We start from the raw sequence: 287,725 nt of genomic DNA, 5'->3' as shown, positions 1-287,725 counted from the left end.
ATTAATTGTTCTCACTCTCAGGTAATTTCTCCTTAGTTCTAGGTTGCTTCTCTCCTTGATTAGTTACCATCCATAATTGGGGATAGCCAGGAGCTCATTCCAAATGCAATGAAGCATCTATATTTATAAAAAGGACGTTCTTGTAAGGGTAGGAAGCAGAAGGAGTAACTTGTGTGCCTCAGACTTTCTGCTGTAAAGGCTGAGACGGGTCAAGAGAAGTTGACTTTGGCTCCAGAGACAGATCTCTTGTGGACACCAGGATAAGAAGGCAAAAGTATGTGAAATTATGGAAAGTCTGTTTATTTATTTTATGAAATTTATATTGCTGCCTACTTGCACACGGCAACTCAAGGCAGCTTACACGGATATAGATGAAAATATTTGTAGTTCAGGGATGAACTTTGGAATTCTTGATGCTCTCCAAACTTGGCTGTTAACTTGCAGACGTTTCCTTATCCAACTAGGTAACATCATCAGTAGTGGAAGAGAGTGGGGTTTGCAGAGGAGGAGAAAAAGGAGGGGTGTGGGTCTTTGGTGGTCTCTGAGCTTGGTTGTTTCCTTGCAGATGTTTCATTACCCAACTAGGTAACATCATCAGTGCTAGAAGGAGTGGGGTTTTCAGAGGAGGAGGACTGTGGTTCCTTTGTGCTTTCTGAGCTTGGTTGTTTTATTGCAGATGTTTCACAACCCAACTAGGTAACATCACCAAGATGGCCCACAAATGCTTGGAATAGGCCAGTGGTGGTATGCTGCCGGTTCGCACCGCTTCTAGCGATCCGGTAGCGCCGGACAGCAGTTCGCCCCGCCCATCCGCTCCTGTCCTTTCCTGTCTTATATTTCCTTTGTTTGCAGCTTAGCTGATTCGCACCGCACCTCAGCTGTTTTACTCACCAGCGCTGATGGTAAGGTGAGTTTTCATGCTTAAAATTGCCCGTTTTAAAATGCTCTGCGCACACGCGAAGTGCACACCCCACAGAACCGGTAGTAAAATATTTTGAATTCCATCCCTGGAATAGGCAGTGGGTTTCACTGGGATTCCACTGGGTTCCTTCTCGCAAAGGCTTTGCTGACATTTCTAGCAAAACATTGTTCCTTGTTGCACAACTGCTAAATGGAATTGCTACCAGGACATGGGATCGAATCTACCATTGGGGTCTACGATCCTCTGTTTTGGTCAAATTTCACACCAGCTCCATTTTATCGCCAGGATTGCTCTGATGACTTCCAGAATCTACTGTGCACAGATGATGGTGATCCCCATAATATAGACGGAGAACACATTTGCTAATGTGATTGATTGATTGATTAAATTTACATGTTGGCCATCTCACTCTGCAAAGTAACTCTTAAGGACTTTTTAAAATCCAGGAGCAGTCACTGAGGTGGAACATCATTGGATTCCGATAGCTTTGTAGATTACATTAACAGAGTTGGAAGGGACCTTGTAGGTCATCTAGTCCAACCCCCCCTCCCCCATCCAAGCAGCAGACCCTACAGCATTTCTGACAAATGGCAGTCCAATCTCTTCTTGAAAGCTTCCAGTGATGAAGCTGCCACAACTTCTGAAGGCAACTTCTGTTCTGTTGGTTAATTGCTCTCACCATCAGAAAAATTCTTTATTTCCAGGTTAAATCTCTCCTCGTTCAATTTCCATCCATTATTCTTTGTCTGGCTTTCGGGTATTTTGGAAAATAGCTTGACCCTTTCCTCCTCTCTGTGGCAGCCCCTCAAATATTGGAAGACTGCTATCATGTCTTCTCTGGTTCTTCTCTTCACCAGACTAGCCAAGCCCAGTTCCTGCAACCGTTCTTCGTATGTTTTAGCCTCCAGTCCCCTAATCGTCCTGGTTGCTTTTCTTTGCACTTTTTAGAGTCTCAACATCTTTTTTATAGTGTGGTGACCAAAACTGGATGCAGTATTCTAGGTATGGTCTTACTAACTAAGGCTTTATAGAGTGGTATTAGTACCTCACTTGATCTTGACTGAATCCCTCTCTTAATGCAATTTAGGATTGCTAGAAATATTCAAAAGATGGTTGCCAGCTTTCAGAAACCTGAAGACTTCTGTTAAAGATTAAAGTCTTCTGGCATTATGGAAATTCAGCTCTTAACAAAGCAGACTTTTGTTTAAATATTTTTTTATTCCCCCTTTATTTTTATTTTTATTTTATAAATAACCCAAGGTGAATGGGGTCAGAGAGCCAATTATGCTTTGGCAGAGTAAGTTGTGGCTTGCTTTGCTGCTACTGTTAACTTTTGCAAACAATATCTTTCCGGTTCTCAAACATGATCACAATCAATCTGTCAAACTCCAGTTCAGATGGATTAAGGAACAAAACATTTTTGACAGATGATTCATCTCGGGCCATTATTTATTTATTTGATGTTTATCCTGCCTTTATTAGTTTAAAAGTAATTTAAGGCAGGGAACATACATAACATCCCTTCTTCTTTCCTCTTCTTCACCACAATAGCAACACTGGGAGATGGACTGGTACAGAGTTACCCAGCTAACTTTTGTGCCTAAGGCGGGACTAGAACTTGCAGTCTCCTGGTGATTGGCCCAAAGACACCCAACTGGCTTTCATGCCTAAGGCGGGACTACAACTCACAGTCTCCTGGTGATTGGCCCAAAGACACCCAACTGGCTTTCATGCCTAAGGCGGGACTACAACTCACAGTCTCCTGGTGATTGGCCCAAAGACACCCAACTGGCTTTCATGCCTAAGGCGGGACTACAACTCACAGTCTCCTGGTGATTGGCCCAAAGACACCCAGCCAGCTTTCATGCCTAAGGCGGGACTACAACTCACAGTCTCCTGGTGATTGGCCCAAAGTCACCCAACTGGCTTTCATGCCTATGGTGGAATTAGAACACAGAATCTCCTGGTGATTGGCCCAAAGTTACCAGGCTGCTTTCATGCATAAGGTGGGACTAGAACTCACAGACTCCTGATGATTGGTCCAAAGTCACCCAGGCGGACTAGAACTCAAAGTCTTCTCCTTTCTAGACCAGAGCCTTAACTGCTTCACCAAACTGGCTCTCAAAATGTCCACAATCAACCAAGATCAGACTACACCAAGAACCCAAGGTCCAATAAGGCAGTGGTCCCCAACCTTTTTTATGCTACGGCCCGGTACCGGCATCAGCTGGGCGCCGCGGCCCGGTACCGGCATCAGCTGGGCGCCGCCATCTTGTTTTGATGAAAAAGTGCTTCCGGTGAGCTTTCTACCCGGAAAAGCTCACCGGAAGCACTTTTTCATCAAAACAAGATGGCGGCGCCCAGCAAACCAGCAGCCCGGTAGGATTTGTTCCACGGACTGGTACCGGTCCGCGGACCGGTGGTTAGGGACCCCTGCAATAAGGGACGACTGCAAAATAGCAGGCAATGTTTTCACGGGGAAAAAATAAAATAAAATGCTAAACAGAAGGCAGAAGGGATAATAATTCAAACCTCACTTTCTCACCTTCTGTTCTGGGAACAGTAATGGACACAGTACATTTAATTGATTTTCTATTAAGCATCGGAACCTGCAAAGTGGCATGTTTTTAGTAGCTCAATTGCAACCACTCTTGACCAAATGCTGCTGAAATTATCCTTGATGATTTCTCGGTACGCGCACCAATACGCAAATGGCTAAAAAAAAATTGCAAAAAAATAAATAAATCGCAAATCAGGTCTGACAAAACAATGGCAAAGCAAAGGAAATAATAGCTTGTGACAAGCTGACAGGGGCGCCATATGGCTGCACCATAACCGATCACAGGTTCAGACAAACAGATTTGAGTGAAAGCCATTGGGCTTCCTTGATGCTCTTCCAACATTCTTCAGCGGTGGGAAATTCATCCCGCCTTTCCGTGGTCCATGGAGCCTCATCCTTATCGTGGGACGAGTGAGCATAACTCGATCAAACCTTGGAGCAGATGGCATCTATGCATCCCAATGAATGCCACCAGGTCCCTTCCCTGACAAAAACTGAGAGCCAAGCCCACAGAAACAGCAGGCAGCTCCTTCCGGACACGGTAGACAGAATGCAAACTGCGCTTTTTGGCATGGCGGAACAGATGGGATCGGCAAACATTTGCAAACTGTTTGTAAGGTTTCCAAAGGATCGGTCTTCCATTGAGAAGAACTTGGGAGCCAAAGCAGGCGGAGATCACTGGCTTTAAGAATTCCATTTAGGGAGAGCACTAAACCTCACGGAAGAAAACTGACTCGTCAAACAATTTTACTTCTTTTTTTTAATTCATGTATTAAATTATATATGCCACCCAGAGGTGGGCTTCAAAAATTTTTAGCAAAGGGTTCTCTGCCCGGTTGCTGGGTGGGTGTGGCCATGCTGGGTGTGGCCTAGTCAGCCTCCTGCACCACGGTTTTTGCCCTCCCCGGGCTCTGGAGATTTTCCAGATTTTCCTTGAGCCTCCAGGAGGGCGAAGACAGCCTCCCCGGACTCCTGAGGCTCTCTGGAAATGGAACCGGCCCATTTTTTGGCAATGTATGGCTGTGAAAGTTGGACCGTAAGGAAGGCTGAGCGCCAAAGAATGGAGGCCTTCGAACTCTGGTGCTGGAGGAGAAGACTCCTGCGAGTCCCTTGGACTGCAAGGCCATCCAACCGGTCAGTCCTAGAGGAGATCCACTCTGACTGCTCTTCAGAAGGCCAGATCCTGAAGAGGAAACTCAAAGAGTTTGGCCACCTCATGAGAAGGAAGGAAGGACTCCTGGAGAAGAGCCTCATGCTGGGAACGATGGAGGGCAAAAGAAGAAGAAGGGGACGGCAGAGAATGAGGTGGCTGGATGGAGTCCCTGAAGCAGTGAACTTAAATGGATTCTGGAGGATGGTAGAGGACAGGAAGGCCTGGAGGAACGTTGTCCATGGGGTCGTGATGGGTCAGACACGACTTCGTAACTAACAACAACAAACAGTTGTTGTTCTTATATATATAATCTTTTTTTTTTAAAGAATATAGTGTGTATTATAAGAATGTACCAAGCAGAATTCGATTGTAAGTCATATATTATGTATTATATTGAAGGTCATAACCTTAAGGTATATATTGAAGTTTAAATAAGAGCTGAATGGATGTAATTAAAAGATATAAAGGTGTCATACTCCGATTAGTAACTACAGGAGAAAATTTTGTTTAATGAGAAAAGATAATATGAAATTGAAACAGAACAGACAAAAGTATAAATATAATGATTTGAATTGAGATGAGATAATCAAAATAAAATTGAGAAAATTAAAAGAGGGGAAAAACTATATAGAAAATGTAGAATAGTATAAGATATGGAATAGAACACAAAAAGGAGCATGAAATTGAGTTTTGTGTCTGTATAAAGAAGTTCAACCCCGGGACCATGCTATTTTCAAAAAAGATGTTTTACTTGTATTTTGTAGGTGTGAAAACCCAAATAAAACTTTATTTTAAAAAAACAAAAACAAATAGTTGTTCTCTTCTGCTGATACGCTCATCCTAAACAGAAGTATCAAGGATGATGCAGGAGTGGTGGTTTCTGAAATTGATTATGATGATGATCAGTGGTGGGATTCAAATTTTTTTACTACCAGTTCTGTGGGCGTGGCAGGGAAGAATACTGTAAAATCTTCCCAGTCAGAGGTGGTGGGATTTGCCGGTTCTCTGAACTACTCAAAATTTCCGCTACCGGTTCTCCAGAACGGGTCAGAATCTGCTGAATGACCACCTCTGATGATGATGTTATCCACTTTGTCGTGTCAAACTCTTGGCAATTCTCCTGGCCAGGTCTCGCCACATCTTTCACTACTTCTTTTGAGTTGTTCTATGCTCTGGCTGATGTCAGCTTTGGTGGTGTCCATGCCATTGTGTTCTCTGGCAGCCTGCTTCCTTTTTAAGGAAAAGGGATATAACTGCTTTCTCCTGTGAATTTCTCCGCATGACATGGCCAACGTAAGTGAGACGCTGTTTTGTGGTTTCACCTTGGAGTGACATATCTGGCATTGTGTGTTCCAGTAGTTGCTTTAGCGTCCTTTAGCATCCAAGAAATCCAAGGAGTCTACTTCAGCACCACAACTCAGACGAGTCGATTTTCTTCCTGTCTTGCTTTTCTAAGGTCCAACTTTCGCAACCATAGATGGCTACGGGGAACACGGTAGAACAGGGGTGTCAAACTCGATTTCATCGAGGGCCGCATCAAGGTTGTGTTTGACCTGGTGGGGGGGGATGGCCGTCTGCAATGGCCTTGGGCAGCTCTCTGTCTGCAAAAATGCTGGCCAGGGGGCCACATGTGGCCCTCTCGGGCCCCATTTTCACCCGGGATAGCCTCCTGCAGCCTTCTGCCAGTGAAAATGGAGCTGGCAGAGGACTGCAGAAGGCCGTCACAGCTGAAAATGGAGCCTGGGAGGGCCGTGCATGTCCACTGTGAGAGGGATCTTGGAGTCTTAGTGGACAACCAGCTAAATATGATCCAGCAGTGTGCAGCAGCAGCCAAAAAAGCCAACACAATCCTAAGTTGCATTAACAGAGGGATACAATCGAAATCAAGGGAGGTACTAATACCACTCTATAAAGCCTTCGTAAGACCACACCTAGAGTACTGCATCCAGTTTTGGTCACCACACTATAAAAAACATGTTAAGACTCTAGAAAGAGTGCAGAGAAGAGCAACCAGGATGATTAGGGGACTGGAGGCTAAAACATACAATGAACAGTTACAGGAACTGGGCTTGGCTAGTCTAGTAAAGAGAAGGACCAGGGGAGACATGATAGCGGTCTTCCAATATTTGAGGGCCTGCCACAGAGAGGAAGGGGTCAAGCTATTTTCTAAAGCCCCATGTAGGCCAGACAAAAATAATGGATGGAAACTGAACAAGGAGAGATTCAACCTGGAAATAAGGAGAAACTTTCTGACAGTGAGAACAATCAACCAATGGAACAGAAGTTGCATTTGGAAGTTGTGGGAGCATCATCACTGATTGGACTGCCATTTTTTCGGAAATGGTGTAGGATCTCCCGCTTGGGCGGGGGGTTGGACTACATGACCTACAAGGTCCCTTTCCAACTCTGATTATCTGTTATCTCTTATCTGTTACCCATTTTCGCTGGCAGAGGCACTGCGGGCCACTCCTTTGCTGTTTTCAGGGCAGCCCCACAGGCTGGATTTAAGCACCTTGAGTTTGACACCCCTACAATAGAGAGAACTAACCTACATTTGGTTGTTAGGCTGATGTCCTTGTTTCTCCATATTCGGCTCAGGTGCATCCTTGCTGTGCGACTCAGTGCAATTGGGCCTTTTATTTCTGAGGACTTTTTTCAAAAAATATTTACTCAGAGATTAACATATGATTGTTGCAATTCCGCCCTTCCCTGCAAAAGCTTATAACATGTGTACAAAACACGACTTTTTCCCCCGTTTGAGCCCATTTGAGGTACATGAAGAGGAAAGAAAGTGTCATGCCCCTGTTGGAGACTGACTCTGAGGGAGAGGAGGAACAGCCGACAGGGAGTGGGAGTGTGGCTCCGGAGGTTGTGGAGGAAACTAGAGAAGGGCGCAGGCCGGCTGGGCATTCAGAGGAAGACCCAGGCCCATCCCCTCTCCATCCTAGGGCACGCAGGGAGGAGTGGATAAGGGAGAAATGTGAATGGCATGCTCTATGGGGGAGGAAAGGGCCCTGATCTCCTTCATGGGCTGCAGCTATGAGAACTGGTTAAAAGGACGGACATGCGTATGGGCCAGTGTTAGAAACAAAGTGTGGAAATATCTCTAGTCTGTCGTTCCTCTCTGAATTTAGTGTCCTTCCCAGTGTGTGTTCCGATATCTGTGGACGTCTTCAAGCCCTTATCTTGCCTGGTTCCCTTAATTGCTTCAGTGTGGTCTGTGTTGTTTTTACTCTTTATAATTTATAGGCATTTTTAGTTTAAATGCCATGTCCATTTTTTTAACCAGTTCTCACAGCTGCAGCCCATGAAGGGGATCAAGGCCCTTTCCTCCCCCATAGACCATGCCATTCACGTCTCTCCCTTATCCTCTCCTCCCTTCGTGCCCTAGGATGGAGAGGGGATGGGCCTGGGTCTTCCCCTGACTGCCCAACCTCCTCCACAACCTCCGGAGCCACACTTCCACTCCCTGTCGGCTGTTCCTCCTCTCCCTCAGAGTCAGACTCCAACAGGGGCATGACAGAAAGTAAGCGATCCACGATTACTCGCATGAAATGCAAGGCTCTGAAAACTAGGAAAGACGATTCTGCTCATGTTAATTCATTTTTGAATTAACACCCGCTTGGCTTTGAGATTTCAACATCCCCAGTTTTGATTCTAGCGGGAAGGAAGCAGGTCCTCAGTTAGTCAATGCGTTTTCCTCCGACATATGTTCTTAATCGTATTATCACACCTGATTCTGTGCAACACATGCAACACAATGTGACCGTAGCAAGAGGACAACGTGCCTGAGATGACATCACCTCAAAAACAGTCTGCCAGAGCCATGTGCAAAAATCAATCCATGCAAGGTTTAGGAAATCAGCAATGCCTAGCAAAACTTCCAAAGGTTTTCTTTTTTTAAAAAAAAATGTATGAAAATGGGTGTGTGAATAAAAAGGGAATGCTGAATCTCTGAATTTTTTTAACTGCCTTGCCAGGTTAGAGTGACATTACTGAAATCTGATTAATGTTACGGTGGTTATCTTTTTTGAAAAAGAAGAAGGGAGGGAGGGAGGGAGACAAGGAAGAGAGGGAGGGAAGGGAGGGAGGGAAGGAGGGAGGGAGGAAGAGAGGGAGACAAGAAAAGAAAGAAAAAAGAAAGAAAGAAAAAGAAAGAAAGAAAAATAGATAGATAGATGATAGACAGATGATAGATAGATAGATGATAGATGATAGATAGATAGATAGATAGATAGATAGATAGATAGATAGATAGATGATAGATAGATAGATAGATAGATGATAGATAGATGATAGATAGATAGATAGATGATAGATAGATAGATAGATAGATAGATAGATAGATAGATAGATAGATAGATAGATAGATAGATAGATAGATAGATAGATAGATAGATAGATAGATAGATAGATAGATAGATAGATAGATAGATAGATAGATAGATAGATAGATAGATGATAGATGGATGGATGGATAGATAGATAGATAGATAGATAGATAGATAGATAGATAGATAGATAGATAGATAGATAATAGATAGATAGATGGATAGATAGATAGATAGATAGATAGATAGATAGATAGATAGATAGATGATAGATAGATAGATAGATAGATAGATAGATAGATAGATAGATAGATAGATAGATAGATAGATAGATAGATAGATAGATAGATAGATAGATAGATAGATAGATATAGAGTGGTGAGATATGTAGAATTATACCTGTGAAAATATAAAGCAATGGTAATGCAATTTTAACCTCTGTGTTAACCTATAGGTAGGTAGGCATTGATTTCAGGCCTAAAAAGAAACTCAAGAAAATAAACAGGACAACTAGTCCTTTTAAGGGGTCCCTAATCTTGTATCTGTGGAGTCCTCTTTTTACTTCTGCATAAATAAAGAGGTACCATCTACATTAGTCAGCTCCTACCAGTTGTCCTTGACTTAGAACAGTTTGTTTAGTGACTGTTCGAAGTGGTCACTGAAAATGGCCCTGAAAAAAAGTGACTTATGACCATTTTTCACACCTATGACCATTGTAGCATCCCCATGATCCCGTGATCAAAATACAGGTGCTTGACAACTGACTCACAGTTATGATATTTGTCATTTCCCAGGGTCATGTGATACGCTTTTGCAAAGTCAAAACTAGATCCACTTAACAACCGTGTTACCAATTTAACAACTGCAGCGATTCACTTAACAACTGCAGCAAGAAAGGTCATAAAATGGGGTAAAATACATCTAACACCTGTCTCGCTTAGCATCAAGAAGTTGGGGTTCAATTGTGGTCATAACTTGAGGACTATCTGTATTTTGGTAGAGGCACACCTGGCTAAGAAACTTGGCATTGTTTATGGCTAACAGCTGCGAAAGGAAGGGAGGGAGGGAGGGAGGAAGGAGGGAGGGAGGAAAGAAGGAGGGAAGGAGGGATGAAGGAAAGAAGAGGAGGGAGGAAGGAAAGATAGGAGAGGAGGAAGGAAGGAGGAAGGAAGGAAGGAAGGAAGGAAGGAAGGAAGGAAGGAAGGGAGGGAGGGAGGGAGAGAGGCAGGTTGGAAAGAAGAAAGGGAGGGAGGGAGAGAGGAAGGAAGGGAGGAAGAAAAGAAAGAAGGAGGGAGGGAAGAGAGAAAGAAGGAAGGAGGGAGGGAGGTTGGAAAGAAGAAAGGAAGGAAGGGGGAAGGTGAGGGAGGGAAGAAGAAAGGAAGGAAGGAGAGAGGGAGGAAAGAAGGAAGGAAGGCATGAAGGAGGGAGGGAGAAAGGGAGGAAGGAAGGAGGGGGGAAGGAGGGAAGGGGAAGGGGGAAAGAAGGAAGGAAGGAAGGACAGAGGGAGGAAAGAAGGAAGGGAGGAGGGAGAAAGGGAGGAAAGAAGGAAGGAGGGAAGGGGGAGGGAGGAAAGAAGGAAGGAAGGGGAGAGGGAGAAAGGAAGGAAGAAAGGAGGGAAAGCGGGAGGAAGGAAAGAAAGAAGGAAGGCAGGAGGGAGGGAAGGAAGGAAGGAAAGAAGGAGGGAGGGAGGGAAGGAGAAAGGATTTCAGGGCTAAAAAGAAACTGGGTGATGAGCAGACACATTCTTAAAATCTCAACGGGAAAAGATTTCTCAAAAAGCATCAAAAAGAGGAATCCTCCTTCTGATACCGTTTTCATTGCCAAAATCTGAATGTCCTCAAAGATTGGGATGAAAGCTACATTCTGGCCTCTCAGAGGAGCCCTGTATACTTTTTCTTCAAAGCTAAAACCGAACATCACTCACACAAACAGCCACACAAAGGAGAGGAAAAGGTTGTGTGTCGCTAAAGGCCAAACAATACGGCAGCTGACATTTTCATTTTGCTCTTCCTCCGGGGACGTTCTTTGAAATTCTCTGGCTTTTGAAATTATTTTTTCCCCCGACCTAAACAAGGACAGGTAAAGGGAAGGTCATGTATAGGTGGTCCTCAAGTTACGACCATAATGGAGCCCCAAAAGTATGCTGCTAAGTGAGAAAAGTGTCGCCCCATTTTACCACTTTTCTTGCTGCATTGTTAAGTGAATCACTGCAGTTGTTAAATTAGTAACACGGTCGTTAAGTGAACCTATTCTCACTCCCATTGTCAGAAGGTCGCAAAAGCTGATCAAGTGACCACAGGATGCTGCATCAGTCATAAATGTGAATCAGCTGTCAGGCACCTGAATTTTCATCGCATGGGTATGTGCAACCGGCATAAGTGTGAAAAAAGGTCATAAGTCACTTTTTTTTCAGGGTCATTGCAATTTTTAACAGTCACTAAATGAACTGCTGTAAGTTGAGGACTATCTGTTTCACTTCTATTTTTCATGCTTATTAGCCTGGTTGTCAGGGTTCCGGCAGTTGCTCCAATTAAATCATGAGCCTCGAGCCACACTCCCAAAACTAAAGAGATTTATTTGAAGGTAACATTCTACATCCGGCACTAATCTGGGCGTAGCCAACTCTGTGATACGTAATTCACTGTCACCCTTGATCCTGCTTTCCCACCCACCCCTCTGGGTGTATCATCCAACCAAAAAACATCCATAGCCGAGAGTCATCAATCATGCTCTCCAATTAGACTTTTGCGTGGCAGAAGCTTCAGTCATCTAATCAGTCTTTGAAGAAAATATGAATGGAATGTACTTTCAATTCCACACTGTTGCCTGCTGTTTGAAATTCCCCCTCCCCTTCTTTCTGTTGTCAACTATAAAACCTGTATACAAAATGTTTTATGAGTTGACACTGGTATGATTTCCTTTCCTTTTTTTTTCCTATTTGACCTGTCTCAAGATCATGTAAATTAAGAAGTGAGACCATAAAGTGACTCTGTGATAAAAGGATCTTTAGCATGTTTTCCAACAGCGGCAAATTTTACACCCGTGATCAAAACATCCCAACGTGTCAGACTCCAAAACCCAAGAAAGACATGTAATGATTCTTCTGTGCAGATGTCTTCCTTGTTCCTCACCTAGAGGCAGAATCTTGCCAACCTAAAGCAGACTGCTACTGACACAACGCATGTACTCTGGAAACTCTTAGGGAGGGGCTGTCTTCACCCTCTTTCACCTACACAAAACTGTCTGAACTGAGTGGCCTCTTACCCCTATGGAATGCTCCCCCTCCCTCCTGGGAATCCAGACTACATTCCACCACACAGCATTTATTGAGAATCCTTTGTTATTGTTGTTCAGTCGGTAAGTTGTGTCTGACTTTTTGCGCCCCTATGGATCATAGCACACCAGCCCCGTTCTCCTCTACCTCACAGAGTTTGCCCAAATTCATATTCGTTGTGTCCATGACACCGTCTAACCATCTCATCCTCTGCCATTCCCTTCTTCTTTTGCCTTCCATCTTATCCCAACATCAGGGTCTTTTCCAACGCATCCTCTCTTCTCACTTTGTAGCCAGAGTAGTTGAGCTTCCTTCCAAAGTACAATCTGAAACAAGGGCCACCAGATCTGGACACCAACAATTCAGAAGACCAGTAAAGAGTAGCAAAGAGTTCTGAAAAAGCTAGGTGACCAATACGGTGGTGGTATTCAGCAGGTTCTGACCAGTTCTGGAGAACCGGTAGCAGAAATTTTGAGTAGTTTGGAGAACCAGCAACTACCAGCTCTGACTGGCCCTGCCCCCATAGAGTCTCTGCCTCCCAAGTCCCAGCTGAGTGGCTGGGTCTTCTTTGGTTGCCCTGCACAGGAGAACAGAGCTGGAAAGCAGGTCAGTGGGATGGGGAAGCAATGGGGATTTTGCAGTAACCTTCCCCCAGGAGCGGGGAGGGAATGGAGATTTTACAATATCATTCCCCTGCCATGCCCACCAAGTTACACCATGCCCACAGAACCAGTAGTAAAAAAAAATTTGAATCCTACCACTGGACCAATAGATGGTCTCTCCTTCTATCTTGGGGTTTCCTGAATTGTTGACACGCAGATTTTGTAGCTGTAACAAAAACCCATTTGTCTCATGAGGTCCTCTTTTTTTCTCACTATTTTTGTGTGTATGATTTTGGCCAGATTTCTCTTGCCCTTCTCTCCTCAATCATTGGGCCTTTGCTTGCTTGTAAAACAACTTCCTAAGTTTTGTAACATCCCTATTCTACAAAAATTGGGGGGAAAGTATAGCTTTAATCCTCTCTCTTTTCTGATTTTTCCCTTTACATAAATGGAGTACCTCCCCTCTAGGAGAATCTTACCGTAAAATTCTCCAGATCCATTTCTATATTTTAAATCCTTTAAGCCCTCAATCCTGTTTTCATGCTTAAGCATTAAGACTAAACTTCTCTGAAATGGTCAACTGTTTGATTGGCAATGGAATTCTGGTTGAGTAAGCTTGTTCTTCCCTGACATTGAACGTTCATGATTCAATAAACTGTACCTTCGAGGTTCAAAAAAATCTTTTGACATTCCTGTTGCATTGTGGGAAAAGAGACTCGAGACCCAGTTGACTTTTTCCTCTTTTTATTTTCTTCTAGGATCTGAGCGCAGAGAAACCGCGGCAGCGTTTTTTATAGCCGGCTGCTCGCGGCTCATGGCCAATGACAGCTCTTCAAATCTCCTGCCATCACGGACCAACCCATCATAAGTAAGTATGCAAATATATAACATCCCTCTCCATGTGGTCCAGTCTAACCAATCCGGGCCCTGCCTATACTACATAGTCATGTAGGTAGGCGGGGCTCTTATGGTTCCGACTGGACCTGCACAACTCAGTCGTGAGTTTGCCTCCGACCTGTTCAGACGGGGTTGCTGTTTCTCCCGTCCTTTTCCGTGGAGCCTCCTAGAAGGTAGAGTCAGCCATGTTGCTCCCGCCAGGCCTTTCCTGGCTGGTTGGGTCGGCTCGGCCGCTCCTGCCAGGAGAGGCTTCCTGATGGTTCTTCGAAGCCTGCTCCAGTGTCTCCAAGTTGTTTTCTTCTTCTATGGTTTCAGGTACGTGTTTGCGATTTCCGATCGGGGCTAATGTTAGTATTGGCTGTTGTATTGTTGTTAGGGTTTGTTTTGTCAATTTACTTTTACTTGTGAAGGGTCTCCCCCTCCCCTTTTGTTTGTGTTTGAGGGGTCTCCACCCTCTCTGGTTTGGTTATTTTTGCTTAATGTTTGCAGCAATTCTTTTATTTGCGGAGGTTCTCCCCCCTCTCTGGTTGGGTTGTTTTTGTTAGAGGTTGGCGGAGGGTCTCCCCCTTCTTCTTCCTGATTGTTAATGTTTCTCAGTGTGGTCCTCAATCTGATTTGGTCTATGTGTCTCCTCCAGCTCCTCCTGTCCTCTCTGTCTACCCTGTATGACTGGGGCCCTGTTATTTGGGTTATTTTTGCCAGTATCGACAATGGTTCCCCCGTGAGGTTCTTTGCATATACTAGGTCCCCTGTTTTGAATGTGCGGCACTTACTGAAGGAGTCTGCTGGCTTTTCTGGGCTATATGTGGGGTGTAGTCTGTCTAGGTTTGATCTTAGTTTCCTTCCCATTAATAATTCTGCTGGGCTTTTATTTGTTGTGGTGTTGGGTGTAATGTGTTGTATACTTAGTAGTTTGTCTATTTTTGTCTTGTATATCTCCAGGTCCCAATTTGTGTAGTGCTTCCTTTGTGTAACAGAGCATGCGTTCCGCCCGTCCGTTCGTAGCCAGATGTCCCGGTGCTGTTAGTGCATGCCTTATCCCTTGTTCTGCCAGGAACCCATCGAATGTTATTGCCATGAATTGTGGTCTGTTGTTGGATACAACTAAATCCAGCAATCCATGTGTTGTAAAAAGTTTCCTTAGTTGTCTAATAACAGCTTCTGTTGTGGTTGAGTGCATGATGCTTACCTCCAGCCAATTTGAGTAAGCATCTACGACTATTAAGAATGTGTGTCCTTTAGTTGGTCCTGCAAAATCAATGTGTATTCTAGACCATGGTCCCCTAGGTGTTTCCCATTCATGTATAGGTGCAGAAGGGGGTGTAGGTCTAGATTCTTGGCATCGTTTGCACATTGCTACCCATTCTCCTATGTCTTTATCCATCCCTGGCCACCATACATAACTCCTAGCCAGGGACTTCATTCTGACAATACCCGGGTGACCCTCATGCTATAATTCAAGTATTCATTTCCTTAATATGTTCGGTATGACCACCCTATGCCCCCATAGTATACATCCCTTTAAGATTGATAGTTCCGTTTGTCTATTCCAAAATGGTATAACAGTCTCATCCCTTGCAGTCTCTGGCCACCCTTTACCTACCCAATTTAAAATCCGCGCCAGGTTTTTGTCCCTCACAGTTTCCGTAGCAATGTCTGTCGCTGTTATGGGTAGGTTTGTCAACGTCTCGATTTGAAGGGTTGATGTGGTTGGTGCAGGATCATTGTCCAAGTCGGGTAGGGGGGAACAGCTCAGGGCGTCAGCGTGTGTTATGTTCTTTCCCGTTCGGTAGATCAAGTTGTAGTTATAGGCAGCTAGGAATTCGGACCACCTCGTCATTCGCGGTGACAGTATGTTAGGTTTAGCTTTGTTTCCTGCAAGAATTCCTAGAAGAGGTTTATGGTCTGTGACAAGTGAAAAAGGTCTGCCATCGATATACTCGTGGAAGCATTTTATTCCTGTTATTGCGGCCAATGCTTCTCTGTCTAGTTGGCTGTAATTCCGCTCCGGTTTAAATAGAGTTTTTGAATAGAATGTGATAGGTGCTTCTCTTCCATCGGGTAATACGTGGCTGAGTATGGCACAAATGCCGAATGGTGATGCATTGCATGTTAGTGTTATTGGAAGGGTCTCGCTGTATTGTATTAGCACACAGTCTGATGTAAGTAAGTTTTTTATTTCCTGGAATGCTGTTTCTTCTCGTCCCCCCCAGGTCCAGGTAGCTTTCTTATCAAGCAACCTGTGCAGTGGTTCTGCTATCGTTGCTTTCTGTGGCAAGAATACATTGTAAAAATTAATAAGTCCCAAGAAGGCTTGCAAGTCTGTTTTATTTTTGGGTCTGGGGGCTTCCTTTATTGCTCTGATTTTGTTTTCAGTGGGGTGGATCCCTTCTTTGTCTATAAGGTATCCCAGGAATTCAACTTTGTTGGTGGCTAATTGGCACTTCTCTTTTTTTACTTTAAGTCCCGCTTCTTTAAACTTTTTAAGACCTCCCTTAGGCGGTCTTTCAGTTGTTCTTTGTCCTTGGCTGATACTAATACATCATCAAAGTATGGTACCACCCCCTTTATTCCTTGCAATAGGCGTTCCATTAAACTCTGGAATACCCCTGGGGCCACACTAACTCCGAATTGCAGTCTGTTGCATTTGAATGCCCCCCTGTGTGTCACAATTGTTTGTGCTTCCGCTGTTTCTGGGTCAACTGGTAATTGTTGGTAGGCTTGCGCAAAGTCCAATTTCGTGAAGATTTTACCTCCCCCTAAAGAATGTAATAGGTGCTGTACCACCGGAACTGGGTATGCACTTTGCTGTAGCGTGTGGTTTAGGGTTTCTTTGTAGTCCCCGCAGATACGTACTGACCCATCTGGTTTAATAGGGGTAACAATTGGGGTTTCCCACCTTGCGTGGTCTATTGGTTCTAATACCCCCTGTGTGATAAGTTTATCTAATTGTTCATCAATTTTTGGTTTTAACGCGAAAGGGACTCGCCTCACCTTTAGTCTTATAGGAGCTATATTTGGATTTAAATTAAATTAGATAGGGGACCCCCGGTACTTGCCCAGTTCTCTGTTGAAGACGTCCTAGAATTCTTTCATCAGGTCCTCTTCCCAGTCTGTCTCAGTAATGCTGTTTATTCCAGTTACTTCGATTCCTAATGGTGCAAACCATTCGAGTCCCAATAGGCTGGGTCGATCCCGGTCGACTATTGTTAATGGGAGGACTTTAGTGTGTTTTTTGAATTTAACTTTGAAGTGTCCGGTACCTACTACAGGAATTCTGTTTCCCTGGTAGTCCTTTAGTGTGAGCTTTTGTATTTCGAGCTCTCCCTTGTTTATATCAGGTATCAGTCCTTTTAGGGTATTCCACGATACCATTGATAAATACGAGCCTGAGTCCACCTCCATCTCGCATGGCTGGCTTTCTATGGTGACTTGTACGTGTACCTTTTTTTGCATTGGTTGAGTTTGAGTGCCAAATGGTTATTGTTTGATGTGTTTCCTCTTTTCTGTTTTTCTCTTTCCATCGCTTGTTTCTGTTCTCTTGACTCAAACGGCTCCCTATTTGCTTTTCCCTCCCCCTGGGGGTGCAGTGTTCCATCTTTGTCTAGGGCCATAGTTATTTCTTGTTCATGCCCTAGCTATGTGTCCCCACGTTCACAATATCTGAAAATAGCATCAAAGAAACGGCATTCGAATGTGGATGGTTTCCTCCACACCCGGCACAATGGAATTCTGACCTTCTTTCATTTCGCTCCCATCTACCTTTTTCCGACCGGAGTTGATTTACCTCTTCTTCTTCCTCTTCGTCTTCTGATAGGGATTCGATGTCCTCGTGGTGTGATGTGGTGGTGGGTTTTTTTGTTTCCTCTGGTGTCTTATTGTGTGTTTGATTAGTGTCTTTTGGGGTTTCCTTTGGTAATTTATTCATTTGTCGCATGGTGGCTGTCGATTTCTGTGTAGCTTCCACTGCGGTGGCTTCTTCTATTGCCTCCTTCAGTGTTATCTTAGGTCTTGTTAGTAGTCGACCCTGTAGTGTACAGTCCTTTAATCCGAGGACCACACAGTCCCTCATGGCTTCATCCATGTTTAGAAATTCGCATGCTCCGCCAATGTCTCTTAGTGCTGCAACAAAATCTCCGGTGCTCTCGTCTTTCTTTTGATCGCGCTGATAAAATTCATGTCTTTTTATGAGGCATGAATCGATTGGTGCATAGTGGGCTCACAGTAATTTCTCTAGGTCCGTCCATGCCATCGTCTTTACATCGGTGGATGCCACTAATGCCTTTGCCATTTTGAATACTGCAGGACCTCAATGGGTGAGGAAAACGGCTTTCTTTCTATTTTCGGATACTCCTTGGAGGTCGCTCCCTTCTAGGAACATGAGGAATCTGTCAATGTAGGATTCCCAGTCCTCGGTTGTTGGGTTGAATGATGCGGGTGGAGAGTTGTTCCCGGCCATTTTGTCTCGCTCGGTCCTCGTTGCCACGTGCTCAACTGGGCTCCTTTGTCTCAGAATCCCACCTTCATTGCCAGTGTTGCGTTGTGGGAAAAGAGACTCGAGACCCAGTTGACTTTCTTCTCTTTTTATTTTCTTCTAGGATCTGAGCGTGGAGAAACCATGGCAGCCTTTTTTATAGCCGGCTGCTTGCGGCTCGTGGCCAATGACAGCTCTTCAAATCTCCTGCCGCCACAGACCAACCCATCATAGGTAAGTATGCAAATATATAACAATTCCTACCTCACCCAACCCAATTTTCTTTCTTTCTCCTGCCTTGCTTAGACATATGCCCAGATTACAATACCAAGTTCTCTTTATATATGCAGGGATGAGATTCAAAAATCCCAGCAACCAGTTCGCTGCCTGGTTGCTTGGTGGCTATGGCCATGGTGGGTGTGGTCATGGTGGGTGTGGTCATGGTGGGTGTGGTCATGGTGGGTATGGTCATGGTGGGTGTGGCCTACTGGAATTTCTTTCTTCCCTTTCTCCCTCCTTCTCTCCTTTCCTTCTCCCTCTTTTCCTTCCTTCCTCCTTTCCTCCCTTCCCTTCTTTCTCCTTCCCTCCTTTCCTCCTTCCCTCTTTCCTTTTCCCTCTTTTCCTTCCTTTCTTCCTTCTCCCTCTTTTTCCTTCATTTTTCCTTCTTTCTTTATTCCTTCTTTTACCTTCTTCTTGAATTTTTTCCTTCTTTTCCTCTTCCTTTCTTTTTTCCTTCTTCTTGAATTTCTTTTTTCTTCTTCCTTCTTTCCCTTTCCTCCTTCCTTTCTCTTCCTCCTTCCTTTCCTTTTCTTTTCCTCTTTTCCTTCCTTTCTTCCTTCTCCCTCTTTTTCCTTCATTTTTCCTTCTTTCTTTTATTCCTTCTTTTACCTTCTTCTTGAATTTCTTTTCTTCTTCCCTCCCTTTCCTCCTTCCCTCTTTCCTTTTCCTTCTTTTCCTTCCTTTCTTCCTTCTCCCTCTTTTTTCCTTCATTTTTCCTTCTTTCTTTTATTCCTTCTTTTACCTTCTTCTTGAATTTCTTTTCTTCTTCCCTCCCTTTCCTCCTTCCCTCTTTCCTTTTACCTCTTTTCCTTCCTTCCTTCCTCCCTCTGTTCTTTCCTCCTTCCGTTCCTCCCTCCCTTCCTTTGACATTTCAACACAATTGATACCAAGAGCTTGCTCCTCCAGTGCCTTTAGAGGCCCCTGCCTGCTCTTCGGCATTTGTAGATTTTGAGCTCTCTCTGAAAAGGTTATCTTCATAGCAACCACAGCTATTCTCCTGGAGTGATTTTAACTTTCTGCAGTGAACCTCTTAAAACAGTGGGGGGAAATGTATCCTGAATTCTCAGTGGCTCATTTGACATTTTGACTAGAAAGCAGTCAGACAGTAGTCCTTGACAAGGGTGATGAATAACCACCACTGGAAGAAAATACATTAATCTTTTGTTGGCATCTTTCTTACATTTAGGGAGAGCAAAACTGCTCATTGGCTTTTAATTTTGTACAACCAGCCCACATATCCTCAACACCACAGGCACCTCCATTCAGATACTGGTACCAGTTTACACTCCACTCTGGTCCTGTTGATGGTGCTTTGTTCTCCAGACTTGCTGTTTACAGAATAATAAAGTTGGAAAGGACCTTGGAGGTCATGTAGTCCAGGGTCGCCAACCTTTTGGACCGCAGGGACCACCAAACTCATAATTTTAAATCCCGCAGACCAGAGACCCTGGGAAAATCCCAAAAAAACTCTGCAGGAAAATTCCCCACCCCGTTTTCCTACCGATCGATCATTCTTTATTTGAGATCTCAGGATACCATATCCAGCTCCATTCTCAGGGAAAGAGGGAGAGAGAGAGAGAGGGCGGGAGGGGGGGAGAGAAAGAGAGAGAAAGAGAGAGAGAGAGAGACTTTTGGCTTAATGCAAGGAAAGCAGCAGAAGCAGCAGAAGTCTTCCTTTTTCTCTCCCAAACTCCACCAAAAATGAGTCTGTGTGAGACTTGTCGTGCTGGTGCAGCCTCTTGGAGCAGGATGCTTTGCAGCATCCCAAAGACTCATTTCTGGTGGAGTTTGGGGGAGAGAAAGAAAGACCTTTGCTGTTTTCCTTGAGTGCAGACAAAAGCAGAAGAAGAAAGAAGCGGAAAGAAGCAGCCCGGTGGCCAGACCAGGTGCGTGGGGCACGTGGGGCAAGTTCCCCCCTCTGCCCTTTCCCCCCTCCTCTCACTACCTTGTGTTGTTCACAATGCAAGTGACGCAAGCTGTGTTCCCGTGGGCCATGTGAGTGGTGCAGCCTTGTGTTCCCACACAGCCTGGATTAATTGCTTTGGGGGGTGTTTTGGGGGTGACATTTCTCTGCGGACCACCAAAATTTTCTCACGGACCACCAGTGGTCCCCAGCCCAGTGGTTGGCGACCCCTGTTCTAGTCCAACCCCTTGATCAAGCAGGAAACCCTAGACCATTCCAGACAAATGTCCAATCACTTCTTAGAAACCTTCAGGGATGGACCGCAACTTCTGCGGGCAAGCTGCTCCACTGATTAATTGTTCTGTCGGGAAATCTCTCCTTATTTCTAGGTAGGTTGTCTCCTTGATTAGTTTTCATCCATGGCTTCTTGTTCTGTTCAGGGGCTTTGGAAAATAGATGGAACCTCCCTCCTTTCTTTGTGGCAATCCCATAAATATTGGAACACCATTATCATATCACCTCTAGTCCTTCTAAACCAGAGGTCTCATTCTCGCGGCCCGCGGACCAATTGCGGCCCGCAGGATGATATCCTGTGCCCCCGCTGTGATATGAAAGTATAATATTAGTGTATAATATAAATATAAAGTATAATATAAAGTATAATATTATGCGGCCCAGCCTCACCCAGACTCTGCCTCCAGAGGACCCCAGGTAAATTGTGTTTGAGACCCCTGTTCTAGACATACCCAAATTCCTGTAACCAAACTTTGACTACCAAACGCATTGTCACCAGGCTAGGTGACATACTCAGCTCTGGATCTGTCCAATTTCTTGGCATTTGCTGTGCTGGGAATTAAGTCAGCTCATTATTAAATCATCTGCAGAACATCTGAATTCACACCACGCATATTGCTTTGCTTGAAGCGCTGCAACGACCCAGCTCTGTTCAGTTTGAAAGCAGTCCATTCTCCCACTGGCAGGAATTCTTCACCCTGGCTATTTGCATCCCCTCCCATCAAAGTTCAGTTGCCATCACGCTGTTCTCAGTTTTTCATCTTTAGTGGGTCAGGAAACACTCAAGTCTCACCTTAACAGTACTTTGGAGAAGAAGAAATGGTGAGGTTGACACAGAAATGCTCTCAGTACCAAATCATCCTTCAAGGATATTTTCAAGTTTCACTTTGGCTGTCACCTTTTAAATCCTATAATTGATTTATTTGTGGTTGCTCCTGTTCTCCTGTATTGGGTCAGTTGAGGTTGAGATTTCTTTGGGATATCATACGATATTTATAAATCACCCAGACCCTTCAAAGCGTGAGTGAAATAAAAATATCTGCATTTTGTTTTTCCCAAAAGAAATGACACCAAACACGTTAAAAATGACAGGAAGCCCTTAAATATTCTTGAAGTGACATTTTAAAAATGCACATGTGTTTACTTTTAAGGGAAGTGCCAGATTTCCTTGGCTCATTTGACTGACAATTGAAACACTTGTCAGAAACGTTTCTCACATCATGGTTGATGGGACATGTGTCCAGAAGAGGTTTTTGCTACATGAAAACACTGGAGTAGCTTGGAGTTACAGAACCCAATCAGATTTTTCCAGTCTACTAATTCTCCTTGTGGGAATCTGAACCTGTTTGCTTGATTTTTTTCATTGTTGTTGGTTTTTTAAAATCTTTTTCATACCCCTGGACCATTTTAGCACCAATGTAAATTGTGTGGTTTCTGTCATTCTGTGATAGTCTCAATTTTATATCCAGTGGCAAACATAACTGGGTCATGATAAACTTTCCACATAATATTGAACAGGCCGTGTCTTTTCCTTCTGGGTTTATTAGACAGACCTGGTATCAAATTTGAAACTTAAGATAACTTTTTTTGTGAAGACATTTGGTATCAAGAACTGTTTAATTCTAGATATGTTTGATATTTGGATATTTTTAAAAAAACAAAACATCTTTTTTTCCTTTTTGTTAGTATTAGATGTTTGTTAATCTGTTTTTCTTTCTGCTTTCTTTTTCTTTGTTTTGTATTTTATTTTTTCTGATAAAAGAATAAATAAATATGTTATTTTTTTAAAAAAAGAAAAGAAATCCAGGCCTTCCATTTTTCTGGTGATGTATTGATGTGGGCCACACGCTTGGTTTTTCAACCTGTCAAATGGTAAGGGCAAAGGTATGTCATCAACTTAGTGAAAATGAAAATGAAGTAAGAATAGCAAATTTAACAAATCAAACAATCAATATGATTGTTACCCATTCTTTTTCCACCCCTGTTAAATTTAGTGGCATTATTCAACACGTCTCTGAGGAGATATTGAAGGAAAGCATATGGTCCCAGAGATTGTGATAATCATGTATTCTTGGACAGACAATCAAAAAAGGAAAGATCTAAAAAGAAGACTCAATAGTTGCCTAATTTGTTTCGAGTGAGTGAAAATCTGGTCAATTTGTCTTATTTTTATTTTTTTCAGATAGATAATAGATGGTAGGTAGGTAGGTAGGTAGGTAGGTAGATAGATAGATAGATAGATAGATAGATAGATAGATAGATATAGTTATATATTGGGGAGTTGGGTATATATATATGTGTGTGTGTGTGTGTTTTCTTAAGTTTTTGTGGGTACTTACATGTATGGTATTCAGCTTTGTTTGGGTATTTTCCCACATCATTATAGTTGTGCTTTTAAAGTTGTAGCAACGTTTCGGCAGAATCTCATCTGCCATCATCAGGCTTCTGTATTGTGTTCATCTGTGAGTCAGTCTGATTTATATACCGTATATACTCAAGTATAAGTCGACCCGAATATAAGCCGAGGCACCTAATTTTACACAAAAAAACTGGGAAAACTTATTGACTCGAGTATAAGCCGAGGGTGGGAAATGCAGCAGCTACTGGTAAATTTCAAAAATAAAAATAATTAATTTGGGAAACGATCTCACTATCATGAAAGGTTTAATTGATTCACTAACCCAAAAGAAGAAGATGATGATGACAGCGGGAGGCAGGAGTCACTCTCTTCCCCTCCCTCGGAGGCCCCCTGAGTCAGGAGTCGCTACCGCCGGAGCGGCCCCAGTCCCGCCGCCTTGGGAAGGGAAAGGCAAAGCGCTTTTTGCCTTTCCCTTCCCGGCTGGGGCTGTTGGGAGTCGCTGCCGCCGGAGGCCGCGACTCCACACCATTTTTTTTTTCAGAGGGGAATCTGACTCGAGTATAAGCCGAGGGGGATTTTTTCAGCACAAAAAATGGGCTGAAAAACTAGGCTTATACTCGAGTATATACAGTATATAAAGTTAAAATACAAAACTCCAAACAAAAACTCCCCAAAAAGACAAAAAAGAAAACACAAGAAAAGAAAAACAAAACATTAAAACATTAAAAACATTTAAAAAATACATTTAAAAAATCAGCACTGATAAATTTTTCTTCACTAGCAGGTATCTTTAATTTTGTAAAATCATGCCATAATTTTGGTAAAAAGTTATATATCATATAGCAGATTGGGGAAAATATTATTAGGCTAGGTTCCAGACTACTAGAGGCACTAAGATTTTAGAAAGGACAGAAAAACACATTTGCTGATGATAGAAGGAAGAAAAACATGGAGAACCAAGATCAAAAGAACCGTCTATTTTTAGAATCTCAGTTGGGAAACATTTTAGAGCATATTCTAATTCATTCTGTTCAGCCTTCCAGATGATGATTTGACCACGCGGACTATCTCTGAAGCAGAAGAACTAGATTCTGTAAAAGCTTTGTACTATATATTATATACCATCTTGTTAACTCCCAATACTCTTTTTTTTGTGGGGGGGAGGCTGAAACAATGAAAAACAGTAGCAGGAATTGGGTATGTCTAGTTCAATGAAAAGAAGGACAAGGGGAGACATGCTAGCAGTGTTCCAATATCTCAGGCATTGCCCCAAAGAAGAGGGAGTCAAGCTATTCTCCAAAGCACTAGAAGGCTGGACAAGAAGCAACGGGTGGAAACTCATCAAGGAGAGAAGCAACCTAGAACTAAGGAGGAATTAATTGTTACAACAATTAACCAGTGGGACAACTTGCCTCCAGAAGTTGTGGGTGGTCAAATACTGGTGGTTTTGAAGAAGAGATTGGACATTCATTTGTCTGAAATGGTATAGGGTTTGCTGCCTGAGCAAAGGTTTGGACTAGAAGATCTCCAAGATCCCTTCCAACTGTTATTCTGTTACTATGTATTCAAAATGGACTGAGATAGATAGATAGATAGATAGATAGATAGATAGATAGATAGATAGATAGATAGATAGATAGATGATGTAGATGATGATAGATAGATAGGTAGATTAGATAGATAGATAGATAGATAGATAGATAGATATTAGATAGATAGATAGATAGATAGATAGATAGATAGATAGATAGATGATGATGGTAGGTAGGATAGATGATGATAGTAGATATAGATGATTGGTAGATAGGTAGATAGTAGTAGAGATAGATAAAGAGATAGATAGACAGATAGATGGTAGGTAGGTAAGTAGGTAGATATAGAGATGATAGGTAGACAGACAGACAGACAGACAGACATATGCATACACATACACATACATATACATATAATGTATGTATGTGTTTATGGTGTCATTTTTGTTTTGGTGTCATTTTTGTATAACATGGCACTTTTGGCGGCAGCTGCTATTATATTATTATTGTTATCTTTGAGATGGAGACATTGGTGGGTGGTATATACAGAAAAATAACAATTAAAGTTTCTTATTTGGGGAACTGGAAACAACCGAATTAGAGAGCATAAAGTTGGGGACAGATGACCTGGTGTCACTCTCTATGTAATGGGGGAGAAAACCACTGAAGCATGCCCGACAGATGGCTCTCCAGCTGTTGCTTAGATGTCTCCAAAGGGCCCCTCAAGACAAGATGTTCCACTTTCAAACAAGGGATAAACACATCTGTTCTGAAAGCAGCCCAGTTTCTCAGCTCCTGCAGCTCAACCTTAATGCAAGCGTTCCAAAAGTTTTTGTAGTCTTCTTCATTATTAGGGCCATATTGCATATTCCGGTTCTGCTTGCTGCAGAATGAGAAAGATGCTGAAGAACCAGAAAGATTGAAGAGAAGAAAAACCAAAACACGAAGGGCACAAGATAATGGATTTTGCAACGTGTTAACTGAGCATACTTCATATTTTAGTTTGATTTATTTTCTCTTTTAAAATGATGTTCAGGCTCATTACAGATCAGAATGTCGGAAACCTTTTTGTCCTGTTGTATGGAATGATTACATAGCTTTTATCATTTCTAAACTGAAAAGATAATTTACAGAAGGTCCACAGGCCAAATACGGCCCGGGAAATTGCTTAGATCTGGCCCGCAGGGCCGCCGTGGAAACAGCAACGGACTGACCCGCGGTGCCTCTTCCATCAAAAATGAAGCTCAGGGGGCCCACGAGGTCTGTTTTTGCTGGCATAGGCTTGCAGGAGGCTGTCATGGCTGAAAACGGGGCCCGGGGGGGCTACACGCCCCCCCAGCTCTGTTTTCAGTGGCAGAGTATTAGCGAAACAAATAAAACAAAAGGAGAAATGTTTCCCTTTCTGCATTTGAGCATGCAAGAAGAGGCAGGAAAGGAGAAAGGGAAAGAGGAAAGAGGAAAGACAAAGAAGCGAAGAGGGGAAGAGAGCAAGGAAGGAGAAAGAAGAAGGAAAGGGGGAAAAGAAGAAAAGGAAGGAAGGAAGGTGGCAACTCTAAAAAGACCATAGAAATATTTTATGAGTTGACTACATCCAGGCAGTGCCGGCAGGGGTGGGATTCAAATTTCTTAACAACCGGTTCTATGGGTGTGGCTTGGTGGTCATGTAACAGGATGGGTGTGGCTTGCTGATTGGGCATGGCTTGGTGGTCATGCGACTGGCTGGGTGTGACTTGTATTTATGTAAATATTGAACTTTTTTATAAAAAAAGAGCAACTTTTACCCAAAATTAGGCAAAGCAGGCAGGCAGATTGAGTTGCTCACAGAATCACAGATTCATTCAGAGTTCTATCTTTCTGCAATCAGCTACCTGAGTCTGTCACATAAAATTTGCTTGCAAGCAAACTCAAAATTTGAGTTTGCCTGCCTGCTTTGCCTGATTTTGGGTAAAAGTTGCTCTTTTTTTATAAAAAATTCAATATTTACATACATGGTGTGTTGTGAGTTAATTTTGTGAGTTTGCTTGCAAGCAAATTTTATGTGACAGACTCAGTAGCTGATTGCAGATAGATAGATCTCTAAATGAATCTGTGATTCTGTGAGCAACGCAATCTGCTTACTTACTTTGCCTGCTTTTGGGTAAATGTTGTTCTTTTTTTATAAAAAAAATCAATATTTACATAAATATTTATAATATTTACATACAAGTCATGCCCACCCAGTCACATGACCACCAAGCCACACCCACAAATTAGGCCACACCCACAGAACTGGTTGTTAAGACATTTGAATCCCACTCCTGGTCATAAATCGTGACAGTCATAACTCTAGTCATCATATGGCTCTGGCCAATTATATGATGTTTTTGGAGGGAGGTTGTTCAGCATATGCTGGAGTTGTTAAGTGAATCCATTATTTTGCTGTGGTGTTTGTTTTGCTAGAAACTAGAATTAAATGGCAAGTTTCCAGAAATTTTTTTGTTAATCACAGTCAACTCGATTCAATTCAGAATAGAGCTGGAAGGTGTCAGAGTATATTCATGAACTGGAACAGAGCGTGGTAACAAGGTCACCCAATGAACAGGCATAGCAACTAAGTCAGCCAATGAGAACTGTTTGGAAACTGAAACTAGAAGTAGCCTAGGCGTGGCTCTATATTAAGCTCTGCAACCCTGCAGCTATGTTGAGCTCTGAGTCTGTCTATTGAAAATGAAACTGCTTCTCTCCTCTTGCTTGCCTGCTGAACTAAAGTGAAACTGATGTCTGTTCTCTGTGCTATTGAAGTTACTTGCCACGTGTTTCTGCCTGAGTTTGCTCCATGTTGGAGAAATCTACAACTGATTTGTAAAATCTACTTATGTTTATAAAGATGTTAAATGAAAATGTCTTCCACCAAGCAGACAGCCACAACAGCAGTCTTGGGAGTGAGGAGGGTGTGGTGTCAAATTGCATTTTCTACTTCCATTCACATCCCTGCTTTCAGACTGCTGGTTTTATAGCCTCTGGGATTCCCATCCACCACCACCACCCCACTCCCCAGCAGAAATCTGCAAGTTGCACAGAGAACAAAAACTTGCTATGACCTCTTGTCCTGTTTCTTAAGTTCTTCATAAGAGCTTGTACAAAAAGGCCAGTATAAAAAAAAAACAGTCCACAGGAAACTTTGACAGTTGATACTGAGTTTGTCACGACATAAAAAAAAGATGTTGAGAGACTAAAAAGAGGGCAGAAAAGAGCAACAAAGATGATTAGGGGGTTGGAGGTTAAAACATATGAAGAACGGTTGCAGGAATTGGGTAGGTCTAGTTTGATGAAAAGAAGGACTAGGGGAGACATGATAGCAGTCTTCCAAGATCTAAGGGGCTGCCCCAAAGAAGAGGGAGTCAAGCTATTCTCCAAAGCACCAGAAGGCAGGACAAGAAGCAATGGGTGGAAACTAATCAAGGAGAGAAGCAACCTAGAACGAAGGAGGAATTTCCTGACAGTGAGAACAATTAACCAGTGGAACGACTTGCCACCAGAAGTTGTGGATGCTCGAACATTGGAGGCTTTTAAGAAGAGGCTGGGCAGCCATTTGTCTGAAATGGGATAGGGTCTTCCACTTGGGCAGGGGGTTGGACTAGATGACCCACAAGGTCCCTTCCAACTCTTTCGTTCTATTAATCCACACATGAAAGCTGATTATATAGCTTGGAAGGTCCCCAAGAAGGTCCCCAAGAAACAGTTTTGGGTCTCCAACATGGCCACAGTCTCATTTGTATTCTTCATTCTTCCGTGAAGTCAACAGGATTTTAAAAGGCCTCATTGTAAACTGATCAAGAAGAGATTCAACATGGAAATAAGGAGAAATTTTCTGATAGTGAGAACAATCAACCGATAAAACAGAAGTTGCTTTTGGAAATTGTGGGAACTTCATCCCTTGAGACTTTCAAGAAGAGACTGGACTGCCATTTGTCAGGAATGGCGTAGGGTCTCTGGCTTGGGCGGGGAGGTTGGACTAGATGACCCACAAGGTCCCTTCCCATTCTGTTAATTTAACCTAATCTGGATAGTATTCACTACCGGGTTCCTCTTAAAAAGCAGCATTCTACAATCAAGATGGCATGCACAAAAGTCCATTTGTGAAGCTGGAGAGATAATGAACGGCTAAGTTTCTCTAACTTCGTATTTTTGCCCCTTTAAAAACCATGGAGACGCCAGGACTATATTGTTTGTTCTTCTGGCTATGAGGTCAACAGAAGTTAACAGAATAACAGAGTTGGAAGGGACCTTGGAGGTCTTCCAGTCCAACCCACTCCTCAAGCAGGAAGGAAACCCTATACCCTTCTAGACCAATGGCGGTCTGCTTTCTTCTTAAAAGCTTCCAGCGTTGGAGTACCCACAACTTTTGAAGGCAAACTTTCAAGGTCAGTTGGGAGAGACAGACCATTTATAAGGGAAAGAATGTTGATAGGGGAAAAAACAGTGCATTTTTCAGACAAAAGGAAACTTCACACACACACACACCCACAAAAAACACCCCAAAAAAAGAAAGAATGGCTTTAAAAACTCTGTATTTAAGGGCATCCACTGAAAGAACCAGGCAGCCTTTAGCTACAGACATAGAGAGCTGAGTGAGTCATCTTCTTAGAATGGGGATTTGTTCTGCAAGTTTACGTAATTCACAAGAGAAACAGGAGTGCACAAAGCTTACAGTAAATCTCAGTTTAGTATTCTTCGACTTTCTCAAGCTCAGTCAAGGATCTAAGAATTTCAATGACCTCAATGACTAACCAACATGAGATTTATCTTCTGAGAAAACACTGCCTTCCCACCCAGACTTAGCAATAGCGAGAGTGGACCTCATTTAAAGCTGAAGAAACTTGGTCATCGATTATCTTGTTCCTATTTATTGATTTAAATGGAAGGGCTTGGAGGAGGTGGATACAATTAATCAATTAATTAACCCAACAATTGGCTCAAAGGCTGCTTGGGGAGGTGGCAAAATTAAGGCTAGGCATAAGCAGCATATAGCATAGGTGTATAGTTTGGAGAGTGAAAGTTCAGCAGCTTAAGATTTCTCCCAAGTTGGTTTCAGCTTGGTTTTTATGGACTTAGTTATAATATTTTGAGGCTGTTGTTTCTTCTAAAAAGCTGTTGACATGATGGCTGCAAAACCAAGAAACCACCAAAGTATCAATCTAGCATCAAGAAGTGTTCTAGGTGAGATAGGCGGCATACAAATCAGACAGATAGATAGATGAGAAATGAGAGAGACAGAGACAGACAGACAGACAGACAGACAGACAGACAGACAGACAGACAGAGAAGGATAGATAGAAGATAGATGAAATGGATGGATGGATGAATGGATGGATGGATGGATGGATGGATGAGATGGATGGATGGATGGATGATGGCTAGTATGTGATAGAAGATTGATACACAGAGAGAAGATAGAGAAATAGTGTAGTAGATAGATAGATAGATAGATAGATAGATAGATAGATAGATAGATAGATAGATAGATAGATAGATAGATAGATAGATAGATAGATAAACATGACAGACAGATAGTCAGTTAGAAAGATAGACAGATGATAGATAGATAGATAGATAGATACCCTGTTTCTCCAACAATACGGCCTCCCCCAATAGGAAGTCCCAGCATGTTTTATAGGCATGAAATGAAATTAAGCCCCTCCCCCCAAATTAAGGCCTATATTAAAACATGCGAAATCGGAAGGAATGGTGGGGGGGCTTGCCGTTAGGAAGTACTTTTGTTGCACACCCGGATATGGTGCTGCCTGCGTTGACCCTGATACAAAGTGCCCCACCAACGCCGAGGTCAACATCCAAGCCGTCGCCACCCACCCCAAGATGCAAGAGGGGGGGAATTAAGTCACCCCCCAAAAGACAGCCTAGCCATTTTTTCGGGGATCCAAAAAAAAAATAAGACCCGGCCTTGTTATATGAGAAACATGGTAGATTAGATAGATAGATAGATAGATAGATAGATAGATAGATAGATAGATAGATAGATAGATAGATAGATAGATAGATAGATAGATAGATAGATAGATAGATAGATAAAATGACAGACAGATAGATAGTCAGTTAGGAAGATAGATGATAGATAGATAGATAGATAGATAGATAGATAGATAGATAGATAGATAGATAGATAGATAGATAGTAGATAGATAGATAGATAGATAGATAGAGATAGAGAGTAGATAGATAGATAGATAGATAGATAGATAGATAGATAGATAGATAGATAGATAGATAGATGATAGATACATAAAATGACAGACAGATAGATAGTCAGTTAGGAAGATAGATGATAGATAGATAGATAGATAGATAGATGGATAGATAGTCAGTTAGAAAGATAGACAGATGATAGATAGTCAGAAAGATAGATGATAGATAGATAGATAGATGATAGATAGATAGATAGATAGATAGATAGATAGATAGATAGATAGATAGATAGATAGATGATAGACAGACAGATGAGATGCAGGGGGAGGGAGAGGGAGGGAGATAAGGATATAGATAGAAATAGAGGAAGGGAGGGAGGGAGAGGGGGTTAGAGAGGGGGGAGAGGATAGAGAGGGGGGAGAGAGAAAGAAAGAGAGAAAGAGGGGGAGAGAGAGAGGGAGAGGCAGAGAGGTAAGGCTAGAGTGGGGAGGGAGGGAGATGGAGAGATAGAGAAATGGGGAGATAGAGAGGGAGAGGGGGGAGAGAGAGGGGAGAGAGGTAGAGACAGAGACAGAGAGAGACAAACATAAAACTGGCAATAAAAACCTCCTTACCAAAAAATATAAATCCACAATAGAAAGCCAAATCAGATATAGACCCCATTTCGAAAAATGGAAAGAATTGGAGATTAGGGAGCCAATTTTATCTCCGGCAGACATTTACTCCCTGAGAGACCTTTTTTCCCCTGATTGCCTCACAAATCAATCTCTACAACTGCAAATTCAAAGAGGCAAATGCTTCAGAAGAAGGCAAAGTCCTTTGTGAAAATCTCTTCTCAGAAACCTCCTTCTAAAAAGTCCCTTTGAGGAAAATGTGCTGGGGAGAATGCCAGCTCCTCTTACTTAGCGGAAGCACAGGAATTTTCTAGGAATTAAAGGAAACGTGAATAGAAAAATGAAAGACGTATCTACTCACAAGGGGTTACCCCAACAAGTAATTGACATCTTGCAGAAGAAGGAAGGCCCCAGAGATCAACACCTCCGATATCTAAGGAAAGCTAAAGAGGTCTTTTGGAGACTATGTCAGTAGTAAAAAGAAGATGTCATGAAAAGATAATGTCTACTCCATCCACCTGCTGAGTCTGGATCCCCTATTTCATCCTAGACAAATCTCCTCTTGAAAACCTCTGGTGATGTAACTCTGTAGAGATTCTCCATCCTTTTGGGTCATGGTTTGTCCCAAAGGTGCTTTTTCAGGAAGCAACTGGACATTCTTGTCTTTTCTTTTGAAGACGTATCACTTCTCATCCAAGAAGCTTCTTCAGCTCTGACTGGAGGGAGAAGAATGGAAGGATTTATACTCCTGGAAGGAACCAAGGTGACCCTGAGGACACAGATAAACCTCCAAGCGGCCTCAACGACCCTCTAAAAGGATGCAAATGACCAGCAGTCTGCCAGAAGCATAAATCCTTCCATTCCCCTCCATCCAGTCAGAGCTGAAGAAAGCTGCTTGGATGAGAAGCAGAATGTCTTAAGAGAAAAAAACAGAAAAATCCAGTGGCCTCCTGAAAAAAAGCCCCTTTGGGATGCAGCAACCACAAGTTCAACTCCCAGAATTCCCAGGGCCTATTGGAGGAATTCTGGGAGTTGAAACTCACGTGTTTTTTAAGCTACCAAAGTTCATAAACACTACCCTAGAGTATGCCGCTTCTCCAGAAATATTGTTCTTTCTGTCGTTCATCCCGCAATTGGCTTCATTTCGGAAGAACCGATGTTTAAGTTGTTATTGCACAAGGACTTTTCAAAGTATTTAAATACTGGAGGTGCCTCCTCTTCTACTGGGGATGATTTTAGCACAATTCTGTCTTACCTGATTAAAAAAAGAGCTTAGGAACAAGTGTCACTGTGTGTTTTTTTTCCTCAGCATGCAATTATTCAAGAGCCGTCTTTGCAATTTAGGTTAGCAAATTAATGTTTGCGGCTCTCGGTGGATTTCAAAGCATTAGCTTGTACTCAGTAAATCAAAAAAAGGACTCATTATGGCCCTGTGGTGGGGTGGGTTTTTTTTCTTTTTTTATGGAGAAGATTAATGTCAGGCTTGAAGGACCAGGTCCACGTGTGAAGGTCCAATTAAACTGATTTATTGCTAAACAGCCTGTGAAAAGAATCTCCTCAACTAATGATCAACACCTGCTTGGAATTAGATAAAGATTAAATCTTTGGAACAACCAACACCTGGATGACTGAGAATCTCTACATATTTTTAGCGATCCAATTTGGGGTGAACACCCTTCGAATGGTATGGGAGTAGGAATGGATTTTCAGAGGGAAAACCAAAAAAAAATTACAGACTACAGGAACCAGGAGCACCACTCAGGTGACTCTGAGGACACAGTAAACCTCTAAGTGGCTTCGACCACCCTCTAAAAAGGATGCAAATGACCAGCTGTCTGCAAGGAGTATCAATCCTTCTATTTTCCACATCCTGTCAGAGCTGAAGAAACTTCTTGGATGAGAAGCGAAACATCTTCAAAAGAAAAAACAAAAACTCCAGTTGCCTCCTGAAAAAGCATCTTTGGGACAACTGACCTGGAGGACTGAGAATCTCTACAGGCTTTGAGCTATACAATTTGGGATGAACACCCTTCGAATGGTATGGGAGTAGGAATGGATTTCCAGAGGAAAAAATGCAGACTACAGGAACCAGGAGCACTACTCAGGTGACCCAGAGGACAAAGACAAACCTCCAAGTAGCCTCAACGACCCTCTAAAAGGATGCAAATGACCAGCTGTCTGTCAGGAATATAAATCCTTCCACCATCCCATCAGAGCTCTTGGATGAGAAGCGAAATGTCTTCAAAAGAAAAAAAAACCAAAAAGTCCAGTTGCCTCCTGAAAAAGCACCTTTGGGACAGTGGTGGGATTCAAAATTTTTTTTTACTACCGGTTCTGTGGGCGTGCCTTGGTGGGTGTGGCAGGGGAAGGATACTGGAAAATCTCCAGTCAGAGGTGGTATTTGCTGGTTCTCTGAACTACTCAAAATTCCCGCTACCGGTTCTTCAGAACCGGTCAGAACCTGCTGAATACCACTTCTGCTTTGGGACAACCACAACCTAGATGACTGAGAATCTCTACAGACCATAAAGGTCAATGGAATTCAAGGCAGGTTGGATTTGTCTGCTTGTGACTCTGTAGAGATTCTGGGCTGATTCCTCTTTTAACTCTGTCTCCAGATTCTACTACTCTTTCTCCTGTAGCAAATGGGTGAATACAGCTAACGTGTCCCGGCTAATCAAGGCTATGTGTCATGAAGCCTCAGCCATTCCTACTTACTGTTTTTCCCTGAAAATAAGACCCAACTGGAAAATAAGCCCTAGCATATTTTTGGGGGGGATGCTTGTAATATAAGCCCCCCCCCAAAACAAGCCCCAATTAAGATCATCAGCCAGATGGACACATTTAATACCATAGTTCCCCTCAAAATAAGACCCAACTGGAAAATAAGCCCTAATGCATCTTTTAGTGCAAAAATTAATGTAAGACCCGGTCTTATTTTTGGGGAAACGTGGGTAGCTCCTATGTCCCTCAGTAGAAATTTGACAAATAAACAAGCATCTTAATTAATTCTGGCTAAATAGGAATTTGAAACTTGCTAACTTTAAGATTAATCCTATATTAACCATTGGAGCACACAGACACACCTCAACCTACAACCATTTGTTTAGGTACCATTCAAAGTTACGACCATGGAAAAAAAGTGACTTGCAACCAGTCCTCGCAGTTATGACCATCACAGCATCCCCATGCTCACCCGATCAAAATTCAGGCGCTTGGCAACTGACATGTATTTACCAGTAGAATAGTTGCAGGATCCCAAAATCATGTGATCTCCATTTGCGACCTTTTGACAAGCAAAGTCAGTGGGGGAAGATGGATCTGCTTCAGGACTGCACAATTCATTTAACAACCATGGCAAAAACAAAACAAACAACAACTATAAAACCAAGCATGGCTCATTTATCCCCTGTCAGCCTTGGAAGCCATATTTTGCTTGGAAGCTTCACGGCTGCCACATTTAGGGCCTGGGAAATTGGGAAGGGGGATTTCTTAGAGAGTTAGAAGATTAGACTCAACAACACCCTTTCTCAGAGAGTCAAGGACATGTTGCCCTGCACCCGGAAGAAAGCGTATGGAAGAAGGTCTTCAGTTGGGATGATGTTTGATTGGGCCATGTGATGGATTTATGGGTGCAGGGGATGGATCTTTGATTTTTCTTTTGGGAAGGGAAAACCTGGAACTCTCAGATTCAGGTGTGCCAATATGGCAACTCTAATAAAATAGAACTTTGAGAAAATGCTTGCCGCGGAGTTTATTGGTTTGGAGTTTGTTAGTTGGAACGCTGACATCCACCTTGTTTAGCAATGGGAATTATGGCTGTAAGTGAAGGAGTACTCAGATTTGATTCAAAGTAGAATGGAGAATAAAGGATGATTTCTCCTCCTCCTCTCCACGAAACCAGCTTAGTCAAATAATGCTTCAAGATTTTACAAGGGGGGGACAAGCGCAAAACAAGCTTGCAAGGACCTAGTCAGGCTGTTCCACCAAACACCGGGTCAAGCATGCACACCTACAAACACAAAAACACTAGGCCTAATGAGGGGTCCTAATCACTAGTCTAATTCTATCCTGAGATACATTTCAGTTCCAAGTCAGCAGCTTTGTTTACAAGCCTGGGGAATTCATTTTATCAGAAAACTGATAAGTGTCAGGTTACTTACTATAATGTCACCCCATAAAACGGTTGCATAACCAGGCAGCCGTTGTGCAATATTTAAAAAACACAACACAGCCTCCTCCATCCCCGAAGGATCTTTCAAGGCGTATAAAGAATCAAATGTAAGTATAGCGCAAGGGACTTGACTTATGAAACACAAATCCACCACCTCCTTCTTCCTCTGTTCAAGCCCTTTTAGGGTTCTACATGTTACTGAGGTGTGGGAAGCCACCCCCTCCCACTCCTAGAAGAATGAAATATTTTGAGGAATATTTTTTTTTTAAAAAGGATAAACTATTTCCCCTAAAAGAGAAATTAAAAAATCTTAAGGGAGACAGATACTCATAACCTCAGCTCCTTCCCCTCCAGCAGATATTTTGTGCCCATTAAAATACTGGGCCAGCCTATTTACAAAACAAAAGACCTTCAGCTCCAGGATGATGGGATTAAGACATGACCCTTCGGGACATAGTAGGATTAACCCATTAAGACACAGAGCTCGCTACATCGCACAATCTCCTAAGGACATTGCATCACCCTCCAAACTTCAACCAAACTTAGCTCATAGAGCCAGCTAGGACCCCTACATAACCCCTACATGGCCCCATGGGAGCCTGACAACAGCCAATAGAATACATGTTCTTGCACAGGAACAGGAAGCTCAAGTATAAAGCCCAAGAGAAGATGTAAAAACCTCTCACTCTCAACTCCATGTTGTCAGCTGCCCAGAATCACACATGTTTGGTGGCTCTGCTTCACCAATAAATGGACCCTCTTCCCAATCAGCCACCAGCCTCCATTTTGTCCCTAGGGCCTTTCTCGCGGCTTGGAACGGAACCAGATGGATATTTCTTCCCACAGAGGCTTATTAGGAAAGTGTCAGCTTCAGATTGTGGTGATTTATTAAAGGGCTCTCCTTTTCAAGGGGGCTGCCCTTGAAAAGTACAGGTAGATCTCAACTTACGACCACAACTGAGACCAAAATGTATGTTGTTTTTTGAGAAATTTGTTAAGGGAGTTTTCCTCCATTTTATGATGTTTCTCACCTCGATTTTTAAGGGAATTGCTTAAATTAGTAGCACGGTTTGTTAAGTGAATCTGGTTTCTCCATTGACTTGGCTGGTCAGAAGGTCGCAAAAGGAGGAGGAAGGGAGAAGGGAGAAAGAAAGGGGAGGAAATGAGGGAGGGAAGAAGATGAAAGGAAAGGGAGGAAGAGGGAGGGAAAAGATGCAGTGGTGGGATTCAATTTTTTTTTACTACCAGTTCTGTGGGCGTGGCTGGGTGGGCGTGGCAGAGGAAGCATACTGCAAAATCCCCATTCCCTCCCCACCCCACTAACCTGCTTTCCGGCTCCGTTCTCCTGTGCAGGGCAACAAAAGAAGATCCAGCCAATCAGCTGGGACTCTGGAGGCAGAGAATAAATGGGGGCGGGGCCAGTCAGAGGTGGCATTTGCCGGTTCTCCAAATCACTCAAAATTTTCCGCTACCGGTTCTCCAGAACTGGTCAGAACCTGCTGAATGCCCACCTCTGGAAAGATGAAAGAAAAAGGGAGGGAGGGAAGGAGGGAGGGAGGAGGAAGAGAAGGGAAGAATGAAAGGAAGATGAAGGGAGGGAGGAGGAAGCGAGGAAGGAAGATTAGGGGAGGGAGGGAGAAGGGAGGGGAGGGAATGAGGGAGGGAGGGAGATGAGAGGAAGGGAAGGAAGATGGAGGGAGGCAGAAGGGAGTGTGGAGGGAGGGAGGGAGGGAGAGAGGGGAAGGATGAAAGGAAGGGAGGGAGGAAGATTAGGGGGAGGGAGGGAGAAGGGAGGGGAGGGAATGAGGGAGGGAGGGAGATGAGAGGAAGGCAGAAGGAAGATGGAGGGGAGGCAGAAGGGGAGGAAGTGGGGAGGGGAGGGAGGGAGGGGGAGGGAGAGAGGGAAGGAGGAAAGGAAGGGAGGGAGGAGGAAGATTAGCTATGCCTGCACAGTCCTACGACATCAGAGGAACATCAGCTGAGTTATTTCTCTGGTGGTTCCAGACTAGAGAAAGAAATTGTATTGACATTGAAATAAGTCCCTTAGTGTATTTAAGGTTGCGGCTCAAAATGAATGTATTTTCCCAAGACATTTTATGCCACCCACTGATCACCATTCTGTGACTTCCCCTGAAAAATTCTGAACATCCCATGACATCCTCAGAAGTTCAATCAATCATTACGACAGCCATCGTGCGGTTTTTTTCTCTCTCTCTTTCTTTTTTTACTAGCGATAGGATAAAAGGGCAGCCTCTTTGCATCACTCAAAGGGATATATTTTTTTTAAGACCGAATAGAAAAAAATCAGGTGGAAGAAAAGAGCCACAGGAGCCAGTAAACACACAGAAAAAGGTCAATTTCATCAAAAAAGGTTCACCAAATCCACTTGTATTTCGGACTGTAAAAAGAGGGGGGGAAACTTGTGGACCTTTTAAAAAACGGCACAAACAGGTCTAGCTTGGAATGGCTTCTCTGGGTCTACAATAACACTTGACCTTATACGATAAGCTTCTCTAAAATGAGTTCAGATACCCACAGCACTGCAGAGGCCCAAAAAGCTCTTTTAAAAAGGAATAGGAAGGGCTAGGAAAATGTGCAGTGCATCGGTTTGTTGGAAAAAAAATATCCATCTGGTTCAGAGGTGGTATTCACCCAGTTCTGACCAGTTCTAGAGAACCAATAGCGGAAATTTTGAGTAGTTCGGAGAACTGGCAAATACCACCTCTGACTGGCCGCGCTCCCATCTCTTCTCTACCTCCCGAGTCCCAGCTGATCGGCTGGGTCTTCTTTGGTTGCCCTGCACAGGAGAATGGAGCTGGAAAGCAGGTTATTGGGGTGAGGAGGGAATGGGGATTTTGCAGTAACCTTCCCCTGCCACGCCCGCCAAGCCACACCACCTCCACCAAGCCACACCCACAGAACTAGTAGTAAAAAATTTTGAATCCCACCACTGCTTCCCTTCCCTTCCTCCCTCTCTCCCTCCCTCCCTTCCTTCCTTCCTTCCTTCCTTCCTTCCTTCCTTCCTTCCTTCCTTCCTTCCTTCCTTCCTTCCTCCTTTCCCTCTCTTCCTCCTTTCCTTTCCTTTCCTTTCCTTCCCTTCTGTTCAGAGGTGGTATTCGGCAGGTTCTGACTAGTTCTGGAGAACCAGTAGTGGAAATTTTGAGTAGTTGGAGAACTGAGAAATGCCACTCCTGACTGGCCCCGCCCCCATCTATTCTCTGCCTCCCGAGTCCCAGCTGATAGGCTGGGTCTCCTTTTGTTGCCCTGCACAGGAGAACGGACCTGGAAAGCAGGTTAGTGGAAAAGAAATGGAGATTTACAGTATCCTTCTCCTGCCACCCCCACCAAGCTGTGCCCACAGAACCAGTAGTAAAAAAAATTTGAACCCACCACTGATCTAATTCAGTTCCAAGCCGGGACAAAGACACTGGAAACATGGAGGCTGATTGGAAAGATGGTTTAAATGATGAAGCAGAATCACCAAGCCCATGGTTCTTTGGTTCAGCTAAAGATATGGAGTTGAGAATGAGTGGCTTTTACACCTTCTCTTGGGCTTTGAACTTGAGCTTCCTGTTCCTGGGCAAAAACATGTATTTTATTGGTTGTTATCAGACTTCCATGGGGCCATGTACAAATCCTAGGACTTTGTCTGAGCTAAATTTGGTTAAAGTTTGGGCTGATGCAATGTCCTTAGGAGATGGTGCAATGTGCTGAATGTCAACTCTCAAAGCTTCCCTAACATGCTCCCTGTCACGTTTCCAAGTGATGAAATCCAATTAAAAAGAAAAGAGCAAAGTCCATCTTCCAAAACTATTTCTTTTATTTAGAAAAGCATCGAATTGCCAAAGTCTGTTGTAGTTCCGGATCTGACACAACCCAGAATTACACCACATAATATTGGAAATTAGGAACAGCCCCCCAAAAATCACATTCTCCAATAGAAGCAAATCAACGTTGCCTGGTGTCATCATTCTCCACCTCCAGGTCTCAGCAGGTTCAGCTTTCATTCCCACGGGAAGGAGAACCACTTAGCCTAAACAACTCTCTCTATCTCTACTCCTCCCACCTTAGGAATGTGGCAAGCCCGAATCCTTTCCCCCATAACCAGCAAAGAGAAAGAAAGAAAAGGAATATATAATAAGGCTAAATAAAATGGCTATGCACATGTCAATTTTGGGCTTGACACTTCAGAGTTGCCCATGGAAGGGAGATGGGGAACCGAGCCTTGCAATGGCATCAGGGAATTTGCACCTTAGTCAAAACAACGCACATCCTAGCCAGCCAAAAATCAAGGCCATCTCCATGGAAACTGGCAAGGGCTGGAGGGAGGGACTTCTACGACCCACAAATTGCTTCATTGGGGAATGTGACTGATGACACACCTCGGAGGGAGGGGGAAACAGGGTCAGAGGCAAGGTGTGAACTGAGTGAGGTCAGAGCTGGCTTCACTAGGTCCATGCCAACATGGTGCTCCTAATAAATAACTGGATTTTTCTTGAAAACTGACTTGAGGCTCCTGCTTTTATGAGGGCACGGGTCGGATTCCTGACAATGAGCTGTGCTGCTAGTGGGCTAATCCTATTATGTGCTGAAGGGTCAGGTCTTAATCCCATCAACCTGGAGCTGAAGGTCTTTTGTTTTGTAGGTATTGTTCTCAATGGGCACAAAATATCTGCTGGGGAGAGGGAATTGGGACTCTGAGTTTCTATCTCCCTTCAGATTTTTTATTTCTCTTTTAGGGGAAATATTTTATCCTGCCTTTTTTTTAAATATTCCTCAAAATATTTCATTGTTCTAGGAGTGGGGTGGGTGCTAACTTTCTACATGTTCAAAGCACACATCCCAGTTTAGTGTGGATGAGATTCTGTCGCTTCTATTAGCTTCCATTAATTTTTATGGAGCTCAGTGGGACCAATAAGATGTGGGAAGCGAGAGGCACCCAGGAAGATGGTTTGAATGGGTAGAGATGGTGTCACGGAAGGTGAACCTCGGAAGCAGTTGACATTAATCAACTAGTCTAGAGAAAAGAAGGACTAGGGGTGACATGATAGCAGTATTCCAGTATTTGAGGGGCTGCCACAAAGAAGCGGGGGGGGGGGTGTCAAATTATTCTCCAAAGCACCAGAGGGCAGGATAATGGATGGAAACTAATCAAGGAGAGAAGCAACCTGGAATTAAGGGAAAACTTCCTAACAGTGAGGAAAATTAACCAGTGGAACAGCTGGCCACCAGAAATCGTGGGTGCTCCATCACTGGAGGTTTTCAAGAAGAGACTGGACAGTCTACAATTTGAGATTGTATAGGTTCTCCTGCTTGAGCAGGGGGCTGGACTAGAAGACCTCCAAGGTCCCTTCCAATTCTATTCTATTCTATTCTACTCTACTCTACGCTACTCTACTCTACTCTACTCCACTCCACTCCACTCCACTCCACTCCACTCCATATTCTATTCTATTCCATTCCATTCCATATTCTATTCTATTCTATTCTATTCTATTCTATTCTATTCTATTCCATTCCATTCCATTCCACTCCACTCCATATTAGATTCGATTCCATTCCATTCCATATTGTACTCTACTCTGCTCTACTCTACTCTACTCTACTCTACTTACTCACTCTCTCTACTCTACTCCATTCTATTCCATTCCATTCCATTCTATTCTATTCTATTCTATTCTATTCTATTCTATTCTATTCTATTCTATTCTATTCTATTCCATTCCATTCCACTCCACCCATTCCATATTCTTCCATTCCATTCCATTTGTCTCTACTCTGCTCTACTCTCTATTCTATTCTATTCTGTTCTGTTCTATTCTATTCTATTCTATTCTATTCTATTCTTCTATTCTATTCTATTCTATTCTTATTCTATTCCTTTCTTATTCTATTTCTATTTCTATTCTATTCTATTCTATTCTATTCTATTCTATTCTATTCTATTCTATTCTATTCTATTCTATTCTACTCTACTCTACTCTACTCTACTCTACTCTACTCTATTTCTATTCTATTCTATTCTATTCTATTCTATTCTATTCTATTCTATTCTATTCTATTCTATTCTATTCTATTCTAATCTATTCTATTTCTATTCTAATCTAATCTATTCTATTTCTAATCTATTCTATTCTATTCCCTATTCTATTCTATTATTAGATGAGAACACAAAAACAAAGACAAGGGCTTCTTCCTTTACTTGAGAAGGGGTCAGATTAGATGATCTCCACAATTCCTTCCAACTGTAGACAAATGATAGTCTGATCTTTTCTTCAAAACCTCCAGGAATGGAGTCCCCATGATGTACAGAGACAGGCTGTTCTATTGCTGAATAATTCTACAATTGGGACATTCCTCCTTATTTCAAGATATCTCTGTAAAGCTCCCAGCCATCGGTTCTTATCTGATATGTACAAATAAATACTAGAGTCTATAATGAACCAGTCGGTCTATAAACCCTTTCTTAAAAAAATGCCTATGATAAAATGCGGGTATTTAGCAAATATTTATCCAATGTACCCAGCTCTCTAACCATTCAACCAACAATTCACTCTGGGTTCAGTCAAACTGGATAAATAATTAAATAAAATAGATAAATGAGGCCCAAAGTCTACAGAGATTCTCAGTCATCCAGATTCTCAGTCATCCACAATTGTCCCAAAGGTGCTTTTTTTTATTTTTCAAGAGGCAACTGGACTTTCTTGGTTTTCCTGTTGAAGACGTTTTGCTTCTCATCCAAGAAGCTTCTTCCGCTCTGACAGGATGGTGGGGAATGGAAAAAAATTATCTTCCTTGCAGACTGCTGGTCATTTGCATCCTTTTAGAGGGTCGTTGAGACCACTTGGAGGTTTGTCTGTTTCCTCAGAGTCACCTGAGTGGTGCAAATGGCTCCTGTACTCCGCAATTTTTTTCCCTCTGGAAATCTATTCCTACTCCAAGGGTGTTCATCCCAAATTGTCTGTAGAGGCTCTCAGTCATCCAGGTCATGATTATTATCCCAATAATATGCTTTTTTTTTTTTTTCAAGAGGCAACTGCAGTTTCTTGTTTTTTTTCTTTTGAAGACGTGTCACTTCTCATCCAAGAAGCTTCTTCAGCTCTGACTTGGATGGTGGGGAATGAAAGGATTGACATTCCTTGCAGACAGCTGGTCATTTGCATCCTTTTTAGAGAGTTGTTGAGGACACTTGGAGGTTTGTCTCTGTCCTGAGTCACCTGGGTAGTGCTCTTGGTTCCTTCCAGGAGTATAAACCCTTCCACTCCCCCACTATCCCGCTAGTTTTTCAGGATTTATACTCCTTGCAGACTGCTGGTCATTTGCATCCTTTTAGAGGGTCGTTGAGGCCACTTGGGGGTTTATCTGTGTCCTCGGGGTCACCTGAGTAGTGCATATGTATGTGGATAATCTAGAGCAGGGGTGTCCAACCTTGGCAACTTTAAGACTTGTGGACTTCAACTCCCAGAATTCCTCAGCCAGCTTTGCTGGCTGAGGAATTCTGGGAGTTGAAGTCCACAAGTCTTAAAGTTGCCAAGGTTGGACACCCCTGATCTAGAGCTTTGCCCCTAACTATTTAAAATACACCATTTTCAAGAATTAATAAATGGTCTATACTCGTGATGGCGAACCTATGGAAGTGGCACGTAAGAGGTCACGTGTGCACCGCTGCCCAACCGCTGATGGTCGGGGATCTGGCGCACATGAGCAGTGGGCGGGGTTGCGTGGGAGACGTGCAAGCATGTGCAGAGATATGTGGCATGCAGGGGGTGGGGGTTTGCAAGCATTGCCTTCTGGGTGCAATTTTTGGCACAACAGCCCCAAAAGGTTAGCCACCACTGGTCTATACCTCATCTTAAGCTCTCCTATTCTATACATTGCTGCGGATAATGGTACCGTTAATGCTTACAATGTAGAATTTTGTCTCTCCTAAAGAAACAGAACAACAGAGAAGAAAAAACTGATCTGTTCTTTCTTTTCCAGGGACGGCGAGGTGATTCTGCTGTAAACCACTGCCCTCTAATGGTGAGATGACCTATTTTTTCCTTCAAAAACGATTCAAAGTAAAACTTATTTAGTACAGTTCATCCTCAGATAACAGACAATCAGAGTTGGAAGGAACCTTATAGGTCATCTAGTCCAACCCTCTCCCCAAGCAGGAAACCCTACACCATTTCTGACAAATGGCAGTCCAATCTCTTCTTGAAAGACTCCAGTGATGAAGCTCCCACAATTTCCCAAGGCAACTTCTGTTCCATCGGTTGATTGTTCTCACTGTCAGAAAGTTTCTCCTTATTTCCAGGTTAAATCTCTCCTTGTTCAGTTTCCATCCATTATTCCTTGTCTGGCCTACAGGAGCTTTAGAAAATAGCTTGACCCCTTCCTCCTCTCTGTGGCAGCCCCTCAAATATTGGAAGGTGCTCTCCTGTCTCCCCTGGTCCTTCTCTTTACTAGACTAGCCAGGCCCAGTTCCTGCAACCATTCTTCATATGTTTTAGTCTCCAATACTCTAATCATCCTGGTTGCTCTTTTCTGTACTTTTTCTAGAGTCTCAACATCTTTTTTATAGTGTGGCAAAGGAGAGGGAATTTGGAGGAAGACCCAGGCTCGCCCCTTCTTCATCCTATGGCACGCAGGGAGGAACAAAGAAGGGAGCAACATGAGTTGTGTGGCTTACGGGGGAGGAAAGGGCCCTGATGCCCTTCATTAGCTGCAGCTGGGAACACAGTGTTTAAAAAGGGAGTTTACGCACAGCAACTTGTGGGAAGCAAATCATGAGTTATCTTTTATGGTCGAGGCTTATCTGGGTTCCTGGCGTCTTCCCAACTGTGTGTGTTTTGTTGGCCTTTCAAGTCTGCAATTCCTTATCCTGCCCTGTCCAGTTAATTGCTGCAGCATGGTTTGTGTGGATTTTTATTTACAGTTTGTCTGTACTTTGTTTTTGGACTGAATTTCCTCCACTTAAAGACTGTTCTTGGGAGAGTTTTTCCTCCAGCCGAAGGTAACCTGGACACTGGGGGCAAAGTTGGAGGTATTAAAGGGTCTTTTCTTATATATGTGACTGTGTTGTCTTTGTGCCACGCCACGGGTCATCACAGGCCTATTATTTAATTCACAGTATGATGAGGAAAAGGGCTGCGGTGGCTCAATGGCTAAGACGCTGAGCTTGTCGATCAGAAAGCTCGACAGTTTGGCGGTTTGAATCCTTAGCACCACATAAGGAGTGAGCTCCCATTACTTGTCCCAGATTCTGCCAACCTAGCGGTTCGAAAGCACGTAAAAATACAAGTAGAAAAATAGGGACCACTTTGGTGGGAAGGTAACGGCGCTTCATGCGCCTTCGGCATTTAGTCATGCCAGCCACATGACCAAGGAGACGTCTTCAGACAGTGCTGGCTCTTCGGCTTTGTAACAGAGATACGCACCGCCCCTTAGAGCCGGAAACGACTAGCACGTATGTGCGAGGGGAACCTTTACCTTTATGATGAGTTAGAAGTATTAAAAATCAATCATTTGGGATTTATCATTACTAGGGGTTATTATATCTGATCTGACCAAGGGAGACATGATTGCAGTCTTCCAATATTTGAGGGGCTGCCACACAGAGGAAGAGGTCATGCTATTTCCCACAGCACTCGAAGGCCGGACAAGAAATAATGGATGGAAACTGATCAAGAAGAAATTCAGCTTAGAAATAAGAAGATATTTTCTAACAGTGAGAACAATCAACCGATGGAAAAAGAAGTTGCCTTCGGAAGTTGAGGGAGCTTTATCACAAGAAGAGACTGGACTGCCATCTATCAAAAATGGTGTAGGATCTGCTTGGGGCGTGGGGTTGGACTAGATGACCTGCAAGGTCCCTTCCAGCTCTGTTATTCTGTATCTGATCTGCAAAAAGGAGGGAAGGAGAAGAGAATGTATTGCCTCTTTGCCGCCATCTAGCAGTCGGGACTTTTGAAGTCCGCTCGGCATACATTTCCCATCGTGCTTTGAGGCCAGAGGAGGTGGGGAAAAGAAAAGAACGTCGGTCCGATAAAAACTACATTTCCCAGAGAGCCACGGGTTCCAAATCGGAAGTCACTCTTTTAAAAAAAAAAAAAAGGAAACTTGCTTTGGGTGTCTTTTGGTGGAAATTCTGCTTTCCCAGCAAGGAGCCGGTGGGAAAGGTGTTGCAAATGAGCGCAAGGCTTGTGAGTCTGTTGCTGCGGGACGTCCACAGCTCTTCTACGCGGTTCAGAGGTGAGAGAACTTTTAGTCTCTTCGCTTGCAAATCTGATAAGCCGAGAACGCAAGTCTGTTTCGCCCGGGTTTGTTCCCAAGCGATGTTGCTGTTGGGCTGGATGATGTCTCAGAATTACATCTGAGCAATAGTCTGAAGTATTACATCTGAGATTAACCCAATCTGCCGAAACAAAATCAAATCAAACCTGTGTTAAAACTACTTTTAAAACTCAGTTTAGATAGATATTAGTTTGCATTTAGTTTGTGCTTCGTTGCACTCTCTATCTCTCTCTATCATACACATACACACACACACACACACACATATATGTATGTATGTATATATATTTACTATTTATTTATTTATATATATATATATATATATATATATATATATATATATATATATATATATATATATATATATATATATATATATATATATTCTTAAGTTTTCAGCGAGTACTTACATGTATGGCATTCAGCTTTGTTCAGGTATTTTCCGCATCATAGTAGTTCTATATCTCAATCTATATATTTATATCTATATGAATTTATACCTAACATACATACATACATGCATGCATACGTACATACATACATACATATAAAAATCTCCATATCTATCTATCTATATTTATCTATCTATATGATATAGGATCTCCTGCTTGAATAGGAGGCTGGACTAGAAGACATCTAAGGTCCCTTCCACCTCTATTCTGATTCTGATTATTCTGATCTGTCTATCATTATAACCATAACCATGTTGCTTGTATCTTTACAATTTATATTGTTTTTATTTGTTTCCTAGTATGATTTGATTGCTTATTAGAAACCTATGACTATCACTAAGTGTTGTATCTTATGGTTCTTGATGAATGTGTTTTTTTCCTTTTTCTTTTTATGTAGACTGAGAGCATGTGCACCAAAGACAAGTTCCTTGTATGTCCAATCACACTTGGCCAATAAAGAATTCTGTTCTATGCTATGCCATGCCTGATTCTATTCTATTCTATTCCTGATTCTATTCTATTCTACTTCTGATTCTATTTTATTCTATTCTATTCCTGATTCTATTCTATATTCGATTCTATTCCTGATTCTATTCCTGATTCTATTCTATATTCTGTTCTATTTCTGATTCTATTTTATTCTATTCTATTTTCTATCTATCTATCTTGTCTATCTACAGTATCTATATATTGAAATGCAACAAATATATATAAATGCTATATGTATGTATATGTGTGCATATATTGCAAGAAGGGACAAAGGTGTGTTGGTACAATTCACCTGCCAGGGTAATTCCTCAATTGGCTTCTTTCATTTTGGCTCAAAGAGTCATAGAAACTCCACTGTGGAGGCGCTGGCTGGGGAATTCTGGGAGTTGAAGTCCACACACCTTCTGAGGTTTGGAAAAACCCGACCTTAGAAGGTGATCAAATTTTATTTGACATAAGCAAGACAAACTCAATCGTACCACACTTCTCAGGTTTTTCTGCGTCGGCCTCAGCGCAGTCATACGATATGAGAAGAGTCGAAATCACTCCGCTGGAGCAACGGAAACTCACCTTCGACACCCATCGACTTGTGCGAGATCTAGAAGCCCATGGTGAGCAAACAACACCTCCTGTTCTGACCTTTTCCAACAAGTCAAACACAATCCAAAAGGAACAGAAACCTTGTAATGCTTTTACAAAATAATTAGCTGTGATAAGCACAAGCCTTGCCAAACTGTGCAAGCCTTGCCAAAAGATAACAGACAAGAAATAATTTGCAAAATAAGAATCTTCAAATACAAACTCAGGATACTGGAATGTCCACGAGGCTGGAGTTTCAAAACGTCTTTGCCTTCTGCAAAGAACGTCTGATTTACAGCTGGCTTTTATCTTCTTGAAGGAGGGGCCATTACCTTGCAGCCTTACTCCAGAGTCTGCCGTGCTGTTGTAACTGCTCTTTCCTACGAGCGGCCCTACCTGCACTTGGCACAGGCTCCTCGGGAACCTCCTCATCACTGCTGCCAGCCCCCACAATCTCTGAAGGCAGCAGTCCACTCCCTAATGGTCCTGGCCCCTCATCTGAGTCCTCGCTCTCTTCAGCCATTTGCACCTGCTGCTGCTGGCTTACCACAATACCTCCAGTGAAAAGTGTCTCTAAGAGAGCTTTTCCTCCATGCAATCACAATAGTTCTTAGACCAGGGGGGTCCCCAAACTTGGCAACTTTTAACACTTGTGGATTTCAACTCCCAGAACTTGGGGAGTTGAAGTCCACAAGTCTTAAAAGTTGCCAAGTTTGGAGATTTCTGTCTTAGACTTACGCAGGTAGTCCTCGACTTAATAACCACAATGGAGCACAAAGTTTCTGTTGTTAATGGAGACATCTGTTTTACGACCTTTCTTGCCACCGTTGTTGAGTGAATCATGGTGTCAACCCATAAAATATTTCTATGGTCTTTTTAGAGTTGCCAACAGAAAGGGAAGGGGGGAGCAGTGCGGCAGCTTGCAAACTGAAACTGCATTCCATAAATAATTTTTCAAAGATAGTAACTAGGTGACTGAAGTTTCTGCCGCCCAGAATTCTAACTGGAGAGTGTGATTGATGACTCTTGGCTATGGATGTGTCCCATTGGAGAATATGAATTATGACACACCCAGGGGGTGGGGGGAAAGCCAGGGTCAAGGGTGACAATGAATTAGGTGTCTCAGAGTCGGCTACACCCAGGCAGTGCTGGCATGTTTACTCCTAATAAATCCTTTTTTTTTTAAAAAAAAAAACAAGTTTTATTAATTTTTAAAACACACAAATTATCATTATTCATTACATGTTTAAATCTTTTTCCCTTGTAAATTTAACAAGTCAGATAAATTATGATTCTGTTTTAAACCATTTCCATATAATATACCAAAACCTCTTATTCAATTTCTCTTTACTTCTCTTTACTCTTATTCAATATCATTATTATTATTTCATCTGTTTCTTTCTGACTTAGTTACCATTATTCTCATTCTATATTTCTACAAGTTTTAACCAATTCTCCCCCAAAAAGACATATACACACAACACACAAAACATAAAAAAAATATCTTTTTGGAAAGTAACTTGGACCCAGGTGTCTCTCTCTTCATGGACTTCAATTATATTCATGCTCATCTTACATATCATTACTTATTTTATTTACCATTCTAAGCCTTCTATATTAACTTCTCCACATATTTCACATTTCTTAATTCTACCTTAATTAATCATCTTAGTTTAAATCATTATATTTGTATCTTTTGTCCATTTTTTATCATCCCTTTGTCTCATCTCTTATGAAAAAAAAGAAAATCATTTCTCCTGAAATCATTAATCAGAGTATGATGCCTTTCTATCTCCCCCCTAAGTTAATCAAATTAATCTTTAAAATAATATCTAATACCCAATCAGATTTTGCTTGGTACATTCTATCTAACTAATACATCCAACACAATTAAATGCATAATTAGAGAATAAATCCAAATATTAAAAAGAAATACTATAATAAAAATTTTATAATAACATCAATACCATAATTTTATTAAACTCTTTAATTAAAACAATATTCTAAACCTCTCCTATTATTAAGTTTTAAAACCAATCATTTTTAAACATTTTAACATTTTAATCTCTTATCAACTCTTAAACCATTGCAATACTACCATCTCATCTTATGTACCTTGCAAAATCTTTTTTTTTTTTTTTAAATTATACTTTATCCATTATCCATAAAAATTCCTTTTTTTCCATTTAATTTCAAAACGTTGTAGCTTTTCTACACCTTTTCCCTTTCTTTCTTTTCCCAACAAACCTTTCTACCCCCCTTCTTCTAGCCTCTGCCTTACCGGCTTCCCTTCTCTGTCGTATTTCTTTTCCCCTTTGTTTACAATCATCATATTGGTTTTGCACTTTATTTTTCCCTTTCTTAAATGTTTTTAGATCTTAAGTCCTTAAATCCTTTAGTTTTCTTCTTTTCTCTTCTTTTCTTTTCTTTCTCTCTTCCTTTTTCTGGATCAAATTCTGAGATTCATTAAAGATGGCTCCTTCCTTTCTTTCTTGTTCCTCTGCTGTCTTCATCTGTTGTAATTTTTGTTGATAATTAGTAAGCGCCATTTCTAAGAAAAGGAAAGCTTCTTCCACACCATTTCTTAGTTCCTCAACAGAAAGAGCCATTATAAATCTTTTCTTTTCTTTTCTCCTTCTTTCTTCTTACAACAACCAGAATATTCAAAAGAAAATAAAAAAATAAAACAGTCCCAAAGCTATCAATCAGTCCAAACCAAGGCAGAGTTCTCACTTTCTCCTTCTGGGGTGATATCAATCAAAGAGAAAGAAAGTCCAAATCTGTTTAAAGTCTTGTTACAATATATTCTAGTCTTCAAATCCTTAAGGCATCTGCTCCAACAAATCTTAGCATACAAATATTTTCTTTTAATCCTCTCTCTTCCCACTCATCGCTTAAAACCAATTTCCACCTAAAAAATAGGTTTCTTAATATCCAGTTATTTATTCCGTAGGAAAAGAGGAAAGCTATCCTTTCAGCACCTTCAAGCAGCCGCTTTTTCCTCTTCTGGCAGGTATTATTCAGAAAGTCATACTTTTCAGGAATTTTATTAAATATGTCTTAGAGTCCTAGGAGCCAAGAAAAACTTTCTCCTCTCAATCACTTTCTCCACTTCCTCCTGCGCATTCTTACCCGGCTGCCAGCTTCTTTGTGGCGGCCATTACGGTTCCGCCGCTGCACGTCCTGGGAAAAGGGGTTCTGCCGGCCAGGGAGGGTCTGCAGCACCCCCAAACCCTTCTCCGGATCCCCTACCTTCAGCTGCCCCTGCAGCAGCCTAGCTCCGTACCCGGCTGGGTCGGAGCCCCAAAAACGACTAGCGCGGCAGGGGATCGCGCAACTTCGCAAATCCCTGCCGCTCATGAAGCCGACAAACCGGAAGTCCCTAATAAATCCTTTTGAAGTTTTGGAAATTTGGCTCGAGACTCATGATTTGGATGGGGGTAACTGCCGGAATCCTGACAAACGGCCTTTGTTAAGTTAGTAGCCCCGTCGTTAAATGAATCTGGCTTCCCTCTTCACTTTGCTTTTCAGAAGGTTGCAAAAGGGGATCACCTGACCCCTCCCCCAGGGCACAGCACTGGTCATGAATATGAATCCAGTTGCCAAGCCTCTGAATTTTGATCACGGGGATCCTGCAAAAGGTCACTGAGTGATTGTGAGGATGTTACAACAGTCAAAAGTGTGAAAAACGATCATTCAGTGCCATTGTAACTTCAAACGGTCACTAAACGAAGTTTTGTAAGTCAAGGACTACCTGTGCAGCTTTCTTGCCAGTATCACGAACTTGGTGTCCCATCATTGTCTTCTAGAATGTTTCTCAACTTTCTTGTCTAACTCATCCTGGGATTCCTCGGTTGCTTCCCATCCAAATCCTAACCAGTCTTGACCCTGCTTAGCTTCCAAAGCCCTAATAAGGTCCCTGCAGTGTTGCCACCCCCACTTCCTTATAAACGTGAAGATGGCGTGGAGAACAAATAGCATGATGAAACCGTGTGGATTACTAGAAGGATAGGAGGAAAAAAATGAGTTCTGCTTTTCAACTTGTTAACACGAACTCTGAATTCACTAGATCAGGGGTGTCGGACTCAAGGATGTGGTTGGATCCAGCCTGCAGGCCCAAACTCAAGGACAAGGATCTTCAAACTTGGCAAGTTTAAGACTTGTGGACTTCAACTCCCAGAATTCCCGAGCTAACACGACGGGAGGAGGAATTCTGGGAGTTGAAGTCCGCAAGTTTTAAAGCTGTCAGAGTTGAAGATCCCTGTTCAAATATGTGGTCAGATCCAGCTTGTGGAGCCCAAACTCAAGGATGTGGTTGGATCCGGCCCACAGGGGCTAAACTCAAGGATGTGGTTGGATCCAGCCCGCGGGGTCCAAATTCAAGGATGTGGTTGGATCTGGCCTGCAGGGCCCTCCTGGAAAATGTAAGGGCCCGGCCCACGTCACTTCAGCTTGGTCTACCCAATGCGAAGAGGAAACATGCCAACAGTTTGGGGAGTGGCGTTAAGCTGGCCACACCCACTCAGTTGGCCACGCCCCCCCAGCCCCCAAGGTCAACCACAGCCCTGATGCGGCCCTCAGTGAAATTGAGTTTGACACCCCGGCACTAGATTAAGGTGTACTTTACATACTCAACAGGGTTTGCAAAAGAACAGGCTGAAACAGTCGTCTCGGCCTTGATGAGTTTGTCAGCGGTCAGCCTAGATACCGTCTACAAGGATATGGTGACGCAAGCCCAACAGGTAACCAAACCGGCGGTTATTCCTTGGTTGCATCCCTTTGCCAGAAAACAACACACATTTCAGGGGCCTTGCAACATTTTGTGGGTATATGCGTATGTTTTTATTTTACGTTTTTAGGAAATAACTTTGCAGCAGATCATGTTTCAACTGGATTCCATTCGCAAGGATATGGTAATTCTTGAGAAGAGCGAATTTGCCAATTTGAGAGCAGAAAACGAGGTATTATCCCCTCCCCTCTCAACCCCCCACCCCCCCTGAGATGTATTTGTTTAACTTGTGAAGGTTTTCTGCAAAAATTTTTTCGCATTTCATAGGTTAGGTGCAGTGTTTCCAATTCAATCCCAAACAGGAGCTTGTGGGGGGATGAAATGGGGTGGCTGGTTGCAGCCCTTTTAAAGCAGCTGCATCGTGGCTCAGATATATCATCGACAGTTATGGCTGTGAAAGTTAACATGCTTGTATATTTTGCTGTTGCAGCTCCTATATACCATCCACTGTTTCTCTGCTTTCTTCCTCTCTTCCTTAGAAAATGAAAATTGAATTGGATCAAGTTAAACAGCAACTAATGGTAAGTAGACCAGGAACAGCCAAGTGGTTCAGTTTGAGGATGGAGCATAAACCTGCTTTTAAAAAAAGAATTGCGGATGATCTTTTCTTTTTTTAATATTTTTTTTATTTTTAATATAATCATTTCATCCTCAGTTGAACAGTGTTTTGTCTGGGTACAAATATATTTGTTAAACAATAATCAAAATTACAACAGCCTTCATTAAATTAATATTGATTCTGCAGTCTTGAACATAATAATATTCCACATATTCTACAATAGTAACATAATGTTCAATATACTAGTCATAATATTTACTTACCTCTTTTAACATGTCTTCTTTATTTTGTTTCCCTATTTCTAACTTCCATTTTTATTATTTAACCATTGATAAAATAGATTCCACACCATACAGTATTCGGTTTGCTCTTTCTCCTTAATTGCAGTGTTAATCTATTCATTTCCACACATTCTGATATTTTCTTAATCACATTCTCATCTGTAGGTATCTCTTCACTCTTCCAATTTTGTGCAAATACAATTTTGCCAGCAATTAATATATGAATAACTAAATATGCATTTTCCTTACTGTATTTTTCGGGTAGAATCCCCAATAGAAATATTTCTGATTTTAAGTCAATATGTTGTTTTATCATTTTTTTCAAACCATGTATGTATTTTTGTCCAGTATTTTTTTTGTTGCTTTTGAACAAGACAACCACATATGATAATATGATCCAGGTATCTGGTGGCACTTCCAGGAATTATCCAATTTGTCTTTAAACATCCTTGCCAGCCTAGCTGGTGCAAAATGCCATCTATAAAACATTGCATACAAATTTTCTTTGTATGATGATCTTTCCAACGAGGTGTCCTTGATATTCTCTGAGCTTGCGGTTTTTTTCCTTCTTGCAGATGTTTCATTACCCATTACTCATCACTAGCTTTGAAAATATTAACCTAGTTTGGATAATGAAACATCTGCAAGGAAAACAAACCCGACCTGGGAGAGCACCAAGGACCTCTCATTTCAACCCTGAGCTACAAAATATTTTCCTTTATTGGGAATTTTTCAATTCAAGAAAACCTCGCCCTCTTAGGTTTGCTGTAGAATTGGAACCCCTACAGACCAATTCTGAGTATTTTCAGCCCCGGGTCTATAGGAGGTCCAATTCTGCAGCAAACCTAAGAGGGAAAGGTTTTCTTGAATTGAAAAGTTCCAAATAAAGGAGAATGTTTGCAATTTGGGGTTAAAATGAGGGGTCTTTGGTACTCGCTGAGCTTGGTGGGTGTTTTTTTCTGGCAGATATTCATTATCTGGCCCTTTGGCTGTCCGTGTTTGGTCTTGTGGATTGCTTTTACTTTGAAGAAAATGGCTGCTTCTTTTTTTTTTCAATTTATGTATGTCCATATGTGAATTCCTACTCACTTGTCAGCCCTATTGGTTTGCCCCTCTACAACAGTTCCAAGTATCTTATACTGACTCTTTGGGGAAATTCGGTAGAGATTCTCAGTCATCCAGGTCTTGGTTGTCCCAAAGGTGCTTTTTCAGGAGGCAACTGGATTTTCTTGATTTTTACTTTTATAGATGTTTCTTTTCTCATCCAAGAAGCTTCTTCAGCTCTGACTGGATGGTGGGGAATGGAAGGTTTTATACTCCTTGCAGACAGCTGGTCGTTTGCATTGTTTTTAGAGAGTCATTGAGGCCACTTGGAAGTTCATCTGTGTCCTCGGGATCCCCTGAGTGGTGCTCCTGGTTCCTGTAGTCTGCAATTTTTTTTTCTTTTCCCTCTGGAAATCCATTTCTACTCCCACACCATTCGAAGGGTGTTCATCCCAAATTGTATAGCTAAAAGTCTGTAGAGATTCTCAGTCTTAACAATGACCTGAATGGCTGAGAATCTGTACAGACTTTTAGCTATACAATTTGGGATGAACACCCTTCAAATGTGTGGGAGTAAGGAATGGATTTCCAGAGGAAAAAAAGTGCAGACTACAGGAACTATTCAGGTGACCCTGAGGACACAGATAAACCTCCAAGTGGCCTCAACGACCCTCTAAAAGGATGCAAATGACCAGCTTGCATGGAAAGAATGTAAACCCTTCCATTCCCCACCATCCAGTCAGAGTTGAAGAAGCTTCTTGAATGAGAAGCGAAACGTCTTCAAAAGAAAAAAAACAAGAAAATCCAGTTGCCTCCTGAAAAAAAAAAAAACACCTTTGGGAAAATTAATTGCCCACCACTGCATCAACTCTCTTTGCCTTTGGAAAACCTGGAGCAACACCCTACCCAGCCCTAATCGCATTCTTCCACATGTTGCAAATCATGCCTTAATAAAGATGCTAGTCCCTAGAATTGTGCGTGCGCAACAGTGGAAAAATGAAGGGATCCCTACAAATGAAAGTATAATTTAAAAAAATATGTTAGAATGTGCAGAAATGGATAAATTAACACTTAAAATGAAGGAGAAGGAAGAAACCGAATATTTTTTAACATCGGATTCATTTTTACCAGTGGCTAACTAACAGAAACAGAAGTTAGAAATTTAAAAGCATAAGAGGATGATTAATTGCATAAGGAAGTGGATAAGCAAATACTATTATTATGTGATCATTATTAATGTTATGAATATCATTGCTATTATCAGTATTATTTCTCAAAATTAACTGTACCCAGACAACGCACTGTTTATGTAGACGTTGATTTTTTTATGTTTAATAATAAAATAAAAATAATGAAAATAAAATAAAGATGCTAGTCCCAACTGTGCAGCAGCAGGAAAGCAGAAGCCGGTGTGTCACGCCAGCTGCTGAAATCGGGTGTCAAATAGCACGATCTCCAAAGTTTTGATTGGGGGGAAAAGAACATTCTGTTTTCTCCTTCCTAAAATTGAGAGTGGGATGTTTTTTCTTTGAAGAACGAAACTAACCAGATCAGAGCTGAAAACAAGCTGGACATCAACTTGGAGAGAAGCCGAGTGACCGATATGGTGAGTAGTTTTGCGTCGGTATTTTTTTTTTCTTATGTACAAGTAGTCCTTGACTTACAACCATAAGGGAACCCCAAATTTCTGTTGCTGAGCAAATAAATTGTTCAGTGAGCTTTGTCCCCATTTTGTTATCTTTTTTTGTTTTGCCACAGTCGTTAAGTGAACCTTTTAAGCAGTAAGTGAATCATGTCATTAATTATGTGGTCATAGAGGAGCCCTTGTAGCGCAGTGGTTAGAGTGCAGTATTGCATGCTACTTCTGCAGCCAGCTGCCTACAATTTGACAGTTCAAATCCCACCAGGCTCCAGGTTGACTCAGCCATCCATCCTTCCGAGGTGGATAAAATGAGGACCCAAATTGTTGGGGAGCAAGAGGCTGACTCTGTAAACCGCTTAGAGGGGGCTGTAAAGCACTATAAAGTGGTATATAAGTGCTATTGCTATTGCTATTAAGCGAATCTGGCTTACCCCCATGGACTGTGCCTGTCAGAAGCCAGCTGGGAAGGTTTTTCTGTGCCGTGGTAACTTCGAACAGTCATTAAATGAACAGTTCTAAGTTAAGGACGGCTTGTACTTTTTGAGCTGATTATAGATTCCTGGTTTGTTTGTTTTTAAATTTTTATTTTTGTTCTTTTTTTTTTAATTCTCCAGTTCACGGATCAAGAAAGAAAGCTGATGGAAGCCTCCACAGAATTTCATAAAAAAGTAAGCGTTTGAATCGTTTTTGTTCTAGATCCGTGATGGCGCACCTGTGGCACACAGGTGGCATGCAGTGCCATTTGTGCAGGCTCGCACGCCTCAGCCAAACTTACTTGAACTGCACATGTGCGTGCCTCCCGGCTGATTTTCGGCCCGTTTGAGGCCGTTTTTGCCCTCCCAGAGGCTCAAAGGAAGCCTTTGCAGCCTCGGGAGGCCGAAAAACGGGCCTTCTGGAAATACCGGAAGTGCCTGTTTTCAGCCTCCAGAGGGCCTCTGAAGCTCGGGGGAGGCAGTTTTCACCCTCCCAGAGGCTCAAGAGAAGCCCCTGCAGCCTCAAGAGGCTGAAAAACAGGCCTTCCGGAAATTCCGGAAATGCTGAAATGGGCCCATTTTCAGCCTCCAGAGGCTTTCTTCAAGCCTCCAGGAGGGCGAAAATGGCCTCCCCCAGGCTCCAGAGGTCTTCCGGAGGCTGAAAACGGGCATTTCCGGTATTTCCGGAAGGTCCATTTTTCGGCCTCCTGAGGCTGCAGAGGCTTCCCTTGAGCCTCTGGGAGGGTGAAAACTGTTTTCCCCGAGCTCCAGAGGCCCTCTGGAGGCTGAAAACGAGCACTTCCGGTATTTCCAGAAGGCCCGTTTTTCAGCCTCCTGAGGCTGCAGAGGCTTCCCTTGAGCCTCTGGGAGGGCGAAAACGGCCTCAAACAGACCGAAAATCAACTGGGAGGCGCACGCATGTGCAGTGCAGGTAAAGAGAAAGTGCGGGGGTGTTGCGTGCACATGCGCAGGGGGGCGGGACGCATTGCATTGTGGGTGCCGGCACATGCTTTCGGCACACCTGTTAGGGATATACACCCTAGCAGAACGTGCAACGGCAGTCTAGAAGACAGGCAGATATGTGTGAGATAAAAACATTGTAGTAGCTTACACTCAGTAAGACAGATACACTGTGCAAGTTAAATAGTTTTTATTCCAGCAAGAGTTATAGCATATTCAAAACAGTCCATATATCATACACTAAGTTCAGTCCATCCGGGGGTTATTCAGTTTGCAAAGTCCAGTGTCGAAAAAGAGGTCAGTAAACTTACAATCAATCAGTCCTGTGATATATCTCTTTTGCAGTCAGAGATATGAAGAAAATCAAACCTCCTTTCTTCTTTCAGCAAACAAGCAGTTTATCACCATCAATCCTTCATTGTCAGCATTCCAGTAAAAGCCAGGCAAACAGTGAGCTCTCTTGCTCCCTCTTATGGTGATTTTACAACCGCACCCAAAAACTTGGTTTACAGTTTAAAGTGATACATACACTTAAACTAACTAACATAGTTTATATATTATTTTACCCAAACTAAGTTAGGTAACCAATGTTATCCCTAACAACACCACAACAAAAAGGTTCGCTGTCACTGTTCTAGATTCTAGGTCAGTGTTTCTCAACCTGGGAAACTTGCAGGTGTGTGGACTTCAATTCCCAGAATTCCCCAGCCAGCCAGGCTTGGCAACTGACAGATAAGGGTCACCTAATCGCCATTCGCATCCTTTGCCAGCTGGCTTCCCCCAAGCGAAGACAATGAAAGAAGCCGGCCTGGATTCATTTAATGACCTCATGATTCCTTTAACAACTGCAGTGATTTTCTTAAAACTGCAGCAAAAAAAGGGTTGTAAAAATTAGGCGTGACTCACTTAACAACTGCCTCGCTTAAGCAATGGAAATTCTGTTCCCGGTTTTGGTCGTAAGTCAGAGGTTACCTGTACATTTGTAGTAGAAAGCAACGTGACAGAAGGAAATGCATAGATTTTAAATAACTCAGCAGAACAGAAAATAACCTTTTCCTGGGTATCCAAAGTTAGTTGATTCTTGGTTAGTTGATTCCTGAAAAGGAGTCGCCACAAAGAAGAGGTCCGCCTACTTTCCAATGCATCAGAAGGCAAGACAAGAAGCAACGGATGGAAGTTAATCAAGGAGAGAGAAGCAACTTAGAACTAAGAAAATTCCTGACAGTGAGAACAATTAATCAGTGGAGCAACTTATCTCCACCATCATCATCATTTAACAACTCTATAATCCCTTGCAGGGTGGAGTCTGGGCAACTGAATAGAGCGGAGTGTTTACTGGCCGGATGCCCTTCCTGTCACCAATGAGGAGTTTTGTTCAGCAGATATATATTCTCATTATGGCCCGAGAGAGAAATATCTGCCTCTACCTAGGATCGAACTCGCAGCCTCCTGATTGTGAGGCAAGAGCTCCACCTCTAGGGCCACTCAAACAACTTACCTCAATCACTGGAGATTTTTAAGAAGAGACTGGACAAGGATTTGTCCAGAATAGTCTATAGGGTTTCCTGCTGGAGCAGGGGGTTGGACTAGAAGACCTCCAAGGTCCCTTCCAACACTGTTACTAAGGAATGTTGATGCCACACTAAGCCACAGGGACAAAATGGCCTGCTCCTTTTGGGTGCCAAATGATGCTCTGTATGTCCTTCTAGGATTCCATCAACAACAGTTCCCTGACGGAAGTCAACAATAAAATAGATGGCGAGATTGCCGCTCTCAAAACACTCATGGAGTCGAATAAGCTGGAAACCATCCGGTACTTAGCAGGTAGGTTCCTGGCTCATTAAAAGCCAGCCTACAATGTGGGGATGCTTAGCGACTCAAACAAACGGACAGCGTTTTCTGTAGCTGCTGATTGATGAGAGACATGGTGGCGCAGTGGTTAGGAGGCGGTATTGCAGGCTAAATCTGCCGACTGTCAGCAGCTCGATCCTCATGGGGTTCAAGGTTGACTTAGCCTTCCATCCTTCCGAGGTCGGTAAAACGAGGACCCAGATTGTGGGGGGCAAGAGGCTGACTCTATAAACTGCTTAGAGGGGGCTGTAAAGCGTGGTGAAGTGGTATATAAGTCTAAGTGCTATTGGGAAGCAAGGAAGGGAAGGGAAGGGAAGGAAAGGGCTGTGGTGGCGCAGAGGTTACAATGCAGTATTGCAGGCTAACTCTGCCGACTGCTAGCAGTTCGACCATACACCCTCACCATCCTTCCAAGTTGGGTAAACTGAGGACCCAGATTGTTGGGGGGCAAGAGGCTGACTCTGTAAACCTCTTTGAGAGGGCTGTAAAGCACTGTAAAGCAGTATATAAGTCTTAAGTGCTGCTGCTATTGCTAGTTCAGTTATTTACTCTCATTTCATACTATTCCTCACTTGTTTTCTGTTTTCTTTTGCTTTAATAATTTAATAAAAGATGGCAAAGGGTCTGGAGGCTAAATCATATCATGAACGACTGAGGGAACCAGGCATGTCTAGTCCAGTGAAGAGAAGGACTCGGGGTGACATGTTACTTCAAATAGAATTAATTTTCCTTCTCCTTCCTGGAGATTTTCAGTCATCCGGGGCATAGTTGTCTGAAAGGTGCTTTTTCAAAAGGCAACTGGACCGTTTTTTTCCCTGAGCAAGAAGAAGACGTTTTGCTTCTTATCCAAGAAGCTTCATCCGTTCTGACAGAAGGGTAGAAGGGTGGAAGGACTCAGTTCTGAGCAGTCAAAACAGATGAAGCTTCTTAGACGAGAAGCAAAACTTCTTCTTCTTCCTGAAGGGAAACAACAGCCTGGTTGCCTTTTGAAAAAGCACCTTTGAGGTCTTCTCACACGTTTTCCTGGACTAAGCTCATGTGCTGCTAACAGGCTCTGTGTAACTTCTCCAAAGTCACTTGTGGGATCATCTGCAGTGTTCTCCTTGGCGGACCTTTTCACGGGCAGTTGGTTGAACATTTGTTGGACGTGGCTTAGTGGATACTTAGTGGATACTTCTGGTGCTTAGTGGATACTTGCCCTGCACGAGGGGTTTGGACTGGAAGACCCATAGGCAGAGGTGGGATTCAGCCGGTTTGGGCCGGTTCACCTGAACTGGGTGTTAAATTTACATCTGATTCGCCGAACCAGTAGCTGGCCCCACCCATCCCTCCTCTCCCCGGAGTCTCCACGCAGCCCGCTTTGGATGCAAGTAACTGCAGTGTCCACGTCGAGACTCTGGGAGGATGAAAAACAGCCCCCCTGGAAGTTCTGGGAGCTTCAGGTGCGCCTCTGGAGCCCAGGGGAGGCCCTTTTCACCCTCCCAGAGGCCCGAGGGAAGCCTCCGGACTCTGAGGAAGATGAAAAAATGGCTCTCCTGGAGATTCCGGTAGGCCAGAGGTCTCCAATCTTGGCAACTTTAAGACTTGTGGACTTCAACTCCCCAGACATGATATTCTTCCGATTAAAATCGGAATTCCGATTTTTTTGGAAAGCGCCCCCCCCTTTCCCCCCCCTTCTTCTCCTCCTTCCCCTCCCCTCGGAGGCCCCCTGAGTCAGGAGTTGCTACCACTGCCGCGGCTCCAGTCCCGCGTTGCCTCGGGAAGGGAAAGGCAAAAAGGAAGAGCCGCGGCGGCGCTTTGCAACAGCAGCAGCGGCACCGGAGGCTCAGGCGCAGCAGCTCCCGGTTTTGTCTTTCCCTTCCCAAGGCAACGCGGTACTGGAGTCGCGCGGAGCCGCGCCGGCGGTAGCAACTCCTGACAGCCTCAGCCGGACACCTGTGCAGCCTGGGCGGTGCGAGCGGAGTCCGCTGAGCAGCAGGAAAAGGGAGCTGGGCAGCCACGGACTATCCGTCTCTCCGTGCAACACGCCACCGCCCGGCCCTGGCGAGGGAAAGCAGCGGGCGCTCCCCGGGCGGCGGCCTCAGCCCCGCCCGCAGGGAAGCGGCTGCCCAGCCCCGATTTTTTTTTCAGAGGGGAATATCATGCCTGACTCCCAGAATTCTGGGAGTTGAAGTCCACAAGTCTTAAAGTTGCCGAGTTTGGGGTCCCCTGCGGTAGGCCACACCCATCATGGCCATGCCCACCCAGCAACCGGGCAGAGAACCGGTTGTTGGGGTTTTTGAATCCCATCGCTACCCATGGGGTCCTTTCCAATTTGTACATTGAAATGCAGGGTCCTCTCAACATCTCTAAGGTGACCACACAGCCTCTGTTTGAAGGCCTCTTGTGAAGCTCTTCAGATGGTATCGAAGGGTGAAGGCAATTGGCACAAAACTTTGGGGGATTTGGAGTAATTTTTATTTTTTATTTTTAAACATACATCAACATCATTTCATGGACAGTTTTGATTCATTTTGATTCAAAAGTAATATTAATACAAATGAAAATGACTACATTAATCAAACTTACGTGATCTAATGTTATGCGTATCTGCATCAGCACATAACCCTTCATTTTTCAATTATTCAATATTTGCTACATCCTTCTAGTAGTAATAGCATTATTTTTGAATGTACCTGATAGCATCCTTTTTCAAAATCTTAACCTCTAGCGTTCACTTTAGATGTATTATGTAAAAATATGTATAACAATATTCCCCCTATTTCTAATTTTTTAATCTATTCTGATTTTTTAGTACAGCCAATCTTGTTTTTTTTAATAAGAATCCTTCCTATCCATCATCCCTCATTCTCTTGGAAATTTCACTTCTTCTCTCTTTGACTTGCCTCCCATACTCCTCCCTTGGGTCCTTATCTACGTCTTTCATATTCAACCCAAGATGAAACTTTTGAACCAAAAAAGATTCACTATTTTTTTCTTCTTCTCATTTCAGCTTCTGTTTTCACTTGCCTTGCCATTGCTTTGGGATTTTATCGATTTTGGAAATAAGCCCACCGATGGGAAGAAGAAGAAAAGGAAGAAAAACACGCCTCATTGGACACCTCCAACATATCTGACATAATATCTTCGGGTTGATCCTTTTTCAGCATTCTTTCAACAGCCAGTGATCTGTCTTCCATCACTCTGGACAGAATAGCTCAATTTGTGCCCCATTGGAGACTTGTAGAGGGTGATCTACTGGAGCCCAAGAGATCTATGGAAAACTAGAAAAGGGAGGGAAAAGATTAATGATCCAAAAGCTGCAACCAGCTATCATGTCATGTACTACAGCTGGTTTTCTCTTCTCCAGCCTGATCCTCTTAGCCTTCCTCCTTTGCGTTTGAATCTTCTTGCCGTTGAGTTGGTACCATAGCTTTGAGAATTCAGATTGGCTGTGAATTTACACCGTTGCACTCCAAACATATCCGGAAGGTCTCAACAGCGGAACATTGGTTTCCGTGAGCATGGGTGTTCACGAGAGCTGCTGGCAGAGAAATTTCTTCCCATCAGGTGTTCCGCTGCCCTCATACATAACACCACTAGAGATTATGTCTCACTTGACATGAGAAAACCAACCAACGGAGAATGTTCAAAAACTGGTTTGCCCTTGATGTCTAAGGTGACTGAATGTATTGCAAAAAAAAAAAAAAAAAATTCCCCTGCAGAACACATAACACTACTTTTATTTCATTCTAGATTGGATTGCATAGCTTCCAAATGCATGGACTTCAACTCCCAGAATTCTCTTAACCTCCTTGACTTTTGCTGGGAATTCTGGGAACTGAGAAGCATGCCTCTGAAGAGACTATAACTTAGCCACCCGGGATCCCTTATATAGGGGAGATAGGTGACAGAAAAAAATTAAATATATAATAGTTTCAGAAAAGGCTGAAAGATCTGGGACCGGGTTTTTCAACCTTAGCAACTTTTAAGATGAGTGGACTTCAACTCTCAGAATTCTTCAGTCAGCCATGCTGGCTGGGGAATTCTGGGAGTTGAAGTCCACTCATCTTAAAAGTTGCTAAGGTTGAAAAACACTGATCTGTGATATCTTTCAGTTCTGTTCTCTGCCAGTTGTTGGCTGAAACTAACTCTGGGACCTTTTGAGGTGCTTTATCACTAAATCTTGGCCTTTTTCAGGTAAGCAAAATAAAAAATAAAAATAAAAAAAACAAGGTGCCTTTTAAAGTTTAGCTTAGCACTGTTTGTAAGGAATGCCAGAGCATTTATTTTCAGATTGCCGCAGTCTCTGAATTCTCTTTTGTGGTCATCCAGTGGAAGTTACTACTGGGTGCATTTGTTAATCTGCGATGCTCTTGCTTGATTACTCTTCTTCCCTTATCAAGGATTGGATTCACCTTAACCAATTGGCTGTTTGGGGGAAGTCAAAACACTTGCTAGTACATCCACATGACTCGCTTACAAACTAACATGACACTCTGGCTTGTTAGCCATATCTTATCGAATGAGCCTTGAGGCGCGGTGGTTAGAAGGCAGTATTTCAGGCGAACTCTGCCCGCTGCCAGCAGTTTGATCCTGACCGGTTTAAGGTTGACTCAGCCTTCCATCCTTCCGAGGTCGGTAAAATGAGGACCCAGATTGTTGGGTCAGCGATAGGCTGACTCTTTAAACTGCTTTCAGAGGGCTGTAAAAACACTATTAAATGATATATAAGTCTCAGTGCTCTCGCTATTAGGCAATACATGAAATCATAAATCTATGGTTTATAGACTGCCGTGGCTGGCAGTCTGATTTTCGGGACTTCTGTCTATTCAAGGACGGTGATGCTAAATTTCCACGCAGCCGTCGGCACACTCCAAAAACGACAAGCCAAGATTGAAAGGTAGCATGCAGGTAGTTAAAAAAAACCACCACCACCCCCAACTGCAGAAAAGCTCCGAAATTATGGCTCCATCGTAGGGGGAAGGGGGTGTCCAAAGAAAAACTGTCGTTTTATTTTTGACACCCCTGCTTTGTCCCAACGGTACCTAAGCCACATGGGAGGTTGGATGACTTAAACCCATGGGTGTTTACATAAGATGGGGTGACCAGATTACATACAATGGTGGCCCCCAACCTTTGAGGCATAGACTGGTTCTGTGGACCAGTGGGGGTGGGTTGGGGGGCAGTTGGTTTTATGTACTGCCTGCATCCCACACATGCACAGATGGGGCTTCAATTGTTTGCGTGGTCCAGTTTCTGGGGTGCCACAGACTGGTACCCATCCATGGACTGATAATTTGGGGGGGGGCTGACGTACAACTATTGACAAGGACTGGTTTTCAATACCATACAGAGGGCAACGTACCCATCACCAGTTAGTTAAGAAGTTGGTCTGTATCTGGATTCTCAGTATGGAGCCTTAATAGGGATACTACATTTTATACACCTTGTCTCTGATCTAATCGTGCTCTAGATTTTCGAGACGTTCCCCAATAAATTTAGCCAGAATATTGAGATACTGCATTGAAAAGACAGTTTTAGAAGCTCTGATGTGGGTTGAGAGGAAAAACAAGGATTTTTTTATTATTATTATTGTTATTAAAGATGTCCTTTAAAAATGCCACATTCATTTGCTGGAAACTTTAAACCTGTTTTTCCAGGGCTGTATTTTCTGCCATTTATCTTGCATTGTCCAAAAAAAGAGAGAAGAAGAAAACGCAGGGTGCTTAAAGCTGCCAAATGTTTTCCTTTGCGAAGGGAAGATTTAAACACGCATCGCCAGCTGGTTTATTCCCCAATTCCCTCAAATATCACTCATCAGACAGAATGTTGGGGTTTTGTTTTTTTTGTAATAGCAGTATTGTGTTTCGTAGTTCTATCGAACGGTCTCCCTCTTCCCTTGTGCTTTCCAGATGTTGGAGAAATAATTGAATCTTTTACTTTGACTTGTTGAAGGGAGGAGAGCAGCCCCAAAGCACCGGGAAGCTGAATTTGCTTCAGAAGTAATTCTTGTGGCTTTGAATTTTATAAACTGAAATACTTGGAAGTGAATGCCTCTGTTTTAATACTGGGTATCTACTGCCCCCTGGAGTTCACCTCTGGATTTTCTACTTGGCTGCAAATTTCCAGAGTTCCTTGATTGTTCAGTCCCTTCTTACACTGTGTAAATGTTCTCACCCGGCTACCAAACAACAAACCCTTTGTAGTTAAATAAATATTCCCTTTATTAGGAGTGCCAGCAGTCCTGGCAAAAAATCCCCCCCTCCTTCCTTCCCTCTCTCTCCCTCTCTCCCTCTCTCCCTCCTCCCTTCTCTCTCCCTCCCTCTCTCCCTCTCTCTCTCCCTCCCTCTCTCTCTCCTCTCCCTCTCCCTCCCTCTCTCCCTCTCCTCTCCCTCCCTCCCTCCCTCTCTCTCCCTCCCTCCCTCCCTCTCCTCTCCCCTCCTCTCTCCCTCCCTCCCTCTCTCTCCCTCCCTCCCTCCCTCTCTCTCTCTCTCTCCGCAGACCAAAAAGTCGCTCCAGCAGGGAGATGAATAATTGTCTGCCACACTTATTCATCTCCGCCCCCTGCCTTTTATCCCCAGAGATAGGGTGGGGCTTCGCTAGCAGCGGTGGCTCTTCCGTCCCAGGGACCGGCCCATAGATTTCCACAGCTCTCCTCTCCTCTGCCTTCTGCATAACCGTGTATCAGGCATCGGACTTAGCTGTTCCTCCTTTTCCTCATCAGCCACCTCCAGACTTGGGGGCTGTTGACTCTCCATTTGAGGGCTGACAGATGGCCCAGGCTCCACCTTTCTCTCTCTCTCTGCCAGCTCCATTCTCTCTTCCTCCTCAGAGTCTCAGGTTGCTTTGATGCTAACCCTAACTCCCACGCCTCCAACTCACGTCTGATTTGGCTGCTGGAGGGGCCAGTGACTGACAGGCCACAACGGTAAACCAAAACATCTCATTTCACCAAGATGGCCTTCAACAATTTCTTTGAATTCCTGTAAGCCCATTTCCCCCGCCCCTTTTAAAAGAAGTTTCACCATGCAGAAGAAAAACAAATCTTGTATTTTGGTCCATTTCTGCTGCAGTTCTTGGACTTGCTGATGTAAAATACAACAAATGCATCACTCATATTAAACCATTCCATTTATTAGTGTCTTCATCGTACAGTAGATATGTCATTGAGCCTTGGCTAAGGGGCGACATAAGCATCAGAGCTTTTCTTTTTTTAAAAAAAAAAAGTTAGCCTTTAATAACAAGCCAGTGTATCGTAATTAGCAGTGCATTTTAAAAACCCTTATCCGTAATGGCAACCCGGTTTTGGAGGCAGCCTTTCCAAATTTTGGGAACCTCAAAACGGGTTAAATCCATGATTCCCAAAATTGCTAGAATTACATTCTGAGGGCTGCAGTGTTTTCATGTTTAAAAGGTTGCACAAAACCGATGTTCGATTAGTCTGGATTAATCTGGATTTGGAAGGAGAAAGGTGATTTAGGCTTATGGGGCCCATAAAATGCCTGCTTAAATCAAAACGCGTGCAAACTTAGATGTAACTTGCATTCCGACAGGTGGATCCGTGCATATGGACAGGTTATATGTTACTTCAGATTCTGACAAGGCAATATATTTATGATGCCATAAACAGATGTGCTTTATCTAGTTAAGGAGGTGGCATTGTTAGTTAACCTTCTTTTGTGCTTAGGGTTGTCTGGGAAGGCGACTGAACTTGATTTCCCTTTGAGTAAAATGCTTACTTTTGTTTACTGCTTGTCTTTCTTAGAATCTTTTTACAATCACACCCCCAGGGCCGAAGAGGGGTCTTTTCTTCAATCTCTTCTCTTTCTTGGTGTCAAAACTCACTTTAGGCAAATCGGAGGCGGCTGTGTCTAAATCAGGCTCTTCTTTCAAGAAATCCAATGACTCCTGCAAGCGACATTAGAAATTAACACCACTCTCTGCTTCGGGTGATAAATGACATTGAAAGTTTACTTTACTTTACTCTTTACTTTTTACTTTACTTTACTTTACTTTATTGTCATTGCACCTCATACAATGAAATTAAATACTATCTTCCGTGTACATTATGACTATGAAAATAAAACACAAACACACATCTTTCATATTCTATACAACTGAATTGAAAACCCCTAATATTGTATTAATATTGCACTATACAGTAGAATCTAATAGTGTTACCGCGCTGGGATAGAATCTGGTTTTTCAGCCTATTTGTCCTTGTTTTTATTATCTCTACTGTCTGCCAGATGGTAATAGTTAAAAAAAAAAAGGGTGCCCAGGATGAGATGGATCTTTGATAATGTTTTGAACTTTCTTAAGGTAGCAGGAGCTATAAAGCTCTTCCAAAGAGGGGAGAGGGCAACCCATGATCTTCTGGGCAATGACGTTAACCCTCTGGAGTGCTTTCCTATCTGCCACTGTACAATTGGCAAACCATACAGAGGTGCAGTATGTTAAAATGCTCTCTATGCCAGGGGTCTCCAACCTTGGCCACTTTAAGACTTGTGGACTTCAACTCCCAGGATTCCCCAGCCAGCCATGAATTCTGGGAGTTGATGTCCACAAGTCTTAAAGTAGCCAAGATTGGAGACCTCTGCTCTATGCTGCAGTGGTAGAAGGTCACCAGCAGTTTTTCATTCAGTTGTTTCCTGAGAAGTCTCAGGTAATATAATCCCTGCTGGGCCCTTTTGACCAGGGCTGCAATGTGAACACCTCCAAGTCAGGTCCTCTTTTAGGGTAACACCCAGAAACTTAAAAACTTGTCAGCAGTGTGCAGCAGCAGCCAAAAAAGCTAATGCAATCCTAAATTGCATTAATAGAAGGATACAATCAAGATCAAGTGAAGTTATAATATCACTCTATAAATCCTTAGTAAGACCTAGAGTACTGCATCCAGTTTTGGTCACCACACTATAAAAAAGATGTTGAGGCTCTAAAAAAGTGTAGAGAAGAGCAATCAAGATGATTAGGGGATTGGAGACTAAAACATACAATGAACGGTTGCAGGAACTGGGCTTAGTTAGTCTAGTAAAGAGAAGGACCAGGGGAGACATGATAGAGGTCTTCCAATATTTGAGGAGCTGCCACAGAGAGGAGGAAGGGATCAAGCTATTTTCTAAAGCATCTGAAGGCTAGACAAGAATTAATAGCTGGAAACTGAACAAAGAGAGATTCAACCTGGAAACTTTCTGACAGTGAGAACAATCAACCCATGGAACAGAAGCTGCCTTCGGAAGTTGTGGGAGCTTCATCCCTGGAAGCTTTCAAGAAGAGATTGGACTGCAATTTGTCAGAAATGGTGTGGGGTCTCCTGCTTAGTTAGGGGGTTGGACTAGATAACCTACAAGGTCCCTTCCAACTCTGATTATCTGTATCTGTTATCTCTTGGATCATCTCAGAAAATTCAGATGTCAAGCATTCCTGTAGTTTGAACACAGAATCACAGGATTTTTTTTTTTAAAAAAAGTGACCCATATATCCAATTATCAACAATGCCAACAATCACAATTTATCTAAAAGAAAAATGATACTCGCCACAGAGAGCTTATGGGTTGAAGACATCTCGTTTTTCCTTGTAGCTTTTTAAGTTTTCCGATTTCTGCTCGGGCTTCGTCCAGTTGAGCTTCCAACTTCTCCCGTCGCATCTGCTCGTATTCCAGCTGCCCGTTGAGCTCAGAGACGGTCCTTTTGAGAGCCAGACCAAAAGACCAGCTTCAGAAGATGCTACGGAGCAACCAAAATTTTGGTTGCTAACCAGGACAGTTTGTTTTGTGACTTTGGCCATTTTGCAACCTTTCTCTTGACGTTAAGTGAACGGCTGCAGCTGTGCAGTTAGTAACATGGTTGTAAAGTGAATCTGGCTTCCCTACTGACTTTGCTGGTCAGAAGATCCCAAAAAGTGATCGCGTGATCCTTCCCATAGCGCAATACATCTTCAATTTGGAAATGGAAGAAAAGGGATCCCAGCTGGGCGCTAAGATTTGGCACTGATACAGAAGTTTGGAATAGTGGTTAAGGTGCTGGCTTAGAAACAAGGTGACTGTGAGTTCTAGTCCTGCCTCAGGCATGAAAGCCAGTTGAATGACCCTGGGCCAAGCGCCAGGTGAATGTGAGTTCTAGTCCTGCCTCAGGCATGAAAGCCAGTTGAATGACCCTGGGCCAAGCGCCAGGTGACTGTGAGTTCTAGTCCTGCCTCAGGCATGAAAGCCAGTTGAATGACCCTGGGCCAAGCGCCAGGTGACTGTGAGTTCTAGTCCTGCCTCAGGCATGAAAGCCAGTTGAATGACCCTGGGCCAAGCGCCAGGTGACTGTGAGTTCTAGTCCTGCCTCAGGCATGAAAGCCAGTTGAATGACCCTGGGCCAAGCGCCAGGTGAATGTGAGTTCTAGTCCTGCCTCAGGCATGAAAGCCAGTTGAATGACCCTGGGCCAAGCGCCAGGTGACTGTGAGTTCTAGTCCTGCCTCAGGCATGAAAGCCAGTTGAATGACCCTGGGCCAAGCGCCAGGTGACTGTGAGTTCTAGTCCTGCCTCAGGCATGAAAGCCAGTTGAATGACCCTGGGCCAAGCGCCAGGTGACTGTGAGTTCTAGTCCTGCCTCAGGCATGAAAGCCAGTTGAATGACCCTGGGCCAAGCGCCAGGTGAATGTGAGTTCTAGTCCTGCCTCAGGCATGAAAGCCAGTTGAATGACCCTGGGCCAAGCGCCAGGTGACTGTGAGTTCTAGTCCTGCCTCAGGCATGAAAGCCAGTTGAATGACCCTGGGCCAAGCGCCAGGTGACTGTGAGTTCTAGTCCTGCCTCAGGCATGAAAGCCAGTTGAATGACCCTGGGCCAAGCGCCAGGTGAATGTGAGTTCTAGTCCTGCCTCAGGCATGAAAGCCAGTTGAATGACCCTGGGCCAAGCGCCAGGTGACTATGAGTTCTAGTCCTGCCTCAGGCATGAAAGCCAGTTGAATGACCGTGGGCCAAGCGCCAGGTGACTGTGAGATCTAGCCCTGCCTTAGGCATGTAAGCTTTGAAGATGATGTTGTAAAGACTATGGTTAATGGGAAAAAAATAGTACGCTTTAAGCCCTGAAATCAGAGAAAGAAACTTGGATTGTGTCTACTCTAATTCATAAGAAGGGGAAACATAGTCCAGATTTCAAGACCAATGTTAGCCTCTTGAGGTAGGCCAAATAAAAACACTGACTCCACAGATTTGTCTAGAATTCTACTTTATTGATCCAGGCTATAGTAACAGAATCTTTCGTGTCTAACTCAGTTTATTGGGGTGTGGGATTGTTCTCTGTTGTAGTCAACCGGCAGAGGGCAGCAATGCAACAATTTCTAAGAAGTGAATTATTTCTATTAGGAAGGAAGAGTAATCACTCTGTTATGGATAACCACACACAAAAAAAAGTCTTGGCACATTTTAAAGCCTGGTGAATTTCTTACCTCACCAAGTATTTTTTAGTCTTCCGGTCATGGAGGATGGTTGCAACTATTTATTTATTTATTTATTTGATTTGCCAATTGTTTACAAGATAATAAGTATAAATGTATACATAGTTGTGAATACATGAAATGGTTACATATAAGAAAAATAAAAAGAATAGGAGAAACAATAGGACAGGGACGGTAGGCACGTTGGTGCGCTTATGCACGCCCCCTACAGACCTCTTAGGAAAGGGTGAGGTCAATAGTAGACAGTCTAAGGTTAAAGTTTTTGGGGTTTGGGGAGGAAACTACAGAGTCGGGTAGAGTATTCCAGACATTGACCACTCTATTGCTGAAGTCGTATTTCCTGCAATCAAGTTTGGTGCGGTTTACTTTGAGTTTGTATCTATTGTGTGCTCTTGTGTTGTTATGGTTGAAGCTGAAGTATTCATTGACAGGTAGGACATTGCAATGTATGATTTTGTATACCATGCTTAAGTCAGACCGAAGACGGCGTAATTCAAGGTTTTCTAGTTCTAGAATTTCAAGTCTACGAACTCTAATCCACCCATAAGGGGGATTTTGACATTCAAGGGAGTTGAGATGATGGAGCCGTGGCTGTATTAGATTTTTATCCAGCTTTTATTGCTTTATGCCTAACTCAAGGTAGAGAACACATACCTAATACTTTCTTCCTCGTGTTTTCCTCACAGCAGCCCTATGAGGTGGGATGGACTGCAAGAGAGTGACTAGACCAAAGTCACCCAGCTGGCTTTCATGCCTAGGGGAGGACTAGAACTCACTGTTTCCTGGTGATTGGCCCAAATTAGCCAGCTGGCTCTCATGCCTAAGGTGGAACTAGAACTCACCATCTCCTGGAGATTGACCCAAAGTCACCCAGCTGGCTTTCATGCCTAGGGCAGGACTAGAACTCACCATCTCCTAGTGATTGGCCCCGAATCAGCCAGCTGGCTCTCATGTCTAAGGTGGAACTAGAACTCACTGTCTCCTGGTGATTGGCCCCAAATCAGCCAGCTGGCTCTCATGTCTAAGGTGGAACTAGAACTCACTGTCTCCTGGTGATTGGCCCCGAATCAGCCAGCTGGCTCTCATGTCTAAGGTGGAACTAGAACTCACTGTCTCCTGGTGATTGGCCCCAATTAGCCAGCTGGCTCTCATGTCTAAGGTGGAACTAGAACTCACTGTCTCCTGGTGATTGGCCCGAATTAGCCAGCTGGCTCTCATGTCTAAGGTGGAACTAGAACTCACTGTCTCCTGGTGATTGGCCCCAAATTAGCCAGCTGGCTCTCATGTCTAAGGTGGAACTAGAACTCACTGTCTCCTGGTGATTGGCCCCAAATTAGCCAGCTGGCTCTCATGTCTAAGGTGGAACTAGAACTCACTGTCTCCTGGTGATTGGCCCGAATCAGCCAGCTGGCTCTCATGTCTAAGGTGGAACTAGAACTCACTGTCTCCTGGTGATTGGCCCGAATCAGCCAGCTGGCTCTCATGTCTAAGGTGGAACTAGAACTCACTGTCTCCTGGTGATTGGCCCCAAATTAGCCAGATGGCTCTCATGTCTAAGGTGGAACTAGAACTCACTGTCTCCTGGTGATTGGCCCCAAATTAGCCAGCTGGCTCTCATGTCTAAGGTGGAACTAGAACTCACTGTCTCCTGGTGATTGGCCCCAAATTAGCCAGCTGGTTCTCATGTCTAAGGTGGAACTAGAACTCACTGTCTCCTGGTGATTGGCCCCAAATTAGCCAGCTGGCTCTCATGTCTAAGGTGGAACTAGAACTCACTGTCTCCTGGTGATTGGCCCCAAATCAGCCAGCTGGCTCTCATGTCTAAGGTGGAACTAGAACTCACTGTCTCCTGGTGATTGGCCCCAAATCAGCCAGCTGGCTCTCATGTCTAAGGTGGAACTAGAACTCACTGTCTCCTGGTGATTGGCCCCGAATCAGCCAGCTGGCTCTCATGTCTAAGGTGGAACTAGAACTCACTGTCTCCTGGTGATTGGCCCGAATCAGCCAGCTGGCTCTCATGTCTAAGGTGGAACTAGAACTCACTGTCTCCTGGTGATTGGCCCCAAATTAGCCAGCTGGCTCTCATGTCTAAGGTGGAACTAGAACTCACTGTCTCCTGGTGATTGGCCCCGAATCAGCCAGCTGGTTCTCATGTCTAAGGTGGAACTAGAACTCACTGTCTCCTGGTGATTGGCCCGAATCAGCCAGCTGGCTCTCATGTCTAAGGTGGAACTAGAACTCACTGTCTCCTGGTGATTGGCCCGAATCAGCCAGCTGGTTCTCATGTCTAAGGTTGAACTAGAACTCACTGTCTCCTGGTGATTGGCCCCGAATCAGCCAGCTGGCTCTCATGTCTAAGGTTGAACTAGAACTCACTGTCTCCTGGTGATTGGCCCCGAATTAGCCAGCTGGCTCTCATGTCTAAGGTGGAACTAGAACTCACTGTCTCCTGGTGATTGGCCCCGAATCAGCCAGCTGGCTCTCATGTCTAAGGTGGAACTAGAACTCACTGTCTCCTGGTGATTGGCCCCAAATTAGCCAGCTGGCTCTCATGTCTAAGGTGGAACTAGAACTCACTGTCTCCTGGTGATTGGCCCCGAATCAGCCAGCTGGTTCTCATGTCTAAGGTGGAACTAGATCTCACTGTCTCCTGGTGATTGGCCCCGAATCAGCCAGCTGGCTCTCATGTCTAAGGTGGAACTAGAACTCACTGTCTCCTGGTGATTGGCCCCAAATTAGCCAGCTGGTTCTCATGTCTAAGGTGGAACTAGAACTCACTGTCTCCTGGTGATTGGCCCGAATTAGCCAGCTGGCTCTCATGTCTAAGGTGGAACTAGAACTCACTGTCTCCTGGTGATTGGCCCGAATCAGCCAGCTGGTTCTCATGTCTAAGGTGGAACTAGATCTCACTGTCTCCTGGTGATTGGCCCGAATCAGCCAGCTGGCTCTCATGTCTAAGGTGGAACTAGAACTCACTGTCTCCTGGTGATTGGCCCCAAATTAGCCAGCTGGTTCTCATGTCTAAGGTGGAACTAGAACTCACTGTCTCCTGGTGATTGGCCCCGAATTAGCCAGCTGGCTCTCATGTCTAAGGTGGAACTAGAACTCACTGTCTCCTGGTGATTGGCCCCAAATTAGCCAGCTGGCTCTCATGTCTAAGGTGGAACTAGAACTCACTGTCTCCTGGTGATTGGCCCCGAATTAGCCAGCTGGCTCTCATGTCTAAGGTGGAACTAGAACTCACTGTCTCCTGGTGATTGGCCCCAAATTAGCCAGCTGGTTCTCATGTCTAAGGTGGAACTAGAACTCACTGTCTCCTGGTGATTGGCCCCGAATTAGCCAGCTGGTTCTCATGTCTAAGGTGGAACTAGAACTCACTGTCTCCTGGTGATTGGCCCCGAATTAGCCAGCTGGCTCTCATGTCTAAGGTGGAACTAGAACTCACTGTCTCCTGGTGATTGGCCCCAAATTAGCCAGCTGGCTCTCATGTCTAAGGTGGAACTAGAACTCACTGTCTCCTGGTGATTGGCCCCAAATTAGCCAGCTGGCTCTCATGTCTAAGGTGGAACTAGAACTCACTGTCTCCTGGTGATTGGCCCCAAATTAGCCAGCTGGCTCTCATGTCTAAGGTGGAACTAGAACTCACTGTCTCCTGGTGATTGGCCCCAAATTAGCCAGCTGGCTCTCATGTCTAAGGTGGAACTAGAACTCACTGTCTCCTGGTGATTGGCCCCGAATCAGCCAGCTGGCTTTCATGTCTAAGGTGGAACTAGAACTCACTGTCTCCTAGTGATTGGCCCAATTAGCCAGCTGGCTTTCATGTCTAAGGTGGAACTAGAACTCACTGTCTCCTAGTGATTGGCCCCGAATTAGCCAGCTGGTTCTCATGTCTAAGGTTGAACTAGAACTCACTGTCTCCTGGTGATTGGCCCGAATCAGCCAGCTGGCTCTCATGTCTAAGGTGGAACTAGAACTCACTGTCTCCTGGTGATTGGCCCTGAATTAGCCAGCTGGCTTTCATGTCTAAGGTGGAACTAGAACTCACTGTCTCCTGGTGATTGGCCCTGAATTAGCCAGCTGGCTCTCATGCCTAAGGTGGAACTAGAACTCACTGTCTCCTGGTGATTGGCCCTGAATTAGCCAGCTGGCTTTCATGTCTAAGGTGGAACTAGAACTCACTGTCTCCTGGTGATTGGCCCCAAATTAGCCAGCTGGCTTTCATGTCTAAGGTGGAACTAGAACTCACTGTCTCCTGGTGATTGGCCCCGAATTAGCCAGCTGGCTTTCATGTCTAAGGTGGAACTAGAACTCACTGTCTCCTGGTGATTGGCCCCGAATCAGCCAGCTGGCTCTCATGTCTAAGGTGGAACTAGAACTCACTGTCTCCTAGTGATTGGCCCCGAATTAGCCAGCTGGCTTTCATGTCTAAGGTGGAACTAGAACTCACTGTCTCCTAGTGATTGGCCCCGAATTAGCCAGCTGGTTCTCATGTCTAAGGTGGAACTAGAACTCACTGTCTCCTGGTGATTGGCCCAAATTAGCCAGCTGGCTTTCATGTCTAAGGTGGAACTAGAACTCACTGTCTCCTAGTGATTGGCCCCGAATTAGCCAGCTGGCTTTCATGTCTAAGGTGGAACTAGAACTCACTGTCTCCTAGTGATTGGCCCCGAATTAGCCAGCTGGTTCTCATGTCTAAGGTTGAACTAGAACTCACTGTCTCCTGGTGATTGGCCCCGAATCAGCCAGCTGGCTCTCATGTCTAAGGTGGAACTAGAACTCACTGTCTCCTGGTGATTGGCCCTGAATTAGCCAGCTGGCTTTCATGTCTAAGGTGGAACTAGAACTCACTGTCTCCTGGTGATTGGCCCTGAATTAGCCAGCTGGCTCTCATGCCTAAGGTGGAACTAGAACTCACTGTCTCCTGGTGATTGGCCCTGAATTAGCCAGCTGGCTTTCATGTCTAAGGTGGAACTAGAACTCACCGTCTGCTGGTGATTGGCCTCAAATTAGCCACCTGGCTTTCATATCCAAAGTAGAACTAGAGTTTCTTGGTGACTGGCCCAAAGTCATATAGCCAGCTTCGATGCCTAGGGCAGGACTAGAACTCACCATTGCCTGGTGATTTGACCAACCAGCTTTCACTCACCATCTACCAGTTCCTAGACAGGCACCTTAACCACTGCACCAGATTGGTTCTCATGGATGCAAGCATTGTAGAATACAATGCTAATGAACTTCTCAGCCACTTGAAAAAAAAAAAACCTTTACCTTTCGAACCTTTTCTCTTCGAGTTTGGCCTGCCTTTCCCGAGGAGTGATGCCTCCAAGCTGCTTGAAGTTGCTGATGGCCATTTCTAGAAGACCTTGCAACTCTTCCACTTTCTGGTAGGCTCTTTCTGCAAGAGAGGTTTTTTTAAAAATAAATAAATAAATAAATCTAGAGCATTTTAATGTTTCAAACCAGAGCCAAAACAGAAGCAACAACGCCAACTATTTAAGCAAAAGTCTCAGAAAGCGAATAAGAATCACGGCATTCCGTGAAGCCTCACAATCGGGTGAGATTCTGCCGGTTTGGACCGGTTTAAGGGAACTGGTAGTTCTGGCGATCATTTCCTGCGCTTTATTTCCTTGTTTCTGAGCACAGCTGATTCACGCGGCAGAACGGTTTGTTGCACATCAGCTGTTTTACTCACTGGGGCTGCAGCAGAAGGTAAGTATTATAGCTAAAAAATGGTCTTTTTTAAAATGCTGGGCGCGTGTGCAAAACTGTTCTGACCAAGGGTTCCTGAGACAGTAACAATCACACGCTGTTGCCAAAAAACTTTTGTTTTATTTCAACAGCTGTGAATTATATGCATTCACAGCCCGTAATGAGTCCCAAAACAGTTTGTGAATAGTCCAGCAGAAGTCTGCCACAGTCTTTTGAGATAAGGCTGATAAGCACCCACCTTTATCTCCCTTGAAATGCTGCCAACAACTAAATTGCCAATTAGCTGTACAAGGCCAAACAGAGCACAAAGTCATCACAGAGCTTCAGATTTTAAGCCAACCAGAACAAACAAAGTTGCTTCCTGCAAAGGCTCATGTCCCTTTGCTCCTCCTTTATGTCTTATGGGAGGGGCCAATCATCTCCAAGCCTTACTCCCAAGTTGCCCCTTTTGTCTTAACTGTTTTTGCCTTCTGGCAGCTCTGCGCATGCACGCACTGGGAACAGGCTCCCTCTGTTCCTCTGCCTTGCTGATGTCAGATTCTGGAGGCTCCGGAATCAGCACATAACTCTCAGATGGCCCTGGCTCCATCTCTGTGTCGGACAGAGATCCCTCACCCAAGTCCTTCCCAGACTCCCGGACTGGCCCATGTTCCTCCCCGCTGTCCGACTTTGCTGCCAGCTCCACAGGCTGCTGCCAGAGGACAACAAAACTGCATGCGTGCGCGAAGCCCGCACTCACTGCACCGGTTGTTACACTGATTGAATTGCACCACTGCTCCCAATGGCTGATTCCGCTGAACTGTGGATTCCTTTAGGATACCATATAGGTGGACCTCGACCTATGACCACATTTGAGCCCAAAATTTATGTTGCTAAGCAAGACAGTTGTTCAGCGAGTTTTATGCCCATTTTACGACTTTTCTTGCCACGCCTGTTAAGGGAATCGCCGCAGCTGTTAAATTAGTCACACGGTTGTGAAGCAAATCCAACTTCCCCATGGACTTTGCTTGTCGAAAGGTCGCAAAAGGGGATCGCATGTCCCCGGGACACTGCAAACGTCATAAATAGGAGTCCATCTGAATTTTGATCACGTGACCACAGGGATGCTGTAATGGTCATAAGTGTGGAAAAGGGTCATGAGTCCCTTTTTTCAGTGCCGTAACTTTGAATGGTCACTAAATGAACTGTTGTAAGTTGAGGACTACCTTTCCTGAAATGATTTTTACCAAGAGTTAAGTTGACTTGAATCAATTTAACATATTAAGTCTTCGAGAGTTTATATTTTTCTTATTCTCTTTCTTTCGTTTGCTGTCATAATCCAGCAATCCTCAACTTACAACCAACAGGAAGCCTACCCATTATGTATTATTTTATACTAGAATTTTTGATTGGACATTTACTGAGTGTTTTTATTTGTTCTGGTCTATGGTCTATGACTGTAATAAACTAAATTGATTGAATAGTTCAAAGGCAACTGGACTTTCTTCTTATTTTTCTTTTCTTTTCTTTGAAGATGTTTCACTTCTCATCCAAGAAGCTTTTTCGGTTCTGATTGTCACAATTTTGGGGTTCATTGGTGGCTGTAAGTTGAGGACTACCTGAAGGCTGGAAGTTTATTACATTCTCTACCAGCGACTTTCCAACTCTCAGGTGAAAAATGTAAAAAAAAAATCTTTACTGAGAAGTCTTGGACTTAGTCTCAGGTGTAGCTCCATTCAAAATCCAAGAAAGAAAACCTTAGACTCCATTGTTATAGAGAAAAGGACTTTTACCGAATTTGAAGTGGTAGCATCAGAAGAAATACAAGATCTGAGGCAATACGTGTGAAAATTACATATAGAAAGTTATCCCATGTCCCCAACCCCAATAGTTCAAACTGGCCATCCAATCTGAGGTGTGTATAATGTCATGTGGGTGCGTCTTCAGGTGACGTTTCACACATCTGGTATGCCAAGATGGTTGACCTTGGCCTAGAGTAATGTCATGCCCCTGTCAGAGTCTGATTCTGAGGGGAAGGCCGAGCAGCTGACAGGAAGCGGGAGTGTGGCTCCGTTGGCTGTGGAAGAAACTGGGGAAGGGCAAAGTCCGGCTGAGCAGAGCAGGGGAGAGGTAGAGCAAGGGAGAGGGAGTTCAGAGAAAGACCCAGGTCCACCCCCTCTCCATCCTAGGGCACACAGGGAGGAACAAAGAAGGAAGCAACATGAGTTGCATGGCTTATGGGGGAGGAAAGGGCCCTGATTCCCTTCATTAGCTACAACTGGGAACGCATTGTTTAAAAAGGGAAACTATGCACAGCAAAGTTGTTGGAAGCAAATCGTGAGTTATCTGTTATTGTCGAGGCTTATCTGGGTTCCTGGCGTCTTCCCAACTGTGTGTGTTTTGTTGGCCTTTCAAGTCTGCAATTCCTTATCCTGCCCTGCCAAACTAATCACTTCAGTTTGGTTGTTTGGACTTTAAGTTACAGTTTGTGTTTACCCTGTTTCGGACTGAATTTCCTCCCCTTAAAAACTGTTTTGGGGAGAGTTTTTTCTCCAGCCGAAGGTAACTCGACATTGGGGGCAAAGTTGGCGGTATTAAAGGGACTTTTCTTACTTATGTGATTGTGTTGCCTTTGTGCCACACCCCTTTGGGTCATCACAAGAGATAAGAGGCTACATCTGCGCAGTAAGCAAGTAAGCATAATCAAGGAAGCATCCCAACTTTTGCAATTCACCAACTTCAACCTCCAGCACTCTTCCCCGCCACCCAAAGTTCTCCCCGTTTCTATGGCAGTGGGAAAGAGACAAGAAGAAGGGTTCTTGGAGGCTGACACTTACCCCGAGCATCGATTTTCTCTTGCTTGTTTTCCTTCAGATCTCCCTTGCTATCTGTGCTCCCTTCCACACCATGATGTTCAAAAAAGGTTGGGTCTTTTATGTCGATTTCCAGATCGGAGTCATTTCCCATCTTGTTTTTCAGATACGCCACCACAGCCAGCTGGGCAAACCTGGGAAATGAAAGAAACAACAAATTCTCATCCCAGTTCTAATTTCTGCTCTTATATTCAGAGGTAGCCCTGCTCTTAAGATGGTCTATTTAAATGCTTACAAGCATAGCAATCGGAATTGGATTTGGCTGGGTAAACTTTGGGAATCATCAGGATAACTTTATCTGGCCTGGAAGCTAAGTGGGATCAGACGCTGGATAACAGGGATGGAAACTGACCAAGGAGAGATTCAACCTGGAAATAAGGAGAAACTTTCTGACAGCGAGAGCCATCAACCCATGGAACAGAAGTTGCCTTCGGAAGTTGTGGGAGCTTCATCATTGGAGGCTTTCAAGAGGAAACTGGACTGCCATATGTCAGGAGGAGAGATGTAGGGTCTCCTGCTTGGGCGGGGGGTTGGACTAGATGACCTACAAGGTCCCTTCCAAATCTGTTCATCTGTTAATATTTGGATGGGGGAAACATGTAGATTTCACAGAGGTGTAGCAAGACTTAAGGAGTGAAAAAAATGCACCTTGGAAGAAGGCAATGGGAAACCAGGCCCCATCTATCTCCAAAGGGTGGGATTTCAAAACCTGGAGCACCTGTCCCAAAGGTGCTTTTTCAAGAGGCAACTGGACTTTCGTTGTTTTTCCTTGAAGATCTTTTGCTTCTCATCCGGGGTGTGTGTGTGTGTGTTTCCTTCAGGTCTTCGGTTGAGTCGGAACTGAAGAAGCTTCTTGGATGAGAAGCGAAACGTCTTCAAGGAAAAACAAAGAAAGTCCAGTTGCCTCTCTAAAAAGCACCTTTGGGACAACCATTGTTGCAATGACGAGGCAGTCGAGTTGTTTGATCATGAACAACTGAATCATGATGATCTTTATTGGAGTCTAGTCTTGCATTTGTACACATTTTTAGTTATCCTCCATCATTGGTTAACTTTGGTTACTGCTTAACTTTCGTTACTGTTTAGCACAGTAATTAATACAATCAATTATCTCTAGTTAAAGTCTAACACATGTTTACTTCCTCTCTAATCCTCCTTTAGATTAGTGACTTTGTTTACCTGAGTTGTATTTGCTTGGAAACATTCTTTATCTGAGGTTTGCCATCCGAGATTGGAACATTCCTGCAATTACAACTCTACAAACCATGACCTGGGTGACTTGAGAATCTCCATAAATTGTGAGACACACATCCCCCATTACATGACCTCGGAAACAACACTTTTGGCAGGAAAGCCAGTGGGGTGATTTTGGGCCAATCACCAGGAGACCGTGAGTTCTAGTCCTGACAGCCATGAAAGATGGCTGGGTGACTTTGAGCCAGTCCCTCTCTCTCAGCCCAATCCACATCACAGGGTTGTCGTGGGGAAAATAAAGGAGGAAGAATTATTGGATATGTTTGCTGCCTTGAGTTAGTTATAAAAATAATAAAGACTGGTTAAAAAATGAATAGAAGTTAGATAGACAGACAGATAGATAATAGAGATGATAAATAGATATAGATAAAGACATGATACTGTAGATATAATGATAGGATGTTAGAGACAGACAGATAATAGAAATGATAGATAAAGAGAGATGATACTGTAGATATAGATGATAGGATGGATAGGATGTTTAGATAGATAGATGGATGATAGATAGATAGATAGATAGATAGATAGATAGATAGATAGATAGATAGATAGATAGATAGATAGATAGATAGATAGATAGACAGATAGATAGATAGATAGATAGGATAGGTAGGTAGATAATAGAGATGATAAATATAGATAGATGAGGTGACTAGATAAAATGATAGGATGTTAAATAGACAGATGATAGATAGATAGATAGATAGATAGATAGATAGATAGATAGATAGATAGATAGATAGATAGATAGATAGATAGATAGATAGATAGATGATGATAGAGAGAGAGAGAGAGAGAGAAACAGAGAGATGATACTGTAGATATAGATAGGATGTTAAAGAGGCAGACAGACAGATAATAGAGATGATAGATATAGATAAGGAGAGATGATACTGTAGATATAGATGATAGGATGTTAGAGATAGATAGATGAAAGGTAGATTAGATAGATAGATAGATAGATAGATAGATAGATAGATAGATAGATAGATAGATAGATAGATAGATAATAGAGATGATACTGTGGATATAGATGATAGAATATTAAATAGAGATAGATGATAGAAAGAAAGAAAGAAAGCGGAGAAGGCGGAGCCACGTCGCGCGTTACAGCTGTAATTTCGGGGCTCGGTTACAGCTGATATCTCGCCCTGGTCGGTCCCAACGGACCTAAACCGTCCCGTAGAGACGGTGATAGTAAGGGGCGCGTTCTGTTGATCACAGGGACACCGCAAGTCCCTGGTGGATCCAGAAGAAGCCCCTTTACCATCGGCGGAGAGGCAGCCATTAAGCTGCTGAAGCAGGGACAGCTCCGAAAGGAAGAGAAGAAAGAAAGAGAAAGTGTATCGGCTGGTGAGATTTATTTATTTTTATTTGGGATAAGGACACCCTAGAAGAAGAAGGAATCTGTAAGATTTTTGACAGAATTTGATAAGATGGACTTAGTGGCGATTTTTTAGAAGATGTCAAAATGAGGCTTGGCTTTTTACTTTTTTTTTTCTAGCGAACTTCTATTGTGATTAGTAATTGTAACCAGACTGGTTTTGTTTTGTTTTTTTCTATAATTACCTTTCCTTTTTGACTGTTTATATTTTTAATAGAGGCTTCCTTTAGTAATTTTTTTTTTTTTAAATATACACATATATATATATACATATTTTCTTTTTCTATTGATTTTTTTGGGGGAGGAAGAAGGGGAGTGGAGTTGAGAAACTTTGTAACTCTGCAACACTGCCAACTAGAGGCTTGAAAATACTTTACTTGAAGTTGAGAGAACTGTGAGAAACTCTCTCCCAAGGACACTGAGTTGATAAGATAGAGAGAGGAACTCTGGAGAATGTTTTCACAGGTGTCTCTTTGGGATTTCTACAATCAACTGAATGTTTGAAGCTTGGCTTTGAAACTTGTGGAGAAGCCATAACAAGAGCCTTGGATGTTTAAATAAAATGCAGTGTGATTTTGCTTTACTTGTTGTTAGCTTTTATCCCTCCTCCTTAACCCTATAGTTTTTGTAATATTTGTACACTTTTGCTTATTACTATTATTATTATTTTTCATTTTTTTTTTTCTCTAAAGGGAAAGCCTCAGAATATTGTTTCTTTTTCCTTTTTTTTTTCTTTTTGGGGGGACTTTTGCTTTTTTTTTACCTTTGTATGTATATACTCTTTTTTGTGGCCATGTTTTTTTTTTTTTGAGATTTCGCAATTGGATTAAGGTGTGAAGAACCTGAAGAATTTTTCTTTTCTTTTCCTTTTATTATTATTGTTATTTTTTTAATATTATTGGGTTTTATTCTCCTTTTGACTATTGCAACTGAGGATTAAGGTCTAGAAGAACCTGAAGAAAGAAATTTTTCTTTTTTCCTTGAAACTTTTTTCCCTTTTTAATTTTTGGGCTTTTTGGTTTTTTTTTACTGATTTTTTCTTTTTACGTTTTTCCTTTCCCTAATTGGATTATAATTGTTACACTGCCAACTGGATTAAAAGAGTGGGAAGATTCCGAGTTATTTAAATGAGTAAGAAAGTTCTACCTTCTGGCGCATCAACTTCTGCTCCTGCCTCCCCATCAATTGGAGGACGACTTTCAACAATGGCGAAGCAAGATAAAGGACAAACAGATCTAACGACGGTTATGCAAGGAATTCAAGAACTTAAAATGAGTATTGAACAAAGGATGGGGAGTATTGAACAAAAAATTGAAAATATCCAACAGATGATGGCGAAGTATGATGAGAGACTGCAAAAAATGGAAGAGAAAGACAATCAAAGAGATGAGAAATTGCAAAAATTAGAAGAGAAAGACAATCAAAGAGATGAGAAAATTGGAAATATTGATGACAGAGTGACAACGCTTGAACAAAACAAGAATGAGATGGTGAAGTGGGAGATGGATAGATCAGAATATTACCTCAGATTTCAAAATATAGAGGAAGAAAAAGGACAAGATCTTGCTGCAGTAATGATAGAAATCTTGGCTGGAGCTTTGGAAATAACAGAGGAAAAAATGATGGATGGAATAGATGAGATATACCGAGTTTTTACAAGATATGCATCGAGAATAAGTTACCAAGAGAAGTTCATGTTAGATTTACTAAAAAATCTATCAGAACACAGATATTACAAGCGGCAAGAGAGAAGACATTGAAATATGGAGATAAAGAGATTGGGGTTTTAAAACAAGTACCCAGAAAAATTAGAGAGATGAGGAGAGAATATCGTTTCCTGACTAAAGTATTATTGGAAAAGGAGGTGAATTACAGATGGTTGATTCCAGAAGGATTAATGGTTACATGGAAAGAACAGAGATACAGAATTGGCTCAATTGATGAAGCAGAATCGTTTTATAAGGAATTTTTAAAAGAAGAGAAACAGAGATAGAAGAAGAGACTACCTTAACTGAATTTCAAGAGGACCAAATAGAGATGGGAAAAGAAGAAGGTGCAGTAGGTGGACAAGTGGAGACTAAAGAACAACGTGAAGTAAGATCAACGAGCCGTTAGACCTAAATATAAATCATAACTATGGAGGAAAAAAAATTGATTTCTTTGAATATAAATGGACTGAATTCAGCTACTAAAAGAAGGAAAACTTTTCATAAAATAGAGAAATTAAAATTTGATATAATTTGCTTACAAGAAGTACACATTAAAAAACAACATCAACAATTATTGGTGCGACCAAAAATAGGGAAAATTTTTACTTCTTTGGCCCAGTGTAAGAAAAGAGGAGTGGTATTGTATATTAAAGAAACCATTTCAGCAAAATTGATTTATACTGATGAAGATGGAAGAGTACTAATGGTTGAAATAGTGGATAACAATACAAAGATACTTTTGTTGCAATCTATGCTCCGAATGATAAACAAAAAGATTCTATAAAAGTTACATATGAAAATAATTGAATTGGACTACGCTAATATATTTATAATGGGAGATTTTAATGGAATTGTAGACAATGAATTGGATTACACAGCAAAAATAACACGACAAAATAGGAAGATCCTCCCTAAATCCTTTTTTGAAATGATAGAGGAATTAAATCTAAAAGATATATGGAGAGAAAGAAATACTAAAACTCAACAATATACTTTCTACTCGAACAGACATTCATCATGGTCCAGAATAGATATGATCTGGACGTCAACAGAATTATTATCTAATATTCAAGAAATAAATATTGAAACAAGTACATGGGCAGATCATAACCCAATGACAATTAAATGGAAAGGACAAAAAAGAAGATCTAGATGGACATTAAATAATACTATTTTAAAGGAAAAAGATTTTACACAGTGGATGGAAAAAGAACTGGCCTTCTTTTTTAATGAAAACAGAAAAGAAGATACTTCAATACAGAATGTTTGGGACACGATGAAGGCATATGCAAGAGGATTGATAATGGAATACACAAAGAAAAAAATATTAGAAAGAGGCAAATGATTAAAACTTTAGAAGATGATTATAAAAAATTGGAAAAAGAATTACAGAGAATGCCACAGAAAAAAGATATTAAATTTAAAATGGATATAATTAAACATAAAATGGATCAAACAGAGAAAGAAGAATTGGCGCAAAAAATTAGAAGTGCTAAACAGAACTATTTTGAGGATGCAAACAGGCCAGGTAGATGGTTAGCATACAAACTGAGAAAAGAGAAAGAATCAAGGAGAATACCACAGTTAATGGATGAACAGGGTCTAGTCTGTCATGGTAATAAGGAGAAAAAGAGAATTATTCGAGATTTTTATGCGCAATTATATAAGCAGGAGGATTTTGATGAGGGGAAAATTAAACAGTATTTACAAAATGCCAACCTACCCAAGATATCTGATGAAACTGGGAAAATGTTGGAAAATCCTATAACAATGATGGAATTAACTGAAGCACTTAATAGACAGAATAACGGAAAGCACCAGGACCAGATGGTTTCCGGCAGAATTTTATAAAACATTACAAGAATCATTGAGCATTTCAATGTTAGAAATTATGAATGAAGTTATGATAAATAAGAAAATACCTAAAACATGGTCAGAAGCTTATATTACGCTTATTCCAAAAGAAGGGACTGACCCATCACAAATTAAGAATTATAGACCTATTTCTTTATTGAATGCAGATTATAAAATCTTTGCTTCAATTTTGGCAGAAAGGCTTAAAAATACTTAAATAATTTTATTCATTCTGATCAGAATGGATTTTTACCAAAGAGACAAATTAAAGACAACATGAGAGTAATTTTGGACACTTTGGAATATTATGAGGCACACCCTGAAAAGCAAATGGCTTTGATATTTTTAGATGCTCAAAAGGCATTTGATAACGTGAATTGAGATTTATGTTATTATTATTGGAACAGATGGGTTTTGCTAGAAAATTTATTCAAGCAATAGAAGCTATATATTATAAGCAAACAGCAAAAGTGATGATAGATGGAGAATTTACAGACTCTATCAATATTAAAAAGGCACAAGACAAGGATGTCCACTATCCCCTTTGTTATTTGTATTGACTTTGGAAGTATTAAATAGAAATATTAGAGAGGATACAAATATAAAAGGAATGAAAGTTAAAAGGAGGAATTTAAATTGCAAGCCTTTGCGGACGATTTGGTCTTTATTCTGGAAGATCCTCTAGAGACAGCTTTAAAACTACTGGAAAAGATAGAGACGTATGGTGAGATGGCTGGCTTGAAAATAAATAAAGACAAAACAAAGATTCTGACAAAAAATATGTTATTAAGGCAAAGAGAAGAGTTGGCAGACTTATTGAAAATTCAAGTTACGAATAAAGTTAAATACTTGGGGATAATTTTGGCGTCAAGATGTACTACACTGAAAGAGAATAATTATATTAAACTTAAACAGCAGATAGCATCTGACTTGAAAAAATGGGAAAATCTACAATTATCTTTGATAGGTAGAATCTCAACAATTAAAATGAATATTTTACCCAGAATTTTATATTTGTTTCAAACAATACCAATTAGGCCTGGTAAAGACTATTTTGATGAATTAAATAAAATGGTGTTGAAGTATATATGGCAACGTAAGAAAGCGAGAATAAAACTAAAACTTTTACAGGATGCTAGAATTAGAGGAGGATTTGGCCTTCCTAATTGGGAGTTGTATTATCAAGCTGCAAATTTAATGTGGGTTAAAGAATGGATAACGTTAAGAAAGTCTAGATTACTGGCATTGGAAGGACATGATTTATTATTGGGTTGGCATGCTTTTTATGGTATAAGGGAACTAAATCGCAGGGTTATTTCAGAAGGCACTATATACGGGAATCGTTATGGTTGAATTGGGAGAAAATTAAGAAACAATGTTATTTGAAAATTCCAGTTTGGTTATCAACTATTGAAGCTTTTTCCTATCCCATAATTTATAAGAAGGAACAAACAGTTAGATATGGGGAAATACTGGATGAAAAGGGTGAACTTAAAAGCGATGCAAAAGCTAGAAGAACAAGATATAAAGATGAATTGGTTTTCATATGCAAATACACTCAAGGTATCTTAAAGATTCTAAAACAGAAGGATTTTATGATAAATTGACTGATTTAGATGGGATTTTGACAGGTGCTGATGAAAAAGTGATTAAAAAACTATATAGTTATTTGTTGGAAATTAAATTAGAGGAAGAACAAGTCAAAGAAACAATGATTGTTTGGGGGAAGAACTTTGGATATGGGATTGATTTAGAAAAATGGCAAAAATTGTGGTCTCAAAATTATAAAATGACAATGTCAGTAGCATATAAAGAAAATTTGTATAAGATGTTTTACAGGTGGCATTTTCCCCGACAAGAATAGCAAGAATGTTCAAGAATAAATCCGAAAAGTGTTGGAAATGTCATCAGATCCCTGGCTCATATTACCATATGTGGTGGACTTGTGAGGAGGCCAAGAAATACTGGACTAGAATTCGCATATGGTTGGAAGAAATGACAAAAAAACATATAGATTTGAAACCAGAGATTTTTCTATTGGGAATCTTACCTGATACATTTAATAAAAACTTAAAGTATTTGATTGTAAATGTGTTAACAGCGGCTAGGATTGTATTTGCTAGAAATTGGAAGAGTGAGAAAATACCATTAGAGGAAGAAATTATTAAGAAAATATTGGAATGTGCTGAAATGAGTAGATTGACATTTGAAATTAGAGAACAAGAAGATAAACAATTCTATGAAGTTTGGGATCTTTTTATCAATGGTTAGATAAAACAATATAATAATAGAATATATATATATTTTGGTTTTGATAATATTTTTAGAATATTATATTAAGATAGATTTGGTATGATTTTACGATTTGTTATAAATTAACTAAATTATAGTTATCTCGCTTAAGCATGAATTAGTTAAATTATAGTCAAATGATTGTTTAATAAGGATATTAGGATATATAATTGTTGATTGATAATATGAGTTATTATGTAACATAATTATTATGATGACTATGAAATAGATGCACAAAAAGGAGTGATAAACCAACCGATACACTGTCTGTAAATTTATGAAGAATGATGATGTTCTTATGTTATGTTTTATGTTTTATGTGCTTTTATTTGTTGTTAAAATCAATAAAACTTTTATATAAAAAAAAAAGAAAGAAAGAAAGAAAGAAAGAAAGAAAGAAAGAAAGAAAGAAAGAAAGAAAGATTAGATAGATAGATAGATAATAGAGAGAGAGAGAGATAAACAGAGAGATGATACTGTAGATATAGATAGGATGTTAAAGAGGCAGACAGACAGATAATAGAGATGATAGATATAGATAAGGAGAGATGATACTGTAGATATAGATGATAGGATGTTAGAGATAGATAGATGAAAGGTAGACGATAGGTAGATGATAGATAGATAGATAGATAGATAAGAGATAGACAGACAGACAGATGACCACCCAATGGATTGAATTCATGGAGACACTGTACGTTGCCGGGACAATCCAGCACATGCACACACACGGTTGAACCTATTAAGGGGTTCTTGCCAGACTTCCCCTTCATCACAAATGCATCTGGTTCATGCTGGCTTGGGAGAGGGTGGGGAGATGGAAGCAGCTGCCGCTGCCTGTTAAAAAGAAAAAAGAGACAGGCCACCGCCTGGCCCCAGGTAACCCAGGCTTAGCTGTTGCTCATTCCTCGTCCCCATGCTGACGACCCATTAAAGCGCTCTCTGCCGGCTGAACATGCCGGAAAACGGCCCATGTGAACTCATCTCTTGTGGACAGAAGAGCGCGCTCACCTCTTTGCAACATCCTTGGGTGTTTCCCCGGCATCGTTGGCAATATTGCAGTCGGCTTCCCGGTTAATCAGCCACTCTAAGACATGTAAATGACCTTGTCCTGCCGCTGGCGAGAGACAAAAGAAAACATCAATGCACGCTTCGTTTGCTTTTTGCCTCCTAAGGCTTCGTTCGTGCTCTTGTTTAATCAGGGGAATAATTTAGAACAGAACAGAATAGAATAGGGAAGAGAAGAGAAGAGAAGAGAAGAGAAGAGAAGAGAAGAGAAGAAAAGAGAAGATTGAATGGAATGGAATTGGAGAAGAGGAGAGGAGAGAAGAGAAGAGAAGAGAAGAGAAGAGAAGAGAAGAGAAGAGAAGAGAAGAGAAGAGAAGAGAAGAGAAGAGAAGAAGAGAAGAGAAGAGAGAATCAGGAAGAGAACAGAACAGAACAGAACAGAATAGAATAGAATAGGAACTGAGAATGGAATGGAATAGAATAGAATAGAAATAGAATAGAATCAGGTATAGAAGAGAATCAGGAATAGAATAGTATAGAATAGAATAGATAGTATAGAAGAGAAGAGAAGAGAAGAGAATCAGGAAAAGAAGAGAATCAGGAAGAGAACAGAACAGAATAGAAGAGGGAATAGAACAGAACAGAATAGAAGAGAATCAGGAAGAGAAGAGAATCAGGAAGAGAACAGAACAGAATAGAATAGAGAAGAGAAGAGAGAAGAAGAGAATCAGGAATAGAATAGAATAGGGAATAGAATAGAATAGAATAGAATAGAATAGGAACTAGGAATGGAATAGAAGAGAAGAGAAATAGAAGAGAAGAGAATCAGGAATAGAAGAGAATCAGGAATAGAATAGTATAGTATAGAATAGAATAGAATAGAATCAGGAAGAGAAGAGAATCAGGAAGAGAAGAGAATCAGAACAGAACAGAATAGAATAGAGAAGAGAAGAGAATCAGGAATAGAATAGAATAGGAACTAGGAATGGAATAGAAGAGAAGAGAAATAGAAGAGAAGAGAATCAGGAATAGAAGAGAATCAGGAATAGAATAGAATAGAATAGAATAGAATAGAATAGAATAGAATAGAATAGAATAGAATAGAATAGAATAGAATAGAACCAGGAACAGAAAAGAATCAGGAATAGAAGAGAAGAGAATCAGGAATAGAAGAGAATCAGGGAGAGAACAGAATAGAACAGAGAAGAGAAGAGAATCAGGAATAGAATAGGGAATAGAATAGAATAGGAACTAGGAATGGAATAGAAGAGAAGAGAAAGAGAAGAGAAGAGAATCAGGAATAGAATAGAATCAGGAATAGAATAGTATAGAATAGAATAGAATAGAATAGAATAGAATAGAATCAGGAACAGAAGAGAATCAGGAATAGAAGAGAAGAGAATCAGGAAGAGAACAGAACAGAACAGAAGAGAATCAGGAATGGAATAGAAATAGAATAGGAATAGAATAGAATTGGAAGGAACCTTGGAGGTCTTCTAGTCCAGCCCCCTGCTCAAGCAGGAGACCCTATACCATTTTAGACAATTGACTGTCTAGTCTCTTTTTAAAAACCTTCAGTGTTAGAGCACCCACAACTTCTGAAGGCAAACTGTTCCACTGATTAATTATCCTCACTCTTCAGAAGTTTCTCCTTAATTTCAGGTTGCTTCTCTCCTTGATTAGTTTCCATCCATTATTTCTTGTCCACCATCCGTTTGCTTTGACTGTTAGTAGTTGAGGTTCTTGTAGAGACTGTTAACAAGCATTAAACCTGCATAGTAACCCCCTTGGCTATGAGAACTACGCTATGGCTGGAAGTACCCAGAAGCGCTGTCAATAAATAAATATATAAACTTAAAACAAAAATCAAAAGGGAGCCTGAAGCCCTTTAGAAACCAAAGTTTAAAGCAGGGTGTCCAACCTTGGCAACTTTAAGACTTGTGGACTTCAACTCCCAGAATTCCTCAGCCAGCTTTGCTGGCTGAGGAATTCTGGGAGTTGAAGTCCACAAGTCTTAAAGTTGCCAAGGTTGGACACCCCTGGCTTAAAGCAATGTATCAAAGCAGCTCTACGTAGAAGGGATGCTCTCCTGACCTTTGTGGAGCAGCGTTGATCCTCGGTCATCCCGTTCGTTCACGCTGATGATTTTATTTTCTAGCAGCATTCTTAGGGTGTCCAGGTCCCCTCTGAAAGCAGCATCATGCCCTGGAAAGCTTAAGTCTTTGCAAAGAAGGAGAAAGAAGAAATCCACGAATCTGAATCATCTCTGGAGAGATACACAGGAGTTTGGCTAAAAAAAAATATTAGCACTTGGAAATCAAATGTTCTTTAATCTAAACTTTCCCAGCTTGACAGCCCTAATAGCTAGTCCTCTCAAGGTTGTCAGAATTTCCAACAAATATGTAAAGGTGGAAGAAGAAGAAGAAGAAGAAGAAGAAGAAGAAGAAGAAGAAGAAGAAGAAGAAGAAGAAGAAGAAGAAGAAGAAGAAGAAGAAGAAGAAGAAGAAGAAGAAGAAGAAGAAGAAGAAGAAGAAGAAGAAGAAGAAGAAGAAGAAGAAGAAGAAGAAGAAGACAACCAGGAGCAACTGGGATAAATAAAGGTAAAGATGTCCTCTGACCCAGTGGTCGCCAACTGGTGGGCTGGGGATCACTGGTGGTCCATGAGAAAATTTTGGTGGTCCACAGAGAAATGTCACCCCCAAAGCAATTAATCCAGGCTGCACAGGAACACAAGGTTGTGCTGCCCATATGGCCTGCAGGAACACAAGGCTTGCAATGCATCGCTTGCATTGCGAACAACACGAAGTAATAAGGGGAGGGAGGAAAGGGTGGAGGGGAGAACTTGCCCCACTTGCCCCATATGCCTGGCCTGGCCACCAGGCTGCTTTTTTCTTCTGCTGCTTTTGGCTGCACTCAAGGAAAGCAGCAAAAGTCTTTCTTTCTCTCCCCCAAACTCCACCAGAAATGAGTCTTTGGGACCCTGCAAGGCCTCCTGCTCCAAGAGGCTGCGCCGGCATGACAAGTCTCACAAAGACTCATTTCTGGCAGAGTTTGGGGAGAGAAAGAAAGACTTCTGCTGCTTCTGCTGCTTTCCTTGCATGAAGCCCAAAGTCTCTCCCCCGAGAACGGAGCTGGAGACGGTATCCTGCGATCCCAAATAAAGAATGATCGATCGATAGGAAAATGGGGTGGGGAATTTTCCTGCAGATTTTTTGGGGGATTTTCCCAGAGTCAATGGTCTGCAGGATTTAAAATTATGAGTTTGGTGGTCCCTGGGGTCCAAAAGGTTGGTGACCCCTGGTCTGAGCAGTTGTGTCCAACTCTAGGGTTGGTGCTTATCTCCATCTCTTAGCTGAGGGACCCAGCCTTGTCCGAAGACACTTCTGTTGTCATGTAGCCTGGCATGACTATATGCCGAGGTGCACAGAGAACACTGTTACTTCCCCACTGAAGTGGTACCTATTTATCTACTTGCATTTGCATGCTTTCAAACTGCTAGGCTGGCACGAGCTGGAGCAAGGAACTGGAGCTCACCCCATTGTGTGGAGCTCAGGTCTCAAACAGTTATAGTCATCATTGGTTTACCATTGGAAGATCTGAAAGACCAGGCCAGGGAGAGATCATCAAGGAGAAAAGCTATCTATAAGATTGCTAGGAGTTGATAAATGACTTGATGACATAGAACAGAACAGAATAGGAATTTAGACTAGACTAGACTAGACTAGAATATAGTAGAATTAGAATTGAATAAGAGTAGCGTAGAGTAGAATAGAATAAGAGTAGCATAGAATACAACAGAATTAGAATAGAATAAGAGTAGCGTAAATAGAATCAGAGTAGCATAGCGTAGCATAGCATAGCATAGCATAGCACAGAATAATAACTTTATTGAAACTTCGAATGTATACTGATCGGCATACATTAAAATGAAATTTTGTTGCATACAGCTGTCAAAGGGTCACCACCTCCAATATAAACTACATGAACATGACAAAAAATACAAAATTATGTATATACCCATATATATTATGTGACACAGAGGAACAACACAGTCTAGTTTGGATGTATACATGTACATCCTTGTATACATAATTATAATATAATTATCAACTGGCAGAAATAGTCTGGCAATTGAAATCTAACATACGCATGATGTGAATGGATGAATCCATCCAGCATTCAGTGGGAAATATGATAATCAGATATGATATTGGGGGTGGGGAAGCAGAGTCAGAACAAAAAAAGATAATCTGGTAGGCTAGAGAGAATGCTACAACCTTTATCTAGGTAATAGAAGAGAGTATTTATATTCAGATTAACAGAGTTGGAAGGGACCTTGTAGGTCATCTAGTCCAACCCCTCACCCAAGCAGGAGACTACACCATTTCTGTTAAATGGCAGTCCAATCTCTTCTTGAAAGCCTCCAGGGATGAAGCTCCCACAACTTCTGAAGGAAAGTTGTTCCATGGGTTGATTGTTCTCACCGTCAGAACGTTTCTCCTTATTTCTAGGTTGAGTGTCTCCTTGTTCAGTTTCCATCCATTATCCCTTGTCTGGCCTTTGTAACTCAGGGTTGAACTGCGGATGCAGTATTCCAGATGTGTCCTTACTAGGACTTACTTCTTTGCAGTCTTTTCTTTAATTAAAACAAAACCTGCATCCTGTGTGTTGCAGGTTCTAATAAAAGTGAGAAAACTGCATTTGAGAAGAACAAAAAAAAAACCCTACCCTCAAAATTTCCCTCCTTTCCACAATTTTGCTCATCATCCACCTACTTTCTTCCTCGTCCAATGATGAGTCATCCTCCTCCTCTAGACTGTCCATGTACATCAGGATGTTTTCCTTGTAGAACCTCGTGGCCAGATCCCGTGGGGTCTCACCGTGGTCATTCCGGGCTTTCAAGGAGTGGACCAATGTGGCCATTTTGCTCACCAAATATTTAAAGCAGTGCAGGTGGCCTTCCATGGCAGCCAGGTGAACTACGAGACAATAAGAAAGATGAGTCACACATTTGAGCTAATCTGACAGTGACAGAAGAACAGAGTTGGAAGGGACCTTGTAGGTCATCTAGTCCAACCCCTCTCCCAAGCGGGAGACCCTACACCAGGGGTGTCAAACACAAGGCCCGCGGCCAAATCTGGCCCGCCAGACCTCGTCTGATGGCCCGCGGTGCCGCCGCCAGCCTTGCAGCCTCCCCTTTTTTTCAATGAATTTACTCCGTGCCTGCACGGAGTAAATTCATTTTAAAAATGGCTCAAGTTAAAAAAAAAAATTTACTTACCTTCCGGGACCTGGCCCGACTTCTTCCTGCCCCGCACTGCTCCCTGGGTGTCGGACGTGACGTCATCACGTGACGTCCGCCCGACATCTCCAGGGATCAGAGGAGCGCGGACGCCGCGGAGAGGAGCAAGAAGAAAGAAGTAAAAGAAAGAAAGAAGTAAAAGGTAAGTAAAGTAAATGGAGGGGGCAGATGGCTGGGCACTATAAAAGGGGCAGATGGCTGGGCACTATAAAAGGGGGCAGATGGCTGGGCACTTTAAAAGGGGGCACATGGCTGGGCACTTTAAAAGGGGGCACATGGCTGGGCACTATAAAAGTTTAAAAAAGGTAATGCCTTGTGTTTTCCATATGTTTAATAAACAGTGTTTGGCAATATTTGTATGTTTAAAAAAATTAATGTTTGTTACCAAAAACATTTTTCAATACATTGTACAATAATTGTACATTTGAATATCTACTTGTCATTATTCTGACTATGTTTCTGCTTTCAGAGCTAGTTATTACTTACATTATTACAAAAAACAGTAATAATTGAATGCAGTGACATTAATTTATGATAATAAAGAGTGGACACATAGACCTACAGATACAACCCCTTTGATGGGGACCAAACTGCTGATGCGGCCCCCGATGAATTTGAGTTTGACACCCCTGCCCTACACCATTTCTGACAGATGGGACTCCAGTCTCTTCTTGAAAGCCTCCAGTGATGATGCTCCCACAACTTCTGAAGGCAAAACTGTTCCATGGGTTGATTGTTCTCACTGTCAGAAACTTGTCTCCTTATTTCCAGCTTGAATCTCTCCTTGATCAGTTTCCATCCATTATTCCTTGTCTGGCCTACAGGCTCTTTAGAAAATAGCTTGACCCCTTCCTCCTCTCTGTGGCAACCCCTCAAATATTGGAAGACCTCTATCATGTCTCCCCTGGTCCTTCTCTTCACTAGACTAGCCATGCCCAGTTCCTGAAACTGTTCATCATATATTTTAGCCTCCAATCCCCTAATCATCCTGGTTGCTCTTCTCTGCATTCTTTCTCAACATCTTTTTTATAGTGTGGTGACCAAAACTGGATGCAGGACTCTAGGTATGAACCTACAACCTAATCTGGACCAAACCTTCCCCAGGCTGACATATTTTAGATATGTTGTGTTAACAACGCAACCTGCTGGGAGTAATCCCGCTGCACAATAAGACAACACATTGTAGAAATCTCTACAGAGTATCAGAAGCTCTTGTGTGTGTTTGTGTTTGTGTTTGTGTTTGTGTGTGAGTGTCCGTCCATCTAAGGGAGATGGGCAGTTAAGATATATGAAGCATAAATAAATAGTCCGCTCTGTTGTGTTTCCTCAAAGCTGCCTATGGTTGTGAAAATTGCACCTTAAGAAAAGCCAGGCAGGAAGAAAACCGACTTGTCTGAGCTGGGGCCAAACAGAACGGACAAAGCTTCTTGGATGAGAAATGAAATGTCTTCAAGGCAAATCCAAGAACAGGGGTCTCTCTCAAACTCAAGGTCCGCAGCCAGATTCGGCCCATGGGTAGCTTAGATCTGGCCCACCGAGCCGCTCTGGAAACTACGAAGGACCGGCCTGAGGTGCCTCTGCCACCGGGCACCCCCGAGATCCACTTTCATGACTGAGGGTTGTAGGAGCCTGGCCGAAAACAGAGCTTGTAAGGGCTGCGTGCGCCCCTCTGAACTTCGCTTTTGCTGGCAGAGGGTTGTAGGAGGACATCACAGCCGAAAATGGAGCTTGGGAGCCCATTTTCACTGGCAGAGCACTTCGGATGCCACAGGCGTCGTCGTCCCCCTCAACACGAGTGATTTCAGGCTGGCCATGCCCACCCAATCATCCAGGCCCTCCCTGCCTCCCACCCTCAAGGTCAAACACAACCCTGATGTTGCCCCTCAATGAAATCAAGTTTGACACCCCTGCCCAAGGGACGTCCAGCTGCCTTTTGAAAAAGCACCTTTGAGACAACCACAATCTGAGTGACTGAGAATCTCCGTGGGCCTCAATGGGATTAGGACTTAACCTGGCAAGGGTGATAAACTCCACCATAAATGGGGAAAGCTCTTCCTTTCGGAATTTGGAACGGTGTCTTCTGAGCAGTGGTGGGATTCCAAAAATTCTACTACCAAGGTAAAATTTGTGGGTGTGGCTCGATGGGTATGGCTTGGTGGGTGTGGCAAGGGAAGGATATTGCAAAATCCCCATTCTCGCCCCACTCCTGGGGGAAGGTTACTGCAAAGTCCCCATTCCCTTCCCACCCCACTAACCTGCTTTCCAGCTCCATTCTCCTGCCCAGGGCAACCCAAGAAGACCCAGCTGGTCAGCTGGGACTCTGGAGGCAGAGAATAGATGGGGGAGGGGCCAGTCAGAGGTGGGATTTGCCGGTTCTCTGAACTACACAAAATTTCTGCTACCGGTTCTCCAGAACCGGTCAGAACCTGCTGAATACCACCTCTGGCATGACTGGGATGTTTCTCCTACCATACCTGGAAGGTTTCCATCTTTATCCGCATCGTCTAATGTAGCTCCCCATCGGACAAGAAGCTGGAGGCAGCCTAGCCGGCCGTAGAAGGCAGCATTGTGTATAGGTTTCCAGTCATTCTTATCAGAAGCGTTGACATCCTGGTTATTAAAAATGGAAGGAAGCCAAGACAATTTCAGAGGGAGTTGTGTGTGGGTAGGTGAAAAGAGTAAACACGGAAGCATTAAAAGATTTGTGTTCCTTGGATTACATGGTTTAGCTGTTTCTTCCTCCTTGGCATGAGGCACAAAGAACAAGGCCTATATACTAAGGGGTGCGTTGGCTCAAGAAGCTGAGCTTATCGATCAGAAAGGTCGGCAGTTCAGCGGTTTGCATCCCTAGCACTGCATAATGGAGTGAGCTCCCATTACTTGTCCCAGCTTCTGCCAACCTAGCATTTTGAAAGCATGTAAAAATGCAAGTAGAAAAATAGGGACCATTTTGGTGAGAAGGTAACAGTGTTCCGTGCACCTTTGGCATTTAGTCATGCTGGCCACATGACCACGGAGACATCTTTGGTCAGCGCTGGCTCTTTGGCTTTGTAACGGAGATGAACACCACCACCTAGAGTCGAAAATGATGAGCACATATGTGCGAGGGGAACCTTTACTGTTATACACTAAGTTGCAGTTCAGAAGATTTACTGCTCAAACCTATATACAAGAACCGAGTCAACTAAAGTTTAATGGATGTCAGGCATATGCCAGAGGCTTGATAGTAGACTATACAAAGAAAAGTAATACCATGAAAAAGACTAGCCTCTAAGGCATTAGAGGATGAGTATAAAGGACTTGAAAAAGAGCTACAGAAAATGCCACAGAAAAAAAGACATGAAGTTAAAAATGGATATAATCAAACATAAAATGGGTCTAATAGAAAAAGAAGAATTAGCACAGAAAATCAGAGGTGCTAAACAGAACTATTTTGAAGATGCAAATAAACCAGGTAGATGGTTAGCATATAAATTGAGAAAGGAGAAAGAATCAAGGAAAATATTGCAATTAATAGATGACCAAGGCCAAGTTTGCTATGGTAGTAAAGAGAAGAAGGAAATCATTCAAGACTATTATGGGAAACTATACACACAAGAGAATATTGATGAGGAAAGAGTTAAACAGTATTTACAGAATGCTAATTTACCCCAGATACCTAAAGAGATTGAAACAATGTTAGAAAGCAATATAAGGATGATGGAGTTAACTGAAGCACTCAAGAAGCAAAATAATGGAAAGGCACCAGGCCCAGATGGACTTCCGGCAGAATTTTACCAAACACTACAAGAATCGTTGAACCTTCCATTGCTAGAAGTGATGAATGAAGTTATGTTAAAGAAGAAGATACCTAAATCATGGTCAGAAGCTTATATTACACTTGTCCCAAAAGAGGAGGCCGATCCATTACAAATCAAGAACTATAGACCAATTTCCTTACTAAATGCAGATTATAAAATTTTTGCTTCAATATTGGCAGAAAGACTTAAAAAATACTTAAACAATTTTATCCCTCCTGATCAAAATGGATTTCTGCCAAAGAGACAAATTAAAGATAATATGAGAGTAATCTTGGACACTTGGGAATACTACAAGGCACACTCTGAAAAACAAATGGCTTTGATATTTCTAGATGCACAGAAGGCAATTGATAATGTGAATTGGCGATTTATGTTATTACAACTGGAACAGATGGGCTTTGCTAAAAAATTTATTCAAGCAATAGAAGTTATATATCATAAGCAAAGGTAATAATAGAGGGAGAACTGACAGACTCTATTGATATAAGAAAAGGAACAAGACAAGGGTGCCCACTATCACCTCTGTTGTTTGTGTTAACCTTGGAAGTGCTAAACAGAAATATTAGAGAAGAAAAGGATATAAAAGGGATGAAAATTAAACAGGAAGAATTTAAGTTGCAAGCATTCGCAGATGATCTGGTTTTCATTTTAGAAGACCCACTAGAAACAGCATCAAAATTGATAGAAAAGATAGAGGCATATGGAAAAGAGGCTGGTTTGAAAATAAACAAAGATAAGACAAAGATCTTGACAAAGAATATGCTATCAAGACAAAAGGAAGAACTGGCAGATCTATTGAAAATTCAGGTCACGAATAAGATTAAGTACTTGGGGATACATTTGACAGCAAGATGCAGTACACTAAAAGAGAATAATTATATCAAACTTAAGCAGCGGATAGCGTTAGATTTGGCGAAATGGGAAAATTTACAACTGTCATTAATAGGGAGAATATCAACGATCAAGATGAATATACTACCAGAATTTTATATTTGTTCCAAACAATTCCAGTTAGGCTTGGAAAAGATTACTTTGAAGATTTAAATAAAATCATGTTGAAATATATATGGCAAGGAAAGAAAGCGAGAATAAAGCTAAAGCTTTTGCAAGATGCTAGAATAAGAGGAGGATTTGGTTTGCCTAATTGGGAGTTGTATTACCAAGCTACAAATTTGATGTGGGTTAAGGAATGGATAACATTAAGAAACACTAGATTGTTGACATTAGAAGGACATGATCTGTTGTTGGGGTGACATGCTTTTCTATGGTATAAAGAAACTAAATCACAGGGGTATTTTAGAAGACATTATATACAGGAGTCTCTGTGGTTAAACTGGGAGAAGACTAAAAGACAATGTTATTTGAAAATTCCAGTCTGGCTATCAACTATTGAAGCATTTTCTTATCCTATAATATATAAAAAGGAACAAACAGTTAGATATGGTGAAATATTGAATGAAAAGGGTGAAATTAAATCTATACAAAAATTAGAGGAACAAGGTTTAAAGATGAATTGGTTTTCATATGCACAAATACCTTCAAGGTATGATAAAGACTCTAAAACAGGTTTCTATGATAAACTGATCTAGATAAGATTTTGACAGGTACTGATGAAAAGGTGATTAAAAAATTGTATGATATTTATTAGAAATTAAACTAGAAGAAGAACAAGTTAAAGAAACAATGATTGCTTGGGGGAAGAATTTTGGATATGTGATTGATCTAGAAAAACAGCAAAAATTGTGGTTTCAAAATTATAAAATGACAATGTCAACAGCATATAAAGAAAATGTGTATAAGATGTTTTACAGGTGGCATTTCCCCCCAACAAGAATAGCAAGAATGTTCAAGAACAAATCGGAAAAATGTTGGAAATGTCATCAGACACCTGGCTCATATTACCATATGTGGTGGACTTGTGCGGATGCTAAAAAATATTGGACTAAAATCCACACGTGGTTGGAAAAAATGACAAAAAAGCATATAGATTTGAAACCAGAGGTATTTTTATTGGGAATTTTACTTGAAATATATAGTAAAGAATTGAAATACCTGTTTGTAAATGTTTTAACAGCAGCTAGGATTGTATTTGCTTAAAATTGGAAAAATGAGAAAATACCATCACAGGAGGAAATCATTAAGAAAATATTGGAATGTGCTGAAATGAGTAGATTGACATTTGAAATCAGAGAACAAGATGATAAACAATTTTATAAAATCTGGGATCTATTCTATCAATGGTTAGAAAATAAAGCATGGTAATGAAATATGTAGATTCTTAGAAAATAATAAATATATAAAGTTATATTCTTTTCTTATTACATCTACAAAATGATTGTAGGATAGATTTGAGATGATAATCTGAACTGTCACAAAACAATTTAAGTAAAATATGATTATTCGTAAAACATGAATGAATAAAACTATAGTCAAATGATTAACAATGATATTAATGTATTTAATACTTGATTGAAAATATGAGAATATATACAATGTAACTGTAATTGAAGATTACAAAAGGGAAGCACAAAACAATTTGTAAACCAACTGGCACACTGTATGTATATATATGTGGAAGATGGCTTGATGTTTTTATGTTTTGTTTGTCTATGTTCATCTTAAAAACCAATAAAAAGTTTTTAAAAAGTTTAATGGATGTCAGATAAGGGTCAAAGAAATTCAAGAGGGGTTAGGCTTAGACCATTGGTGACAACGTAATGACTCTAGACTGATGACTCGCTTAACTCCATCCCTCAGTTCTGCCTGCTCTTCTATATCTAGCAATATTATCTTCCTCCTTTCTTGCTTAGCTTCTTGGTGACCCTTGGTAACTTTTCTGTGGATTCAAATGAGCATCGATTCAAATTTGAATTCCATAGTAAATAACGGCTTCAAATTCTGTTCAGTACTCAGAGGAAACGGTGTCGATAATGGATCTGGTACTCATGGGAAAACCACAAGTGAAAAATGTCTATGATGAAATTTAAATACTTTCTTGAGAGCTGTTAGCCGGTAAAACAATTAACCATGGAGTTTTAGTTTTTATGTTTAGTATGTATTTCATTTATCTCTCAAATGAGTGACTTTGCAGTTTGGGTAATGTTGTGTGAGAATGACCTTGGTAGATGGGGAGAGGAAGGGATACAGCCCAGGGAAAATTTAGATAAACAGAAGGGGAGCCCACAACTGGATAACGGGCAGAGAAAAAGAGAAACCTCCCCCCACCTAACTTATCAGGCAGTAAAAGAGACAGTGGGAGTTTTCTACCTTCAGGTTTTCAAGATTGTGTTAAAATAACCTTCCGATAAAGTAGGGACCTTGTCGTGTTTCTTGCCTGGTCTACTTTGGAAACTGACAACAGAACACAAATTATTCTTAGAAATATAACGTGGGAATGTGGGAAAGAAAAGGATGGAATTTGTCTCTAGCTTGACCTCCTTATATAAGAAGTACGGCTGTCCAGAGGGAGACAATCAAAAGTCAAGACCACAATCGTAAAATGTGCATTGAAGAGCCTTGGTGGTACAGTGGTTAGCGTGCAGTACTGCAGGCTACTTCTGCTGACTGCTGGCTGCCTGCAATTTGGTAGTTCGAATCTCACCAGGCTCCAGGTTGACTCAGCTTTGCATCCTTCCGATGTGGGAAAAAATGAGGACCCAGATTGTTGGCTAACTCTGTAAACCGCTTAGAGAGGGCTGTAAAAGCACTGTGAAGCGGTATATAAGTCTAAGTGCTATTGCTATATAAAGGGCAGGCTTCCATTGCATACTTGTGACCATTTTGACTTTTTTGACTGCCCCTGTAGATACCCCTGTTGAAGAACAGGCATGCAAATGTTATGGAAAGACTAGGAGCAAGGTGAATTATGCCGATTCCTATTAGGAATAACACTAATTTCTTACCACTCCGCTCCGGAGTATGGTTTGTAAAGTGAATGAATGTCCGTGGGTCGCTGCCAGATGTGCTGGAGTACATCCTAGGTCATCTGGGAGTCCTAGATTCACAGCATTGAGATGAAGGGCCTGTGTGATGATCCAGGGTGGGATACAAAAGCAACAAAGTCACAAAAATAGGCGAAGTCCCTTTAATTCCTTCAACTTGGCTTCAAAGGTCCAATTATCATTGACTGGAGGAAAAACTCCCCCACAAACAGCTGCGAAAAGGAAGAACTTCCATCCAAACTCAAAATACATATAAATTATAAATAGGAAAAAAACAACACAAACCACACTGAAGAAATGAATGAGACAAGGCAGGATAAGGGCTTGAAGACGTCCATAGATATTGGAATACACCCGCTGGGAAGGACGCCAGAACTCAGATAAGAACTGAAAGACTAGAATTATTTCACGCTTTGCTTCCAGCACTGGCCCATGCGCAGTTTGTCCTTTTAAACAGTCCGCACAGCTGCAGCCCATGTAGGGGATCAGGGCCCTTTCCTCCCCCGGAGACCACGCCATTCATATTTCTCCCTTATCTGCTCTTCCCTGCGTGCCCTAGGATGAAGAGGGGTGGGCTTGGGTCTTCCTCTGAATGCCCAGCCAGCCTGTGCCCTTCCCCGAACTGCTAGGTGGGCCGGAGCTGGAGCAAGGGACAGGAGTTCACCCTGTCATGTGATGCCTGGGTCTTGAACCCGGGCTGCGAGCTTTCCATCCTTATCCACTTTCAGTTGGCGAGTAGCCCCCATCTTATAATTGAGGTCATCTTGCCAAATAAATAAATGAATTCATTCTGGGAGTAATGAGAATATGATTTTCGTTGTATTTTTAATGGCGTTAAAGCTTGCAAAGAAGAACTGCCAACAAAACTACTGGATTTCATTTAATCCATTATCATATGGACAAGAGAACTAAATGAGTGGGGGAGGGGGGAAAACCCAAATCCTAACAATAAAGGAATTATTGAAACTTCAGTCTCCATCAATATAAATGATAAGAACCGATAAATTTCACTGAAGCAAAGTTTAAAATCTGGTACGGAATCATTCTTCTGAAACTTCAATATCCCCAGGCAAGATATGTTCTTCATATATGGACAATCTGAAAATTTTGAGATTTAACTTAACATCATCTTCAAATCTTTGACCATTAACTTCCTCCCCAAAACCTGGCTTATTACAATATGGCTTTCAAATCCAATATTTCTCAACCTTGGCAGCTTTAAGATGAGTGGATTTCAACTCCTAGAATTCCTTAAATAGGATGCTGGCATGTTAAAGTTACCAAGATGGAGAAACAAGTGAAAAAAAATTCCTAGATGACAACTAGGAAATGTACAATACCTGTCCTAGAAATCCACTTGGAACACTAATGTCCTTTCCAAATGAATCCAGGTTTTTAATTAAACCAGTTTAATCCTTAAACCGGGTTAAATGAAGACACTCACCTGCATGCAGGCATCCTGACCTCGAATGGCAGCCAAATGAGCTGCAGTCCAGCCTCTTACGGTCACCGCAGTCTGATCAGCTCCATGCCACAGAAGCCAGTGAAGACACTAGCAAATAAGAAATCACGCTTTAGGTTTCTATTGTGGGAAGGAAAATCCATCTGGTTCAGTTCCAGGCTGGGAGAAAGACACCGGAAACATGGAAAGATGGTTTATTGATGAAGCAGAACTACGTGGGTTTGTGATTGTGGACAGCTGACAAAATGGAGTTGAGGGGAGGGGGTTTTAATAATTTGAGCTTTGTATTTTAACTTCCTGTTCCTGGGCAAGAATATGTCCTTTAATATTCTATTACCTATTGTCAGATTCCTCTGGGATCATGTAGCAGTTATGTAGGGGTCATAAAGGTAAAGGTTCCCCTCGCGCATACGTGCTAATCGTTTCCGGCTCTAGTGGGCGGTGCTCATCTCCGTTACAAAGCTGAAGAAGAGCCAGAGCTGTCCGAAGATGTCTCTGTGATCATGTGGCCGGCATGAATCAATGCCGAAGGCGCACGGAACGCTGTTCCCTTCCCACCAAAGCGGTCCTTATTTTTTTATTTGCATTTTTTACACGCTTTCGAACTGCTAAGTTGGCAGAAGCTGGGACAAGTAACGGGAGCTCACTCTGTAACGCAGCACTAGGGATTCGAACCGCCGAAGTGTCTACCTTTCTGATCGACAAGCTCAGCATCTTAGCCACTGAGCCACTGCGCCCCTTAGGACACTTATATAGGCTCTGTAGGCAAAAGAGAAAATGCAAGTCCTAGGTGTTTGTATGAGCTAATCTTGTCAACCTTTGGTTCCGTCTTTCTGAATGGATTACCAAATCTGCATTTCTAAAAGCTGGCCTCCTCAGTTTCTGCTTGGGGACAGAGAGACTGGGGCTGCTTTGGGAATAAGCTGGCCCAATCTTCCTTAATGGGCACAAAATATCTACTGGGGGCTATTAGGAAAGACTGAGGCTGCTTTCTGTCTTTTTATTTTTAAATATGTTTCTCCATTAGGGAAATATAACATTCTGCCTTTTCAATATTTCCCAAAATATTTCATTCTTCTGGAGGGGTTGGGGGCTGACTTTCTACACCAGGAGTGTCAAACTCAAGGCCTGCAGGCCGGATCCAGTCCATGGATGTGCCAGCAAAGGACTGGCCCCCGGAGCTCCATTTTCACTGGCAGAGGGTTGCAGGAGGCCATCCCAGCCGAAAACGGAGCTCCGGAGTTTGTTTTCACGGGCAGAGAGCTCAGGTCACCAAGGTGCCCCCAGGGGTGGGCTTCGAAAATTTTTAGCCACAGGTTCTCTGCCTGGTTGCTGGGTGGGCAGGGCCATGGTGGGCGTGGCCTAGTTGGCCTCCTGCACCATGGTTGGGGGAGGGTGTTTTTGCCCTCCCCGGACTCCGGAGGCTTTCCCTGAGCTTCTGGGAGGGTGAAAACAGCCTCCCCAGACTCCAGAGGCTCTCTGAAAGCCAGAAACAGGCCCATTTCTGGCCTTCTCGAACTTCTGGGAGGCCCATTTTTTTTGCCTTCCCTGAGTCTCCACACACACCCTGCACTTACCTGGCATCCAAAATGGGCCATGTGGGGATTCCTGGGATGGGAAGGGGCAGAGTGGGCAGGGCCAGCCAGGAGTGAGATTTGGGGGTTCTTCAAATTTCACAGAATCTTAGCTAGAGGCTCTCCCGAACTCCTGCAAACCCCCAGCAACCCACCCCTGGGCGCCTCCCGAACCTGAATGATGTCAATCTGGCCACACCCATTCTGCCCCCCCACACACACACCGGAGGTCAAACACAACCCTGATGTGGCCCTCAATGAAATCGAGTTTGACACCCCTGTTCTTACACTATTACAACCACTATTTGCCATTTCACTGCTTGTGTTGTGGTTCGCCGGCAGCAATCGGGAGGAGGTTCCTGAGAAGCCTGTGCTGGGTGTGAGGAAGAGCAGGAGGATTCATGGAAGAGCAGCACAGGCGACTCGGGAGTAAGAATGCTAATTAATGGTCCCTCCCTCTAGGGCAGGGGTCCCCAACCACCGGTCCCCGGACCGGTAGCGGTCCGTGGAACAATTTCTACCGGGCCACCGGTTTGCTGGGCGCCGCCATCTTGTTTTGATGAAAAAGTGCTTCCGGTGAGCTTTTCCGGGTAGAAAGCGGCGTTTAGGTGCTGAAAGAATCCTCGTGCCTTAGTTTCATCGAGGGGGTGGTGGCTTCGAACAAAACTAAGGCGCGAGGATTCTTTCAGCACACATGGCAAGGCGAGCCGAGCGACCGTCCCGAAGCCGTCGCGAAGCCCATCGACACAGGTACAAAGGAGGAGTTGAAGGTGGCAGGGAGAAGCGGGGGACGGCTGGCTGGCCGGTTGCTCGGCTCACCTTGCCATGCTTGCTGATGCCGGTACCGGGCCGCGGATGATTTTGTGATGCCGGTACCGGGCCGCGGCACAAAAAAGGTTGGGGGCCACTGCTCTAGGGAATATAAGCTTGGTTGCAAACGGCTTTTGCCTTTGCAAAAGTCAAAAGTTCGAAGGAGTTCGTGTGAAGATTACAGACTCTGATTTATTGGACTAATTGGCTGCAAGCCATCTGTTATCTACAAAGAGGGTTATTTGTGGAATAAAGCATGAACGTTTCAGTTTTGGAATTTATCTGTGTTTGCTTTTGGAAACTTCAGCTGGGACAGAACAGTTTGGCAACATCAGTTGTTTTTAACACTACATCGACGGTCCCCCATCTCTGGGCCATGGACCACGGGCCACGTTACCAAGCCGTGGCCTATTCCCAACCGGGCCACGTGAGCATCGGGGCTGACACGCTCTTGTCCACTCATTCCCTCATCCATTCCTTTCTTTTCCATTTGAAAGAACAGAGCGCTATCTCGCATCGTGTCTTACCTCCAAACTCCCAGAATGGGCTGCCCAGTGCAGAGGGGTGAACTTATAAACCGGATCCACCTCATTGACGCTGACGCCAAAGGTCACTATTTCATCTAGCTGTTTGATGTTCCCTGTTTTGACGGCCTCGTGAATGGTTTTGCACTTTGGTTTTTTGGGCCGTTCTGCAGAAGAGCAAAGGGGCGCCAACTCAGAAAAACAGGATAACAGAGTGGGAAGGGACCCGGGAGGTCTTCTAGTCCAACCCCTTGCTCAAGCAGGAGACCCTATACTACTTCAGACAAATGGCTGTCCAAGCTCTTTTTCAAAACCTCCAGTGATGGAGTACCCACAACTTCTGGTGGCAAGCTGTTCCACTGGTTAATTGTTCTTACTGTTAGGGAGTTTCTCCTCAATTCCAGGTTGTTTCTTTCCTTGATTAGTTTCCTACCATTGTTTCTTGTCCTGCCTCTTCAGGTGCTTTGGAAAATAAGTTGACCCCTGCTCTTCTTTGTGGCAGCCCCTCGAATACTGGAATACTGATATCATGCCACCCCCCACCCACCCCAGACCTTCTTTACCCTAGTTTTATCATTGTTACTCATGATGGCCCAGTGTGCAGGTCAATGCGATGCTGGAGCTGACCTTATTCCAGAGGAGAGGAGAGGAGAGGGGGAGAGGGAGAAGGGAGGGGAGAAAAGAAGGAGAGGAGAGGGAGAAGGGAGGAGAAATGTTACTGTCACTTTTTCTGTGTACACACTGGCACACGTTACTAAGTCTCAAAAAAAAAAAAATTATGGGCTCAATTGTGGTCAAGGACTACCACTGTATAGTTCCTGCAGATCTGCAAAGTTGGGTACAGTTCCTTACCCAAAAATGTTTCAACTCAAAATAGGCCAGAGAAAGAAAGAAAGAAAGAAAGAAAGAAAGAAAGAAAGAAAGAAAGAAAGAGAGAGGAGGAGGGAGGGAGGGGGGAGGGAGGGAGGGAGGAAGGAAGGAAGGAAGGAAGGAAGGAAGGAAGGAAGGAAGGAAGGAAGGAAGGAAGGAAGAGGAGGGAGGGAGGGAGGGAGAGAAGGAAGGAAGGAAGGAAGGAAGGAAGGAAGGAAGGAAGGGAGAGAGGAAGGAGGGAGGGAAGGAGGAGGAGGAAGGAAGGAAGGAAGGAAGGAAGGAAGGAAGGAAGGAAGGAAGGGAGAGAGGAAGGGAGGGAGGGAGGGAGGAGGAGGGAGGGAGAGAGGAGGAAGGAAGGAAGGAAGGAAGGAAGGAAGGAAGGAGAGAGGAAGGGAGGGAGGGAGGAGAGAGGAAGGAAGGAAGGAAAGAAAGAAGGAAAGAAAGAAAGAAAGAAAGAAAGAAAGAAAGAAAGAAAGAAAGAAAGAAAGAAAGAAAGAAAGAAAGAAAGAAAGACAGGGAGAGAGGGAGGAAGGGAGGGAAGGGAGGGAGGGAGGGAAGGAGGAGGAGAGAGGAAGGAAGGAAGGAAGGAAAGGGAAAGGGAAAGGAAAGGAAAAGAAAGGAAAGACAGAAAGAAAGAAAGAAAGAAAGAAAGAAAGAAAGAAAGAAAGAAAGAAAGAAAGAAAGAAAGAAAGAAAGAAAGAAAGACAGGGAGAGAGGAGGGAGGGAGCGAGGAAGGAAGGAAGAAAGGAAAGGAAAGGAAGGAAAGGAAAGAAGGAAGGAAGGAAGGAAGGAAGGAAAGAAAGAAAGAAAGAAAGAAAGAAAGAAAGAAAGAAAGAAAGAAAGAAAGAAAGAAAGAAAGAAAGAAAGACAGGGAGAGAGGGAGGGAGGGAGAGAGGGAGGAAGGAAAGAAAGGGAAAGGAAAGAAGGAAGGAAGGAAGGAAGGAAGGAAAGAAAGAAAGAAAGAAAGAAAGAAAGAAAGAAAGAAAGAAAGAAAGAAAGAGAGAGAGGGAGGGAGGGAGGGAGGGAGGGAGGGAGGGAGGGAGAGGAGGAAGGAAGGAAGGAAGGAAGGAAGGAAGGAAGGAAGGAAGGGAGAGAGGAAGGGAAAGGAGGAGGGAGAGGGAAGGAAGGAAGGAAGGAAGGAAGGAAGGAAGGAAGGGAGAGAGGAAGGGAGGGAGGGAGGGAGAGGGAAGGAAGGAAGGAAGGAAGGAAGGAAGGAAGGAGAAGGAAGGGAGGGAGGAGGGAGGAGGAAGGAAGGAAGGAAGGAAGGAAGGAAGGAAGGAAGGAAGGGAAGGGAGAAGGAAGGAGGGAGGAGGGAAGAGGAAGGAAGGAAGGAAGGAAGGAAGGAAAGGGAAAGGAAAGGAAAGGAAAGGAAGGAAAGGAAAGGAAAGGAAAGAAAGAAAGATAGAAAGAAAGACATGGAGAGAAGGGAGGGAGGGAGGGAGGAGGAAAGGAAAGGAAAGGGAAAGGAAAGGAAGGAAGGAGGAAAGGAAGGAAGGAAGGGAGGAAGGAGGAGGAAGGAAGGAAGGAAGGAAAGAAAGAAAGAAAGAAAGAAAGAAAGAAAGAAAGAAAGAAAGAAAGAAAGAAAGAAAGAAAGAAAGACGGAGAGAGGAGGGAGGGGAGGGAGGGAGGGAGAGAGGGAGGGAGGGAGAGAAGGAAAGGAAGGAAAGAAGGAAAGAAGGAAAGAAAGAAAGAAAGAAAGAAGGAAGGAAGGAAGGAAGGAAGGAAGGAAGGAAAGAAAGAAAGAAAGAAAGAAAGAAAGAAAGAAAGAAAGAAAGAAAGAAAGAAAGAAAGAAAGAAAGAAAGAAAGACAGGGAGAGAGGGAGGGAAGGGAGGGAAGGGAGGGAAGGAGGGACGGAGAGAGGAAGGAAGGAAGGAAGGAAAGGGAAAGGGAAAAGAAAGGAAAAGGAAGGAAGGAAAGGAAAGAAAAAAGAAAGATAGAAAGAAAGAGAGGGAGAGGGGAGGGGGGAGGGGAGGGAGGGGAAAGGAAAGAAGGAAAGGAAAGGAAAGGAAAGGAAAGGAAGGAAGGAAGGAAGGAAGGAAGGAAAGAAAGAAAGAAAGAAAGAAAGAAAGAAAGAAAGAAAGAAAGAAAGAAAGAAAGAAGGAAAGGAAAAGAAAGAAGGGAAGGAAGGAGAGGAAGGAAAGAAAGGAAAGGAAAGAAGGAAAGAAAGAAAGAAGAAAGAAGAAAGAAAGAAAGAAAGAAAGAAAGAAAGAAAGAAAGAAAGAAAGAAAGAAAGATAGAAAGATAGAAAGAAAGAGAGGGAGGGGAGGGAGGGAGGGAGGAAGGAAAGGAAAGAAAGGAAAGGAGAAGGAAGGAAGGAAGGAAGGAAGGAAGGAAGGAAGGAAGGAAGGAAGGAAAGAAAGAAAGAAAGAAAGAAAGAAAGAAAGAAAGAAAGAAAGACAAGATAGAAAGAAAGAAAGGGAAAGAGAAGGAAAGAAAGAAAGAAGGGAAGAAAGGAAAGGAAAGAAAAAAAAGGAAGGAAAGGAAAGAAAGAAAGAAAGAAGACAGGGGAGAGGAGGAAGGAGGGAAGGAGGGAGGGAGGGAAGGAGGGAGGAGAAGGAAGGAAGGAAGGAAGGAAGGAAAGGAAAGGAAAGGAAAAGAAAGAAAGGAAAGAAGAAAGAAAGAAAGAAAGAAAGAAAGAAAGAAGAAAGAAAGAAAGAAAGAAAGAAAGAAAGACAGGGAGAGAGGGAGGGGAGGGAGCGAGGAAGGAAGGAAAGGAAAGGGAAAGGAAAGGAAGGAAAGGAAAGAAGGAAGGAAGGAAGGAAGGAAGGAAAGAAAGAAAGAAAGAAAGAAAGAAAGAAAGAAAGAAAGAAAGAAAGAAAGAGAGAGAGAGGAGGGAGGGAGAGAGGGAGGAAGGAAAAGAAAGGGAAAGGAAAGAAGGAAGGAAAGAAAGAAGGAAAGAAAGAAAGAAAGAAAGAAAGAAAGAAAGAAAGAAAGAAAGAAAGAAAGAAAGAAAGAAAGAAAGACAGGGAGAGAGGGAGGGGAGGGAGAGAGGGAGGGGAGAGTGGGAGGAAGGAAGGAAAGGAAAGGGAAAGGAAAGGGAAAGGAAAGGAAGGGAAGGAAGGAAAGAAAGAAGGGAAGGGTAGGGAGTAGAGAGAAAGAGGAGGCAAAGCAAATCTCACCCTGTTGGGAGGTGACAGCCGCAGGCATGGTCCAGGGTTCCCCCAAATAACACAGCTCTTCTCTTTTCCTCTCTGCTTGTTTCTTCTTAGTGCTCCTTTGGCTGCTAGGAGGTTGCTATGGAAACTCTGTACACTTCCTGCGATGCTCTGTCGGCCATGTTCTCTCCTGGCAGATGGACTGGAAAGCCTCCAGGCACGGAAGACCTGGAGATGTTGAATAAAGCAACTTGGAACTCGGTCTTGAGTCAAGCTACCAGCCACTCGGCTTTCTTTTCTTTCCCCTTTTTAAAACAATATCTCCTCCATTCCGGGAAACTTGATTTAAATCATAATAATAATGATTCTGCGTGCATCACTGCAGCTGTTTGCAAAACATACATTTAGTCAACACAAGGATTTAAGTTTAGTGTGTTGTGACAAGGGGATAACCATACAGGTAGCCCTCGACATACAACAGTTCATTTAGTGACCATTCAAAGTTACAGCGGCACTGGGGAAAAAAAGACTTGTGACCATGTTTCACACTTATGACCGTTGCAGCATTCCTATGGTCAGGTGATCAAAATTCAAAATTCAGGCGCTTAGCATCTGACTCCTATTTACGACGGTCGCAGTGTCCCCGGGAGTCACGAGTCCCCTTTTGCGACCTTTTGGCAAGCAAAGTCAATGGGGAAGCCAGATTCACTTAACAACTGTGTTACTAATTGAAGAACTGCCGTGATTCACTTAACGAACGTTGGCCAGAGAAGTCATAAAGTGGGGCAAAAACATAAATGTTGGGCTTGATGTTTGCGGTCGTATGTTGAGGACTGCTCTGTAATGGGAACTCGATTTACGGGCAAAATAAACTGAAGCTTTGTTCAGGCTATTCTTTAGAGTCAAGATCTGACTGAAAAGAGACTTTAGGTCTTTGTTAAGACGTCCAATTCTGAAAGTACCTGCAAGCAGTGGTGGGATTCAAATTTTTTTTACTAGCGGTTCTGTGGGCGTGGCTTGGTGGGTATGGCCTGGTTTGGTGGGTGTGGCTTAGTGGGCATGGCAGGGGAAGGATACTGCAAAATCCCCATTCCCTTCCCACCCCACTAACCTGCTTTCCAGCTCCGTTCTCCTGTGCAGGGCAACCAAAGAAGACCCAGCCGATCAGCTGGGACTTGGGAGGCAGAGAATAGGTGGGGGGCGGGGCCAGTCAGAGGTGTGATGTGCTGGTTCTGCGAACGACTCAAAATTTCCACTACCGGTTCTCCAGAACTGGTCAGAACCGACTGAATACCACCTCTGCCCACAAGGTTTGCAGTCTCAAAAATTGGGATTATAGCAATGTACTTTTCATGGGGCAGCCCTTGATGTAGATCTGATATCAACCCTGAAGTGGCCATTTTTCTTTTGTTAGTTTTTTTTTTCTAGGGAGGTTTCTCTTCTCACTGCTTCAGGGCTGACACAGCCTGGAGCGAAGGGGCCAGGGCAGTGGGGTGTAGAGATAACTGCAGTGTTGTAGCCTAAATAAAATTATTTCCTGTGGGAACCAAGGACGCTCGTGCAGGTGTCCAAAGGGTGGAAACTGAGGTCACCTAGCAACTGGGCTGTATGCGGATTGGACCATGTGACTTGGAGACTATGGGAGGGAAGTGACAAAGTTTGACTTTTAATTGGGGGAAAAACCAGTGACACCTCAGAGCCAGTTTTCCAGGAATATGCCAATTTGATATGTCCCAATAAAACATGTTCTTTGAGGAATTTGCCTGCTTCGGAGTTCTTATTGAATGGGATGTATTACTTGGAACCTTAACATCTGGTCTAATCTGATCTGGTCCCACAGGATTAGTGAGTGGGCCACCCTTGATGTCCATTAAAATGGACATCAAGGATGTCCATTAAAATGGACATTAAGGATGTCCATTGCTAATTGGAGGTCGCCTGCTGAACTGAATTCAAAGTGCTCACAGTGGGGAAAAAAAATCTTATGTACCGTGTTTTTCAGACTATAAGACACATCTAGGTTTAGAGGAGGAAAACAAGAAAAAAATAGTTTTTGGCCTCCGCTCGTCCCCTTTTTGCCCTCCCTGGCATCCAGAAACACGCTGCAGGCCAAAAATGGAGGCGAAAAACGGGCCATGCAGAGGGTTCGGGAAGCCAAAAACAGGCCTGTGTTCACTCTATAAGACACACAAACGTTTCCACCCACATTTTTTGTGGGGGAAAAGTTTGCCTTATAGTCCGAAAAATACGGTATTTTGTTTACCACGTTGACAGGTAGTCTTCAACTTACAATAGTTCAGTGACCGTTCGAAGTTACGACGGCACTGGAAAAGTGACTTTTTTTCACTTAACCACCGTTGCAGCATCCTCTGTGGTCACGTGATCAAAATTCGGCCTTGCACGTTGTTATTTGTGACAGTTGCCAGGGTCGCGCGATCGCTTCTTGTGACAAGCAGAGTCAACGGGGAAGCCAGATTCAATTAAGGACTGTGTTCCTAATGCAAGAACGGCAGGGTTGCGCTTAAAAACAGGGCAAGATGGATCTTAAAATGGGGCAAAATTTACCTCACAACCACCTCACTCGGCTACAGAAATGTTGGGTTTAATTTTGGTTAAGTCAAAAGCTACTGTACAAGCCATTTCCACAACAGCCCATTCTGCATATTTTACAGATTCCCCATCAACAATCTACCTTCCTTTGTGGCAGAACCCGTAGTACAGAATCGCCATTGGAAGTGAAGCAAGCCCCCCACCGCATCCCACTAGTCAGAAAGGGGTTACCAAGTCTATTAGTTTAGTTGCAGTTCAGAGCTCCCCGTCTAAGACAGTTCTTCGCTTAATGAGAAATTTTTAGTTCTTTTCCCCTAAAGTAGACTTACAACTTGGAAATGTTACTGCTTTACAACAGCGGGCCCCAAACATTTGCGTATCAGGGGCCAGTTCCGCGGAGGGTTTTCCGTGGACCAGAGGGGTCGTGGTTTCATGTGCTGCCTGCATCCCACTGATGAGACTTTGCATGTTTGCGTGGCCCGGTTACTAGCATGTCACGGGCCCGGTGCCAGTCCACAGATCACAGGTTGGGGACCCCTGCTTTAGAAAACCAGATATGCTTGGCCTAAAGAAGAAAAGGATTAGGGGCGACATGCTAGCTGTCAGGGTTCCGACGATTGCCCTAATTAAATCATGAGCCTCGAAACAAGCTTCGAAAGAATTTCAAAAGATTTATTAGGAGCAACATGTCCAGCACTAACCCATATGAAACCAACTCTGAGACATGTAATTTACTATCACCTGTGATGCTGTTTTCTCCCACCCTCCCGTGTGTGTCATATATCAGATTATCCAATGAAACACATTCACAGGCTGGGTGTCATCAATCACATTCTCCAATGAAAGATTTTCGGAGGCAGAAGATCCGGTAGCCTAGGCTACAGTCTCCACAAGATAAGTATGGAATGTGTTTCTGGACTTCATCTGCCCCACTGCTCTGTCAGGCCTTTCCCCACTTTCTAATGTCAACTCGGAAACAGCATAGGAATGATTTACGAGTTGACATCCACTCCTTGAGGGGCTGTCCCAGAGAAGGGTCAACTTATTCTCCATAGCACCCAAGGGCAGGTCAAGAAGCAATGGGTGGAAGCTCCTCAGAGGGAGATCCAATCTGGAAATAAGGAGGAATTTCCTGACAGGTGAGAACAATTAATCTGTGGAACAGAGTGCCTCCTGGAGTTGTGGGTGCTCCATTGCTGGAGAAAGAATTGGGCAGCCATTTGTCTGGGATGGAATAAGGTCTCCTGAATTAAACCTTAATCCCTTAAATAGAAATGATCCTTGGCTCCATCGGTTGAGAAAGCTAGTTTTATTTAGCGGTTTAAGTTGTGGCAGGTGAGGTCATTTGTGAGGTCCCTTCCAGTCCAGATTCTATGAATAACATTCAACCAACCAACCCATGCACCCCCATCCAATTCACTTTAACTTCAAGGCCCCAGTTGTAATTTGTATGCTAGGTAGCAAGTTGGATGTCTCCAAACCCACCCATGAAATAAAGACTCCAAACAGGTATATATGCTTCATTCTAATTTATTACACGAAATAAATATTAACATTTCTTGGTAATCTCTTCTACTATTTAGATCCAATAAACCCAAACAAAAAAAGTTTAACCATGTTGCAAACGAGCAATTTTACATTTGTTCCTCTAAAAAGAAAAAAGGAAGGACTAAGCTTTCTGTGTACTGAGTAGTTGAAATTATGGGAATCTAGCTCTGATGTGAAGTGTGGGTAAGTATCCAAAGGGAACTATGTTATATTTGTTACGGAAACCTACTTTTCTTTTTAAATGCCTAATGTGAATGCTTAAGAAAAGCAATTCAAGGTTCGCAAAAGAACTTTCTTCAGACAGTAATTTTCTCCTTATCAAATTTTACAGCAAAAGAATCTTGTTTATGTCTGCAGGAATCCTAGTCAAGCACAAACCTTGTGTAGGAGCGTGAGTCCTGTTGCCTTTAAAACACCCCCAAGGTTAAGTGTGGTGGTGTTCTTTCATTGGATGGTGTGCATAAACATTACACTCCGTAGATAGCAAAAATATCTTTTATTTATAATTTACATTTCCACAAATGAAAAAAAATTGTACATTTTTTCTTACATATACAGTCTTATTCCTGTTAAATTTGTACGCCATCTACATAACTTCCACACGATAGACACCTGACACGGTGCAGGCAATAAGAAATTCAAATACAAAAATGTATTTATTAACCAAGTCAGTAGCTGGGGCCCTGCCCCAGGCAAACATTTTATTCATATAAAAATTATTTGCATTCAAGAGTCAGTAGGACACAAATAAGCATTTCTCTGTAACTTAAAAAAAGAAACCCACAGTTTAAACCGATTCAACCTTTAGAGGCTCTGTTTTAATTTCAGCAGATTCAGGTATATCCCCATCCGTGCAATCCGCAGCTTTTTCTTCTGGTTCTTCTTTGACTTTGGGGCTGTTACAGGAGTCCTGTCCTTCTTGTTTGACAATATTCAACATAATATTTAGTGGGTTCTCCACAGGAGTCTTGCTTGGAGATGGGGTGGAATCAAATGATGAAGCCTGAAAGTCAAAAATAACATCATATTTCGCATGGACCTTGAAGAATTTTTTTTCTTTTTCTTTAATGTGATATAAAAAATAAGCAAAACAGTGCTTTCACAATCTGGGTGGACTCTTTCATTATCTGTTCATGAGCAGAGTAAAATATTTTTGTTCTGTTAGAATACTAGGGATTTCTTGTAGAAAAGGGGCCAGAGCCAACACTGGTTCACAAGATGGCAAGGGTTTAAAAGCCTAAAATAAAATTCATTTCTTAAATCTTTGTGATTTTTAAGAATGATTCTACAAACCATCTTCAACAGCTGGGGCTCACAGTCTCTGTACTTAGGATTTTCACAATAGAACGTGCCTGTTCTCAACCAGCTGTCTTTATGGTTAATTCAGCACATGTAAACTCCAGATATTAAACAGTATTCTTCAGTGTCAATCAGCCCTAGATTATATAATCATCAACAGCAAGAAATATTCAGTCTGACCTAAGAAGATATTGCTATCTCTTACTACTACAGTCAAATAAGCTCAAGTAAAATCAGTGATCTCAATATATAAGCCTACAGAAGATGTTGTTTACCTTTTGATAATCTTCGTAGCACGATGGATGGTAGATCTACAAAAAGAAAGCAGGCCGATCTTAGTTTATAAATATACAGAAGGGCACACAAAGTATATTGCAAAACAATTTTTCTTTCTCCAAGGGGCATCTTTCTCTCTGAACTCTTTCTATAAAAATAGGAAGTTGTAGCTGTTATTCTTTCCTTTGCTGATATTTCACTCTATTTGATTCAATCTTCTTTGGACCTGTGGTAAATCTCACCGAAGTAAGTGGATGGAAGTCAGCATGGGCATGATTAGAAGGGAATATTTTCAAGGATACCAATTCTTAAAATTGATAGAAATAACAATAGCGTATCAAGCCAAAATAGACATTTTTAAGCAGACTGCGTACACAAAGAGATGCAATGTTACCTTTTCCTCTACACGAATTGCATTTTTTAAGTGCCATTCCTCCTCTTCCTCATCCCAATATTGCTCGAACTGCTCCTGGCAGATTTCACAGCTCTGAAAGCAATTAAATATAGTTATACTTACAAAGTGTCATTTATATTTTCAGATGAGTAGCAAAACAATTTCATTTTCCACCTAAGATTAGCCGGCCCATGACAAATGCAGAAATTTTGTAGGCTGGCATTACTACTACTGTAACTAAACAACCCCATACCTGTTGAATCATTATTTCAAAGATATTTCCTTACGTAACTCATATAGCCCATACCTTTTTTGACCTTTACCACACCTCCTCCCACACTTTGTACCCCTTCCTAGCCCAGAATAGGACAATCTGCCACAGCCAACTTGCTACAGGCCTTACTCAAGCAACTTGCAACCTTCTCTGTTGCCAATGCTCCCTGCTAGCTTCCCAGAAGCAAAGACTTTGCTTGTGGGAAGCTGTCAGCAATCAATATAAAGGACAATTGCAACTGACTGTGTCTGGGAGTGTTTGAAATGACAATAAGCACTACAGCTGACTGTGGCAGTGCTGAAGCAGCAGCAGAAACACAGTGGTGCCAAATGGCTACAACTTCCCCAAATTTTGTTCCCCCAGGAGTAATGCATCTTGGCATTCTGTAAATTAACCTATCTGAGGTATGTTGGTTCAGAAATGGATGCTTAATGCATCATTTCGCTCAACCGAAGGTTACAAACAGACACCGGAGTTTTAATGTATAGATAATATATATCATTTGGGAAACCATTTTAAAATCCATTGTCATCTCCAAATGCTGGTCATGACTCTAAATTACTGCTACCACAAAGTTTTAGAATGTGAAGTCCAAAGACAAGCAGTGAATGAAATTTTTTAAAGAAGAAATTTTGGGGAAAAATTCAGTACATTTTCTTATTGTAAATATTGTAAACATCTACGTATGTGATTTTTCATTGTGGGCCTTTTTAAAAATCGTACAAATGTCAAACCCACATGGATCTATTTTTATATATTCTAAGTGCTAGTAAAATGTTAAGTGTCAAATTAAGGATTGCAGTACAATTACGCCAACTTAAAAACTTCAATTACGTGAAGCCAGTTTTAACCGAGCAATGCCTACCTCATCCACTCCAGCTGGGCCCGCAGGGACACTCTGAAACTCCTTCTCCTTAGCAGCTTCTTGAGTTTTTAATACAACTTCTTCATGTACTTTTTCAAAGAACTGGCTCTTTGCACGCTCCTCTAAATCGGCTATTTCTTCAAACTCTATCCAATCCTAAAGAAGAATGTTGAAAAATGTTTAACTCGTTTTCCAAATTTTTAAATGGTAGCATGACTTTATTTCTCTGTTGAAAACATCTTTGTCTTTTGTTCCCAGTGACCAACAGCACTTTATGATCCTATTTCGGCAACAGGATCAAATCTGTGCAGTCTTTTTATCCTGGAAAAAACAGACCTCTTGACATGCTGCTCTTCAATCCATCCAAATTCTCCAGCAATATAGGAAACATGGGCTTGATTCAGTGAGCCAAGTGGAACACATTACACCCAGTGATGTATAGGTAATCCTTGTTTACTGACTGCTCGCTCTTCAGTAACCAAAGTTATATAGACACCAAAAAATAGTTTTGACTGGTCCTCAAAACTGTGCAGTCATGTGGTCATTGTGTAAAAATGCGAAAGACCAGTTGAATACAAGGAATATAAATCTTCCATTCTCCCTCATTCAGTCAGAACTGAAGAAGCTTCTAGGATGAGAAGCAAAATGTCTTCAAGGAAAAACAAAATCCAGTCTCCTTTTGAAAAACCACCTTTGGGACTTGTTTTTTATCCTTCCCTGAATCTTCTGAAAAGGGGCAAGAGGCAAGTTGCTACCTGCCAGAAAGCTCTACTACGAAATATCTGTAAGCAAACGTAAGACCGTGGTCCATGTGGGACACAGCACCTAGGAAAATGCTTAAATCAGGCATGCAGGGGGAAAAAATGCTTTGACTCCCTAATGCCAGTAAAACCTCAGCTTTCAACTTCTCAGTTTAGAATTTAACTGCTGCAACTGCATATTCTTTTCTTCTAAACACAGTGGCAAAGCTATATGGCATTATTTTCAGAGGCAGAGGCTGTGACCACATCACCAGCAGAGAGCACTTGTATGGCAGTGATTACAAAAGAGAACACACTGTAAACCAATCAGAGGACAAAGTATGTTAAGCCCAGGAGCTGGATTACTATCCAAATACCTACTAAACAATAGCAGCAAATGATTTTAAGTGATTTAAGGAAGCATTAAACTGTCATAGATGTAATGCTACTGAAAGCCAGCACCAAATATTCTCACTCCCGAGAATGCATAGCAGTTAGAATACTTAATTTAAGACAAATTTGATGAATTACACAATTTACCCTAATGTTTCCTCTTGGTTTTCAAAGTTATAGCCATGCTATCTATTGGAGAAAACCTGGCAAAACCTTGCATCGTTTTAAAAAGTATGCATTATTAGAAATATTCCATCTTCAAACAAAGGAATTACAAAGAGTTGTTTTGTAAAGCGAGATGGGCAACATATAAATTAAAGAAATAAACAAACATCACATCTCCTTGGAAAACAGCAAACTAAAAATTTGTCAGATTTAACATGCCTTGTGAATTAAACAAGGACAATTATCCACATTTATCAACTTATCAATGGGGGAAAGTCTATCTCATATTCATAACTTTTTGTTGCTGCCTAAAAGTAATTTTAACTTTTTGCATGTAGTTCTTGACCTACAACAGTTCACTGACCATTCGAAGTTACAGCACTGAAAAAAGTGAGCTGTTTTTCACACTTACGACCATTGCAGCCTCCCCAGTGTCACATGTGTAAAATTTGAACACTTGACAACTGACTCATATTAATGATGGTTGCAGTATCCCGGGGTCATGTGATCATCTTTTGTGACCTTCTAAAGCAAAGCCAACGGGGAAGCTGAGGACTACCTGTATTATAATCCCCCTTTCTTCCTTCCTTCCTTCCTTCCTCCCCTTGTCCCGGTTTGTGTTAACTGATGAAATTGTCTATGATCCCCAATTATTGTCTTACTCTGTAAGAGGGCTAGAAGTTTCCTTGTATTATACTGATTTTGATGATACCGTTATGACCTCAGTCCTTTGGAAAAGATGAACCAAGAACACGGAATAAATATTCTCTATGCCGAGCAATAGGGAATAAACAGTCACTTACTGTTAAGCTGTAGTACCATCTTCTGTGAGTGATTTTCCTGCTAACATCCTTTTCTGTACGGTTCTGGCGATAGTGCCAATCCAGATGGTCTGCATACACATCTGTCTGGGAAGTTGTAAACCTCATTCCGCAAGAGTAACACTGAATGCCAGTGTAAAGCCTGTTTATAACACTGTCGTAACGTCTGAAAACAAGAGAGAAACGGCAAGTTAGAAAACTTAGCGTAGCGGATGTTCCATTATAGATATTCTATTATAGAAATATCTAGCAATATTAGGTGTATTTTTGCAATTTATAACATGATATACATACAGGTTGTATGTCAAATTAAGATCTGATATTATGACATTACATACTGTTGCTGTAATTATTTGATTGTTTGGCATGTACATCTTTACATCTTTACATTTTAAGTTTTATTGTCTTTGTTCTTTGGTTAAACTAAACCATGAGTGTATTTTATTATGTAATTGTATCAATCCTGAAGAGAGTTGGAAGCAACTTTGTTACTTATTTATTTCGCTATTTTGCTGTTTGTTTTTGCTGTTACTTTTTAAGCTTTAAACTTTCCCTGTTGTTCCACTCTTTTGTTATACTTTTTTTTATTTTAGCCTTTTATTTTTGGAAATTTAATTATATTCTTTTTAAAGAAATAGTTAGAAAGCATCTGATTTGTAGCCACTACCCAAAATGGAAAATTGCAAAGTCCATATTATTTTATAGCATGGAAATACAGGCCAATTTTATTTTCAAGGTAGAAGATGGTTAAACTACAGAAAGATTATAGTCTGCTAAGTGTGCCTGCATAAGGGATTGGCACAATTTTAACTGAAAACATATAAGAGATGCCAATGAATTGTGCAAATCAGACTTTCAATCTTCTGCAGATCAATCAAAAATATATGAAAAGTAATTTTATTGCATGTTTACTGATGTAAAGAAAATTCAAAAGCTTTAATTATGGTATGTATTGGCCAAATATGCAGTGATGAACACACGAAGAATGGCATATGGTAGAAATAAACCATATATCACACTAAATGGAGGATTAATGTACTAAACAGAGGTTAAAAACTTATGTATGATATCTGCTTTGAAGATAAATGTATAAGAAGTGCTTGTTAAGAGTTGGGTTATTTGGGAATTTCAATTTATGTATATTTTTTCATGTGAATATTTATTTGTAATTTTCCCAAAACAGAACAGCTAGATAAATTTCTGTATCTTAGTTCATGTATGAAAGATATTAAAAGGAATCAGTGGCAAGAACATAAACTTTCTCTGCATTTATCACTTTTTTGAGTTCAAACTAATTATATAAAGACACCATGTTAAAGAAATCCACTGCAAACCTTGGGACCTCTTAATCTAGAATGATTAATGCTTAATTAAACAAATATTGTAGTAGTTAAAGTAAATATTGAATTTATACACAGCTACCACAATTTTTTATTCTTAGGAGCCAGGCACCTGATTTTTTTTTTTAATTTTACAATAAATTACTTATTTAAACTACACAAATGGATATAATCCCCTCTTCGCCCCATTAAATGCACATACTGTTTTAGTTCTTCTATCACAAAATTAGTTAGGTCTGGAATATCCTCATTCTGATCTTGATCATCCTCTTCTTCCTCTGGAGGTGGTTGAGTTGAAACTTCACTGACTTCTAAATAAATGAGATGTATTTTTAAATACTGGGATATAACCTTTGCTTCCTCAATTGTAACATTGTTAAAAAATTAACTTTATTTGTAAGATCAACATTGATCTTAGGTACAGTGTTCAGGGGTAGTGATTGTGATCAATTTCTTTCAATACATCTAATTTTTATCTCCTGCTTTAATTTTCTTTATACACACGTAAAAACATATATCAGTTGGAAACACAGTACACACGTTTGTGCATTTAGACATATACACACAATTTCCAACTGATATGCTTAAAAACCAAGTTCTTACACATGATAGATCCACTTTCAACTGGTCAATTTCTGCCCGGAGAAAAGAAAACGAAGTTATTTCTAATGCCTCATATTGAATGGTGGCCATAAACATTAATTACTTGGTACAATAGGTTCAGAAGAGTAAGATTGATAGTACCTAAATTAGATGATTGATAGACAGACAGACAGACAAAAAAGATGATAGACAGAAAGACAGACAAACAGAAGATAGACAGACAGAAAAGATAGAGACACAGGCAGAAAAACAGAAGATAGAGATGATAGATACAATAGATAGCTAGATGATAGATCAATAGATCAATAAATCGATATAGACAGACCAGACCAGACCAGACAGGATATTCATTAGGATACAAAGGATGTTCTATACTAATGAGAAAAGGATACTTACGTGATGAAGATGAATCCGGCTGTAAAGATTTAAGGATTCCTGTAGAGAGTAGTTTTGAAAATAGCTCATTTACATCAAGCTGTCCAAGGTGATTATCAGGGTAGGAAAGTGGGATGTTCCCTAGAAATGAGTGAAAATGTGAACATTTATAAGACATTGCTCTCAAAACCCAATTTAGAATTCAAGTATCTGAAGTAGTTGTCAAACATTAAACAAATCATTAATTATCCCTTTCTCCATCTTTAATTTTGGCTCCTCTCAAAAGAACTTGAGGACTGTTTTAGCCACCTTCCCATTTCAATTATTCAATGACCTTGCGTATATAAATGCAGAAGCGGCATTTGAGAATCTATCTAACAAACCTTACAGAAGGCTGTGTAAAGAAATGCTGGACTAGTTTCATGTGCTCAAAAATGCTTAGGACTTATTCTTCCCAAAAGGAGGTCATCGGTAGATGTGGTTTCCTTCTTTTAAATTTGAAACTTGAAAAACTACAATGGTATTACATAACACAATTCTAGAAATTAAAACTGAAAAAGTCACAATGGACACAATAAAAAGCTTCACAGTCAGGGGTAATAATTATGTCTATTATTATCAAAATAGACATATAAAACATGATTATATCCCTGGTGAAGTTTTTATACGTCTACTGTGATTTTTATAAATATATATTTATATTTTTAAATATATAGTTTAAAATGTAGTTTCCTGAATACCAATTTTTACTCAAATTAAATTCCTCTTCTGATGTTCCGGAAACCTTAGTTTTTAAATAAATCTCCACTATAATAGATTTAATCAGTTCATACCTGATAATAATAACACAAATGTATATTTTAGTTTATTATCTTTATAAACAAGTGTGATTCTGATCAGACAATAAAAATCGCTGAAAACTATTTTAAAATGTAAAGTTTGTCTACTAAAATCAAATGTATTAGTTATATTCAAGATATGGGAGAAATAAGCTATAATTTTACAAATCATTTTATGGCAGGTATTAATTTGTTTAAAAAGGCTTGGTTCTGCTTGGTAAACAGGTTCTACAAAATTCAAATCAGATCCTATGCAGCTATTTTTAATACCTCGTTTCATTCTGCCAGCTCTTATACTCAACTTTTGCAGTCCAATGAAACTTTGAACAGTAATAACCAGCAGTCAAAGGATTCATTACCTTTTCATTTCATATGCCACAACTTATAATCATTGTCTATTTATTCCTGCTTTCTTCAAGCTTCAGAATCAAGTTAAAATTCCTTTCACTATCACAGATCACACTTCACTTAGCCAATGAAATGACCTGCAAGTATGAATCTAGATTACACTAGTTTTACTGATGGAATTTTGCAGGCATGGAAATTAACCAATGCAAAGAAACAGCTTCGGAATACAAATTTATTTTTGTGCTGAAATTATTTCAGACACTGTGACAGTGTCAGAAATAAATATTGAAGATTCAGAAAGTTTCATGGCATCGATCAACTTCAATGACAATTTGTGATTCACTTAATTATATACTATGTTAAGATTTTATAGATGTTAAGTATTTCTTAATCCAGGGCCAGTTTGGTGAAGTGATTAAGGCTTAAGGCTAGAAACCAGTAAATCGTGAGTTCTAGTCCCAGTTTGGCCACGTCTGTAAACAGAACATACATACCAATTTTACTTTAGTGACCTTATGATACCAAACCGAATAAAATTAAAATTTCAGACACTTGTACCAAGCCTTACTGCTGAACACATCTTTCAGGTTTAAAATAGACCAGGGGTATCAAACTGGGGCCCGCAGGCTGGATGCGTCACACACACGCCCACCCCAGCTCTGCCAAGGGGAAAAACGTCATGAAACATCACATGACAGCAATGTGACACCACAACTTTGACACCCGTGATATAGACAAAATATCCCCACGTTAAGTTTAGAATAAAGCAATATTTCAGTAAAACAACCCACTCCCTCAAAATAAGTAAATGCTAACCTGGCTGATTTTGAACAAAACCTCCAGGGTTTTGTGCATGGACTGGCAATAGTGGCTGCCCTTGATTGAAAGGCTGGCCAGAAGATACTGGCAGGACAGGTACCTGTGAAAAGACATAACCCTGATCAAAAGGCCTTTTTTGTTCCCTCTTAAGGACAAAAATAAATGAATCTTTATTTCAGTCATGTACTTTAGATGGGAAGAAATGAAAGTCAAGAAATGAAATTAGCAACATTAGCAATAGCACTTATTGCCTCATAGTGCTTTACAGCAGAGGTCTCCAACCTTCCCAGCTTTGCAAACTGGCAGTGGGGTGGGAAGGTTCTGTGCAAGTGGCGAGTACATGCACACCACACAAGCCCATTTGTGCATACCCACTGCTTCTACGGACCGGTTCTGAACAGGCCACGACCAAATAGTGGCTGCAGTCCGGGGGTTGGGGATGCCTGCTTTAAAGCACTCTCTGAACAGTTTACAATGTCAGCATATTGCCCCCAACCATTGTTATAAATATAAAATCAAATGTTAAACATCAGTCTTAAAATCCTTTTATACCACCCACGTAAGCTAACCACCAACATGGAAATTTTGGTTTGGTTTTTCCAAAGGAAGACTGATGACCATTATTTTCTTCATCCGATGTCATTATTTATAATATTCACTTAGTCAATGAAATGACCTGCAGGTATGAATCTAGGGGAATTACACTAGTTTTACTGGTGTAATTTTGCAGGCATGGAAATTAACCAATGCAAAGAAACAGCTTTGGAATACAAATTTATTTTTGTGCTTGAAATTATTTCAGACATTGTGACAGTGTCAGAAATAAATATTGAAGATTCAGAACTTTTCATGGCATCGATCAACTTCAATGACTATTTGTGATTCACTTAAATTATACTATGTTAAGATTTTGTAGATGTTAAGTATTTCTTAATCCAGGGCCAGTTTGGTGTCGTGATTAAGGCTTAAGGCTAGAAACCAGGAAATCGTGAGTTCTAGTCCCAGTTTGGCCACAAAGCTGGCTGGGTGACTCTGGGCTGGTCACTCCCCCTCAGCCCCAGGAAGGAGGCAATGGTAAGCCCAAAATCTTGTCAAGAAAACTGCAGGGATTTGTCCAGGCAGTTGCTAGTCAAAGGCATATGCGCGCGCACACACACAAATCAATCTTAATAAAAAATAATTTGCTGCAACTGAAGATACAAACAGACGAGGTTTCTGAAGAACAGTACAACAGAAATACTGTAAGACTCTTACCTGCTGTGGTGGCTGAACATTTCCAACTGTCATATTATTAAAATTTCTGAACTGAGGGCCCTGAAGATTCTTGTCGTCATAAAAAGGTCCTGGGGCCCTGTTCATTGCATTGGGAAAGTGCTGTGCCCCAGAAACAGGTGGGGCATTGAAGTTTGGTCCTTGGGGGTTATCAAACATTTGGTCAGGTCTCTGGAACTGCAGTCCTTGTGATGCCCCATTATAAGGTGGCTGGTTGGGAGCTTCGTTGTAAGGGGCAGTTTGTCCATATGGTGCCGTCTCTAATCTTGAGCCAGGATGGTTAGCTACGTTTTCAATTCTTGGGCCCTGATGACCAAGGAGGAGGTCGTATCGCGTTGCCGGGTGTTGGGGATCGTCAAACCGCTGAAGTATTGTGTCAAACCGAGGTTGGACCTGCTGACCAGGTGGGCCATCGAATCGAGGTGGTGTTTGAGCAGGCCCAATTTCAAACCTTGAACCAGGCTGTACATGCAATCCATCCAGTCTTTGTAAAATTGATGGCTGGCCAGGCTGACCATCAAATCTTGACGGACAGCCATCAAACCTTGTCTGGTTAATAGGTCCTTCAAATCTAAGTCCACCTCCAGTCTGAACTGAAGGTGCCTCAAACCTGGGAGAAATTCCCAGCTGTCCATGTGGCCCCAGAGGTGGATTGTGAGGCCCCTCAAACCTAGAGCCAAGGGGCTGACCGTGGGGCCCTACGGGCTGCCCATGAGGGCCCTCAAATCTCAGACCACTCGCAGGCTGTCCGTGTGGACCAATGGGCTGTCCGTGTGGCGTATCAAATGGCATATTACTTCCTGGTTGCCCGAGGGACCCCACCGGTTGCATGAGCGGGGCTTCTAATCTTAGACCAGATCCTTGTTGGCCATGAGGTCCTACAGGCTGTCCATGTGGCCCCTCAAATCTCAATCCATTTCCTGGTGGACCATGAGGTCCCACTGGCCGGTCATGAGGTCCTTCAAATCTTATGGCATTTGAAGGTTGGCCATGAGGCCCTTCAAACCTCAACCCACCTGAAGGCTGACCATCAAATCTTATATTATTTGATGGCTGATCATGCATACCTTCAAACCTCATTCCAGCAGAAGGCTGGCCATGAGGCCCCTCGAACCTAATACCAGGCGTTGCAAGGCCGTGAGGTCCCTCAAACCTCATTCCTCCTGAAGGTTGACCATGGGCCCCTTCAAATCTCATTCCACCCACAGATTGGCCCAAAGGCCCCTCAAATCGTAAACCTCCCCCTGGCTGTCCTATCGGACCCTCAAACCGTATAGCACTTCCTGTACTAACTTGCCCCGAGGGCCCATCAAACCTTAAGGGACCACCCGCAAGCTGTGCTGGTGGCCCATCAAACATGTGAGAACCTTTTCCTCCAGACTGTCCTTGGGGCCCATCAAACGGAGAAGCCGGCTGACCTAGAGATCCTTCAAACCTTAAATTAGTCTGTGCTTGTGGCCCTTCAATCCGAGGAGCTGCATTAGCTGGCCCTTCAAAATGGACTGCTTGTCCGTCTCCACTTGCCCTTATGCCAGGATGTCGAGGAGAACCTTCAAAATGAGCTCTGTCCTCAATCAAAGAACTAAACCTTTGGTTCCCATCGGAGGCCCCAAATCGTGATCCTGGAAGGTCAGTGAACGGTTTCTCTGTCTCTTCGTATCTTGCTCGCTTGAAAATGTCATTGATCCTCTGCTCTTCCCGAAGACCTTTAAGAAAAATAGACTAAAATTACAAATTTTATTCACCAAACCCATGACGTAAAGGTCCCGCATACCGCCATGAAAAAAAATAAAATCAAAAATTTCTGTTATGTAGCTCAATCACGTACAGAAACACGTATGGATTTTGCTTCGCTAATATAAACATTTTTTATACCTTTCGAAGCACTTGGCTCATCGTGTCTTCTCCTCACATCATGTGGAGAATTATCCGAGTATGGTCTGCTGCCACTAACAGGAGAATGTCGTCTTGATCTTTCGCCAAACTGAGCACTGCACTTGGTTTTTGTTTGATCACAGTCCATTGCAGAAAATAATCCATCAGGTAAATGATAGTCTAATATTTCTTCGGGATCCATCATATTGAGTCTTGGAAACGAATGTTGAACTTGCGTTCGTTTTAGCTTAGCTTTGTGTTCATGGTATATTAAATCCGATTCAGATAATAAGGGCTTCTTTTTGGAAATCCCCTTTTCACCTGGGGTATTATCCCACTCGCATCGATGCTTTCCTTCCTGATACTGGAAAAGTTGGCGAATCTTATGACACAGAACCAGGAACTCATCCTGTGTTATTTCGCCAGATGTGAGACGTTCGCTTGCCTGTGAGTCGAAAGAAGAAGAAAAAAAGTTAATCCTCAATGCTTTTTTTTTTTTTTTTAAAGTAAATCAGCAAGAACAAATTTACATATTACCTTCTTAAGGATCTCTCTCTTGTTTGCCAGGGTCAGTTCTTTGGGTATCTGCAAATTAGCATCTACACTTAATCGATGTTGCTGTTTCGGGGTGCGAGGTGAAGGAGCTCCTTTATTACTTGCCCAAGTATCCCTGTGCCTCTGATGAGGGGATTTTCCAAGTCCTTGGTGCTCTTCAGTAAGTTGAGGGCTGAAAGCAATAGAAATGACATGTTATTTTATATAACGTCTCCATCCACAGCGACTGAAAATTACCTTACTTTGTTTTGTAAAGACAATTTGTTTCAGCAGTAATTTTAGATTTGCACCTAAGTGATAAACAATTGCGGCTCATAAAACATTAACCTACTTTTTATTTTCCTCCCAGCCAGATTTCCACCTTTTGCTTGACTTGGAACCTTGCCAATTCTCCACATTTTCTTTGGGTTCTGAATTTGACTTGGAAGAATGTTGATTCATTCCTTCTTGGGGTCGGTCTTCGTGGATTTTCTTCGGCCTCCTAGAATCTCTCACTTCCTGTTTGATATTCCTCTTGTTCGAGCTTCTGTCATCCCGTGCTCCTGACCCAAAATCCTCTAGATGAGACTGTTTGGGCCCAGACTGTCGTGGTTTCCCGATCTTAGATCCAGTTGGAGAGAGGCTCCTAAGCCTTCTTTTAGGAGACCTTCTTTCTCTTCGTTTTGGAGAATGTGCAGATGGTGATCGAGATCTAGGGGAACGTGACCGTTTCCTAGTACTTGACCTTCCTGGCTTTCCACTCTGTTTCTCTGACTCTTCTGTATTGGGATCTTGCTTTTGTACAATGCCGTTAATCACTTTATTTCTACCACCAACTGATCTATGTTCCTCTTTGTCTTTCCTCTCCATGCATCTTCTTTTTTCTTTGATGTCATCATCTTTGCCATCTGGTTTCTCTAGAGTATGTTTTTTCAATCTGGGGTCTCTCTTGTTGATTTCAGCCACCCGGGGATTCTCACATTCTTGGTTCCTGGCTTCTTTAGGGTGAAGCAGCTTATTTTGCAAAGGAGAGGGCGATTTCAACTTTGCATCCATTTGATCAAACTCTTTCTTCGGCAGTTTCTCATTCTGTTTTAATTTTTCTGGCTTTGTGGCATTTTGCTTTTCACTCTGTGGAGTTTTGCTAGTCTTCGGGTCAGGCTGACTAACTGCATTCATCAGGAAGTCCTTCCTATGAGTCTGATCTTTCAAATGAGATGAATGCTGACTTGTTCTATTGAGACGAGGATCTCTATTGGCTGTTTTGGCATCATGGAGTGGAGACAAACAGTTTTTCTCCGGTGGCAGACAAACTGGATGGGGTGCTTTAACTGGCATGTGAGGTGGCTGCGGCACATGTTGTTTTAAAGGTGCTTGGCCCAGATTAGATCCACTTTGCTGAACACTGAGGGAAACAGCCTGAAATAAGGAGGTAGGGGGAAAATATTTTAGACACAAGCACTACTTTATTTCTCATAGCTGTTCAACAATATACATGTTTTTGCTTAATGAACTACACAATTATCAACACTTCTAAGTTATGATAGTGCTGAAGAAGAAATTTTATGATTGATTCTTTCATTTATGACTGTTGCAGTATCCCCATCGCCACACGGATCAAAATTTAGATCTTTCGCAAGTGGCAGGTGTCTACAGCCATCAGAGTGATCTGTAGTCACAACAAGATCCCCATTTGCACATTTCACTGCTGGCTTCTGATAAAAGCAGAGTCAATGGAGAAGGTAGCAGTAAAATTTGCAAGTTGTAGTCACGTTATGTCTCACTTAATGACCACACTGCTTAGCAATGGAATTGACTGTCCCAAGTCTGTTCATTAAGTGAGGAGTATGTGTAAAACAATTTGGGTTGCATAAAGAAATTACTTCCATGTTATCAACCAATCCCAGTATTATAATGTAAATGCCACAATAAACATGTTTTGGGTCAATTTTCTTTTCATACCTGTCAGTATATTAAAATGTATTAAAATATTTTCAATATCTAGTTGTGGCAAATGACTTAAGTACATATTATAGCTAGTATTTCAGTAATGATAATAAAAAGATCACACATCTGAAACCAGAACAGTGGTACCTTGGTACTCAACTGCTTTTGAAACTTATCAAATTTGGAACGCAACGCATTTTGATGCAAAAAAATTGTCCTGGTATACACCATTTGTTTGGTATTCAATGTACAAGCTACAATTGTCATTGTCGGCTACCTTGTGACGCACTACATGATTCCTTATGGGAAAAAAATCTGTTTGGTACTCATCACACCTACCAGAACCAATTAACAATGAGTATTGAAGTACCACTGTATCAATATCATGACACTTCCTTCAAATTATAAGGTCTCCTTTAGGTTAAATGTAGCATATGATATAATATGAAAATTATTCAAAATCTCAAACCTAAGACCCATCAGCAGCACAGTATAAATCATGTTAATAGTTTTTTTTTTATTTAGGAAGAAAAATATACCAAGATTCTGCCTTGTGTGTTTCTTTTCTAATACAATTTACATTCCTCATAGTCAGCCTCTGTCATGTTAAACTTGCAGTTCAAATCTACTATTCCATTGACAAGGTGAACAGCAATGATCCCATCTAAAGCACTGGGCTTCACTGATTGTGGAAGATGCTAAAGTGCAATTTACATATGCAGTGTGATATGTACAAGAACACATTGCTTTCCCAATAAGCAGACATTTTATCTATGAGTTATACATTCTGATCTTTGTCCACCGTAACATGTTGGAAAGACATAGTTATCTGCAGTATAGCAATGATTGATCAATAGGAAAAAAATACATTTTACTGGACGTTCTTGTAGTTTAAAGAAAAAGAATAGGTTGCAAGGACCAGGAGGCTTAACTGTCTTTATGAGGAACCAAAAAATAAGATAATTTTAAAAATCCATTCCTGAAACATCAGAGCCGCCATAGTCATCTTACTCACCAGCTGTGCTTTTGTCTGTTCTAATTCAAGTTCTAATTTCTTCTGTTGAAGTTCTAACAACTGTTTTTGTTTTGCCAGCAGCTGTTGCCTTATCAGCTGCTCTTGCGTTAAGTTCTTTTGTATTTCAGGAACAATTGGAGTAGAGGACACAGCAGAACAGGACACAGGAAGAGAACAGACTGTAGAGCTAGGTGCAGCAGGTTCCTCAGGCTACCGAGAAAATGGTAAAATACATGATTCTTACTTAGGAAGAAGGAAAATAACCGGCCATTATTCATAGTTTTGTAATTTTGTTTATTTATACAAATAAATCAGAATGTGTATTGGGCATATCATACAATATAAAAAGGGGCACTGTGATAGTTCTTTGCCTTAACTGTTAAATATCAGTTTATGGTGTGCAAAAGTCAAGCCACAGTTAAAAACACTTTAACATTAGTTTCAGCAACTTACCGATTTACTTAAAAACTTAGGATTCACGTGGATGCTAGAAGTATTCACATTAGGGGGTAACGGCTTAACAGGCCAAGCAGGGTCAACTGAATTCACCCGAACATCGAGAGCATAGAGAATCTTCAGAGGGAAAATTTCATCCCACGTGGAACGCAATTTAAATAAACTTTTCCTAGTATTTTCATCCACCTAAGAACAATAGAACAATTCTATGGCTTGTTAAGTCCACATAACATGTTATCCATCTTTCTAAAATTCAAGATCACGTAAGTTTTCTAGGGTTATACCCTATTCGTGTACGCAAGTTCCAGTGAAGTGGAGAATTCAAGTGGGCACAACTGAAACAAGTACTGCGCTCTGTTGATGCACTAATCTGCAGACAGTACAACAAAGATTTGAGCAGTCAGGTGTCTCTTTCATCTTCCACATATGACTTAGAGTGGTATAGCAGTTATATCTTATTTTATTACTAGAATGTATCCACTACCAACTGGAACTAGACATATTTCATGAGCTAATTCTCAACATTAATGGATAAAATCTTATTTTTATTATTAATGTATATTCCAGCAATAAAAACCAAACACATGCACATTCATCAATTCCTTAGGGTTTTTTCCGGATGTTGAATTCCCATTATCCAGAGACAACATGTCCACTGCTGAGTTGCATGAAGGACATTGTTGTTCAATGCATTTGAAGGGCACCAGGTTGAAGAGGCTGCACTACTCCACTTAAGGCAAATCTTTTTTTGTATGTCAATATGCAAAAAAATCCCAACTCTGAAAAGCTCAATCAAAAAGTGAAATCTTTTCCATTGCCTAAATCTTTATACAGTCACACAGAAATGTGATTGGTGTTTATTCTGAAAGTTGGCAAGGCAAAATTTAACTGATTTTACGATTAAACTGATTTAATGTTTGAGCAACTCAATAATTTTAGTCTCTTTCAACCAAACCGCACTGAAATGGAAAAAGTTATTTCAATTTCCTTTAACATTCACAGCAATGCACATTTGTAAAGGAAAATTCTGCCTTTGGTAGTTATCTTTACAATTTATCAAGCAAACTAATGCTAAAAATACTATCCATGATAAATTGTTACAAATGCAAAATTGAAATGGCTGGAGATTGGAGAGAAAAGGTGATCAAAGTAAGGCTTTATAGATCCTGGTAAGCAGGTTCAAAATAAGTAAAACCCTAAATTATTGTATAATTAACACAAACAAGAGGATGCATACACTTGGTTACTCATTCTTCTGTAAAACTAAAAACACACATAAAAATCTAATGAGCTGCATTTTACTGTCCCTTCTACTGAGTGACTCACGGAAAGCATAACACATCATGATTGCATTTAGTTGTTCTCTAATGCAAATTTTCTTAGAGGATACATCCTTTATGTTCATAAAACTGCAAAAAAAAACCCAAGACAATGTGCCATGTCTTTATTTATACAACAGCAATTTTAAAGCTTTAGAGAAACATTTATATATACCTTTTCAAACACATTAACAAATGTTGAAACTAGGTTTTTAGTAAACGCAGCAAGATATTCTCGTCCAACATTCTTGACAATGGAGTCCATTAGGTACATAACAGGAAGTTTCTCATTAGAAGGAGCCTGGAGTAATAAGAAGAAAACTGAGACATTTAGTTGTAACAAAAAAATATCTTTTTAAATGAAGGAATTACCAACCCCACATCACCATACCTCTGGTAGGTAACAAATCTGAACAAAAAAAATAGAATTTACTAATTTTAGAACTAGCGATTAAAAGAATCAATAGATACCAGTGCAGCTATTATTTGGTAGGTTGGGTTTTCTTTTAAGGGGATTGTGAGTTGCAGAAAGTACTGGCCCATGATGCAAAATTAACTACTGGGGTCTTTATGAGCCACCTCACATTCTATTGGATTATACTTTTGAGGGAACACACAGTAGTTTCTGTTGGGATCTCTATAAAATGGGACATGGATCAATTAACTAGATCTCGTAAAATGAAGGGGAGAATTCTCAGTGGACAGAAAGTTGAATACCAGTGTTGTTAGGTGAGCCATGCTTCACTTGCTGTCATCCAAAAGCAAGTAATACCAACTCTACAGTTGAAGAATTGGCAATCACACTCAAAATTATATGCAAGCTGGAACCGAAAAAATATAAATCCACAATGGAGTTATGTTGTCGAACAGACACACTTATAAATAACTGGAACCAAAGACTGGCACAGAAGACAATCTTCAATGTCTGGTCACTCCTCAATGGCCAGGGAGTCAAGATGGATTTTTTTCCCCTCTGTATATAAGGCACGCCCGGAGTTCAGGTAGTACGAACTGTTGTCGAAAATGAATGTCCAAAGAAAGTGGAAGCCTTCCAGTTTCTGTTCAAAATGAGTGTTAATGTCTCAAAGGGCCACAAATGTCCAAAAAGCATCAGCATGTATAAACTTGTTGAGGGTAATTGTTTCTCACACACATTACAAGAATAGTTTAATTCCCATTTAACACCCATCGATTTTCAAAATTTGCAGGCAGTTTAAGCAGCTAACAGTGTCTGCATTTATTGCCAAAATTCCACTGCTCAAATATATTTGGCTATCCTTGGAGAAAGGGCCTTTTTCTTGTAACTAGTGTCTTTCCCTTTAACACAGTTCAAATTGTGAAGATATTTATAGAAGATGCAAACACAAAGGCATTTTTCAAATCTTGAAAAATGTAAACCACATCTTTTCTTCACTTTAAAATGTGTAGGGTTCCCCCCACCTCAAAACAAGTTATTCAAACCCTTACATCAAACATTTGTTTGAAATCTGCTCAAGAGGGAAGGAGATCAGCAACTCTTTAACCACACACACATACATGGCTTTTATGGACAGCATTTATGGAACAGTTAAATGTAGAGAAAGGAATGCCCAAATGGGTACGGCATGAATATCAGTACTGGCCAATTATCAATTCCCTAATAGTTGGACTTGAAAATAATTTACCAGGTGCAATCTGCAAACTGTTAAGATTGAATTTGGATTTTGTTACAACAGGGCTTGCAAAGTATTAAGCCTCTTGAACATTTCAGTACTCTGCTCTTAAACCCCATCTGCAAATTGTGAAGAATAGCTGTCAAAAATATAGCTAGCCTTTGAAATCTTATTCCCAAAAAAGTATGTGTGTACTTCCCTTTTAAGCTATAAAAATATTTCAAGGATTAGATAGAAAAGGTCCTGTTTTATTCACAAAGCTGTGAAAACTATGTGTGAAATTATGAAACAGGGAGGCAAATTTGTCTTAGAATCAGTTTTTAGATATTGGAAAGCAATCCCAGCTTTAAATGAGTGGAATGCCTCGTTCTGAGAGCCAGGATTTACAATTGCAATAGTTAATTCATGAACAGAAATGCATTGTGAAATACTGGAGAACCACCCAAGCTGAGGCAAACCCCAAGTCAGATTTTCAAGAAGTCGTGGAAGGTGAGAAAGATAACTCAAAATCACCAAGAAAGTGGAGATAAAATTTTAAAAAGCTTATTTCTAGAAAAACCATGTCCAGAGTTCTCAACAGAATGCTTGGTGCACTCCTTCAAACATCAAATGAACTGGGTGTTGAATATATGTGGATCTGTGTTTTTCTTATTTCCCTAAAAATTGAACTTTCCTCAGACTTTTTTTTCCTGTAAACCACACCACAGAAAAGTTAGCACTTTTAATAACAGATTCTGCACTACATCCGGTAAATAAAAAGACAAATACATATTTTATATATTTTATTTACAGTTTTAATACCACACACATTTCAAAATCATTTATTAAAAAGGTAGGCAAACCACTCTGCATTACACTAAATAGAAATTGTCTCCAGACAATATTTTCTTTCAAAAGTGGTTTTCAGAGAACTCAAATCTCGTTTCATCCTGGTCACTAAAGACAGCTATGCAAATCCAATTAGAAATACAGGTTTTAGGTATTTTTAAATACACTCAAGGGGATATCTATGTAACCATCCCCATTACCCCAAAAGCCAAATAACAGAACTGGAATTTCTGTGTTATGAACTTCTGGAGAGATCAAAACATTAAAAATAGAGAATATTTCTAGAGAACTGAAACTAACCAATCTGCACTGTAAACAATTGCCCTTTATCCTGCATTTCCATACTATTATAACTTAATATCCCAGATTAAATTAGCAAAATAAAAACCCAACATACTGGCAGAAGCTGAGGAAAAATGGGTGAGGAAGAAGAAACAGGAGAAATGTTCAATTGTAATGGAGATATGCTACCCTTCTGCTACTTAAATGACCAAACTACTGCAGGAAAAAAAAAAAAGATAACTGCACCATAAGGATAACTTTTATCAGAAAATTTCTGAGTCGATATGAACCCTAGACTTTCTTTTTGCATCATATGCTTCTCGGGCGCCATGTTGGGATTAAACAGGCTGCTGTGGTTCCTGCAGGCAGGGCTGAACATTTCTTTCCATGCCTTAATGAACCTGCTGCTCTAACAAGGAATGGATCATGCATACACATGTAGACACACACCATTAGCCTGTCATGCATTTGTTACTAAAAACATTCCAGCAGCATAAATATCCTCCTTCACCTATAGAAATTTATTCTACAGAAAATAATGAAATTCCACTCCTCTTAACCAAACTCCCTTTTTGGATCTTACTTATTAAGGCTAGTTGTCCCTGAGATGATTTTATCCTTTTAAAAATATTTAACCAAGCTAATTAGCCATATGTAAGGTAGGAGACTTAAAACTGCATGTTTGGAGCACAGTAACTGCTGCATAGACTCAGCCAGGCGGCCATGTTGTATATCCAATTTATGCAGGCTTAAAAATCCCTCAGAAAATTCAGGGAAGGAAAAACCAGTTCCTTTCCTGAACTGGGCAGATTTACCTCTTCCTTGGAATTATTTCATCGAAAGGAATAATTCCATGATCATTCCTTAATCTAATCATAAGTGAGTTTTTTCCCCTACCAACTATGGCCTAGTCTCATTTTCGACTTTAGCTTTGCTCGTGCTACCATTCTCCATTCCCTTTTTTAATCTGAAAATTATCTCCCACTACATTGTTCTGTCCATTTTTAATAGAATAACTTTTTTTAAAAAAAAAAATCATTGCCTTTACCTCCCTTTTATCTAAATTGTATTCCAGAAAGTTATCTGAAAGCAAGCAGTTAGGACAGGTTTATCTGTCCGCGACAGAGCTGCATGTGCTGCACTGCCATGCGTGAGGGTGGATGGCAGCTCGATTTTCTTTCCCCAGCTGTTCCCAGAGCATCTGGAATGTCTTTCAAATTGCCTGCATGCCCCCCTCTTAGGCTTGACCATCTACAGTGCTCCTGATTACACTCGACCCCCCCTCCCTTCCACCCATGTCTGTCTGAAAAATGTGTCTTCTATATGACTTGGGCTTCACTCTTTCTCAATTAACTTGACCCACTTTGATGTAGCATTTCTTTCTCAGACATGTCTGGGAAAATGTGTGCCTCCCCCATGTGACACTCCTAACAAAACTATCAATTTCCCCTTTCACCTCCATAGGACTTCCTCTTTTCTATCCCTCCTCTGCTTAATAGCAATAACCCTTAGACTTATATACCACTTCAAAGTGCTTTTTAGCCCTCTCTAAGCTGTTTGGTCAGCCAATATTGCCCCCAACAATCTGGATCCTCATTTTACCCACCCTCGGGAGGATGGAAGGCCGAGTCAATCTTAACTAGGGTCCTCTCCTTCCAAACTATAGTCCTCTGACTTACAACCACAACATTTCCATTGCTAAGCGAGACATCGGTCAAGTGAATTTCTGCCCCCATTTCACCATCTTTCTTGCCGCAGCAGTTGCCAAGCGAATCACTGTTGGTAAATTGGTAACCTGGTTAAGTCAAACTTGGCTTTTTCCCCACTGAGAGGAGGTCGCAAATCACGTGATTCTGGTCGTAAGGATGAACCACTTGCCCAGCGTCCCAAATGATGGCGGCATGACCGCATGGGGATGTTGCAATGGCCGTAAAAGTGTGGAGAAAAGGGTCATAAGTCACTTTCCCCCCCTCAGTGCTGTTGTCAGCTTGAAGAGTCAATAAACAAAGTGTTGTAAGTCGAGGACTACCTGTCTAACTCTTTTTGGGGGCGGGGGTACCTATAATGGGCTCTATCCTAAGGCCTCAATCCTGACCTCTTGCCTGTCCCTTACCCATATGAGACCCCCCCCCTCCAGCCTGCTATATTCTTTCCCCTTTTTGAGGTGTGACCTTTTCTCTGAATCCCGCTCACGCACACACAATCACATAGGCGGGGGGCCTCTGTCCGTCCCCCCCCACTAATCCTATGACTCAAAAACAAACACGCGGGGTTGGAGGAAGAGAGAAAAAAAAGGGGGGGGGAAGAAGAGAAGGAGAAAGACCTGCTGCCCTAGAGATGGGAAGGGAGGAGACGGGGTGGGAAGGGGGGGGGGGGAGGTTTTAAATAGAGAGAGCGTATTCGGCGTAGAGTATTATAAAAACCTTGGCGATTTGCGCCTCGATCAGCGAGACGATGTCCTTGGCGAAGGGCACGTTCTCCTCGGCCAGGATGGTCAGCATGTTGATGTGCGGCTTGCTGTTGAACGTCAGGTCATCCAGCGACGACTGGTAGTCGCGGCAGGCGTCTTCGCTGTTGCCGCCACCGGTGGTGGTGCTGCCGCCGCCGCCGCCACCGATGGCGGCCCCTTCCGACGCCGTCGCGGCGCCGCCGCCCGACATTCTTTCTACACTCACACACACACACACACACACAACCGCCTTAGGCCTAAACGGCCGCGGGATTCCCCCCACCCCAGCTGAGGAAGGCAGGCCAGGAAAGCCTTTTTTTTTTTTTCCCTTCGCCGATGTGGTGGTGGTGGTAGTGACCGCTGCTGCTGCTGCTGATCCCACACGGCTATCTTCTAGCTCATCCTCCGCTTCGAGACGTTTCTGTTTTTTTTCCCCCAATCCTCCTCAGATCGTCGTCGTCGTCCACAGCCTCCTCCTTCGCCTCAGCCGCCGTTTGGCTCGATCAACCGCCTCTCTGTTGTTGTTTTTTCCGCCCTCAGAAACGCACGCACAAAATGGCGGCGGCGGCGGCGACGACGACGACTCCTGCGGCTCGCGAACGCCTTCTGTCCTCCGGCTTCAACCGCTGCGTCATCTGAAATGGTTCCGAAAAAAAAGGAGGGAAAGGGGCGGGGCGCTTGGGGAGAGCGCCTTTTGTTCGCTGGCCGCGTCGCCATTGGCTCCGCGAGGGAGGGGAGGCCAACCTCCGCCGCGCTCTGATAGGGCCGCCCCGACGTTCCTTTTTCCCCGCGTCCCAACTTCCCATTGGGGGAGGGGAGCTGGGGTGGGGGTGGGGGGAAACGATCTCCTCGGAGCTTTTATTGAACGGCGCCGCTCCTCGCGGCGATTGGCGGGGCTTGCCTTATAGAGCCCGCCTTTCTTTATTTCTTCAGCTTTGGGTTGGCTCTTCCCGAATATAACCCGGACTCCTTGTTGTCGCGTGACGTGAGCGGAAGGGGGGGGAAGGAGTGGCGGTTGCCTCCCTCTTCTCCCCCCCCCTTCCCTTCTCAACGTCTTTAAAGCGTTCAAGACTGTCCGCGAGACTTGGTTTTCTATTGGCCCCATTCGTTGGCTCAACTGTTGCTATGGGAATACGGGCCTTTTGAGGCCTTCCTAAAAGTCACACGGCCGGTCAGGCGGCCTTTCATACATTCTTTTTTCACGCTATCGATAGCCGCGGGGTAGTAAAACTGCCAATAATACCGATACTAATCCGTCATGCCCTGCTGTAATACAAAAGGCTGGCATCTGTTGAGACTTGGCTGGTGCAGCTTGCAAAAAAAAATATGCACATGTAATAAAGAAATCCCTCAGATTAGGGCTCTTCTCCACTAGAAAGCAACTGGGGAGTTCTTTTACAAGAAAATGTGTTGCCCACCGGCAGGTTTCCATTTCTATACTGCAAACAGGCCTAAAATAGGTTTTCCAGAACTCCTGATCAGTCAGTCTTTCAGCTCCTTGCTGACAGCTTAATTGGAAGAAACAGTAATTATCTCATGCCACTGATTTATGGCATGGATGCCCTGCTCTAAGCATACTAACATAACTAACTGTCTGAGAAATCCTTTCAAAATACAGGGAAAAAAACTGCTTTTTTCTCCCGGGAATATCTTTTCTCCCCATTCTCTGTGGCATCTATATAATGAAACCTTTAGGATTATTTGCTGCTGGATACCTATTTAAAATGAAGTCAAAACAAGCTCTAATAACCTTCCAGAAGCCCAGGAAATGTGTATGGATCATCATTTAGCTGAGGTCTAAATTTATTTTATTTATTTTTTTTTTTATTTGATTTGCTTTGTTTACAAGATAATAAGTATAATGTATACATAGTTGTGAAGCCCACAGGGAAATTGTGTATGTGATCATCATTTAGCTGAGGTCTAAATGAGATGAATCAGCCCCAGGGTTTAAATTGGAATTTTATTTATTAAATTTCTATGCCACTCATCTCGCTGTTGGAGCAACTCTGCTTAAAAATGATTTAAAAAGAAAAAGAGAAAGTTAAAATTTAAGAATTAAATAGTGCAAAGCAAAAGGGTAGATGGCACAATTCTTTTGCTGTTGTTTTGATTTTCTAACTTGCAAAGTTTTTCAGAAGGCAACTGGACTTTGTTTTTCCTTGAAGGCATTTTGCTTCTCATCCAAGAAGCTTCTTTGGTTCTTCAGTCAGAACTGAAAAAGCGAAATATTTTCAAGGCAAAACAAAGTCCAGTTGCCTTTTGAGAAAGTTATTTTTGGGTTGACTCATTTTGGCTCCTGTTGATGGGGAGCTCCCTCTCTCTGTGTACTGCACTCAAAATTATAAGAGCAAGCTGATTTTGCACCCAAATTTTTCTTTCCTGGAAGGAAAATTTGCATTTCTAAGCCACAATGCTCTATGCATCTGAAAAAAATGAGATTCCTTCAAGTGAAGCTCTGGTGGCTTGGTGGATGCTTCCATGTTATTGTTTTGGTATTGATAGAAAGTAATTTGCAACAGCCTTCTTCAAAATTTCTATTTCAGCATCTCAGCCGTTATCAAATTTTAAACTTCATTATTAGCATTTCAATAAAGATGATATTAGCATTTTAGCAAGGCATCCAGCCAGACCTCCTCCTGAACTTTAGGAAACTATGTTTTTGCTTTGAGCCCAAACCATTTCCTTTGAAATGCAAAAGCTAGCCCTTTCAAGGACCATCAATCAAATAACAAGGCTGCATTCTAAAGTCTTTGTGTGTTGCAAGTGTTAAAAGAAACAAACCAGGACAAGAAAAGAGGAGATGGTAGTTGTGAGGGTATTTTTTTCTCACATCTTTTATTGTTTGATTGTTGCATTCTCACATCACATATACCAAATGTAACTTTTGCTCCTATACCATCCTGCCTTAATAAAATATTTTTCCGCTTTGCCTGAACTACTTGTGGTTTATATTGTTGGGGTATCTTTGAACGGTCATTAAACAAATGGTTGTAAGTCAAGGACTACCTATGCTGTCAACAGCTGGATTCAAACAATTTATAATCTAGTGATTAAACTTGGTTCTCTTTGGGCTGATGCAGCACTCCATGTCCATGCCTTAGCAAATTTCCCAGAATTCAACAGATAATTAGGACAGCAGAAAAAACAATTGTAATCAGCTTGCCTTCCATTGAGGACCTATATACTACATGAACCAGATAGAGCGCTGAGAAAATATCTACAGACCAGGGGTGGGATTCTACCAGTTCACACCTATTCCCTCAAACTGATTGTTTAACATTCTAAGCAGTTTGGAGAACCAGTTGTTAGAAGAAATTACTGGCCTAATCCTGTTAGAAAGGCAGGAAGGAAACATTCTGGTGTTGCTTACAGAAACTGTCTCTCTGTTAACCCTTATTATGTTCTTGGCAGGACTAGACTTCCTGTCTCAGGAACTTCTCTGGAGTTTTTCCCCCTTCCTTTGCTGGTACTTTGCTTGTGTGGAGTGACCATTCAAAGTTACAATGGCACTGAAAAAAGTGACTTATGACCATTTTTTCACGCTTACAACAGTTGCAGCATCCCCACAATCATGAGAGGCCAGGTGAGGAGATGCGTGCTTCAATGTGAGTGATATTGAGTTGGCCACACCCAGCCAATAACATGACCACCAAGCCATGCCCACCAACTAAGCCACACCCACAGAACCAGTTGTTAAAAAATTTGAATCCCACCCCTGCTACAGACCCCTCATATCCTGAACATAAACTGTTTCAACTCCTCTCAGATTACCACCATATGGCATTGCATGCCAAAACAATTAGACACAAGGACAGTTTTTTTTCTCATGCCATCATCACTCAATTCCCACAGCACTGCCTAAGGATATTTACCCATGTAATAGGTCTGTATTACTATTATCCTCCTCTTTCCTATTACCGTCTCTTATTGGTGCCTTATATCTCTTTGTTTTTTGAACATACACTTATCTTTTTAGTTTGCATGTACACAAACCTTATGTACCACACTTTGCCAATAAAGAATCTTTTCTTTTCTTCTTTTTTCTCTTCTCTTCTAGCCTACCCTACCTACCCTATTCTTAATGCACCAGAGACTAATTCCTTGTGTCCAATCACACTTGGCCAATATATAATGTTCTCTTCTCTTCTCTCTCCTCTTTAGCATGCTTTCCTTTCATACATTCAGGACTTTGGGGGCAAGGATAGCATGCACACTTCTGCATCCGTACACACTGTTTACAAATTGTGTCCATAAAGTCTAGCGGCCTCTCCAGACGCCTGCTTGAAGCTGTTTCCCTGTAACAGAAAGACTGGGGCTGCTTGCTTCTTTTGTTAAAGAGATTTTTCTCCTTTTAGTGAAAATATTTTATTCTGCCTCTTTTAATATTCTGTATAACATTTTATTCTGGGAAGGGGGGGGTTCTTTAGGCCCATCCTTCAATTCAGTGTGACATTTACCTTAGCTGTGACTGCTTTGCCTTTCTCTGAGGCAAAGATTTGAGACTGTTGCAAACTTTTTAAACAATAACTCCAGTTTTCCTGACATCATCCAGATTTCAGAGTTGGCCTTGCTGTAAATAATCAACTCCTTCTCAAGTTAGCCATTTCTGTGTTTTAGGATAAAAGCAGAAAAGAAAAACGTCTATCATTAAATAAACTCACACTCTGTACACAGTGAACACAAACATGATGTCAAGTCCAGGTTTAACAATTGAGCAGGCTTCCCTCCCCACCCACCTTTTGGCAGATATATTTGATTACAATGCTTTTTTAGGATGACAGTCTTTTTTTATATATTTACTTATTTGTTGTCTTGATCTTACCTTCCAGGCAACTGATAGGTTCAAAGCAGTTCACCCATCAGCTAAAACAAAGGCTAAAACATTGGCCTGGCAAGGATGCTCAGGGACAGAAGGCAGAAATTTGTGGGAGTGATGACACAGAATTGAAATGTATACATAATTTCAGTTGAGATTTCCCCCTCGGTGGCAATTCTTGCTTGAATAATGAAAAGAGTGGAGGAAAATGGGAAAAAAATTGCTGAGTTTTGCTTTTGTTGTCACAATGTTCTTTCTTAAATGAGTTCAGAAGTGGCTGCTTTTCAGCACTCCAGACACAGAGCTATAATGATAGCTTTTGTTTGTTTGTGTGTGCACAATGTGTATACAGTTAAATGCCCCACTAAAGACTGTTTTTAAAAAGACAGATCCATTTGGAGCTCCTTCTAATTGCCAATACAAGCTGTTTGTCCAGTTCTACACACACACACAAGTTGATTGTCATGCACTCTTGAGACATTTGCATTTTGCAGTATCGTTTCAAACCGGTGACAATTTATTTCATGTATTTATTTTCTTTATAAAATGTAGAGAACGCTTTAGTCTGAGGATATGTCAAAAATCATGCAATTAACATGTTACAAATTACTATTTTTATCCCATCTTTATTACTTTATAAGTAACTCAAAGTTGTACATAATACTACTTGCACATAATACTACTTCCTTGTTTTGCCACAACAACCCTGTGAGGTGGGTTTGACTGCGAGATGATTGCCCCAAAGTTTCATGCCTAAGGCGGGACTAGAACTCAGAGTCTCCTGGTGATTGGTTCAAAGTCATCCAGCCGGCTTTCATGTCATAAGGCAGGGCATTGCCCCAAAGTTTCATGCCTGGTAGTCCTTAATATATGACCATAATGGGGTCTGCCCATTGTGGTCATGTCGTGACAATTCTAATTCAGCTCAGTCACATGACTGACTCAATATTAAGACAGTTATCTGTGGCTCTTAAGCCAAACCATGGTTGGCACAATTTTGCTGAAAACTAGAAATAACTTCTGGTTTTTGGCAAAATGTCATAAAACACAGTCACAGGACTGTGTGCATGGCCACAGGACATTGCAAAAAGCTGTAAACGCAGCCGTGTTGCTGAGCACCAGAAATGCAGTCACATGGCTGTGGGAGGGAAGCAGACTGTCGAACTTCAGAATTGGATCATAACTCTGTATCCCCAGATAGGTTATAAGTTCGAACAGTGGGTAAGCGACCAGTCGTAAGAGGAGGGCTATCTGTACGCCAGTGGTGGGATTCAAATTATTTTACTACCAGTTCTGGGTCATAGCAGGGGAAGGTTATTGCAAAATCTTCATTCCCTCTACACCCCACTAACCTGCTTTCCAGCTCCGTTCTCCTGTGCAGGGCAACCAAAGAAGACCCAGCCAATCAGCTGGGACTCGGGAGGCGAAGAAGAGATGAGGGCGGGGCCAGTCAGAGGTGGGATTTGCCGGTTCTCCGAACTACTCAAAATTTCAGCTACCGGTTCTCCAGAACTGGTCAGAACCTGCTGAATACCAGCTCTGATGTATCCCAGAATTTAGGTTGAAGCATAACACAAGTCTGTAATTCAATGCCGACAACAACAATCAATCTCTGAAAGTCTTCAGGAACAGCCAAGATTTTGCAAGATTTCAGAAGGCCAGGATTGCGTAAGACATCCTTGCTTTGACTGGTCCAGGAGAGGGGCTAAAAAGTACCCTCAAAAGTATTGTGCACCCCTTTACTATGCACATCCCTCTTTCTCTCGTCAGCAGATACTCGCTACTCACTCTATTAGGGCTTTCTCAAATCCCAGAATCCTGAGCTATATGTTGGTTTTGATGACCAATCCTTGTGACCACAATTGAGCCCAGAATTTCTATTACTAAGTGAGATATTCACTGAGTTTTGCTCCATTCCTTCTCACCCATTCCCTGCCACTGTATGATTGTAACTTTGTCGCTTGCATCCTTATGATTTATATTAACTGTTTCCTAGTATGATTTGATTGCTTATTGTACCCTATGACTATTATTAAGTGTTGCACCTGATTCTTGACTCTTGACGAATTTTTCTTTTATGTACACTGAGCATTTGCACCAAGACAAATTCCTTGTGTGTCCAATCACACTTAGCCAATAAAGAATTCTATTCTATTTCTATTCTATTATTCTATTCTATTCTATTCCTTTCTTATTCCATTCCATTCCATACTATTCTAAAGACTGTAACTTTGTTGCTTGTATCCCTACGATTTATATTGACTGTTTCCTAGTATGATTTGATTGCCTATTTGTGTCCTATGACTATCATTAAATGTTGTACCTTATGATTCTTGACTCTTGATGAATGTATCTTTTCTTTTATGTACACTGAGAGCATTTGCACCAGACAACAGACAGAGTTGGAAGGGACCTTATAGGTCATCTAGTCCAACCCCACCACCCAAGTGGGAGACCCTACACCATTTCTGACAAATGGCAGTCCAATCTCTTCTTGAAGGTCTCAAGTGATGGCACTCCCACAACTTCCGAGGGCAAGCTGTTCCATGGGTTGATTGTTCTCACTGTCAGAAAGTTTCTCCTTATTTCCAGGTTAAATCTTTCTTTGTTCAGTTTCTATCCATTGTTCCTTCTCTGGCCTTCGGGTGCCTTGGAAAATAGCTTGACCCCCTCCTCTCTGGCAGCCCCTCAAATATTGGAAGACTGCTATCAAGTCTCCCTGGTCCTTCTCTTCACTAGACTAGCCAAGCCCAGTTCCTATAACCGTTCTTCATATGCCTTAGTCTCCAAGTCCCCTAATCATCCTGGTTGCTCTTCTCTGCACTTTTTCTAGAGTCTCAACCAAGACGAATTCCTTGTGTGTCCAATCCCACTTGGCCAATAAAGAATTCTATTCTATTTTATGGCCTTTCTTGCCACACTTGCTCAATGAATCGCTGCAGCTGTTCACTTTGCTTCCCTGTTGACTTTGCTTGTCAGGTGGTCGCAAAAGGCGATCGCGTGACCTTGGACACCGGCAACCGTTATGAGTCAGTCGCAACTTGTCTGAAGCTTGACTGCTATCGCCGTGTGAAAAAGGCCATAAATCACTTTTTCCTGGGTTGTTGTAAATCTGAATGATCACCAAACCAACGGTTGCCACTATATGGCCACCAAACCAAACAATTCCCATAAAATAGTGTGACGTGGCATTAACAAGACTGTCCAAGTAGCACAGAGGCCATTTCATTTTGTACCACTTGAGATTTCTATAGACAGTCTTCAAGGACAGTTTCATAATAACGCCGCAGGTGGAAATCCTGTCAAAAAGCCAACACAGTTAGTCCTCGACTTACGACCCCAATGAAGTCCAAATGTTCTGTCGCTAAGCAGAACCATTAAGGGGAGTTTTGCCCCGTTTTATGCACCTTTCTCCCCACGGTGGTTAAGTGAATCGTTGGCGGTTGTTATTACGTTTAGTAACATGGTTATTAGGGGAAATCTGGTTTCCTCCATTGACTTTTGCTGGCTGGAAGGTCACACAAGGGGATCGCGTGACCCGGGGACATTGCAACCGTCATAAATGTGAGTCAGTCGACAAGCGTCCGAATTTTGATTGTTTTGACTGCAAGGGGTGCTGCAATGATTGTGTGAAAACCAGCCAGTTTGGTCTAGTGGTCAAGGCACCAGGCTAGAAAGCAAGAGGACGTGATAGTCCAATCCTTAGCCATGAAAGCTGGCTGGGTGACTTTGGGACAGTCCAGAGGTGGGATTCAGCAGGTTCTGACCAGTTCTGGAGAACCGGTAGTGGAAATTTTGAGTCGTTTGGAGAACCGGCAAATGCTACCTCTGAATGGCCCTGACCCCCTCTATTCTCTGCCTCCCATTGAGTCCTAGCTGATTGGCTGGGTCTTCTTTGGTTGCCCTGCACAGGAGAATGGAGCTGGAAAGCAGGTTAGTGGGGTGGGGAGAGAATACGGATTTTGCAATATCCTTCCCTTGCCATGCCCACCAAGCCACGCCTACCAAGCCACAGCCACAGCCACAGCACCGGTAGTAAAAAAAAATGTGAATCTCACCATTGGGCCACTCACTTTCTATCACAGGGTTGTTGCTGTGGGCAAAATAGGAGAAAGATGCGTTGGATATGTTCACGGCCTTGGGTTCTGTTTGTTTGAAAAAAATGATAAAGGTGGGATGCAATTTTAAAAAGTCATTCGTCCCAAAGGTGCATTTTTTTTAAAGATTGTACTTTCTGGTTTTTCTTTGAAGACGTTTCGCTTCTCATCCGAGAAGCTTCTTCAACTCTGCCTTCCATTCCCCATCATCCAGTCAGAGCTGAAGCAGCTTCTTGGATGAGAAGTGAAACGTCTTCAAAGAAAAAAAAACCAGAAAGTCCAGTTGCCTCTTGGGGAAAAAAAAGCACTTTGGGACAACCGTGACCTGGATGACTTTGAAAATCTCCATTAGATAAAAGAGTCATTTCTTTTCCATCGCGTTTCAGCTTCAAATGGTCACTAAACGAACGGTTGAAAGTCGAGGATTTCCTGGATTCTTCCGGGACACAGTTTTGTTCCACATTCCAAAATTGAGGGCCAGAAAGGCTTGGAACTGAGGTTTGGTGTCCGTCTGCCCCATTTCCTGAAGTAGGCGGAAAGCTACGGGAGTGTCCGTGATTGACAGATAAAGCAAGAAATGCCCGTGTCTTCAAAGAGTCATTGAAAGGTTGACTGCAGCCCCCAGGAGGAAAAAGTTTGCTCACCCTTGACGCAATCTGAGATGTCAGAGGTGAGAATCAGGATTGCTGCTCCCTGAAATCATTCATGAGTCCGAGTATTTGCTGAAATCAAAATCCCGCCTTTCAAAATCGGAGGGGTGATTTGGGGCCAACCACTGGGCGACTGTGAATTCTAGTTCCACTTTGGGCATGAAAGCTGGCCAGGTGATTTTGGGACAATGACGTAGAGACAGTGAGTTCTAGTGGTGCCTGAGGCATAAAAGCCGGGCGGATGATTTTGGGCCAACCACTAGGAGACAGTGAGTTCTAGTTCTGCCTTGAGCATGAAAGCTGGCTGGGTGATTTTGGGACAATGACGTAGAGACAGTGAGTTCTAGTGGTGCCTGAGGCATAAAAGCTGGGCGGGTGATTTTGGGCCAACCACTAGGAGACAGTGAGTTCTAGTTCTGCCTTGAGCATGAAAGCTGGCTGGGTGACTTGGGCCAATGACCTAGAGACAGTGAGTTCTAGTGGTGCCCGAGGCATAAAGCCGGGCGGGTGGTTTTGGGCCAACCACTAGGAGACGGTGAGTTCTAGTTCTGCCTTGAGCATGAAAGCTGGCTGGGTGACTTGGGACAATGACCTAGAGACAGTGAGTTCTAGTTGCGCCTGAGGCATAAAAGCCGGGCGGGTGATTTTGGGCCAACCACTAGGAGACAGTGAGTTCTAGTTCTGCCTTGAGCATGAAAGCTGGCTGGGTGACTTGGGCCAATGACCTAGAGACAGTGAGTTCTAGTGGTGCCCGAGGCATAAAAGCCGGGTGGGTAATTTTGGGCCAACCACTAGGAGACAGTGAGTTCTAGTTCTGCCTTGAGCATGAAAGCTGGCTGGGTGACTTGGGCCAATGACCTAGAGACAGTGAGTTCTAGTTGCGCCTGAGGCATAAAAGCTGGGTGCGTGATTTTGAGCCAACTACTAGATTGTGAATTCTAGTTCCACTTTGGGCATGAAAGCTGGCCAGGTGATTTTGGGACAATGACCTAGAGACAGTGAGTTCTAGTGGTGCCTGAGGCATAAAAGCCGGGCGGGTGATTTTGGGCCAACCACTAGGAGACGGTGACTTCTAGTTCTGCCTTGAGCATGAAAGCTGGCTGGATGACTTGGGCCAATGACCTAGAGACGGTGAGTTCTAGTTGTGCCTTAGGTATGAAAACCATGTAGGTGACTTTGGAAGAATCGCCAGGAGATGGTGAGTTCTAGCCCCGCCTTAGCCATGAAAACCGGTTGGTGACTTTGGGCTAATCCCTCGCTCTCAGCTCAACCCATCTCACAGGATGGGTGTTGTCGGGAAAATAGGGGGAGGAAGGAATGTTAGATATCTTAGCTTCTTGGAATTATTATAAAAATAGTAAAAGTGGAATATAAATCAACAAAAATGGATTCTGGTTCTGCTTTGCAAAGTCTATAGATGGGCTCATTCTGAGAATACTGCCGACTGAGCCTTGTGATCAGTACCTATTGAGAGCATTTTCTCCAAGGTCACCTTGAGAATCTGGATCCGTGGTTGACCTGTGCCTCCAGCCACCTGCCTCCTCTAATGGCTCATATCCTCCCGCTGACAGCAAGCAGACTGCCTCCCTTGTCTCACCCTATAATTTTTCTAAACAGGTTTTGCCTGTCAGCCAGGATTCAGACCCCCTTTGCAAAATCTCTCTCTTCCACTTGGCTCACGGCTGAGAGGTCATCTCTTCGGCTAACGCACTTCCTCGCTTTTCATTTTAACGCCTGGCAAAATATTAAAAGCACTGAAGTTTCCAAGCTTCTGGAGACTTTTGCCCCGCCCTACCCCGCTCTGGAAAGAAACTGGAACAGAAGTTGCCTTCAGAAGGTGTGGGAGCTTCATCCCTGGAAGCTTTCAAGAAGAGACTCTGTCAGAAATGGTGCAGGGTCTCCTGCTTGGGGGTTGGACTAGATGCCCTACAAGGTCCCTTCCAACTCTGTTAATCTGTATCCCCTCCCAGCTGATCTGATGTGAAGTCAAGGGCATTCTTGCAAGCCTTTCACTACAGCAAGAAGGCAGAAGTTGGAACACTTCCTTTTAAAAAGGTTCGCTATTTCTGTTTTTGTCATTAACGGCCTCCGATCTTCAGGGCAGAATGAAGCCCAGCGGTGGCTTCCTGTTTTAAACTTCCTTTCTCTCTCATTTGATGCTGTATAAATATTATAGATTAGTATTAAATATCAGGCACAATATTGAGGCTGGGTTGTCTTCTGAGACCCTCGGTGCCCCTGAGGTGGGTTTGTTTTCTAGCACGTTTCATTACCCAACTAGGTAATGTCATCAGTAACACCTAGTTCCTTCGTAACAATCTTAGGGATCTTTTAGCCAAGATTCCTGGCTTTCGTCCACCCTGCACTGATGATGCCACCTAGCTGGGTAATGAAAAGTATGCAAAAAACCCACGAAGCTCAGGGAGCACCAAGGACCCCACAGTTCAAACCTGAGCTACAAAGTGTTGTGGTTCGCCGGCAGCCTGTACAGACGGCAGCAGAATCGGACAGTGGGGAAGAACAGGGACCAGTCTAGGAGTCTGGGAGGACTCAGACGAGGGTCCTACATCCAATGCAGAGATGGGACCAGGACCATCTGGGAGTTATGTGCTGACTCCAGAGCCTCCAGAGTCTGGCAGCAGCGAGGCAGAGGAACAAGGGGAGCCTGTTCCCAGTGTGTGTGTGTGTGTGTGTGTGCGCAGAGCTGCTAGAAGGCAAGAGCAGCTAAGACAAAAGGGGCAACTCAGGAGGTGATTTCCCCTCCCATAAAGATATAAAGGAAGTACAAAGGCACAGGAACCTTTGTAGAAGCCACGTTGTTGAGGTATTCCCCGTTAGGGTTAGCCAATCACAATTACAGCCTTCTCTTAAAGATACAACAGTATTAAATAACTATCCTGGTTTATATATTGCCAACCCAACTGTTAGGTGACTATCATTCCTAACAAACGTCATTCACTCTGTTCGGATTAAACCTTGAAGCTCTGTGTGGACTTTATACGGCTTTTTTTTCCAGTTAATTTGGCACTTTGGTTGTTGGCAGCAATTCAAGGTTTCCAGATAAAGGTGGGTGCTTATCTTGAGAGACTGTTTGGGACTCATTACGGGCTAGGAATGAACATAATTCCCAGCGCTGAAGTAAAACGAGTTGTTTGAACTAAGTGGGTGCTTAATTACGGTCTCAAGAAGCCTTGGTCAGAACACAAATATTCAGTTCTATCAAATTTTTAGAGAGCTGGAGGTTCTGTTGACTTGGGGGCAGAACTAAACACAGAAGCTAGAATTGCATACAGGTAGTCCTTGACTTACAACAGTTCATTTAGTGACCATTCAAAGTTACAATGGCACTGAAAAAAAGGGACTTATATGGCCTTTTTTTCACACTTACGACCGTTGCAGTATTCCCCCGAGTCACGTAATCAAAATTCAGAGGCTTGGCAACCGATTCATATTTATGACGTTAGTGTCCCAGGATCACACAATCCCCTTTTTGCGACCTTCTGACCAGCAAAGTCAATGGGGGAAGCCAGATTCACTTAATAACCATGTCACTCAGAGGTGGAATTCAACAGGTTCTGACCAGTTCTGGAGAACCGGTAGTGGAAATTTTGAGTAGTTTGGAGAACCGGCAAATGCCACCTCTGACTGGCCCCACCAACCCCACCTATTCTCTGCCTCCCGAGTCCCAGCTGATCAGGTGGGTCTTCTTTTGTTGCCCTGCACAGGAGAACGGAGCTGGAAAGCAGGTTAGTGGGGTGGGGAGGGAATGGGATTTTGCAGTAACCTACCCCTGCCACGGCCACCAAGCCACACACCACACCCAAGGTCCTTCCAAGGTCAGTAGAATGAGGACCCAGACTGTTGGGGCAATTGGCTGATTCTGTAAACCACTTAGAGAGGGCTAGAAAGCACTGTGGAGCCGTACAGAAGTCTAAGTGTTATTGCTATTGCTATCAAGCTGTTCTTTCAGGGTGGGCACAGTTTCATATACCACCATTTTTGCTTCTTTTGACAAATGTTCATTCTTACCCCAAAGGGCACACTCACCTGTTAAGCTTTCTTTAGTTTTTGCAGGAGTTGCACAACATCTTAACATTTCTCGATCCATTCCCCCGCTTTTAGTAAAGATTCTACCAAGGTACACAAATTCACCTATGTGCTGTAGTGTGTCACGCTTGCAATTATTCATTCTGTGTTCCCTGTCAAACACAGGGAACAAAATTTTATAAAATAAAACAGTAATAGTAGAGTAATAAACCTATAAGCATTAAAAAATGAAAATGTTAGTCTTGTCCTTCTCACAATGTCATAGAAGCTAACCTTTGTGGAAAGTCATTCAACTTTTCAGCATAACACCCTCTGAAAACATAAAAGTACATATTCATGTTTGCAGCAAGCACATCTATACTATTATCACACCTCTATTACCATAAGTGTTCCTTATGCATTTATCTATAAATATATTCAACCACCAAGGAAACATCACCCCATCTTATCTGACCCCAGGCTTAATATTAAACCACTTATTAAACATTCTATTTGTTCTTTCAAATGCTTTACTTGAAATCACGTTGAACAACTAACCTTCAACTCTATATCCATGCAAAACACCCCATAATTCAAGTCTCTTCCTCCCTTTAGTTTGATGCTGTTGGAAGAAAGAGGTGAGTGCTAACTTTCTACAATGCTTTCTTTAAGTTAAGAAGCATATAATAAAAGTTTCTCAGAGTCACACATTTTTCAGTGACCTAGAGGGAAAAAAATGAATACCTTCCCCAAAGGAACAAACTAGTCTTTGCAATTCACATTACCATTTTTTTTTGTACATAACAATAACCACATTCTTCCCATCCTAGACACAGATGCAGGTTTCAGACATGCATTGAAGACATTGGACAGCCAATCTGCAACTTAAGTGTCCATATATGGGGCCAAAATAAAATGAATTATTTTATGGTTTTAGGGCAGTGTGTGAAAAGCCAACCAACCAGATTTGCTTCATACCTTATAATTTACTGAAACGCAAGTTGCTGAATTAACCACAGCTGGCTTAGTTTGCCATTAAGCCATAAACAATGACCTACAAATTACAGTAGGTAGGCTAGGCTTAGCTTACTACAACCAAAAAAAGATTTCGTTATAGATTAACCCAGTATTGGAAGCCCACCAGTGACAGACTTGGGATGATGCTCTGTGCAATGCACAACATGGACTGACATTAGTAGGTGTAACGTTGCAGCTTGCACACAATCCTATCCGTTCCGTGGATTGAGCAGGAATGGGAGGTACCACTTACCTTACTGTTTAATAATGTAAGATAGCGCAGCCTACTCCGCAAGGGTGTCATGAAGATACGGGTGGGAAGTGGGAAAAGCAATAAGCTCTCTTGGAAGACAGTTGTTAAAACAGTCGCGTGTCATTTTGCCACCTTTTTTTTGTTTTTGCAACCGTTGTTAAGTGAATTACGGCAGCTCTTAAGTGAATCATGCAGTTAAGACAAAGTTTTGCTTGTCAGAAGCTGGCTAGGAGGGTTGCAAATGATGATCACATGACCCTGGGGGGCATTGCAGCTCTCTTAAATTCATGCCAATTTTCAAGTGCCCAAATTTTGATCAGGCAATCGCAGGGATGCCGATGGTTGTTATGTATGAGGCTCCATTAAGATCGTAAGTTGAGGACTAGCTAATATGCTGTTGCAACCAATGACGGATGCAGCCAAACTACGGATAGATTTTAAGCCACAAACTAGCCACTCCCATTCCAGCTCAGGGACATTGGGAAAACACGGATACAGGCAGTCCTCAACTTATGACCACAATTGAGCTCAAAATTTATGTTGCTAAGCGAGACAGGTGTTATGGGGATTTTGCCCTGTTTTACAATCTTCCTGGCCTCCATTGTGAAATGAACCACCGCAGTTAAGTTAGTCACACGGTTGTTGAGTGAACCTGGCTTCCCCGTTGCCTTTGCTTGTTCAGAAGGTTGCAAAAGGGAAGACAACCGGGAAGCTCTTGACATACCGTTTCCCCGAAAATGCGACTTACCCTGAAAGTAAGTCCTAGCTTGATTTTTTACACGTGCACCCAATTTAAGCCCTATCCCCCAAAATAAGCCCTAATTAAGATCCCACCCACTCCAGAGCACGGGTACAAATTAAGCTAGGGTGTGGATGGGGGTGATGGAGCTGCCCTACTACTTACCTTTGGACAGTTGTTGCCAGGCCTCGCACACCCTGACACCTGCCTTGCCAGCCCATTTCTTCCGGATCGATCCTGAGCTCTGTTATCCGCTGCAGAGGCCTTCAGGAAAGCCTTGCCAGCTGCAGATGTTCCTGAAGGCCTCTGACAGCAAAAAGGAGGCAGGGGGGTGACACACGCAAGTAAGGTTAGTCAATGGATGACATTCCCTGAAAATAAGACCTGGCGCCTTTTTGGTGGCCAAAAAGAAAATATCATAAGACATGGTCTTATTTTTTGCGGAAACACGGTATGAGTCACTTGCTGAGGGGCTGAATTTTGACCACATGACCCTGGGGATGCTGCAGTGTTCGTGTGAAAAGCGGTCCTAAGCCACTTTTCTCTTCCAGGGCCTCGTCACTTCCAATGGTCACAAAGTGAACTGCTGTAAGACGAGACTATTCCTAGTTACCTTCTTCAGCGTGCCACAAAAATCGAGCTCCACAAACTATGCCTAAGTGAGTCAGGCATTCAATGGGATTCACAGGGGCAAGAAAGCAGTTGTGTGCCTGAATTAACCCTAAATAGCCAAACCCTGTGAGGTTGGAAGTGCTTGCAGTAATCTGCAGACGAGCAAATAAAAAGCTTTGTGAGACAAACAGTACTTACAGCATCTTCCCCCGGGGCTGCATGCTTTGGGTGCATGAAAATGCAATCCCAATGAAAATTGAGGTCGTTTTAAAATCCCAGCCTTAGAAAAAAAAAATCATCTTCTAAAATAAGATGGCATAACAGGTTTTTCCAGTAACCAGCGTTCGTTCCTTTTGTGCAGGCACGACAGTGCAGGGGGCAGTTATTAAAATATGAAAATATTTTTGCAAATATATATATATTTCACAGCCTTCTACTCCCACGCTGAAACCCAACAATTTTCCCGTGTGCATGGACCGGTTTTGAGAAACAAAAGCATTTGAAGGCATAGGACCAAAATGACGTTAGCACCGCTTTATATAGCCTTTAGTTAAGGCCACACCTGGAATACCGTATCCAGTTTTGGTCATCACATTACAAAAAAAAAGATGTTGAGACTTTGGAAAAAAGTGCAAAGGAGAGCAACTAAGATGATTAAAGGTCCTAGAGACTAAAGCATAGGAAGAATGGTTGCAGGATTTGGGTATGGTCATTCTAGAGAAAAAGGAGGACTAGGGGTGACATGACAGCAGTATTCCAGTATTTGAGAGGTTGCCACTGAGAAAAGGGAGTCGACTTATTTTCCAAAGCATCAGAAGGCAGACAAGAAACAACAGGTGGAAACTAATCCAGGAGAGAAGCAATCTGGAATTAAGGAGAAACTTCCTAACAGTGGGAACAATTCACCAGTGGAACAGCTTCCCACCAGAAGTTGTTAGTGCTCCTGGAGGTTTTTTAAGAGGAGACTGGACAGTCACTTGTCTGAAATGGTATAGGGTCTCCTGCTTGAGCAAAGGGTTGGACTAGAAGACCTCTGAGGTCCCTTCCAGTTCTGATTCTGAATAGGAGACTTTCGAAGCGGTCCTTGAACTGTCCTCTATGAAGAAACTTTGGTAAATCTCTTCTGTGAATGATAAAAAGTCAGCCACGCTCTTACCCAAAGGGCCATTTGTCACACTGCACCGCCTCTTTCCCGACTAGAGAATCTCCTATATCTTAATCAAACTGTATCCAAGAGCCTGGCAATTAAAAATCCCCCAACCTGGAAGGAAAAGAGGAGTAAGAGGAGGGGGAGAGGTGGACAGAAGTGGGGGTGGGGGGTGAGATGGATTTTAAAAGAAACCTTCCTTTGGAGACTACCAGGAACAACCTCTACAAGGATGGGACACTGCAAAGAAGGGGAGACCTTCCACTTCTAAACAATGAACTAATTCTTTTCTTGTGGTTTCTTCCAAAAGTTTTTTTTTTTTTTTTAAAAAATTGGGATTTAAACTAATGGGAGAGAAAAAGCACAAGTGACTCCTTTTAGCGCGTTTTTGGAGTTCTGCTCCAAGAAAGGATACGAACTACACAACATTTCTAGATTGCAGGTATTTTAAAACCCTGCCTAAGCAATCTCATGTTGGGGGAGGCAGAATTGAAACCCAATTTTGAATGCAAAAGCCCAGGTTCTCTTCTAAAATCTCTCTCTCTCTCTCCCAGTCCTTACCACCACCACCTCAATGTAATTTTGAGGCTGTATGATGAACTTAAAATTTTGCAACCTTCCTAGTCTGCATTAATCCAATTCCCAGAGGTTGTTGAGTGAGTTTTGTTGCAAAAAGGGAGAACTCTCTGACGCCGCAAAGGTAAACCAGTTTATCAGCTTCTGATATTCTTGTAACACGCTAGTAGCTTTTCTCAGATCTCATGCAAATCACCTGAGCTTGTATAAACAGACCACAGTACCTTTGTTTTTTGTTCTTTGCTCTGGTTTTAAGAATTACTTTAGTCTTGTCAACAGGGATGACATGGAAGCTTTGCCAGTTTCATGGCAAGAGGGAGGGAGGGATCCCTTTTCTCAGAGATCTTGAATCTCCGAGTCTCTCGAGATCTGCCCGTCTGGATTTTAAACTGATTTGTTTACCGGATGAAAAGTGAGTCACCTTGGCTAATGACTCTGATGTGTTTACTTTATATTTATGATGAGTCAAGCCACCAGCGATTTAGTCAGACAGGAATTCAACCCTAGCAATGATCAGCTCCGATCTGTAATCTGGCCTTTAGGACAGACCTCATGAGAAAGGGGACACAGGGGATGTTTCAAAAAGAAGAAAATACAAGGCTTACACAGATCTTATGGCTTGTTCTAGGCTGGGGTATGAAGTGGGAGGGGGGTGAAGAGTCCGTTAAGTTTGTTGAAAAGCACAGAAAGGAGGAAGGTAAGAGTGCTTTTGAATATTTGTCAGAACAAATGACAGCTTTCCGTGTGGAAAATACCATCTGGAGTAACTGCAAGAAAAAGAGGACAAAGCTATATTGTTAACACAAAATGCACTATATATGTATGTATGTATGTATGTATGTATGTATGTATGTAGATAGATAGATAGATAGATAGATAGATAGATAGATAGATAGATAGATCGATCTTTGGTTATTCAGGTTTTCTCCCGCGTAAGATTGGAAGTATCTAGGCAACGTTTCGATGAAGTCTCAGTCATCATCCTCAGGCTTGTGTCTTCGGCTCTGTGCTTCTCAGAGTGAGCACATTCACTCTGAGAAGCACAGAGCTGAAGACACAAGCCTGAGGATGATGACTGAGACTTCATCGAAACGTTGCCTAGATACTTCCAATCTTACGCGGGAGAAAACCCGAATAACCAAAGATTCACATACAAATACCCGCAAGAACCTCAGAAAACAAATATATATATATATATCCTGTTTCTCCAACAATACGGCCTCCCCCAATAGGAAGTCCCAGCATGTTTTATAGGCATGAAATGAAATTAAGCCCCTCCCCCCAAATGAAGGCCTATATTAAAACATGCGAAATGCGGGGGGAATGGTGGTGGGGGGCTTGCCTTTAGGAAGTACTTTTGTTGCACACCTGGATATGGTGCTGCCTGCATTGACCCCGATACGAAGTGCCCCACCAACGCCGAGATCAACATCCAAGCCATCGCCGCCCGCCCAAAGATGCAAGGGGGGGGAATTAAGTCACCCCCCAAAAAGACGGCCTAGCCATTTTTTCGGGGCTCAAAAAAAAAAAAGACCTGGCCTTATTATATGAGAAACACGGTATATATGTGTGTGTGTGTGTGTGTGTATATATATACATACAGATACAGATACAGATACATACATACATACATACATATATATATATACATACATACATATATATATATATACACACACACACATATATACATATATATATACATACATACATTCATACACACATACACACACATACACACACACATACATACATACATATATATACATATATATATATATATATATATATATATATATATATATATATATATATATTGTTTTCTTAAGTTTCTGGGTATTCTGTATGGTGTGCTTTGGTATTCCCGTCATTGTAGTTTTGTTGTAGCACGTTTCAGCAGAATTCATCTGCCATCATCAGGCTTCTGTATCAGAATACAGAAGCCTGATGATGGCAGATGAGTCTGCTGAAGTGCTCAACAAAGACTACAATACGGAAAATACAACAGCACACATATATATATATATATATATACACACACACATATATATATATTATATACATACATATACATACACACACATAGACACACACAATAGAAGTAGATAGCACTTTTAAAGTGGCTCAAATACTGCAAATAAACAACCATGTTAATATACTTACACACATCAGCCTTTCTGCTCCCATTCCCAAGGTGAGTCCGGAAACTTTCTGCACTAAAAACAGACCTCCGTTGCAAATATCTTTTGAGTTTTTGTGGAGTTACTTAACCCACTTGCCCCAAACCTGCACAACACAATGACCACACAAAAGGAAAGGGGCTCAATTCACACCTAACCACAAACCACTCCACATTTCAGCTGGGTCATTACCGAGACAGTACAGGATAGAGCAATAGTTGTGTTTGTCCCTTGGACTGTAAACAGCTGGATATAAAACACTGCTTAAGTAAATGTCACACCTCCTAAGCAATGCTGATACTTCTGTGAAAAACTTATTACTTCAGGCTGAATTCTGTTCTTGGTGACAGGGATGAACTTACCTATAACCCCCCACCTTAGGTTACACACTCCCACCCTTTTTAAAGTGAAATTCAAAATTACAAACCCCACAGCTGCCACTAACACTGATAGGGAAAATCACAGTAGCATACAAAGAGAGCAAACCCAACTCCCTTCAAGTGCTGATGATGCTACCAAGCTGGGTAGTGAAATGTCTACAAGAAAACCACCAAGCTCAGAGAAAACCAGACTCCACAGAACACTGTTTAAGCAAGCCTGTTTAACCAAGCCTCTTGATTTTTTCCCCTATAGCTCAAAGGACGCAGGTGTATAGGGATCAAAAGGCAAGATTTGGATATATGCACGCAACCCACCTTGGCTGTAATTTCTGTTTTAAAAAATAGCATTGAAGAAAGCTGCTGGGAAACTGGCCAGGACTTTACCCAGATAGGTGCAGCCTCCCTGCTATGCTCCAGTTTACCTGTCCCGTCAAAGCCCCTGAGGGCCCATTATTGAATTGAATCACAGTAGCCAACTCCAGAGATTGGGGGTAACCCAATGCTGGAAATTTTTAAGAAGAGATTGGACAACCGTTTTATCTGAAATGGTGTAGGGTTTCCAGCCCAAGCAGGGGGGTTGGATTCATGGACCAGCACTGATCCACAGCATGCCTGCAATTGACCCACACAAACCAGCGAAACCCCATCTGTGGGATGCAGGCAGCACACAAAATCACTCCTCCTGTCTGTGCAAAAAACTCTCTCCATGGAACCGGTCCCTGTTGGGGGGGCCGCTGGACTAGAAGACCTTTAAGGTCCCTTCCAACTCTGCTATTCAGCTTTGGCTAATGCCACATTCTTCTTTGTGATGCCTGGGTTCTGCTTACAGCAGGTAATCCTAATTATGAATTGCCAATAGGGATGGAGGGTACCTGTGAACACACATACACACACACACCTCCTGGTAGCTAGTCTCACGTGATTGTAGATTTTACTCAACAGGGAACTGCTCTACATGCAGGTCACAATTTGCAAGACCCGGATTGCCATCAGCAACCCATGCGAGGTTGTTGCAAGGATGACACCGTCCTCTCGGCTTTTCTCTCCCCAATTCTTGCCTTCCTGGAAGATCAGGTCGAGATACTGCATTGGGCACTGCTGGCTCTGCAAAAATGTTCCATTCAGCTGGCCTCTGAAAACATTGGGCGGAGGCCTCTCCTTGGTGCCTGTTTGCTTGGCATTTAAAAGGAAAGGGGTGGGAACTGTTTACAGCCACATCTGCACCTCCTTTGCTCATCTCGCCCAGATGCAGCCACTCCCGAGATGGAAACCTAAATCTAGGCCCGTTTCCAACACGAACCCTGTCAGCATTGAAACACCGCCAGATGTGTTTTACACTTTCGTCTGCTCGGAAAGATTGCATGGCTGATGTTCTCTAGATCGTTTTGTGTCTGATGGTTTGCTTCCCATCATCAGCTCATTGGGTCTTGTGATTTCACCACCGCCCTGCTGCAGTTGCACCTCGGTTGGCTGTCGTGTTTTTTGGGGGTATTTAATTGAGCGTTTTTAGGACATTTCAACTCCACCCCCCACGCCACCGGGGGATGCAGCGCTGATTCCTTTTCCAATTCGGATAATTCATTTTGCACCAGGGAAAGCTTTGAAAGACACTGGTTCTCTTTTGTTACTTGTCTTTTGCGACAATGCGCACTGTAAGGAAAAGTTATTTGGGCGGGGAAATGTTTACTGGTGTGATCTGTTTTTTTGACTGAAAAGCCCAGGATTTGCACAATTGCTTCCTCCAAACCTGTTGGGAGAAATGAAAACAAGAAGCATTTTTCCCTTTTCCAGTAACTTCCTACAAAGTGAATACATGGCATTTTGAATCGACACAGAAGTGGCTGAACATTATAGCTATTTCCTTCCTTCTCCCCTCTATTTCCTTCATTGGACCCCATTTCCACCCTCCATAATCATCTTCCATGAGCACAAAAAGACTTACCTCCACTTACATTTGCAGGAGAAAACATCCTACATAAACTGAGACACAAACCAGTACAGCGATTCCAAATCATACAGACGTACTCCGAGGTCCAAGATAAAACTTTCTGGCTGTTCTTGAAACATCGGGCAGCAGAAACGATCCATTGCTGGGGTTTCTGGAGAAATGGCAACCAAGGAACACTGGCTAGCAGAGAAACGAAACCTGCCCTGTGCAAAAACTCAAGTCAGCCAGCAATCTTGGGCTTATATTGATGCTGGTCTCAGCTGTTTACATCTGCGGTTTCTCTGCACTCAGAATGTTTACAATCTGTATCTCTCAAGCTGACTTTTATTGACTCAGCAGCATTATTAATCCTAAAGAAACTTTTAGAATGAGTTGGAAAGGACCTTTGAGGTCTTCTAGTCCAAGCCCCTACACAGGCAGGAAACCCTATACCATTTCAGACAAAAGGTTGTCTGATCTTTTTTTAAACTTCCAGTGTTGGAGCATTCACAACTTCTGGAGGCAAGTTGTCCCACTGATTAATGTGGAACAACTAATTTAACTTGATCATGTTAAGGCTTCGAATCTAACCCTGGGTGGCTTCATGGATCTTGGCTATGAATTTCCCAAGCCAACTCGCATTTCTTGATGGCCTCCCACCCAAAGGTTAACCTGGTTTTCTTGACATCAGCCACCTTCACCTGTTGCTATCCTGCTTGTGGTCAAAGGTACTTTCATTAAATTTACTTTGCCTTTGGTGAAAAGTGTTTATTTGTGGCATAAATATCAGAGGGTCAGGGGCAGGAAATGATTTTGCACATTGAGACAGCTAACCTCAAACACCCCTTCATTAGAGGGACATCAAATTAAGTTTCTATGTTCTTTGAACCTGGCTCACACTAATCTAGCGAGAAACAAACCAGGTTCTACAACCCTGGCATAAGCTTGCCATTCATATTATGGTGTACTGTTTGTATAAATTTCCACATTACAACATAAACACAGGAGCCACTGTAGTGCATATTGCAGGCCGATTCTGCTCACTGCCAGCAGTTCGATCCTGACCAGCTCAAGGTCGACTCAGCCTTTACCATCCTTCTGAGGCTGGTAAAATGAGGGCCCACATTGTTGGAGGCAGTATCTGCTTAGAGGTGGCTGTAAAGCACTGTGAAGCAGTATAAAAGTCCAAGTGCTATTACCATTTATAAAGGATATAAGTAGTCCCTGACTTATCGTTATTTTAGCGACCATTTCACGAGGACAGTGATGAAGTGCTTTAGAACTGGTTTTTCCATTTATGACACCATCCCCATGGCCACGTGATTGCAACTTGGGCAGTGGCTAGCCAGCATTCTGGGACCACATGATCAGCACTTGCTAACTTCTTAGCAGACTTCTGATAACCAAAATCCATTGACCTTTGGGCAGTCGCTCTCTTTCAGCCCAACTTACCTCACAGGGTTGTTGCTGTTGTGGAGAAAATAGTAATCCTCACAGACTTATTTGTGTAATAAAGGCAGGGCACAAGTAAATTAAATGTTTCCGGTGACGGAACGGGTAAAGCTGCATGTTTTTAAGACATGCTGCAATTAAGGGACACTCGTTAGAAATCTAGCCTCTCGTAATAGTTTGGTGACACCGAAGGTGGCCAAGAGAACAAGCAGTTCTTGGTCAATTTTGAAGACAGGCGAGATGATTTTGGAAACAGCTATTACAGATGTGCAAACAAACCATATGTTGGTTTACCTCAAGAAACAGCTGGCTAAGGCACTTGCATATATACACAAACACCTGTGTTCAAAATGGACTGATGTGTATGTGTATGGACGGACGGATAAGTGTAGGGCTATGTATTCATTTTCTTTTGAGAGCAGACATCAGAATTTTATTTTTAATGTGTTGTCAGCGTGTTCACAGAATAGAAAGGTTCTATTATCTCAGTGGGTGCTTGGTGTCCGAATAAAAACTGGTTTAGACTTCTCCATCACTGCACATCAGGGAATGTTATGTATGTGTTGTCTGGAGGTGGTTGTATAGCCGTTGCATTTATATGTCTGTGAATGTGTAATGTTCTCCCAACAGGACGTTGAGAACATCTCTGCGCAACATCCAGCTGGGATTTGGGTACATTGGCTCCTCTGCAACGTAGACTTATTCATCCATCAATCCCTTTGCAGCACAGGTATGCAGTGACGGCGATGCACTTGCGGGAAACTCTAAATAAAGCTTAACGTGTAAGGCACCCAATACTCCGTGGTGGCGCAGTGGTTAGAATGCGGTACTGCAGGCTAACACACTGCTCACTGTCAGGAGTTTGATCCTGCCGGGCTCAAGGTTGACTCGGCCTTCCATCCTTCCGAGGTTGGTAAATGAGGGTGCAGATTGTTGGGGGGCAAGATGCTGGCTCTGCAAACCACTTAGAGAGGGCTGTAAAAGCACTGTAAAGCGGTATATAAGTCTAAGTACTATTGCTGTTTGGGGGAATCACAGCTTTATCTACCACTGCAGACAACAAATTGATTGTCCTCCTCCTTCTTCACAGAAGCATGGCTTCCCTTTTTCAAATACTTACCACTCTCACCTAGGAAGGAAATGGCAGAGGGTCAAAATGAGATTTAATTAGCAGAGAAACACAATGTTCTTTTCACCCAGAGGAACATGATAACCCAGTCAGACACCTAAGCCCTAAATAAATCTTTTCTTTTCGGTCAAGAGCCAACAAAGCCCGACACTATCTAAAAAAGCACGTGGAATAAACATATTCCATGTGAATCTGCAGAAAGGAGAGGCCCCAAAATATGATTTGCTGCCTCTGATCATGCGAATTCACACCGTAATCAAAATCTACTGGATCCCACGTTGAGAAGTGTAAATTTCACCCCTTCCGGATTCATCGTTCAGGAATGGTAGATTAATCCCAGCTGGAAAAAACTACGGAGTGTGACTGTCCCGGAGAGAAGGTGGTAACAGAAGTCACATTTCACATCCGTTGCTCTCATAGCTCCTGAAAGAGAATATAAATCTGAACGTTTAGTAGGGTGTGTTTACACTCACTTCTTATTCCTGCAGAAATGTATGGAGTTTTCCCTTAAAACATTCCAAATTCCATTCTCCTCTTTCCTTGCCCCAATATTTCAAACCAACCAGGTGCTACAAACATAGCTTGTGACTAGCAATTCCGGTTACTTTTGCAAGCTTGCTATTGTGGTCAAAAGGGCTAATGGAAGCAATTGTGGTGGCGCAGTGATCAGAATGCAATCATCATCATCATCTTCTTCATTTAACGACTCCATAATCCTTTGTGGGGTGGAGTCTGGGCACCTGAATGGTGCTAGGAGAGTATTTAATGGCCGGATGCCCTCTCTGTCGCCAATGCGGAGTTTTGTTCAGCAGTTATCTTCTCCGTGTGCCCAGGGAGAGAAACATCTGCCTCTACTTAGGGTCGAACTCACAGCCTCCTGATTGTGAGGTTGAGAGCTCCATTTCTAGGCCACCACACCACTCCAGAGGTTAGAATGCAATATTGCAGGCTAATTCTGCCAACTGCCAGCAGTTCGATCCTGACCGGCTCAAGGTCGATTCAGACATCCATCCTCTGAGATCAGTAAAATGAGGGCCCAGATTGTTGGGGGCAACAGCTGACTCTATAAACCGTTTAAGAGAGAGCTATAAAGCACCGTGAAGCAGTATATAAATCTGTTATTGCTATTGCTAATTTTTAAAAAGTGCATGGGATAACCTGTGTTTCTCCACTTGAGCAACTTTTAAGACACATGGACTTCAATTCCCAGAATTCATGGCTGGCTGGGGAATCCTGGGAGTTGAAGTCCACACATCTTAAAATTTGCTAAGATGGAGAAACACTGGTATGAAAGATGGAGCACATCCCCATCTTGTTTTTTTTCAGTATGAATTTACCTTTCACCTTCCCAAATTGACCTGGAAGAAACACAAAAGATTTCAAGCGTCTTTGGAGGAATTTCACCTTAATGAGGTCAGTTTAAGGATCACTCTGCTTCACACACACCAAGCCAGAGAAAATCCTCTCATCTCTGCCTAACTTGAAGCCAAAGAAAACCCACAAAAAGCATTGTTTAAATACTTGCACAAGGTGTGAAGCGGCTTCTCCTAATCTGGCATCCTTCCAGATACGCTAGAATTGGCGCTCCCGAATTTGGAGCCAGTGTAGCATTGGATTACAGTGTGGAAAAACAGACTTAGAAAGGTCTTGGAAAGGCGCCAATATTCAGTCAATTTTCCGGAAGAAAAAAAAGAGAGGCTACAGGTATTTACGGCCACATTTCTGTCGTTAAGTGAGGCATTTGTTAAGTGAGGCATTTGCCCCATGTTACCACCTTTCTTGCCACGGTTAAGTGAACCACTGCAGTTCATAAGTTAGTAACCTGGTCGTTAAGTGAATCTGGCTTCCCCATTGGTCTTGCTCGTCCGAAGGTCGCGAAAGAGTATCACATGATCCCGGGGACATAGCAACTGTCGTAAATAGAAGTCAGTTGCCAAAGGTCTGAATTTTCATCATGGGGCTGCTGTAAAGGTCATAACTGTGAAAAACGGTCGTAAGTCACATTTGATTTGTATTGCAGTCTACTCTACATGGCGACTCAAGGCGGTTGACAATTTTAGTGCCATTGTAACTCTGAATGGTCAGTAAATGAACGGTTGTAAGTCAAGGGCTACCTGTATTTACTCCAGAAGGGAGCTTTCTAGGAAACAAGAGTTCTTAACTATGAGATTATTTGGGTTTTTTTTAACTATGCTGTGCTGGGTAGAATAACATTTGGCATAGGTTATTTTAGGATAAAGGACCAGGAGATTGCAAAAGTTCGAATCGTTGGCTCGGCCCACAAAATTAGAAGAGGTGGGCTGTCCTTGAGTTATGACTGAAAGGCAGCCTGCCTGGGATAGTTGCAAAATGGATCAGTTGCACGTCCAACCTGATTTGACCACCTTGTTTTGAGGCTGTTAAGTGAACCAACTCTTCGCCGTGGGAGCAGTTTTGTTGAAAGCCAGAAGGGTCACCTTTTCAGTTTCAAAAAAAAAGTCGTAAAATGTGATTAGGTGACCGCCATGGCCATCAATAGGGCCGAGTTGCAAAGCACCAGGCCAGGGTGATTGCACGGGGTGGAGGAAGGTCGTAACTTTAAACGGTGTAGCTAAGCAACCGGTTGTAAGTTGAGGACCCCTCTGTAAGAGGAATCTTGCCCTAGTTCCACATTCAGTGTTGCAAAGAGGCACGGGGGATGCCTTCAGAGAGCCTGCTGACTGGCCCCAACAACAAGGAAAATAGCTATGGTATTCCTACAGCTTCATTAATATTGACTGTGATTCAGGAGGTGCCTTCAAAATATCAGGAAAAGCCACATTGGATAGAATCGATCCAGGGTTTATCTCACCACATTCCATCTTAGGAAGGCTCCAATTAAAATCAAAGCTTATACTTTACAATTTTAGGAATCTACAACTCTCCCCCCGCCCCTTTATCCTTCAAGCAGAAGAGCAATCTTTATCTTTCCCATATAACCTGGAGAATTACCTATCTTGTTTAGTATAAGGATTTCAGCAAGCTTAATGACTCAAAAGAAGAAATATATATATATATATATTAAAAAAAACCCTCTTTGGTAATCTCCAAAATGTTGAACACCCTGCAAGGGAAAATGTAAAAACGACATGCATATTAAAAATTATGTAAATTTTTTTAAAAAATAGAATATTATGTAAAAACATTCTAGGTAATCCAAAGGATTGCAGTCTGAATAAAAATGCAACATACGGTATTTTGAGAGTTGCCACTTACCTTTCAGCGTATAAGTCCTAGTCATTGGGGACTTCTAGGTAAACATTTAAATATTTGTTAAGAAAGTATTAAATAGTTTGTCAATATTTAGTAAACTTTCCTTGGAATAAGCTCCATTCTACAGTGTTTCCCCAAAAATAAGACTGGGTCTTATATTAATTTTTGCTCCAAAAGTTGCATTAGGTCTTATTTTCTGGTTAGGTCTTATTTTGGGGGAAATACAGTTCTAAATGCATCCATCTGGCTGTCAATCTTAACTGGGGCTTATTTTCGGGATAGGGCTTATATTACAAACATCCTGAAAAATCAAGCTAGGTCTTATTTCCCAGCTAGGTCTTATTTTCAGGGAAACAGGGTAGGTTTTACAAAGACATTGGTGCAAGACTAGGAAAAAGTTTAACAGCAGCCTTCTCGTAATTTTTTTTTAATTATTATTTCCAGCCACAGCCCCAAGGTTCCTGGATCCTGGCTGGGAATTTGAAAAAAAAAATCTACGAGAAGGCTGTTGTTAATCTTTTTCCTAGTCCTGTTCAAATATCTTCGCAAAATCTAGAATGGAGTTTCTTCCAAGAAAAGTTGCTTGATATCCTGCTTATATTCCTCTCCCAATCAAGTGACATAATGATCACCAAAAGCTGCAATTGGCCCCCCAAGTGGTTAAACCTCGAGATGTGACCGTCATGGATCCTTCCCCATCACATTCATAAATTATGATGCTCATGAAAGAGGCCGCCCCACTATTGTGGGCTGCCAGCCGGCAGCAAACTTGGACAATGAGGAGGTTGGGGAGGAAGTAGGGCCAGTCCTGGAGTCTGGGGAAGGCTCTGTGTTGGAAGCAGAAATAGGGCAGGGTCATCTGACAGTTATCAGCTGCCTGCCTATGGCATCGGAGATAAGTGGGGAAGAACAGCTGGAGCCTGTTCCAGATGCGCGTATGCGCAGAGCTGTCAGCAGAGAACAACTGAGGAATAGGGGTGACTCGGGAGGAAGGGCACACAGGGTTGCTGAATGGCCCCTCCCTGGGGAATAAATAGAAGCAAAAGGGGAGTGGTGGTTGCAGGAGACAATGAGTTCGCTTATTATGATGAAAATTTGCTCATGTGGTTCGTGCCTCAGAGACTCCTTGCCAGGAATTAATGTACAGCTTTGTGACTGGAAGCTCTCGGCCTGGCAATTATCCAAGGAGCAATAAAGGTCTCTTCTTATAATTAACCCTTGGAAGGATTATTGCCGGGACTTTTCTGTGTGTGAATGCCATGAATTCACAGTAAGTAAATAAAGAGGGGTTTTTTTCGGGCCAAGGAGTCTGTTTCTTGGTTCTGCTAAGCCTGGGTCAGAACACCCACCTACCAATCTCATTTTACCACATTTTTTGCAGCAGTTGTAAAGCAAACACCGTGGATATTAAGCGAACCAATGGTCCGCTATGGGCTAGTTTTGTTGAAAGCTGGAAATAAATGCTGTCTTTTGGCAAAATGATCATAATGTGAAACACAATCAGGTGATCACACACACACACACACACACACACAAAAAGCTTTAAATGGCCATAAATGCAGGCCAATTGCCAAATGCCCAACTATCTGTTCATATGACCACAGGTGGGAGTCTGGTTGTCAGAACCGGGTTGGAAGTACCTCTGAAGAGATCCACTGTAACTTCGAACTGTCACCATACAATAGATCATATGTCAAGGATTACCAGTAACCTCGTGCCATAATAAGATCATAATCCTGTAAGCAAGTAAAAAAACCTCATGAAGTTTTATAAGAATTTCATTCAGGAAACACAGATGAGCCCCTGACTTCCCACTCCCTATCTTCCTCGACAGACAATTAAAAATCCATCTTGATTTATTTTAATCCCTGCCAAATCCAAAGCATTTCGCTAGTCCTGTTGCTTTTCTTATTCATTCCAAGCTTGGCCTTGATTAAATGCAATGCTTTTTTTGTGGGACGTTCTCATGATAGTTAACTTAAAAAGTTATTGAGGACAGTTTGGGTCTTGCTGGCCTTTCCCAGGTCTGGTTGAGAGAAGTGGCTGTATAAATGGATCACTTTATTTATAAATTGATTACAAATAAAATAAATGCAAAATAAAGCCACAAAAACCTGCATGTTCCCCCAGGAGCCCATCAATGATTTTTTTTTCCTATATGGGGATTATGATAAAACCGGATTAGATTACCCTGGTTGCTATTAATATCGTTATTGTTGAGCTTTACTGAAAGTCCTTGACTTATGACCAACAAACGAGCCCAAAATTTCTGTGGCTAAGCGACAGTGAGTTTTGTCTCACTTTACGTGGCCTTCTTGCCATATTAAGTGAATCCCTGCAGTTTTAACATCGAGACAGTTGTTAAATAAGTTTTGTCCCACTTTACAACCTTTCCCCCCCACAGTGGTTAACCGAATCACCGCAGTCATTAAGTGAGCCATGCGGTTGTTAAGTAAAATCTGGCCTCCCCATTGATGTTGCTTGCCAGAAGGTCACAAAAAGGGGATCATATGTGACCCCCGGGATATGGCGATCGTCGTAAATATAAACCAATTGCCAAGTTGTCCTGATTTTCATCGTATGATGTTGCAACGGTCATTAAGTGTGAAATACAGTCACAGGTTTCTTTTTTTCAGCTCCACTGTAACTTCGGTCACTAAACCGAGGACACTAGCTGCATGCTATGAATTGCAGCTGCAAGATGAGCCATCAAAAATAAATATTTTTAAATTTTTATTCTTTGAAGGGCCCCCTCACGTTTTTTTTGCAGCAAGCTCTTTTATCACAACCACCCAGAGAGGTAGGCTCAGAAATAGGAAAAAGTTGCTCCACTCCACCCTGCCCTCGCTTTTAGGCATGTCAACCGCTACAGAAGCGGTGCTCCAGATCCCATCATCCACAGCTCCTTTCCTTAAGAGAGAAGCCCTGTGAGGAGCTTGTCAAGCGGCGGGACTCGAACGCGCAACCTTTCGAACTGCAAAGCGCGAGCGGAAACCGCTAGGCTAACACGTTCGACCGATAGCCGCGCGGGGAATTTCTCTTAAAAAAAAGAACGAGCTGCAGGGGAGACCCACATCCGGGTCCCGCCGCAGGCTGTCATAGCAACGCGCCAGCCCTTTTCCCAACCCCGCGCGCGCGCCTCTTTTTGCAAAGGGGAGGGGGGGTGCAGAGAGCAGCTCTTACGAAACGCGACTGAACAGTTTTGGCCCTTAGACCTGCCGCCGGGAGGCCAAGAGCGCTTTCCCTCCCCCCTCCTCCTTGGGGGGAAAAGCCCGTTATTACGACCCACCCCCTTTTCCTTCTTACACCGACCTACGAAGCGCGGCTCCCGACGGCCTCTCCTCCGCCGCTTTTCAAGGGGAGGGGGATCTCCCCAACCCGCGAAGTTGACTTAACGTACCGCCGCCCTCCGCCACGACTCGGGCTAATATGGCCGCTCGGCGAGCGGGCTCGCCTTCTCGGAGCAAGAAGCCTCTCTCTCCGTCGGACGTCTCTGTGGTTGATTTCTCCCTCCCTTCCCCCACTTTGCGGCTGCGCGGCGCGGAGCTTGACGGACGCTGTAGTTCACGCTGCGCTCAAGGAACGCTAATCGGCTTGCCTTTCGGGCCGCGCCTGAGAACTCCCTTTCCCACAACGCCGCGCGGCTGTCCGAAAGGCAGCCAATGAAAAGCCCCCGATCTCGCCCTTTCTCTTCCCACCCCCTCCTCCGAACGTTCAGAAGGATGATGTAATGGCAAAGCGGGCGAAGAGGGCGGAGCTCTCTTCCTTTGCGCTGCAATTCATTGTGCCGTATATAGATAGCCCAGCCCGGGGCCGCCTTCTCCCCGGCTCCTGCTGCTTGCAGGGCAGGGACGAAACTCCCCAGCGAAAGGGGGCGGGAGTGGGTGAGTTGTGGGGAGGGGAAAGAGAAAGGGGGGTGGGTGGGTAGGGGCAGAGACCAAAAAAAAAAAAAAAAAAGGGAGCAAAAAAAAAAAAAAAGCCCCAATTTCCAACCCAGATTTTGCATCCTTCAAGGAAGCTGCAAGCTTTTTGCAAACCCAAATGTCCCAGTGACTTTGCTTTCAAAGCTGGCTTTTCCCCCGCCTCTCCGTTTTCCTATTCTTTGGCAAAAGGAGCAGAGGGAGCGGCAGTCCCCAACCAGGTGAGTCGCATCGCTTTACTTTCTGTATATACATTTATATTTATATATTTTATATACTGCTCTCTGTCTTTGCTGGCTCGCCTTTCTGTTTTTTAAATTTAAATTTAAAAAAATCAGCTTGAGCTGCGAAGGAGCCTAAGCTTCTGCTTTGGCGTCGCAACAGGGGACGCTTTTGTCTCCTGTGGGTTTCTCTCCTTTTTGGGGGGGTGATGGGGGGGAGGAAGAAAGGAGACGCAGCATCGCCCCAAAGATGGAAAATTGGTAGGGTTATTTGGGATTGGCCTCCCTGGCCTTTCTTAGGATTTGAGAGCAGTGCCCCTTTCTGAGCTTCTTAGTCTGGGAGTTTATCCAAGGATCGAGGTATCTTCCTTCCTTCCTTCCTTCCTTCCTTCCTTCCTTCCTCCCTTCTCCCTTCCTTTCCTCCCTCCCTCCCTCTCTGTCCTTGCTGCTATCCTCTCTCTCCCCCTTCCTCTCCTTCCTTTCCTCCCTGTCTTCCTTCCTTGCTACTCTTTCTCCCTTCCTCCTTCCTCCCTCTTTCCTCTCTTTTCCTCCCTCCTTTCCTCCCTTCCTCCCTCTCTTCTTCTCCCTCCCTTCCTCTTTCCTCTCCTTCCTTCCCTCCTTCCCTCCCTCTTTTCCTTCCTCCCTCCTTCCAAATGCATCAGAAAACGCATCTCCACTCCCTCCCGCTTTCTCTTCTCTTTACAGATGTTGAGGTGGGAGCCTCTGGGGCCCCTGGAGGAACGGGTGACGGGTTTTCGATTGTGCGTTGCTGGGGTGGGGAGATGAGGAGTGGGTGGCAAAGGGAGAGAGAAAATGACACGGTGGGGGAGATAAATGGGTGTGAATTTATGACACCTTATAAAACCGGCTCCTGGTTCTTTCTCCATCCTTTTATTGTTTGTTGCTTTGATGTCAGAAAAAAAGGCTTCCTAAATGCAAAGATTACTATTTTTTTCCCTTCTGTCCTTTTTTAAAGGTGACAGACATGTAAAAGGGTTTTTCTGCCTTGTTTTTGTTTTAAATCAGCTTCTTTAGCAGCTCCATGTTGTGAGTTTTATCTACTCTGGAGTAAACCTCAGCAAGTTCAGGGGATCTTTAAAAGAACTGGCTTTTTTTAGGGTGGGCTTGTCTTTGATCTCTACCCATACATGCCCAACCAACCTCACAGAGCTGAGTGTCTGTAAGAGCTTACAATTGTAAGGGAGAGTTTGCCCATAAAGAGACTCCTGCAAATAACGTAGGATTGGCTCTTGAACGTAAAAAGATCGACTTGGAAAGGTGCCTTTCTACTTTAAGTAGGTTAAAAAGGTCGCCATGAACAGAGGAAATTAAAATATTTCTGAGAAGGAGCTGGCTTTGCAGATGTTTGAAGAATGATCAGAAAACTCCCCCTTTCCCCCCCTCCCTTTCATTTTTGCAAATATTCTTCTCTGACCTTCCCATTTTGCTTAGTTTCCAGTTGATCCTGAGTCAAGTAATAAATGGGGACTGAAGGAGATTTGCTGGGTAACAGTGGGTGGGTCCTTTATTTTTTTTGGTAAAAGGATGTGCAATGCAGTTGGCCACCAGCTTAAAACTGTGACTTTGAAAGAGACAAACAGGCTTTGCTGAGTTAACATTAACAGAGCGAAGAACAGAATAATCTTGACTTGTTAAAAAATGGCCTGAGGAAGTTCTCAGTGGATCTTTTCAGTCTGTTTGAAATAGAGGGTTGTTTTTTTCTTCCAAAGCTGGCAGTTGTGATTGTTCTTTGTTTAGTTGCAAGGAATTGCTTTGAATTCACCACAACTTCAAAATATTGCAGTGTTTCCACAGTGAGGTCTTGATGCCTTTGTGGCACTCAGCAATCCTGACATTACACCTGTCTTTTAGGATCGGGCTGGATTTTAGGAAACAAAAGGATGTATTTTAAGGGACAGGTTTTCCCAGATTATAAAACTAGTCTATTAAGACCAGTATTTTTCAACCTGAACAACTTTAGGGTATGTGGACTGCAGATACATGGCTAAAGGATGCTGGGAGTTGAAGTCCGTACATCTCAAAAGTTGCCAACATTGAGAAATATTAGTTTTCAGACATCAGAATTCTCTCTTTTTTTTCTGTTTTCTTTCTCTCCTGAGGAATGAGGTGGCAGTTGAAATCATACCAGAACTTATTGGTATTTTATCAGAAAAGCAGGATAAAGGGAGCACATACTTAATTTTACATGTGTTAACAGCAGCGAGAATTGCTTTTGCACAATAATGGAAAAACGAAGAGATCCCTACAGATGAAAGTGTAATTTAAAAAAAAAACTAGAATGTGCAGAGATGGATAGATTAACACTCAGAATAAAGGAGAAGGAAGAAACAGGATAATTTTTAATGTGGGATTTGTTTTACCAATGGTTATCCTGTTTTCCCAAAAATAAGGCCTACCCTGAAAGTAAGTCCTAGCTTGATTTTTACACGTGTGCCCAATATAAGCCCTATCCCCAAACTAAGCCCTGATTAAGATCCTGCCCACTCCAGAGTGCACAGGTAAAAATTAAGCTAGGGTGAGGATGGGAAGGTGGAGCTGTCCTACTACATACCTTTGGACAGTTGTAGCCAGGCCTCGCACACCCCAACACCTGCCATGCCGGCTCATTTCTTCTGCAGCCCACTAAAAGCCCTACCCCCAAAATAAACCCTAATTAAGATCCTGCCCACTCTTTGTACAGGGAGCCCTTGACTTAACAACCACATTTGTTTAGTGGCCATTCATTGTTACAAAGGTGCTGGAAAAAAGCGACATATAGCTGGTCCTCATATTTATGACTGTCACATAGTCACATGATCAACATTCGGGCCTTGGCAGCCGGCATGTATTTAGGATGGTTGCAACATCCTGTGTGGCTCCTATGATCATCATTGCTGCTGGTTTCTGGCGAATGAATTCAATGGGGGAAGCCGGTTTCACTTAACAACCACACAATTCACTTAACAACCACATGATTCACTTAACGACATGATTCAATTAGCAACCACATTTCAATTAACCATATGATTCACTTAACAACCACATGATTCAGTTAGTAACTACATGTCAACGTGATTCAGTTAGTAGCCACATGGCAATTAACCATATGGTTCACTTAAACACATGATTCAATTAACAACCACATGATTCACTTAACAACCATGGCAAAGAAGATGGTAAAATCTGCCAGGATTCACTTAACAACCGCCTTGTTTAGCAATGGAAATTCTGGTTCCCATTGTGGTCATAAGTCGAGGACCACCTCTATAGACCATACCAAGCAAGATGACAATGTAGGCCGGTTATTTCCTCACCTCAGCAACTTTGAATTATATGTGGACTTCAACTCCCAGAATCCCCCAGTCGGCTGAGGAATTCTGGGAGTTGAAGTCTCCGAGGCCGAGAAGTGCTGGCAGAGACCATACCAAGGGAGATGGGTCCGTGTTCCTTACTTTGTTCTAATCCAGCTTTCAGGATTCTTCTCCCAAAATGTCTGATCCCCGGGTAGAAACTTTTGCCAAACCTTTGCCTCTTAAAACAAAACTCTATGTTCTTTTTATATCTATCTATCTAAAAGTGAAATACCATTCACACATCATCACAAAATCTCCAGAACCGTAAAGCCTACAAACTTAAAATTTGGCACGTATGTTCCTCTCGGCTTCTAGGTGCTCACTAAGAAAAGGTTTTTCGAAATGACCATCATAGCATTTAGATTATTTCCTATATTATTACTATTAACACGCTCTGATGTTAAGGAGTTCTACACCCCCTCCCCACCTGAAAAGAAATCTGTTCCAAATGCAAAACACAAGCAGAGGAGTTCCAGTTTTAGTTTCACAGCACCAAGCAGCTTTAGTACAGAACAGTTGAGCTAAGCTGTTTCCTTCTTGCTTACACAGCAAATACTGTTTCAGTTGCCATGTTTCAGTTTCCAAACAGCCCTCAACTCTCTCTCACACTGACAGGACGCTAGCCAGATGAATACCGATGGATGCTGGTAGGCAGAGGCACAATTCCTCCCCCCCGTTATTTTCCTCCCCAAAATCTTAAGCCCGACCACATAGTTTCGTAGCGAAGTATGAGTATAAGAGCTGGTACTTTAATAAAGAGAGAGGAAAAAATTAGAAAGTTGGTCGGGCAAGTTCCTTTCATTCTTTGGGCTAAAAACACTGCGGCTTTTCATCCTTCCAGGGAAGTCCATTCTGGTGAGAAGCCAAAGTTGGAATCTGTTTCATTGGGAACCAGTGAAAAGCTTTTTATTTTATTTTATTTTTGTTATATTTTCTTTAGGATCAACGCCCCGGAAGCTCGGAGGTCCCATAATTACTTCGAAAGGAAGGGAGGGAATGATTCAGCAAGAATTAGAATGGGGCAAGCAGAGGCTTATATTAACCTGCCTTCTGCCCCGTATCTTCCTATGGAATTCAAGCCTCAAGTGAAAACACTCTCTGGAAGAACAAAATACAGAATAACAAGAGTTGGAAGGGACCAGGCAAAAGGCTGTCCAATCTCTTCTTAATGGTACAGGGCAGGGGTTGGACTATAAGGCCTTCAAGGTCCCTTCCAACTCTTGTTATTTTATTTATTTTAAAAACCCTCCAGTGTTGGAGCACGCACAACTTCTGGTGGCAAGTTGTTCCACTGGTTAATTGCCCTCACTGTGAGGAAATTTCTCCTTAGTTCTAAGTTGCTTCTCTCCTTGATTAGTTTCCATCCCTCACTTCCTGTTACACGTAAGTCCTCGACTTATAGCAATTCACTTAGTGGCCATTCGAACTTAGGACGACACTGAAAAAAGTGACATGACCGTTTCTCACAATTACAAATATTGCAGCCCTCCCCCAACCTATGGTCACTTGATCAAAATTTGGATGCTTGGCCAGTGGTTCATATTTATGACAGTTACAGTATCCCCTTTGGTGACCTGACAATCAAAGTCAATGGGGGAAGCCCGATCCACTTAACAACTGCATTACTAATTTAACAACTGCAGTGGTTCACTTAACAATTGTGGCAAGGAAAGTCACAAAATGAGGCAGAATCCATTCAACAACTGTCTTTTTTTAAAATTTATTTTTATTGCATTTCCATTATTACAACATAAAACATCATGGTTTCAACAGCATTTTTTGGCATCTATACAGGTTCTTATCTATCTTAACACATATTTACACTTATCTAATATTGATGAATGATTTTATAATTATTATTCTTATACTCTTATATATTCTACATATTTACAGGTTACTTTCTTGAGGCGTCTTACAGGTTAATTTCCTATCTTATTTCTATTTGTCACCCAATCATACCATTAATTCCAAATTAAGAAATATTCAGAGTCTTCTTTCAGTTTCAGTATTAACAAATTCATTCCAGCACTTTCCATTATTTTTTGTAATAATAATTCTTTGTTAGGAATATTAAGAGTTTTCCATACTTGTGCAAAACAACTGTCTTATTTAGCTAGAGAAATTGTGGGATCAATTGTGGTCATAAGTTGAGGATTAGAGCGCAGTGGTTAGAGTGCAGTACTGCAAGCTACTCCTACTGCAATTTGGCAGTTCAAATCTCACCAGGCTCAAGGTTGACTCAGCCTTCCGTCCTTCCAAGGTGGGTAAAATGAGGACCCAGATTGTTGGGGGCAATAGGCTGACTCCTTAAGCCGCTTGGAGAGGGCTGTAAAGCACTATAAAGCAGTATATAAGTCTAAGTACTATTGACCTTCCTTCCATCCATCTATCCTTCCATCCATTCCATCCATCCTTCCTTCCTTCCATCCATGATGCACAATAGTTAGAATGCACTATTCCAGGCTAAGTCTGCCAACTGTTATCAGTTCGATTCTGGTGGAGCTCAGAGTTGACTCAGCCTTCCATCCTTCCGAGGTCGGTAAAATGAGGACCCAGATTGTAGGGGGCAAATATGCTGATTCTGTAAACTGCTTTAGAGAGGCCTGTAAAGCACTGTGAAGTGGTATATAAGTCTAAATGTGATTGCTATTCTTCCATCCATCCATCCATCCATCCATCCTTCCTTCCTTCCTTCCTTCCTTCCTTCCTTCCTTCCTTCCTTCCTTCCATGGTGCCGCAGTGGTTATAATGCACTATTTGCAAACAAACTCTGCCCACAGTCTGGAGTTCAATGTAGACCAGCTCAAGGTTGATTCAGACTCTATCCTTCGGAGATGGGTAAAATGAGGACCCAGATTGTTTGGGGGGGGGGCAATATGCTGACTCTGTAAATTGCTTAGAGAGGGCTGGAAAGCATTGAGGAGCAATATATAAGTCTGTTAGGAAGGAAGGGGGGGGGGGGGGGGGGGGGGGGGGGGGGGGGGGGGGGGGGGGGGGGGGGGGGGGGGGGGGGGGGGGGGGGGGGGGGGGGGGGGGGGGGGGGGGGGGGGAAGGAAGGGGGGGGGGGGGGGGGGGGGGGGGGGCTTTTACTCGGGAGAAGAAATGCAGAGGACAGCAGAGTGTTGTGTAATCTGCAGTTTGTGGGATTGTTGGTCTCGGTTTCCTGAGCTGATTCCTTGGCTGTGTGGGGATATCTGGAATTGACTCCATGTGCCGCCAATGCCAGATCTCTCCCAGCTGCTGTTTCTTGTTATGACCGCTGAAATTTATTTGCATTCTTCCCTTGTGTAACCGACATTGTTTTGTCCCTTGGCAAACTTCTCGTGTGTGCGTGTGTGTGTGTGTGCGTGTGTGTGTGATTGTACGACCCAAGAGCTGCCTGAACAATGACATCCCCTTTTCTTTCAGTTCCCCAAATTTGTAAACGCTGCCAGGATGGCTAATCAGGCGTTACACGCAACTTGATATTCGGTTGATATGATATTTCATTTCCTCCCTCATTTTCTTTAAAGAAGAACAATAAAGCCCCAGTCCTGAGTCTTCCCTAGAATTATTATTTTTTTTCCCCCCTTATTGTGCTTGGATTTTTATTTTTTTATTTTTATTTTTATTTCCCCCTCCTGGCTAAAGGGCCAAAATTTGGGAAACGTGGCTTCCAAACTGCATTGGGAAGACTTCCTTGACAAGTTGACAAAATGTGAATACGAGAAAAGTATGCGAAGACTTTAGGGGAAAGGGTGTGTTTGGAGTGTCAGATCCAAACATAATGGAACAGATGTTGTTGGTGGACTTGCTTAATGCTGTTTCTGCTTTTGCAGTCTTGCAGGCTGCTTTCCTTTAGTTAACTCCATCCTCTTTCTTAGTCCTTAAGGATAGTATTGTGTTATATTATTGACATAGAAACAGGGGTAGGCTTCAAAAATTGTAGCCAAGGGTTCTCTGCCTGGTTGCTGGGTGGGCACGGCCATGATGTGTGGCCTAGTCGGCCTCTTACACCACAGTTTCCTCGAGCCTCCGGAAAGGTAAAAACAGCCTCTCCAGGCTCCGGAGGGTATCTGGAAGCTGGGAACGGGCCTGCCATGACCGTGGTGGAGACTGACTCTGAGGGAGAGGAAGAACAGCCGACAGGGAGTGGAAGTGTGGCTCCGGTGGTTGTGGAGGAAACTGGGGAAGGGCACAGGCCGGATGGGCATTCAGAGGAAGACCCAGGCCCATCCCCTCTTCATCCTAGGGCACGCAGGGGGGAGAGGATAAGGGAGAGAGGTGGTCTACTGGGGAGGAGAGGGCCTTGATCCTCTTCATGGGCTGCAGCTGTGACAACTGGATAAGAGGACGGACATGTGTACTGGCAAGTGCTGGAAACAAAGCGTGGAAATATCTCTAGTTTATGGTTCCTCTCTTGAGTTTGGCATCCTTCCCAGTGTGTGTTATTTGTGGACGTCCTCCAGCCCTTATCTTGCCTGGTTTGTGTTGCTTTTTCCCTTCTTCTTGTAACTGTTTGTGTGGGAGTTTTTTGTCTTACGTCAAGGATATTTGGAGCTTGGAAACAAAGAGAAAGAATAAAAGGGGCTTCGCCTGTTTTCTGCGAGTGTGTTTGTTATGTATCCCACCTCACCACAGGGCCCATTTCGGGCCTTCCCGAACTTCTGGGAAGCCCGTTTTTCCCCCTCCCCGAGCCTCCATGTGCGCCCTGCACTTATCCAAAACGGGCCACGTGGGGACTTCGGGGAGGGGAGGGGAGAGGTGAGCGGAACCAGCCAGGAGTGGGATTTGGGGGTTCTCTGAACTGCACAGAATCTTAGCTAGGGGTCTCTCCCGAACCCAAGCCCACCCCTGCATAAAAAGCTACGTGCCTTCTTGAACTTATTTGGGTTATGTGCCATTAAATTTTGTGGGTTTTATTTCATCGAGGATAAGATGAGATGGAGCTTTTCAGATAACTGCTTTGCAGGTCGTCCTCAACATAGGGCCGCAATTGAGCCCAAAATGTATGTTGCTAAGTTACGAAATTTGTAGAAAGTGGGGTTTGTCCCATTTCACAACATTTCTTGCCGCGGTTTGCGAAGGGAATCGAGGCAGTTGTTAAACGTTGCGGTTAGCCGGCAGCAGGTGCGGATGGCTGAGGAGAGCGAGGACTCAGATGAGGGGCCAGGACCACCAGGGAGTGGGCTGCTGCCTTCAGAGATTGTGGGGGCTGGCAGCAGCGATGAGGAGGTTCCCGAGGAGCCTGTGCCAAGTGCGCATGCGCGCAGGGCTGCTCGAAGGAAGGAGCAGCTGCAGCAGCACAGGTGACTCCGGAGTAAGGCTGCAAGGTAATGGCCCCTTCAAGAAGATAAAAGCCAGCTGTGAAACAAACCTTCTTTGCAGGAAGCAAAGACGTTTTGAAACTTGCGTGGACATTCCTCGTGGACATTCCAGTATCCTGCCTGAGTTTGTATTTGGAGATTCTTATTTTGCAAATTATTTCTTGTCTGTTATCTTTTGGCAAGTCTTGCACAGTTTGGAAAGGCTTGTGCTTATCACAGCTAATTATTTTGTAAAAGCATTACAAGGTTTCTGTTTCTTTTGGATTGTGTTTGATTTGTCGGAAAAGGGCGTGGGTCAGAACATTAAATGAGTAACCCAGTTGTTAAGCAAATCTGGTTTCCACATTGACTTTGCCTGTCAGAGAGTTGCCAAAGGGGATGATGTGACCCCATCATAAATAGCACATCATAAATGCGAGTCAATTGCCAAGCATCTGGATGTAAATAACATGACCCTGGGGATGCCGTAGTGGCCGTAAGTGTGAAAAATGGCCATAAGTCTCTTGATTCACAATACTTCATTTAATGGCCATTCAAAGTCACAACAGCACTGAAAAAAGTGACTTACGACCGTTTTTCATACTTATGACCATTGCAGCGTTTCCCCATGATCATGTGATCAAAATTCAGTTGCTTGGCAACTGGTTCATACTTACGACCGTTGCTAACCCTGTGTCGTAGGGTCACCTTTTTGCAACCTTTCGGCAAGGAAAATCAATGGGGAAGCCGGATTCACTTAAGAACCGTGTTACTAACTTGTCAACTGCAGTGATTCACTTAACGATGGCAAGAAAAGGCTGTAAAATGGGGCAAAACTCACTTAACGACTGTCTTGCTTAATATCAAGAATTTTGGGCTCAATTGTGGTCATCAGTCGAGGAGTAACTATAGACAAGGTTGGACTAGAAGACCTCTGAGGTGCCTTCCACATCTGTTATTCTACAGGACCTACAGCTGGGTTTGAAGCTTGTTTATTTCAGTGGCATAATGGAAATATTAAGCTATAGGTAACGTCTGTTCTAGCACAAATCAGCATGAATTCCTGCAATTACGGGGTTGGCATAGCTTAAGGAGCTGGTCTGTGGTTTAAGAAAGTGTCTATATAGCATTCCATGATGAGGGTGATGATAGTTTGCATGGATTGAAAAATGGGTGGTTGCAAAACATTGGCTTGAGAATGTGGCTTCCTCTCTTGACTTTGCTTGTGAGAACCTGGCTGGGAAAGTAGCAACAGCAATAGCACTTTAGACCAAGGGTCTTCAAACTTGGGCAATTTTAAGACTTGTGGACTTCAACTCCCAGAATTTCTGAGCTAACATGACTGGAAGAGGAATTCTGGGAGTTGAAGTACACAAGTCTTAAAGCTGTCAAGTTTGAAGACCCCTGATCTACAGTTTCTATCTCCATATCTATCTATCTATCTATCTATCTATCTATCTATCTATCTATCTATCTATCTATCTATCTATCTATCTACCTATCTACCTACCTATCTATATCTCTACCTATCTACCTATCTATCTACCTCCCTCCCTCTCTATCTATCTGTCTTGTCTTGTCCTCTTTCTCTCTCTCTCTCTCCCCCTCCCTCCCTCTCTTTTTTTTAAATAAAGTTTTATTTGGGTTTTCACAGATACAAAATACAAGTAAAACATCTTTTTTGAAAATAGCATGGTCCCGGGTTGAACTTCTTTATACAGACACAAAACTCAATTTCATGCTCCTTTTTGTATTCTATTCCATATCTTACACTATTTTACATTTTCTATATAGTTTTTCCCCTCTTTTAATTTTCTCTATTTTATTTTCATCATCTCATCTCAATTCAAATAATTATATTTATACTTTTGTCTGTTCTGTTTCAATTTCATATTATCTTTTCTCATTAAACAAATTTTCTCCTGTAGTTACTAATTGGAGTATGACACCTTTATATCTTTTAATTACATCCATTCAACTCTTATTTAAACTTCAATATATACCTTAAGTTTATGACCTTCAATATAATACATAATACATAACTTCCAATCGAATTCTGCTTGGTACATTCTTATAATACACACTATATTCTTTTAAAAAAAAAGATTGTAAATATATGTAATTATAAACCCTCATTCCATTCCAGTTCAGTTCTATCATTAATAATCATTAAAATCTTAACATCTTTAACACTTCTGTTCAATCATACTTCCTTAAAAACACATATAATCTCCATAATTAATTTTTCCCTTGTTTCTCTTCACATATGTTTTATAAATCATTAAAGATACCTTTTGTTACATTTATTTATTGACAAGCATTCCACTGAATTTACGATAGCTATTTTATCAGACATTTTAATCATACATTGTTTCATATTTTCTAAAATTATTTCTGCTTCTAATATAACCATACTATCTTATGTACCTTTGCAGAATCCCTTTTTCCATTAAGTTTTCACCCATTATCTCTAAATAGGCCCTGCTTCTCTATATTTTGCTTCTGTCCTTTATAACTTCTTTTCCTTTCTTTCTTCCCTCTCATCTTCTCCCTCCCCTTTTTACCCCCTTGTCTCTCTACTTCTAATTCTCTCTTCTGCATTTCCCTCTTCTGTTGCTTTCTGATTTTATACTTATTTTTCACTCTATTTTTGGGGGGGAGTTGTTTTTCCCAATCTTAAACTTTCCATTCTCTTTCCCCCCTTTCCTTTTTTCCCCCCACCTAAGATTACTTGTGCATTAAAGATGGCTTCTTCTTTGTCGCAATCTTCTTGTTCTGCAGGCATTTCTTGTTGTTTCTCTTAATTCCAAATCTCCATTTCTAAAAACTGAAATACGAAGCCAAAAGAACCTCTCCCTTCTTGTGCATCTTCTTTGTACTTTTTAAGTTTCATTTTCAGTTCTTCTAAAAGTGGAGCCATTTTAAACAGTTTTAAACAACCACCCGAATGATTTTAGTCATTCAAAACAATAACCAAGAATCCAGAAATCATCAAGTAATCCAGATAGTCCTGAGTTATATCTTCTTATTTCTTTTTCGACTTTCTCTTCCTGGGTTTTTGTTGCGATATTTCAGTTAGAATGTATCTTTTGGAAGTCTTGTTGAGATTTTGCTGTAAGTTCTTTTTTAATTCCAGGCAGTCTCCTCCCTTCCAGATCCTGCCCTTTAATTCTTTTTCTCTCCTTTCCTGTTTTCAAAAGCTTTTAATTATCCAGAAATCTTTATTATCCCTTTGACTTTTTATTTTCAGCATTAAATGCCTATTGATGTCAAAGTGGATTTTTTTCCAATTTCTTGCTTAAGTCTCTTAGCTGTCAGTATAGGAAAAGGAGAAAACCAAATCTTTTCCCTTTTCTCTCTCCTTCGCAGCTTAAAAATCTTTTTAGGGAACAATGTTATTTTTTTTTTAATAGTTTCAATTCCAGGGTGCCTTATTTGTTGCTTTTGCTGTTTGACCCGGTCAACCAAAACTTTTTCTTCTTATCTTCCTCCTGCACATTCTTTTCCAGTTGAGTTCTTCTTTGTGGTGGCCATTTCTGACCACTGCTGCAACCGCCTTGGAAAGGGAGTAATGGCCGGCTGGGGAGGAGAGATGCGGCTCTCCTCAACCCTGCTGGCAGTCTCCCCCCTCTTCACCACCTCTACGGGGTGGCTTAGCCCCGAAACCAGCCGGCTCGGGGCGCTCCAGCAGCGAGCACGGATCGAAGCCTCACAGATACGAGGTTTCGGTCTGTCACTGAAGAAGCTCAAACCGGAAGTCTCCCTCCCTCCCTCCCTTTGTTCCATCAAATGAAGGTTTTCAAGAAGAGACTGGACAGACACTTGTCTGAAACAATATAGGATCTCCTGCTTGAGCGGGGGGTGTTGGTCTAGAACAGGGGTCCCCAACCACCGGTCCGCGGACCGGTACCGGTCCGTGGAACAAGTCCTACCGGGCCGCTGGCTTGCTGGGCGCCGCCATCTTGTTTTGATGAAAAAGTGCTTCCAGTGAGCTTTTCCGGTAGAAAGCTCACCGGAAGCACTTTTTCATCAAAACAAGATGGCGGCGCCCAGCTGATGTCGGTACCGGGCCGCGCCATAAAAAAGGTTGGGGATACCGGGCCGCGGCGTAAAAAAGGTTGGGGATCACTGGTCTAGAAGACCTCCAAGGTCCTTTCCAGCTCTATTCTAGTTAATCTCTCCCCTCGTTTCTTTCTCAGCCCTTCCTCCCCCTTATCTCTGTGACCTTGAGTATGCTTCAACCAAGCAAATCTCTGCCTTTCCTATATATGTTTTCTTTCACTGGGCTTTTTCACTAGGTGTTGGACTGCCTTTTAGAGACAAAACAAAACAGGGCTCCTTATCGTACTTGGAGTTCCCTTGTCAAACTTTGACCTGTTTTCCGTTGCAGCAAAACCACAAAGGTTTCCTAGCTGGCTGAGATTTTTTTTTTCCTCACTCCGCAAAGCCAACAGAAGGACCTGATTTCAAGATTGCTGTGTCCTGTGAAATCTCACTGTATATATTTTAGTCGGTAAATAACAATTGATTCCATGCCATGCCTGCTCCTTATTTAGGAGAGCCAGGAAATGAAAGAGCTGTCTTGCCATTCAGGAAGCTCAAACTCTACTTCTACAAACTTGGCAACTTTCAAACTTGTAGTTTTCCACTCCCAGCATGGCTGGCTGTGGAATTCTGGGAGTTGAAGTCCACAGAAGTCCATAAAGTGGGGGCCATAGTTCTTCACCCATGCTCTGCACTCTCTGCCGTTGGGCTTGAGTACAGTTGGAAGCAGCCAAGAAAGAAAAATCTCCCTATTTTCGCTGTTGGAAGACATACCCATCTGGGTTCAGATCCAAGTGGGGAGAAAAGACACCGGAAACATGGAGGCTGATTGGAAAGATGGTTTAATGGAGCAGAACCAGGGGTGGAATTCAAAAATCCCAACAACCAGTTCTCTGCCCGATCGTTGGGTGGGCGTGGCCTATCGGAACTTCCGGGAGGACCATTATTCACCTTCCCCAGAGTCCGGAGGCTTCCCTCAGGCCTCTGGGAGGGTGAAAATGGCCTCCCCCAGGGTTCGGAGGCCCTCCGGAAGCCGGAAACAAGCCCATTTCCGGACTTCCAGAACTTCAGGGAGGGCTGTTTTTCCCCCTCCCAGAGCCTCCGCGCAGACCCTCCACTTACCTGCATCCAAAACGGGCCGCATGGAGACTCCTGGAAGGGGTGGGGTGGGTAGGGCCAGATGGTCGATTCAACTACCAGTTCGGTGAACCAGATGTAGATTTAACATCCGGTTCACCCGAACCGGCTGAATCCCACCCCTGAGCAGAACACATCAAGCACATGTTTCTCTGGTGCAGTTGAGCACACGGAGTGGAGAGAGCGATGTATTTATACCCTCTCTTGGGCCTTGAGCTTCCTGTTCTTGTGCGAGAAATGTATTCTGTTGGTTGTTGTCAGACTCCCATATGGAATCATGTTTGTCTGAGTCAAGTTTGGTTGAACCTTGGGCTGATGTAATATCTCCAGGTGCCATGTGGTGAGCTCTGCTGCTAAATGGGTAGAGGGCTATTATGCTCTGAGGGTGAAGGTCTTTTGTGTAGATAGACTGGCACCAAAATATCTGCTGGAGGCAGGGAGCTGATGCTGAGTTTCCGTTTCCTTTAAGATTCTTATTTCTCTTTTAGGGGAAATAGTCTGCCTTTTGAATATTTCCTAGAATATCTCATTCTTCTACAAGAGGGGTGACTGCTAACTTTCTACACCGCTTTTTCCCTCTCCAGCACTTTTCCTGGAGATCCAGATTCCATGTTCTCATCCTAGTCCCAAAGATTGCTGGCTAATTTATGCAGCCTTGTAGATTTTTTTGCAGCGTATGGAAATCTCCAGTTGTAAATTGCTGCACCATTTAGTTCTTTGAATAGCTCCATAAGGTTGGAGCCATTTGAAGAAAGGGGGAGGGGGAGACAGTGGCCAAATCATCTGGATTCCAGATGCATAAACACACACACACACACACACACACACACACACACACACAGAGAGTATGTCTCTCCTTCCCCCTTTCAGGGTGCAATCTGTTCCATTTTGACCCTGGGAAATGCCCAATTGGCTCAGGAGAGGCAGTGCTGTTATCTAGACAAAACTCTTTAATTTTGTGGGTTGTTTTTTTTTGTTTAAATTAGACTCTGGCGTTTCAGTTTAGCTGCTGCAGAAAGTGTCACGTGGCACAACTTTGTGGAATGCATCTTCTGAGGATGCCGGTTGGCTGCCCCTTGGAGCTGGGCGCAGTGTTGACAAGAGCTGAACAGCCAAGTTTGCAACACGCACACACACAAACACACACAATACTCAGTTATTAAGCAGAGAAAAAGGTAGGAGAAAACCTAAGTAACAAGGAGCCACCAAATGCCAACAGATGCCTCAAGATACCAAAACCTAATAGCACTATTGCCATTAGACTTATATACTGCTTCACAGTGTTTTTCATCCCTCTCTAAGTGGTTTACAAAGTCAGAATATTGCCCCCAATAATCTGGGTCCTCATTTTACTGACCTCAGAAGGATGGAAGGCTGAGTCAACCTTGAGCTGGTCAGAACTGCTGGCAGTTGGCAGAATTTATCTGCAATTCTACATTCTAATTAGTGCACCACCATGGCTCCCTCCCTCCCTCCCTTCTTCCTTTCTCCCTTTGCAATAGCACTTAGACATACATACCACTTTATAGTGCTTTATAGCCCTCTCAAAGCAGTTTACAGAGTCAGCCTCTTGCCCCCAACAATCTGGGTCCTCATTTTACCCACCTCGGAAGGATGGAAAGCTGAATCAACCTTGATACGGTCAGGATCGAACTCCTGTCAATTGGCAGAGTTTGTCTGCAATTATGCATTCTAACTAGTGCGCTACCATGGTTCCCTCCCCCCCTTTTCCTTTCCCTCCCTCCCTCCCTTTCCTTCCACTACTCATGTACCACTTCCCAGTGCTTTACAGCCCTCTGTAAGCGGTATACAGGGTCAGCCTATTGTCCCACAACAATCTGGGTCCTCGTTTTACCGACCTCGGGAGGACGGAAGGCTGAATCAACCTTGAGCTGGTCAGGATCGAACTGCTGTCAGTGGGGCAGAGTTTGCCTGCAAGACTGCATTCTAAACACGGCGCCCGCACAGCGGCAAATCACACGATGGGAGATGGCACGACGGTGGCCAGAAAGTCAGTAACACGGGGCAAAACTCAACTGAACGAAGGTTTCAACTGGAAATAACCGAAATTTGGGACTCACTTTTGGTTGTAAGTCAAGGACTTCCTCTATTTCCCATGTGCTAAAACTATGGTGCGTTTAATAGAATTCTGTGGAGAACAAGAAGTGGGGTGGGGGGGAAATACTTTTTTGTGCTTAAGGAGGTGTGTTTGCCTGTTGCCAGGTTGCAGAAGCAAGCAAATGGTACTTTGCATCTTGATGAAAGGACCTGATTCAACTTTTCTTTTCTTTCTTTCTTTTTTTTTTTTTTTGAAGCCAAGGACATAACGGGACTGGGGGCATTGAGCACGTGGGGCTCCCAGCTTCTCATTTCGTGGTGCTCCAGTTTCTGCTTTTGAGCTTATTCCAGCTTTTCAAGGCTCTCAATGAGGACAAAACTCAATGTGACTCTGTGGAGGAAAAGTTTGGATTGAAGCTAACAATGAGTACAGTGTGAATAATCCTGATAGGTAGTCCTCGACATGGCCATAGTGCTTAAAACTTATAATACTGCTTCACGGTGCTTTACAGCCCTCTCTAAGCGGTTTTATAGGGTCAGCCTGTTTCCCCCCCAAAAATCTGGGTTTTTATTTTAACCACCTCGGAAGGAAGGATGGAAGGCTGAATCAACTTTCAGTCGGTCAGGATTGAACTGCTGGCAGTGGGCAGAGTTAGCCTGCAATACTGCATTCTAATGACTGCCATCATGGCTCACTCCTTCCTTCCTTCCTTCCTTCCTTCCTTCCTTCCTTCCTTCCTTCCTTCCTTCCTTCCTTCCTTCCTTCCTTCCTTCCTTCCTTCCTTCCTTCCGTGTTTCTTCCTTCCTTCCTTCCTTGTGTTTCCTTCCTTCCTTCCTTCCTTCCTTCCTTCCTTCCTTCCTTCCTTCCTTCCTTCCTTCTTTCCTTCCTTCCTTCCTTCCTTCCTTCCTATTTTCTTTCTTCCTTCCTTCCTTCCTTCCTTCCTTCCTTCCTTCCTTCCTTCCTTCCTTCCTTCCTTCCTTCCTATTTTCTTCCTTCCGTTTTCTTCCTCCCTCCCTCCCTTCCTTCCTTTGAAATAACACCTAGACTTATATAGTGCTTTACAGCCCTCTCTAAGCAGTTTTACAGAATCAGCCTAATGCCCCGAACAATCTGGGTCTTCATTCAGAAGGATGGAAAATTGAGTCAACCTTGAGAAGGTCAGGATCAAACTCCTGGCATTGGGCAGTTAGCTTGCAATGCTGCATTCTAACCACTGCGCCATCACAGCTCTTTCCTTCCTTCTCTCCTTCCTTCTTTCCTTCTTTCCTTCCTTCCTTCCCAATAGATTCTATACCTCTTCGCTATGGTTTCCAGCCTTCTCTAAGCGTTTTACAGAGTCAGCCTATCGCCCCCAACAATCTGTGCCCTCATTTTACCGACCTTGGAAGGATGGAAGGCTGAATCAATCTTGTCCTATGATCATAATAACCCAAATTTCTGTTGCTGTGAGTTTTGCCCCAATTATGTGTACAGGTAGTTCTCGACTTAACGACCATAATTGAGCGCCAAATTTTTCTCACCAAGTGAAAGAGTTGTTATCTAATCCATCTGTCTGTCTGTCTGTCTGTCTGTCTGTCTGTCAATCTATCACAGCAAATGGAGCCAAGGATTGTTTTCTACCTGGAGGTTTAAGTTTGTGGCTGGTCTGACAGAAAAAAAATAAGTGTTAGAAAAGAAGTGAAGGAAAAAGAAAATTCCTTGGAAGGGAATGTGATGAAATGATGCCTTTTGCTTGAAAGGACTGGCAGAGATGAGAGAAGGCAGGAAGGATAATGAGACGAGGGAAGGAAGAAAGGAAGGATAATGAGATAAGGGAAGGGAAAGGAAAGGAAAATGTATGGGGCTGAGGGGAGGAAGGATAATGAGATAAGGGACAAGAAAGAAAAGGAAAAGGAAATGTATGGGAGAAAGGGAGGGAAGGAAAAGAAGGAAATAAAGAAAGAAATGGGAGATGGTCAGCTGCAACCCACAAACAATTTCTCCCTGTGCTAAACACCTGGTTTACCCTAAGCACAGCACTGTGCCCCATTGCAAACAAGACTTCCGTTTCATTTTCTCCACACAATTCTTGTAAAGGTAAGATGCCAGCCTTCTGTTGCTCCAACCTCTCTCTTTTCTCTCTCTCTCTCTCAAAAAAAAAGCTAGAATAATGCACGCTAACTCAAAATCAAAACCAGCCGCTCAGTTTGCAAGCCAGAAAGCAATAGTCCACAGTGGTAATTCTGGGAGTGGAAGCCCCCATGTTTTCAAGCTGCCAAAGTTGAGAAAAGCACTGGCCTTAGGCCACTTCCTGAGGAATTGAATCCTCCTCTGAACTAGTAAAGAAATGGTTTTGAGTACGGCTGTACACGAATCCTGCTGAGACTGGAAGAATTCGGGATTGAATTCTCTGTCTGGGCGATGCTGAAGAAATTTGTAGGGTGAGGTCATGATTGATGTCCCTCTATCAGCTGATGAGGCTAAATAGCTTTTCTTCTGACAAGTAGTTGGAGATTAATACTAAAAGGAATGCATTACTGATAGCAAAGTATTAGCACGCCTCTAATGCAGAATTTGGAATGGGATAGGATAGGACAGGAGCAGAATAGAATAGGGTAGGATGGAATGCAGTGGTGGGAGTCAAACTTTTTTACTACAGGTATGGTGGGCGTGGCTTGGTGGGCGTGGCTTGGGCGTGGCTTGGTGGGCATGGCAGGGGAAGGATACTGCAAAATCTCTATTCCCTCCCACTCCTGGGGAAGGATAACGCAAAATCTCCATTCCCACCCCACTCCTGCGGGAAGGTTGTTGCAAAGTCCCATTCCCTCCCCACTCCACTAACCTGCTTTCCAGCTCCGTTCTCCTGTGCAGGGCATGACCAAAGAAGACCCAGCCAATCAGCTGGGACTCGGGTAGGTGGAGTATAGATGGGGGCGGGGCCAGTCAGAGGTGGCATTTTCCGCATTTCTCTGAACTACTCAAAATTTCCGCTACTGGTTCTCCAGAACTAGTTAGAATCATCTGAAGACCACCTCTGATTAAATGGAACGGGATGGAATAGGGATGGGATGGGATGGGATAGGAGTAGAATAGGAGTAGAGTAGAGTAAAAGAGTAGAATAGATTTATTTATGTATTTAGCGTATGGCAAATACATGGACTTACAATGGTTCGAACGTTAAATGTCCAGTCCACCCAGCCATTCAAGAACAGACATTGGGCCGGTGTAAGCTCTTGATGGACATTGGGACACAATGGGATGGATATTTTGTCAAGGAACACCACAGTCACACTGAGGGGAAGAGACAAGACCCCACTTACACAAGGAGTCCTGGCAGACACCATGTTGGGTACAGATCCTGTTCAGAGTTGACCAATGCTGGCGAGGAAGGTCAAAACTTTTTGTGTAAGGTCAACTACGTAACTGCCTGTAGAATGGAATGGAATATGGAATATGGAATATGGAAATAGGTATAGAGTGGACTGGACTGGACTGGAATAGAATGGAATGGAATATGGAATATAGAAATAGGTATAGAGTGGAGTGGAGTGGAGTGGACTGGAATAGAATAGAATAGAATAGAAATAGAAATAGAAATAGAAATAGAAATAGAAATAATAGAAATAGAAATAGAAATAGGTATAGAGTGGACTGGACTGGACTGGAATAGAATGGAATGGAATGGAATATGGAATATAGAAATAGGTATAGAGTGGAGTGGAGTGGAGTGGAGTGGAATAGAATAGAATAGAATAGAATAGAATAGAATAGAATAGAATAGAATAGAATAGAATAGAATAGAAATAGAATAGAAATAGAAATAGAAATAGAAATAGAAATAATAGAAATAGAAATAGGTATAGAGTGGACTGGACTGGACTGGAATATAAAAATAGGTATAGAGTGGAATGGAATGGAATGGACTGGATGGGATGAGATGGGATAGGAGTAGAGTAGGAGTAGAGTAGAGTAGGAGTAGGATAGAATAGGGTAGGATGGAATGGAATGGAATAGAATAGGAATGGGATTGGATAGGATAGGAGTAGAATAGGAGTAGAGTAGACTACTGGATTAGATGACTAGAGTAGAGTAGACTAGAATAGGGTAGTATGGCATAGGAATAGAATAGAATAGAATAGGAATAGAATAAAGTAGGATTAACAGAATTGGAAGGGACCTTGGAGGTCTTCTAGTCCAACCCCCTGCTCAGGCAGGAAACCCTACCATTTCAGACAAATTTAGATAAATAGTAAGACAAATGAACGTGTGTGTGTGTGTGTGTTTGTATAAATCCTCGACTTACAATCATTTAGTGACCAAGGTTACAGTGGCACTGAAGAAAAAGTGACTTATGACCATTTTTATTGGAGGGACTTCAATTCTCCTAGCCGAGTTGGTGCATGTTGACTGTATCTTGTTGTGGCATTCCTGCTGGATCTGCAGCAACCAGATAATCTGGGTAAATATTTACAATGTGGAGAGGACATTTCAGGCCTCATCTCTCTGCTCTCTTCTAGTACGTGTCTGGCTTTCTCTCCCACCTTCGGTTTCCCATAGATTAGCAACCAGCCATCTGAATTGTTTTCCTTCCTAATTTTTTTTTTCCACACACCCTCCCAGCATGGATTTTTTCCCCTCCTCTGCAACGCCTCGGCAAGTCCTTATCGGCAGAGAGAGAGGACAGGCTAGTAAAAGAAGGTCAGAGTCACAAACATCTGCAAAATTTCAGCTTCTTGATGTTGAGATGTTGAGGCTTCCAGGATGTCTAAGCCATAATTTTTTTTTCTCTCCACTTCCTTGTCTTCTCGATGTGCAGAACAGCTGGCTGGGAGGTGATTGGGATTTATGAGTGTTGGAAATCTTTGGTGGGGTCTCCCAACACATTTTTTGGGAGAGAGAGCAGTGCCGATGCTGGTGTTTGTTATCAGGAAAAGCCATAAGGAGGAGTGGAGAGAGGGGTCTTCTTGGATTCAAACCGCCAGTGAATTTCTTGAAGACGTTTGCAGTGGACTTTTCCTAGGATATTTTTCTTGACCGGCTGGTTTAACCTACAGCTATGTCCACTGCTAAACTCTCTTCCAAGCAGGGGTGGGATTCTACCGGTTTTGGCCACCTTTGTTAGAGAACCGGTTGCTCTGAAGAACAGCAAACAGAGAGCATACGTAGAACCGGTTCTATGTCTGCTGCTCTTTTGGCCCACCCGCCTGCCCGGGCTCTTACCTAACTTTTATTTCCTGCTTTTTCAACCGCAGCTGCTTTGCGCGACACAGCTGCGGTTGAAAAAGCAGGGGGAAAAAGTGCCTTTTCAACCGCGGTGCACCCGTGTGCAGCTCTGCTCAGCTGTCCAGGCGGCTAGCGGACGACGATATACATGTGCGCGCAAAACGTAAAATCACCAAACCAGTAGTTACACCGGTCGGATCCCGCCCCTGCTTCCAAGTACTAGCTTAGTCTGATCCCAGTTTACTTAGGCTAGAGCAGTGGTCACCAACCAGTGGGCCGGGGACCACTGGTGGTCCGCGAGAAAATTTTGATGGTCCGCAGAGAAATGTCACCGCCAAAGCACCCCCCCTCCCAATTAATCCAAGCTGCACGGGAACACAAGGCTGCGCCGCCCACATGGCCTGTGGGAACACAAGGCTTGCGTCACTTGCATTGTTAATAACATGAGGTAGTAAGAGGTGGGGGGAAAGGGAGGGGGGGGACTTGCCCCAATCACCCCACGTGCCTGGCCTGGCCACCGGGCTGCTTCTTTCTGCTTCTTTCTTCTTCTGCTTTTGGCTGAACACAAGGAAAGCAGCAAAAGTCTTTCTTTCTCTCCTCCAAACTCCACCAGAAATTAGTCTTTGGGACCCTGCAAGGCCTCCTGCTCCAAGAGGCTGCGCCATTCTGGCGGAGTTTGGGGGAGAGAAAGAAAGATTTCTGCTGCTTTCCTTGCATGAAACCAAAAGTCTCTCTCTCTCTCTCTCTCTCCTCCTGAGAACGGAGCTGGAGACGGAATCCTGCGATCCCAAATAAAGAATGATCAATTGGTAGGAAAAACAGGGTGGGGAATTTTCCTGCAGACTTTTGGGGGCATTTTCCCAGGGTCTCTGGTCCATGGGATTTAAAATTATGAGTTTGATGGTCCCTGAGGACCAAAAGTTTGGTGACCCCTGGGCTAGAGGATGCCATTTAGCTGGGGCTATCAAAGAGATAAATTATTGGCGCTCCCTGATCTTGGTTGTTTCCTTGCTGACATTTCATTACCCAAATTAGGTAACACCATCAGCATAGTACACCACTAGTACTGATGATGCCACCTAGTTTGGAAATGAAAAGTCTGCAAGAAAACAACCAAGCTCAGAACTTTTGATTACAGGACCAGGGATGATGCTGTGAAGGTCATAAGTGTGAGGATGTAACAACTGTGGCCAAAAAATAAAAAATAAAAGGTCAAAAAATCAGGTGCAGCTCACTTAACCCCCTCCTTTGCTTAGCATTGGAAATTCTGGTTCCAATTGTAGTCATAAGTTGAGGACTGGCAGTTCTGTTCTTGCATACTTTTCAGTAAATATTGTAGTGTTGGAAGAAAGTTGAGGGACCTTTGTCCTGCAGAGTTGAAGGAGCAAAGTCTGTTAGTCATCGCAAAAGTCACTGGATCTGCCACCTAATCGCTTTGCTTTTAATCCTGTAAACGTGTTCTAGATTCCCCGGCGCTTTCTGTTAGCAGGCGAAACATCTCTCTCCTCCTGGATCGATTTCAGTTCTCCTTTTTCTTTTTCCTTGCAGCTTGGTAAATGAGTATGGAAGATTATGACTTTCTCTTCAAAATAGTTTTAATCGGGAACGCTGGTGTGGGGAAGACCTGCTTGGTACGACGATTCACACAGGTAAGAAGGTACCAAATGGATCGGAGCCTCGTGGATATTCCTGCATGACGGGGAGAAAAGGCTGGATATGATATGAACCCCCCCTCCCAATTCTCTTTAGAGCTCAGTACATGATTTGAACCATTTGCTTTTGATGTGAGGTAATTCCTTTTGTTTCATTTCATTCATTCATTCATTTATTTATTTCGTTTATTATTTTAATTGTTTTATTTTATTATTTATTATTTTATTGCTTTATATTATTTCATTTATTACTTTATTTTATTTTATCTATTTTTATTTTATTGTTTTATATTATTTCATTTATTTTATTTATCTTACTTTTATTTTATTGCTTTATATTATTTTATTATTTATTTTATTATTTTATTCATTGTTTTTATTTTGTTTTATATTATTTTATTACTTCATTTACTTTATTTATCTTATTTTATTTTATTATTTTACCTTATTTCATTTATTTTTATTTTATTGCTTTATCTTATTTTATTTATTTTTTATTTTATTTATTTTATATTTTATTCATTATTTTTATTGCCTTGTTTTAAAATTTATTTTATGACTTCATTTATTTTATTTATCTTATTTTATTTTATTTCATTATTTATCTTATTTCATTTATTTTTACTTTATTGTTTTACATTATTGCATTTTATTCTTTATTTCCTGCCTTTATTACCTTTACAAATAACTCAAGGCAGTCAACATATCCCACACAGTTTCCCCCTCTTGTTTTCCTCACAACCACCCTGTGAGGTGGGTGAGGCTGAGAGAGAGAAGAGAGGAGAGGGAGAGGGAGAGAGAGAGAGAGAGAAAGAAAGAGAGAGAGAGAGAAAGAAAGAGAGAGAGAGAGAAGGGAGGGGATGACTGATTTTCCAAGGTCACCCAGCCAGCTTTCATGCCCAAGGGGGGACTAGAACTCCCATTCTCCTGGTTTCTAGATAGAATATACTCATTATTTTAAAAGGCTATGGGTAAAAACTTCCCTGAGACATTGAATTAAAAATGGAGAGATTGTCGGGGCTTCATCAGTGTCAGATGGTAAATCCGGCCCTTTGTACATCATGTTCTGTGAATTGGTCTGTCGTTGGCTTGCAAAACAGCCAAACAGGTCTTAAACGTAATGATAACAAATGATCGGTGTGGACATTTCTTTCTTTTCCGGTTTGTTAAAACTACTGTACAAGGCAGGGTGGATTTGATTTAAATCAAGCCGATGTAAATCATGATGTTTAAATCATGATTTCAACCCCTAGTAAAAAGGCTTGATTTAAATCAACTCGATTTAAATCATAATTGTCAAAAGAGCAGCTGTCATCTCTGCTGTGACATTGGGTGAACACATCAATGCAGGGCACGTTAACTCAGCTGGCAAGAGCTTGGATTCATTGAATGAGTTGAGCAAAAATGTAAATATTGCAGAATATAGATGGAGCCTCATGCGACATAACCAGGGGTGGGCTGCTGGGGGTTTACAGGGGTTCAGGAGAGCCCCTAGCTAAGATTCTGTGCAGTTTGGAGAACCCCCAAATCCCATTCCTGGCTGGCCCCACTCACCCCACCCCTCCAAATGTGGCCCATTTTGGATGCAGGTAAGTGCAGGGCATGTGCAGAGGCTTGGGGAGGGGGGAAAATGGGCCTCCCGGAACTTCAGGAAGACCACTTATTTTAAAAACAAGTCTTATTTTATTGCAATGCTGGGAATTGCTTTCATTCCCAGCCGGTAATTAATCTCAAAATGTCCCTCGAGATAAGCACCCACCTTTCTTTCCTGTGAAGTGCTGCCAATAACAGAAGTATCAAATGAACTAGAAAGAAAACCAACCATAGTACAAAGAGCTGAGAATGAGTCTGAACCGAATGAATGACTTTGCTTCCTGCAAAGGTTTCTCTACCTTTGCCTGTCCTTTATACCTTATGGGAGGGGCAATCACTCTCAGCCTTACTCCCAAGTCGCCCCTTTTGTTTCAGCTGCTCTCGTCTTCTAGCAGCTCTGCGCACACGCACACTGGGAACAGGCTCCCCTTGCTCCTCTGCCTCGCTGCTGCCAGACTCTGAGGGCTCCGGAGGCAGCACCCCACTCCCAGATGGTCCTGGCCCCATCTCTGCATTGGATGCAGGACCCTCGTCCAAGTCCTCTCCAGACTCCCTGACTGGTCCCCTTTCTTCCCCACTGTCCGATTCCATGGCTGTCTGCACAGGCTGCCGTCGAACCACAACAGAACTAATCATATATAGTATCTGGTATAGAATATTGGTTTTCCTGCACAGTTATATTTCTCTACTTATGTTTCCCCTGTCTTTTTAAAAAACCCAGGAAGACTGGCATGGTCCAGGTTTCAAAATTAAATTTATCTTGTGATTTTTGGCATTTTTTTTGCCAGCTTCCGACATTTATTTCCAATTTCCAGCAAAATACATCCCAATTGACTTAGTGGATTCATTTAGTAACCATGGAATTCACTTCATGTCCTTGGCGCTTATATAATGACCGCTGCATTGGCTTAATGGCCGTCACAAAAAAAGATGGCAAAATTGAGCATAGTCACAGGCTGATCCATTTAATGTCCAACGCGACATACAACCTTAACTCACTGTTGTAAGTTGAGGATGACTTATAGCAGCAAGTGACAGCTGCTCTCAACTTGCATTTCTTTTGCTGATTATTTTTGAATCGTGCACCATCCAGAGTCACTATAGAGTCGGGCAGCCTTATCGATTTAGTGAATAAACTTAACAAGTTAAGGTACCAACTGGCTGGTGGTTTTATCTGAGGACATTTTTTTAAATTTAAATTTTGCAACCAATTTTCTCAGGACAGGCTCTGTTTCATGGATCTCATTAAAAACGAAAAAGCTTGACAGTCTGCTTTTCCCATGTCCTCTGCCTACCACATCAAAACGACAATTCACCAGCAAGTAATCGTTTTATTTTTCATGTGCCTCTATATACACCCCAGCATCAATAATGAATGCAGTTGCTCACTCAAATCCATTTGGAGATCGGAGCTGAAATATAGAGTCTCCATTCCCCTCGATGGCTCGTAATGTTGAAAGCGGTCCTTAAAACCCCATATGGAAACAGCGAGGCATTTGTGCAGGGAGAATTAATACTTAAACCAGCTTCACACAGCCTCTTGCAGACAAAATGGGTTTTAGGGCCTTTTAAAATGTTGATAGATCAGGCTCCAGGTATACAATAATTCTGGGAAACTCCGGTGCCAACAGTCTGAAACGAGATGGGGAAAAAAATGCTTTTGATTATGACCTGGCTATTTTGGTGCCAGTTGGTAAATGAGCTGAACATACCAACGTGAGCAGGTTTTAGAACTTCAGTCTGGCTTTTTTCCTCCTTTTTCCTTCTACCCAAGACGATCTACAGGTAGTTCTTGACTTATGACCACAATTGAGCCTCCAAATTGATGTTGCTAAGTGAGATTCCTCCGCCCATTAATGAAGGTCACATTGTCCAATTAGGTACCCAGGTGTTGTTATGGGAAAACCTCCACAACTCTGGCAGACACATGCTGGAACGACCTTGGTTCCCATGAGACAGTTTCTTGTTATCGTCTTCTGGATTACACATTCCAATCCCTCCCTCCCTTTGAAGCCTGACATAGGTTGGTTGGTTGCCTGCCAAGCATCCAAATTTTGATCCTACGACCATGCAGATGTGGCAATGGATGTAAGCGGGAGGACTAGTTGCAAGTCCCATTTTCCGGTGCCGTTGTAACTTCTGACAGTCGCTAAATGAATGGTTATAAGCCTTAAACAATAATGTTGTGCCAAACAATCATCGCCTCTAGTGTTGCCTGAATATATTTTTCTTTTCTTTCTTTGTTTAGGGACTTTTCCCACCAGGTCAAGGAGCTACCATTGGGGTTGACTTTATGATTAAGACAGTGGAGATAAATGGAGAGAAAGTAAAAGTAAGTCCTGGCTTAACTTTCCTGCCTCAGCTTGGAATCTGTTTAATGTTCCAAGAGGGTGTGTTGCAACTGACGACAACTTAAAGGAAACATGATATGCTTCCCATGTGGAACTTAGTCTCCAATTTAATCCCTTCTTTAAAACCTCCAGTGTTGGAGCACCCAGAACTTCTGAAGGCAGGTCCTTCCACTGGTTAATTGTTCTGTCAGTAAATTTCTCCTTAGTTCTAGGTTGCTTCTCTCCTTGATTAGTTTCCATCCATTGCCTCTTGTCCTGCCTTCAGGGGCTTTGGAAAATAGGTTGACCCCTCATCTTTGCGGCAGCCCCTCAAATATTGGAACACTGGAGAGAGACAGGAAGGAAGGAAAAGAGAGAGAGAGAGAGAGGAGAGAAAGGAAGGAAGACAGGGAGGGAGGGAAGGAAATGTGGGAAGATCACTTGCAACAGAGAGGCAAAAAAGAGAGGGAAGGAAGGGAGGGAGGAAGGAAGGAAGGAAATGTGGGATGATTAGTTAACAGAGGCACAGAAAGAAAGAAAAGAAAGGGAAAGAAAGAAAGAAAAAAAGGGAAAGAAAGAAGAAAGAAAGAAAGAAAGAAAGAAAGAAAGAAAGAAAGAAAGAAAGGACAAGGAAGGAAGGAAGGAAGGAAAGAAGGAAATGTGGGATGATCAGTTGCAACAGAAAGGGAAAGAAAGGGAAAGAAAAAGAAAGACAAGGAAGGAAGGAAGGAAGGAAGGAAGGAAATGTGGGATGATCAGTTGCAACAGAAAGGCAAAGAAAGAAAGGGAAAGAAAAAGAAAGACCGGGAAGGAAGGAAGGAAAGAAAGAAAGAAAGAAGGGAGGAAGGAAGGAAATGTGGGATGATCAGTTGCAACAGAAAGGCTAAGAAAGAAAGAAAAGAAAGTAAGTAAGTGATGGAAACTGTTGCTTTATTCTCTTTGCCTTTTCAAGCTGATTATTTTAGGAACTTTGCCATTTTCAAAACCAATCTTCAGAAAAATGTGTGTTTTTCCCTCCCTCCATCGTCTCTCTTTTCTTCGGTCTTGTGTCCTTTAGAATAAAAAGCAAGGGCGAGGGTAGTTTTAGTTCTTCTGGCTCATGTAAGCTGCTGTGGTGATTTCTGGAGCTTAACAGAAGGAGCCATTTCTTTCCATCCCAAAGCATGTCTCTCCCCCCCCCCCTCCATGTCCCAAAGCATCTGGAAGGGACACGTTTTGGATAGGCTTCCTTAAGCAGAAAGACCCATTAACTGCCGACTTCATGATGGCTTCAGCTAGTAGGCTTGGCTCAGCAAGCAGTTTAGCATCTGTGGTTGTTTTCCTCCAGTAGGAATCAAGTTGCTTCTGAGCCTCTTTGCTCGGGCAGAATTGCAAGTTCCCCCCTCTGCCCTTCCTCCACTCCCCTCACTACCTTGTGTTGTTCACAATGCAAGTGACGCAAGCCTTGTATTCCCGCGGGCCATGTTGGTGGCGCAGCCTTGTGTTCCCACACAGCCTGGATTAATTGCTTTGGGGGGTGACATTTCTCTGCGGACCACCAAAATTTTCTCACAGGCCACTAGTGGTCCCTGGCCCACTGGTTGGCGACCACTGTTCTAGTCCAACCCCCCTGCTTAGGCAGGAGTACTGTATTGTGTGTGTGTGTGTTCGCCATTTTGAGTTATTTCTGGGAGTTTAGTCTTAAAGGGGCCATAGTTCCCCCGTGCTAGCTCAGAAATTCTAGGAATTGAAGTCCACACGTCATAAAGGGGCCATTAGTTGTCCACCCCTACATTAAAGGATGAGGATATATTATTAGAATATAGAATAATAGAGTTGGAAAGGACTTTGGAGGTCTTCTAGTCCAACCCCCTGCTTAGGCAGGAAACCCTACACCACTTGAGACAAAGGGTTCTCCAATCTCTTCTTAAAAACTTCCAGTGTTGGAGCATTTACAACTTCTGGAGGCAAGTTGTTCCCATTGATTAATTGTTCTCACAGTCAGGAAATTTCTCCTTAGTTCTAAGTTGCTTCTCTCCTTGATTAGTTTCCACCCTTTGCTTCTTGTCCTGCCTTCAAGTATTTTGGAGACTAGGTTGACTCCCTCTTCTTTGGGGCAGCCCCTGAGATATTGGAAGACTGCTATCATGTGTCCCCTAATCCTTGTTTTCATTAGACTAGACATACCCAATTCCAGCAACCGTTCTTTATATGTTTTAGCCTCCAGGCTCCTAATCCTCTTTGTTGCTCTTCACTCTTTCTGGAGTCTCAACATCTTTTTTGCATCGTGGCGACCAAAACTGGATGCAGCATTCGAAGTGTGGCCTTACCAAGACCTTATAAAGCTTCATTCTAACACGTCACGTGATCTTGATTCTATCCGTTTGTGCAGCCTAGAACTGTGTTGTCTTAGTTTATTGCATACCCAGCTTGGATATCATGTATTGTAATAGTCAGTCTGTCTACCGTTCCATTGATTTAGTCTACAATCCTGTGTAAGTTATAGTTAAGAGGCCATGATAAGACAGACAGGAACGTTCTGTAAAATAGTAAATACTGCAATTTTCATATAGGGGCACTTGATAGGAGGCTAATGGTCAGAGTACAACATTGTTTAAGAAGAAAGGCAATCTTTTGCTTGCTTGGGAAAAAAATATAATTTGCAGCTTGGGGGAAAAAATAGTTTGCACGTACTGTATACACTACTTTAAATGACTGTAACAAAACTTCACTCTTAAGTAGTTGACATTGGCTCTCCTTTATTAACCATATTGGCCCATAGCTCTGGAAACTTTAATCTGGGGATTTGCTGAATTCATTGTATACTTAAACTTTCCTCTTTCCAAAAAAAAAAAAAAATGAAAAACAAGCTATTAAAATTCTGTCCAAGAAAGGGAAAAAAAATCAGCATTAGTGTGGCAATTTTAAAAAAAGAGATTAAAAAAAAGAGAGGCCAGATAAAATGAAGAAGAGTTCATCCAGCCAAAACCTTTGGAGAATAAACTTTAAAGTTGGCATGTTACTTGCTTTGAATGCCAATAGATGTTTTGGATAAGTTTGCTGTGCTTTGTACTCTCTGACCTTGGTTGTTTTCTTGCAGATGTTTCATTACCTGACTGGGTAATCATCAGTGCTAACTCCACTCCCTTCTAGCCCTGATGATGTTACCTAGTTGGGTAATGAAACGTCTGCAAGAAAACAACCAAGCTCAGAGAGCACCAAGGACTTCTCCTTTCAACCCTGAACTACAAATATTCTCCTTGATCAATACCTTTTCGCTTTTTTTGTCTTTTTATACTTTAATTGGAAAAAAAAGTTTTGAAAGAAATAAAGATGGACACTTGATATGGATGGGAACACCTGGAGGATTTGTGGGCTAGGAAGGACATGAGGTCACAGGTTTCACTGGGGTCAATGCTAACATTATTATTATTTTTCCTTTCCCCAACCCTTTGTTTTTCCTCTCTTTTCTTCCCTGTTGTGGGGAACACAAAAGCTGCAGATTTGGGACACAGCGGGACAAGAAAGATTTCGTTCCATTACGCAGAGCTATTATCGCAGTGCCAACGCGTTAATCCTGACCTATGACATCACCTGCGAAGAGTCCTTCCGATGTCTCTCCGAATGGCTACGGGAAATTGAGCAATATGCCAGCAATAAGGTCATCACCGTCTTAGTTGGTAAGAGACATTGGCATGCTTATCCGATACCAGGCATCTGTCAGGTGCAATCGATCAGGAAGCAAGGCTTCAGGTTTATTGCATGCTTAACGCTCTCAACAAGAATCTGAACTTCTTGGGGTCAAAGGGTCAAAGCAAATTAGCGGTAGATAAAAGCCGATGGAATTCAAGGTGGGCTTAGATCTCTTGTGAGCGCAAAGGGACTCCAAATTGATGATGTCCTTGACACCTCCCTCAGGCTCAGCCTGGTCATCTGCTACATCTTGCCAGATTAAAGCAACAACCTGCATAAGCATTAGATATTGTCTGTGAACAGCTAGGGAGGGTCCATCTTCACCCTCTTCTTGCATACCAAATATTCCAAGCTTCCTCTTTACTCTCCGGGAAAGAGCCCCTTCTTCCTTCGACTCTGGACCAGATTTCACCATACTCTGGCAACCCAGATCTCACACACTTATATAGTTGATATTTAGCTCAATAAAAATCCACTTTGCAGATTCTTTGTTCAGTTGTTGGCTTCATGACTTTCTCGACCCTGTCTAATTTCTTCCCCTTCCTGGTTTCTCTTACTCTTTGTGAATCCTTTGTTCAATTGTTGGGTTCCTGACTTTCTCGATCCCATCTAATTTCTTCCCCTTCCTGTTTGGTTTCTCTTACTCTTTGCGGATCCTTTGTTCAGTTGTTGGCTTCATGACTTGCTCGATCCTGTCTAATTTCTTCCCCTTCCTGGTTTCTCTTACTCTTTGCACATCCTTTGTTCAATTGTTGGGTTCCTGATTTTTTCGATCCCATCTAATTTATTCCCCTTCCTGTTTGGTTTCTCTTACTCTTTGCGGATCCTTTGTTCAGTTGTTGGCTTCATGTCTTTCTCGACCCCGTCTAATTTCTTCCCCTTCCTGGTTTCTCTTACTCTTTGCGCATCCTTTGTTCAATTGTTGGGTTCCTGATTTTCTCGATCCCATCTAATTTCTTCCCCTTCCTGTTTGGTTTCTCTTACTCTTTGTGGATCCTTTGTTCAGTTGTTGGCTTCATGACTTTCTCGACCCGTCTAATTTCTTCCCCTTCCTGGTTTCTCTTACTCTTTGCGCATCCTTTGTTCAATTGTTGGGTTCCTGATTTTCTCGATCCCATCTAATTTCTTCCCCTTCCTGTTTGGTTTCTCTTACTCTTTGCGGATCCTTTGTTCAGTTGTTGGCTTCATGACTTTCTCGACCCCGTCTAATTTCTTCCCCTTCCTGGTTTCTCTTACTCTTTGCGCATCCTTTGTTCAATTGTTGGGTTCCTGATTTTCTCGATCCCATCTAATTTCTTCCCCTTCCTGTTTGGTTTCTCTTACTCTTTGCGGATACTTTGTTCAGTTGTTGCGTTCCTGACTTTCTCGATCCCATCTAATTTCTTCCCTTCCTGTTTGGTTTCTCTTACTCTTTGCGGATCCTTTGTTCAATTGTTGGGTTCATGACTTGCTCGATCCTGTCTAATTTCTTCCCCTTCCTGGTTTCTCTTCTCTTACCCTTTGTTCAGTTGTTGGGTTCATGACTTGCTCGACCCTCAGGTTGTGCGATCCCTTGTTCAGTTGTTGGCTTCATGACTTTCTCGATCCTGTCTAATTTCTTCCCCTTCCTGTTTGGTTTCTCTTACACTTTGCGGATCCTTTGTTCAGTTGTTGGGTTCATGACTTGCTCGATCCTGTCTAATTTCTTCCCCTTCCTGGTTTCTCTTACTCTTTGAGGATCCCTTGTTCAGTTGTTGGGTTCATGACTTGCTCGACCCCGTCTAATTTCTTCCCCTTCCTGGTTTCTCTTACTCTTTGCGGATCCCTTGTTCAGTTGTTGGCTTCATGACTTGCTCGATCCTGTCTAATTTCTTCCCCTTCCTGGTTTCTCTTACTCTTTGCGGATCCTTTGTTCAGTTGTTGGGTTCATGACTTGCTCGATCCTGTCTAATTTCTTCCCCTTCCTGGTTTCTCTTACTCTTTGCGGATCCCTTGTTCCTTGCTCGACCCCGTCTAATTTCTTCCCCTTCCTGGTTTCTCTTACTCTTTGCGGATCCCTTGTTCAGTTGTTGGGTTCATGACTTGCTCGATCCTGTCTAATTTCTTCCCCTTCCTGGTTTCTCTTACACTTTGCGGATCCTTTGTTCAGTTGTTGGGTTCATGACTTGCTCGACCCCGTCTAATTTCTTCCCCTTCCTGGTTTCTCTTACTCTTTGTGATCCCTTGTTCAGTTGTTGGCTTCATGACTTGCTCGATCCTGTCTAATTTCTTCCCCTTCCTGGTTTCTCTTACTTTTGCGGATCCCTTGTTCAGTTGTTGGGTTCATGACTTGCTCGACCCCGTCTAATTTCTTCCCCTTCCTGGTTTCTCTTACTCTTTGCGGATCCCTTGTTCAGTTGTTGGCTTCATGACTTGCTCGACCCCGTCTAATTTCTTCCCCTTCCTGGTTTCTCTTACTCTTTGCGGATCCCTTGTTCAGTTGTTGGCTTCATGCCTTTCTCGACCCCGTCTAATTTCTTCCCCTTCCTGTTTGGTTTTGCTTACTCTTTGCGGATCCCTTGTTCAGTTGTTGGCTTCATGACTTGCTCGATCCTGTCTAATTTCTTCCCCTTCCTGGTTTCTCTTACTCTTTGCGGATCCCTTGTTCAGTTGTTGGGTTCATGACTTGCTCGACCCCGTCTAATTTCTTCCCCTTCCTGGTTTCTCTTACTCTTTGCGGATCCCTTGTTCAGTTGTTGGCTTCATGCCTTTCTCGACCCCGTCTAATTTCTTCTCTTTACTGTTTTGGTTTCTCTAGGAAACAAGATTGATTTATCCCATAAGCGAGAAGTCTCCCAACAAAGAGCCGAAGAGTTTTCCCGAGCCCAGGATATGTACTATCTGGAGACGTCGGCAAAAGAATCCGATAACGTGGAAAAACTCTTTTTGGACTTGGCTTGTCGGCTAATTAGCGAAGCGAGGCAGAACACCCTGCTGAACAATGTGGAGTCTCCCTTGCCGGGCGAAGGGAAAAGTATCAATTATTTGACTTGTTGCAATTTTAACTGATAGCATTTGAACCCCAAGAGTTATGACTGCTCCTTCTACAGGCCTCTCTCCGGAGGCAAAGGCTGCTATGACCCGGTCTGACTGGTGGAGATAGTCAGACACACCTGATCATGAAGCATGCCAGGCTGGCCATTTGTCTGCAGGGTCAGTCTAGAATATAATCCTCTCCCCCCTCCCCCTTTTTAACACGTCCCACCCAGGAGCCTCAAAATTTGGAGGAGATTAAGATTCAAAAAGGTGCTAGGTAGCAGCTGGTCAGGTCATGGTTTTCACTTCTTTGGAAGCATCTGGGATCTTTCCCTTGGAAATTCAGGATGGATTGTGCCTGCCGTTTACATCTTTACAGAAGGAAATCGAGAGGTGCATTAGGAAATGGCTGCGGGTTGACAACGCTTGTATATAAACCAGGACCCAGAGTGCCATTTTGTACGGCACAAACTCCACCGAGTGCGCGTGTTGCGTGCCTATGTGATTTTTTTTAAAAAAAAACACCCTAAGTATTAATGCATCTGTATTCTGGGATTGTGATAAACGTGGAAGTTAAAAAGGGATAGGTTGATCGTTTGCAATCCGCAGGGCTTGAGGTTGGATGGCTGCTCTTTCGGTTCTTGTAATCCAGAAGCTAAATTTCCTCTATGGTCAGCTTACTCTGTTCTCCATAGACAGAAGGTGTGTCCTTGAAAAGGTATCGATCATAAATACAGCAGCCTTTTGGTTCATCGTTCCGACGAGAGACCAATGATATGAATTTAAAAGTTGGCCACGAGTTATCCCTGCATCTCTGATCAAGTGTTCCAAAACTTTGCCTCTCAAATCAGCGTGGTTTTGTTTTGCCATATGGTGGGGCTTCCAAACCCACTTCATTTTTTTGCAGAAAGGAGCTGGTGAAGTATTGTTCGTACGGCTCCACCGGTCTTGGACTTAGCCAAAATAAGCTTCTTTGTGAGAAATGCTGGATCCTGGAAGTCTGGACATCAGATGTGGTTGTTTGAGAGAATGCTGCAGCGCTGAGGCTATACCTATGCACAAATGTAATACACGGGGTGCTCTATTGTTGATGCATTTGAGGAATTGGACATGAATATATTGGGAAGGTCGTAAAAATCCCTCTTGAAATGAGCTGTATAATGTAGCAGGTAGTCCTCATGGCTGAATTCTGCTTTTAACTAGAACACTAGCACCAACTGGGATTTGCTGTCTTATTGGAAAGGGCATGTAGTTTCAAAAGGTTTTTCTATACGGTTGAGGAGGAAGGGAAATAGACGTTCTAAATCTTTTGGACAGCTTTATCGAGGCTGCAATCACCTTGCAGAATACGTAGCTCTGAAAAGCCATTTATTTAAAAAGGCAGAAATGCAAGCCCGCTTCCCACAGCCACTTGGAGATTTGTTTGTTTGCTGTACTTGGGCTTAATTGTGCGTGGGTGTGCGTGCGCTTGTGTGCATACGCAGGGAACGGTGTGTAGGCAATACCCTTGAACCAAAGCCTCGGTGTTGGAAGGACGACACACAAAAGTCTTACTGTACGAGTTTGCAACTTCAGCACTCCGAACGTCGAATTGCAAGGAGTCAACGCAAATTTCCTTATCGGTGCTTCACTTGTATACTTGAAGAGAGACAAACTGGAAGGCAAGGGATTCACAATTATTAAGATATTAGCATTACATGGCTGGATGTTCCATAGTTAGCATCACTTAATTTGGGTAATTGGTTGGGCAAATAAGGTTTTGGCATGGCATTCAATGGAAGAGGTGGTTCTACATCACATCAGCCGCCAGTAAGAGCAGTGGTATTGTCAATCCAAGAGGGCTACCTAGTACAGAATGTTTTGGGGGATAGAATTGTGCTCGAAATATGACCGATGTCCCCTTTTGCATTAAAATAAAGCTGCTAAAATTTTAGCCTTTTTTGAGAATAAAGCTGACATTTTAAAAGTGTTGCGTTTTTTTCTTTCTTTCTTGCGGATTTTTTTTCCTTTTCAAAATCCAACATTACTGTTATAAAAATCACAGTTATCCATCCTTTCGGGTGTAGAGCACAACTTTCAACATCCATTTATTAATGAACAGACTAGAGGGAACGCTCCAATCATTCTGTACAGGCAGTCCTCGACTTAACAACCATAATAGAACCCCACATTTCCCTTGCTAAGCAAGACTTCCTGTTTTTTCCGAAAATACCGGAAGTGACGAAACACGGCTAGTTTTCGGCCTGCAAAGCCTGCAGAAGCCTTCCTCAAGCCTTTGGGAGGTCGAAAAAGGCCTCAAACCAGCCGAAAAACAGCTGTGAGGCGCAGTGCAGGTAAGGGGGCGGTGGGGATTATGCGCACATGCGTAGGGGGCGTGTGGGGGTACACATTGCATTGTCTTCTGGGCGCTAGCACACAAGTGTGCGCACAATTTTTGGCACAAGCCCAAAAAGGTTAGCCACCACTGCACTATACCATTTCAGACAAATGGTTGTCCAATTTCTTCTTCCAGTGTTGGAGCATTCACAACTTCTGGAGGCAAATTATTCCCACTGATTAATTGTTCTAACTGTCTGGAAATTTCTCCTTAGTTCTAGCTTGGTTCTCTCCTTAATTAGTTTCCATTCATTGCTTCTTGTCCTGCCTTCAGTTGCTTTGAAGAATAGGTTTCTGAGAACTTTAAATAATACACTGTTGCCGCATCCCCATGGTCGTATGATCAAAATTTGGACACTTGGCAACTAGTTCATATTTACGAAGGTTGCAGTGTTCTGGGGTTGTGTGATCCAGTGGTGGTATTCTACTGATTCAGCCTGGTTCTGGCGTACCTATAGCGCCGAAGAGCAGCGGAGACCAAACTGGTTCTCTCAGTGGACCAAACTGGTTCTCTCAGAGGAGCTGCTATTGGGCCCGCCCGCCCGGGCTCCCATACTGACCTTTATTCCCTGCTTTTGAAGCGCAGCTGCTTAGCGCGGCACAGATTGCCGCACGTCAGCTGCTGAAGCGACAGGGAGAGTAGGATTGCAGGAGGTGAGGCTGCGCAAAGTGTGTCCACCAAGCCACGCCCACCGAACCGGTGGTAAACTTTTGAAATGCACCACTGGTGTGATCCCCTTTTCCAACCTCCTGACAAGCAAAGTCAATGGGGAAGCCAGATTCACTTAACAACCATGTTACTAACCGAACAACTGCAGTGATTCACTTAACAGCTGTGGCAAGAAAGGTCATCAAATCACTTAACAAATATCTCACTTAGCAACAGAAATTTTGGGCTCAATTAGGATCCTGATATGAGGATTACCTGTAGTCGGCCGATTCTCCATGAATGGTGGACATATAAGTAGCCTGAACATTAATATTTATTTTTCTTATTTATTAGACTTTAGAGGGCTGGCCAATCAGAAAGATTGAAGGCGGTCATATCAAAAAGGAAGACAAAACCTCAAAGATGACAAATTAATTTTTAATTTACTAGGAAAGAGTCCCTCCATGCTTTATTAGTTACAATCCATTCCTTAAAATGATCCTGTGTAATAGCAACAAACCTGGCTATATACAGTGTGTGTGTGTGTGTGTGTGTGTATATACACACACACACACACACACACACATATAAGCCAAGCTTTTGCTGTCCAGCCCCAAATTTACAACTGTTGAAACTGTGCTTCAAGTACAACTGTGACCGAAAGATTGTATTTCAAAGTGAAAGGTGCCTTCAAGAGGTTGGCTGTGATACAGTGGCCTCCATGTTGGACAACTGGTCATTACCAGAGAAGAGTTCAGAAGACCAGTCTGCGACATGAGGCATGGGAGAAGGTGTGGGCAGCAGCTTTGATCTGCTGAAGTCTACTGAAGATGGTCTGTCAGGCGATTCGTTGACTGGAGGACCAAGCATTGTTCTCTGTTGACACATAAGTTGGCCTTCAATGTCAGCTTCTGGTTGCTGCTTTTTAGGAAGAAATGCGACCTCTGCTAATTTGGAAAGATTTCTTGGACTCAAGGATCCTCCTTGGTTTTCAGAAAGAGGAAAATCCTCTAGAGCTCGGCCATCACTGTGAAGCCTGACAAAGCTTTTCCTTCTCTTCCTTTTCCACAATTTTACATCCTGACTTTGGATTTCGCCCGAAGGAGGGCTCCATTCTTGGCCACCATGTTCGGACAACGACTCTTGGGCCGAGAGGCGACTCAGAGGTCCCCATGGGTTGTCCGTGCCAGCTTCTGCGTCGCTGGACGTTGCAGACGGCGAGAACTTGCTGACAAGCTGTTTCACTAAAGAGTTTTTCAAGGGGAGCCTAGACCTTTTACACTTGTCCTTGTCCCAGGGCAATTTATTCAGGGGTAGTTCGCTTAGAAAGGATCCTTTCCTTGCAGGGAGGCTGTCTGGATGACAAGGCCTTGTGAGGGGAATGGAGCGGGGAGCGGGAGTGAAGTCCAGGGTAGCCACAGGGCTGCATTCAGACTTGAACCCTGATCCAGCAATCGGAGTACTTGTTTTGGGGACTGAGACATCCATTGTGTCATAGAACGATAACCCATAATGAGAAGTAGTCCAGGCAGCATTTCCCTTCCCTTCCCTTAGCATCAATTCTGATGTTATAAAGTTTGGGGACAGCGCGCCAGTCCAGGGCGTGACTATCTGGGGCCTGGGTAATATTGTTGTGGTGCTTTTCATCGATCCCCTGGCACTAATCTCAAAGAGATCTGCCGAAGCATCAAAATTAGCCTCGGGGCGGCTGGAACCCGCCCATGGGAAACGGTAGACATCCCTTCCTCTCCAAGAACAGTCTTGTTCTTCTGCGAGCAACTTGTTCTCTTTATTTTTGCCTGGTTTTTCACAGAGAACCGAGGCAGGACGCTGCTCTTGTCCATTTGGGAGATCAGCGGGGGATCTGCCGTTGGCAAGAAATTCAACCAAGCCTCCAGAGGAGGCTTCTTGAGAAGTTACACCTCCCGTAGCTCCAGGGGAAGAGGAGGAAGAAAGGCGTTTCTTCAGTCTCTGGTGGGGCAAAGGACGCTGTGGATTTGCTAGCCCACAGCTAGACTGGAGGCCAATTTTGCATGTAGAATCTTTCTGTTCCGATGATAAGGAGCTTTCTAAGATATCACCATTTTTTCCTTTTATGGAAGGTCTACCTCCTAGTTCATCCTCTGGGGTGAGACTTTGTCGAGGATACCAACAAGACTTCTCACCTTCACATACATCTCCCTTGTCTCGCGTCGAGTTTTGGCCCCTGAAGTTGTAAACCAATTGGCTGGGTGACATAATCGACCCACCTTTGCCTTTTTCCTTCTTTGAGCTCGACTTGCATGCATCTAAAGCTGCGGAATGTTCTGCGTCTTCCGATGAGGTGGACGACCAAGTTAGTCCGAACGAGTAAGACCAGAGGTTGAAAAAACCATTTCTGTGACTTGACTGAGTCACATCCAAATTGTCAGAGAGAGGCAGGCTCTTTAATTCCCTGCTTGGATGATCAGATGCCAAGACATGATCCAGAGGCCATAAAGCCCCATGACTCTGCTCAAACTGAGAACTTCGCTGCTGCTTGATGTAGAAGATAACGGTGTAGCCCACAAGCCCAGGGTGAGGCAGGAACATTTCACAGGCGATGAGAGCTTTGGTGCTTCTCTCCCTTTGGCAGCCATTTTGCAATAAGCTAGCCATATTGGCCTTCTCAGAACTCTGCAAAGAAATGAAATTTGTTCTATCAGTTATTTATTTATGGAATTAAATGTCAGAGCTGGACTGTCTTCCTTTGCTCTCCTCACCTGACAAAGGAGGAATCAGAAATGTGTTTTATTCACGTTGTCCAACTCAGCCAATTTCAAACCGTAGTTACTTGAAGCTGGCTGGTTTAAACTAGGCATAGGAAACCTTAGTCACACAGTTCTTGATCCAGACTAAGAGGAAGTTCCCCCCCCCCTCTCTCCCTATAATTATCTATCCATCTCTATCTATCTCTAACTGTATATCAACTCTCCATCTCTCTGTATCTCTATCATCCCTCCATCTCCTGTCTATATCCATCTATCCATCTATCTCTAAGAGTATCTCTATCATCTCTCCACCTATCTCTCTCTAACTGTATCTCTATCATCTCTCCATTTCCTTCTGTCTATAACTATCCATCCATCCATCCATCTCTATAACTGTAATTCTATCATCTATCTATACCTCTATCTGTATCTCTATCATCTCTCCCATCTATCTATAATATATATCCATCTCTATTTAACTGTATCTCTATCATCTCTCCATCTCTCCTTCTCTCTCTCCTTCTCTATCTACTTATCATCTTTCCCTTCCTCCGCAAAAATTTACATTACCACTTACCGACTCACGATTCAAGGCAACTTACAGGAAATAAAACACACTATAAAAGAAATAATAATGAACATAATAAAATAATAACCCCCCATCCCCCCTAACCTGGTGACAACACACACTCATACAGCCATTTAATGGGGTCCATCTCGCTCTGGGTTCCTCAGACCCGCTGGCAGAACCACGTCTAATCTGCCGGGGGAGGGGGCCAGTCTAATCTCCCGGGGGAGGGTTAGGTGTGATGTTCCAAAGGGAGGGAGCCCTTCTTCTGTGTCCCACCAGGTGTATCTCTTTAGGGGATGGGACCCGCAACATTCCTTGCCTCCCCGCTCTAATGGGTTGGATGTCACTGGCAAGAGATGGTCTCTCAGACGTCTTTGCTTTAACTAAAAACAAAGTCCCTCTTCTTGCTTCTTCGGAGTAGAAGCGTAAGTGGCGAAACTATTTTGCTGCTCATTTATGCCCAACTAAGGATTGTCAATCTTTCAGTGAATGACTTGATATTTTGGGGGAGAATAAAGTCCCCAGTGTGGGTATCAGTGATGCAAAAGTCCAGGTCTCTCTCATGGCAGGGGTAGATCTACGGTTTTGTGCGTTTCTTGACTCAAAATAGCAATTCCTACCGTGATTTATGGCTGCAGCAAATGCATCCCCACTCTGAAACCATGACAGCCTTATAATTAAGCCTGCAAAACCTTTCTTTGCTCTCTAGCAAAATCGAACACAGAATCCAATTCTTCCTGAAGCAGACCCTGAATTTATGCTGAGAGGCTTCTCTGCCACCGCGTCTATCTGCCTTTGTGAAATTCTCTACCCATATAATTAGAGGATAGCATTAAAATGAGGTTGGAGTCTTGTTTGGATCATCTCAGCAATTTTTTTCAGAGTTTCACTGCAGAGTCAATAGCCTATTGTCCCTTTTGATTGGTAAAATCTCTGAAATCTCACAGGCTATGCAGCTAGTCCTCATTTAGTGACCAAAACCAGACCAGCAACTCAGTCATTAAGCAAAGCTACTGTCCTTACGATCTTATTTCAGCTCTCCTTTGTTTTGCAGACGTGCAAAAATTCGTAAATGTGACCATTGGTCACAAAGTTACTTTTCTTCATCACCGTTGTTGAGTGGTTGTTGAAAAAAGCAGTTGTTAAACAAGGGCTGACTCAGCGGTGGTATTCAATATTTTTAACTACCAGTTCTGTGGGCATGGTTTGGTAGGCGTGGTATGGCGTGGCGGGCGTTGTGTGGCTTGGTGGGTGTGGCGTGGCTTGATGGGCATGGCAGGGGAAGGATATACTGCAAAATCCCCATTCCCTCCCCACCCCACTAACCTGCTTCCCAGCTCCGTTCTCCTGTGCAGGGCAACCAAAGAACACCCAGCCGATCAGCTGGGACTCAATGGGAGGCAGAGAATAGATGGGGACGGAGCCAGTCAGAGGTGGGATTTGCCGGTTCTCTGAACTACTCAAAATTTCTGCTACCGGTTCTGCAGAACCTGTCAGAACTGGCTGAATACCACCTCTAGGCTGCCTATATAAGGGACCTTATCCTGATGCAAATATACCGAAGCCCTATGAAATCAGTTATAAAGTTGGGGCCCTTATATAAGTCTGCCCTCTTCTTTTTTCTTAAAAAAATGTATTTAGTCTGAAGAGTTACAGGTCCTATTTGGAGGAACGTGGACGTCCAGGTGTCCAGAGATTGGTGACTCCTGGAGAGGGTTTTGTAGCATTTAGCAGTTATGCATGAGGATTATATAGTCTTGTACAATTTGAGACACGTTATAAACATGAGCAGATGCACCTGGATCGAGACAGAATCAACGTTCCAATTACAGGACTGTTATGTCAGGCTCTTAAATGGCAATTATGAGGATGCTCATAATTTGCAGCAGAAACCTGACCAGGCACACCCACAAGCAAATTATCTGTCATGCTTAAATTGCACGTTTCCTAAAAGATTTATTCCGAGCAGAGCCATCACCTTAATCCTGAAGACAAACTTCTTCCCAACAAAGCAGGTTTCAACGGCATGAAATAGTACACCAAGCATGGCATCGTTTTCGTCCTCTCCTGCTTCTCGGTTCAGTTCTTCGATGTACCTTGATGGAGAATAATTTAATTTCTAATTCAACAGCACTCTCGCAACACTTTTTTAAAGTTATACCCAGGAAGGGGAAGCAAACAGGCAGAAATGTTTCACGTGGCTTGTGAACATCTCCCACAAGCCCTTTAAAAACTCCAGCCCAGGATGCCAAATTCAGGATTTTGAGGCACATAATAAATAAACAGATTTCTGCTTTCTGACCCAATTCCTCGTTTGGTGATAATCATTTATCTGCGTAGTTATAAATCCTTCCGGATGGTTTAACCATGTGCTGATATATGTATATGTATTTTCAAATGATTCTTCATACATCAGATTCATCCAGAAAACCTTAGGTATCTCTAATGCGTGGCTACAATCACGGAAATCGCATTGTCAATTACACAGAAATTGTCTTACCAACTTGACAGTTGTTTTCAGACACGTTATATAGATAGTCCTCGACTTATGGCCACAATCGAGCCCAAAGTTTCAGTTGGGTAAGCAAGATAGTTGTTAAGTGAGTTTTGTCCCACTTTATGACCTTTCTTGCCACGGTTGTTAAGCAAATCACTGCAGTTAAGTTAGTCACACATTCGTTAAGTGAATCTGGCTTCCCCATTGACTTTGCTTGTTGGAAAGTTGCAAAAAGGGATCATGTGACCCCGGGACCTCGCAACCGTCATAAATATGAATCACTTGCCGAGCGGCTGAATTTTGATCATGTGACCATGGGGATGCTGCGAGGACCCATCTTAAATCACTTTTTTCAGTGCTGCTGTAACTTCCAACAGACACTAAACAAATGGTTGTACTTCAAGGACCTCTGGACAGATAATCCTTGACCCCAAGAATTATGACCATAATTGAGCCTAAAATTTCTGTTGCTAAATGAAACATATGTTAAGTGAGTTTTGCCTCATTTTAAGATTGTTCTTGCCACTGCAGCTGTCATAAATACGAGTCAGTTGCAACTGTCATATATATAGTTGCCAAATGTCCGAATTTTGTTCATGTGACCACTGAGATGCTGCAATAGTCGTAAGTGTGAAAAACGTTCTTAAGTCCATTTTTTTTCAATGCCATTGCAACTTCGGGTGGTCATAAATAATGGCTGTAAATTGAGGACTACCTGTTGACATATCCTCCATTTCAAGCAGAAGCGCACTGTTTGGCATAAAAGCAACAACCAGATCCTTTTCACTAGTCAGATAAATATCTCTATTTTCCTTTAGACAGGAAAAAGCTGAAGCTGCTAAAGGGGATGCTGGAAAAGTCACTGAAGGAATGGTTGTTAAACAAGGACATTTTACTTGTGAGTAAAGCACAAAGGCTGGAGGAGCCTAGGTCACAATAAGATAGGAACAAAACACTTTACTGGGTCTCTGGCAACATTCTTAAAAATCGTTTGTTTTTTTATCTCTTGCTCAACTTTCTCTGCAACAGCAATGATCAAATCCGTCAAATATTTTAAATAAATTAGACAACCTGTTGGAAAAAAAATATTTACCTGCCCATTACTTTCAGTACAGAATTTAAATATTCTGGGCAAGAATCCAGTAGCTATATTTTCTTTTGATATAGAGAATTGGTGTTAATGAACATATTTCAACGTTCTTATAAAAAAAGAAGAGAAAGGTGAGGGATAATTTTCCCAAGGTTAATCATGAATTCAGGGAAATGTGAACTCGAACAGTTTTTAGACTCAAGTCGATAACGTTTCTCCATTTAATACACTGGCCCTGCCACAAATTTGATAGCTCTGTGAATTTAATTGCCATCATTAATATATACCAGCTTGGTATCCAGGCAGCAAACTGAACAGCAACTGTTCTGAGAGATATAATTAAATCACTCAAGTAGATGGAAGGAGCAGGCTCCTGCTTCTCAGCCAAGTGATTCCTTTCTTTACCTTTGCAGGCCCTTTGCTGTAGCTCCAAAATAGGTATCTAAGCAGCTTCCAAATACGGTGACCTCAAAAATATCACAGGTGTCGGCTACCTCCAGCGAAAGTCGATATCTGTAATTTGCTTCTTTGGTGTCGCCCGAACAACCACACTTCTGGCAATTGTATCTGACAAAAAGAAAGACAACGAAGGGATTTCAATGTTGTAGGATCACATGAAGTCTCACTAATTGCAGTAGGCCTAAAGCAGGGGTGTCCAATTCGATTTCATTGAGGGCTGCATCAGGGTTGTGTCTGACCTTGGAGGGGGCAGGGGGACATGGCCAACTCATCATCACTCGTGTTGGGGGCACCTGTGGTGGCCAAATGCTAAGGCAGGACTTCCCTCACACATTATCTCCTCCCTTCTTTCTCCTTTCCTATCCCTTCTTGCATGCTCAAATGCAAAAGGGGAAACATTTCTCCTTTTGTTTTGTTTTTAGTTGGTTCTGCATGCCCCCAACCCCCATTTTCAGCCATGACAGTGTCCCGCAACTCTTTGCCAGAGAAAACGGAGCTGGAGGGGGGGGGGGGGAATTTCCTCTGGTAGAGGCACCGCGGATTGATCCTTTGCTGTTTCCAAGGCAGCCCCACAGGCCAGATCTAAACACCCCACAAGCCGGCTCTGGCCCACGGGCCTTGAGTTTGAGAGCCCTGGCCTAAGGCTAGTGTTGGACCTGCCACAACTTAAGCCTCTGAACAGAAATGATTCCCATTTGTTGAGAAAGGTAGAGTTTATTAGAGGTTGTGTGTATTGCAGTTTTGATCCCGGGGAATTGTCCTAAACATGAACAAGGTGCCAAGTGTCCAAATTTTGATCACATGACCATGGAGATGCTTAGGGAGCCTCTGTGGCGCAGTGGTTAAGAGTGCAGTACTGCAAGCTACTTCTGCAGCCGGCTGCCTACAATTTGGCAGTTCAAATCCCACCAGGCTCAAGGTTGACTCAGCTGTCTGTCCTTCCGAGGTGGATAAAATGAGGACCCAAATTGTTGGGGGCAATAGGCTGACTCTGTAAACCACTTAGAGAGGGTTCTAAAAGCACTATAAAACAGTATATAGGTCTTATTGCTATTGCTATTAAGTGTGAATAACAGTCACAAGTCACTTTTTTTTCAGTGCTGTTGTAACTTGGAATGATCGTTAAATAAATGACCGTATAAGTTGAGGACTACCTGTAATTTTTGAGAGGGAGCATACCGTTTGAATTGCAGGGATACTTTGGAAAAGCAACTGTGACATGATGGATACACAAAGCTGCTGTTCTGGATGGAAATGACAGAGGCAACCAGGAAGTGTCCGCCATTCATGTGCTTTCACGATTATCTATCAGGGGAAAAAATACACAGTTTTAGTTAACCCTGATTGTATGGAATTCTACAATGGAAATATTTCTTACCCTAGAAACACCTTACACCAAATGTCTATTTGTTGGGGGCTAGCTCACTGGGTGAATTTACACCTTATATTATTGCAGGTACCGAATATTATATGACTAAAAAAGCAGACAATTATATTATTGCAGGTACCGAATATTATATGACTAAAAAAGCAGACAATTTTTTGCAAGTATCTTGGAGCATACAATCCTGTCTAAATTGCACATTTTACTATGTAGTGTAGAATGAAGATTTAACACAGTCTGAAAAACTGACATGATGTGGACTCTTCCGGAGAAGAAATGGTGAATTGAAGTTAGCAAAGCTGAACAACTACGATGGAATGAAGAGTGAGTGCAGGTAGTCCTCGACTTAGGACCACAATTGAGCCCAAAATTTCTGTTGCTAAGCGAGATGGTTGTTGAGTGAATTTTGCCCTGTTTTCCAACCTTTCTTGCCAGAACTCTTATAGTGAATCTCTGGCTTCCCCATTGACATTGTCACCAAACCTCAAATGGTGATATGATCACGCAACCGTCATAAATATGAATCAGTTGCCAAGTGTCCAAATTTTGATCACAAATTTTGACCATGGAGGTGATGCAATGGTCATAAATGAGAACAAACGGTCAGAAATCACTTTTTTTCAGTGCCGCTGTTTAACTTCAAACAATCACTAAATGAACTGTTGTACACTGGTTCTTTGTGTATAATTGCCCCCTGGACAAGGAGAAGACATGAGCTCACCCACCAGGGCTCCAGGCAGCTCTTCCTTATGAGAAGGTTGCAATGCAGGGGGCTCCGGTGGGTTTAGAGCTCAAGGTAAGAGAATAACCATCTGGTAGCTCAAACTGCGGTCAGATGGAGATCAAAATCAGATGGGGAAGTTTGGTCGACAGTGTGAGCCTTACCTACGGGCTCCGAGAGGCCGCAAGCAAGCTAAATGGACCTCTTCCGGAATGTACTTGTAAGATGACATCAGTCCAGAAGTTCTCGTTCTAGCCATGTTGGCGAACCTATGCCATGCCTGCCGGAAGTGGCACGCAGAGCCATTTCCCCCTGCATGAGAGAGGTCGCCTGGAAGAGCCTCACTGCACATGCCGCTGCCCGACAGCTAATTGTCGGGTATTTGGTGCGCATGCGCAGGGGGCGGAGGGGGAGTGTGTGGGAGATGCATATGCATGCGCAGGGATGTGCTGTGCAGGAAGGGATTGCGCGCACAGGTGCAGGGATGAACAGTGTGCGAGGGGAATCTCGCATGCATGCACAGACGTGCGGCACGCGAGAGGAATCGTGCACGCATGCACAGACACGCGGTATGCAAGGGGGGAATCATGCATGCGCAAAGACATGCGGCACATGGGGAAACTGCGCACACATGCACACACGCACTGCGCATGAGGGGCAATCGTGTGCGCTTGCGCAGGGGGCGTGTGGGGGTTCCAGCACGCATTGCCTTCTGGGTGCTGACACACAAGTGGGCGCAAGTGAGCGCGCACACAATTATTGGCATGGGAGCCGGAAAAGGTTAGCCACCACTGTTCTAGTGAATGAGTCACTGGCCATGATCCAGAAAGTAACATAAGAGACTAGCCCTCAGCTCCCACCCAAGGAAGGGCTGGGAACATTCGCTTCAAGGAAGTGGAATTGCTCCACCAAATCAGGGTTGTACATTACTGGTCCATCTCTTGGGATGCTGGTTGGTGAGCCAAAGATATACAGATAGTCCTCAACTTAGAACTGTTAGGAATAACATAGGTTACCTAACTTAGTTTGGGTAAAATAATATATATAGACTATGATAGTGTGTGTCACTTTAAATGCAAAGCATGTATTTTTGGGTGCGGCTGTAAATCACCATAAGAGGGAGCAAGAGAACCTGAATTGAATGCTGGTTTACTGGATTCCTTGCTGACGATGATGGATTGTTAACTGCGTGTTTTCCTGCTACTGTTGCTGAAGGAAGAAAAGAGTTTTTTACTTCTTCTTATCTCTACTGCGAAGAGATAAATTACTGGACTGATATTAGTAAGTTTACTGACCTCTCTTTTTCGACACTGGACTTTGCAACTGATTAATCCCTGGACGGACTGAACTAGTGTATGATATATGGACTGTTTGACTATGCATATAAATCTTACTGGAATAAACTATTTAACTAACACTGTGTATCTGTTTTACTGAGTGTAAACTACAACAACGTTTATCTCATATATTTGCCTGCCTGCCTGACTGCCCTGCAGGTTCTGCTAGGGTGTACATCCCTAACAACAACCATTCATTCAGTGTCCACACGACGTTACAACAGCAATGAGAAAAGCAACTTTTGGCCGTTTTTCACACTTTATGTCTATTGCAGCATCCCTAGGGTCACGTGATCAAAATTCAGGTGCTTAGAAACTGACTCAGATTTATGACAGTCGCAGTGTCTCACCGCCACGCGATCACCTTTTGCGACCTTCTGACAAGCAAAGCCAATGGGGAAGCTGGATTCACTTCACAACCGTGTTGCTGACTTAACAACTGCTGTGACTCCCTTAACAACAAACTAGCAAGAAAGTTCGTAGAATGGGGCAAAATTCACAACTGTCTTGCTCAGCAAAGGAAATTTTGGCCTCAATTGTGGTCATAAGTCAAGAACTACCCGTACTAGGCAACAATCATAAACCCAGTGAACCTTGGCATTCGTTTGCTCAGATCTGGAGTGGTTCTGTCCGGTTCCATTGATCTGGCTTACTCAGATAATACATAATAAGAGCTTTGCACAAATGCCCACCAGAAAATAGCTCATCTCTCTGGCAATGTGCCACATAGGCTGCTCGAGTAGAAACTGGCACGTTTAGGCCTGCCTAGAAAATCTTCTGTAAAAATTCCAAGCATCTTTTTGGATGGAATTATCTCTCCTAGTTGTGATCTAGTCTTCTGCACTTCGTTTGGACTAACTCTGGACCTAGAACTTTCTACCCTGGGGAAAAGGTCTGCATTCACTCATCCCCGCTTCCCCTGTCTCCATGTAAAGGCTTGCCCGGAAATCAAAGAGTTTCAGTCACTGCGGACTCCAATACCTCCAATAATAAAAATAATAATAAATAATAAAAATAATAAAAATGGAATCAATTATTAACTAATCCATTATCCTCCACTTAGAGACAAACCACCTACTCTCTGGTTTGGTTTCAGAAAAAAACTATCCTGCAACCTGCAACTCTTACACTGCAAAAACATATGGACTACACAACTCGATCAGGGCAAAGCAATAGATGCAATCTACATAGACTTCTGTAAAGCCTTTGATTCAGTGGTACATGACAAACTAGTCCTAAAACTAAAATCTTATGTTATCTCTGGAAACCTGTATAACTGGTTAGAAGCATTCCTGTCAGACAACAAATGGTCAAAATTGGGAGTGTCCTATCACATTCTGTACCTGTCAACAGTGGTGTCCCCCAAGGCAGTGTTCTAGGACCAACTCTCTTCATTCTCTACATAAATGACCTCTGTGATCATATTAAGAGCAACTGCGTTCTCTTCGCTGATGATGTAAAGATATTCAACACCACCGACAATGCTGCTACCCTTCAAAAAGACCTTGACTATGTATCAGAATGGTCAAACAAATGGCAACTTCAAATCTCAACAAATCAATGCTCTGTCCTACATATTGGCAAAAAAAAATCAGAAAATAACATACAGGCTGAATAGTCAAGACCTTGTTGATGATCCAAACTCTGTCAAGGATCTTGGAGTACTCATCTCAAATGACCTAAGTGCTAGAGCCCACTGTAACTACATAGCCAAAAATGCATTAAAAGTTGTTAACCTAATCTTACATAGCTTTTTCTCTGGTAATATTCCACTAATAACTAGAGCATACAAAACATTTGCTAGACCAATACTCGAATACAGCTCATCAGTCTGGAACCCACATTACGTAGCTGATATTAACACAGTTGAGAAAGTCCAGAAATATTTCACAAGAAGAGTTCTCCACTCCTCTACTTGTTGCAGAATACCTTATGCCACCAGACTTGAAATTCAAGACCTAGAAAACCTAGAACTACACCGCCTTCGGTTCGATCTTAGTATATAAAATCATACATTGCAATGTCCTACCTGTCAATGAATACTTCAGCTTCAACCATAACAACACAAGAGCAAAACAATAGATACAAACTCAAGGTTAATCACACCAAACTTGATTGCAGGAAATACGACTTCAACAACAGAGTGGTCAATGTCTGGAATACTCTGACTCTGTGGTTTCTTCCCCAAACCCCCAAAACTTTAACCTTACTGTCTACTATTGACCTCACCCTTTCCTAAGAGGTCTGTAGGGGGCGTGCATTAGCGCACCAACGTGCCTACCGTCCCTGTCCTATTGTTTCTTTTATTTTTCTTATATGTATCCATGTATTCATAATTTTGTTTTTACTTATACCTATTATCTTGTAAGCAATTGACAAACCAAATAAAATAAAAATAAATAAATAAGGATTCCACAGCTCTTCTGTCCTAGGAGCCCAGCTTCTTTTGGTGTTAACAGGGGGCCCTTTCTAAGAAGAAAGAACCTGTTGTTGTTCAGTCGCTAAGACATGTTCAACTCTGTGACCCCATGGACCACAGCACATCATGCCCCTCTTCTGTCCTCCTCGGTCTCCTGATGTTCTCCCAAATTGCGCCTAGAACAACACAATCTAACCATCTGATCTCTTTTTCTTTTTCTTTCAGTGAAAGAACCTGGTTTAGCATTTTAAAAATTCACCACTGAGAATGGATGAAACATACAAACTGCTTTAGCTTATGAGTCTCCATTCCTGGAAGTTGAAGCAATACACAGCTTAAGAGTGCCTTAAGAAGCCATGCAGCCATGAACAACAGGTAGAGGTAGTTCCAGCAGGTGGAGACATACCAAGAGATCAGGAGTATATGGAGCTCAACCTGAACTGGTCTCCCAGCCATACAGCAGTGTAGTAAACCAGCACTGTTAAAAGTCTTGTCGATACAGGTAGTCCTTGACTTACAACTCTTTGTTTAGTGACCATTCGAAGTTACAGCTACACTGAAAAAAAGTGACTTATGACTGTTTTTCACCCTTACATCTGTTGCAGGGATCCCCATGGTCACATGATCAAAACTCAGACTCCTGGGCAACTGACTCATCTTTATAACGGTTGCAGTGTCCTGGGGTCATGTGATCACCTTTTGTGATCTTCTGACGAGTAAAGTCAATGGGGTAAACAGACTAACTTAACTGCAGTGATTCACCTAACCGCTGTGGCAAGAAAGGTTAACAAAGTGGGACAAAACTCACTTAATACCTATTTTTCTTAGCAGCAGAAATGTTGGGCTCAATTATGGTCGTAAGTCAAGGACTACCTGTAACAATATCAGAGACAACCTCAGCTGGCTGCTGGCTGCCTGAAATTTGGCAGTTCAAATCTCACCCAGGCTCAAGGTTGACTCAGCCTTCCATCCTTCCAAGGTGGGCAAAATGAGGACCCAAATTGTTGGGGGCAATATGCTGACTCTGTAAACTGCTTGGAGAGGGCTGTAAAGCACTATAAAATGGTATATAAGTCTAAGTGCTATTGCTATAACCTGACATGGAATGGTTCCCACATCAACTATCCACAGTCAAGTGCAGCTTGTGGGCTATGTAGTTAATCCCATTAAACTGCCTGTTCGCATGTTCATCTCACTGTTTGTGACGACGTTACATTCACTCTGCTTGTGCAATGATATTAACCCTGTTAATACCCAGAGGCTCTGGGAAAAAAGATAAAATGAATGGATAGCTCACCAGAAATTGCCAGATGGAGGAAAAATGTGTTCTACCCTCTTTCTTCCTAGATAATGGGGGTGAAAGAAGCTGGGTCTAACATAACTGCAGAGAGCCAAGTTTGAGGAAATCCAGTTTAAATCCGTCCCCTGGAAGAGGAAGAGGTCTGATTTCCTGAAAGACAAAAAACAGAGACGTTTTAATGCTGGCATTTTTCTTGGAAATCTATCTCGCTCTTCCTGAAAGCACACTTTATTTAGATTCCCTCTAGAAACAGAAATCTGTACCAGTTCGATTTCTGTCTGCCCCCAAGTTCCCACTCAGGTGTTCCCAACACAGTGAGGCCTTTAGTCAAGAGAAAAATCTGCTGCCTCAATAACTGTAGTTAAAGTGTGTAGACATTCTCAGTCATCCAGGTCATGGTTATCCCAAAGGTGCTTTTTCAGAAGGCAACTGGACTTTTTCTTGTTTTTTCTTTTTTTGAAGATGTTTCACTTCTCATCCAAGAAGCTTCTTCAGCTCTGACAGGATGGTGGGGAACGGACAGATTGATACTCCTTGCAGACAGCTGGTCAATTGCATCCTTTTAGAGGGTTGCTGAGGCCACTTGGAGGTCTATCTGTGTCCTCAGAGTCACCTGAGTGGTGCTCCTGGTTCCTGCAGTCTGCGGTTTTTCCTCTGGAAATCCATTGCTACTCCCACCCCATTCAAAGGGTGTTCATCACAAATTGTATAGCTAAAAGTCTGTAGAGATTCTCAGTCATCCAGGTCACGGTTGTCCCAAAGATGCTTTTTTTCAGGAGGTAACTGGACTTTCTTGGTTTTCTTTTTTCTTTTGAAGATGTTTCGCTTCTCATCCAAGAGGCTTCTTCAGCTCTGACAAGATGGTGGGGGGAATGGAAAGATTTATATTCCTTGAAGACAAGCTGGTCATTTGCATCCTTTTAGAGGGTCGTTGAGGCCACTTGGAGGTTCATCTATGTCCTCAGGCTCATCTGAGTAGTGCAGGTGGTTCCTATAGTCTGCGATTTTTCCTCTGGAAATCCATTGCTACTCCCACACCATTCAAAAGGTGTCCACCCCAAATTGTATAGCTAAAACTACACCTAACAAATGTTGTTAAAAGTGCTGGCTGGGGATGATGGAGAGCGGAGTCCACCCGGCAGCAATCTGAAAGACTCTAGAGCAGGGGTGTCCAACCTTGGTAACGTTAAGCCTGGAGGACTTCAACTCCCAGAATTCCCCAGCCAGCAAAGCTGGCTGGGGAATTCTGGGAGTTGAAGTCCTCCAGGCTTAACGTTACCAAGGTTGGACGCCCCTGCTCTAGACCAAGTGTGGCTGGGCGTGAATTTATATCCCGCCTTTTGCACAAGGGATCGAGGCAGCCTGCATAATATCCCCTCCACCTAGTTTTAAGACGACAACAACAACCCTGTGAGGTAGGCCGGGCTGAATGGGACTGGCCCAAGGCCCCCCCAGGGAGCTTCTATCGCTGAGGAGGAACTTCAACCCCGGTCTTCCTAGTCAAAATTTTAAAAAAAAATTATTGTGGAGAATAATAATAATAATAATGAGGTAAACGAGGCGACTATTCACCCGTCGCTGCGCCTAAATAAGTAACACACCTTCTAACTCAGGTACACGGCTTCTTCCGGAAGAGAGCTCGAAGTTCAGGACGGAAGTGACGACACTTCCTTTTCTCCCAATCAGCGAGGAGCTCGGAGGAGAGCTGCTCAAACGCCCGCCCCTTTTTTCCCGCCTCAACCATTCCTCCCCCCAAGCCCCGCCCATTCGCCCGTCTCTAGCCAATTGGAGGGCTTCGTTGTTTCTACCTGCCGTGGCCGAGGGAGGGGTGGAGTATGAAAGGCCCACAGTCTTTTGCCTCAGGCCGTCACCAACCTGCCTTCCTGTCTCTCCTCCCAACGGCCCCCCTCTCTCTCTCTCTCTCTCTCCGCGGCAGCGAATCATCGAGTCGGTGGGCGTGGCTTCTTCTCGAGGGGAGCCGCTCATTTGCCCGTCTCGGGCTATGGGTGGAGTCAGGCGGCTTTTTCGGACCCTCCTCCTTCCCGCAACCCGGGTATAAAAACGGGAGAAACCGCGGCAGTCTTGATTTCGGTCGCTTGCCGCCCGGTTATGTGGGTGTTTGCGGGGCTGTGGGGCGGGTGGCTCTTCTGCCTCGCCTGGGTCGGCGATTTCGGGCGAGCTCAGAGGCTCTTCGCCCATCCTCGCCTCCACGCGGCCTCCCGATCCGATTCCTCCCGGGTCTTGGGGCTTCACGCTTACCGCACTTGCTATATCGCCCAGAAGGTAAGGAAGAAAGAGCCGGGCGGCTTCCTTTCGAGCCCCTTTGTCGAGAAACACCTTGTATTTCTTCCCCCTTCCGCTCGCCTTTTAATCGTGCCTCTGTCCAATGGCCGTGAGTTCCGCAGGATCGCCCCTCGCTGTGCCTGGAAGGGAAGATTTGCAGCCAGAGCTGCAGCAAATAAAGGAAGCCAGGAAAAGCAACCAACCGATGGAATAATTTGCCTTCAGAAGTTCTGACTGCCACCTGTCAGAAATGGTTTAGGGTCTCCTGCTTGGGAGGGCTGGGGGTTGGACTAGATGACCGCCAATGTCCCTTCCAACTCTTGTTATTCTACATTCAATAGAACAGAAGTTGCCTTCAGAGGTTGTGGGAGCTTCATCCTTGGAAGCTTTCAAGAAGAGATTGGACTGCCCTCTGTCAGAAATGGTGTAGGGTCTCTGGCTTGGGCAAGGGGGTTGGACTAGATGACCTACAAGGTCCCTTCCAACTCTTGTTATTCTACATTCAATGGAACAGAAGTGTTGCCTTCAGAGGTTGTGGGAGCTTCATCCTTGGAAGCTTTCAAGAAGAGATTGGACTGCCCTCTGTCAGAAATGGTGTAGGGTCTCTGGCTTGGGCAAGGGGGTTGGACTAGATGACCTACAAGGTCCCTTCCAACTCTTGTTATTCTACATTCAATGGAACAGAAGTTGCCTTCAGAGGTTGTGGGAGCTTCATCCTTGGAAGCCAAGAAGAGATTCCCTCTGTCAGAAATGGGGTTGGCTTGGGCAGGGGTTGACTTCATCCTTCCACTCTTGTTATTCACATTCAATGGAAGCTTGCCTTCATCTGGAGAAGAAGAGACTGGACTGCCATATGTCAGAAATGGTGTAGGGCAGTGGTTCCCAAAGTGGGCTGTACCGCCTCCTGGGGGGGCGGTGGGATGCCTTAGGGAGGCGCTAAGAAGCAGGGGGGTGCTAAGAGGTGCCAGGAGGGTGCTAGAGGTGGGCCTCTCGCAGGGTGCAATTCAGGGGTGGGATTCTACCGGTTCATTACTGTTCCCGGTAGTTGGAGAACCGGTAAAACGAGCCCCTGCCTGGCCCTGCTCCTCTATTCCCTAGCCAGTCAGTCCTTATTGTGCATATGTGACATTGTATGCATGGGCAACAATCGCTGACGGCCACAGCGGTCCAGCCGCACCGAGAAAAAAAACAATGTGGCAGCTGGAGGTTTTTTGCAGGCACAGGGGATCAGCGCAGCACTGCAGGCGGGGATTCACCCATCCCAGAAGTGCTGCCTGCACCGAGCCGCAACAGGTCTCCACCTGGGCCGGGTCAAGCAGGCTGCAAGGAAGGTCTCCCGCCAGCTGGTGGGATGGACCCGTGGCGGGGTGGTTCTCCTGGCCCGCTCTGCCGCTGCCTCCGAGTCACCCAGAAAGCTCAACAAGTGATGCCCAGAGCCACGGAATGAGAGAGATGGAAAGCCAGACTTCTTCCCTGGCACCACCCAGAGCCCTCTGGCAGTGGCTGGAGATGAAGCCGCCTCTGCAGGTGGGTGAAGGAGGTTCTCTTCGAGGGGGGCAACGGTGGGGTGCGAGGAAGGCAAGACATATGCGCGCACCCTCATTATGCCAAGATTTCCAGCAAAAAGGTGGCCAGGTTTTGAAAAGCAAAGGAAAACCTCTGGCTTTCACGCTAGATCATGGTTAGCTGAGTTAACCTAATTATCTGGATTAGGTAACCTATTAACCATCCTGATGGTTTAGGTTTGCATCGTAAAATTACACCAAATTTTAAGTCATTAAACACACCTTCAGTATCTCCAGTTTACACCCGGCTGGATTTCAAGATGCATGGTAGAGTGGCATTGAGAGCTGAGCAGCATTCAAAGTCCATAAATTATCGATCATAGAAAGAAAGGGGTATATAAGGAATATCTTCTAAAGATGGTGACATTTGTACTGTACAGTGTAGTATTTTTACGTACTCCTTCCATTTTTGTTTGATCTCCTCTGAACTGTTTGCTATCTGTCCATTAGCATCCTTTACTACCCAATTTGTGGCTGTGACTGTCTGAGTTCAGAGAACTTTTCGATAACTTTCCTTGGTTTTCCACGTCTGTTTCTTCACTGTCTTTACAGATATTGTTCTAATACTGCTAGACTCTGCTAACAGCTCTCTGAAATTCTGTGGTCTTTGTCCTTAATTTTGACTTGGAAACTGGGAAACCATGAATTGCTCAATTGGAGATTAAAAGCTGCCTGGGTCACTCACTCTCTCTCTTAGGCCAACCTACCTAACAAGGTTGTTGTGGGGAAGAAAGGAGAGAGAACACAGCTTTCAGTAATATACAATTAAGGTGTGCTATAAATATAGGAAATAAATAAAATTGATTTCATTCCGCAGTGGTTTTCTATCAATGAGGTTCAGCAATTGAACCAGTGTAAATACCCTTTCCTATTTGCTCCAGCAAATAATATCACAGATGGTCCTCAGTTTATGGCCACAATTGCTCCCAGAATTCTGTTGCTAAACAAGATGATTAAGTGAGTCATGCCTAATTTATGCAGTCCAGCTACACCGAAAAAAACGGGGTAGGCATTCATGACAAGGGTGACGTGGGCTGGCGGGGAGCCCAGCGAGAATAGTGGCTCAGTCCTGGATTGCCTTCCCTGGCAGCTAGCTCCAGGAGGAAGGTAAAGTCATGGCCATGGGATGACAAAAAATGCGGTCGTGGGTGAGGAAACGGGGAGATTAAGGGCCAGGGCCTCTAAAAGGAAACGGGGTGATGCAGGATTAGCCCAGGCCTGCCTGGGCAAAAAATAGGTAGATAGGTTAAGGAAGGGATAGAGAGAGAGAGGGAAAGAGAGACCTAATGCATCAGATTGAAATGAGGCCTAGTTTAGAGACCCTTTTCCACATTGAAACATCTTTGGCTTCCAGTTAAAGGTTTTGTGGATGAAACATGGTCAAGACTATCAGGAAGCTCTCACATTTTGTTGAGGCTTTAAACTGGATCCATTGGACCAGACCTCCGCCCTAAAAAATTACTTTTCCCTAATATATTACAGTGCCAATTTTGAAGAAGGAAAACCAAAATGTACTGGTAAATTACAAGGAGAACACACACACACACACACACACACACACACACACACTCCCTTCTAACCCTGCTGGAGCAGGTGATTGGAGTAGAACAGATATCTTTTTCCTCCCTCCTTCTTTATTTCTTTTTCTCTCTGTCCCTTCCTTCCATCCCCCCTCCCTTCTTTCTTTGTCCCGTTTTCTTTCTGTCCCTTTTCTTTCTTTTCTTCCTTCTCTCTCTCTCTCTCTCTTTCTTTTCTCTCTCTCAGGCTCACCCCATTGACTTGGTGCACTGCTCCGCTCCGGCTTTCTTGGGCAGATCCCTCCAGTGCAGTGGGCTCAATGGGGTGGACCTGCGGGGCCGACACCTAGAACGCAGCAGTGGCGGAGCGTTTGAAAAGTAGAGCAAAGCCAGAGGTTGGTAATTTTTGCTGCAAAGAGTCACAAAAGTTTCTGGGCTGTGCACAAGAAGGGACACACATGTCAATGCAATTCAGCAACATAAAATAAAGAAATACAAATAAAACAAATAAACAAGAATAGGCAAAGCATCTCTGATTAGATTCTATTCACTACTAGAATCTAATCACAGATGCTTTGCCGATTCTATTCCAGTGACCTGCTCCAGCAGAGTTGGAAGGTAGTGTGTGTGCGTGCATGTGTGTGTGTGTGTGTCTGTCCATGCATGCATAGCTGTCAAAACTCCAAAAACAGGTCAAGTAGCTCTGGGGAGGCTAGTCATAAATTAGAACACTTGCTAAGCAATCGGCCATTAAGTGAGGACCACTTGTATTTGGTTTGCCAGTCACCTGGCCACAACCACTCTGTCATGTGACCAACAAACCACACCTACTCGGTCATGTGACCACCAAGCCACGCCCAGCCAGCAATCCACCCCCAGCCAATCATGTGACCAAGCCGTGCCCACCCAGTCACATGATCAGCAAGGCACACCCTCAAATTAGGCCACACCCACAGAAATTTGAATCCCACCTCTGGGTGGGGGGGCACCAAGGATGAGTTTGTAGCACCAAGGGGTCGGTGGACTGAAAAAGTTTGGGAACCACTGGTGTAGGGTCTCCTGCTTGGGGGTGGGGGAGTGGGGTTGGACTAGATGACCTACAAGGCCCCTTCCAACTCTGTTAATCTGAATCTGAAAAGTGGACTGGCAAGCCAGCCAACAAATAAGTGGTCTGAGTTTAGTGCCATGACAACTTTTAACCAGGATTTGCTGGATTCCTAGCACATCCTCAACCCTACACGCCCGTGACTACAATGCCGTTGACTCTGAGGTTGTGGAGGAGATAGCAGAGGAGAATTTGCTGCAGGATCGTGGCATTCTAAGACAGGGTTTCTCTTGGCCATGATAAGTTGTGTGGATTTCCACTCCCAGATTTCGCCAATTCAGCGTGCAGCCGGTGTCCCAAGTTGAGAAATGTTGGATCAGTGCATATTGTCAACCTGGGTCAGAGTTTGCTCAGCAAATCATTAGTTTAGCCCAGTGATGGCTAACCTTTTCAGCTTGGTGTGTTGAAAATCAGGAAAAAGTGTAGCCTTCCTCGGGTCGTGTGTCACTTCAAGAAATATCAATAATTTGGTTTATGACGGACTGGGCTGGGGTGATCACACAGGGCTGTGAAACTCGTCTCCCTGGTCTCAGGGCTGCAGGTGCAGGATGTGGGGATTGGAAGGCCACCTTACAGGGCTGTGAACCTCATGGATCTCCTTTCCTCCTGTTAGCGTTCCTGAGGTAATGAAACTGACAAACCTCAGTTTATGGCGGTTAAAACTGGTTCTCTGCTGCAAAGATCTTGCGGCAGCGGTGACACCACGCCTCCACGCAACAAGCAGGGAGCAGGAATTGGAGCAGAGCACAGGCAGCCTCTAAATGTGCAGGTTTTCCCCACACCAACAGGCATGTCAGTCAAAGTGCCTCGGCATGTCACGAGTGACACGCGTGTCATAGGTTAGCCATCACTGGTTTAGCCAATGATTTGTCTTGTCTTGGACTAAGATGGCTGTTTTGAAAGGAACAGGGCTTAGGGAAGAGAAGGATGGATTTAGGGGAAAGTTTGCAAGACTCTGGGGAAAAAATATTGTGTACCAGCTGGATACACCTGCTTCGCTATGGAGCTATGTGGTCGGGCTTAGCTTTTGGGGAGGAATATAAGGGGAAAAATTCTGCCTCTGCCTACCAGCATCCATTGGTATTCATCTGGTATTGTCCTGTCCGTGTGCAAGAGAGTTGAGGGCTGTTTGGAAACTGAAACAGTATTTGCTGTGTGAGCAAGAAGGAGAGCAAGGAGCCTGGGCGTGGCTTAGCTCAACTGTTCTGTACTTAAAGCTACTTGGTGCTGTGAAACTGAAACTCCTCTGCTTGTGTTTTGCATTTGGAAGAGATTTCTTTCCCAGTGGGGAGGGTGAGTAGAACTCCTTAGCATCAGAGCGTGTTAATAAAAATAATATAGGAAATACTAATGCTCTGATGGTCATTTCAAAAAATCCTTTCTTAGCGAGCCCCTAGAAGCTAAGAGGAACATACGTGCCAAATTTCAAGTCTGTAGGCTTTATGGTTCTGGACATTTTGTGATGATGCATGAATGGTATTTCACTTTTATATAGAGATAAGAGATGGTCTTAGATAGCCAGTTTGTATTGATTATTCTGATTTGAATGCTTTTTTTTTTTTTTTTTTTGATGTCTGGTAGTCTGAGGTTTGGAAAGTTTGATGCTGCATGTCAGGCTAATCAATGAAAGAAGCTACTATCCGTTGATATATGTAGTCCTTGACTTTCAACCACAACTGAACCCAAAATTTCTGTTGCTGACCAAGACAGTTTTGAGTTTTGTCCCATTTTATGACCTTTTCTTGCCGGGCTTGTTGAATGAGTCACTGCAGTTAAGTTCAGTCACACGGTCGTTAAGTAAATCTAGCTTCCCCATTGGCATTGCTCGCCTGAAGATCACATGACCCCAGGACACTGCAAATGTCATAAGTATGAGTTGGTTGCCAAGCATCTGGATTTTGGTCACGTGACCATGGGGATATGCTGCAACGGGTGGTAAGTGTGAAAAAATGGTGATAAGTCCTTTTTTCATTGTCATTGAACAATCGTTGAATGGTTGTAAGTCAAAGACTATCAGTGATTGGATGAATATGCTGACGTTAAGGGATGATTTTGGGAGTTTGCTGAGTTTTCAGAAGCTCAACTTCTATGCAAGATATAAAATATGGGAAGCGTGGTTGTCGTCTTAAGCCCGCAAGGCAGTTAACATAAGCTCTGAGCTTGTTTCCTGGAAGTCTTTAAATTCAGCTCAGTTGTGCTGGTGCTTTCAAGAAGACACTGGATTGCCATCTGTCAGAAATGGTGTAGGGCAGGGGTCCCCAACTGCCGGTCCACGGACCGGTCCCGGTCCGTGGAACAAGTCTTACCGGGCCGCTGGTTGCTGGCGCCGCCATCTTTTTGATAAAAAGTGCTTCCGGTGAGCTTTTCCGGGTAGAAAGCTCACCGGAAGCACTTTTTCATCAAAAAGATGGCGCCATGCTGGTGAGCTTTTCCGGTAGAAAGCCATTTCTACCCGAAAAAGCTCACGGAGCGCTGGCGCCGCATATTTTTGATGAAAAAGTGCTTCCGGTGAGGTCACCGGAAGCACTTTTTCGTCAAAAGATGGCGGCGCCCAGTTGATGCCGGTACCGGGCCGCAGCGCCCAGCTGATGCCGGTACCGGGCCGCGGCATAAAAAAGGTTGGGGATCACTGGTGTAGGGTCTCCTGCTTGGGTGGGAGGGGGTTGGACTAGAAATCAGTGGCCCCCAACCTTTTTTGTCCCATGGACCGGTACTGGCATCACAAAATGATCCACGGACCAATACTGGCATCAGTGCGCACACCAAGGCAAGGCGAGCCGAGCGACCGGCCAGCCAGCCGTCCCCCGCTTCTCCCCGCCACCTTCAACTCCTCCTTTGTATCTTTGTCTTTTGGGCTTTTCGGGCTCTTTCTTAATCTCCTCCTAACGCGAGACTGCACCGCCATCTGGACAGCTCTTCGTTCGAAGCCACCCCCCCTCTTCGAAACTAAGGCACAAGGATTCCTCCAGCACCCAAACGCTGCTTTCCAACTGACGACCGACAAGCTCACCCGGGAGCACTTTCTCAAGCGCCGTCGAAACAAGATGGCGGCGCCCACTTCTTTGCGGCCCGGTAAAAAATGATCCCCGGACTGGTGGTTGGGGGACCACTGGACTAGATGACCTACAGCAGTGATGGGAAACCTTTTTGTTGTGGTATGCTGAAAGCGTGCGCGTGCCGGCACCCACAATTCAATGTGCCCCGCCCCCTTACACTACACCTACACTGTGCATGCATGCGCCTCCCAGCTGATTTTTGGCTCGTTTGAGGCCCTTTTCACTCTCCTGGAGGTTCGAGGAAAGCCTCTGCAGCCTCGGGAGGTTGAAAAACGGGCCCTCTGGAAATACCAGAAGTGCCCATTTTCAGCCTACGGAGGGCTTCTGGAGCCCGGGGGAGGCTGTTTTCACCCTCCCAGGGGCTCAAGGGAAGCCTCTGTATTTCCAGAAGGCCCGTTTTTCAGCCTCCCGAGGCTGCAGAGGCTTGCCTCAAGCTTCCGGGAGGGCACAAAACAGCCTCAAATGGGCCGAGAATCAGCTGGGAGGCGCACGCATGTGCAGTGCAGGTAAATTTGGCTCGGTCTTGTGTGCCCACACAAATGGCTCTGCGTGTTACCTGTGGCATGCATGCCATAGGTTCTCCATCCCGGACCTACAAGGTGTGATGACCCCTAGTCTCTCAAAATAACCCCAAACCCAAAACATACATTAAAGTCCGGGAAGGCCTTCAACTTAACTTCCCTGTTTTATTAGGCACAGTTTAAAGTCACAAAAGTAAATAACGAGGCAAAAAGAAAACCAAAACAAACCGCATTGACGAGAGTTCCGCAAGCAAGCCAAGATATCTAATCTCCAGGAAAATAACCGACGAGAGTCCATGGGAAGAACGCTAGCAAAGATAAACCTGTTTCAAAGTAAACACTAAATTGACTCCAGCAATTCTGACTGCGCAGTTACAAACTTATATACATAGCTCCCAGCTGCAAGCCACGAGGAGGATCATGGTAATCTCCTCTTGAGTAGACCTCGCTTTTCCCTGATCCTCTCCTCCCTGCGTGACCTAGGATGGAGAGGGGATGGGCCTGGATCCTCTTCTGACTGCCCAGCCGGCCTCTGCCCTTCCCCAGCCTCCTCCACTACCTCCGGAGCCACACTCCCACTCCCTGTTGGCTGTTCCTCCTCTTCCTCAGAGTCAGTCTCCACCAGCGGTAGGACAGAACCGGTCCTTTCCAACTCTGTTGTTCTGTTCCCATTTCTCCTTAAGCCGTGGCAGCGTTTATGTCCATTGTTCAGTTAGAAGTGGTGACAGCCATGTTGCCTCTGTGATTGGAAAGTTCAACTGCAGTTTGTACTTTCCTAATACATTTGGGTCTGTTAAGCAAGCAGGTGAAGTGGCAAACAGTATGAAAATCTTGTAACAGGTGAATTTGCATCCTGTTCAGTTGGGACATCCCAAGCTAACGTAAGAATTGGATCACAATTCATTTGAAATTGAGATGGTTTATAATATTAGAAGCTTAAATAAGCTAATATAAGGAGAAACTTAGTTAAATAGTACTTGGTAATTATGTGTTATTGTTAGTATATCTTAGTATTATCACTACATGTGTTAATATTTAATGTGGTATGCTTTATGGTTTTCATTTCATTTCCACTGTTTTTCTTGTAAGTGATATTACCCTGAAATTACACTGTATTCAAAATGTTTATTAATAGAGTTATAAAAAAAGAATTGGATCACAATTAAGCGTGGAAACTTTCTGCAAACTTACAAAATATTCCAGGGTTCCCACAGATTCCTTTTTTTTAAAAAAAAAATTTTTTTAGTGCGGTGTAGAACAGCTCTCCTCAACCTTTGCAGCTTGTGGAGAGGGAGAGAAAGGAGGGGAACTGAGTCGTGTGAGTAGCAGGCCAGTGTACACACGCGTGTGTGAGCAGCTGTCGGTGCAAGTTGAACTGTCCACATGTGTGCATGCACGCCGGCCTGGCCCGCCACTCGAGCGGCTCGTTTCCAAAGAAGGCCACGGCTGGGGGAGGGAGGTTGGAGACCCTTGGTTTTAAAAAAAAATCATAGTACTTTGAAAAATTAGGAAAAGCAAGTAGATGTTTCTTTTGCTAGATGGATGAATCAAAACCTAGTTACATCTGTACCAGACAGAAGTGTCCCAAAGGTGCTTTTTCAAGGGGCAACTGGACTTTCTGATTTTTCTTTAAAGACGTTTCTTTCAACCCTCGGCCCTCTGTCCAAAATGTGTGGACTTTGCTGTCTTCCAAAAAGTGGCCTGTGCCTTTTGAAAGCGAGGGGGGTTAAAGAGGCCATCTATCTATGTCAAAATTAAACAGCCCACTCTCAACAGAGGGTGGGGGAAAATACGTCATCTATCTCCAATCTACAACACAGTCCTTTCAGCAGTTCCAAGAAGGCTCCACACCTGTTTGCACCACTCACAGGTGACACATATAAACCTCCAAGTGGCCTCAACTACTCTCTGAAAAGGATGCAAATGACCAGCTGTCCGCAAGGAGTATAAATCCTTCCACTCCCCACCATCCAGTCAGAGCTGAAGAAGCTTCTTGGATGAGAAGCAAAACGTTTTCCAAAGAAAAAAAAACCCAGCACGTCCAGTTGCAGTGGTGGTATTCAGCAGTTTCTGACCAGTTCTGGAAAACCGGTAGTGGAAATTTTGAGTAGTTAGGAGAACTGGCAAACCCCACCTCTGACTGGCCCCACCAACCCCACCTATTCTCTGCCTCCCAAGTTCCATCCGATCGGCTGAGTCTTTTTTTGTGGCCCTGCACAGGAGAATGGAACTGGAAAGCAGGTCAGTGGGGTGCAGAGGGAATGGGGATTTTGCAGTAACCTTCCCCTGCCACGCCCACCAAGCCACACCAAGTCACGCCCACAGAACCGGTAGTAAAAAATTTGAATATCACCACTGTCCAGTTGCCTCTTGAAAAAGCACCTTTGGGACAGCCATGACCTGGATGACTGAGAATCCCCATAGACCTCTTTTGGGGTAGAAAGTTGAATAGCTGAACCACTAGAAAACTCATGGAAATATATGAATATCAGAGAGAAAGAATATGATGTTGCACCTCTATGCATAAACATAAATGCACGCATCAAAAGAAACGCACATTGGGACTCTTTAGTTGTTTGAGAATTTCTGCACCTTGGCCTTGCAAATATTCCCGTATCTTGCGCGTTGGTCTGATTTTATATTCATGCCTAAGAAAGAACTGGTGTAATACCTGAGTACCATAAATTAGTATTACAATGTTTGCCTTTCTTGCTCCAGGCATGGAATTGAAGTTGAACTGTGAGATCAGATTACTTGGGGAATAACATGGCATTTGAGGTGTCATGCCTTAAGCAGAAACGAAAAACCAAAATCCTTGATATATTTTTATGTGTCATAGCAAGTGGTTTGTATGACAGACTTTATTTCAGCCACAATAAATCAGCAATTGATATGGAGAGGGCCTGCAAATCAGTTGCATTTTAAGTTGCGTGTGAGTTGCCCCAGCCGTGCAAGCAATTTTTTAAAAAGAAAGACCTAATCTAACTATGGTTTTCTTATTTGCTGTCTTATGACCATCTTGTTCTAACCATAAACAAAAGAGACCCCTGTCCTTAGGATGTGATGTGCTCTGCCTTCCCTCTGCCAACCCAGATCTCTGAAAACTTGTGAAATTACGCCCTTTGAAAATCTTGCATTTTTATAATCCTGTTGAGCCCTCACGAGACTTCAGTAATTTGGGGAAATGGAGAGGGACTTTTACTTAATTACAAAGCTGTGTAAGTTTCCCAACTTTTTGCTGAAGGAGCTGGTAAATTTGAGAGATGTGGGTACTTGCACACTTCTGCTTTTCTTTCCAGCTGTACCTGTCAGAGTTAACATATGGCATTGCAGTATCTAACTCAGAGATTACCAGAGCATGAGTGAAGCTTCTCTGGCAGGTATTTCCACACCAAGTGACTAAAACTTGGGAGGGGGAAAAAACCACACCGGGGTAAAACAATATGCTTTGAATAGCCGGGAAAGTACGGAAGTTGTTGTTTGCATATTCCCAGTGAAATTTTATTTCTATGCGCTTATCTCTAGGTCACACTGCAGATCTGACTTTTTAAGGATGTCCGGATATGAAGAGCTTCCTGTCCCATTTACAGTTTTGTTCCCCCTTTAAGACACTGGCATCATAAGAAAGCTCCAGCAATTATGGTCTCATCCCATAGTAAATTTCCTTACACACACACACACACACACACACACAGAGAGACAATTTATACTTTTTTCTTTAACATAAGTGCTTAGTGAGCAGTGTATTGTCTGGGTCAATTTACTTACACATAATATTTATGCACTCATAGTAATAATTTACTAATATTTATGTGTACATAGTCATAGTAATATATTATGTGACAGTGTACATAATAGTACCGTTTCCCCGAAAATATGACCTACCCTGATAGTAAGTCCTAGCTTGATTTTTTTTACACGTGCACCCAATATAAGCCCTACCCCCCCCCCAAATAAGCCCTAATTAAGATCCCGCCCACTCCAAGGTGAACAGGTAAAAATTAAGCTAGGGTGGGGATGTGGGGGGTAGAGCTGCCTTACTCCTTACCTTTGGACAGTTGTAGCCAGGCCTCGCACACCCCGATACCTGCCTCGCTGGCCCATTTCTTCTGCAGCTGGCAAGGCTGGCCAGGCTTTCCTGAAGCCCTCTGGAGCTGATAAGAAAGCTCTGGATCGATCCTGAGCTCTATAATCAGCTGCAGAGGCCTTTAGGAAACCCTTGCCAGCCACAGAAGAAGAAGTTCCTGAAGGCCTCTGACAGCGAAAAGGAGGCTGGGGGCGACGTGCGCAAGTGAGGTCAATCAGTAGATGACATCCCCCCAAAATAAGACCTGGTGCCTTTTTTGGTGACAGGGTCTTATTTTCGGGGAAACACAGTATTTTCCCAATTTCTAATTTCTACCTCATTTTCCTAATCATTAATAAAGCAAATCCCATATTAAAAGGTGTTCTGTTATCTATCCATCATCTCTTGTTCTTTTTAGTATTTCAACTCTTGTTGACTTTTTAACCAATTTCCCATGCTCCTCCCTTGGGACCTTATGCCTCCTTCCATCACTCTTATTTAATCTAAATAGTTCATCTGCTTCTCTGTCTGTCTCATGCTTCCCATTTCTAGGGCACTTGGCAACAACTTCATCACTTCTGTGGGATCTTCTTCTTTGTTTTCTTCCCCATAGTAAATTTCCTAATCTGGTCTCAATCATCTTTCTATCTGTCGGCCAATTTTTTTTTTGGAGACAGGTAGTCCTTGACGTACGACCACAATTAAGGCCAAAATTCCAGTCGGTAAGCAAGACAGTAATAGCAACAGCACCTAGACTTCAATATCGCTCCATAGCGTAAGGTGTAAGTTTTACGGTGTAAGTTTTGCTCCATTTTAAGATCTTTTTTTCGCCACAGTTGTTAAGCGAATCATGCCATCGTTAAGCGAATCTGGATTCCCCATTGACTTTGCTTGTCGGAGGAAGGTTACGAATGGTGATCATGTGACCTCAGGACAGGGCAGCCGTCATAAATACATGCCAGTTGCTAAGCAACCAGATTTTTACCCTGGGGATGCTGCCACGGTTGTTAAGCGTGAAAACTGGTCATAAGTTGCTTTTGGAAAATTTTATGTTTGTTCTTACTGGGACTTGAAATCCACAATCTTAAAATTGCTGAGGTTGGATAATACTGTATTCAAAGGAGGAAGGAGCATGACTGGAGCGGAAGTGGGAAAAATTCTGTGTGGGCAGGTTGTTAGTGAAGTGAGTATAGAAGGAAGTGTCTCCAGGAACTGGTTCTACAGCCAAATGAAGGGTTGATTTGGTTTTCGGCAGAAAATCTTAACAAGCTGCAGATATCTAGAGCATACAAAACATTTGCTAGACCAATACTCCAATACAGCTCATCAGCCTGGAACCCATATTACGTAGCTGATATTAGCACAGTTGAGAAAGTCCAGAAATATTTCACAAGAAGAGTTCTCCACTCCTCTACTCGTTGCAGAATACCTTATGCCACCAGACTTGAAATTCTAGACCTAGAAAACCTTGAATTACGCCGCCTTCGGTCTGATCTAAGTATGGTATATAAAATCATACATTGCAATGACTTACCTGTCAATGAATACTTCAGCTTCAACCATAATAACACAAGAGCACACAATAGATACAAACTCAAGGTTAACTTTGCACCAAACTTGATTGCAGGAAATACGACTTCAGCAACAGAGTGGTCAATTTCTGGAATACTCTACCTGACTCTGTAGTTTCTTCCCCAAACCCCCAAAACTTTAACCTTCGACTGTCTACTATTGACCTCACCCCTTTCCTAAGAGGTCTGTAGGGGGCGTGCATAAGTGCACCAACGTGCCTACCGTCCCTGTCCTATTGTTTGTTTTTCTTATATGTACCCATTTCATGTATTCATAACTATGCATGTACTTATACCTATTATATTGTGAGTGATTGACAAATCAAATCAATCGATAAAAATATCCTCAGAATGAGGCAGTAACCAGGAATTTTTAGTGTGTGTTTAAGTAGTGTGTCTCCTCTGTGTGTGTGTGTATGTGTGTGTAAAAACCTGTTTCTCACATGCTGAATTTGTGAAGTAGCTTATGCTTTTTGCTTTCCAGTTCTGAGTCACCTGTGAGAGCTAGATTTTCTCTTTCTTTCTTTCTTTCTTTCTTTCTTTCTTTTTCTTTTTCTTTTTCTTTTTCTTTTTCTTTTTCTTTCTTTCTCCTTCCTTCCTTCCCTCTCTCCCCCTTTCTCTCCCCCTTTCTCTCTGTCTCTTTTTCTTTCCTTTCTCTCTCCCTCCCTCCCTTGTTCTTTCCTCTTTCTTCCATCCTTTTTATTTCTTTTTTCTTTCTTCCTTCTTCCTTCCTTTCTCTCTTTCTCTCCCTTCCTTGTTCCTCCCTCTTTCTTCCCTCCTCTTTTTCTCCCTTTCTTTCTTTCCTTCCTTCTTCCTTCCTTTCTCTCTCCCTTATTTGTTCCTTCCTCTTTCTTCTGTCTTCTTTCTTTTTTCTCTTTTCTTCCCCTCTCTCTTTTTTTCTTTCTTCCAATTGACTTTTCAAAGGCCACGAATTGCAGGGTCTCCTGATTTCATCAGATTTTATTTGTTTTTGGACCCATAAACGTTGCCTTTCAGCAAATGCAGCAACACAGATGAGTCCAAAATAAATTGTAATTTAACCTACAGGTGGATTGCACCGGCACAGGTATGATTCTGACAAACTTGAGAACATTGTGCTGGAAGGCAACTTATACCATTTTGCTGCTTGGAGTTGCATGCAAGTGAGATGTGCGGCTACATAAATTGAATAGATTTATTTGGTAGAAATAGCCCAAGCACAAAGTAGGAACTGACAGATCAGTAAATAAGACAAATTATTCATGATTTTATTTAATACACGCATGACTCTTAAGCTGTTGGAAGAAATATTCTTCTGGGTTCAGTTCCAAGTGGGGGAAAAGACACTGGAAACCTGGAAGCTGTTTGGAAAGATGGTTTAATGGTTGACAGGATCACAAGCCTTGGAGCTCTTGGGCGAAGAAAAAGGGCAGAGATGCCGAGAGTCCCTGGGTTTTATACCCTCTGTCGGGCTTTGAATTTGAGCTCGTGTTCTGATTGGTTGTCAGACTCCCATGGGGCCATGCGGCAGCAACTCTGTAGGTTGTCTTTTGAGTCCCAGCCTTGGTTGACTCTTCCTGAGGGATGATGTAATGAAAGGGCTTTGGGCAATTCCTATTATGGCTCTACCTGGAGGAGGTAGAACTTTGTTATGTAGAATAGACTTGCCCAGGCCTTAATCGCCCATTAATAACAAAGGTTGGGAGGGGCTGAGTTTCTGCCTCTCTGAGTTTCTAGTACTTTTTAAGGGAAATATTCTGCCTTTTTAGTATATCCTAAAGTATTTCATTTTCCTAGGGGAGGGGTGGGTTTTAACTTCCAACAAAGCCAAATGCAGTATGTGCAGACTGCTAATAAAAACTCAATTCAAACATTGCAGAAGGAAGTCTACTGCTCCAGAAAAAAATAATCCTTTATTCTTATACTGGGGGGAAAAAAAATCCACACTGCCCTGAACATGGAAGTCGTGAAGCTTTGATAGTCAAAAAGAAAGCTTGATTTACCTTGATTCTTACTCAATGTTCCAAGTTGCACAACTGTTTGTGAAACCCTGCATCTACCTTCAACTACTCCTTCGTAATGATCAGGAAGTCCTATATAGCATGTGAGGTCATCACCACACCCCAAAACTAAACATTGGGCCACACAGTTTAGGTGGCACCATTTCTAAAACTCTGGTTTGCTAGATGATTCTTAACTTGAAGGATCACTGCATTTCTTCATTATCCAAGAGGTTCCCGTAGTGCAGTGATGGCAGACCTTTTCGGCACTGAGTGCCCAAAGCGGAACGCGCATGCATGCCCATGGGTGCATGTGTCCATTTTCAGGCTGTTTTGGGGCCATTTTCCAGGCCGTTTTCGGGCCGTTTTTCAGGCCAAAAAGGGCCAGAAAACAGCCCAACAAAGGCCTAAAATGCCCCTGAAAATAGGCCGAAAACAGCCTGATTTTTGGCCATTTTTCAGGCCATTTTCAGACCATTTTTCAGGTCAAAAATAACCTGAAACAGCCCAAAAGATGGCCTAAAATGCAGCCAAAAACACCCAGATAACGACCTGAAAACAGCCCAAAAGACAGCCTAAAAATGTCCTGGAATACGGCCTGAAAATGGGCCGAAAAACAGCCTGTTTTCCGGCTGTTTTTCAGGCCAAAAATGTCCAGGACTAACCATATCATAAAAGGGGAAGAACATTAAGTGATAAGCCTTATCTGCTCCATTTTGACCAAAAAATGTGTTTATTTTGGAACCGTACAAAATAAAATCCAGTGTTGGATGAAGTATGATAACACCTCGTGCTCCGCAGGGCAAAATGAGATGTTTATCTGTTTAACAAACCAGCCATCCCATTTATTTTTATAGGTTTCCTTTGGACTACCTAAATGATACTTTGGGTGTTTAATTATGGAAATAAATCTTGGGTCATTACAGTAATTGTTTTCTGACCTTCCTACTCCTTTCTGTTTCACTCTGTCTTAGCCTAACCACACCTACAAACTCGACAGTTAGCAGCAAAATTAAAACAATTAGTGGACGAAAGGTAGTTTCAGTAACAGAATAACAGAGTCGGATGGGACCTTGGAGGTCTTCTAGTCCAACCCCCTCCTCAAGTAGGCGACCTTATAGTACCTTTCCAGACAAGTGGCTATCCAGTCTCTCCTTAAAAGCCTCCAGTGATGAAGCAACCACAACTTCTGGTGGCAAGCCGTTCCACTGGTTAATTGTCCTCATTGTTAGGGAGTTTCTCCTCAATTCCAGGTTGCTTCTCTCCTTGATTGGTTTCCATCCATTGTTTCTTGCCTTGCCTTCTGGAGTTTTTTGGAAATTAAGTTGATCCCCTCTTCTTTGTGGCAGCACTTTCAAATATTGGAACATTGCTATCATGTCTCCCCCAGTCCTTCTTTTCTTGAAACTAGCCAAGCCCAAATCCTGCAAACGTTCTTCGTATGTTTTAGTCTCCAGGAAGTAGGAAACCCTCAAATATTAGTGGCAGAAATTTCTGTTTGTGGCAGAAAATATATATATTTTTAGCCAGAGGAAATAAAATGAACATGAGACGTTGATGATATTGGAGCTTTTATGTAAGAAGAAACCTCTTTAACTTTGTTAACGGGCAGAGAAAGTTCATTTTTTAAATGAGAGGGTTATTTATTTTTTAAACCTTTAAACCTTTATTGAAATTTGGAACATTAAAATACAAATAAATCTATAAAAAAAATAAGTTTGTACAATTCACCATCATTCTTTGACAGTACAAAAATCTTAACTATATTCATACATTTTCAGACATTTCTAATTGATCATATACATATGCAACATTTATATCTAATTCTAATCTATACATTTCATATTCCTACTATCTATCCATTGATACCAGTTATTCCAAATTGAGTAATATTCTGAGTCTTCCTTATTGTTTAATTCTATAGTGAGCTTGTCCATTTCTGCACAATCGAAAATTTTACAGATTACTAAACATTCTGTCGGTATAGTGGCCATTTTCCAAGATTGTTTGAGTGCAATTCTCACTGTTGTAGTAACACTTATGATCAAATATTTAATCTTTTACTTTCCCTTAATAATCCCCAGTAGAAAAAGTTCAGGCTTCAATTCTATTCGACAAGGTATAATTTCATTTAACCATTTTTGTATTTTGATCCAGTCGTAACTTGGAATGGTCATTAAGTGAGGACTACCTGTAATGCAATTTTTTTGGTAGCATCTTTTCTGGTTAATTTTCCATGTCAGTTGTAAAGGTAATAAACAAATTCATGTTTTATTTAAAACAAAAACAAAAACCAAACCACCTGAATTCATTCTGTCTCAAAATACCGATTCACGACAGGCCTTCAAAGTTGGAAACAAAAGTTTTGTCAGTTGAAAAGTTTTATGAAAAGAGTCTTCTAATTCCACTGGAGCTCTTGGGTGATGGTTCCACATCACACCCTTAGATAAATTCAACGTACTTCATACGTACTCCTTGTATCAAGGGCTATGTACTGGAAAAAACGAAATGTTTTTTAAAGCATCGTGTAACCGCAGTGTTTGGAAGCTCTTGAATTGTCTTATTGTTTTACTTGGTATGCTTATCAATATGACGTTACTTCAAAAGGCAGAAATGTTTATTCTATCTAGGACTCTTTAGTTGACCCAGGGCGTTCGGATATGTGCCAAAAAATTTGCAGAGAAATCAATAAAAGCAAGAGTAGCTATTAGCAGAACTGAATAGATGCTGGGGTTTGCGGTTTGTTGCACAGCCAGCCAGATGTTCAAACTGGGGGCCGGGTGGGCTGAGTTTGGCCACCTCGACATCACTCGTGTTGGGGGCACCCTCTCCCAGGCTCTGTTTTTGGCTGTGATGGCCTCCAGCGCTCTGTCAGCGAAAATGGAGCTCAGGAGAGCCGCGGGCAGAGCTCCTAAGCTCCATTTTCACTGGCAGAGTGCTACAGGAGTCCGTCGCAGTATAAAACGGAGCTTGGGAGGGCCGCGGGCGGTGCTCCTGAACTCCGTTTTCACTGACAGAGCGCTGCAAGAGGCCGTCGCAGCTGAAAACTGAGCTCGGGAGGGCCACGGGCGGTGCTCCTGAACTCCGTTTTCACTGGCAGAGCACTGCAGGAGGCCATCACAGCTGAAAACTGAGCTCGGGAGGCCATGTGCAGTGCTCCCGAACTCCATTTCCTCTGGCAGAGCAATGCAGGAGAACGTCGCAGTAAAAAACAGAGCTTGGGAGAGCCACACACGGCCCTCCCGACTTCTGTTTTTGCTGGCAGAGGCACTGTGGCCTGTCCTTTCCTGTTTCCAGGACAGTCCCACAGGCCAGGTCTAAGCACGCTGCAGGCCAAATCCAGCCAGGCCTTGAGTTTGATATCCCTGTCCTATTTTGTCCTTCCCAAGCATCTGGGATAAGCAGATGTGGATGTTTGATGGTCTTAAAAGTTATCGTTAAAAGGAAGTTGAATACGTTTTGGAAGCGTTCTTGCATGATAACGGACCACATCACTATTGTGACAAGTGTCTTTTTGCCCAAACCACCAAAATTGTAGTAATAATGGCATTGCTAAAGATGGCGTTAGCAGGTAGTCCTCACCTTACGATTGCAATTGAGCCAGGGAAATTATGTAGCTAAGCGGGAAAAAATTGGGGCATTTTTGTTCCATTGGACAGCTTTCCCCACTACATTTGTTAAGTGAAACACCGTGGTTGTTAAATTATTCCCATGGTTGTTCAGTGAATCGGGCTCCCCTGTTGACGTTGTCGCAAAAGGGGATCACATGACCCCAGGACAGTGCAACCGTCGTAAATGTGAACCAGTTGTCAAGCTTCTGAATTTAAATCAGGTGACCACGGGGAGGCTGCAATGGCTAAGAAGTGTGAAAAAAGGTCAGCACCGTTGAAACTTTGAACGGTCGCTAAATGAACTGTTGTAAGTCGAGGACTGCTTGTACACAGTAACTTGGCCTGCCAGTGGGGGTGTGATTTTGTTGGGGGTGTGATTTTTTTTCTTTAATTAATCCTTGATATTGTCTTAAGCTTGCTTGATTGTTATCTCCTGGTTAGTTCCTCAATTAAAGTATTGCTTTCTGCTTGATTGTTTGTCTGGTGTTAATTCTATTGGTTAAAAAACAACAACAGCAGGAAAAGGCAGATTCAATGGTCAAAAGAGTGAAAAACAATCTTAAGTCCCTTTTTTTTCAGTGCTGTTGTAACTTTGAGTGGTCAGTAAATGAACTGTTGTAAGCCAAGGGCTACCTGTACCATATGCCATGTTTCCCTGAAAATAAGACCCTGTCTTATAATTTTTTTCACCACCAAAAAAGGCACCAGGTCTTATTTTAGGGGGATGTCATCTACTGACTATACTCACTTGCGTGTGTCACCCTCCCGCCTCCTTTTTGCTGTCAGAGGCCTTCAGGAACATCTGCAGCTGGCAAGGCTTTCCTGAAGGCCTCTGCACCCAGTAACAGAGCTCTGGATCGATCCGGAGCTTTGTTATTGGCTACAGAGGCCTTCAGGAAAGCCATGCCAGCCTTGCCGGCTGCAGAAGAAATGGGCCGGCATGGCAGGTGTTGGGATGTGCGAGGCTTGGCTACAACTGTCCAAAGGTAAGTAGTAGGGCAGCTCCACCCCCCACATCCCCACCCTAGCATAATTTTTATCCGCCCACTCCGGAGTGGGCAGGATCTTAATTAGGGCTTATTTTAGGCGTAGGGCTTATATTGGGTGCACATGTAAAAATCAAGCTAGGACTTACTTTCAGGGTAGGTTGTATTTTCAGGGAAACGGGGTATGGTAATATGCATCTTTATAAAGTTTAGTATTGCCAAGCACCAATCAAAGCGATGGCAGTTTTCTGATGTTCTCCATCCTTAATGCAAGAAACTGTAGTGAAGGGCACCGAGATATGATGGTCTACATCAGAGGTCTCATTCTCGCGGCCGCGGGCCAATTGCGGCCCGCATGACGATATCCTGTGGCCCCCACCGTGATATGAAAGTATAATATTACTGTATAATATAAATATAAAGTATAATATAAAGTATAATATTATGCGGCCCAGCCTCACCCAGACTCTGCCTCCAGCGGCCCCCAGGTAAATTGTGTTTGAGACCCCTGGTCTACATGAAAGAGCATGGGATTTGAACTGTTTTGTACCGTGTCTGAACTGAGCTGCGTGGGAGCAATCTTCCGGCAACATCTGTCAGCAGGGAAGTCTGCCTTTGCACTTAAAATCCAAGAGTGACTCAAAACAAAGAGGAAGCTTGCATCAGGATGTCATTAAGACACATCCATCCCTTAGTGCATCAGCACATTAGGATAAAAAGAGCTGGCGTTTAAAAATAGTTGGGTACTGTGGCACCAAATGTCTGGCCAGAGAACTGTTTTCCATTGTCTTTGAAGGGTTGAAGGACTCTAAAAGGAAAGATCTTACGGCGCTTGGGTATTTATCTTGGGTATTGATTGTTCCAGTTGGCAGAGGGACATGAATCTTGGGTCAAGTTATGAACCCAACTGAAAGTATTGTGATTGCAGTCTGTATCAATAAAAGAAAAGTTTAACAAACTTGAACGAATAGTTTAGGAGTGGTGATGGACATCGGCGCACCTGGTGGTTAACAAGAAGTTGGAGAATCAAGCTATTAATGATTAATGATATTAATGTATCAGAGGTGGGTATTCAGTCGGTTTTGACCAATTCTGGAGAACCGGTAGCAAGAAATTTTGAGTAGTTCGGAGAACCGGAAAATCCCACCTCTGACTGGCCCTGCCCCCATCTATTCTCTGCCTCCCGAGTCCCAGCTGATCGGCTGGGTCTTCTTTTGTTGCCCTTCACAGGAAAACAGAGCTGGAAAGCAGGTTAGTGGGGTGGGGAGGGAATGGGGATTTTGCAGTATCCTTCCCCTGCCACGCCCACCAAGCCATGCCCACAGAACCGGTAGTAAAAAAAAAAAAATTGACTCCCACCACTGATCTGTATCACAACTGCTAGGAGTCAACACTGTACAAATGCAGTAGCTGAGTTCAGGATTCAAAAATGCAATGATTCGCTTGAACAGATGTGGCAGGAAAAGTCGTAAAATGGGACAAAGCTCGCTTAACAAATTTGTCACTCGGCAACATGAATTTTGGGCCCCACTGTGGTCATAACTCGAGGACTATCTTTATTTGCCTGTTAAATGTATCCCACTTTTCCCTCCAAGATGTGGTTTAGGCTATTAACATTGGAATGTCTGTTCCTTTTATCCTCACAACAACAATTCAGGAAGGTGGATATGGACTGAGAGAGACTGGTCCAGATTAACCCAATGACCTTCGGTTGTTGAAGGTGGCCTGAAATGTGAAACCATTTAACTATTACATCATCCTTGGGATGATCAAAATACACACCCAGGCTCTAATTCAAGTAATGCTGAATTACACAAGGGAGAAAATAAATTTGGTATAAGAAAGAAGGTGTGCTGTAAGGTTATTCCTACGAGGTACATGCTACTCTGATGAATCCTCACATAATTACTACTGGACGCTTCTCCTCGAGGAGGAGCATGTAGGCCATCAGGACAATTGCACCGTTGTTGGCGTCGTCATGGCAGGTGGAGTAGGGCGTCGGAATGACAAAGAAGTAAGGGAAAATAGAATATTGTGTGGGATGCCACAGGGGAACAATTGGGGAATATTGAAGACAACCATTTTAGAAGAAGTCCATGGGTATGGGAAGGATACAATCCCGCACAAGTGAGGCAACACTTGGAATACTGCATCCAGTTCTGGTCATCACAAAACATAAAAGAAATTGGGACCCTAGAAAGAGAAGGGAAGAGGAAGAGAAGAGGAAGGGATGAGAAGAGAAAGGAATGGGAAGGGAAGGGGAGAGAAAAGGGTGGGAAGGGAAGAGAAGAGAAAAGGGATGATAAGAGAAGAAGAGAGGGATGGGGTGGCAAGGGAAGAGAGAAGAGAAAAGGCTGGGAAGAGAAGAGAAGAGAAAGGGATGAGAAGAGAAGAAGAGAAAGGAAGGGGAAGGGGAGAGAAAAGGGTGGGAAGGGAAGAGAAGAAAAGGGATGATAAGAGAAGAAGAGAGGGATGGGGTAGCAAGGGAAGAGAGGAGAAAAGGCTGGGAAGAGAAGAGAAAGGGATGAGAAGAGAAGAAGAGAAAGGAAGGGGAAGGGAAGGGTGGGAAGGGAAGAGAAGAGAAAGGGATGAGAAGAGAAGAAGAGAAAGGAAGGGAAGGGGAGAGAAAAGGGTGGGAAGGGAAGAGAAGAGAAAGGGATGATAAGAGAAGAAGAGAGGGATGGGGTAGCAAGGGAAGAGAGGAGAAAAGGCTGGGAAGAGAAGAGAAAGGGATGAGAAGAGAAGAAGAGAAAGGAAGGGGAAGGGAAGGGTGGGAAGGGAAGAGAAGAGAAAGGGATGATAAGAGAAGAAGAGAGGGATGGGGTAGCAAGGAAGAGAGAGAGAAAAGGCTGGGAAGAGAAGAGAAAGGGATGAGAAGAGAAGAAGAGAAAGGAAGGGGAAGGGAAGGGGAGAGAAAAGGGTGGGAAGGGAAGAGAAGAAAAGGGATGATAAGAAGAAGAGGGATAGGGTAGCAAGGGAAGAGAAGAGAAAAGGCTGGGAAGAGAAGAGAAGAGAAGGATGAGAAGAGAAAGGAATGGGAAGAGAAGAGGGGAGAAAAGGGTGGGAAGGGAAGAGAAGAGAAAGGGATGATAAGAGAAGAAGAGAAAGGGATGGGATGGGAAGAGAAAGGGATGGGAAGGGAAGGGAAGAGAAAGAGATATGAGAAGAAGAGAAAGGGATGGGAAGGGAAGGAAGAGAAAGGGATGATAAGAGAAGAAGAGAAAGGAATGGGAAGGGAAGGGGAGAGAAAAGGGTGGGAAGGGAAGAGAAGAGAAAGGGATGATAAGAGAAGAAGAGAAAGGGATGGGATGGGAAGAGAAAGGGATGGGAAGGGAAGAGAAGAGAAAGGGATGAGAAGAGAAGAAGAGAAAGGAATGGGAAGGGAAGGGAGAGAGGGTGGGAAGGGAAGAGAAGAGGGGATGATAAGAGAAGAAGAGAAAGGGATGGGATGGGAAGAGAAAGGGATGGGAAGGAAAAGAAGAGAAAAGAAAGGGAAGAGAAAAGAAGAGGAAGGGAAGGGAAGGAAGGAGGGGAGAGGAGAGCAAGAAAGGTGATTAGGGGTTGGAAACTGAATTGTATGATGAATGGTTGAGAGAGAGCTATGAATGTCTAGCCTAATGAAGAGAAGGACTATGGGTGATATGATAGCTATCTTCCGGAACTTGAGTGGCTCTCACAGAGTAGCGGTGGTTAGACTTAATTCTCCAAAGCAGAAGAAGACAGGATAAGAAATAGCAGGTGGAAGATCATTAAAGAAAGATCTAACCTAGAACTAAGGAGAAATATCCGGACAGGGAGAACAGTTAATCAATGATTGGAGCGGCTTGCCTCTAGAAATTGTGGGAGCCATCTGTTCCTTTATGGAACAGAATTATTCTTTTAGAATACTTTAGAGGAAAAAATATTCCTTTCATTGGAGAATTAAGATATAGGAATAGAACAGAACCAACAGATTTGGAAGGCTTAAATTAAGTAAGGAGTTCAATAAGTTAAATTTAGGAGTTCAGTAAGTTCAGTAAAGAGGAGGGGGATTTTTTTAATGCACCTTTTTAATGCCTTGTTTTTTTGTCTGCTTTTGTAAAAAAAAAAACCTTTTCTTTGAAGTTTTGTAATTTAACATTTTGAAAAAAAAAAACAAAGTTAGAAAGAAATAAAGAGGAAGGGGATATTGGCTATTCCCGGCAGACTGTCTCTGCATTGTGCATTTCCAGTCTGGAAGCTGGGTAGCCGTTAACCAGGAAGTGATGTGCTCAGGATGAACTTGGGTGATAGCCATCAATGTTAGGGTTGCACATAATTTTGCGCGCACTGAAACTTCCCTGTTTTTGAAAGTGGAAATATGACATTAAAAACAAACAATGACGCTTGGCTTCTTTATCTCAAATGCTGACTTGCCTAGCTGATCCGATGTTCCTGTTTTTGGAAAAGGAGACTGTGATGACCCAGGGTGTGGCCCCAAAGGCAACACAGATAAGCAATAAGTGTCCCTTTATTATCTCAAAGGTAATCTGGACATTTGCCCCCGCTGTCCAGATTATCTTCTGGTTGGAGAAAAATTATCCCAGGAACAGCCTTCGACTGCAGAAAATTCAGTCCAAAACAGGGTAAACACAAACTGTAACTTAAAGTCCAAACAAGCCAAACTGAAGTAATTAGTTTGGCAGGGCAGGAGCAAGAATTTCAGGCTTGAAATTTCACGGCAAAACTCACACAGTTGGGAAGGCGCCAGGAACATAGATAAGCCATGACAATACAAGATAAAGTGATGTTTGCTCCCAACAGTCTGCCGCACGCAGCTTGCCATTTTTATAAACTGTGTTCCCAGCTGCTGGCTAATGAAGGATTCAGGGCCCTTTCTTCCCCCATAAGCCATGCAACCCACATTGCTCCCTTCTCCGTTCCTCCCTGCGTGCCCTAGGACCAAGAGGGGGTGGGCCTGGGTCTTCCTCTGAATTTCCTCTCCCTTGTTCTATTCTTCCCTGCTTTGCCTTCCCCATTTTCCTCCACAGCCAACGGAGCCACACTCCCACTCCCTGTCAGCTGTCTAGCATCCTCCTTGGATTCAGACTCCGAGGGGCATGACAGAGACACTAGGGTTTTTTTGGACCTGGTAGAAGGGAAGTGACTACGGGGGACAAAGTGGGAACTCAGAAAAACAACAACAGCAACAACACACGAGCTGGTTTGCCACAAGAGAGAAAAGATGACACCATTTCCTTTTGGTTGAAAGATAATTCTTTGAAATAACAGTTGTAGTCGCCAGGTTGCATAGCTGAGGAAAGAATTACAGGTGTTAAAGGGTGACTTGAAATAAATTGTGTTTTGTTTTTTGTTTTTCCTAACCTGGAAGGACAATTTTCTTTCTGTTTTTGCTGGCTCCTGCACACCTGTGTCTTTCATCCATGAGGGTTAATGAAGCCAGTTTTTGCCATCTGGTGCTACTGCCTTCCTAGCTGGGATGAAAATTGCCCACAGAGCTGTGCAGTTCAGCTTTCACTCCCTTTCCACTTCTGCTTTTTTATTTTTTACTTTTGAAACTGCTATTTTTGTTAGAGTGGTTATTGGGCTGTTCAAACCGGTTGCTCTTTTCTGAGCAGCTGGACAAAAGATCAAAGAGGCCATGAATAACTATATTAAGAAGCTAGTTTCCTGATTGTGTGAGGGAGAAAGTGTTTTTTGGAGCGGTTTCTTCCTTTCCTTTTCCTTTTCCTTTTCCTTTCCTTTCCTTCTATTTTTTCCTTTCCCTTCATTTCATTTCTTTTCCTTTCCTTTCCTCCTATTTTTCCCTTTCCTTTCCTTCCCTTCTATTTTTTCCCTTCTTTTCCTTTCCTTCTATCCTTCCCCTTCCCTTCTATTTTTTCCCTTCCTTTCCTTCTATTTTTTCTCCTTTCCTTTCCTCCTTTCTTTCCTTTCCTTCTATTTTTCCTTTCCTTTCCTTCTATTTTTCCCTTTCCTTTCCTCCTATTTTTTCCCTTCCTTTCCTCTGATTTTTCCCTTTCCTTTCCTCCGATTTTTTCATTTCCTTCTATTTTTTCCCTTTCCTTTCCTTCTATTTTTCCTTTCCTTTCCTCCTATTTTTTCCTTTCCTTTCCTTCTATTTTTTCCCTTTCATTTTCTTATATTTTTCCTTTCCTTTTATTTTTTCTCCTTTCCTTTCCTCCTATTTTTATTTTCCTTCTATTTTTCCCTTTCCTCCTATTTTTCCCTTTCCTTTCCTTTCCTTTCCTTCTATCTTTCCCCTTCCCTTCCCTTCTATTTTTTCCTTTCCTTCCCTTCTATTTTTCCCTTCCTTTCCTTTCCTTCTATTTTTTCCCTTCCCTTCTATTTTTCCTTTCCTTTCCTCCTATTTTTCCTTCCCTTCCCTTCTATTTTTCCCTTCCTTTCCTTTCCTTTCCTTCTGTCTTTCCCCTTCCCTTCCCTCCTATTTCTTTCCTTTCCTTTCCTCCTATTTTTTCCTTTCCTTTCCTTCTATTTTTTCCCTTTCATTTTCTTATATTTTTCCTTTCCTTCTATTTTTTCCTTTCCTTTCCTTCTATTTTTTCCTTTCTTTTCCTTCTATTTTTTCTCCTTTCCTTTCCTCCTATTTTTTCTTTTCCTTCTATTTTTCCCTTTCCTTTCCTTCCCTTCTATTTTTCCCTTCCTTCCTTTCCTTTCCTTTCCTTTCCTTTCCTTTCCTTTCCTTTCCTTTCCTTTCCCTTCCCTTCCTTTCCTTTCCTTTCCTTCTATCTTTCCCCTTCCCTTCCCTTCTATTTTTCCTTTCCTTTCCTTCTATTTTTCCTTCCCCTTCCCTTCTATTTTTCCCTTCCTTTCCTTTCTTTTCCTTTCCTTTCCTTCTATCTTTCCCCTTCCCTTCCCTTCTATTTTTTCCTTTCCTCTCCCTTCCCTTTCCTCCTATTTCTTTCCTTTCCTTCTATTTTTTTCCTTTCCTTTCCTCTCCTCTCCCACCCCCCATCCCTATTCCCCACCCTTTCCACACTTACGATTATTGCAGCATCTCCATGCTCAACATGATTTACATTCAGATGCTTAACAACTGACTCACATTTACGACGGTTAGCAGTGTCCAGGTGTGTGTGTGTCATGCAACCACCTTTTTTCCCGACCTTCTGATAAACCAAATCCACGGGGAAACCTGACCCACTTAACACCCTGTTACAATTTAACAACCACAGTGATTTACTTAGCAAAGTAGTGCGGTGGCCTAGGGGTGGAGCTCTCGCCTCACAATCAGGAGGCTCTGAGTTCGATCTTAGGTAGAGGCAGATATTTCTCTCTTTGGACACAATTGAGAATATATCTGCTGAACAAAACTCCGCATTGGTGACAGGAAGGGCATCCGGCCGGTAAACATTCTGCTAGCTCCATTCAGTTGGCCAGACTCTACCCCACAAGGGATTATGGGGTCATTAAATGAAGATGACGAGTGATTCACTTAACAAAGGTGGCAAGAGAAGTCATAAAATGCGGGCAAAACTCACTTAACAAATTTCTCATTTAGAAACATACATTCTGGGCTTGTAAACTGAGGACTAATCTATATTGGTTTGAAGTTCCTTTAAGAATATGTGCAATCATCATCAGCTATGCATTCTGAACAAATTTTCCCCAGAGTCCTCAGTAGTTTAATGCAGTGGTTGCCAACCAGTAGGCCAGGGACCATTGGTGGTCCGCGAGAGAAATATCATCCCCTCAAAGCACTCCCCAAATCCCAGCTGTGCGGGAACACAAGGCTGCGCTGCCCACATGGCCCACGGGAACACAAGGCTTGTGTCGCATTGCGAACAACACAAGGTAGTGAGGGGAGGGGGGAAAGGTGGAGGGGGGAACTTGCCCCACGCGCCTGGCCTGGCCACTTATCGCTTCTTCTTATCGCTTCTTTCTTCTTCTGCTTTTGGCTGCATGCAAGGAAAGCAGCAAAAGTCTTTCTTTCTCTCCCCCAAACTCCACCAGAAATGAGTCTTTGGGACCCTGCAAGGCATCTTGTTCAAAGAGGCTGCGCTGGCGTGACAAGATCTCACCAAGACTCATTTCTGGCAGAGATTGGTGGAGAGAAAGAAAGACTTCTGCTGCTTCTGCTGCTTTCCTTGCATGAAGCCAAAAGTATCTCTCTCTCTCCCCCTGAGAACAGAGCTGGAAACGGTATCCTGCGATCCCAAATAAAGAACGATCGATCGGTAGGAAAACAGAGTGGGGAATTTTCCTGCAGACTTTTTGGGGGATTTTCCCAGGGTCTCTGGTCCGCGGGATTTAAAATGAAGAGTTTGGTGGTCCCTGAGGCCCAAAAGGTCGGCGACCCCTGGTTTAATGAACTACGTTTGAAGTGCTTGGATTGAGCTAAAACGAACAGGGTTATCCACCATTTTAAGAAAACACCAGATCACAGCAGTCTTATATGCTCAAACTCTAAAAGTGTGGTAAACTCTGGTAAGGTAAGAACATGGACTAAAAGAGATTTAAGTTACCTAACAGCTCCATCTGCTGTCTCTTTTTCTTTTTTCCTCCTGTCCAGTTTTCATCTTTGGTGTCCAGTCTGTCTATTACTGGAAAACTTTTATATGCCACCAACTTCCCAGCTAGCTTCCTTGGCAGCTGCTTACATTGCAATAATTTCTAGATGCTTTTAAATATCATTTGTGTAGAAAGAGCATTATTACTGTCCTCGGTCCCTAGGTTTTTTTTTTTCTTTTTTGCTTCTTTCCATGAAGTCCATGAAGAATACAATCCTTGGCTGTATCAACAGAGGGATAATAGAATCAGGATCAGATTATGTGTTAGCACCACTTTATAATGCCTTGGTTAAAACACACACACACACACACACACACACACTTCGAATATTGCATCCAATTCTGGTCACCATGATACAAAAAAGGATCTCTTGCTTGAGCGGGGGTGTGTGTGTGTGTGTCGATCTATTTTCCAAAGTACTTGGAACAAGAAATAATGGATGCAAGCTTATCAAAGAGAGATCCAACCTAGAATTAAGGAGAAATTTCCTGTCAGTGTGAACAGTTTATCAGTGGAAAGGCTTAACTCCAGAAGGTGTGGGTGCTCTATCGCTGAAGGTTTTCAAGAAAAAAATGGACAGCTGCTTGTCTGGAATGGTATAGGCCAGGGTCTCCTGCTTGAGCAGTGGCTTGGACTAGAAGACCTCTAAGGTCCCTTCCAAGCTTGTTATTTTGTATTTTCTCTAAGGTTCCCCCCCACCCCCATGTTGTTTCAGATCGATCACTTTGGGTTTGCTGAAGACCGCACGTTCAAACAACGCTACCTGATTGCAGATCAGCACTGGAAGAAAGACACCGGCTCAATCCTTTTCTACACCGGCAATGAAGGGGACATCGCCTGGTTTGCAAATAATACGGTACAGGACTACCAGATTCTGTAACAGCTTTGCTCCCTGTTGCCATCCGTCTGGTAAACTCACCAGATTCGTTTTCCTCTCCATAAGCATGTATAATTAGGCTGTGTTGTTTCTCTGTGTCAATTAATATATGTGGGTATATACATAATTTTGTATTTATTTATCTTGTCATGTTTATGAAGTGTAAAATTGGAGGTGGTGACCCTTTAAGAGCTGTATGCAATGAAATTTCATTTTTAACATACGCCAATTAATGTACATTCAAAGTGACAATAAAGTTATTCTATTCTATTCTATTCTATTCTATTCTATTCTATTCTATTCCTATTCTATTCTATTCTATTCTATTCTATTCTATTCTATTCTATTCTATTCTATTCTGTTCCCTGTTCCCTGTTCCCTGTTCCCTATTCCCTATTCCCTATTCCATTGTTGTTCTATTCTATTCTATTCCCATTCCCAATTCCCAATTCCATTGTTCTGTTCTTTTCTATTCTATTCTATTCTATTTCCTATTCTATTATTTCCTATTTGATTCTTTCCTATTCTATATTCTATATTTATATTCTATTTCCTATTCTATTTCCTCTTTTATTCTATTTCTATTCCTTTTTCTATATTCTATATTTTATTTCCTATTCTATTCTATTTCCTATTCCTATTCTTATTCCTACTCTCTGTTCTCTATTCCGTATTCTATAGTTTATATTCTATTTCCTATTCTATTCTATTCCTATTCCATTATTTCTAGCTCATATATCCCGTTAAAATATTTTAGGCTTTTTTTTTTTTTTACAATATAAACTTTTGAAAGATTGAAGATTATTCTTTACCGAACTAGTTAAAAAACCCTGATAATCTTTGCTCGATTCCAGGGTTTCATGTGGAATGTGGCTGAAGAATTGGGTGCGCTCCTGGTTTTTGCCGAACACAGATACTACGGGGAATCACTGCCATTCGGAAATAAGTCATACGCCGTAAGTATCACTCCCAATTCAAAGTCGTCACAGACTGAGCTCATATGTTGAATTAAGCTATGCAGGTAGTGCTTGACTGCGGCTTTGCTCCGCATTAGGAAGGCTTCTCACTGGGTGGTCGAATGCATCAAGAAAGACACCAGGCCGGCTCTATCTTGGGTGAGCTGCCCCGATCATAAGCTCGGGGGAGCTCTTTTATTAAAAACACACAGTGATACGTCACAAGCAGTGAAGTCTATCCAATCATTAAGTTACATGAGTAGGAATATTAGTGCACACATAGTAACATCCAATCACAGTTACATGGTCAGTTTAAAAGGTACTAAGTAGCAAATCAGCGCTTACATTCCAGTTATTTGCCCATGATGACGTGTTTGTTGATTGATGTTCTCTGTTCCTGGTACGCGCTTTCAACCTATGTGAGGCCTAGCCTGTACCGAAACTGTAGAAACTAATTTATTACTGCACTTGACTATTCAAAGTTACAACGTCACGCCAAAGAGTGACTTACGACCAGTTTTTCACGCCTATGACTATTGTAGCCACCCCCATGATCATGTGATCAAAACTGGTTCATATTTAGGATGGTTGATGTGTCCCCGGCGGTCATGTGATTCCCTTTTGTGACCTATAAAAAAAAGTAAATGGGGAAACCAGATTCATTTAACAACGCTTTGACCAGGTTCACTTAACGCTTTGACCCCCTTTGCTGGCTGAGGAACTCTGGGAGTTGGAAGTCCACAAGTCTTAAAGTCGCCAAGGTTGGTCTAAGGAATCTCTTCTTTTGACGGGCAGGAAAGGTGAGTAAATATACTAAGGGCGCCCTACAAAAGGTTTGCGGTCTCGTTTCAGGATGCCAAGCATCTGAATTACCTGACTTCGCAGCAAGCTTTGGCTGATTTTGCGGTACTTATCCAGCACTTGAAAAATACCATCCCTGGAACGGAGACTACCCCCGTGATAGCCATAGGAGGCTCCTATGGAGGGATGCTTGCTGCCTGGTTTCGAATGAAGTACCCCCACATAGTAATTGGGTGAGTCTGGAACAACTTGGCCCTGTCTCCTGTGGAACCACAGAGGAACCAGCTAGTTTCTGAATCTAGCTGCATCTTTCTCCACTGGTGTTTTTGGATTACTACTACTTGGATTAACTACTACTGTGTTGTTTCTCATATAATAAGTCCGGGTCTTATTTTATTTTTTTTGAGCCCCGAAAAAATGGCTAGGCCGTCTTTTCGGGAGTGACTTAATTCCCCCCCCCCCCTTGCATCTTCGGGCGGGCGGCGACGGCTTGGATGTTGACCTCGGCGTTGGTGGGGCACTTCGTATCGGGGTCAACGCAGGCAGCACCATATCCGGGTGTGCAAAAAAAGTACTTCCTAACGGCAAGCCCCCCCACACCATTCCCCCCCATTTCGCATGTTTTAATATAGGCCTTAATTTGGGGGGAGGGGCTTAATTTCATTTCATTTTAATTTCAAAACATGCTGGGACTTCCTATTGGGGGAGGCCGTATTGTTGGAGAAACAGGGTAGTTTTGATTACTACTTAGATTTAGAGTTTAGCGGTCACCATGCTGGAAAGGGGGAAGACCATGAATCCAAGTCCTGCCTTGGTTATGAAAGTCATCTGGGTGACTTTGGGCCAATCATGAGAGACTGTGAGTTCTAATCCCGCCATAGGCATGAAAGTCCTCTGAGTGAGTTTGAGCCAATCATGAGAGACTGTGAGTTCTAGTCCCGCCTTAGGCATGAAAGTCCTCTGAGTGAGTTTGGGCCAATCATGAGAGACTGTGAGTTCTAGTTCTGCCTTAGGCATGAAAGTCCTCTGAGTTTGAGCCAATCATGAGAGACTGTGAGTTCTAGTCCCGCCTTAGGCATGAAAGTCCTCTGAGTGAGTTTGAGCCAATCATGAGAGACTGTGAGTTCTAGTCCCGCCTTAGGCATGAAAGTCCTCTGAGTGAGTTTGGGCCAATCATGAGAGACTGTGAGTTCTAGTTCCGCCTTAGGCATGAAAGTCCTCTGAGTGAGTTTGGGCCAATCATGAGAGACTGTGAGTTCTAATCCCGCCTTAGGCATGAAAGTCCTCTGAGTGAGTTTGGGCCAATCATGAAAGACTGTGAGTTCTAGTCCCGCCTTAGGCATGAAAGTCCTCTGGGTCAGTGATCCCCAACCTTTTTATGCCGCGGCCCGGTACCGGCATCAGCTGGGCGCCGCCATCTTTTTGATGAAAAAGTGCTTCCGTGACCTCACCGAAGCACTTTTTCATCAAAAAGATGGCGCCAGCGCTCGTGAGCTTTTCCGGTAGAAATGGCTTTCTACCTGGAAAAAGCTCACGATAGCGCTTATTTGATGAAAAAGTGCTTCGGTGAGCTTTCTACCCGAAAAGCTCACTGGAAGCACTTTTTCATCAAAAAGATGGCGGCGCCCAGCAAACCAGCAGCCCGGTAGGACTTGTTCCGCGGACTGTACCGTCCGCGGACCGGTGGTTGGAGACCCTGCTCTGGGTGACTTTGAGCCAATCATGAGAGACTGTGAGTTCTAGTCCCGCCTTAGGCATGAAAGTCCTCTGGGTGACTTTGAGCCAATCATGAGAGACTGTGAGTTTTAGTCCCGCCTTAGGCATGAAAGTCCTCTGGGTGACTTTGAGCCAATCATGAGAGACTGTGAGTTCTAGTCCCGCCTTAGGCATGAAAGTCCTCTGAGTGAGTTTGGGCCAATCATGAGAGACTGTGAGTTCTAATCCCGCCATAGGCATGAAAGTCCTCTGAGTGAGTTTGAGCCAATCATGAGAGACTGTGAGTTCTAGTCCCACCTTAGGCATGAAAGTTGGCTAAATGACTTAGGGCATCCGAATGTAAATAACATGACCAATGGTCATAAGTGTGAAAAACAATCATCGGTCCCTTTTTTTCAGCGCCATTGTAACTTTAAACAGTCGCTAAGCGAACTGCTGTAAGTCAAGGATTACCTGTATTTTGTCTCTTTGCTTGCAGAGCTCTGGCTGCGTCGGCCCCTATTTGGCAGTTCGATAACTTGGTTCCCTGTGGCTCTTTCGATAAGATAGTGACTGAAGATTTCAAAAAAAGCGGGATTGGCTGTTCGGAAACCATCCAAAATTCCTGGGCGGCCATTAAACGTATTGCTGACACAAGTAAGAAGCTAACGAGTAATTGCTAAGCTGGGTGTTGAAGTCCATTCATTTTCAAGTGGCCAAGGTTGAGTAACTCTGATATGGAATAGAATGAGCTGGAGGGAACCTTGGAGGTCTTCTAGCCCAACCCCTGCTCAAGCAAGAGAACTTATACTATTTCAGACAAATGACTGTCCAATCTCTTCTTGAAAACCTCCAGTGATGGAGCACCCATGATTTCTGGTGGCCAGCTGTTCCATTGTTTTTTTTGTTTTTTTGTTGTGATTTTTTATAATTTTATTTTTTTTTTTTTTTTTTTTAATTATTAATTTTATTCATATGTTGTTTGGATGAATAATTGTTTTCTTTTTTTTTTGTTTCGCTTAAATAATAAAATATTACTGTTTTTTTTTTTATTTTTTTTTTTTTTTTTTTTTTTTTAGGCCCCAAAACTTCAGGCCTTTTTTTTTTATTTTTTTTTTTTCTTGGGTTTTGTTTTTTTTTTTGTTTTTTTTTTTTCTTTTCTAAAGTCTCAACATCTTTTTTGTAGTATGGTAACCAAAATTGGTTGCAGCGTTCCAGGTGTGGTCTTACTAGGGTTTTATAAAGTGATAGTAATACTTCACATCATCTTGATTCTATGCCTCTGTTTATACAACTCAGGATTGCATTAGCTTTTTTGGCGGCTGCACACAGCTGGCTCATATTCAAGTGATTGTCTACTGGGAATATATATATATAATTCAACTTTGTTCGGGTATTTTCCCACATCATTGTAGTTGTGCTTTTAAAGTTGCCATCATCAGGCAGAAGCCTGATGAATGGCATCTGCCATCATATATATATCTTCTGAGGTTTTCGCACAACTACAATGACGTGGATCTTTGTTGAATGCCATCATGTAAGTACCACGTAAAACTTAAGAAAACAAATATATATATATATATATATATATATATATATATATATATAGGCTATATATATATATATATATATATATATAGAGTAAAGCACAAAGTAAAGCACAAAGCCAAAGACACAAGCCTGAAGATGATGAATGAGACTTCATTAAAACGTCGCCTAGATACTTCCAATTTTACGCGGAGAAAACCCGAATAACCAAAGATCCATATGTATATATCTTATATCTTATGTCTTATAACTTATAACTTATATCTTATATATATTTAAAAGCGAAATACCACTGCATCATCACAAAATCTCCAGAACCGTAAAGCCTACAAACTTGAAATTTGGCACGTATGTTCTTCTTGGCTTCTAGGTGCTCACTAAGAAAGGATTTTTCCAAAGGACCATCAGACCATTAGTATTTCCTATATTATTATTATTAACACACTCTGATGCTAAAGAGTTCTACTGCCCCTCCCTGTCTGAAAAGAAATCTGTTCCAAATGCAAAACACAAGCAGAGGAGAGGAGTTTCAGTTTCACAGCACCGAGCAGCTTTAGTACAGAACAGTTGAGTTAAGCCACGCCCAGGCTCCTTGTTTTCTCCTTCTTGCTCACACACACAGCAAATACTGTTTCAGTTTCCAAACAGCCCTCAACTCTTTCACACACTGAAATATATATGTTTTTTTTTTCTCTTTAGAGAAAGGTTTGCAGTGGCTTTCCCACACATTTTGTTTGTGCAGCCCCTTGAAATCCACGACAGATGTCATCAACTTCAGAGAATGGTTGAGAGAGACATGGATTTACGTGGCCATGGTAGACTATCCGTATGAAGCCGCTTTCTTACAGCCTCTCCCTGCCTGGCCAGTTAAGGTAACTGAATCTAAAGTGTTTTTTTTCTATGGCTCAACCCCGCAATTGGCCTTTTCCAGAAGGCGCCAAAATTAAATTCCTGAGCAAAACCAAAAAGAGAGCAGGTTCCCTCATGAATAAAAGTATCCATGTTCTGGTGGCTTTGGAGTTCTGAGGTCCTGTCACCCTTGCTGAGTTTCTGCAGATCTTTTAGAGCTGGCCACACCACTGCTTGTAGTCCCTGAGTTATAACCATTTGTTTAGTGACGTTGAACCGTTGTAACTTTCAACAGTCGCAAAGTGAATGGTTTGTAAGTCAAGGGCTACCTGCATCGAGTTGTTTGTTTCTCAAGTTATTTTTGATTCCATGGGACAGCAAAAGCCATTTCGTTCATATAATATGTAGCAAGACAGAAGGCTAAGTAGCTCAAGGACTGATCGTACCTAATGGGGAAACCAAGAGTTGCAGCCAAATTAAACTAATCTATCATCTCTCAAGACTTAAAATGGACACCTAACATCAAAAACGTCATCAAAAAAGCACAACAAAGAATGTCCTTTCTGTGCCAACTCAGAAAGCTCAAACTGCCCAAGGAGCTGCTGATCCAGTTCTACAGAGGAATTATTGAGTCTGTCATCTGCACCTCTATAACTGTCTGGTTTGCTTCTGCAACCCAACAGGACAGACACAGACTCCAGAGGATAATTAGGATTGCAGAAAATTAGGAGTAATTAGGACTGCCTTCCATGGAAGATCTGAATACTGAGGGCTGTGAAAATACCTACAGACCTCTCACACCCTGGACATAAATTGTTTCAACTTCTACCCTCAAAACGATGCTAGAGGGTACTGCACACCAGAACAACTAGACACAAGGACAGCTTTTTCCCAAATGCCATCACTCTGCTAAACAAATAATCCCCACAACACTGTCAAACTACTTAGTAAAACTGTATTACTATTATTCTTCTCATCCTTCCTATTACCTATCTCTTCACACTTATGACCAAAACTGTATTGCTTGTATCTTTACAATTTATATTGTTTTATTTGTTTCCTAGTATAATTTGATGCTTATTAGTATCCTATGACTATCGCTAAGTGTTGTATCTTACGATTTTTGATGGATGTATTTTATTTTTTTCTTACGTACACTGAGAGCTTATGCACCAAAAACAAATTCCTTTTGTGTCCAATCACACTTGGCCAATAAAGAATTATATTCTATTCTATTTCTATTTCTATTTCTATTTCTATTTCTATTTCTATTTCTATTTCTATTTCTATTTCTATTTCTATTCTATTCTATTCTATTCTATTCTATTCTATTCTATTCTATTCTATTCTATTCTATTCTATTCTATTCTATTCTATTCTATTCTACTCTACTCTACTCTACTCTACTCTACTCTACTCTACTCTACTCTACTCTACTCTAAATTTATGAAAAATGCCTTGAAGGGGCCAACATTGCTCTATTGAGCTTGCTGGCTGAGGAATTCTGGGAAGTGAAGTCCACCCATTTTAAAATAGCGAAGCTGGAGAAACTCTGTTTTTTAGGCTCTCAGATTTTGTTCTTTTAAGCAACCCTTGAATGCTGGCTTGTTAAGATTTGCCAATTATAATTTGAGCTTTATGGGTGTCCTTGGTGCTCACAGCCTTTTTTATAAAGAGGTTTGTTTGTTTGTTTGTTTATGAAATGGTGGTGGCGGGCCTTCCCTTTTCACGAGATATTCCGATCCATCCGGGGTCTAAAATCAAGAAGGGGGTCTCTTCTCTTTTGTCAAATCCTTTTTTTAAAAAAAACAAAAACTAACGTATTCAGTTTCCCTGGGTGGCGTAAGCTTTTTCCAGTCACTTCTCTTTTTTTCTTTGTTTGGAAAGAGGGTTTTCAGTGACCAAACTAATGTGATTATTCTGAGATTGAGCTCCGGAGAGCTATTGAGAAGCTAAAAAGGTGGATTCATTCAGCTGGCTGAATACATTGGTTTAATCCTCTTCAGTCATGGGGCCGGAGAAGTGGGGAGAAATAGTACCCTTGTGGAAATGGGAGGCTCTCTCTGTGCGTCTGTCTCCTCTTTCTCTTGTCTCTGTCTCTCTTTCTCTGTCTCTGTCTTTCTCTTTCTTGTTCCCATCCTCTCCCCACTGCTCTCCATAAAAGTTGCAGCCTCTTAAAGCAGCTCTTTTAACTTCTGTATTGCCTGCCTGCAGGAGCCGAAAAATTTTGGGAAATCCTGCATCTTCCAGCTGAGAATGGATTTGGACAACCGGGAAAAGATAGAAATCATCTTATTAAGGGATTAAACCTTCTCCCTCCCTCCCTCCCTCAAGGCAGCCCAGATCTTGCTGACAACTTGACGTTTTAAGTTTAATGTGAATTCAATTTAAACGTCATCAGATTTGACGAAGTGACTTGGATTCTGGCTACCCTTCCCTCACTGTGATTCCAGTCTAATTCGGTTACCTGCAGAATTGAAATACGGGTAATCCTCAGCCCCACTGAGCCCAATATTTCTGTTGCTGACTGAGACATTGGTTAAGGGAGTCTTGCCCCATTTTATGACTCACTTGCTAAGTGAATGGCTGTAGTTGTTAGGTTAGTCCCACGGTTGTTAAGTGAATCTGGATTCACTTAATCTGGATTGACTTTGCTCATCAGAAAGTTGCAAAACGGAAACATGTGGCCCCGAGGGACACTGCAACCGTCATAAATGCGAATCGGTTGCCAAGCATCCGAATTTTGATCACGTGCCCAGGGGGATGCCGCAACGGTCATGAGTGTGAAAATCGAGTCCCTTTTTTCAGCGATGTAACATCGAAGGGTCGTTAAACGAACGGTTGTAAATCAAGGACTGCCTGTACCATGTCCAGTTGTGGTCACCATGATACAAAAACGATGTTGAGACCTTGGGAAAGTGTGCAGAGAAGAGCCACAAAGATAATGAAAGGTCTGCAGGCTCAATTGTAGAATGAACGGTTGAATATCTATGGAGATTCTCAGACATCCAGGTCATGGTCGTCCCAAAGGTGCTTTTTCAAGAGGCAACTGGGCTTTCCGGTTTTTCTTTTGAAGACGTTTTGCTTCTCATCCAAGAAGCTTCTTCAACTCTGACTGGATGGTGGGGAATGGAAGGATTTATATCCCTTGCAGACAGCCAGTCATTTGCATTCTTTTAGCAAGTCGTTAAGGCCACCTGGAGGTTTTATCTGTGTCCTCATGACACAGTCCTTTCGGCAGTTCCAAGAAGGCTCCACACCCATTTGCACTACTCAAGTGACCCTGAGGACACAGCTAAACCTCTAAATGGCCTCAACAACCCTCTAAAAGGATGCAAATGACCAGCTGTCTGCAAGGAATATAAATCCTTCCATTCTCCACCATCCAGTCAGAGCAGAAGAAACTTCTTGAATGAGAAGCAAAATATCTTCAAAGAAAACCACTGAGGGCAGGACAAAGAAGTAAGAGATCCCACCCCCCATCATCGCGTGATCAAAATTACAGATACTTGGCAACGGATTCATGTTATGGCCGTTGCTGTGTCCCAAGGTCATGGGGCCCCCTTTTGCAACCTTTTGACAAGCTGTTGTGGTTAGCCGGCAGCAGGTGTGCGGAGGGCTGAGGAGAGCGAGGACTCAGATGAGGGGCCAGGACCATTAGGGAGTGGGCTGCTGCCTTCAGAGATTGTGGGGGCTGGCAGCAGCGATGAGGAGGTTCCCAAGGAGCCTATGCCAAGTACACGTGCACGCAGGATTGCTCGGAGGAAAGAGCAGTTACAGCAGTACGGGCAACTCAGGAGTAAGGCTGCAAGGTAATGGCCCCTCCTTCAAGAAGATAAAAGCCACCTGTGAAACGAACATACTTTGCAGAAGGCAAAGACGTTTTGAAACTCCAGCCTCATGGACATTCCAGTATCCTGAGTTTGTATTTGAAGATTCTTATTTTGCAAAATTATTTCTTGTCTGTTATCTCTTGGCAAGTCTTGCACAGTTTGGCAAGGCTTGTGCTTATCACAGCCAATTATTTTGTAAAAGCATTGCAAGGTTTCTGTTCCTTTTGGATTGTGTTTGATTTGTTAGAAAAGACCGTGGGTCAGAACACAAGCAAAGTCAATGGGCAAGCCAGATTCACTTATCAACCACGTTACTAACTTATCAGCTGCGACGATTCCCTTAACAACCGAGGCAAGAAAGCTCGTAAAACTCTTAACAAATGTCCCACTTAACAACAGAAATTTGAGCTCCATTGGGGTCACAAGTCGAGGACTACCTGTACTTTGCTTATGTGCCAAGAATAAGCTGTTCTGTGCAGGATTGCATTGTGTAACTTTCTGCTATTTTGGGGTGGCTCTTGTTCTTCTCTATTAGTTTTTTTGTTCTCTTGTCTAGGTTATCTGCAAATACCTGAAAAACCCTAAACTGCCAGACAGGTTGTTGCTACAGAATATTTTCCAGGCTGTAAACATCTACTACAACTACACGGGGCATGCATCCTGCTTGAACTTAACTCAGACTACTACTCAAAGTCTGGGCCTTCGGGGCTGGTCTTACCAGGTGGGTGTGCACCCCGTAATCATCATGGCAATAATGGGAGGGGTGGGTGAATGGCAATCATGGTGTAAGGTGTCCCTTTTTCCAATGTAAAAGTCATAGTCATTTTTTTTTAATTTTGTAACTTTTTGTTCTAATCTTTTTAAGCATTTTTGTGATGACCGGGGGGTGTGACACAAAGGCAACACAGCCAGAAAATAAGTAGACGTCTCTTTATTAGCTCCAACTTTGCCCCCAATGATCCGGTTACTCTCCAGTCTGGAGAAAAACTCACCCACGAACCTGCACCAGCCTTTGGCTGCAGATATTTCAGTCCAAACGTTGTAAACTGAAAACTTTAAACTATAAATCCAACAAGGCAAAATAAGGTAATAAATCCGGCAGAGCAAGATAAGGAGTTCCAGAAATGGAGTAACAAAGCAGTAAATCAAACCAGTTGGGAGGATGCCAGGAACTTATAACAGTAACCAACACAAGATAAACTCAACGTTTGTTTCCAACAAACCCCCTCCCAACTGCCTCTCCTTTAAACTCCCTCCCCAGGTGTGCCTTGTGAAGGGAATCAGGGCCCTTTCCTCCCTCATAAGCCAAGCAACCCACGTTGCTCTCTTCTCAGTTCTTCCCAGTGTGCCCTAGGATGAAGAGGGGATGGGCCTGGGTCTTCCTCTGAATTCCCTCTCCCTTGTTCTACCTCTCCCCTGCTCTGCCCAGCCGGACTTTACCCTTCCCCAGTTTCCTCCACAGCCAAAGGAGCCACACTCCCACTCCCTGTCGGCTGTTCGTCTTCCTCCTCAGATTCAGACTCCGATGGGGGCACGACAGCTCTATTAGTCAGGTGGCAGCCTAGAAATGTAATAAATAATAAAGAAATCTTAAGAGTTCACATTTTAAGGGATTCACATGTGAACTTCTGTCTCTCTGACATTGCTCTTCCAAGCCAGGATCTTATAAAATTTAAGCCCTCCTGTTTCCTTTCTCGTCTACAAGGCCTGCACTGAGATGGTGATGCCCATGTGTTCGGACGGTATCAACGATATGTTTGAGCCACAGAAATGGGACTTCCATGCTTACTCAGAGGAGTGTTTCAAAACCTGGGGCGTACGACCCCGCCCTTCTTGGATTCCCACCTTTTACGGTGGGAAAAACATAAGTGCGCACAGTAACATCGTTTTCAGGTGAGTTTCTGGTGTACATAACCACAGCATCAGCAGCATTGTTCTGACCTAAGCTTTCCCAAGATCGTGAAACAGACTCCCCGTCCCAATAAAAACCCCTTTGATTTAGGTTAAAGGGAATTCCTCTCCAGCAAAGTCTCAGCAAACAGTCTTTCATGAGATTTCACAACTACAGACCTTTATCAGGCTTGGAGAGTTGCCAGGCCAATATCTTCCAAACGCCACACTGTAGCAGAAATCACTTGGCAAAGGATCAGGAATAGATTTCATCCTAATGAATTGAACTAATTGTCTCCTGCAAAAACCACTCCCCTTTCGCTCCTCTTTATTTCCTATGGGAGGGGCCATTCACTGTCTACCTTTGCCCTTACTCCTCAGTCGACACTTGTTCCTTAACTGTTCCCTTCTCCTGGCAGCTCTGTGCATGCGCACACTAGGAACAGGCTCCAGCTGTTCTTCTGCCCCACTGATCTCCGACTCCGAAGGCAGCTAATAACTATCAGATGGCCCTGGACCCATCTCTGCCTCCAATGCAGAGCACTCATCAGAGCCTTCCCCAGACTCCAGGACTGGCCCATGTTCCTCCCCAACCTACTCACTGTCTGAGTCTGCTGTCAGCAACGGGCCACAACAAGCCCTCTCTAACAGAGTCAGCCTCTTGCCCCCCAACAATCTGGGTCCTCATTTTATCCACCTCGGAAAGATGGAAGGCTGACTCAACCTTGAGCCGGTCAGGATCAAACTCCTGGCAGTGAGTAGAATCGGCCTGCAATGCTTCATTCTAACCACTGCACCACTACAGCTCTACTTTAGACTTATATACTGTACTGCCCCGTAATGCTTTTACATTACAACACTCCCTGGGCAGTTTACACTGGGCAGTGTAGAAGCATTATTTTCTTATTGCCCCCAACAATCTGGGTTCTCATTTTACCGACCTCGGAAAGATGGAAGTCTGAGTCAACCTTGAGCCAGTCAGGATCGAACTGCTGGCAGTCGGCAGAGTTAGCCTGCAATATAGCATTCTAATTCACTGCACCTGCACTATGTATGTTTGCCCACTTGAGTAATTTATAAAAAATATTAAAAAAGATGGGATGTAAATAAAGAAAAATGATCAGGTACTGGGGCGGGTACGGGAAGAACTGTCTTCTGATTCTTGAGTGTTGATGTCATAATTCACGATGCTTGATGAGAGAGATGCCCTCAGAGAAACAACCCAAATTATAAGATGTTTTAAGGTAGCATCTTCCGCCAGCAAGGCTTTCCAAAATGTTCAAAAGTCTATCTCCAAATTGTTGGAAATGTAAAGATGTATCAGGCACGTGTTTTCACATGTGGTGGGCCTGCAAAGCTGCAAAAAAAAATATTGGAGACTGATCCAGACATGGGTAGAACAAGTGGTGGGAGAGTATATTCCATTGAAGCCGGATTTTTTTCTCCTAGGAATAATATCGGAAGGATATAGGAAGGATTTAATTTATCTAACAGTACATGTGTTGACGGCGGCTAGAATAATATATGCTCAATATTGGAAGAAGGAAAACGTACCGCCAGAAACAGAGATAATAAGGAAAATTATGGCTTGTGGAGAATTGGAAAGGTTAAACCTAGAATTAAAAAATAAGGGAGAATCTGAGTACTATGAAACGTGGAATAATTTTTATCAGTGGTTGCATAGAAGAAGGCAAGGTTGGAACATAAGTAAATATGACGATTATAATAATTAGTAAAAAATGTATTTAAAAAAAGGATTGTAAATGCTGAAGTAAAATGTATACATGTATAACAATTGTAATGCCAGAACGGCTACACCGTGTTGTGTTCTTATAATTAAAATAAAAATAAATAACTAGGGAAGGATAAAAGAGAAATGAACCAAATTTTGATCTGAGATGGAATTATGGTGCTGCTATTGTTTCTCTGCCTTCTCCTAAATGTTAAAGTGTGCCGTTCACACCTGTCTTCTCCATTCTCTGCCAGCAACGGAGGACTGGATCCTTGGTCTGGAGGTGGCGTGACAAAGAACATCACAGACACACTCGTTGCCATCATGATTCCAGAAGGAGCTCATCATCTAGACCTGCGTTCCAACAACCCCTTTGACCCGATCTCCGTTCTGCAGGCTCGCCTCTTGGAAGTCCACTACATGAAGTTGTGGATACAGAAGCACAAGAGGGTTAAAAAATGCCTGAAGTAACTGGATATAGTTGTGGGGTTTTGTTGTAGCAACGATTGTCCGTTGGCGATCATCTCCTTCCTGGGTTGTCTCTCCTTCGTCTTAGCTTTCTGCGCTTTCTTTAGCTTCTCCCAGTTCTCAATCAAGATGTTCTGTCTGAGACAAGTTGAAACCGACATGGCTCAGCTTTGGTTAGGGATGTCCCATCCATGTCTCTCATCACAGGAAGCCAAGACGATGTCTTCCTGTTCTTCCTTGAGCTGTAGTGTGCGCAACTGGGGAAAGGAGAATGCGTCTAATCCCTTTTGCCTTCACCTTGCTTAGCAGTCTTTGTAGGGGGAGCTGGACACCATACAGGTAGTCCTCGGCTTACGAACCACCACGGGGCCCCAAATTCAAGTTGCTCAGTGAGAAATTTGTTTTAGCGCCATTTTGCGTCATTTCCTGCCACATTGAAGTGAATCATAGAGTGATGCGGTGGCCTAGTGGTTGGAGCTCTTGCCTCACCATTGGGAGGCTGTGTGAGTTCGATCCTAGGCAGAGGCAGATATTTCTCTCTCTGGGCACGATGAGAATATATCTGCTGGGGGGGGGGGGGGAAATCCGCACTGGCAACAGGAAAGGCATCCGGCCAGTAAACACTCAGCTCCATTCAATTGCCCAGAATCTGTCCCGCAAAGGGATTAAAGGGTCGTTAAAAGAGGATGATTCCTTAAGGGAATCCCTGCACCTGTGAAATGGATAACAGGGTTGTTGAAGTGCATCTGGCTTCCCCCATTGACTTTACTTGTCAGAAGGTCGCGAAAGCAGATCACACATATCTGCGGGTGTCGTAAATGAGTCAGCTGCCAAGCATCCGGATTTTAATCTGGTGACCATGGGGACGCTGCAACTATCATGTGTGAAAAATGGTCGTAGGTCACTTTTTCCCCTGCCGTTGTAACTTTGAAGGGTCGCAACATGGGCTGTTGTAAGTCGAGGACTACCTGTGTTGCCTTAATTTAAGGAATTCAGGGCAGAAACAGGTGGCAGAGCAGCAGATAACTTAGGACAGGCATCGCCAACCTTTTTGGACCTCAGGGACCACCAAACTCATTTTAAAAACCTGCGGACCAGAGACCCTGGGAAAATCCCCCCCAAAAAAGTCTGCAGGAAAATTCCCCGCCCCGTTTTCCAACCGATCATTCTTTATTTGAGATTGCAGGATTACCATCTCCAGCTCCGTTCTCGGAAGGCGGGGGGGGGGAGACTTTTGGCTTCATGCAAGGAAAGCAGCAGAAGCAGCAGAAGCCTTTCTTTCTCTCCTCCAAACTCCGCCAGAAATGAGTCTTTGTGAGATCTTGTCGTGCCGGCGCAGCCTCTTGGAGCAGGAGGCCTTGCAGGGTCCCAAAGACTCATTTCTGGCAGAGTTTGGGGGAGAGAAAGAAAGACTTTGGCTGCTTTCCTTGAGTGCAGCCAAAAGCAGAAGAAGAAAGAAGTGGAAAGAAGCAGCCCGGTGGACAGGCCAGGCATGTGGAACGAGTGGGGCAAGTTCCCCCCCTCTGCCCTTTCCCTCCTCCCCTCACTACCTCGTGTTGTTCGCAACGCAAGCGAATGCAAGCCTTGTGTTCCCACGCAGCCTGGATTAATTACTTTAGGGGGTGCTTTGAGGGGGGGTTGACATTTCTCTGCGGATCACCAAAATTTTCTCACAGACCACCAGTGGTCCCTGACCCACTGGTTGGCAACCACTGACTTAGGAGGTGACTTTAAAGAAAGAATAGACAAAATGTGTATAGGACCTTTTGCCCTCAAAATACTTGAGACAATACTTTTGTCACTCTTTGCTATTGGCTGCAGGGCGTTCTACTTGAATAGATCCTGTTCTTGATCTTCGCTGTTTACTTTGAAATCCTTTCTCCAGGAAAGCAGCATTACAGCAGAAGACTTGTGTCTTTGCGCGTGTTGTTGGGTTACCAGGACAGTCCCAAAACGTGCTTTTTCAGGAGGCAACTGGACTTTCTGGATTTTTTTTTTCTTTTGAAGACCTTTCACTTCTCATCCAGGAAGCTTCTTCAGCTCTGACTTGGATGGTGGGGAACAGGAAGGATTGATATCCCTTGCAGACAGCTGGTCATTTGCATCCTTTCTGAGGGTCGTTGAGGCCACTTGGATGTTTACCTGAATAGCGCGAATGGTTCCTGCAGTCTGCAATTTTTCCTGGGAATCCGTTCATACTCCCACACCATTCGAAGGGGGTTCATCCCAAATTGCATAGCTAAAAGAATGGATTTCCAGGGGGGGGGGGAATTGCAGACTACAGGAACCATTAACATCATTCATGAGGACACAGATAAACATCCAAGTGGCCTCAACGACCCTCAGAAAGGACACAAATGACCAGCTGTCTGCAAGGAGTATCAATCCTTCCATTCCCCACCATTCAGTCAGAGTTGAAGAAGCTTCTTGGATGAGAAGCGAAATGACTTCAAAGAAAATAAAACAAGAAAATCCAATCGCCTCTTGAAAAAAGCACCTTTGGGACGACCATGACCTGGATGACTGAGAATCTCTACAGACTTTTACAAGGATGATTTTAAACAAGACGTGTCGGTGGTCACTTGTGTCTGAGCTACCATGCTAGTAATTGCTCCTCTAGAAGATAGGAAGCATATAAATAATCCCTTGCAAATTAGAGGTTTTGGTTCTGACTAGCTTTAACACCAGTGATGGTTGAAATTACTACAGGTAGTCCTCAATTTACGACCATAATGGAGCTCAACCTTTCACGAAACATTTGTTAAGTGAATTTTGTCCCATTTTACCACCTTTCTTGCCTCAGTTGTTAAGTGAATCACTGCAATTGTTAAGGTAGTCACCCGGTTGTTAAGTGAATCTGGCTTCCCCATTGACTTTGCTTGTCAGAAGGTAGAGCACCTGACCTTGGGACACTATAACTATCATAAATATGAGTCAGTTGCGGAACATCTGAATTTTATCACGCGATCATCGAGATGCTGCAATGCATGTAAATGTGAAAAACGGTCATAAGTCGCTTTGGTCAGTGCCATTGTAACTTGGAACGGTCATTAAATGAACCATTATTAAGTCGAGGACTGCCTGTAATGTGGAAGAAAGATGCAGCAGCAAAAGAAAAGGTTTAAATGCTCTTATACTTTTAAAATTGAGTCTTGCGGTAAAAGTTTATACTTTCTTAGGCTGACTACCTCCCGTTATTAAAACCTTCAGGTGCTCTGAATCATTTTGAGAAGGAAATAATAAAAGGGAAGCAGCATTTAAGAAATAATCCAAGCCAACGTTCTGTTAAATCTCCAATAGACCTTTGTTGGCTTTTGAGAGAGACCGATTGGTTGCAAATTTTAGCTGCTTAAAATTTTGGCCAAAGGTTTGAAGCACTGTTTGTCAAGAATAAAATCCAGGACTGGTTGGTATCACCGGTGGCACAAATTTGTCTCATTTCTGTTTCTCAACATTTTTGAGGATGTGCATATTTTTCCTATAAGGCTGTACAGATCCAAGGTTATTACCCGAAAGGATGGATGGATGGATGGAGAGAGAGAGAGAGAGTGTGTTCTTTATTTTGGTTATTTTTTCTTGGGAAAACAAACTGCAATTTGTACAATGATAAAGATAAGATTGTGATGAAATAAAACACTGCTGTTAATAAAAGTAGAAAACCAACATATCCATTTGACAATGCTTGTTAATTAAACAAACTAGGCAGAGCGGCTAAGATAAGGAGCCTGGAAAATATGTCTTGTAAAGAGACCGGAGTAACTGCTAACGAGAAAAGATAATTATAGTGAAAAGAGTTTATAGTGGATTATAGAAGGAACAGATCAGACATCCAGCCCTTGCTTATCAATGGAGACGGAGTGGAGCAAGTGGCCAGTTTTATGTTTCTGGGTGTTACCATAAAAGAGGATCTGACCTGGGGGTGCTCACATTGCAGCCCTGGTCAAAAGGGCCCAGCAGAGATTATACTACCTGAGGCTTCTCAGAAAACAACTGAATGAAAACCTGCTGGTGACCTTCTACCGCTGCACCACAGAGAGTATCTTAACTTCCTGCACCTCTGTATGGTTTGCCAATTGCACAATGGCAGATAGGACAGCACTCCAGAGGGTTAATGTCATTGCCCAGAGGATCCCGCTGCCTTAAGAAAGTTCAAAACATTCTCAAAGATCCATCTCATCCTGGGAACCCTTTTTTTGAACTATGACCATCTGGCAGATGGTACAGAATAATAAAAACAAGGACAAATAGGCTGAAAAACAGCTTCTATCCCAGGGCAGTAGCTCTTTTAAATTATACTGAATAGTGCAGTATTGGTGCAGTGTTAGGGGTTTTCAGTTCAATGTGTGGAGGGTGAAGGATGTGTGTTTGTGTTTATTTTCAAGGTCATGATGTGCACTGAAGATGGTGTTTGATTTCGTTGTACGAGGTGCAATGACAATAAAGTAAACAAAACAATAATTGAGGGTCCATAGAAGGGATACAGAAACATTTTTTTTCGATGACCCGGGGCATGGCACAAAGGCAGCACAGTCAGATAATCAATAGGAGTCCCTTTATTAGCTCCCAACTTTGCCCCCAATGTCCTGGTTACCTTCTGGCTGGAAAAAAACTCCCAGGAACAACCTTTGGCTGCAGAGAATCAAGTCCAAAATGTGATCAACAAAAACTGTAACTATAAGTACAATCAAGGCAACGTGAGGTAATTAATCCGGCAGGGTAGGAGCAAGAATTCCAGAAGTGAAGGAACGGCAGCCATTCAACATGGCTGGGAGGACGCCAGAAACACACAAAAGCAAAGTCAACACAAGATAAACTCACGTTTGTTTCCAGAAGACACCACATCAGCTTGCATCTGTTTTAAATTCTCTTCCCAAGTTTGCCTAATGAAGGGAATCAGGGCCCTTTCCTGCCCCATAAGCCATGCAACCCACATTGCTCTCTTCTCTGTTCCTCCCTGCGTGCCCTAGGATGAAGAGGGGGTGGGCCTGGGTCTTCCTCTGAACTCCCTCTCCCTTGTTCTATCTCTCCCCTGCTCTGCCCAGTTGGACTTTACCCTTCCCGTTTCCTCCACAGCCAACGGAGCCACACTCCCACTCCCTGTCAGCTGTGTGTCTTCCTCCTCGGATTCAGATTCCAACAGGGGCATGACAGAGTCTGGTTTCCCCATTGAATTTGCCTGTCAGAAGGTCGCAAAAAGAGGATCGCATGATCCCAGGACCCTCATAAATACAAGTCAATTGCCAAACTTCTGAATTTTGACGACGTGTCCATGGGGATTTCTGCAACGGTTGTTAAATGTGGAAAAACAATCATTTTTTTCAGTGCCGTGGCAACTTTGAACAGTCACTAAACGAACTGTTGTAACTTGAGGACTACCCATACACCCAAAAGTTGTGCCTTCTTTTTCTGAAGAAACACCATGTGAAATTCTATTGATAAGATGGACTTAAGGGGGCAGTATTGTATTTAGGAAAACATCCCAACTTGTTGGAAATGCCAGCAGACACCAGGTTCGTACTATCATATGTGGTAGACATGCCAAAAAGCGAAAAAATGTTGGACAAAAATACATACATGGCTGGAAAAAAATGACAGAACAGCATATTGACTTGAAACCAGAGACTTTTTTTGTTGGGCATTTTACCGGACAAATATAATAAAGGGAATGCATATTTGATTCTACATGTACTGACTGCAGCTAGAATAGTATTTGCACAACAATGGGAAAGTGAAGAGATCCCAACAGATGAAAAGGTGATTAAAAAAAAAATACTAGAATGTGCAGAAATGAATAATTAAGGAAAAGAAAGAAACTGAGTATTTTTTGACTTGGGACTTATTTTATCAATGCTTACCTGACAAAAACAGGAGCTAGAAACAGGGGAATATATGGAAGGATCAGTGATATCAGGAAGGCATGTTAAATTGGTTAAACAAATATTATTGTTATTATTATTAACACTATTTTATTAGAACCTGCAATACACAGGATGCAGGTTTTGTTTTAGTTTAAAAAAAGAGTGCAAAGAAGTAAGTCCTAGTAAGATCACATCTAGAATCCTGTATCCATAGTTCAACTCTGAGTTACAAAGGCCAGACAAGGAATAATGGATGGAAACTGAACAAGGAGAGATTCAACCTGGAAGTAATGAGAAATTTTCTGACAGTGAGAGCAATCAACTCATGGATCAGAAGTTGCCTTCAGATGTTGTGGGAGCTCCATCATTGGGAGCTTTCAAGAAGAGACTGGACTGCCATTTGTCAGAAATGGTGTAGGGTCTCTGGCTTGGGCAAGGGGGTTGGACTAGATGACCTACAAGGTCCCTTCCAACTGTTAATCTGAACATAAATACTCTGAATAACTGAGACCAACGCAATGAATACTGTTGTAAACATTTCAACTATTATTTCCTAAAATGGTTTGTAGTACCCAGACAACACACTGTTCAATTGAAATTGGAACTTTTGTATGTTATAAAATAAAAACTTATTATAAAAAAAGAAAGAAAAGAAAACATCCTGATTTCTCTTGTAATTTTTTTTAAAAAGTTTTTCCGATTTACCACACCGTAATAAGAGTTACTCTAGATGGGTCTCCAATTTTCCACTTGAAGAAATTTATATATATATAAAATAAGCCATGAAGATTGAAAGCATGAATAGAAGAGATGATTCCACCAGACTGTCAATTATCTGGAAGCCTGCACTCACAAACAAAAAAATCTCCACACCACAAGCCAAACACCTGGGCACAAACAGATCCCCCCTGATACCTCCAGCTCAAACACACCCCAACCAGGCACCCAGATGAAACCCAGCTTCCTAACTAATGATAGCCGTCCATTTACTCGGAGCCAAGCTGCACTAAAAGCCTCCAATACAGGAACACAATGTTGCCAGCCAACCAAGACAAAAAAAGCCACAAAACAGACAGAAGATATTAGAAACACCAATCAAGCAGAACACAGCAAACTCCAAGACCAATAAACATAGACCAAGACTCCCAACCAATCAGGATGAAGAAAAAAACCATTCTGGCACAGCAGTAGGCTAGCCCCAAATTTAAAACTGAAACAACTGTAAAAGTCTGACTCACAGAAGAACACAATACAGAAGCCTGATGATGGCAGATGAGATTCTGACGAAACGTTGCTACAACTTTAAAAGCACAACTACCCGAACAAATACCCGAAAAAAATACCCGAAAATACCCGAACAAAGCTGAATACCATACATACATACATACATACATACATTGACGTGGGAAAATACCTGAACAAAGCTGAATGCCATGCATGTAGGTACCCGCGAAAACTTATATATATATGTGTGTGTGTGTGTGTGTGTGTGTATGTATATGTATGTATATGTATATGTATATGTATATGTATGTGTGTGTGTGTATGTATATATATATATATATATGTATATGTATATGTATATGTATATGTATATGTATATGTATATGTATATGTATATGTATATGTATATGTATATAGGACTTGAAAAGGGGGAGATTTGAGGCACCAAATTCCTTCCATTGGCCTTGTTTTTCCTAATCTGTGGAACCCCATTGGGAGTTTAGGCCTTTGGCCTAAAAAGGAAAGAGAACTTTTAATGACAAAAGTAATGTGATTATCAGCCTGAATGTGAGGAGCGGGGCGTGGATGGAAGGTTTTTTAAAGAAAATCTGTTAGAATAGCTGAATGTATCAGCTTAAATCTTTTCTCTCAAGATGGCTGCACAATGGTTGCTCTTTCTTTTCAATGCTTCGCCTTTGGAGGAAGGCAGTCGCTTGAGGGGATTGGAAATACGCTTTTTTAAAACAAAATCTCTCCACAGAACTTAAAGCAGCGTGGAAATTTTTTAAAATGCACAAATCCAAATCAGGTAGTATCCTCGACTTACAACGGTTTGTATAGCGACTGTTCGGAGTTACAACGGCCCTGGGAGAAGTGGTTTATGCCAACCGTGTTTCACACGACCGTAAGTTGCAGCATCTCATTCGGTCATCTGATCAAAATTCGGAAATCAAGAACACAAAGATAGCATGGGTGCGGAATTTTGGTTATAATATAAATTTAGAAGAATGGGGAAAACTATAGAACATAAATTATAAATTAACAACGGCCTCAACATATAAGGAAAATTTATATAAAATGTTTTACTCATGGCATTTAGCCCCGATATACCCAAATACCAGCCCAAAATGTTGGAAGTGTCAGTGAGTTGATGGTATCTTTTACCACATGTGGTGGCTATGCCCCAAGGCCTTATTGGATCAAAATTAAAGATTGGATACAAGAAATTACTGGACACCAAACTGAATTCAAACGGGAGCTCTATCTACTCGGGATAATTCAAAAGCAATATCTGAAAAAGATAAAATATATAATGCTACACATATTGACAGTGGCCAGAATAGCTTATGCGTAAATGTGGAAAGAGCATAAGGTCCCAACGGAAGAATTAATTTTACAAAAAATAGCAGAGTGTGCAGAAATGGGTATGCTCACAGTAAAAATAGGAATAAAGGAAAAAAGAATCTGACTATTACTCAGTTTGGCATAGATGGTACATGTGGCTAGAAAAGAGAGGTAAGAATCGAAAAAGATGACTATATAGGAGAATTCCCAAGAGAGTGATACGTAGATAGGTAGATAGATGAAATAGATAAATATAGATAATAATAGTAAAGATAAATAAAGATAATAACTAATAGTGATATGTACGAAAAGATGATGGAAATATAGGATAATACTGAATGCTGATGCAAATGCTGTTGAAAGTGTAATTATGATTTGTACTGGTGGAAAACAATAAAAATTATTAGGAAAAAAAAATTCGGAGGCTTGGCAACGGACTCATAATTATGACGGTTACGGTGTCTTGGGTTTATGGCGATTTTCTGTTATGCAAAATCAACAGGGAAGCCAGATTCACTTAACAACACTGTGACTAACTTATAACAACCGCAACGATTCGCTTAACAACGGTGGCAAGAATGGGCGTAAAATGAGGGCAAACCCCACTTAATAAATGTTTTGTTTAGCAAACAGAACTTTTGGGCTCAATTCTGGTCGTAGGTCAAGGACTACCTGTCGTTGAGTCAGAACTGAAGAAGCTTCTGGGATGAGAAGCGAAGAACTTTCCAAGATAAAACTAAGAAAGTCCAGTTTCCTTTTGGGAAAAAAAAAAGCACTTTGGGGATAGTTGAGATATAAGAATAGCAATAGCACTCAGACTTAGCTTCACAGTGCTTTTGTTTTCAATCAATCAGAATAGAGCTGGAAGGGAACTTGGAGGTCTTCTAGTCCAACCCCTTGCTCAGGCGGAAGACCCTATAGTACCTTTCCAGTCAAGTGGCTATCCAGTCTCTTCTTAAAAACCTCCAGTGATGAAGCAACCACAACTTCTGGTGGCAATGTGATGACCCAAAGGGGCGTGGCACAAAAGCAACAAAGTCACAAAAGTAGGTAAAGTCCCTTTAATTCCTCCACCTTGGCCACCAATGTCCAGTTATCATCGGCTGGAGAAAAAACTCTCCCAAGAGCAGTTTTTAAAGGGAAGAAATTCAGTCCGAACCCAAAGTACATATAAATAAATAAAATAAAAACCAACACAAACCACGCTGCAGCAATTAATGAGACAGGACAAGATAAGGAATTGCAGACTTCCAAAAGATAATGAAACACACACAGTTGGGAGGATGCCAGAACCCAGATAAGACGTAACAAACAAAGATAATGCACGCTTTATATCCTGTTTTCCCAGCTGCAGCTAATGAAGGGAATCAGGGCCTTTTTCTCCCCCATAATCCATGTTGCTCCCTTATCCATTCCTCCCTGCATGCCCTAGGATGAAGAGGGGGTGGGCCTGGGTCTTCCTCTGAATGCCCAGCCAAACTGTGCCCTTCCCCAGTTTCCTCCACAGCCACCCGGGTCACACTCCCACTCCCTGTCAGCTGTTCGACCTCCCCCTCGGAATCAGACCCCAACAAGGGCAGGACAGGCAAACTGTTCCACTTGTTAATTGCCCTCACTATTAGGAAATGTCTCCTTAATTCCAGGTTGCTTCTCTCCTTGATTAATTTCCATCCAAAGGTGGGATAGGAAATAAATAAATAGAGGTCGTCCTTGACTTACAACAATTCATTTAGAGACTGTTTGAAGTTACAAGTAACTTCAAAAGTTACTTGTGCCAAAAGTAAAAGGCACGGAAAAAAAAATGAGCATTTTTCACACTTAGGACCGTTGCAGTTTCAGAGACTTGAAAGCTGGTTCCTATTTATGACGGTTTATGAACGGTTGCATATGATCCCCTTTTTGCGACCTTTTGATCAGCAAAGTCAACGGGGAATCCAGATTCACTCAACAACCGTGTTGCGGGACGGCAGTGATTAGCTTAACAAAAGTGGCGAGAACAGTCATAAAATGGGGCAAGACTCCACTCAAACAACTCTCTCACTTAGCAAACATCAATTCGGGGCTCAATAGCAAATGTAAATCGAGAATCATACCTGCATTAAACAGCGTGGATCTTGGCAGACTAGAACCCTGGGCCGTATCTAACAAAATAGAAATTCAATATAGAGAAAAGTGAAGTCCGACACTTAGGCAAGAAAAACCAAAAGGACACATATAGACTGGGTGGAACCAGGCTCAATGGCAGTAACTCTGAGAGGGATCTTGGAGTCTTAGTGGACAACCAGCTAAATATGAGCCAGCAGTGTGCAGCCGCCGCCAAAAAGGCCAGTGCAATCCTAAACTGCATTAACAGAGCCAGAGGTGGTATTCAGCAGGTTCTGACCAATTCTGGAGAACCAGTAGCAGAAATTTTGAATAGTTCAGAGAACCGGAAAATCCCATCTCTGATTGGCCCTGCCCCCATCTATTCTCTGCCTCCCATTGAGTCCCAGCTAATCGGCTGGGTCTTCTTTTGTTGCCCTGCGCAGGAGAACGGAGCTGGAAAGCAGGTTAGTGGGGTAGGGAGGGAATGGGATTTTGCAGTATCCTTCCCCTGCCACGCCCATTGAGCCACGCCCACAGAACCGGTAGTAAAAAAATTTGAATCCCACCACTGAACAGAGGGATACAATCAAGATCAAGTGAGGTAACTAATTCCACTCTATAAAGCCTTAGTAAGACTACACCTTGAGTACTGCATCCAGTTTTGGTCACCACACTATAAAGAAACATGTTGAGACTCCGGAAAGAGTGCAGAGAAGAGCAACCAGGATGATTAGGGGACTGGAGGCCACAACATATGAACAGTTGCAGGAACTGGGCTTGGCTAGTCTAGGGAAGAGAAGGACCAGGGGAGACAGGAGAGCAGCCTTCCAATATTTGAGGGGCTGCCGCAGAGAGAAAGGGGTCCAGTTATTTTCCAAAGCACCCGAAGGCCAGACAAGGAATAATGGATGGAAACTGAACAAGGAGAGATTTAACCTGGAAACAAGGAGAAATTTTCTGACCTGTGAGAACAATCAACCCCTGTAACAGCAGAATCCTGTCCAAAACATCTGGCTTGAATGGCTCTTTGATTCCGAAATCAGGGCCAGCCTCTTGTTTTGCAAAAAGACCAAATCAGACTGTTGACATCCTGAGAGATCAATACGTGGGAGGGAGGGAGAGAGAGAGAGAGAGAGCAGTTCAATAAACCAAGCGGCTTGAGTTATAGCAGCTCCCTGCTGAAATCCTGGGTCACCAAGTAATTTACAGAGGAGGCTCAAGGACAATTTGGACAGCTTAGGGCCCTCACTGTCTGCTGACTACCGCTGTTCATATTATTAATGCAATCAACCAACAGCAGGGTGCTGGGCAGAGAAAAGCCACTCGGCTCGAGCAACTAAGCTGGAGGTGGCCACCGATCGGTGGAAAAAATCAGAATTAAGAGCTAATAGGGAGGTTTAAAAAAAAAAAAAAAGGAGGGGAGGAGGTTAGAAAACTTCCCTGCCCTGAGTACCACTTTTACCACTTTTTTTTTCTAGATGGATTTCTGCAATTTAGGGGGTAACCGATATAGGTCAGTATGAGGGGTTGGGGGGTTGGTGTTCTCTGAGCTTGGTTGTTTTCTTCCATATGTTTCATTACCCAAACTAAGTTACATGATCCATGCTAGCTAGAAACTTTTGCAAGAAAACAACCAAGCTCAGAGAGCACCAAGGACCTCCTTCCCCGCTCCACTGTCGGGTTTCTGAGTTCGTTATGGAGCCTGTCAACTCCGAACACACCTCACAGCAAGTCAGCTGACTGTAGAGTTATAATTGCAGGAATATTCCAATCTCGGATGGCAAACCTCAGATAAAGAATGTTTCCAAGCAAATACAACTCAGGTAAACAAAGTCACTAATCTAAAGGAGGATTAGAGAGAGGAAGTAAACATATGTTAGACTTTAACTAGAGATAATTAATTACTGTACTAAACAGTAACGAAAGTTAAGCAGTAACCAAAGTTAACCAGTGATGGAGGATAACTAAAAATGTGTACAAATGCAAGACTAGACTCCAATAAAGATCATCATGATTCAGTTGTTCATGATCAAACAACTCGACTGCCTCGTCATTACAACAGCTGGCAGTGGAGAACATCCCCTTAGGCTCTGCTGACACCTGATCTGTATTGCTCCTTGTGTGCAAGCCTAGTCGATGGTGTTGAAGGTTGCTTTAGAATGACTCGGTCCAGCTGTGAGCTGCAGGATGGATTCTGAAACAACTGCGGGGCTGGAAATGGCTTTTTTCATGTATTGATGTGGTGCATATTGTTAGAGGGGGTTGGGCACATATAGGTGGTAATTAAGCATTGAGTTAAGACATGGTGAAGGTGGCACCAGGTGGGGATCAGTTAGTGAGGGTCAGAATAGGTTAGGGATGTAGACATGTTATATAGGGTTAGTAGCATTTAGAGATAATAGGTTAGGCGTGGCCAGAACTAGAACTGCGTATAGGCCTGGGTGTGGTATGGTATGGTGTGTCTCATGATAATGATACTAAAAGGAAAGAGAGCAAACTCAAACCCAACTATTTCTTGACAAGACAAGGAATAATAGATGGAAACTGATCAAGGAGAGAGATTCAACCTGGAAATAAGGAGAAACTTTCTGACAGTGAGAAGAATCAACCCATGGAACAGAAGTTGCCCTCGGAAGCTGTGGGAGCGCCATCACTTGAGACTTTCAAGAAGAGATTGGACTGCCATTTGTCAGAAATGGTGTAGGGTCTCCGCTTGGGAAGGGGGTGGACTAGATGACCTACAAGGTCCTTCCAGCTCTGATTATCTGTTATCTGTACCTTGCCTGGCTTTTAGCCATTCTTGCCTGATTAGAGTATTTGTTGTAAACCATCATTGTCCTAAAGAGGAGCTGGAGTTTGGATTCATTTAAAGACAAATCTTCAATACTCAAGGACTGGCTGAGACCCACTCCTTCTAGCACTGATGATGTTACTTAGTTGGGTAATGAAATGTCTGCAAGAAAACAACCCTGCTCAGAGAGCACCAAGAACCCCACAGTCCTCCATCCTCCACAAACTCTACTCCCTTCTAGTACTGATGATGTTACCTGGTTGGGTAAGGGAAACATCTGCAAGAAAACAAGCAAGCTCAGAGGGCACCAAAGACCCTTCATGTCAACCCTGAGCAACAAATATTCTCCTTCATGAATAGGCCAGTATCTTTGTTCATAAGTAAGATGGACATGGAAGAATCCCCCACAATCAGTTTAATCCAGCCAGCAGGCTGAAATTAACCGTCAACAATCCAAGTATTTTATCCTTGTGAATCTCTTTCAAACTTGCCCCTTTTCTAGGGTTTGTCCATTTCCCCCCCAAATATAATAATATGGGGTTGTCTTCTTTATAGTCAACATCTATGTTCCGGAAAATAGCTACTGTATGTCTAACCTATCAAAGATGATAAGGATTAAAGGGGGGACATGATAGTTGTTTCCAGATTCTTGAAGGGCTGTCACAGAGAAAAGGGGATTGACTTGATTTTTTTAACAGATAATCAGAGTTGGAAGGGACTTTTTTAGAGGTTATCTTTGACCTCCCTGCCCAAGTGGGAGACCACTCCATTTCTGATCTGATGGCAGTTCAATCTCTTCTTTGAAAGTCTGACTTCGTCTTTGCAGATTTTGGCTATCTGCTGATATTCTGCCTTAGTCGTACGCCCTTCTTTCCAATTTTTGTACTTGTCCTTTTTTTCGTTCAATTTGCCAGAGAGAACTTTGTGCAGCCATGCTGGTTTCTTCTTGGATTTCTTGTTTTTCTTTCTCAGTGGTATTGTGCTGGTCTGGGCTTCTATGATCATACTTTTTAGAGTTTCCCAAGATTCTTGAGTTGTTTTCCCCTTGAGGATTTTCATCCATGGAATCTTTCCCAAGTTCTCTCTGAGTTTATTGAAATCAGCTCTTTAAAATCCAAGACTCTGGTGTCATTACGCTCTGTTGCTTGTGTTTGTGTTATGTTGAATTCTAGTATGACATGGTCACTCTCACCCAAGGTTCCTGCAGTTTCAGCTCCCTCGATCACTTCTTCTCTGTTTGTAAGAATTAAGTCCAGTATGGCTGTCCCTCTAGTTTCACCCTCTACCTTTTGGACAACAAAGTTGTCATCTAGGTTGGTTAGGAACTTATTTGATTTCTCACTTGATGCAGAATTAGTTTTCCAGAATTAGTTTACTCTCCAAAGTACCAAAGAGTAGGTCAAGAAACAAGGGGGTGGAAGATCATTAAAGAGAGATCCAACCTAGAAGGAAGGAGAAATTTTCTGACAGTGAGAACAATCAACAAATGGAACAGTTTGCCTCCTGGAATTGTGGGTGCTCCATCAATGGAGGATTTCCAGAAAAGATTGTACAGCTATTTGTCTAAGATGGAGTAAGACTCCTCCCTTGAGAAAAGCATTGGTCTAGAAGACCAACCCTAATGGATGGAAACTAACCAAGGAGGGAAGCAACTTGAAACTAAGGATAAATTTCCTAACGATGAAAGCAATCAACCAACAGGACATTTGCCTTCAGAAGTTGTGGGTGCTCCATCACTGGAGGTTTTTAAGAAAAGACTGGACAACCATTTCACTGAAATGGTACAGGGTCTGCTTGAGCAGAGGGTTGGAGTCAGTGGCGGGATTCAAAATTTTTTACTACTGGTTCTGTGGGTGTGGTTTGGTGGGCGTGGCTTGGTGAGCATGGCAGAGGAAGGATACTGTAAAATCCCCATTCCCTCCCCACCCCACTAACCTGCTTTCCAGCTCCGTTCTCCTTGCAGGGCAACAAAAGAAGACCCAGCCAATCAGCTGGGACTCGGGAGGCAGAGAATACATGGGGGCGGGGCCGATCAGAGTTGGTATTTGCTGGTTCTCCGAACTACTCAAAATTTCCGCTACCGGTTCTCCAGAACTGGTCAGAACCTGCTGAATACCACCTCTGATTGGAGTAGAAGACCTTCCAGGTGTCATGCCCCTGGTGGAGACTGACTCTGAGAGAGAGGAGAAACAGCTGACAGGGAGTGGAAGTGTGGCTCTGGAGGTTGTGGAGGAGGCTGGGGAAGGGCAGAGGCAGGCTGGGCAGTCAGAGGAGGACCCAGGCCCATCCCCTCTCCATCCTAGGGCACGCAGGGAGGAGAGGATAAGGGAGCAACATGGTCTACTGGGGAGGAGAGGGCCTTGATCCTCTTCATGGGCTGCAGCTGTGACAACTGGATAAGAGGACGGACATGCGTAAGGGCAAGTGCTGGAAACAAAGTGTGGAAATATCTCTAATTTATAGTTCCTCTCTGAGTTTGGCGTCCTTCCCAGTGTGCTGATATCTGTGGACGTCTTCAAGCCCTTATCTTGCCTGGTTTGTGTTGTTTTTTACTCTTTATAATTTAAACAGCATTTCCTCCTTCTTGTAACTGCTTGGGTGGGAGTTTTTTTTGTCTCCAGTCAAGGATATTTGGAGCTTGGAAGCAAAGTGAAGGAATAAAAGGGGCTTCACCTGTTTTTTTGTGACTGTGTTTATTTTGTATCCCACCCTGGATCATCACACCAGGTCTCTTTCAACTGTATTGTTCAACCTCCAAAGTCCCTTGATTTTTATCTTTTATGTTCTCTTATCTGAGTGGGAAATGCCTTAAAGAAACATGGCTGTGAACATCTGGATTTGCATCAGATCTATCCCTGTCTTTGAATCCTGCCTACTTCACCAGATCTGGTTTTGCGCTGAGCATTTTGGGCAAAAGTTGGGATTTAAATGTTCCTCCAAACAGCAGTGGGTCAAAGGCGGGAGAGGGGGGAGTAAGTTGCCAACTTTTCTATGGTTGCTTAGTTACTTCCCTCTGCTTCCCCACCAGCTCTTTGGCATTAATCGAGCAACTGGAACTTGGCAACCTGATTCTATCCAAATTATTTCTTCCTCAGCTCCCCCGGTCCTGTGTACATGCACCATGTTTTCGATGCCACCCAAACTAACTTCTAATTTCCCAAGAAACAGCCTCTTTTCTTGGCCTCTTCCTAGTTCTTTCCTTGCCATTTCTCCTTTGACGCCCCAGGGTGGAACAAACTGGCAAGGGTGGGTTTGCAGGGAACTTGTTGCCATGCCTGATGATTTTGGCCGGCTTTCTCCAAACTACAGTCACCAAAGATTAACCCCAAAAGTTGGAGCCCTTGGCTTAAGGTTTATTTATTTGTTTGTTTGTATTCCGCCTTCATTATTATTATTATTATTTTTACAAATAACTGAACCTATCCAACAGATCTTCTTCCTCTTATTTTCCTCACAACAACAACCCTGTGAGGTGGGCTGAGCTGAGAGAGGGTGACTGGCCGAAGATCCCCCAGCCAGCTTTCATGGCTAAGGCAGGACTAGAATTCTCTGTCTCCTGGTGATTGGCCCAAGGTCACCCAATCAGCTTTCATGGCTAAAGTGGGACTAGAACTCACAGTCTCCTGGTGATTGGCCCAAGGTCACCCAATCAGCTTTCATGGCTAAAGTGGGACTAGAACTCACAGTCTCCTGGTGATTGGCCCAAGGTCACCCAATCAGCTTTCATGGCTAAAGTGGGACTAGAACTCACAGTCTCCTGGTGATTGGCCCAAGGTCACCCAATCAGGTGATTGGCCCAAAGTCACCCAATCAGCTTTCTTCATGGTTAAGTGGGACTAGAACTCACAGTCTCCTGGTGATTGGCCCAAGGTCACCCAATCAGCTTTCATGGCTAAAGTGGGACTAGAACTCACAGTCTCCTGGTGATTGGCCCAAAGTGATCCAACCTCCTTTCATGCCTAAGGCAGTACTAGAACTCTCCATCTCCTGGTGATTGGTCCAAAGTTAGCCAGCCATCTTTCAGACCTAAGGTGTGATAGAACTCGTGATTTCTGTTTTGTAGAGTGATGCCTTAACCACTAGACCATACTGTGCTTCATGAACCACACTGGTTACCAGTTGGCTTTGGGGTGCTGGTTATCACCTTTAAAATCCTGTTTATCTGATGTTACCATCTATTCTTTCTGCCTGTATGGTCTAATCAAGCAAAGTGAATGATTGGACTGCCATTTGTCAGAAATGGTGTAGGGTCTCCTGCTTTGGTGGGGGTTGGACTAGATGACCTACAAAGTCTCTTCCAACTCAGTTAATCTGTAATCTGTAATTCTGGATGGACTGCAGGTCCCACCCATCAAATGTTGCCTTCCTATTTGATCCAGGAAACCTCAGTGTGCCTGCTCTTTGAAATGATATTTTTCCCCCAAATTCCTATGCCATCCACGTTAAAAACTATCCAAAAATTTCTTTAAAAAACACCCCAAAACCTGGTTATCCTATCAGGCTTTGGGACAGGAAGCCCCTTTTAATTTTGCTTAATTTTGTCCTTCTGGTTGACTGTGTTTTTGTCTTTTATTCCCATTGTTTCTTTTCATTTTGTCTGGAAACCTCCCAAGCAGTTGGGTGGCTTTGAGATGGGAATAAGTAAAGAAATAATTTATTCATAGTTGGCTAGCCCACGGACTCAGTGGCTTTCATTCTTGGATGGGATAACTTTTTTAAAAAAAAGGAGAAAGGGGAATGTTTGATTTTGGAAGAACTGTAGGTGCAGAAGAGGTGGAGAATACTTATTATCTTGTAAACAATTGGCAAATCAAATAAATAAATAAATAAAATAAATAAAGCTAATACAACGAAATAGAAAGATTGGCACCAATTACCTCTTTGGATAATTTCTCTCACTTAGCTTAACAACAGAAACAATTTCCAAAGCAACAATGGGTGTGCCTCCTAGTGCAATTGCACCATGCATTCAAATCATTTCAACAGATCAAAGAAACTGATTAACCCCATGCAAAACAGAGGCATGGCTCCTGTTCTCATTAAACTTCACCCAGCTAATACTAAAGTTCAAACATTCTTTTGCAGGAAATAAATTCTTTGCACGGGACACACACACAAACACACACACACACAAAAAATTAGCCAGGACAAAGTGTTTGCTAGTGTTCTATGTGCAAGGAAAGATGGATGGCATTCTAGCAGATGAGCTACCATCGGCCCCAACACTGTTATTTCTTTATTTTTAGATTTTTATCCTAACTTTATTATTTTATAAATAACTGAAAGTGGCAAACATACTTAATACATCTTCTATTTTTTCCTCAAACAATCCTGTGAGGTGAGTTAGGCTGAAAGAGAATGATTGGCTCAAAGTCATCCAGTTAGCTTTCATGCCTAATGCAGGACTAGAACTCAGCGCTTCCTGGTGATTGGCCCAAAGTCACGTAGATGGCTTTCATGCCTAAGGTGGGACTAGAACTCACAGCCTCATGGTTTCTGCCAGCTTTCCCGTTATTTCCATCTAAATTAAAATTCAGCCTTAAAAAAATGAGGGAAGGGGGGAAATTATGTGTTTGATGCAAAACATAATATAATTATTGACTGTTGGAATGAAAAAGAAATCACTCCACATAACTGTCAATCATTCCTGCCAGTCACATAATATAATGCACTTCAGTGGTGGGATTCAATTTTTTTTACTACCGGCTCTGTGGGCGTGGCGTGGCTTGGTGGGTGTGGCTTGGTGGGCGTGGCAGGGGAAGGATACTGCAAGATCCCCATTCCCTCCTCACCCCACTAACCTGCTTTCCAGCTCCGTTCTTCTGTGCAGGGCATCCAAAGAAGACCCAGCCGATTAACTGGGACTCGGGAGGCGGAGAATAGATGGGGGCGGGGCCAGCCAGAGGTGGGATTTGCTGGTTCTCCAAACTACTCAAAATTTCAGCTACCGGTTCTCCAGAACTGGTCAGAACCGGCTGAATACCACCTCTGATGCACTTGGTAAAACATAAAATGAATATTTTGCTACAGAACTATCCTTAGATAATTGCAGTAGTTCTACACACACACACTCACTCTCTCTCTCACACACACACATACACACAAAGTGGGCTTTTAATTTAAGCAACCATGAGAAAGTGGTGGAAAGGAACATTTTAGGCATTTTCCCAGATCTGTCCCTTGGAAATCATTTCTTGGCAGTCGTGATTTGGCTCCACATCCTTCCAGAAGCTGCTTCTATTGTTTGGTTGAATCCAGAGATAAATAGAGTTGAAAAAAGAACGCCTCCCTCTCTCTCTTGCATACAATTCTGCCTTTATCGCTGGAAAAAGCCTCAGCACTGAAAATGTCACAATCACACTTACTTTCCCTTTTGTGCTTGGGCGCACAGATGTTGTGCCAGATACTCGCTGGTGTTATCAGTATTTTCCACTGTACGCCATGGAAATGCAAATGTGCTTGGTGCAGCTAAGGGCCACTCTTGCTGCATTATTGTTATTATTTTTTATTGGCTGTCACTTCCTTTCAGCACGGCTGGATGTGAAATCCTCTTCCGTGCTCTTTCAATGCCTTTTTTCCCCCCTTCTTCTTTCTCTCCTTCCTTCTCCTTTTTCCTCCGAGCTATATATTTGTTTAAAGATTTTTTTTTTTTTTAATTAACCCTTCCAAAGGCCACACAGTTTTTCTAAATCAGGAGTGGAATAAGGAGGCTGCAATGGCTGGTAACAGAAGATTAAATGCTAAACCCAATTTAACACACACACACACACACACACAAAGAATTCTGTTCAAGAAGCCAAATGTATGGAATATTGAAAGGTCCTTTTGGGGCTGTATGTAACACCACTCACATTTATTTATTTGTTTGTTTATTAAATTTGTTTGCCACTCATCTCGCCGCACCCTTGTTTTCAGAATGATTATAGGTAGTCCTTGACTTACGACCACAGGAAGGGGGTTGATAAGTGAGTCACGTCCAATTATACAGTCTTTTTTGCGGTACAGTCATTAAAACAAATCACTGCAGTTCAGGGAATCATGAGGTCATTTAGTAAATCGGTCTTCCCTGATTAACTGCTTGTTGGAAGCTGGCTGGAGAAATGATGATGATCATCACAAGCCACGATCCCATCACCTGAGTGATAAAAACCAACCATTCAGGTATTCAGACAACTGGAAACACATGAACAATAAATTAGAACTTTATTATGAAGCTTTTGCAAAAGGGAATTCTGTGCTCTTGGTTGCAAAAGACCTGGTTTCCAGGAAGGTTGGGGTTTATATACAGGCTCAAATATACAGTCTCTGCCCCTTTCCGGGTTCAAAATCTATCCAGCTACGTATCCAGCTACGCAACACCCCTATTATTGTAGCATACCATCTGTTTCCTGTGTTTACCCATTTCCATTTCCAGTAATCTCCACCATTAACATGACACTGGACAGCCTGACCCGCCAAATGTATAACCTTTATACAAAAACAATAGAGAATTCTTACATAATATTCCAGTAAATTATCTTAGGTTAACACAGAGGTTAAAAATGGCTTTACCGTTGCTTTATATTTTCATAGGTATAATTTTACATATCACAATCTGGAATGCTGAATGCTGGTTGCCCAAATTTTACTTCCCCTGACCATGAGGGTACAAATCCCTTAAATGTTTCTCCTTTGATGATTGCAACTGCTCAAATGTATCCAGTGGGTATAGTTATCTGGTTTTCTGAAGAAGATAAAGATAACTTTTGCTTCCGCAGAAGTCTCTGATGGAAAAAAATTTTTAAATAAAAGTTTATAAAAGTTCAGCATTCAAGCTTCATGGTCCTTTTTAAGCTTATGCTGTGAATTTTACTAACATTGTTTAGTTTGATTAAAAGAAGGACTGGAGGTGACATGACAGCAATGTTCAATATTGGAGAGGTTGCCCCAAAGAAGAAGGAGTCAAGCTATTCTCCAAAGCATTTGAAGGCAACACAAGTATCGATGGATGGAAACTAATCAAGGAGAGAAGCAACCTGGAACTAAGAAGAAATTTCGTGACAGTTAGAACAATTAGCCAGTGGAACAGCTTGTCACCAGAAGTTGTGAATGCTCCCTCATTGGATGTTTTGGAGAAGAGATTGGACAGCCATTTGTCTCAAAGCCGGCTGGGTGACTTTGGGCCAATCACCAGGAGATTGTGAGTTCTAGTCCCACCTAAGGCATGAGCTTCATCACTGGAAGCTTTCAAGAAGAGACTGAACTGCCACCTGTCAGAAATGGTGTAGGGTCTGCTTGGGTGGGGGAGGGAGGGTCAGGCTAGATGAGCTACAAGGTTCTTTCTGACTCTGTTAATCTATATCTGTATTTGTATGAAAGCTGGCTGAGTGACTTTTGGCCAATCACCAGGAGACAGTGAGTTCTAGTCCCGCCTTAGCCATGGAAAACGACTGGGTGACCTTGGCCCAATCACTAGAAGACGATGAGTTCTAGTCCCACCTTAGGCATTAAAGCTGACTGGTTCACTTTAGGCCAATCACCAGGAGCAGACGTGGTATTCAGCCGGTTCTGATTAGTTCTGGAGAACTGATAGCGGAAATTATGAGTAGTTCGGAGAACTGGCAAATACCACCTCTGACTGGCCCCGCCCCCATCTATTTTCTGCCTCCCATTGAGTCCCAGCTGATCGGTTGGGTCTCCTTTG

At 42.9% G+C, this 287,725-nt stretch overlaps 6 protein-coding genes and 2 long non-coding RNA genes across 16 annotated transcripts; 3 read left to right on the top strand and 5 right to left on the bottom strand.

Annotated features, from left to right (window-relative positions):
* The first annotated feature begins 45,625 nt into the window (after nucleotides 1-45,625).
* Nucleotides 45,626-63,810, top strand: CCDC90B (coiled-coil domain containing 90B). 2 transcript variants are annotated; one of them, XM_087966026.1, is made up of 9 exons: nucleotides 45,626-45,787; nucleotides 47,262-47,381; nucleotides 51,988-52,091; nucleotides 52,209-52,310; nucleotides 52,618-52,659; nucleotides 55,557-55,628; nucleotides 56,279-56,332; nucleotides 58,807-58,921; nucleotides 61,941-63,810. In XM_087966026.1, exons 1-9 carry the CDS (start codon nucleotides 45,724-45,726, stop codon nucleotides 61,994-61,996), a joined length of 729 nt encoding a protein of 242 aa, XP_087822152.1. In that variant the 5' UTR covers nucleotides 45,626-45,723; the 3' UTR covers nucleotides 61,997-63,810. The 2 variants fall into 2 exon arrangements, with proteins under 2 accessions (XP_087822152.1, XP_087822153.1); XM_087966027.1 differs by lacking the exons at nucleotides 45,626-45,787; nucleotides 51,988-52,091 and having other exon boundaries at nucleotides 47,261-47,381; nucleotides 61,941-63,180.
* Nucleotides 63,811-66,043: 2,233 nt separating this feature from the next.
* Nucleotides 66,044-109,939, bottom strand: ANKRD42 (ankyrin repeat domain 42). Its single transcript, XM_087966025.1, has 12 exons — nucleotides 109,841-109,939; nucleotides 105,854-106,017; nucleotides 102,925-103,032; nucleotides 101,442-101,561; nucleotides 96,214-96,349; nucleotides 93,213-93,416; nucleotides 90,532-90,657; nucleotides 88,441-88,546; nucleotides 78,901-79,070; nucleotides 75,644-75,770; nucleotides 68,468-68,617; nucleotides 66,044-66,838 (listed from the first exon to the last, which is right to left on the bottom strand). Exons 1-12 carry the CDS (start codon nucleotides 109,866-109,868, stop codon nucleotides 66,820-66,822), a joined length of 1,458 nt encoding a protein of 485 aa, XP_087822151.1. The 5' UTR covers nucleotides 109,869-109,939; the 3' UTR covers nucleotides 66,044-66,819.
* Nucleotides 109,940-113,883: 3,944 nt separating this feature from the next.
* Nucleotides 113,884-137,852, bottom strand: PCF11 (PCF11 cleavage and polyadenylation factor subunit). The gene is made up of 16 exons (XM_026680502.2): nucleotides 137,069-137,852; nucleotides 132,059-132,184; nucleotides 130,562-130,750; nucleotides 130,109-130,318; nucleotides 127,499-128,565; nucleotides 127,150-127,339; nucleotides 126,613-127,057; nucleotides 124,720-126,443; nucleotides 123,463-123,565; nucleotides 121,481-121,600; nucleotides 120,684-120,792; nucleotides 119,124-119,307; nucleotides 117,023-117,178; nucleotides 115,884-115,976; nucleotides 115,489-115,524; nucleotides 113,884-114,917 (listed from the first exon to the last, which is right to left on the bottom strand). Exons 1-16 carry the CDS (start codon nucleotides 137,303-137,305, stop codon nucleotides 114,702-114,704), a joined length of 5,205 nt encoding a protein of 1,734 aa, XP_026536287.2. The 5' UTR covers nucleotides 137,306-137,852; the 3' UTR covers nucleotides 113,884-114,701.
* A 2,944-nt stretch (nucleotides 137,853-140,796) lies between these two features.
* On the bottom strand, nucleotides 140,797-152,916 carry LOC148130357 (uncharacterized). 3 transcript variants are annotated; one of them, XR_015749697.1, is made up of 3 exons: nucleotides 150,708-152,916; nucleotides 141,920-142,094; nucleotides 140,797-141,703 (listed from the first exon to the last, which is right to left on the bottom strand). It is a non-coding gene; the product is annotated as an uncharacterized LOC148130357 (long non-coding RNA). The 3 variants fall into 3 exon arrangements; XR_015749699.1 differs by having other exon boundaries at nucleotides 141,920-142,090; XR_015749698.1 differs by lacking the exon at nucleotides 141,920-142,094.
* A 2,234-nt stretch (nucleotides 152,917-155,150) lies between these two features.
* On the bottom strand, nucleotides 155,151-161,347 carry LOC148130356 (uncharacterized). The gene is made up of 2 exons (XR_015749700.1): nucleotides 157,364-161,347; nucleotides 155,151-155,797 (listed from the first exon to the last, which is right to left on the bottom strand). It is a non-coding gene; the product is annotated as an uncharacterized LOC148130356 (long non-coding RNA).
* Nucleotides 161,348-169,105: 7,758 nt separating this feature from the next.
* RAB30 (RAB30, member RAS oncogene family) lies at nucleotides 169,106-204,760 on the top strand. Of its 5 annotated transcripts, none has more exons than XM_087966089.1 (5): nucleotides 169,106-169,213; nucleotides 192,099-192,199; nucleotides 196,044-196,127; nucleotides 199,601-199,784; nucleotides 202,574-204,760. In XM_087966089.1, the coding sequence occupies exons 2-5, from the start codon at nucleotides 192,107-192,109 to the stop codon at nucleotides 202,822-202,824; spliced, it is 612 nt and encodes a 203-aa protein (XP_087822215.1). In that variant the 5' UTR covers nucleotides 169,106-169,213; nucleotides 192,099-192,106; the 3' UTR covers nucleotides 202,825-204,760. The 5 variants fall into 5 exon arrangements, with proteins under 5 accessions (XP_087822215.1, XP_026536288.1, XP_087822216.1 ...); XM_026680503.2 differs by having other exon boundaries at nucleotides 169,116-169,470; XM_087966090.1 differs by having other exon boundaries at nucleotides 169,139-169,470; nucleotides 199,607-199,784.
* DDIAS (DNA damage induced apoptosis suppressor) lies at nucleotides 202,993-222,241 on the bottom strand. Of its 2 annotated transcripts, none has more exons than XM_087966084.1 (6): nucleotides 221,925-222,241; nucleotides 220,321-220,473; nucleotides 214,342-214,467; nucleotides 213,109-213,270; nucleotides 211,095-211,212; nucleotides 202,993-208,471 (listed from the first exon to the last, which is right to left on the bottom strand). In XM_087966084.1, exons 3-6 carry the CDS (start codon nucleotides 214,449-214,451, stop codon nucleotides 206,507-206,509), a joined length of 2,355 nt encoding a protein of 784 aa, XP_087822210.1. In that variant the 5' UTR covers nucleotides 214,452-214,467; nucleotides 220,321-220,473; nucleotides 221,925-222,241; the 3' UTR covers nucleotides 202,993-206,506. The 2 variants fall into 2 exon arrangements, with proteins under 2 accessions (XP_087822210.1, XP_087822211.1); XM_087966085.1 differs by lacking the exon at nucleotides 221,925-222,241 and adding an exon at nucleotides 220,587-221,455.
* Nucleotides 222,242-222,407: 166 nt separating this feature from the next.
* On the top strand, nucleotides 222,408-268,005 carry PRCP (prolylcarboxypeptidase). Its single transcript, XM_087966086.1, has 9 exons — nucleotides 222,408-222,606; nucleotides 251,807-251,947; nucleotides 252,823-252,924; nucleotides 253,777-253,958; nucleotides 255,920-256,077; nucleotides 257,668-257,840; nucleotides 262,207-262,371; nucleotides 263,356-263,543; nucleotides 265,527-268,005. The coding sequence occupies exons 1-9, from the start codon at nucleotides 222,433-222,435 to the stop codon at nucleotides 265,741-265,743; spliced, it is 1,500 nt and encodes a 499-aa protein (XP_087822212.1). The 5' UTR covers nucleotides 222,408-222,432; the 3' UTR covers nucleotides 265,744-268,005.
* Nucleotides 268,006-287,725: the final 19,720 nt, after the last annotated feature.

Source organism: Notechis scutatus, chromosome 5, assembly GCF_049901735.1.
Source record: "Notechis scutatus isolate UNSWTSFEM ecotype Mainland chromosome 5, rNotScu1.2, whole genome shotgun sequence".
Lineage (NCBI taxonomy): Eukaryota > Metazoa > Chordata > Lepidosauria > Squamata > Elapidae > Notechis > Notechis scutatus.
Note: the sequence above shows the minus strand (reverse complement) of the source record. Positions and strands in the feature narration are given on the sequence as shown.

Bases quoted from the DNA above. Each gene is read 5' to 3' on its own strand.
- CCDC90B (XM_087966026.1), top strand. From the start codon at position 45,724: ATGAGCGCAAGGCTTGTGAGTCTGTTGCTGCGGGACGTCCACAGCTCT. The intron at 45,788-47,261 runs GTGAGAGAACTT...CACACTTCTCAG, and splicing joins CTCTTCTACGCGGTTCAGAG to GTTTTTCTGCGTCGGCCTCA. The intron at 52,311-52,617 runs GTATTATCCCCT...TCTCTTCCTTAG, and splicing joins ATTTGAGAGCAGAAAACGAG to AAAATGAAAATTGAATTGGA.
- ANKRD42 (XM_087966025.1), bottom strand. From the start codon at position 109,868: ATGCCTGCGGCTGTCACCTCCCAACAGG. The intron at 103,033-105,853 runs GTAAGACACGAT...CTTATTTGCTAG, and splicing joins CCCATTCTGGGAGTTTGGAG to TGTCTTCACTGGCTTCTGTG. The intron at 96,350-101,441 runs GTAAGAAATTAG...TTTAATAACCAG, and splicing joins CCATACTCCGGAGCGGAGTG to GATGTCAACGCTTCTGATAA.
- PCF11 (XM_026680502.2), bottom strand. From the start codon at position 137,305: ATGTCGGGCGGCGGCGCCGCGACGGCGTCGGAAGGGGCCGCCATCGGT. The intron at 120,793-121,480 runs GTAAGTATCCTT...TCATTTATTTAG, and splicing joins GCCGGATTCATCTTCATCAC to AAGTCAGTGAAGTTTCAACT. The intron at 115,525-115,883 runs GTAACATTGCAT...TTCTTTTTGTAG, and splicing joins CAATTCGTGTAGAGGAAAAG to ATCTACCATCCATCGTGCTA.
- RAB30 (XM_087966089.1), top strand. From the start codon at position 192,107: ATGAGTATGGAAGATTATGACTTTCTCTTCAAAATAGTTTTAATCGGG. The intron at 196,128-199,600 runs GTAAGTCCTGGC...GGAACACAAAAG, and splicing joins TAAATGGAGAGAAAGTAAAA to CTGCAGATTTGGGACACAGC. The intron at 199,785-202,573 runs GTAAGAGACATT...TGGTTTCTCTAG, and splicing joins GGTCATCACCGTCTTAGTTG to GAAACAAGATTGATTTATCC.
- DDIAS (XM_087966084.1), bottom strand. From the start codon at position 214,451: ATGAATGGCGGACACTTCCTGGTTGCCTCTGTCATTTCCATCCAGAAC. The intron at 211,213-213,108 runs GTAAAGAAAGGA...TTCTCCATCAAG, and splicing joins ACAGCAAAGGGCCTGCAAAG to GTACATCGAAGAACTGAACC. The intron at 208,472-211,094 runs GTGATGGCTCTG...ATTTCTTTGCAG, and splicing joins AGTTTGTCTTCAGGATTAAG to AGTTCTGAGAAGGCCAATAT.
- PRCP (XM_087966086.1), top strand. From the start codon at position 222,433: ATGTGGGTGTTTGCGGGGCTGTGGGGCGGGTGGCTCTTCTGCCTCGCC. The intron at 251,948-252,822 runs GTACAGGACTAC...GCTCGATTCCAG, and splicing joins CCTGGTTTGCAAATAATACG to GGTTTCATGTGGAATGTGGC. The intron at 256,078-257,667 runs GTAAGAAGCTAA...TTTTCTCTTTAG, and splicing joins TAAACGTATTGCTGACACAA to AGAAAGGTTTGCAGTGGCTT.